A 288,358-nucleotide genomic window follows, 5' to 3' on the forward strand; every position below is an offset into this window, starting at 1 on the left:
CAGTGGCTGCCTGCATCCATTTCAAAACACTAGTGCTTGTGTACCATGCTGTGAACGGATCGGGTCCAGTCTATATCCAGGACATGGTAAAACCTTACACCCCAGCCCGTCCACCCCGCTCTGCATCGGCTTGCTGCTCATTGCGAGCTAACCACTCAACAAAATCACGACTGTCTGCTGGAATGAGCTCCCCATTGACATCAGCTTTGGATAAAAGCGTCAGCTAAATGTAATGTATGGGGTTAGGTTGTGACAAGCCAGTGAGCTTGTCCCAGCATGCGCTTCAACGTCACAGAGACAGTTTTACACCCACGAGCAATGTAAACTCCTGCAAGGCCTCCCACCCTCAGACAGATACCCTGACTCAAAATGTGAAGCAGGAAAAAAGCTGTTGCTCTACCCCTGAGTTGGACATCTGTCTGTGAGTCCAAAAACTCCCTCAGATATCCTGAAATCCCCTCAGGCCGATTGCATCGAAGAGTGCTGTCTGTTAAGCTCTCACTTCCTCATTTTGTTTATATTATCAACCATCCAAGCTAAACTTGTTGTTTGCAATTATGAGGCATGCTTATACTAAAGTAACAAAGTACTGCTCAAGCATTCCTCTCGGCTTACATGTTAAGCACGAGGAGGTAAAGAAACAAGCAAAACAGAGTTATGACAAATCCATGATTCAGTCCTGATTTTCCCAGCTCCTGTTTTCATCTCAGGCTTTTGTGACCAGTATCAGTGAGCAATGTTTTGTCAGCATGTGTCTGTGTTTGGTTTGTAAATCACACTTTATTGGTAAGGCACTGATAGTGAGTGTTATCCATTAGTAAGTCTTTCAATACTGAGTAGCCTCTCTGTAAATGTACTGTAGACTTATTACTGTATACTCTACCACAAAATACTCTTGTATATATACCAGATGCTATGTTATGGAATGCTATGCATTAGTTTACTGCACTATGCAGTGTTATGGTGCTAAAGTACTGATCTACTCTGTTCGAGCAGTTGTAAAACCATATAGAATATGTGTATACAGATTAAAATGCATCCCCACTTCCCCCCACTAATCCAGAAATGAAACCAAAATATCCCAGATATGAACACCACCATCTTGTGCATCTGGAGCTAGAGTCTGTGAAATAGTGATCAGGCAAAGGAGCAGTGCTATTGAGGTGCACTGAATCATGCACTCGACCATCACAAGTCAATCATGATGTTTCTCTCCATTTTTATAGCATCAAAAAATGAATTAAAACAAAAAAACTAACCTATTTGGAAAAATAAATACTATTTATAACCTCTATAAATAGTAATAGGGATTAGCCATCCAATATTTGCCTTAACTGCAATTGAAATTTAAGTCTTGAGTTTGACACATTTATGACAATGTATTGTTTTTCTCCTCTATGTCAAGAGGAAATTCTGGAATATACAAACATCCAACAGTCATCACATCAAGATTTCACAAGACTTCCTCTGTGATACCATGAACCTGTTTCCTCTATTGTGTATGTGTGTGTGTGTGTGTGTGAGAGAAACTTCTTCTTCATTAAATCTTAGATATCTGTTACAATAATGAACATGCTCCTAATTTACCATTACTTTTGGGAGGTAAATAAAAACATAAAATGCCATTAATACACTTCTCAATATATTTTCTATTTATTCTATTTAAAAGGTCGAGTTGTTATTGTTATTATTATAAATACATGAACACTCTGCTACTGGGAAAATGTGGGGGAAGACCAATGGTTATTATAGGTCATATGTTCCCTAATTTAATCTGGTCACATGCTGCCTATCATGTACATTTTCATTCATCCCACCTGATACATCAGCCTATTCATGACAGTGAAAACTTTCCAGTGAGGTTGATCACATCCTTTATTTGTCCAAACTTTTCCATTCTGACCAGAGATGACCATAAAAGGTCAACATCACTTTCGGTATCTCAATAATACCAATGATATAAATAATATAAATAATACTAATGCTACTACTACTACTAGTATTACTACTACTTATAATAATAGTTGTTGTTATTGGTATAATAACAATAATAATTTTTATTATTTACCTATTATTATTATGAATCTGGTCACATGCTGTCAAAATTGACATCTCACCTGATGCATTCAGGGGAATCACAAAAGGACCAAACACAAACTTCAAAACGCTCCATCGAGGTTGATCACATCCTCTATTTGACCACATATTTCCATTGCAGTCTTCAGTCCAACCAGAGATGACCACAAAAGGACAATCATATTTCTAGATATATCTGTTACAAGAATGAAAGTGTTATTGTTTACCATCACTTTTGGTATGTAAATAAAAACATCCATAAGTGCACTTCTCCATATATTTTTTCTATTTAAAAATTAATGTTGTTGTTGACCACTAGGACATATGTTTGTATACAGGACATATAATTCTAGATGCGTATTTGGTCGCAACCTCCAGATTGTCTTTATTATGATTCCTGTTCAACACATAAGTTGCTAAAACTAAAATAATAATAATATAATATTGTGATCCTCTTAATGGACATCATTTTGTCACCTGTCAAAAACCTCTGAATCATCATATGTTGAAATGATGCAGCGACTCAAGAACATATGTGTCAAAACCACAATGGTGACCCCCGGTTGAGATGTTACCCCATACTTCCGTCTGCCTTGTGAGAGTTACTGAAGTGACGTGCAGTCATGTGCGTGTTTGAGCCTGTCATGGTTGCGTCAGCTCTAGGGTGGAAGTTTTTTGACACATCTCGTGCTTAGGATTTGGTGATTTCAAACAGATGACCTGAAAATGTCCTCCCTGTAATGGTTCCTTATTTGGTTTAGGTCTTTAAGGATATGGTTCCAGTCACGGGTGACACTCCATTTGAAAATCATTTACCATACACAGTGGTTACCTGCATGTTTCTATGTTTTAACATACAAAAGGTAGAAAGCCACAACAAACATCAAGTGTCTCTGTGTCTCATGAGCTGCTTCCAGACATGCACTGAACCCTCGGCAGGTTCACTGGAGGATGTGTATGTGTGATTGAAAATATCAGAGTGAGAGCCTCTGGAGTTTCTGCAGACTTTTCCCACCTGGCAGAAAGCGGTGATAAGTGCAGACGCTGCAGCGTTGTATGTAAGGCAAACTGCAGAGAAAGTCCTGACGGAGAAATGAGAAAATAGAGATCTCTTGATTCTGCTGCCTTGTTCAATCCAACTGCATGTTTGTATGTTTCGTGTTTTAGTGTGAACGTTGCAAACCTGATAATTCGAGACTTGGAGCAGTTTGGACAGATGATACTGTCAATATTGATAAATAAGTGACTTTGTCGACAGCAACGACACCTGGTTCTCCAGCTCAGGGGTCGAGCTTCGCTGATATAAACATGTGAACAGCTTTTTGTGCAACAGCAGTGGCGCAGCTTTAGGTGTCTTAGGACCTGGAGCCCTGTAGTCCAGCATCCTGCAACAAGCAGGTGAAACCACACTATTATGAGTAATAATCAGTCTGTGGCAGAATTTGGAAGGGAATATGTAAATAATTCTGTGGAAGAAAATAATCAAATAGATCCATCAGGCTCTGATTGCCAAACAAAGATTAAATCACAGTATATTGCAATATTTTATGTCAAATACCTGCAGGAATTAGCTAGAGATGTGTTTGTGTGTTGCCTTATGTGTGAGCGTGTGACTGCGTGTTCTTTTGAGAAATGCCAATTGCAGATACCTGAGTTGAGGGCAGTGATTATATTTGGAGTTCATTTACTATAAGTAGATTGTATGCTTGTTTGGAGGCGTTCGCTCATATCATTCACCAGCTTTCTCTCCGTCTCTTCCTTAGTACCAGAAGAATGTTTTAACAAGGCCTGTGAAACATGTTAGTGCACATGAGACACAAGTGCATGTTCTGTACATTCACATCAATCACCTTGATGTACTTTGCTAATTACGCAGCGCTTGTTCCTATGACATAGAGGTGTGCAACATTATTGAACTTAGACAGCAATACATATACCAGGGCAGTGTTTAGAAATGTATATTGTCTAAAGAAGTAGCTTTCAGAGTATTTGAGAGATTATTCACCTTCTTGAAAGGGAAAAATTCAGGTGACAAAACCTGAGGATTGTTGAGCCATTCACTCTCAGACTGCGTCTAATTGTCTGTTATACTACATGACATGTGAATCAGATGCTAGTTGGTCAATCTCTAACTCTACAAGTCAGTAATGGTGCAATACTCCATTAACAATCATTGATAATCAGAAAAGTATTTCTTCCAACCATTCTTCTCATGTCAGTCAGTCAGTATTGCACATTTTTAGTCACTGTTTTTTTATTCTTTGAAATGATAACTCTGCATTAACATTAAATTACCCGTGAGCTCACATCATGCAACGTAAATTCCCCAGTCAACAATCCCGGCTTGCACAACCTGCAGAAGGCTGGGAAATGACTCACTTCCCAGAGTCGGCTATATAAGGAGTGCACCTCAGCGCTAGATTCAAACAGCGAGGAAGCAGCTGAACTGAAAACAGAAAAGGAAAAGTAGAGGAGAAAGAGAACTGAGCTGAAGCAAAAACTGGACAAAACCTCCTCACTTTTCAACTTTTTATTTCACTGCACTCTTGGTTGGAGAGCTTTCTGAAGGACATTTTTATTTGTTCATACTTTTTAATACAGAATTGTACTAAGGGCAAAAATGATGAGCAGCAGAGTCATCGTTGTTGCTGTGATGGTGCTCCTGGCCTCTCTGGCCATCAGTGAAGGTACGATTATTATTTTGTTATTCACTAACTTTCTTGCCCTCTTTTTCTCAATGCATGTAGAGGTAGACCAGCAAACACTGTTGCATTTAGTGACCCTATGTGACTCTTTCCTCCTGACAGCGGTGAGCCTGAGAAGCCTAGGAGTGTCGCTGCACTGCCGCTGCATCGAGACAGAGAGCAGACCCATCGGCCGCTACATTAAGAGTGTGGAAATAATCTCTCCCAACTCTCACTGCGATAAAACTGAGATCATGTAAGTCCTTATTTCAAAGCCTTCATTACTTCTAGATATGATGCAGTGATGTTGCTTGTCATTTGCTTTTGGCACGAGTCGACTCATTCTAACTGAACCTCTTGTTTGGTGTTGCAGTGCCACTCTGAAAGATACCGGCGTGGAGCTGTGCCTTGACCCTGAGGCTCCGTGGGTGAAGAGAGTCATCAACAAGTTAATTTCAAAGTGAGTAAAGTTTGTTCTTGCTGTATATTCTCAATCATGATTTAATGATAACGTGACAGAAAATGTCTCCAATTCTGAAACACTGAATGATAATCATCGTTCTTTTCTGTTTCTCTTCCCCTGCAACAGAAGACGCTGAGCAGATGGCGAGAGATGGGTCAGAGCCGTTTAAAGACAACTCAACACGACCCTAATGTGTTTGTTTGATTGGATGATAAAAGTCATTTTTACCAGGGGACTGCTCAATGTCCTGACCGGCTGTTGAAATGGAAAGATTTTAACCAACAAGGTTATGTTTGTATCAAACATGCTATTTATTAACAAGCCTGTGCTTGTTTGAAGGGAACTTACATATTTGATGAAGCGATTTCGTCCCATTTTGGCTGCTGCACCTATTGTCTGTTAAATTGGATTATTGTCTCTAATTTATGTATTTTGCATATTTATTGATGTATTTATAAAAGATAAATATCAATATGCTTGACTGTTATCTTATTGGTTAAATAAAAGAGTTTCTTGAAATTGAATGAAATTGCTTGGTCTTTTTCTTAATTAATTGTAGTATTATCATGCAGCTATTTGTGCCACATGTCCTAATCATGGCATCACATGCAATGCCTTTTTCTCTTCCATCACTTTTTTGATTATTCACAATTGTAATATGGGATAAAATGCACATTAAATAAAAAACAAAGTAGCACATTGAAAGAAAAACATTCTCTAAAGTTTTACTTGATCATTTTAAATGAATGACATGAGTCTTTGAACTGAACTGAATACATTTACAATCAGAAAAAGTGATGTATTATTTACATCTCTTAAACAAACCTCAGAAAAGGATTCAGTTAACTTGATATTCTAGCTTGAAACAACTCAACACCATTCAGTCACACTAACAACTGTTACACTTTCCAATTACTTGTCAAGTTTAATGAATTATAGTTTTATTTGATTATAAAAGCTAAAAGCTGCAGCTGAAGAAACCGCTGCATCTCTTAAAGGATCAGTGTGTAGAATTTAGTGACATCTAAAGGTGAGGTTGCACACTGCAGCTGAATACCCCTCATCTCACCCTCTCCTTCCCAACATGAAAGAGAACCTGTGGTGAACTTCAGTTGTCATGAAAACTCAAAAGGTTTTAGTTTGTCCAGTTTGGATGACAGTAAAAAACATGGCAGCCTCCACAGAGAGGACCCCCCTCCATGTAAATATAAAGTATTTAAATATAAAGGTTCATTCTATGTTGTAGAAAACAACAATTCATCCAATTTAAATGAAACACACCCGTGAAAACATCACTAGGATTATTTTATATTCAATTTCTGCCAAAAATCCCTTTCACCTAAATCTTACACACTGAACCTTTAATACAAAGAGAATGTATGAGGCTGCTCACATTAACCTTATGAAATTTAAAGTGTTGGTATAGAAACTGGACTTGATGTCAAATGTCATGACTTTTCAAATACACCCCAGTAGTCCTTCATCCCACCATGCCTGAAGTCAGCCACAATTGTCCTGACTTGTGACTTAATCATGTGTCATTTCAGCTGGAATAACACTATGGGACTTTCAATCCTTGACCTTTCAGTGCAATAAACACTTTCGGGGCATTTCCGGTGCAATAAAACACTTTGTATATTACCCAGATTATCCAGATATATCGGTACATTATCGGCATATAATATATAGTATTTATTCTGTACAGTTTGCACTTCTCCAAATATCCATATTATCTGCATGTATCGGTACATTATCGGTACAATTATTCTTTTTTGTATAGTATATCCACTTCGTTAAATGCCTTTGGTCCTGGAATCCCCTTATTTTTATTTCAATTTGTGTAGTGGTTTGTGTCTTGTTAATTGTATGTTTGGCATCGAGGAGGAGGACTGTGCTACAATTTCGTTGTGCTAGTGTACGAAGTACGACCGTGCAATGACAATAAAGTCTTTTGAATTGAACTGAATTTGAATGTCAGTAACTGGTGAAATTTGCCATATCAAATCACCAAAAACACAAGATAATTGATAGAACCATAACAGCTTTAAGTTATTTCAACGTGATGATGAATTCTGGGAGACAATTTTATAATTTCCAAATCTCAAATAAATTCTGGTTTAAATATGACTAAGTGTGGCAGGCCAGCTGCCGGTAAGAGGCAACTGTTACACAGCTGTTACATTGTATTGTCTGTTTCAAATTAGGAAAGAAATAATGACTAGCCTGAATATCTTTTAACTATCAGGAGTTTGACCACATACTGGCAATGGTACAAGGAAGACAGATCATGTGGTCACTGTTCAACACATTCAGGTTCAGATTTCCTCCTAACCATTCAGTGAAGTTACAAACTTTTACCTTCACTTCTGCAATTCCAGATTAGTGTGAGCTAAATGACATGTATTACAAACACAGCAGGTTCACGTCATTTCTGTTGCTTCAAACCACAAAAAAAAGGATTTCTGAGGAATTTCAACTGTAAAATGCAGGAAACCTGAGGATTGTTGAGCCATTCACTCTCAGACTGCGTCTAATTGTCTGTTATACTACATGACATGTGAATCAGATGCCAGTTGGTCAATCTCTAACTCTACAAGTCAGTAATGGTGCAATACTCCATTAACAATCATTGATAATCAGCAAAGTATTTCTTCCAACCATTCTTCTCATGTCATCCAGTCAGTATTGCAAATTTTTAGTCACTGTTTTTTTATTCTTTGAAATGATAACTCTGCATTAACATTAAAAATTACCTGTGAGCTCACATCATGCAGTGTAAATCTACCCTTTAACAATCTCTAATTCTGGTTTGCACAACCTGCAGAAGGCTGGGACATGACTCACTTCCCAGAGTCGGCTATATAAGGAGTGCACCCCAGTGCTAGATTCAAACAGCGAGGAAGCAGCTGAACTGAAAACAGAAAAGGAAAAGTAGAGGAGAAAGAGAACTGAGCTGAAGCAAAAACTGGACAAAACCTCCTCACTTTTCAACTTTTTATTTCACTGCACTCTTGGTTGGAGAGCTTTCTGAAGGACATTTTTATTTGTTCATACTTTTTAATACAGAATTGTACTAAGGGCAAAAATGATGAGCAGCAGAGTCATCGTTGTTGCTGTGATGGTGCTCCTGGCCTCTCTGGCCATCAGTGAAGGTACGATTATTATTTTGTTATTCACTAACTTTCTTGCTCTCTTTTTCTCAATGCATGTAGAGGTAGACCAGCAAACACTGTTGCATTTAGTGACCCTATGTGACTCTTTCCTCCTGACAGAGGTGAGCCTGAGAGGCCCGGGAGTGGCGATGCACTGCCGCTGCATTGAGACAGAGAGCAGACCCATCGGCCGCTACATTAAGAGTGTGGAAATAATCTGTCCCAACTCTCACTGCGATAAAATTGAGATCATGTAAGTCCTTATTTCAAAGCCTTCATTACTTCTAGATATGATGCAGTGATGTTGCTTGTCATTTGCTTTTGGCACGAGTCGACTCATTCTAACTGAACCTCTTGTTTGGTGTTGCAGTGCCACTCTGAAAGAGACCGGCGTGGAAGTGTGCCTTGACCCTAAAGCTCCGTGGGTGAAGATAGTCATCAACAAGTTAATTTCAAAGTGAGTAAAGTTTGTTCTTGCTGTATATTCTCAATCATGATTTAATGATAACGTGACAGAAAATGTCTCCAATTCTGAAACACTGAATGATAATCATCGTTCTTTTCTTTTTCTCTTCCCCAGCAACACAAGATGCTGAGAAGATGGTGAGAGATGGGTCAGAGCCGTTTAAAGACAACTCAACACGACCCTAATGTGTTTGTTTGATCAGATGATAAAAGTAATATTTACCAGGGGACTGCTCAATGTCCTGACCGGCTGTTGAAATGGAAAGATTTTAACCAACAAGGTTATGTTTGTATCAAACATGCTCTTTATTAACAAGCCTGTGCTTGTTTGAAGGGAACTTACATATTTGATGAAGCGATTTCGTCCCATTTTGGCTGCTGCACCTATTGTCTGTTAAATTGGATTATTGTCTCTAATTTATGTATTTTGCATATTTATTGATGTATTTATAAAAAATAAATATCAATATGCTTGACTGTTATCTTATTGGTTAAATAAAAGAGTTTCTTGAAATTGAATGAAATTGCTTGGTCTTTTTCTTAATTAATTGTAGTATTATCATGCAGCTATTTGTGCCACATGTCCTAATCATGGCATCACATGCAATGCCTTTTTCTTTTCCATCACTTTTTTGATTATTCACAATTGTAATATGGGATAAAATGCACATTAAATAAAAAACAAAGTAGCACATTGAAAGAAAAACATTCTCTAAAGTTTTACTTGATCATTTTAAATGAATGACATGAGTCTTTGAACTGAACTGAATACATTTACAATCAGAAAAAGTGATTTATTATTTACATCTCTAAAACAAAAGCTCACCAAAAACACAAGATAATTGATAGAACCATAACAGCTTTAAGTTATTTCAACATGATGATGAATTCTGGGAGACAATTTTATAATTTCCAAATCTCAAATAAATTCTGGTTTAAATATGACTAAGTGTGGCAGGCCAGCTGCCGGTAAGAGGCAACTGTTACACAGCTGTTACATTGTATTGTCTGTTTCAAATTAGGAAAGAAATAATGACTAGCCTGAATATCTTTTAACTATCAGGAGTTTGACCACATACTGGCAATGGTACAAGGAAGACAGATCATGTGGTCACTGTTCAACACATTCAGGTTCAGATTTCCTCCTAACCATTCAGTGAAGTTACAAACTTTTACCTTCACTTCTGCAATTCCAGATTAGTGTGAGCTAAATGACATGTATTACAAACACAGCAGGTTCGCGTCATTTCTGTTGCTTCAAACCACAAAAAAAAGGATTTCTGAGGAATTTCAACTGTAAAATGCAGGAAACCTGAGGATTGTTGAGCCATTCACTCTCAGACTGCGTCTAATTGTCTGTTATACTACATGACCCGCTGCCCAAAAAGACCACCATCAGCAGCCTCAACAACTATCGACCAGTCGCTCTGACACCTGTTGTCATGAAGTGTTTTGAGAAACTGGTCCGTCGCCACATCCTATCCTGTCTCCCACCATCATTCGACCCACTTCAGTTTTCGTACAGGGCTAACAGATCCACGGAGGACGCCATCTTCACAGCGCTCCACGCCACCATCTCCCACCTGGAGCAACAGGGCCGCTATGCCAAGCTGCTCTTTGTTGACTTCAGCTCTGCCTTTGTCTGTTATACTACATGACATGTGAATCAGATGCCAGTTGGTCAATCTCTAATTCTTCAAGTCAGTAATGGTGCAATACTCCATTAACAATCATTGATAATCAGCAAAGTATTTCTTCCAACCATTCTTCTCATGTCAGTCAGTCAGTATTGCAAGACCAGCAAACATTGTTGCATTTAGTGACCCTATGTGACTCTTTCCTCCTGACAGAGGTGAGCCTGAGAGGCCCGGGAGTGTCGCTGCACTGCCGCTGCATCGAGACAGAGAGCAGACCCATCGGCCGCTACATTAAGAGTGTGGAAATAATCTGTCCCAACTCTCACTGCGATAAAACTGAGATCATGTAAGTCCTTATTTCAAAGCCTTCATTACTTCTAGATATGATGCAGTGATGTTGCTTGTCATTTGCTTTTGGCACGAGTCGACTCATTCTAACTGAACCTCTTGTTTGGTGTTGCAGTGCCACTCTGAAAGATACCGGCGTGGAGCTGTGCCTTGACCCTGAGGCTCCGTGGGTGAAGAGAGTCATCAACAAGTTAATTTCAAAGTGAGTAAAGTTTGTTCTTGCTGTATATTCTCAATCATGATTTAATGATAACGTGACAGAAAATGTCTCCAATTCTGAAACACTGAATGATAATCATCGTTCTTTTCTGTTTCTCTTCCCCAGCAACACAAGATGCTGAGAAGATGGTGAGAGATGGGTCAGAGCCATTTAAAGACAACTCAACACGACCCTAATGTGTTTGTTTGATTGGATGATAAAAGTAATTTTTACCAGGGGACTGCTCAATGTCCTGACCGGCTGTTGAAATGGAAAGATTTTAACCAACAAGGTTATGTTTGTATCAAACATGCTATTTATTAACAAGCCTGTGCTTGTTTGAAGGGAACTTACATATTTGATGAAGCGATTTCGTCCCATTTTGGCTGCTGCACCTATTGTCTGTTAAATTGGATTATTGTCTCTAATTTATGTATTTTGCATATTTATTGATGTATTTATAAAAAATAAATATCAATATGCTTGACTGTTATCTTATTGGTTAAATAAAAGAGTTTCTTGAAATTGAATGAAATTGCTTGGTCTTTTTCTTAATTAATTGTAGTATTATCATGCAGCTATTTGTGCCACATGTCCTAATCATGGCATCACATGCAATGCCTTTTTCTTTTCCATCACTTTTTTGATTATTCACAATTGTAATATGGGATAAAATGCACATTAAATAAAAAACAAAGTAGCACATTGAAAGAAAAACATTCTCTAAGGTTTTAATTTTATTATTTTAAATGAATGACATGAGTCTTTGAACTGAACTGAATACATTTACAATCAGAAAAAGTGATGTATTATTTACATCTCTTAAACAAACCTCAGAAAAGGATTCAGTTAACTTGATATTCTAGCTTGAAACAACTCAACACCATTCAGTCACACTGACAACTGTTACACTTTCCAATTACTTGTCAAGTTTAATGAATTATAGTTTTATTTGATTATAAAAGCTAAAAGCTGCAGCTGAAGAAACCGCTGCATCTCTTAAAGGTTCAGTGTGTAGAATTTAGAGAAGTTTCATGTTACAGCTGGATACTCCTCATCTCACCCTCTCCTTCCCGACATGAAAGAGAACCTGTGGTGAACTTCAGTTGTCATGAAAACTCAAAAGGTTTTAGTTTGTCCAGTTTGGATGACAGTAAAAAACATGGCAGCCTCCACAGAGAGGACCCCCCTCCATGTAAATATAAAGTATTTAAATATAAAGGTTCATTCTATGTTGTAGAAAACAACAATTCATCCAATTTAAATGAAACACACCCGTGAAAACATCACTAGGATTATTTTATATTCAATTTCTGCCAAAAATCCCTTTCACCTAAATCTTACACACTGAACCTTTAATACAAAGAGAATGTATGAGGCTGCTCACATTAACCTTATGAAATTTAAAGTGTTGGTATAGAAACTGGACTTGATGTCAAATGTCATGACTTTTCAAATACACCCCAGTAGTCCTTCATCCCACCATGCCTGAAGTCAGCCACAATTGTCCTGACTTGTGACTTAATCATGTGTCATTTCAGCTGGAATAACACTATGGGACTTTCAATCCTTGACCTTTCAGTGCAATAAACACTTTCGGGGCATTTCCGGTGCAATAAAACACTTTGTATATTACCCAGATTATCCAGATATATCGGTACATTATCGGCATATAATATATAGTATTTATTCTGTACAGTTTGCACTTCTCCAAATATCCATATTATCTGCATGTATCGGTACAATTATTCTTTTTTGTATAGTATATCCACTTCGTTAAATGCCTTTGGTCCTGGAATTCCCTTATTTTTATTTCAATTTGTGTAGTGGTTTGTGTCTTGTTAATTGTATGTTTGGCATCGAGGAGGAGGACTGTGCTACAATTTCGTTGTGCTAGTGTACGAAGTACGACCGTGCAATGACAATAAAGTCTTTTGAATTGAACTGAATTTGAATGTCAGTAACTGGTGAAATTTGCCATATCAAATCACCAAAAACACAAGATAATTGATAGAACCATAACAGCTTTAAGTTATTTCAACATGATGATGAATTCTGGGAGACAATTTTATAATTTCCAAATCTCAAATAAATTCTGGTTTAAATATGACTAAGTGTGGCAGGCCAGCTGCCGGTAAGAGGCAACTGTTACACAGCTGTTACATTGTATTGTCTGTTTCAAATTAGGAAAGAAATAATGACTAGCCTGAATATCTTTTAACTATCAGGAGTTTGACCACATACTGGCAATGGTACAAGGAAGACAGATCATGTGGTCACTGTTCAACACATTCAGGTTCAGATTTCCTCCTAACCATTCAGTGAAGTTACGAACTTTTACCTTCACTTCTGCAATTCCAGATTAGTGTGAGCTAAATGACATGTATTACAAACACAGCAGGTTCGCGTCATTTCTGTTGCTTCAAACCACAAAAAAAAGGATTTCTGAGGAATTTCAACTGTAAAATGCAGGAAACCTGAGGATTGTTGAGCCATTCACTCTCAGACTGCGTCTAATTGTTTGTTATACTACATGACCCGCTGCCCAAAAAGACCACCATCAGCAGCCTCAACAACTATCGACCAGTCGCTCTGACACCTGTTGTCATGAAGTGTTTTGAGAAACTGGTCCGTCGCCACATCCTATCCTGTCTCCCACCATCATTCGACCCACTTCAGTTTTCGTACAGGGCTAACAGATCCACGGAGGACGCCATCTTCACAGCGCTCCACGCCACCATCTCCCACCTGGAGCAACAGGGCCGCTATGCCAAGCTGCTCTTTGTTGACTTCAGCTCTGCCTTTGTCTGTTATACTACATGACATGTGAATCAGATGCCAGTTGGTCAATCTCTAATTCTTCAAGTCAGTAATGGTGCAATACTCCATTAACAATCATTGATAATCAGCAAAGTATTTCTTCCAAGCATTCTTCTCATGTCAGTCAGTCAGTATTGCAAGACCAGCAAACACTGTTGCATTTAGTGACCCTATGACTCTTTCCTCCTGACAGAGGTGAGCCTGAGAGGCCCGGGAGTGTCGCTGCACTGCCGCTGCATCGAGACAGAGAGCAGACCCATCGGCCGCTACATTAAGAGTGTGGAAATAATCTGTCCCAACTCTCACTGCGATAAAATTGAGATCATGTAAGTCCTTATTTCAAAGCCTTCATTACTTCTAGATATGATGCAGTGATGTTGCTTGTCATTTGCTTTTGGCACGAGTCGACTCATTCTAACTGAACCTCTTGTTTGGTGTTGCAGTGCCACTCTGAAAGATACCGGCGTGGAGCTGTGCCTTGACCCTGAGGCTCCGTGGGTGAAGAGAGTCATCAACAAGTTAATTTCAAAGTGAGTAAAGTTTGTTCTTGCTGTATATTCTCAATCATGATTTAATGATAACGTGACAGAAAATGTCTCCAATTCTGAAACACTGAATGATAATCATCGTTCTTTTCTGTTTCTCTTCCCCTGCAACAGAAGACGCTGAGAAGATGGTGAGAGATGGGTCAGAGCCATTTAAAGACAACTCAACACGACCCTAATGTGTTTGTATGATTGGATGATAAAAGTAATTTTTACCAGGGGACTGCTCAATGTCCTGACCGGCTGTTGAAATGGAAAGATTTTAACCAACAAGGTTATGTTTGTATCAAACATGCTATTTATTAACAAGCCTGTGCTTGTTTGAAGGGAACTTACATATTTGATGAAGCGATTTCGTCCCATTTTGGCTGCTGCACCTATTGTCTGTTAAATTGGATTATTGTCTCTAATTTATGTATTTTGCATATTTATTGATGTATTTATAAAAAATAAATATATCAATATGCTTGACTGTCATCTTATTGGTTAAATAAAACAGTTTCTTGAAATTGCTTGGTCTTTTTCTTAATTAATTGTAGTATTATCATGCAGCTATTTGTGCCACATGTCCTAATCATGGCATCACATGCAATGCCTTTTTCTTTTCCATCACTTTTTTGATTATTCACAATTGTAATATGGGATAAAATGCACATTAAATAAAAAACAAAGTAGCACATTGAAAGAAAAACATTCTCTAAAGTTTTACTTGATCATTTTAAATGAATGACATGAGTCTTTGAACTGAACTGAATACATTTACAATCAGAAAAAGTGATTTATTATTTACATCTCTAAAACAAAAGCTCACCAAAAACACAAGATAATTGATAGAACCATAACAGCTTTAAGTTATTTCAACATGATGATGAATTCTGGGAGACAATTTTATAATTTCCAAATCTCAAATAAATTCTGGTTTAAATATGACTAAGTGTGGCAGGCCAGCTGCCGGTAAGAGGCAACTGTTACACAGCTGTTACATTGTATTGTCTGTTTCAAATTAGGAAAGAAATAATGACTAGCCTGAATATCTTTTAACTATCAGGAGTTTGACCACATACTGGCAATGGTACAAGGAAGACAGATCATGTGGTCACTGTTCAACACATTCAGGTTCAGATTTCCTCCTAACCATTCAGTGAAGTTACGAACTTTTACCTTCACTTCTGCAATTCCAGATTAGTGTGAGCTAAATGACATGTATTACAAACAGAGCAGGTTCACGTCATTTCTGTTGCTTCAAACCACAAAAAAAAGGATTTCTGAGGAATTTCAACTGTAAAATGCAGGAAACCTGAGGATTGTTGAGCCATTCACTCTCAGACTGCGTCTAATTGTCTGTTATACTACATGACATGTGAATCAGATGCCAGTTGGTCAATCTCTAACTCTACAAGTCAGTAATGGTGCAATACCTCATTAACAATCATTGATAATCAGCAAAGTATTTCTTCCAACCATTCTTCTCATGTCATCCAGTCAGTATTGCAAATTTTTAGTCACTGTTTTTTTATTCTTTGAAATGATAACTCTGCATTAACATTAAAAATTACCTGTGAGCTCACATCATGCAGTGTAAATCTACCCTTTAACAATCTCTAATTCTGGTTTGCACAACCTGCAGAAGGCTGGGACATGACTCACTTCCCAGAGTCGGCTATATAAGGAGTGCACCCCAGTGCTAGATTCAAACAGCGAGGAAGCAGCTGAACTGAAAACAGAAAAGGAAAAGTAGAGGAGAAAGAGAACTGAGCTGAAGCAAAAACTGGACAAAACCTCCTCACTTTTCAACTTTTTATTTCACTGCACTCTTGGTTGGAGAGCTTTCTGAAGGACATTTTTATTTGTTCATACTTTTTAATACAGAATTGTACTAAGGGCAAAAATGATGAGCAGCAGAGTCATCGTTGTTGCTGTGATGGTGCTCCTGGCCATCAGTGAAGGTACGATTATTATTTTGTTATTCACTAACTTTCTTGCCCTCTTTTTCTCAATGCATGTAGAGGTAGACCAGCAAACACTGTTGCATTTAGTGACCCTATGTGACTCTTTCCTCCTGACAGAGGTGAGCCTGAGAGGCCCGGGAGTGTTGCTGCACTGCCGCTGCATCAAGACAGAGAGCAGACCCATCATCCGCTACATTAAGAGTGTGGAAAAAATCTGTCCCTACTCTCACTGCGATAAAATTGAGATCATGTAAGTCCTTATTTCAAAGCCTTCATTACTTCTAGATATGATGCAGTGATGTTGCTTGTCATTTGCTTTTGGCACGAGTCGACTCATTCTAACTGAACCTCTTGTTTGGTGTTGCAGTGCCACTCTGAAAGAGACCGGCGTGGAAGTGTGCCTTGACCCTGAGGCTCCGTGGGTGAAGATAGTCATCAACAAGTTAATTTCAAAGTGAGTAAAGTTTGTTCTTGCTGTATATTCTCAATCATGATTTAATGATAACGTGACAGAAAATGTCTCCAATTCTGAAACACTGGATGATAATCATCGTTCTTTTCTTTTTCTCTTCCCCAGCAACACAAGATGCTGAGAAGATGGTGAGAGATGGATCAGAGCCGTTTAAAGACAACTCAACACGACCCTAATGTGTTTGTTTGATCAGATGATAAAAGTAATTTTTACCAGGGGACTGCTCAATGTCCTGACCGGCTGTTGAAATGGAAAGATTTTAACCAACAAGGTTATGTTTGTATCAAACATGCTATTTATTAACAAGCCTGTGCTTGTTTGAAGGGAACTTACATATTTGATGAAGCGATTTCGTCCCATTTTGGCTGCTGCACCTATTGTCTGTTAAATTGGATTATTGTCTCTAATTTATGTATTTTGCATATCTATTGATGTATTTGTAAAAAAAAAAAAAATATCAATATGCTTGACTGTTATCTTATTGGTTAAATAAAAGAGTTTCTTGAAATTGAATGAAATTGCTTGGTCTTTTTCTTAATTAATTGTAGTATTATCATGCAGCTATTTGTGCCACATGTCCTAATCATGGCATCACATGCAATGCCTTTTTCTTTTCCATCACTTTTTTGATTATTCACAATTGTAATATGGGATAAAATGCACATTAAATAAAAAACAAAGTAGCACATTGAAAGAAAAACATTCTCTAAAGTTTTACTTGATCATTTTAAATGAATGACATGAGTCTTTGAACTGAACTGAATACATTTACAATCAGAAAAAGTGATTTATTATTTACATCTCTAAAACAAAAGCTCACCAAAAACACAAGATAATTGATAGAACCATAACAGCTTTAAGTTATTTCAACATGATGATGAATTCTGGGAGACAATTTTATAATTTCCAAATCTCAAATAAATTCTGGTTTAAATATGACTAAGTGTGGCAGGCCAGCTGCCGGTAAGAGGCAACTGTTACACAGCTGTTACATTGTATTGTCTGTTTCAAATTAGGAAAGAAATAATGACTAGCCTGAATATCTTTTAACTATCAGGAGTTTGACCACATACTGGCAATGGTACAAGGAAGACAGATCATGTGGTCACTGTTCAACACATTCAGGTTCAGATTTCCTCCTAACCATTCAGTGAAGTTACAAACTTTTACCTTCACTTCTGCAATTCCAGATTAGTGTGAGCTAAATGACATGTATTACAAACACAGCAGGTTCGCGTCATTTCTGTTGCTTCAAACCACAAAAAAAAGGATTTCTGAGGAATTTCACCTCTAAAATGCAGGAAACCTGAGGATTGTTGAGCCATTCACTCTCAGACTGCGTCTAATTGTCTGTTATACTACATGACATGTGAATCAGATGCCAGTTGGTCAATCTCTAACTCTACAAGTCAGTAATGGTGCAATACCTCATTAACAATCATTGATAATCAGCAAAGCATTTCTTCCAACCATTCTTCTCATGTCATCCAGTCAGTATTGCAAATTTTTAGTCACTGTTTTTTTATTCTTTGAAATGATAACTCTGCATTAACATTAAAAATGACCTGTGAGCGCACATCATGCAGTGTAAATCTACCCTTTAACAATCTCTAATTCTGGTTTGCACAACCTGCAGAAGGCTGGGACATGACTCACTTCCCAGAGTCGGCTATATAAGGAGTGCACCCCAGTGCTAGATTCAAACAGCGAGGAAGCAGCTGAACTGAAAACAGAAAAGGAAAAGTAGAGGAGAAAGAGAACTGAGCTGAAGCAAAAACTGGACAAAACCTCCTCACTTTTCAACTTTTTATTTCACTGCACTCTTGGTTGGAGAGCTTTCTGAAGGACATTTTTATTTGTTCATACTTTTTAATACAGAATTGTACTAAGGGCAAAAATGATGAGCAGCAGAGTCATCGTTGTTGCTGTGATGGTGCTCCTGGCCTCTCTGGCCTCTCTGGCCATCAGTGAAGGTACGATTATTATTTTGTTATTCACTAACTTTCTTGCTCTCTTTTTCTCAATGCATGTAGAGGTAGACCAGCAAACACTGTTGCATTTAGTGACCCTATGTGACTCTTTCCTCCTGACAGAGGTGAGCCCAAGAATGCCCTGCCGCTGCATCGAGACAGAGAGCAGACCCATCGGCCGCTACATTAAGAGTGTGGAAATAATCTCTCCCAACTCTCACTGCGATAAAACTGAGATCATGTAAGTCCTTATTTCAAAGCCTTCATTACTTCTAGATATGATGCAGTGATGTTGCTTGTCATTTGCTTTTGGCACGAGTCGACTCATTCTAACTGAACCTCTTGTTTGGTGTTGCAGTGCCACTCTGAAAGATACCGGCGTGGAGCTGTGCCTTGACCCTGAGGCTCTGTGGGTGAAGAGAGTCATCAACAAGTTAGTTTCAAAGTGAGTAAAGTTTGTTCTTGCTGTATATTCTCAATCATGATTTAATGATAACGTGACAGAAAATGTCTCCAATTCTGAAACACTGAATGATAATCATCGTTCTTTTCTGTTTCTCTTCCCCTGCAACAGAAGACGCTGAGCAGTTGGTGAGAGATGGGTCAGAGCCATTTAAAGACAACTCAACACGACCCTAATGTGTTTGTTTGATTGGATGATAAAAGTAATTTTTACCAGGGGACTGCTCAATGTCCTGACCGGCTGTTGAAATGGAAAGATTTTAACCAACAAGGATATGTTTGTATCAATATGCTTGACTGTTACCCTTTTGCTTAAATAAAAGAGTTTCTTGAAATTGAATGAAATTGCTTGGTCTTTTTTAAAATTAATTGTAGTATTATCATGCAGCTATTTGTGCCACATGTCCTAATCATGGCATCACATGCAATGCCTTTTTCTTTTCCATCACTTTTTTGATTATTCACAAGGGATTGTAAATATGGGATAAAATGCACATTAAATAAAAAACAAAGTAGCACATTGAAAGTTTTACTTGATCATTTTAAATGAATGACATGAGTCTTTGAACTGAACTAAATACATTTACAATCAGAAAAAGTGATTTATTATTTACATCTCTTAAACAAACCTCAGAAAAGGATTCAGTTAACTTGATATTCTAGCTTGAAACAACTCAACACCATTCAGTCACACTGACAACTGTTACACTTTCTAATTACTTGTCAAGTTTAATGAATTGTAGTTTTATTTGATTAGAAAAGCTAAAAGCTGCAGCTGAAGAAACCGCTGCATCTCTTAATACAAAGAGAATGTATGAGGCTGCTCACATTAACGTTATGAAATTTAAAGTGTTGGTATATAGAAACTGGACTTGATGTCAAATGTCATGACTTTTCAAATATAGTAGTCCACCATTATATCATAATAACTATATATAGTAATAATAATTACTATATACATTATATTTCAAAATATTTTCTTATCAGAGTATTAACTTTACAAAAAGTACATTAAACTGCAAATTATGGTAGTACTATTGGGCACAATAATAAATGTACAATAAATTATAATTATTATCATCACTGTTGTTGCTATTTTTTAATTTCTGTAATAATAACAACAATAATAATAACAATAATGATCATTATTATTATTAATTATATTATTATCGCTATTGTTATTATTTTCGTTAGTATTTATTATTATTATCATTGTTATTATCATTGTTGTTATTATTGTTGTTGTTATTATTGTTATTATCATTGTTATTATTGTTGTTATTATTATTATTGTTGTTGTTATTATTGTTATTATCATTGTTGTTGTTATTATTGTTATTATCATTGTTATTATTATTGTTGTTGTTATTATTATTATTGTTGTTGTTATTATTATAAGCCATGTTGAGGATGCAGGCAAAGGGGGCGGGGCTGTGCGCACAGTGGGGGGTAGGTGCGGTAGTGCTGCGGCTGGTGCGCGCAGAGGAAACACTCACAGCGCTGGACGGACTCGCACCAAATACACGCGATACACACAAAATGCTGCGCCCACGAGTCCTGTCAGGCTGCTGCATGTGAACAAGAAGAGGAGGAAGAGGAAGAGGAAGAGGGTCCCTTTTGTGCCGCACATCTCAAACCCCCGCTCCGTCCAGCAGCTCTCCTCGGTGCTCCTCGGTGGTGCATGAATCCCCTCGTTTGGCTCGCAGCTCCAGGACAAAAACCAGGCGGCGTTGTCGATTGTGCGTGTGTGTGCGCGTGTGTGTGCGCTGGACACGGTTTGTGAGTGCACCTTAAACCGCTTCTCCTCCTCCTCCTCGTTGTCGGCAACTCCTTCAGGATGGCGTTGACGATCTGCACGAGGTTTACCGATGAATATCAGCTGTTCGAGGAGCTGGGGAAGTAAGGAAGCATGTTTGTTGTTTTTCTTACAATATCATCATCTGGTATCATCTCCACCATCATCATCATCATCACCACCATCACCACCATCATCATCATCCTGTGTGAAATGTCAGCCTGTTATGTAACAGGCCGCCTTGGCTTAAGGACACGGATTCCGGGCTGTGTGTGTGTCTGTGGGGGTTTGTGTGCGCACAGTGGACAGTGTGGCCGTACAGGCTTGGATGCGGGGGGTTTTAAATATCATATCTCATGCAGTCATGTGCAGTGACATCCTGTTTGCTCTAATGCCACATACAAAGCCCTGCTCACGTTTGTGTGACTACGAAGGAAGATGTCGAGTCGAGCGTGTCGTCATTCGCCTGCATCCTGTCCCGTGCAGCCGCCGATGCATTTCTGGCATTTGGCTGCCACGGGAGAGCGAGGGGCTTCAGGGGGTGAAATGCATCGGTGTGTGTTTGAGTGAGTGTGTGTGTGTATGTGCAATGGTGAGGTTTGGTGGACCCACCTCCTCTCTCTCTCTGTCTCTATCTATCTCTTTCTACCGTCCCCACCACCGCTTCCCCAAAATCCTCCTCCTCCCCCCTGAGTGACAGAAATACACACGCTGTAATGCGACAGCATGTAGGCATCAGTCGGCGATGACACATTCCCCAGCCAACCATCCAGTTGCGGTCAATTATCAGACACAGGCAGGGAATTCCTCACCCCTGAGAGAGAGAGAGAGAGGGAGAGAAAGGTCCCTGAGTGTGTGTTCATGATTTTGATAGTGTTCAAGGTTTATTTTAGGGCTAAGCAATACAGCCAGACATATAAAGATAAAAATGTTCAGTCGATATCTGTAACGATCATGATAAATTCAACACATTATTATTTCTTTGCTCCTGAGCAAAGGTTGTGGTTTGAAACTCTTCTTTATGAGCTGAGAATGAACACACACTTCAAAACATTTTACAAATCTCCATCCGCTGTGTGTTGTGCCTCCTCACTGTGTCTACACAATGCATAAGAATGATATATTACATATATTGAGCCTTGGTATATTGCTATTTATGAAAATGATACTACAATAATGATACTGACTGCCCCACTCTACAGCTGTCCTGCAATAAATCCTCCCTTCAAGAAGCTTATGTTCTGTAGTTTGCGTGGAAACGGTCTAACAGAGGTGTTGGTTCAGCTTTGGGCTCGTTTTAGACGCTGCAGTTCGTGGTGCTCTTGCCTTGTGTTGTAAAATTGTGTTAACTAGGGCAGTTGTTTATATTATTTTGTCCATCTCATGTCTAGTAATCAAGTTAGACTAAATTACAGACTGTTACACAATGGATAAATATATCAATAAATACTGAACCTTTATTATATTGCTTTTAATTTATATTCATGTAATTACTGATATTTATTTACGTATGTATACACTATATTTGTGTGGTCATGCACGGCCTGAGCTGCAGTCTACCCAACAACCCGTGGTCATTTCACTCAGTCCAGATGTCTGCAGCTAGCTGGAGGAATTGATCTCCCATCAACCCCCTCTGATGGAGGCACTGTGTTTGAGGGAGAGGAAATCTCCTCCACCACCTCAGCCCCTGCTTTTATGATCCTATCCTGTGTTCATCTTACACCATCTGTCATTAATAATGCAGCCATAATGCTTTTATACTCCCTGTCTCACTCACCTGGTCCCCTCACTGTGTGCAGAGCCAGTTCCTCCACGCTGACACTCAGAAGATGAACTGGCTCTGATGAAAGGAAGATGTCATGTTTCTGACCAAACATCTTGATATTGTTCATGTTTCAATCACCTACAGATGATTATTTCAAGATATTAACATGCTGGAAACGGTTGGAAATGTCAATAAGGGATATTATATAAAGATATTTTGATAAATTCAGATTCAGTCCCGGCATCAATTCTTTAAATTTCTGAGTATCAAATGCTTTGTGTATATATATATATATATTTCCTACCAGTCCAGACACCAGCTTTCTCTATATTTTTGTTCATTATATAAACATATTATACTCTTGAATGTAATATTATTAATTTAATTTAATTTAATAATTTAATATCTTCTGTACATACAAATATTTGTATGTATTCATCAGACTGATATAAATTTATTCATTGAAGTGTCAAAATGTCCGATACCAATATTTCGGTCAATATATATTTTCCCCTAATGAAAAAGAAATGTAATTGATGCTTAATAATTTACAGTTTAATTATAAACATTATCATAGATAACCTTAAATAATCTCAACATAAATGTAGATCTTTTCAACTTGGTAATTCTGTTAAAAAAAGGTTTTCATAACAGCACATATAAACGCAGATACAGATGTGTTTGTGGATGGCTCATGCTAACTGATAAACTGTTAGCCTCTAAATCTTGGAATTGCATCAAACCACTGCAGATGGTTTGTCTGATACCACTGCACCTTGTTCCAGCATGTCTTTACAACAAAACACAAAATGATTGTGAAATAACTGCACGGTTAAAGTACCAGACACAGTTGACGTATGTATTTGTTGCCCAACTCTGCAGGATAGTGAAATTCTTATGTAACATGTTATGCTATGATCATTTCCTTCACCAAATCCCCTATATATTAGAGGTAAGCTTTAGTGGCAAGCTGCTCGCTCCAAAGGATGTTAGATAACATGGTCATGGTACACATTGCTATACACTGAGCAGTAGCTGGCGGTTACATTGGCACAAGGCTGGAGATATTTCTTATTTTGTGACCAAAACAACAAAACAGTTTCTTCATCCTCACAGTCAAGTCAATGAGAGAACTGGGTTCATTTGAGGTAATGAGAACTCTCAGGTTTGTCTGTCACGTGCCTCTGTTCAAGTGCCTCTGAGTGTTTGTGATATCTCTGATGTAGTCGGGAGCCAGGAAGGAATTTGCTGCGGCGAGAGGGGAAGAGATTGTACTTGAGCGAAAAAGACATGTACAGACAGAGGCTGAATAGTAAATCGGCTCTACATGGCTGCAGAGGTGAGCGGAGCTGAAGAAGCAGAGCTGCTCCACGACTGCATTTAGAGATGAGAGATGCAGCACTCTGCTCTTCTCCTCCCTTCAAATATAGCTGACCTAGTTTTGTAATCTTCATACATGTGCCTGGAACACCAGAACAACACATGGCTGAGGCAGCAGTGGGCTGGTGTATGGGAGCGTTTTGTCGGTGTTAGTTGTAGCGATGAGAACAATGTGTACCGTTGGTGTTGTGTGTGAGTGGGTCCATGTGAGTTGTTGCATTTTCACTGTGTTGACGTGTTTATGTGTATTTATGTAAAAATGTGACTGTGAAACCAAATTTGAGCTCATCTACATTTGCAATTAGTCATCTTTGACATACGAGGACTGAAAACCCTCATTCATGATGCTGGAAGTTGCTATGGAAAGATATTCTGCAGAGAATGTCAAATTTATGGTAATTTGACACATGCTCCCATTATTGCCAAACTAAAAACAATCTAAAGTGTCCAATTCATTTTTCGTAGGCTGATTCTGGACAAGCTTTTTAAAATACCTTGCCTTTCTGAGCCCAGGTTTTGAAACACCTGTCTGATTGTACATTAGATTCACGACTTATGTTGTTGCTTCGACCTCTTGAAAACATTAATACACATCTCTGTGTGTGTGTGTGTATCGATTTCAGGGGTGCGTTCTCTGTGGTCAGGAGGTGCGTGAAGATCTCCTCTGGACAGGAGTATGCTGCCAAAATCATCAACACCAAGAAGCTTTCTGCCAGAGGTATGAAATACACACATATGTACAAAAACAACACATGTAAAAACTTGACAGGCATTCACGCAAACATACAACACACACAGAGGCACACAGCCCGAACACACAGAAGGACACACAGGAGAAAAACATGCCTTGAGTGTCACAGAGCACTGCGCGAATGAGCTGTGAACATTACTGCCCCTGAAACCGGCTCTGAAACTATGTATGTATGTGTGTGTGTGTGTGTGTGTGTGTGTGTGTGTGTGTGTGTGTGTGTGTGTGTGTGTGTGAGTCAGACAGGTGCACGGGGCAGACACTCATCTGGATTGTGCCTGATTAACTTTTCTGTGTTCGCAGTAGAAAAGGTGAAAAGTGTGTCAAGTGAAGGCTTTAGCTGTTTGCCTGCTTGCACTTTTTTGTGCTGTGTAGTACATGTTCCCTTCTTTGTGTAATTCATATCTGTCCTCTGGTTTCTGTGTAAATGTTTGTCACATGCAACCTTGTGCGTGCGCGCCCCTGTGTGCGTGTGCATGTGCTCCGTATTGATTCAGGGCTCTGGCTGGTCTTGTCGTCCCAGGGGCAGAACTCTTGCGAAGCCGACCCAATTCTTTCACATCCGTCACTGTAATTGTAGCCGCTGGCCTGGTTGCTTCAGGCTCGGGACCCCCCCCCCCCTCCCACAAGCACACACACACACGTGGGTCATGTGCATCTGCAAGCACACATATGACCTAGGAACTGCCAAAAGCATATTTGTGATTACTAACCAATGGTGCGTTGAGCCTTCACTTTGCCACCTTCTCTTCAGCCAATGACGTGTTTTGTCAGCGCCTGCTTGCCTGTCACAACCAATGATTGCTGTCATACCACACAAGGAGTCAGGCTGGTGTAGATGGGAGCTGTGTTTACCAACTGAAATTGTATTTGTCAGAATTTATTGGAATTACCTTCTGCTTTTTATCACATGTTGCTCCACTGCCTATGGTTTTATTATGATGGTGCAAATTTCTGAATTATTATAGAACTGCAGTTTCTGTGTATTACCATAGAACCTCCTTCCTGTTTTCTGTATTTTACCTTTTATTACTCTCCAGAAACTCCCTCCCTACCATTCTCTGTTCTTGTGCACTTACTCTTCTTCCTTATTTTGCATTTTATTTTTCTCCATCTTTCATATTTATTCTCTTTTTAGCAGATCCTTGCCCTCCATCCTTCATTGCTCTTTCTTATCGCTCCCTTTTCTCTCATGCTCCACGTCTTGTCTTTTCACTTTCTTTCGTCCCCACCATTCCTTTGACCGCTCCCTCCTTCCGTCACTCTTCCCACCCATGATGACCCTCGAGCTTGCTGAGTGCAGTGTTGGAAATAGATACCTCGCCAGCTAGATCAGTGTCTCACCATTTGAATGCTGGGATAGATTTTCCAAAAATACTGCAAAGGGTTATCTCACCTCATATGCACGTGGGTCTGCACACATGTATTCGCACAAATGCGAGTACACATTTGTGACTTCAGAGGACGTTATATACATTATACATTTTACCTTAGTAAATTCCTGGAACCTAACTCCAATCCTTACCCTAAAACCTTAAAACACACACACACACACACACACACACACTGCTCTCTCTCTCTCCCACTCTATTGCCTGTGTGTTCGTGTGTAGAGGTTTACACACCGGGCGTGCTGTCGTGTCAGATATGGTCTTACCCTCTTTCTACGATAAGCCCTAGAATTGCAACTCTGATTCCCTTCTCTCTGGCAGGATCATGACCCCTCCCCACCCCCACCCCTGTCCCACACTGTGCATGTATACTTGCCTGTGCAAGTGCATGTGTGTCAGGGTATATATAATTGAAAGGGGTTTAGAGTAGGATTGGTGGCTGCAATGCTGGTGGATCAAGCAAGGCACTCTGTGTGTAAGTGTGTGTGTGTGTGTGTGTGTGTGTGTGTGTGTGTGTGTGTGTGTGTGTGTGTATATCTGTGTGTCTGCATGCACACATGTTCCTTTAGCCTATAGGACCAGTGATACAGTCTTGCAATCTGCAATCCTGATTATGCAGCATTTCATTAAGAGCAGCAGATGAGTCAGTGAATGAGAGGAAGCAGTGGAGAAAGGGGAAGAAAAGGAAAGAAGCAGAGGGAGAGAGAGATAATCAGAGACAGAAAGAGAGAACGGGAAGTCAACACTGTGTGTGTGTGTGTGTGTGTGTGTGCGCACACTGTATCCCTCAGAGCAGTTGAATATTTGTCCTCTCCTTTCATGCATGCTTCAGTGTCCTGTCACTATAACTCTGTCTGCTATCTTTTGTCACTTTGTATTCTCATGTGATGTGTGGGTGTGTGTGTTTGTTTGTGTGTATGTGCTTGTGTGTCTGTCTTCCCTCATCTGTGTGTGTGTGCGTGCATTGTGCACATGTGTGTCCTAGTGTGTGTGTGTAGTTGTGTGTCAACCTTCCCTCATTTGTTTGTGTGTGTATTTGTGCACGAGTGTTGTTGTTTATGTGTGCGTGTGTGTGTATGTGTGTGTGTATATTTGCTTGTGTGTCTGCCCTCTCTCATCTGTTTGTGTGTGTATTTGTGCACATGGGTGTCCTTTTGTGTGTGTGTGTGTGTGTGGTAGTGTTTACCAGCTAGTTGCCTGCTGATGTGACCCTCTGAGCTTGTCTTCACAGTTGGGTAGATTTGCCGTGTTGAAACCATTATAACAAAGATGATTTTGAAAAAAAAAAAGATCGGCTCATCTGGCTGTGTGGGGGTTGCATTGCATTGTAGGAGTGTCATAGTGTGAAGAAATATGGCTGCATTTACATGTAGGGAAGAGTAAAAATGTTATTATCAGGGTGTGCTGGTAATAAAATCCCAGTTGTGCAGAGACAGCCTTAATATTGTTCCTGGCCTGATATCATTCCAGTTCACTGAGTTGTAACTGACCCTCCTCTGGAGTGGACAGTTTCATGGTAATTGGGGTGTGCCATTGTTATTTTTATAATGTGGAGGTGTCATGGTAACAGAGATGATAGCTGATGCGGAGATGTAAGCCAGTCCGCCATTGCTATACAATAAACACACTCATGCTACATCCACATATGTACATTTTGTTTTTGTATATATATATATATATATATATATATATCGCTCCCCTTCTGTGGCTCATCCTCTCATTAAGAGAATAATTATTCTGTCCTTCGTTTTATTGTTTTCGTTCCTGTGTTCCTGTGTGTGTATCACCGTGGCTCTTTTCTGCCTCACTTTGAAGTGAGAGGAGGGAGGGAGGGAGAGAAAAAGATAGGGAGAGAGACAGAGAAATGGGAGGAAAGGAGAGGAGGGGGGATCAGCGGGAAGAAGGGGGGGAATCACATGACTCACTGGGTGCTTGAAGGCTAAAAATAAATGTTGGTCATTCTCTCACTGTGGGTGTCTCTATCTGTCTCCCAATCTCAAACACACACACACACACACACACACACACAGCATTGATAATAATTTTGAAAGAAGCTCGGTCCTTGGTTTCAGTCGATGCTCCTCTGTCTGGTCACCCAGTAAATAATGCATGAGACAGAGCCTGAAACCTTAGCAAGGGTGTTTATGTGCTTATATTATATGTTTGTGTATGTGTGTGAAATGTAGATATTTTAGTACAGTGCAGTACTTTTTGTTATGTTCAGCTCTTAAAACAATGTTAATGATGTAAACTGTAATCAAAATTACAGCTTGTGCATAAACTGTAAACTGATTGATTGTTGAGTCCGGAAAGAACCTCCAGTCTGACTAACAAGGGTAATGGACTCTATGGAAAGTGAGGGCATTCTTAATTACAGACTGGTGCATCTGCCTCTGTCCTCTCCCACCTCTTTCCCTCTCGCTTCTGTCCACTCTGTCTGTCTGTACGTCCTTACCAACATTTTCTGTTTGATTTAGTCTTTCCTTTTTAACCCCTATGTCCTCCCTCCTCTTCCCTCTCTCTTCTCCTCTGACTAAAACCAGTCGTAGTTTAATGAGTTTCATGCAATTAACACCATTACATTCCAGGAATGAGACGCTTACCGGTTGATGGTTTGTTTTAAGATTTCGATCTTTAATTACCATGATCACCATGGTGATTTGGTTGGTACTGTAACAGCATGAGCTAGGGCTTTTCCTAAACAAAAAAATATTTTTCTGTCCCAGCTCTGAGATATTTTGGGTAAAATTCTAAATATTATTATCTTTTATATGATCATAAATAGAATTTTGATTGATAATAATAAATAATATTTAAATATCAAAACTTGGTTACTTTTCGAACTCTTTCCGCACATTGTAATAATACTGCAATAATACTGATGTTGGTGATAATTTTGTTTACCATGATCGCGATGCAACATTTTCAGACTGTTTCATCTGTGACATTCTTTATCAAACTTCTTCAACTTGACAACACATGAACTGTGAAACACAGGTGATAAAACACATGTCGATACACAGAGGCCACAGAGAGGTCAGATACACAAATGTGTGTGTGGGTGTGTATTATTTTTCCAGCACTACCAAATCAATACAAGCTCTTAGAGTCAAAATCCACATTAGACACGATAGTAATGTGTCTTGCATTTCCGTCTCAATGAACTTTAAGCAGATGGAGATGGATAGACGCATCTAACACTGCTGACAAAAAACATTTTCCATTTCTAAAACCATCAAGTGGAGATATCAGGTTTGGTTTTAAGAACTAATTCACAAGATCTTATTTTCATTCGATGTTCTAAAATCTTGCAGAAAGGACTCAGAAGCAGAAGAGATTTTCCTGTTTGGACAAAAGTAGCTGGAATCCAGTGTAGCTGCAACACCCTGCTCTTATTACATCAACGCTTTCTCCACCCTCATGTGACTGTTTTTCTTGCGCCATCAAGGACATTTGGCGTTTTTTTGTCCAACAACAACGTTTATCACCGGTTTAGTAACTCAGTAAAAAACTTTAATTAAAAAAACGTTAAAATGAACCTATAGCAACAAATCAAGTGACCTTTTGGACAAACCGATCTGCGTTTTATAGAAGACAGTCAGCAGTACGTCCCTACAAATGCAACGTTGGACATTCCCTTTGTCAGCACCCTTTTGTGCTGACCTTAACGTGGATGAGGGTGTAACCTTTCATACTCCATGGTCTGACAAATATATGTGGATATATAACACAATATAAACATTTATACAACACAGGAATGTCTCTCAGATTAGACCACTTTTACACATTAGTCGAATGTGTGTCTGCATTACGTCAAATAAGATAAATGCAGGCATTACAGCGTGTTATGACACTCCCAGCATTACAGAGGGCATTTTTATCTCCAGCCACCTTTTGTTTCTCCTTCGAGGAGAAAGCCGGGGAGTTATCAGTGTCATAATTCTTCCTCAGTTGGGAACCAGCGGAGGGTGACGGTGTCTCGGCGTCCAGGATGGTTTCATTAGACCCCCGGGTTCTGTGGGGGTAGAAAGGAAACGTATGCAGGAGCACTACTTAGCCGCTGGCTTCAGAGGATGTTACATTCAACCCACTACATCTTTTTTAATTAAAACTCCTAATTAAATCGTTGCAGAGCAATTCCAGCACCCTGTTGCGATGTGTGGTGGGTGAATTTGTGTATTAAGGTTAAGGCTCCAACCGAGGTTTATTGTCGATTTGATTGAATCATTGATTTATTTTAAATGGATTAATCAAGTTATGCCCATCATGAGTTCCCAAAGGGAGTTTTCAAGATACATTCATTTCCTCTTACCAACATCCAAAGCTTTTACATTTACAATGATGTACAAACAGTAGATTTGAAAAGCCTGGAACAAAACTTTATTTTTACTTAATGCATTTTAAATTAAACACTTTTCCAAAAGTGTGTTTGTGTGCTTCACTGATGACCGTCATTATATTTGCTTTGGAAAATACAACATTCTGATTTTTACTGCTCACACATTTTGTTACGGTTGAGGTTGGGTTACAGTATTCAGCTTCACAGATTTTTTGTTTTTTTGCACACAATATTCGCACTGATAAAAACACCTAAAGGCAACAAGAATCTACGTGACTACAGTGCAAATAAAATAAATGATGAAGTTTTATTTGCTATTCTTTGTGTCTGACAGAGTTACATACAATAGATTTTTAACAGTTCAAATGATTTTACTTCCCTAGTACATGTATTTCTTACAGTAACAAATGTCCCTGCTCACATTCAGCTAAATAAAGACTGAATAAAGTAATTCTGTATCACATCGCTAACCAGTTAATTAAGCTTCCATTTAACCAAGAGTCGATGGAAGAAGACATTTGGTGCAGGTCTACATGTCGCACCTGGAAATAGCCACTAAAACAAAATCTATTACGTCCAGAATCAGGTGAGGACCCAAATGCAGATTTCTTTTGTAGGTCTGATTTATGAAAGAAGACAGAAATAAGCTGGACAAAGCGAGTGAGGATACAAATCAGGTGTAGGATTTTTTAAAGTGAGGTTTCATGTCCTCTATGACACTTTGACTTTGATTACCTTTGTCTCCGTCAGCTGTTTGTTCTGTCTCTATTTCTGTCTCTTCCTTGTTTGTCTCGATAGTCCTCTACGTCAGTTTGTGTCATCTCTGTCTGTCCCCTGAATTTGTCATCAAACTACAAAACGGCAAAGACAACGACACAAACACACACACACACATACAAACACACACACAGGTCACTACGCTCTGCTGCAGTGCGGTTGCAGACGTGACACATCAGAAGAGAGACGAGCAACAATAGAGAGAGACGGAGAGGGGATATTGAGTTGGGGGGTTGTTGGGGGTCGCCTTTAGAAATTGTGGACAATTTGTCGGCAACTTTTCAATACCTCACTCTGACGTGTTCGCACAAATGCAAGGGAAATGACCGACAGCAGTAACAACAAATCCATTCTAGATGTATTTACAAGTTTATCACTCCATTTGTTCCCATACCCTGGCTAAAAAAACACATCCCCCAGATTTAAATCCACCAGTGTAAAATTTTATTGTGATAAGCACAAAATTGCACACATTAATCAACACCAACCCCCAACTACAATAGTACCCAGAAGAGTACATGAAAACCCATTTAAATTCACCAGATACAGATTTACATACAGATTTACGGATATAGATTTCTGCCCCAAATTGCACACACTCCCCCATATCTGTCTCTGAAATGTGTCTGATCCTTAAAATCAAGATCCATGAATAATTTTCTGAGAATGTCTTGCAATAACAAAGTTCCACCAAAATGTAATGTTTCCTTCCCTGACCCATAATGTGTCATCCCACCAAGTTTCGTGGTTATTTGTCTGTTTTGCATCATCTTACCAACTAACTAACCAACAATCGCACATGTTTGAGTTAATAACAGTCACTTCCCTGTGGGCCTGCATTGTTCTCTCTTTAGTCGTAATACTCCTAATTACATTCTTATCATTTATTCTGAAAAACACATTATATCTCTTTTTTTGGGAAACCAAAAAGAAAACATGACATCTTATACTGTGGTCACTGAATGAGCAAACAAGTTCCTCACACCTCCCCCACTTTGTGACTGGGTGACTTAGAAAAATTCTGTAATAGTAAACATTACAATAGAAAAGGTTGATGTTTGAGTGACTCTAAACTCTAGAAGCGTCTGAGTAAAGAAGGATTTATTTTAATTGAGTAATATACCACTGCTGTGATTGCATGTCAAGCTGGTTGACTCACTAATGACAAGTGGGCCATCTTAAATATAGAACAGTGTGAACTCCTAATCCGGGCAGCACAGAGGTACATGCTTGGAATGCTGAAGCCAAGAAATAGATTGTTCTAGACAAGATGGTTTATGACGTGACAAATGCAAGAGGTCAGTTTTCTGCAGACGGCTAAGCAGCTGGCAGAGACACAAGTCTCCCAGCACCACGCTGTTAATGCCACATTTAAGTCGACTGAAATGAGTGTTCAACTTTTCATAGAATGTCTTGCATCTAGAATAAAGCAACTTATCATCACTACAGAAACTTTTGAGAAAGATTTGTAATTGAACAAACTAGACCATAACATATTCTTGTATATGCTCCACAAGAAGCTTCTCTGTATAAGAGCAGATTCCAACAACACATTTACTATCATCAAACATTTAAATCCAACTTGCCGAAAGAAAAAAACACCTTTGTAAGAGGAAGCCAGTTGATATATTGTAAATCACGTAACGTTCATTTATTTATGACTTACATAAACATACAGACAGATGTTGAGAGCATCAGTTTATCAGGACATGAAGGTTCAGGCTGTCCTGAATGATAACAGCTGATTGGGGTAGCTTCACATTTGTCTGCAGAATCACACCGGCTCCACGAACATGTAGATGAACACAGGGTATCTGTATTTCTCATATATCTATGAGATTAAATATTCTTTATATTATGTATATCTTTGTTTGTATGAAAATAGTGTGTATAATGTGATTACATTATTACAGATACATATAAAATGAATATAAATTTCCAATCTCCATACACTCAGTTTTATTTGTATAGCAGCCAATGAAAAGATTCATACACTGAAGGCTCTTGACAAAGTAAGGTCGAAACCTAAAATATGATTGAGTAGCCCGACAGGTCCCACAATGAACAAGCACTTGTCGACAGAAGAGAGAGAAAAAAACTCAATGTGTAGAGACACAATGTAGAGACACTGCTGTCAGTTATAACCACAAAAGCAGAATATCTCTCCGGTAGTGCAGACACACAATTACATCTAAAGGATTAGGATCAGCCACTCACAACTCATTGTTTAGAGTCTGAGAGTTTTTAAGAGTCGGGCCATTTTCAGTGTTGCAGTAACGACAAATCCATTCTAGATGTATTTACAAGTTTATCACTCCATTTGCTCCCATACCCTGGCTAAAAAAAGCCCACATCCCTATGAAACCACATTTAAATCCACCAGTGTAAAATTTTATTGCGATAAACACAAAAATGCACACATTAATCAACACCAACCCCCAACTACAATAGTACCCAGAAGAGTACATGAAAACACATTTCAATTCACTAGATACAGATTTACATACAGATTTACGGATATAAATTTCTGCCCCAAATTGCACACACTCCCCCATATCTGTCTCTGAAATGTGTCTGATCCTTAAAATCAAGATCCATGAATAATTTTCTGAGAATGTCTTGCAATAACAAAGTTCCACCAAAATGTAATGTTTCCTTCCCTGACCCATAACGTGTCACCCCACCAAGTTTCGTGGTTATTTGTCTGTTTTGCATCATCTTACCAACTAACTAACCAACAATCGCACGTTTGAGTTAATAACAGTCACTTCCCTGTGGGCCTGCATTGTTCTCTCTTTAGTTGAAATACTCCTAATTACATTTTTATCATTTATTCTGAAAAACACATTATATCTCTTTTTTTGGGAAACCAAAAAGAAAACATGACATCTTATACTGTGGTCACTGAATGAGCAAACAAGTTCCTCATACCTCCCCCACTTTGTCACTGGGTTACTTAGAAAAATTCTGTAATAGTAAACATTACAATAGATAAGGTTGATGTTTGAGTGACTCTAAACTCTAGAAAGCATCTGAAGAATAAAAGGATTTTTTTCAATTGAGTAATATACCACTGCTGTGATTACATGTCAGGCTGGTTGACTCACTAATGATAATACACCACATAAAGGAATGCAACACGAAATAGAAATGTTCCCATATCAGCATTTGAAATCCCTCTGATACTGCTGAAAATACCTGGTCAGCCATCGGCGATCTATGTACAGATCTAATACCAAAGTATGTTAGTTTATTATGAAATCACATCTTTTTCTTTGTCACTCCAGAACAGCAGTTGCACTGTACTGCCACTGTCAAGTTCTGAGGTGGAGAAGAATTGATTTCCGGAAGTGTTGCGTTGGCCAGAGTTAGGGTCAAATATCAACAGCAATACCGAATGTCCAGTTATGGAACACGACTCTTACTCTCACTCAGACTGTTTGCATGCTTTTTTGATGACGTGAATTGATTTGCTTTGTCCATTAGTAAAGCATTCAGGAATTTCCATCTACCCCTTGTGTTCAGGGAGGTCTTGAATACACCAAGGGTGTTTAAAGAGCTGGATGGCCACTACCCCTACAACACGTAGAGACGTGAGCAAACACTACCCTTCATGTGGTAGAGCCAAGTGCTGAATTAGGACAGAGCCTTTTACTAATTATAATTATTTAATGAATTAATAATTATTGATATGTTTAATTTAGACCAACAGTTAGTTAGGCTTCAGTATTTATATTTATCTTTTAGGATAATGTTTAAGCATCTTAGTACTTGATGTTGCAGTGGAAGTTCCCTCCCTCTCTTACTCATCCTAATGTATGTCCACACTGTGTATGTGTGCATTAAGGAATAAATGGTTTGATGTTCCAGAGAAGATGTGTTTAAACAGCATCTCTTTTTTATTTGGAACGTGCGCATGCTCCTCCAGGATTAGTTACTTGTGCTTTCCTGCTGAGTTTGATAGTTGAGTGCGAACTCTCGGATGTCGGCCATTTGCATGCAAGGCTGGTTCCACTGCAGAGGAGAGGAGAGGCCTGAAACTCTGATTGGTGCAGGAGTTGCTAGACAACAGATGTCCAGTCGGCTGAGAGGTGGACTACCTGTGGAGGAGGAGAGAGATAGTGAAAGAAGAGTGGAGGTGGATAATGATGGAGAGATGGAGTGAGGCAATCTTATGTCAGACATATAGTGTACAGTTAGATACAGCAGAGGAAAATACTGCTCACATAAGATGACCCACCTCTGCGTACCTCTAAAGTGTTTGCAATGTGAAATCATTATTTTCTTATGATTCATTTACACTATTATTAATACAGGCTTAAAACAGCTGAAGACTTCAGTGTGCTGTTTTATTGCTCTAATAAATATTCTGTGACACAGAAGGAAGCTTATTAATAAGGCAACATGTAAAATTAAATTTTTTAGCATTTATCAAACTTTGTGTATTTAAATATAGCATCATTATCTGCATTTTCACATCACGTCTGTGACTGAGAAATGTGATGAAAGTGAATTTACAACAGAAAATGGTCGAGAATGATTTTCATGACACAGGAGTGATGTGTAATGTCAGGTTTAAAGGTTCAGATTTAGATGAAAAGGATCTAGTGCCAGAAGTTGAATTTAAAATAATCCTAGTGATGTAGTGAATAGTATTGTTGTTTTCTTTACCCTAGAATGAGCCCTTTATATTTAAATACTTTATATGTACATCTCTATTGAGGCCATGTTTTTTACAGTGGCCGTAACTAGACAAACTAAACATCTTTTGAGTTTTTATGACAACTGAAGGCTAGCACAGGTTCTCTTTCCTGTTTGGTAGTGGAGGGGTGTTCAGTTGCAACATGTAACTTCACCAGTAGATGTCACTAAATTCTACACACTGAACCTTTAAAGAGCAGGTGGACACAGAAACGCAGCAGCGAGAAAAGTTAACATTAAGTCTCCTTTAATCAGAGGCAAGGTTTTCCCCCCAAAGAAACAAGGTCCAAAAATCCATGAACAGAAAAAACACTGCGATCAAAAACAAAACACTAGCAATGAGAAAAACTCCACAGCAAGGGATAAAGGTGAAGGGGTGAAGGAATGAGGACAGGGTGGTGACATAAGACAACCATGTAAGACGACGGACTGACTGAGGAGAGCACAGAGACTTATATACACAGGGAGGCAGGGGTTAATTGGACACAGGTGAAACACATGAGGGACAGGTGACAATCACAGGGGCGGGAAACAGGACCAAGACAGGAAGCCAAGGTAGAGACACATGAGGGGCAAAAAACTTCAAAATAAAACAGGAAACACAGAACTTAGAATGAAACAACTGAACACAAACCCAAACACAAGGAAACACAGGAAAAACAACAAAATCCAAAATACCCCCCATCAAAAGAGGCAAAGTCCAGAGTCATGACAGTGGAAGGTAAAGATACTACTTAACGGACAATGCTTTATTTTTATTTTGAGGTCAGCATTTCCTTCGATGTCAGTTGACTTTAAAAGCCCTTGAAAATGACCACGTAGACCCTTCCTCATGGACCACACCTGCTGCAATGTGCACATTACCACTGGAAAAGCTCAGTATTTCCCTCTAGTCAGGATTTGTTTGTTAAAGAGCTCTGACTTTGGAAATCTGAAAACTGATATTAAACACTGCATCAAAAAGAGAACGTCTAGGATAGTAGATGTTTTTCCTGCGGTATGAATTCACACGATGATTCCAGTGAAAGCCTGCACGCTTTGATAGTTGAACTTCAACAAAGCCTTGCTTTCTAGCAATTAGTCTGCTGTTTGCTGTCATGATTAATTATGAAGCAGAGCTATTACATAAGCCTGCAAGGATTTAAATGAACACAGGGTATCTGATTGTTCACAAAAACAAAAAATTGCATATCTCATATATCTATGATATTAAATATTCTTTATATTATGTATATCTTTGTTTGTATGAAAATAGTGTGTATAATGTGATGACATTACTACAGATACATATAAAATGAATATAAATTTCCAATCTACATACACTCAGTTTTATTTGTATAGCAGCCAATGAAAAGATTCATACACTGAAGGCTCTTGACAAAGTAAGGTCGAAACCTAAAATATGATTGAGTAGCCCGACAGGTCCCACAATGAACAAGCACTTGTCGACAGAAGAGAGAGAAAAAAACTCAATGTGTGGGGATGAGAGGAGAAAAATGGGGGTGAGAGAAGAGGTGGGCGGAAAGGGAGGAGAGAAAAAGAGAGAGAGAGAGAAAGGAAGAATTGCATTTCTGTCATGCAAAATGGATCTTGGTGCTTAGGCCAAAACAAAGATTCATGTGTAAAACAGAAATCTCTTAGTGACATTAAAATGAGGTGCCAGAGTAAAAGGGAAATATTGGGTTTGTGTATGAGACAGAGAGAAGTAGAGGGAGATCTGAGCCACTGAATGAAAAGTCTGAGGCAGAGATGGAGAGACGAGTGACCTTGCTCAGAGGATCCTGCTCATCATGAAATCCTGGCTGAGCTGCCATCGCTGCTCTGTCGGGATGCCTCCCTGCCTCCCTGCTTCCCTGCCTCCCTGCCTCTCTGCTGCTGTGCTCGTCTCTAAAGCTGGCACTACACTTCAAGCTAAATCATAAATTGGCGTATTCTCACAGGCAATATGGCGGAGTTACGACCACACAAAAGAGCCGCACTGGGGCTGGTCTGTAGCAGGGTGTGCAAGTCTTGTGCCGGAAATGTCCTTTCCACCACCTCTGCTGTTAGTTTATAGCGTCATGTGATTCTGCCCGTGGCCTCAGGGTGCATGTTTTCATTCTATCTGATGCTTATTTACTCCTGTCACTATATCTAAAATGTACAAAATGGAACTGTAGCCACTCGAGGCCTCTCAATCCAAACAATAACTAAAGACCTTATTTTGATGATGTAATGAAGCAGAATGGGATCATGGGAGTTGTCTTCGTCATAATATTTTGTCCAATAATCTTCTTTGGTCACTTTGCGTGGCACTTTACTGAGAGAGCTTCGACAACAGAGCGTGCTGAAAACCGTAACGATATATTACAAGTGACCAATACAAACAGTGGAAGGAAAAAACAACAGACTGGCTAGCTAATAGTTTTTTTTTCCTTCTTCATATGTTTACTCTGAAAGCAGAGACAGACAAAGACACAGGTAAAGCTGACATGATGCAATTGAAGGGCGACCGAAATGAAACGTCTCAATATCTTGAATAAAATCCTGTATTTCGCTGGGTTTGAACATTCTGCATAATATAAAAAATACTGAAGCCCAAATTCTCCTTTCTCATAGAGAAAGTGCTGCACATATGTTGATTTATTATATGATTGAGTCTTAATCACTGCTGCATCCAAATAGGAACTTGATTATCAGTATAAGCTGTATAGTTTTATTCATTAATGCAGAAACCAAAATATGATTAAATAAATAAATTATTCTTTTGTAAGTTCATTATTTGTTGTGGATTTATTGGCTTTTTTTTATGTCAATTGTGAATGCAGGGCTGGGAAAGATTTTCAACTGATTTAAGGTGTTCATCAAACACAGGCACAGACCCACCTCTCTGTCCGTGGTGTGGAGGAATGCAAACAGTCTCCTGTTCAGCTTTTGTGCTCGTAGCTAACGGGAGGTTTTATTAAACTTCTTCCAGATGTATTTTTAGCTTTAACTGTCGTGCTGTCGTGTAGCAATGGCTCCTGCTGTAGTTTGTTTGTTTCACTGTTGGGATTTTATTCTGGCTTCATCTCTTTCACTGCGACTGATAAAACTCCACCTCCACTAGTGTGTGCATGTACAGACCTTTAGTTTGCAACACACACACACACACACACACACGCACACACACACACTTTTTACAGAGCGTTGGAGAGCACGCCAAGTTCTATTTCGTTCAAATACACTGGAGCTCTAAGTTTGTCAGTGCATCAGCTTGTCACTTTGTATAGATGAACTACACCAACACAGACAAACAGAGACCTGTACCTATAATGGGAACAAGCTGCACAGTCCACGGTTTCCATAGCATCAAGAGGAGCAGAGGAAGGAGGCAAGGATGAGAGTAATAAATAGGCGTCCTATTTTATCAGGGAAACAAAAGTAGAACCCACTGCTCTTCTTTCTCTCCCTCACCTTCTCTCTCGCTCTGCCTCTCTCTAGCTTTCTATATGTCCAGAGGAAAAGCTGAAATGGGTCGACACTGGACTGCATTGCTAATTATAACTCAGACTCAAGTTGTTGAATCAGAGTCACTGGACTTAGTAGTGATGGGAGATTTGAACGTCACCTGCAGTATAGGTCATAAACCCTGTTTCCTCCATGTTAGCGGATGAGACATGGACCAAACACTTTTAGGTAGTTTGATGTTTGTTCAAGTGTTAATTCTTCCTCAAAATTAGCCTTTATTATTTTGATGCTGTACAAACATCATAGATTTTAGTTTATATGTAAAATTTAATTTGTTTGCTGGTGTATTTACTTCATTCTCACTGTAGCACAGGGAACCTGTGAGCAGATTGCAGGGACTTATATTGAGTCTCACAGTGAGGTCAATATGAACCCACTGTGGCTGCTCACTGTGTTGGATGTTCACTGTTGTCTGTCTGTTTGTGGCACACAACCAAGCACATATCAGGTCAAATCATTTCTGTCAAGCATTTCAGCTCCGATAAGGAAAAGACGGGGCCTGACACAAAGCCAACACACAGACACAACATGACACACACACACACAGATACAAGCAGGGTGAATGTCAGGTACAGAAACACACACTGCCCCTGACAACGACGCCCGTCTCCTCCACTGAGTCAAAACCAACTTGCAGCCAACTTCATGTTAGATGATCCAGAGAGCCAATCATAGCAGGGAGTAATGAAGAGTATAGAAAATAACCTCACTCACTCTGTGTTTGTGTCTCCTCTGTTTTTTTAAGATCATCAAAAGCTGGAGAGGGAGGCGAGGATTTGTCGTCTACTGAAGCACCCCAACATCGGTGAGCTGCGAGTCCTGAAGCTCAGGAAACACACACACACAGGAACACAGATACAAATGAAAACAACGTTTTGTTCAGGTCTCGGGTGATTCCTGCCGTTGCCATTCATCTTCCAGATACAGTTACGAGAGAGCAAGTGTGTGTTTGTACGTGAGCGGGTATGTAATGATGATGTATCTGTGTGCTCTCCTCGCTGGGTCATCAGAAACTCAGGAGCCTCACACTCTCTCTCTCTGTCTTAACCACTGACCCTTCACAATCTTTCCTCCTCTTTGATAGAGCCTGTCCCTCCTCTTTTGTTCTGTTCACACTCGTCTGCTTTAATCTTTCTTTGCTTCTCTGTTTTTAATACTGATCTGACAGTTCTGCAATTCCAGTCAGTTTCAAGACACCTCTGCTCTTCTAAAGTTTGAGAACAGCGATGACTGATCATTTTGATTCCAGACCTCTGTAATCTAAAATATGAGACATATACATTTATATAAGACAGTTTGTGATATTAGACGCACTACTGGGAAATTATTCTAGTTCAGAATCATGAGCCAAATGCTCAATACAACAGCTGTGTCTCAATTCAGGGGCTGCATCCTTCGAAGGCTGCATGAAGACCGATTGCATCACTGCGGTGTGACTGTAACATTTGTAGGCTCCTTCAAATGCGGCCGACAAATGCATTGTTCTATCCCCACGGAACAAAGGCCCCAACGGCTGGATTCTTCCCGGCCCAACCTATCCCAGAATTCATAGTGCTTCAATGACAAACTGTTTTTCAAAAAAAACATAATAGCGGCTGCAAGCTACGAGACGCCCAATACTCAAGTATCTAACAGTACACAAAAAACAATGGACAATAAAACCTTCTAGTGGTGTCCAACTTCAGCCCAGTTGCTAGGCAGCAGCAGTGAGGGCTGCATGAGCTGGTGACGCCGATCACAGAAAGACTCTGTAGACCTGACCATCTCATTTCAGTTTAACCCTCGTAGTCTACGCGGCCCATGTCTACTGTGAAGCAGCCCCTGAATTCAGACACAGCTCAGATCATAGACTTTATATAAACATAGACAACATGAGCTAAATCTTCCTGATCACCCCCTGGTGGCTGGCTGCAGTATAGATCATAAACCCTGCCTCCTCCATGTTAGTGGATGGGACATGGATCAAACTTAAAAGTCCAGGTACACATTAAATAATTAGAAAAATATAGATTCTGTCATAGGCAGTTCTTATCACAATGGTGTTTGTTCAAGTGTTAATTTTTCGGATCATTTCAAATTTATGTTGTTGATGCGATAAAAAATGAGGGGAAACCTTCTACCACGGCCCCATCCCCCAATCTCTTCCTCGCAGACTCTGTCACCAAATGCACAAGATGGCAGCGTTCTACCTGGGATATTTTGGCTTCATTTCTGGATAGTGGGAGGAAGTGGAGATGTATCGTCCATCTTTCCTCTGGTCCATGCCTCACATTAATACAGTAGCAAAGATCCAGGACCAAAGTGGAAATCAGAAAATCTATTTCACCATATTAAAGAAGACCATGTCAAAAGTGTGAATGGATAAAAGAAAAAACATCAACTCACTTTTAAAAATAAAGCACTAACACTTTTGATCACATAAAACAGCATGAATCATCTTATCAAGTGGAGGTAGACCACGATTCAAACTCATTTTGCTGCTTGATGCTCACACTATGTTTCATGTTCATGTTGCGATACACAACTCTGAGACAGAGCACAACCAAGGGAACTGTAGATGATGAGTAGTGGCTTTAGCAATGACTGATTTCTCTTTTATTTTTCCTCTGTCTCCTCTCTTCCACTTTCCTGTTAAATCTCCTCGACAGTACGACTCCATGACAGCATATCAGAAGAAGGCTTCCACTATCTGGTGTTTGATCTGTGAGTAGGAGACTCGCGGACCCCACCACTTTCACATGTTCTGTCTTGTTTTGCTTTCTTGTATTGTGTGTTTTTTTGTGGTGAACATGTACAGCATCATTCAACAAACAACGGATCTATGTTAATTTAGTTGTGTACTTATATCATCCAAAATGTTCCCAACAATGTTCAATCCCAGAGAAATCCACAATTTTATTCATGGTAACAGGAAGCTTTGTTGTATTTACATTTTAATATAACCATATATATTCACTGTACTGGGGCGCTGCTATAAAATTTTTACTTATATATATATATACTCCGCTGTGTAAGTACGTCTATGTAGATGTGAGGTATATGTGTGCGATTCGGTAAGTTAATAAATGAGTGATTCATTCTAAATTTAAATGTTTGTTCTTCAGTGTGCACACTATTGTCTCCCCACAGCGTGACAGGAGGGGAGCTGTTCGAAGATATCGTAGCCAGGGAGTACTACAGCGAGGCCGACGCCAGGTAACACACACACACACACACACACACACACACACACACACACACACACACTCACACACTGCTGAGCACAGCAGCTATTATGCATCTCTGTCCATTGCCGGAGAGAACAACTGGTGCGCCTACATACTGTACTTGTGTGTATATTTGTGTGCTTCACATATGGTCGTCTCAGAGGTGTGATGCAGCTGCCTTGTCTCTGAGGCATCTCATAGAGTTATTTATAAAGGTGATTAACGACATATAGCCTGCGGCATTAATCATACACAGCCTACATGACCAGAGAGAGAGAGAAGGAGAGAGAGAGGGGGAGAGAGAGATTGTGTGTGTGTGTGTATGTGTGTGTGTGTGTGTGTGTGTGTGTGTGTGTGTGTTTCCTTGTCATAGACCTTGCAAAGCTTTAGATCCTCTTTACAGTGTAATACATCATACCCTGTGAAAAATGACTTGCCATCATATGACTTTGTGTCATACATAAAGAAAACAGCATCACTCATAACAAGTCTAATAAGAGGAACATATGATACATTGTGATGGGGTTGTTTCCTCTTTTCTTCCCTTCACTGAATTTCATGTCTCTTTTCTCTCCACCTTTCTCTCTTTTCTTTCTCTTGTCTCTCCTTCCATTTGTTCCAACTCACCCCTGTGCTCGTTCATTGCTCTACCTCCCCTCAGCCACTGCATACAGCAGATCCTGGAGAGTGTCCATCACTGCCATGTTAATGGAATCGTCCACAGGGACCTGAAGGTTTGTATCTGTGCAGCTGAGGGTGCGGCTCTGTTCAGACCTGACTCTGTACAACAGATGACAAAAGTTTTCTCATTGTCCTTACCTTTCCATCTTTTATCATTTGTTTGTGTGATTTCTCATGTGAAAAGAAGAATACTACAGAATATTAGGGTCATATTGAAGACAAACTATTCTTGAGATTTTGAGAATGATGATGTAATATTATGGGATTTATTAATCACATTTTTATTGAGTAAAATCAGAATTTATTGATTACAAAGTCTTAATAAAATGAGAATATAGCAGTAATTTAAAGAGAAAAAAGTATAATAAAAAAATGGGGAAAAACTATAAAAATATGTGAATCTGAGAAATGAGAAACTGTATAATTGTAACTACAAAACCTCTTTGAATATCACGCAGATATGACCGATGATAATGTCGCAGTCAACCACTACCAAACATTTCCTTCTGCAGAAATGAATATACTTCCTCAAAGTTGGTACAGTTCTATCTTTAGAAAAGAAAGTCCTGATACTTGTCCAAAATTTAGAATTGATTTTATTAAAATTACAACTTTTTTCTTTGATGTTCAACTTTTTTCCCCGTAAAATTACAACTTTTTGCTCATAAAATTGTGACTTTATTCCCAATATCTCACATTTTCCCCTTTAAGTGACCCTAATACTCCGTCATAGAAACATTATCCTGTTTTGGGGCTTTTCGTTCTTACATCCTCAATATGTCTTTAGAGGCTCTGGCAGCTTTGAGATTTGACCTTGAGCTTTGCTTTAACATTCACTTCATTACTGGTTTGCAGGATTAGAATTCAAATCAAACTGCACACACCCACACGTTCTGCCCTGCTATAGTGTTACACTGGATCCTTGTTGAGACAGTCAATACTGTTGGTTCAATGTTGCTCCTGCCAAAGTCAAGAATAAAGATCCTTTTTTAACACCAGCGCTATGTTGCAGGCAGCATGGCAACATCGTGTGTGAGAGAGTATGTAGAGCTGGCGACAGGAATAGGAGCAATCACAAGCCAGAACCTGAGGAATGATCACCATTTTCATAATTACATAAAAAAATATATCTTGTGATGTGAAAGATTTTCCAAGGTCATACATATTCTAACGGTCCAATCTGTATTCACGTGGAGGAAAGAGGGACGAGAAAACAGGGAAGCTCTTCGAATGGATCATAAACATTTAATTGTACCAGTAGAGAAAAAGAAAAAAATAGTAATTTTCAAGTTTCCAAGTTTTCAGATGCTTCATAATCAGGCGGATTTATTCATCATTATGTAAATGATTATGCAGATGTGTCCAGTTGTCAGATAGAATCAGTGTCCTGTTGACTCTCATGTCTGACCATGAAGTGACGGCTCACAGCCTGTCTGTGGTTAGACTTTCTAAATGTTAGGAAATGTATTATTCATTAGCGCACGCTGTCTAACTGACCTGAGGTTAGCAAAGACTTTTCTGCACCTGTGTCCGTGTGTGTGTGTCTGTGTGTGCACATGTCCTTGCTGTGGGCTTGCATGTATTTGTGATTGTTCTTCACTGTGTTCGTGTTGTTTGTGGTTACCACATATGTGGCGCAGTCACTTTTTTTTTAACACCTCAGCGTCTTCTGTTACACCACACCTTCCCCCTGTATCCTCCCCCCTGCGCCGTGCACTGTGCTCCCACTCATGGATTTGAACAGTGGATTGACGTCACTGTGGACAAACTCATCATGTCTGTGACCAATTCACTCTCTCACAATCCATGAGACCTTGGGAGCAAGTCCACAGCCCCGGCATGGAACATGTCCATGGTCTCGTGGAGATTTGGTCCCGTGCACATTTCTGTTTCCCTGTCATCTGTGAGGCAGAAAGGGAGTTGCCTCAGACACTGATTTAATAGCAGTTTAGCACAGTTGACCCCTAATGGTTTTTGTTAGGACTTGGTTTGGCTAATCTGATTTTAGATCTGTGTCTGTGGGCGGCTTGTTCCCAGAGCGTGTGACCTCTCACCTCTAACCTGTTTGACTCCGCCCCCCCCAGCCTGAGAACCTTCTATTGGCCAGTAAGCTGAAGGGGGCGGCGGTCAAGTTGGCTGACTTTGGGCTTGCTATCGAGGTGCAGGGGGACCAGCAGGCATGGTTCGGTGAGTATTCATCCATCCATTGTTTTTTCAAGGTGAATCAGTTGGTCGATCAAGCAACCAAACAAATCAATCAATCATTCAGTTAGCATTGTCAATGAGTTGCCCGCTCCCGCCCTTCCATTCCACTTCTCCTCCCTCCATCTCACTCCTCCAGGTTTTGCCGGCACCCCGGGCTACTTGTCTCCGGAGGTTCTGAGGAAAGACCCATATGGGAAAGCAGTGGACATGTGGGCCTGTGGTAAATAACATTCAAATTCTCTCACTGCAACTGTTCGAATGAACTTGACGCTGGAGCTAAAGCCTCAGTCTCAGGCTTTGTCTGAACTGGTCAGGTGTGTGAAGAACCGTGTCACCCACACTGTAGCTTCATGTTGTTTTAAGTGTATTATGACTATCAGTGACTTATTTGTGATGGTGAACATTAAAGCACTGCACTGCTTTGATATTGGCTCTGTCATGGTTAACTTCATGTCATTGTCTTCCAGGTGTGATTTTGTACATCCTGCTGGTAGGCTACCCTCCTTTCTGGGACGAGGATCAGCACCGTCTCTACCAACAAATTAAGGCCGGGGCCTATGATGTAAGTGTGAATTTGCATAAAAGCTTGGGCTACAGTTAAAGGGTTGGAGTTAACCTTTAATCACCATAACCCTGCGCTAACACTGACTTAAACAAGGCATTTACAGATCAATAGCGAATAAATGGCACAAAACAGCAAATTATTCTGAGGCGAATTTCAACTTGCCTGAAGATCGAAAAAAAATTGCACCATGGAAAAAGATAGATTGGATTTACATCATGTAGGGATGATCTGCCGCTCCTCAAAAGACTGAATACCTGGCTACAGCCAATATTGATGAAGAGAGGACAGCTTGCTGAGGTTCACTGCTTGGTTCAAGAGATTAAACTGTACCACAGCCACTTCAGAACGTATTTCAGAGTGTCTGAATTTAATTTGATGAAGGTACCGTTTGTTAACAATCCCAGCTGTGGGCGTTTGGTTCACACATTTTCTTTGAGGAGTTGTGTTGCCTGTTGCTTGATCCAAGCTTCAAGTCGGCTGCATCATATCCTTTTAAAGGCAAAAGTAACTGTGAGAACTTGGCTGAAGAAAAGTACATGAAATAAATAAACTTTATATCAGACTGGATACAGGAGGACCTTGTTCTTCTTCTCCTACTACTGCCTCAAAATGTTACATTGTCAACAACATGCACTCTGATGGTTGGTACATGTTGGAAGTGAAACCAAAAAATATGAGCTAGAAAATTGCTGTGTGAAGTTCTGTTGGGGAAGTGAAAGCTGCCAGTCACTTGATACTGGTTAAAAAAGTATTTGTGCCAACAGGTGATTTATACGATTTATTGTCATCTTGAAAAGGCTGTGCTGCCAAACGGCACAAACAAAGCTCTTCTACACTTTACTTGAAGTTTTGGCTCAATATTTTTCTCTAGTTTGCATTAATGAAGAAGATAACACTTGTCTGGTTTAGTGATAGGGAAACAAACAATATTTCTGAATACTCCACCCACTGCAGTACATGTACAGTACAGTTGTACTTATACTTTACAAGATCATTTAGTAGAGCACACAGTCAGTCTTACACACAGGTTTACTTTGTCTTTTTCTTTCCGATAATGGTTGACACTATTTTCTTTCCTTAGACTAAAATATCAGATGTATATTTTGTGTATTAGCTGAATAATGAGTTTTGACACTGTGTGTTTGTTTTGACAGTTCCCCTCCCCAGAGTGGGACACTGTAACTCCTGAGGCCAAAGATCTGATCAACAAGATGTTAACTATCAATCCCAGTAAACGCATCACTGCCGCGGAGGCTCTCAAACACCCTTGGATCTGCGTATGTGGCGCATACACACCCCAACATCTTCCTATATTAACAGATAATTCGACTGAGCATTTTATGGAGGGCTACGAAGTATTATTCATGTACAATGTGTTTTTGTTATGTACTTTATATAGATGCAACACTATTCTTTGCATTATGATACTTACTTACATTATATTTATTTTGTATTTCTGTTAATTCTTATGACACATCACATATGTTCATTAACAGGGATTGTATTTAAAATGGCAACTTGATTTTTTTGTTGATCCAACTCCCAACAAAATATTTTTTGTTGGTTTCATATGTTTCCTGGCACAAACACGCCCTGACAGAGAAATTCACAGACCCAGATAGACAAATAAATATCTATACGCTAATACTAGTGAACCACCATAGTTGACATACTGCTGAAATGTCTTATTATCTGACGTACATGATCACATATGCACATCCACACATTCCTGCCACCCATTGTTTCCATTCCTTCCTAATTCTCAAATCCCCTCATTCTGTCCCTGCAGCAACGGTCCACTGTGGCCTCCATGATGCACAGGCAGGAGACTGTGGAGTGCCTGAAGAAATTCAACGCCAGGAGGAAACTCAAGGTGAGACTTCTGGCAATCCTTTAGGTTTTCTATTTATGTGCAACAATCCATCCTCTTTCTCTCCCCCTCTTTCTCTACCTCGGTTTCCTCTCAGGTTAACGTAGAAATGATCAGTTGCTCTCTAAACCCTCAAGTTGCTGTGCTCCACTTTCATGCTGTAACCTTATAATGGATCTTCCTCTTCCTTCCTTCCTTTCTTTTCTTCCTTCCCTCCCTCCTTCCTTCCATCTTCATTGCTTTCTTTCTTTCCTTCCTTCCTCCCTCATTCCGTTCCCTCTCTCCTTCCTTCCATCATCATTACTTTCCTCCCTTTCCTCACTTCCTTCACTCCGTCCTACCCTCCTTGCTTCCATCATCATTACCCTCTCTTCTTTCCTTCTCTTCTATCACTACAGGGAGCCATATTGACCACTTTGCTGGTCACAAGAAACTTCTCAGGTATGTCTCTCTCAGTGTAGTGTCCGAGAACTGGTTTCAGCAAACATGACTAAAACATTAATCTTAAAATGCAGGTGGTTGGAAATGCTGTATTGGGGGTAGTTTGTTTAGCTGCTCTCTGAATATTGCATCGTCAGGAAACAAGCTAAATCTTTACCTTTAACTTGTTAACAAATGTTGCAGCACCTTCGATATGTTTCTCTGTAAAACACAGACGATCTTGGCGCAAATATGACATTGGTAAAACAGAGTCATCTTTATCTGTCTTCAGCTGTTGCTCTGTCACTCTATACCGCTCATACTTTTTTGCATGCATTTCCTTTGATCTATCTCTAAATACTCGGGCTTCCTCCCTTCATTCTACAGTGCATTAGTGCGTTTGTGTCTCTTTTTATTCATTATTTTCTTCCTTTTTCAATTTTCTTTCCTTCTTTTGTGTGGAATGTGGTAACCATTTGAGGTAAGACTTTTGGGGATGACAGGGAAATATGTGGGTTTGGGCCCAACCAATAAGTTTTATTTGTCTTTCTTCTGATAGCCAGTTTTATATGCATGAAGATAAGGTGTTTGGAATTCGAAATAGAGTGACATTGAAGCTCACACTTGCAAAAGCACCAATATGAGAGCAGAATTAAATTTAGACACAGATGCAGCATGTATATTGAAATGCAACCTTGTGTTTGGATTCTCAGAAACAAAGTGAGAGATGAATGGTGGGGTTGTATGTGTGGGCACTAGTGGTTAAGTGCATGTGTGTGTGTGCAACTGTTCATTTAAGAATGCTGTGTGAGTTTTCTGGATATCAACAAACTCTCCTTTTCATCACCTTCTAAACACAGCCCTCCCCTCAGCCCCTCCCATGTGAATAAATGTTCATTATCAATAACTTTGCATATTCGATGGAGCCGTTGAGAGCATCTGTTGCATTGCATCATGGACCTTGCAGTCGGATTTTGCACCTGGAGTTTGAGGATAAGCACAGTTGATGGATATGCTTGCTGCATGTTAGTGTAGCCTCAGGCCTCAGGACTCAGTTTGTCAACTCTCATGCTGACGTGTCGTCTCTTTCTTTCCGTCCACAGCAGCCAAGAGTTTGCTCAACAAGAAAACAGACGGCGTTAAGGTGAGTGGCTTTGCACAGTGAAGAAAATGATTTGTTTCTTGCATTAGTCTGTTGGAATGTTCTGTATCAGAGGAGCCTTATGGATTATAACTATTATTATTATGCATTTTGCACTGAATAACATCATCATTCAGGGACAGTCACTCCAAGCAGTGGGAATGGTTATTTCCTCAGCTTCATCTAACAGTTGTTTTGTGGCATAGCACATTGATTATATATTCCTCAAATACTGTTGTGATCTGTTATAATCTCTCCATTTGTTTAGGCTGCCATCTGAAATGAACACTTGATGCAGTGTGTTGAGAGTTTTGTGAGACTGAATAATTTTGTGTTCCTGGTTTACATTAAAGTTGGAGGTCGGACCATGACATACCTTGTTTGAATCAGCGTGGCTGTGTGTGGGTCTAACCCAGATGTACAGTTTGTCACACTGCATGATTCAGTCCGGGGAGTTTTAACAGGTCACATGACTGAGGGAAAGTGAAAATAAAAACTAAATAAAAAACATAGAGATTATAATGAAAACTGAAAGCGCACGACTTTGGTGAGAAGATATGTCTATATGCCATGTTTTGTGAATATGCAAAACATATACTGAATATAGAAGCTACCAGGGATTATATTACATCATATTATCTTATATATCAGTTATAATTTGTATGAAGTAAATTGAAAACATAGCTGTGTGTTTTGCCCCAAATTCTGTTTTGGAGACCTGTTGTCATAGCTTCCTACTTTATAATAATTGATTGGATATTAAATAAATGTTTTTGGCTTATTCCTAAATTATCTGACAGAGAGGATGGTCAAAAATAAATTCGATTGCTGTCCCTGAACTTGTGTATTTGTTGATTGCAACTTAAGTAGACAGTGCTGAACTGCATTGTGATATGAAACAAAGATGTAACAGTAGATGTAGGAAGAAACAAAGAATGAACACATGTGGTCATCTGGAAGCTTTGGAGGCACATGAAGCAGTTGCAAACTCTGATTTGTGTTCAGATCAACCAAGATAAATGTTAACATCAAGTATAAACAGGGTCTGAGTGTGTTTTATAAAATACGCACATTTAACCAACACATCTTGGTTGGCAACATACAGTATCATCAGGAAGTATGAGTTGGGATGATATCTTTTGGAATGGACTGGATCTTGTGTGTGTGTGTGTGTGTGTGTGTGTGTGTGTGTGTGTGTGTGTGTATGAGGGGGGGTTTCAGGTCTGAAAAGTGTGTGTGAGTCATATCCCCCTCTACACTGCCCCCTGCAGGTCAACAACAAAGCCAACACAGTGACCAGTCCTAAAGACACTGGCCCTGCCCCTGCACTGGTATACACACACACACCCTCACCTACAGTCGCACCTTCATCCACAACACATCCTCCCAACCTCTCAGCCCACTGTGGAGGAGGTACAGGTTCACCCTTTCACAGTCACCCAGACCAGTTTCTGTTTGATCCCAATTTTCCTTGTTATGACTAAAATTCCTAATCTGGTGTGTAAGAATATTAAAAGAAGAAAACAAAAACCATCGCTGATAACGCGTGGTGAAATGTCTAACTCAACTTAAGGCTACCCCTGAATGAAATAGTGTGTAGAAGCTTTTGTGAGTGCACAGCATGTGTCGCTACTTGATACTATGAAAGTTAACATATTCATAATTCAGAATGATGTGTTCATTCATTCATCTGAATTAGAATAGCCTGCATGGGGCACACTTTGGATATGCTCTACCTTTATAATGTACAAGCAGTTGAAACGATAAGAATCATATAGTTTGGATTTTTAGCGTTGGCCTAAATCGGTTGTTAGGGGCAACCTCTACCTCACCCCCCGCATCCGCTCCCCGTCCCCCTTCCCTTCTTCAAGAATCCCTCCTGTCTCGTCACACACATATATCATGCATGGGCTCCTCCCACATCATTAAATGTAGTTTTTTCCTTTTATTGCATGTGAAACTTTAAAATTCCGAGCATGAATGATGTAATATTGAGAGTTTGCTGTCTGTGCATGGCTGGAGAGTGAGGTTATCTGCTACTTTGGTTTTTGTCATTGTGGCTTGGCTGTCACTCATTGGCTTGCATGTGGTGTCTGATGACTGCTGGCTGCCGATGTCAGGCCACATGACTGCTGCACTGCATGATTTCAAAGGCTTTCCGCCTCCCCATTCGCTGTCAGGAGGATTACGCATGAACACAGGCACATGACATCTTTCTCTATCCTCCTTTCGTTCTCCATTCTCTCACACACACACACACACACACACACACACACACTGTGAAACACACACACAGACATGCAGAGTGCTGATGCTATAATCTAGTGTAATCTGGCTGAATGATTAGAAGGACTGAGCTGGTCATCAAGATCGATTCCACAAAAGCTCAGACATCTGATTACTATGGCAGGAGACTGGTGAGGCTGATGAAAGAAAAGCAGAGATAGAAAAAAAGACTTTTGGCAACAATATCATGCAGGAAGGAAGATATAGGAACATATCTTCATACTGATATAGGATAAATATAGGTTTAAAGATAGATAGATAGATAGATAGATGCAAAGGTGGAAAGTATTATTTATACTATTCAGATAAATAACTTAAGGGTTGTAACAGCATGTTAAAATTATTATTAGTGTAATTCTAATAGTTATGCTAGTGTATACAAGTCTACATACAAACAAGTAGTGATTCACTTTCTTCAAACACTGAGATTACACAAATGCCCAAACAGTTTCATTTCCCTTTTTATTTTTTCTCTTTAGGAACCACAGACAACTGTCATTCACAACCCTGTGGATGGAAACAAGGTATAACAATAAACCATTACAAACAAACATTCAATTGTGTTAAAGTTACCGGCAACAATTAATATCAAAGCTGTGCACACACTCATAGATATCATATCTATCTAAACAAGTCTCATTTTTTTCAAGATCCATTAATTATTTTCTGACCTATTTCACAATGTTAAAGAAAGTAAAGTTTATTGACCCAGGCCACATCCTGTTGGTTTGGTTTTTTGATAATATATTGCCTTACAAAAACAGATAGGAGTGAAAACATAACCTCCTCTGCAGTATCTCCCTCCTCAAATGAGAGGTCTTATCTTTTGTTGTTATATCATAAATTATGAATAAATCCTGTTGGTCTATTGGGCATCAAGACCTTGACCATGTGATTGCAACATCTCATGGCCTAACTTTATTAGTGTTGCAAAATATGACTTTGCGAAAGAGCATTTTTATCAGAAACTTTCAGCTCTCACTGATATATCAAACATAAACTGTAATACATCATGATGACTGATTTATAAAGAGGGCAATGGTGTTGGTTAGCACTCATTCAGATACTGAATGATTTAACTACACAAATACAAATAACATGTTGTCTTCAGGAGTCCGTTGAGAGTGCCAACACCACCATAGAGGATGAAGATGTAAAAGGTAAGAAAACTTGTGTCCCCTCTCATACTTGCAGTTCTCACCTACATTTTGCATTTAGACCAGTCAGTCCTCAACATGTCCAATCAGACTGATTGTTTTTCTTCACCCTTCTTTTTAAACGCAGTTAAGATACACAGCTTATTAAGTAGCGCAGCCTCCCTCTGGCTGTCAGCTCTTCTTGCAGAAGGCGGTCCGCCCTGTTCCTTTTTTTGTCCTGTCCTCCCTCACATCATCAGGTTTCGTCTGTTTTGTCTCTGAGATAAACACTGCTTGCTGGTTCCCCTTTCTTTCTTACATACCCATCTCGTTTTCAGTTTTACTAAATCTCTCTTTTCTGTTTTCTTTCCACCCTTTTTATGTTTGGGTGAAAACATATTTCCCACCCCCCCACACAATTTCTATCCTGCCTTTTCCCAAACATACACATGGATGCCTTAAATCAACCCGTATATCTGTGACATCCCCCTCCCCAACAAACAAACACACACACACTTGACAGCTCTTCGTCTGGGCAGCTTAGTGAGTGGTATCTTGAGCTCTAAGAGCCGCTCCTCACAGATGTCTGACTCAAGACAGACTCCCTCCTCCTCAGTTCAGAGTAAGTCCCTCCACCGTGAGAGAGGTGCCACTTCTTAGTACGTCGTCACTGGAGAAAACTATGACATGCCTCAAATCCTGTGTTCCCATAGTTTTCAAATGATTTCCTCCTTTTGTTGCAATGAGTACTTTTCTGTAATTACCTGCTCCTATTTCCTCCTCTGTATTTGAATAGAAGTTGTATAGTCGTGTCTTCCCACTCCTCCCTTCACCTTCTGTTCTTTTGTTACCTTAACCCTGACTCACACAGTAAGAGGCTGAGTCACAAACACACTGAGCAATGTAGTTTTTGTCTTTGGTATATAATATTTTTAATTATTTAATGTCTTTTTGTTGCACAAATTAAGTAATTTTTTCAATATCCCCCAGCCTGCACCAATAACAATAAAGGTAACTTCCACTATTACTTAGTTCAAACTGGTTTTGTAGAGAATACTTTGCATCTGAGCATCGATTTGTTTTGGTTCTTTTGAGCTTTTTTTGAGGTCAAAGAAATCCTGTCATCCTGCATTTACCTGCCTGATCTCACTATTAGTCATGGGAGGCTTTCTTGTTCTTATGTTCCACAGACATGTATAAAAAAAGCTTTGAAATACTTTTTTTGAGCGCCTTCCATTTCTAATAACTCAGAAATCCTGCTAATCCGTAGACTAGATCCCATTTGAAGCTGATTTGATGTCAGATTTTCTTTCTCTGCACTCGGACGTACATTTGCCTGAAATACAGCATCGTTTAGCAAATGATTCGAACCCATTTGTGCAGTTGTTGATGTTGTGTGATCTTGTTTTGCAGCTCGCAAACAGGAAATTATCAAAGTTACTGAGCAGTTGATTGAGTCTATCAACAATGGAGACTTTGAGGCCTACGCGTAAGTTTATTTTTCTTTTATTCTGGATTTATCCAGTAGCACCTAAATACTTGTTGCTGATTGTGTTTTCTTTCTGTGGGTTTTACAGGAAGATATGTGATCCTGGACTGACTTCCTTTGAACCCGAGGCCTTGGGCAACCTGGTGGAGGGACATGACTTCCATCGCTTTTACTTTGAGAATGGTGAATTCAATAAGCATCAACTAAAAAACTTTTAGTAACATCATCAGGGCAGCAGCCAGCAATCCCGTTCTGCACAACGGATTAACTAAATGGCAAATTAGAATTCCAAAGTAGTCACTGAGTTTCGAAGAAATTTATCTCAATTCAAAGTTATCGTGCATGTCACTGTTATCCAGAGCTGTTGAGTTGTAACAGCTGTTCTTGTTCCAGGAAGTTCAAGTCGCTGGCTGACTCTGCCCCCAAACAAGAATTAGAGGTTGCACCATGTTTATTCAATTCAACGTGACATTTACCAGAAGTGGGTAGATTTAAAAAAAATAGATTTCTACCAAACTCAACTTGCTTTATTTGGCACAAAGACTTTTCCGATTCATGAGCTGTTGGCTCTAAGTGGATAAACTTCCTGTGTGATCCTCAGTGAGGGAACTTGTTTGCTCAATGTCACGCACTGGAAAATAGCCTGTGGCCTGGTCACTGAATAACATGACAAAATGGAATATGATTACAGAAACCAGCATGCGTTGTAATAGCCCTCAATTTTTTTGTGAGGTTTTGACCCACAACATAATTTGCAGGCAGATCATGAAATACATATAGTAACAGTGTAACTGAAATGTCTTTGTAAAATATTCTTTACTAGTGGACAAGTGAGGTAGCGTTAGACAAACATGATGTACAGAGAGTGACAGCATTCTGCACAGGATTCTGTTGAATGGCTTTTTATTAATTGGTAGAATAACAATAATAGAAAAACAATATAGTGTATAGATCTCAATGTTTTGAAAACAAGGGAGGTCCAAAATAAAAAGGGGTATTGAGCACGGCTGCATGAAAGAGAGTGTAAATTATTCATTGCTGTGCAGAGGCTAGATTGTTTGTTCTGTATCAATATTCAACCTTCAGTTTACAGCTCATGTTTGCTGGTACACTCCAAGGGCACGGCTGTGACTGTGGAGCAACCCTAAAGCAGAAAATCACTAATGAATAATGGCTGCTATAAATGGCAGAATGTCCTCGGTCCTGATTAAAAATAGTTCAAATAAACCAGATATGTCCCAGAAACCTCAATCACTTGGCGAGCCTGCACTTGTCCACTATCCAGCATCAACATACTGGAGACTTTAGCTCCTCTTGTTTTCATATCAGTTAGTAGATCTTCTTAAGTACAAACTGTGTTTTCTTTAAAGCCATGCAGCTGTTTTTGATTTACCTCTGTGTCTCATTTGCAGCCCTGTCTAAAGGGAATAAGCCTGTGCACACCATCCTTTTGAACCCACATGTGCACCTAATCGGGGAGAACGCAGCATGTATTGCCTACATCCGACTGACCCAGTACATGGACACCAGCGGCATGCCCCGCACCATGCAGTCTGAGGAGACCCGTGTGTGGCATCGCCGCGACGGCAAGTGGCAGAACATCCACTTCCACCGCTCTGGCTCCCCCAGCATCCCTTCCCAGTAAGAGACAGTAAGAAACACGCAGCAGCTCAAAGTAATTTCAGTGGACATCAGTGCTACAGTGATGTAGCAAGATGACACATTTATAGTGTGTTCCAGGGTCAGTGCATCATTAATGACTTTTAACTTCAACTAGAAATGGTAATAAGATGAGCTACTGCTTTTCAGCCTAGTGTTTCTCTTTATTGAACACAAACTAAGTGGTACTTTGGGCTCAAAAATACAGATGGAGGACAGAGTGTGTCATGGGCAACGGATGAATAGACAAAGAATAGGGAAAGTGACACTGACTAGCAGCAGTAACAATTGAACTCAAAACCACAATCTAATACAAACTAAATGGTCACGCTACCAACACCAGCACACACGACTTAAGCAGAGGGGATCAGCAAATCCAACACACACACATCTCTCTGCCTCTTAACCAGCATGGCGTTGATTGGTGATTGAATCCAGCCTTGTGCACTCACACTGCAGCTACAGGGAAAAAGGTGGGACCTGAATGGACTCTGGGGAGTGAGAGAGAGCGAGAGAGAGTGAGAGAGAACACAACAAGGCTCATAACAATATGATAAAAACACACCTGGGAAAATTCACCTGTTACAGCAGCAGACAAGTCAGAATGAGGAAGACAAGAGAATAAAAATATAAAAGGCAGTTTTTAATGTTTTCCACTGACTCATCTTAAAACAACAACTTGGAAAGGTGTCTTAAATATGAACTTGACAAACGACACCACCCTGCAGAGCTTGCTATAGTTATGGTTGCTAAAGTTTGGGGGAGTTCGTCAGTTGAAGAGTCATTTTCCAAGTTCATTCAAGTAGGCGTAATTGAGAGGACTGATATTCTTTAGCAAAAAAATTCCAGCAATAATGAATCACAACAACTAGCAGGATGAACAGGTTATTTTTATGATGCACACTTCCTGAAAAGAAAATGTGTGGGTGGGCCATAGATGTGTAAGAGACATTTCCAGTAACATGCATAGTGGGATTTTATCAGGGCTGTTAATTTTTAACCGACAGAAAAAACATTTCCATTCCTCTGTGTAATCTCTCTTTCTAGATTCACATTTATTTTCTCTCCCATTTTTTGCAGTTAATGGAATATCAACATTTGGTCCAATTAAAAAAAAAAAAAAAAAAAAAATCCCATCAGCAAATCCAGCCGGGCAGTCGACAACCAACCCGTGACTGCTCTCTGACCTTTTGACCCTCCTTTAAGGATTTAACATCGCACAGGACACTAAGTATTAATACATTTTACTGTTATGGCATTTTATTAATGGACATCATTCGAAACCACCACCCGGTGGCGGCACACTGTATTTGGACATTATGAAACAAGCATATTGACAACATTTGTTTGTTTGTTTTTTAAGATGTTTTGGTATGCATTTTAAATATGAAATAGAGATGTTTAAAAATCTACTACTGTAACCTCTCCCAAAAATTAGTTCTTGTATTTTTACGTGTATTTATGTGTGTGCAATACAAAAAAAATCATTTGGAAGATCAGAATGTTAAAATTGAGCTTGCTTTAGTTCTGGTGATGTATATACATTGTGATTGTTGATTAAAAACAAAAACAAACATTGAAAATTGCTATTCTTGCTATCAGAGGAATTAAGAGTTTATGTGAAATCCAGTTTATGGGCTACATTTCTGTTTGCTATGAGCTAAGTCATACTGTTTGAATTGTTCGATTTCAACCTATAATACTAATTTAAATGTAAAGAAAAGCAGAGCAGCTTACACTTTGCATTGAGGTATGTTTGCCTTTATATCAGTGAAATAAGAAATAAGAGAATGTAGCATATATGTAATATATGAAAAATCCAAGACTATTGTGTAGTGCATGGGGGGGATATTGTGAGTAAGAGCATATGATACTATAATATCTTCTGTTCGATCTGTGAATCACTGACTTGTTTGTTTGCATTTGTTAATGTTGTGCATTAGTCCTTGTCCCAAATGTTTCTGATGTCCTCCAATATCATGGAACTGCTGTAAAAAACAGTAACAGTTATGGTTGACATCCAGCGTAAATATCAAGACCTCATATCTCAAGAGGAGGAAAAACTAGACTCCTGGTTGCAGAAGCACCCGTTATATTTTGTATAAAAATGAGAAAAAAACAAGCTCATTTTTCATAATGTTTGTACTCGTATCGTTTGACTGTATGTAGGGTTTCTGTTGTCATTTTATTCTCGTCATTTCCAGTGTGTTACTCTGCCAGTTGCACCGAGAAGGTGGGAGATGATGAAGACTGAGCAAAGGCACCACAGTCTCCACCTTCAGTCAGTGGGATGTCTTCCTCGACGTTCAGTGCTTGGACGAGCCAGGGGTCCCCTCGCCGCTGCAGGACAATGCCTTGTCTTTGTCATCCTTACTGTTTCCTCTTTTCAATTGGTTTGTCTCTTCTTTTTTTTTAAGGGGAAAAATGTGATAAAACATTTCTTTTGACGAAAAGTATGATGTCAGTGCAATGCACCACTCCTTATATGGTGTGTACCTGTTGCCAGCACGGCAATGGTTGGCTTAACATGTTTATGAAATAAATAAATCTGCTAAAAGGTGTGATGATGAAAAGGTTTTTACTGGTTTTGTGTCATTAATTTGTGATTTTAGTCCAAACAATATACTCTTTGTTTATACATACATGATAACGTGTCGATTAGTCTGAAAGGAATAAATTGGTACTGCCATGCAAATGAAACCACTTCAAGTTGCATTTAATCACTCTAGAGTCTAAACCATCACTTGGACCTGTTATAGAGTAAAATGGGCAGTTTGTGATTTCAGTGATCTATTTTTTATATTTGACAGATCATTAGAATAATTATAATCTCTATAATAAACACAGAAACCCTTCAGCTAAACAAATACATTTAAAGAATCAAATAGCCTGGATCAGCGTTAATCTCCATTGTTCCTCTCATTTTATTGTTTTCTGATTTACTGGTGACACCTGGTGGATAGTGTGTGACCTACAGGACGTGCTTATCACAGCAAAAGTACGCTTTATGAAATGGATTCTAATATATTGGGTCTTGTTGTCCCTTAGAGTTTTGAAAGTACAAAATGTAAACATGGTTATTTATGTGATTGAATGTAGAACTTCAATATTAGCTTTAATACTGATGCTTGGATTCCTTTACAATTACACTACGTGAGGCCAAACGAGGGAAAGTACCCGGTCTGCTATACATGTACTGTGTGTAAAAGGTTTTGCTGCAGTAATTGTGTGCAGTGCACAGTCAGCATGTTTTTTAGCTAAGGAAAAAATAATTAAAGTCTACAGAGATAAATCCACAGAACACACCTTTATATGTTTCTAGACTTTTATTCTCTATCAGCCATAGACACTGCAGCCGTTTTGTTTTTGTCTTTTTGAATTTTGATACAGTAATACATGCCCTTATAGATATTTATATGCATTGTATATGTATATAACCGTCATCATCACAGAAAAGGGATGCTGATTCTTCAAATTAAAAGCATACCTGTCACAGTGAACTTCCACTAGTTTGCATTTTCTAAATCACAAAGTAAACAGTGATAGTGAAATAAATACATTACATGTTGTAGATACATACAGTAGCGATACTCAGAGCTGTGAATAATGATAGATTTAAGCTCTCAACCTGCCTCATTACGTGTATGTCTGGGCTATCACCATCTGTTGGACACTATCGCTGTGGCTACGATATACTGTACCTCATATCCTGTGCACAAAAAGCAAGGAGGTGTCTCCTCCCGACATTCAGGAGTGCAAATGCGGTTTGTGTTAAAATAAACTTTTTTTTCTTTGCTGAAACTAGCAAAACTTGTTTACTCACACTCATTCTCACATACACACCCACACACATACCCCACAACTGCCTAACGCCTGGTCCAACACTTTCGACACAATTCAAAAGATAAAGTCTAACATTAAGTAAAGCAGAAACACATTAGTGCATGTGTTGTATCAGACTCTAAAACCAATTTCTTATCCACCTGCGGCATATTCTGTGGTACCTCCCTGAAAAAAGAAATTTCGAATTGGCTGTCAAACACAAAATGTAACTATATTAACTAGTAAGCTCGAAAATAAACTAAAATAAGTCGTCTTCAAACACAAGTCTTTCAAATCAGCTACAATACCCTTTGTCGATGCCGTATTTAACTCAACACATGCATGGATGAACTTAAACCATACAGGAGCTACGGTGCATCCTCACTCACACATTCACCAGCCAAACGATACAAGTCAAGATCCCATCCCCACCCTGTCAAAATAAAATCACACATAATAACACAGAAAAGAAGACACACACAGAAGGGAAAGAGAGGCAGAAAGGGCAATCCATAGAATTACAAAGCAGTCAAAGCTAGGATCATAATGACAGATGTTGATTAGTCATGCCTGCTCTACTTCACATGAGTGATTATTAATTCCTAGGCTACAGATGTCGGTAATGTCTAGATTATAGATAATATATAATTCCCAAAGACGGATTACACATAGCCGACACAAAACACAGCAGCAGCAGCAGCAGTTAAATTCAGTGTTGATACCACCTGACACAAAGCTACAGCTAGTACAGTGAGTGAAATTTTTTTTTTTTTCAGTTAGCAATATCTGAGAAACTCTGGGTGTGAGAGGCAGTGCTGTGTGAAATATCGACTTTCAGTCCGAGCACCTAGAGCAGTACCAGTATTTAGCAGGAAAGGTGTTCTTCACCTTTGTGAGTTAGTAGATGTGAGATATTATTTGACCATTTTCTTTGTTTTTTTTTTGTTGCTCTACCACAGAATCAGGACAATAATTTCAGAGACAATTCTAACGTGGAAAGTAAAATGAATCAGGGAGAAAACATAAAGGATTTCTTTGGTCACAAAAAGGCGAAAACAACATCAGAACATAAAAGAAAAATCATGAATAACGTGACATCAGCCAGGGAAGAAACCTCCACATCGTGAACAGGACGTCTTCTTCCGGGACTTCAGTGGGAAGACTGTGGTAGCTTTGAGGTGCCAATGGTGCGCACTGGGATTACAGTTGGCTAATGCATAGGATTAAGGGGGGTGGTGCTTTAGCATTAACACAGCCAGGAAGTCATGGGGAAGGGGGGGTATTACACATTCCTCTATTCTTCCTCCTCCTCCTCCTCTTCATCATCATCAGTGTCCTCCTCATCCTTTTCGTGGAAATGATGAAAGAGCTGGTGGAGATGCTGCTGTAGCTCGCATAGTTTTGACCCCTTCCTGGGATTGTCCACTCGCTCGAGCAGAACCTGTTTGCGTCGCCCAGCTCCCTTCACCACCGTCCGTCTGTGGGTGCGACCTTTACGCATGTGAGCCCTAAAGTTGAAGTGGAAACAAACAGATGAAGACACTTCGACTGCAACAAAAGTGCACCTGTAGCTTTCTGGAAAGGATCAGATGTTTCTAAAGTTGTGAGATAGTTTATGAGAGAGAAACACAACACCCACATTTTATATGATGCTTTGTTAATCCAGCATGCAGTTGAGATTTTGTCATAGGTCCCACTGCAGAAATCTAAAAATTATGTTAAAAACACTTAGCTCTTAGCATAGATTTTCCATGTTTCTGGACAAATACCGGAGGGATGAACACAATCTTTGAAAACATATTTGATCTCACATGTCGCTCCATAAGTGCTCAGTTTGGATGAGATCTGATGACTGTGAAGGACATTAGCTTATGGTTTACACAATCATTTTTTAAAGGTATTATTTCACCTTTATTATTAGCATTAAGGGACAGTTCAAGTGTAAAATGAGGAGAGAGACTGATGGAAAGGGTTGGGTCGGAAACAAACCTGTGGCTGCAGGAGGAAGACTCAAGCATCTGTATGGTACATGATCATTTTTATTGACCTGTGCCTTACATGGAAGAATCTACATTAATGCTTTGATTGTATGTTTGCATATCTGTCACTATAAGTGTTGCTAAACCTTGTTGACAGCACAGCACCACAGAGGCCAAATCTTACTGGATGTTATTTTTGCGTTACTTCTGTATAGCTTCTTAATTACGTTGAATACTGACACTGACAGTACTTTTTAGCCTGTGCTTTCCAATACTACACAGTAAAAAATTATAATGGAAATAATATAATATTCTTAATAGAATAAAGCATTAATTTACTCAACCACACATTGAACCACACTGTAACGTTGTCATGATGACATTGGGATGCAAACATTGTTCCACCAAAGTAACAGTATTTTGGTATGTTAGTACTATATTCATTCAGTATTAGTAGATTAAATATTAGTAAACCTCATAAAACCACAGCAACGATGTCACTGTAAAAAATTCACACAATTCACACGTGCACAACCAAAGAAGTGTGCTCCAACACTCACACACCTCCTGACCACAGTTCCATCTTCTTTGACAGTCTCTCTCTCTACCACATGAGGGAGTTCTGTCCTGCTAAAACCACTTATATAACCTAGTGCCTGGTGGCATCAAAGGGAGAAAACATCATCACTTCATTTGGAATGATTTTGAAAAAACAAAACTAAGATCTGGTTCCTTCCCTGAAATGATTTTTACACAAGCACTGTAGGTGATAAACGTAAAATAAAATACCTATTACATACAGCATATCAATGGGGCAAGTAATTTCTGCAAAGTCTAGGTTATGGAAAAATGATGTTGAGGTTATTAACAAACCTGTTTGAAGTCATCTTGGGCCGTGGGGAGGTCAGATGCCAAAGATGGATCACCCTGGTGCGTCATTGTTCTTTCACCCTCCACCATCTTTGTCCTTTCCACGAGACTGACCTTGCGACCCTCGGTTGGCTCCTGACTTGATGCTGAGAAACCCTCACATTCAACAAATGTTACCTAGGTCAGAGGAAAAGGTTATCTGTTATTTAATATTTTCTAGCCCCGATATAAATTGGTTTGTCTTATTTTTCTGTAAAAAAGAAGATTTAGATAACTATGACAAACACACGTAGTATACAGGACACACACCTCTGTATCTTCTCCTTCACTCTTCAGTACTGTCCGCTTCACAACTTTGGAGTAACCATCTCCCTCTGCAACACTAATGGACGCCTGCGGGGCTCCTTCCAAGGTCACCTCTTCACGCTCCACGCCATCGGCAGAAATACATTTGCGAATAATTTTACGAGTTACCTGAGGAAGACCATGTGGAAAGGTAGTTGTCCGAATATTCTGTTTCTAAGTAGTATTGCTGCACAATCACAAATTTGCTTTATTAGGATTTACCTTTTTGACAACAAGGTGTCCATGTTCGTCCTTGTACTGCTCCTCGGTCACTGACTGAGTGGGCAGGTCAGGCATTTCATCGGCCTGTGAGGAAACCATGAAAAACAATAATCAGCAATGCTACCTCGGATCAGTGTTGTGTTAACGTGTTTGATTCTCCACTTCAAAAACACAAAGCCAACGCATGTGACAGAAGAAATAGGACACAAAACTTGCACATTAGGATGTGACAAAATAGGGACTTTTTGGGATACAGGGAACAAATTGCATTCTCGGGGAGAAAAAAGTTGTCAAATAAAACAACTGCAGCATAAAACAGGTCCAGCCATGTATGCAAATCAAGTGGTTTCTTTCAAATCCTAAATCTTCACACACATTTTTTCTTTCCCATTTTGAAAGGATGTTAGACAGTAAATTCCTGAACTTGACAATAAACACCTTGCTTGGTTAAAGTTGCACTCCGGATGCCACGCTCTCCATGCTCATTGAAAACACCATCGGTCATGCTAAATCGGATACCTGTATGACAACTCTTCTTCGCACTACCCTGGTGGTCACAAATTCATCGTCTGAACTTTCTGACATTGATTCCAGTTCTGCAGTGACCTCCTGACCAAGCAACACAAACCCGTGAACATTTAATGAATGACAATGTACGAATGCTACTGTATGTCTTCAGCAAAGTGGGCAGTAAGCAGACTGACATGGTGCACTTTCTATTGGGTTTGAGAATCTTAAAATGAATTTTCATGTCTTACATTGGAAAATACAACATGGCAGTCTGTAGCTTGGAAAAACATTTGCAAAGCATACCATGCTTTTACTTAAGGAAAGAATTAACGTGATTATTGCTGTAGCTTATGCTATTACTGTAAGTGATAAAGCTGGTTACAAGCAGCAGAGTGACATGCTGAGTAAGCACAGGTTAAATCTGAAAAAAAAGGGTTATAGGAAGTTTTAGGTCCAATCCATGAGGCCAGAGGGGGTTAGCAGTCATTTCTCTTTTCAGCAAATATTATATTTTAAAAGCTCAGCTCTGGGAAAAGTTTGCAGGCTGGAATGGTTTACCAAATGTCATCTTACCCTTGTCAGAGATTTATGAGTATCATCATATGCCCCCATTTCACAGACAGGGGGCAGTTGTGTAGCCTCACATAGGGTGAATTCATCATCTGATGCTTCTGAATAGTGTATTATTTCTTCACTCTCTTCATATACATTATGAAGAGGCTCATGGACAAAAGGAGCATCTTCGTAATCCTCACTTCCAGAAGATAAAAGCACTCCTCGATTCACCTTTTCTAGCACTGTAGAATGGCTGACAAAATCTAGAGGTAGCCTTTCACTTGACTTAGTTCTCGACTCCGGTTCATCGGGCTCGGTCTCCGAGAAATCCGACGTAGCTTGTTTGCAGTCAAAGAATGGCTCTGGGTCATAGTATTTAAAGGTAGGGCTGTCTGCACCACTATGCACAACGTCTGCATATCTCGGTGGCACGCAGGTATTTAAGGTTGCAGGAGAAGTGTTCTCTGAGTATCCAGGTTTGATGTTGTATTCCTCATCAGTAGTCGATGAAGTCGTCTCTGCTTTATGTTCAACTGAAGTAGGTTGAGAGGCAAAACATTCATAGTCTACTGGAGATTTTTCTAAATACAGTCCACTGATCCTTGGACTATCCTCTTCTGAAGATGTCTCAACATTCCTTGAAGAGGGGCATGGGAACCGATCCTCAAAGCTAAAATGTCTTGTTACTGTCTCGGGTGTCAATTCGGAAAGAGACTGAGAGGAAAAGTCCTCAGGCTGAACGGCTTCTATAGAGGTCACCTCCCATAAATATGGAAGTTGATCTTGCATACTCTGTGTTGATGCTTCTTCGGTCACATCCCATGAGACATTACATGGGTTAGTTGATTCATGCTTTTCTTTTCCATGAATAATCTCAGTTGTAGAATCTTCCTCAAGTTGATCAACCAGATTGTTTTCAGGTATGTCAGAATAACACACTATTTTGGGCAAAGACCCATATTTGTTGGACTTGAATATGTCCAAAGGAAAACTTGATGGTTCTGTTGTGTCACAAAATCTTTGGGGAGATTCTGGGATTGAATGTGACTCAGTAGGAGATGTAGGACTGTCTTTATCTCGACCAAAGCTTGATTCTACACTTGTCTCAGAGGTAATTGTTTCATCTGCAGCAGTTGGGACTAATTCAGGTTCATCTTGAGTGGATGTCTGGATATGTGCGAGCTGCATAACAGAAATCCCTCTTATGGTATCATCCTCATCTATAGGACATTGATCTTCAGGTGAAAGATCTTCAAACTCGTAATTTTGATCACCTTCAGGGCTTTCAACACTGGATTCTGACAGAGGTGGGCCAAGTGCCTCTGGTCTAAACTTCAGTTTCATTTCCTCCAGATCTGACAGTAGCTGATCAAGCTGAGGGGACCCAGACCCTGGTGGTGTTGGAGTGGATTCTGGGGACATGATGATTTTATCATCTGCACTGTCTTGGGCTGTTAGGCAGAGTGAGTCTGGGATCACTGAGCTTGGTTTAGCTAAGCCACAATCTTCACTTTGTGTGGGGAAAGACATCTGTTCATCTTCTTCCTGTGGTGAGCTGCTTTGATCAGTCAATGTAATTTCAGATTTTGTTTTACAAAGGTCAAATGTACTTGGAATCTGTAATTCTAGTTTTTGAGTGGGAAGTGAGTCTGAATCATTTTCTAAGAGTGGCATCTCGGTCGGAAAGACATGACTCTGTCCTACATCAACATTTTTTTCTTGTTCTGAAAGATCGGTCTTGAAAGAAGCTGTTGGTACCTGCAAGAAATGATACAATGGAATGGGGACAAATATAAACAAATATGATTTGCGATTTTTTTGGTGATGAAAGGTGAAATGGTTCAAATGAAATATGCACTTGTCAAGGACAGGTTCTTGTTTTAGATGTAGAATTTCCTCATTGTTTCTCAATATGGAAATTCACTTGTAGCCTACTTGCATTTTGGTAATTCACAGTGTTATCTATACATATTAATAATATGTATAAAACAGACCACATATAATGGAGAATTTTTTGAAAAATTAATGATAATACTGTCATATGTTTGGAGATTGTATTGAGGGCATCAGTGGCAACACACTATAATTTTACAATGATTAAAGCAAATGAATGAATGAATGAATGAATTTGGTGGAAATCAGGATTTGGCTGATCACATGAAAGTGGACATGCATTGTTTTACAATTCTTTCAAATAAATTGTTGCTGGAAAGCAGGAAACACTGCATTTCCAATAAAATCGTTAAAGTTTTGCCGTGGTCATACACTGTAATTGTCTGTTCTGCTGCAAGCCTGTCCCTTCTTAAGAAAGGTAAAAAAAATCTGTTATTAGACTAAATTTTCTCATTTCTCCACTAACATTTTTCAAAAAATGTTTTACCTTATCTCGTCAAAGAAAATAAAAACAACCATTACAATAATACAATCAACACAAACAACCATTAGTGTTGTGTCTCCTGCCAAAAAATGCATCGGAAAGTAAACCCAACAGTCGGAGACAATGTCTAGCTACAGACATGCGAACATTACAGGTGCCAATGGAGTAGTATATGTGTGATCAGTTTATATGTTTGTTGTATAAGTGGGAGCCTGTGTGTTACAAACAAGGAAGAAAACATAACAAACAGCACATGCCTCTAGCTGTAGATCTAAATGGGACTGTGTAACTATTGCAATTATAGTAGATGTATGGCACATAGAGGAAATGTAATCAAGGCATTGAAATCCCCCGTTGCTTGAAGCAATGCTCTAAAAGCATCACTAAGAACACATGGTTAACTGGCTATCTGCACAGCATATGAGAACATTCCATAGCAGGGCAAAAGCTTTCTTCATTAAGATTGGGTCACTGTAGTTTCCATTAGTTGTGCTTCACTGAAAGAGCATTTTACTCTACATGCCACAGCAAGACAGTGAAGCCTTTGTGCATTATTAATAAAGGTTTGAGAAAGTTCTACATTCACACTTTAAGTATTGCCATGTTCATTACTTTTGAAAGCCACACAGCAATCGGTGCTGAGCAAGAGCTTGTGCTGTCTTACCGACACCAGGGAACCTTTGCTCTCGTCCTCACTCATGGATTTTTCTTGATTGTTCTTGAAAATCAAATCTTGGGTGTGTTGTCGTCTTAAATTGTGATTCAGGGTCTGTCCATTTAAGTGGTCTTCAATTCACTGATTGTCTATTAACATTGAAATCCTCCTCAAGCCACACAGTATGATGAAATCCAAATTTTTGCTCTACAGATGGAATGTGACTCAACTCAAAACTAAAAGGGCAAATACTTTGTAAACTGATCTAATCTAAGTTGTTTGTTGTCTGGGGAAGTGAAAAAAATTAGATAAAAAAGGACTGCTCATCTGTGGTTGATGATGGAAGTGTGGGTCCTGTCTCAGCTTCTGCAGAGGGGGATAGTGAGGACTCCTGCAATGACTTGGAGTCAGGTGTGATGCTTTCAAAATGACAAGGTATGGCCGGGCTATGTGACTCTCCCATGCTGAGTTCTAAATCTTCAAATGTGTTTTGATCACAAGCCTTTTCAGTCAAATTATCAGCTGCATCTTCAAAATAATGAATCTTACCACTGTCATATTTCTGTTCATAGACTGGATCACCTTTGAGTGCCATTGCGGTCTCTGAGAGTGGCTTATTGTCTTCAGAAACAGTACAATCATGTTCACTTTGCCCACATGGCAGCTGGTTTAATACTTCATCGAATTCCCCAACTGATTCAAGAAATTGAGGGGTAGAAGGTCTTAACTCAGACAGCCAGTATTGAAGGAATGCCTGTGTGTACTCAATATTTGATGTATCTGGCTCACTGTTGAAAGACTCATGAATTTCACAGTCAAACACAATGGAATCAGGTGAATCTGGTCTGATCTCAACAAACAAATCATCAAAACAAGAATCAGTTCTATCTCTCTCCAATATTATGAAATCAGTTGAAATAGATCTGTTTTCCGACAAATGCACGTGATAAGGTTGGCAGTCAAACTGAGGAGCTTGAGAGTCAGAAGAAAGGACAATAAACTCATCAAATGAGGAATATGATTCTGGAGAAGATGGTCTGTTATAACTGAAAAAGGAAGGACTTGTATCATCCAACTGTAGTGTTTCAGGTGACTCTGGTGTATGTTCTGAAGATAAAGGACTCTCAATGAATTCCCATTGCTCTGCTTGCTCTTGGGAACTTGTGGATATTGTGTCAGCTGTTGACCTTAAGTTTAAATGGCTTAGACATGCAGGAGAAACAGAATCTGAAATTGCATCATCTTTTTTGTCTTCTGATGTTTTGTGTGTAAGCCTTGACATGTTGTCTGCAATTGTGGTGGCAATTATGTCAGGATGTGATGTAAAATTGACAAAAGATGAATCTTTTTCTAGTGTAGATTTGAATAATCTTATTTCACTACTAGAACATTTTCCCTTATATAAAGGATCATGTAAATGTGACATTAAGTTGTTGAATAAAGGCTTCTGTCTAACTCTACATTCTTTTATTAATGAATTGGAGTAAGATGACATGGAATCACATGGAACAAGTTTGCTTTGGGTGAGATTTTTCTCTGACTTGTGTACTGATGAAGAGAGTTCAGCACAAATTGTAATTCCAGGAGACACACAATGCCGTTCAGTTGAAGCTACAGATTCTGGTGAGGATGCTCTAACATCTGATAACCAGTTCTGGAAGAGTGAAAAGTCCAAATCAGAAGACACAGACTCTGGGGACAACGCCCTGCTGCTAAATAACCCATCGATTTCAAAGTCTGATAAAACTGACTGTGGTGACTCTGGTCTGGTCTCTTCAAACAGGGTTTCCAGACACAACCCAGTATCTTCCCAGTCTGACAGTATTGAATCTGGTGTATACGACCTGTGCCTCGACAATTCCACATCAGGACTGAAATAAGGAGATCTGAATTGAGGAACAGGGGAGTCAGGAGAGAGGGGCCTAAGTTCACATTGAGATACCACTGACTCTGGAGATTGTGGTCTCGACTCATCAATGAAATGGTCTATGTTGGAGAGTGAGAACTCTTCGTCTGACGTTATTAAGGGAAGGTAAAAGGGTCTCATCTCAAATGATCTGACGTTGCACAAATCATGAGCTTGGTTTTCTGGTTTATTGCCCCATACAACATCTTCATATGTAAGAGGTATTCCAGCACACAGTGGCAGGGAGGAAGTCACGGTTAAGTCTGTACTATTGGGTTCACCCACTAAAGTCAAGGAATCTGGGGAATCTGCTCTGTTGTCGTCAAACAATTCTTCGAGATAAAACGTGGAATACTCAACATCTGACAGTGTTGAAAGAGGTGAAACTGGTTTGTTTTCAGAGTACGCTAAGTAATAGTGACAATGTTGATTATTCATTTGACCGAATTTCATTCCCAGAGAAAAACAATGCTCGTCAGTTGAAGCTACAGATTCTGGTGAAGATGCTCTAACATCTGATAACCAGTTCTGGAAAAGTGGAAAGTCCAAATCAGAAGACACAGACTCTGGGGACAATGACCTGCTGGTAAATAACTTATCGATTTCAAAGTCTGATAAAACTGACTGTGGTGACTCTGGTCTGGTCTCGTCAAACAGGGTTTCCAGACACAAACCAGTATCTTCCCAGTCTGACAGTATTGAATCTGGTGTATACGACCTGTGCCTCGACAATTCCACATCATGACTGAAATAAGGTGATCTGAATTGAGGAACAGGTGAGTCAGGAGAGAGGGGCCTAAGTTCACATTGAGATACCACTGACTCTGGAGATTGTGGTCTCGACTCATCAATGAAATGGTCTATGGAGAAGAGAGTAAACTCCTTTTCTGGTGACATTGGGGGAAGATAAACAGGTCTAGCCTCAAATGGTTTGACGTTGCACAAATCATGAGCTTGGTTTTCTGGTTTATTGCCCCGCACAACGTCTGCATATGTAAAAGGTCTTCCAACAGACAGTGGCAGGGAGGAAGTCACGGTTATGTTTGTACTATTGGGTTCAACCCCTAAAGTCAAGGAATCCGGGGAATCTGCTCTGTTGTCTTCAAACAATTCTTCGAGATAAAACGTGGAATACTCAACATCTGACAATGTTGAAAGAGGTGACTCTGGTTTGTTTTCAGAGTACTCTAAGTAATAGTTACAATTTTGATTATTCATTTGAGTGAATTTCATTCCCAGAAAAAAACAATGCTCGTCAGTTGAAGCTACAGATTCTGGTGAAGATGCTCTAACATCTGAAAACCAGTTCTGGAAGAGTGAAAAGTCCAAATCAGAAGACACAGACTCTGGAGACATCGACCTGCTGCTAAATAACTTATCAATTTCAAAGTCTGATAAAACTGACTGTGGTGACTCTGGTCTTGTCTCGTCAAACAGGGTTTCCAGACACAAACCAGTATCTTCCCAGTCTGACAGTATTGAATCTGGTGTATACGACCTGTGCCTCGACAATTCCACATCAGGACTGAAATAAGGAGATCTGAATTGAGGAACAGGTGAGTCAGGAGAGAGGGGCCTAAGTTCACATTGAGATACCACTGACTCTGGAGATTGTGGTCTCGACTCATCAATGAAATGGTCTATGTTGGAGAGTGAGAACTCCTTTTCTGGTGACATTGGGGGAAGACAAACAGGTCTAGCCTCAAATGGTTTGACGTTGCACAAATCATGAGCTTGGTTTTCTGGTTTATTGCCCCGCACAACGTCTGCATATGTAAAAGGTCTTCCAACAGACAGTGGCAGGGAGGAAGTCATGGTTATGTCTGTACCATTGGGTTCACCCCCTAAAGTCAAGGAATCCGGGGAATCTGCTCTGTTGTCTTCAAACAATTCTTCGAGACAAAACGTGGAATACTCAACATCTGACAATGTTGAAAGAGGTGACACTGGTTTGTTTTCAGAGTACTCTAAGTAATAGTGACAATGTTGATTATTCATTTGAGTGAATTTCATTCCCAGAGAAAAACAATCCTCGTCAGCTGAAGCTACAGATTCTGGTGAGGATGCTCTAACATCTGATAACCAGTTCAGGAAGAGTGAAAAGTCCAAATCAGAAGACACAGACTCTGGGGACAATGACCTGCTGGTAAATAACTTATCGATTTCAAAGTCTGATAAAACTGACTGTGGTGACTCTGGTCTGGTCTCGTCAAACAGGGTTTCCAGACACAAACCAGTATCTTCCCAGTCTGACAGTATTGAATCTGGTGTATAGGACCTGTGCCTCGACAATTCCACATCATGACTGAAATAAGGTGATCTGAATTGAGGAACAGGTGAGTCAGGAGAGAGGGGCCTAAATTCACATTGAGATACCACTGACTCTGGAGATTGTGGTCTCGACTCATCAATGAAATGGTCTATGTTGGAGAGTGAGAACTGCTTTTCTGGTGACATTGGGGGAAGATAAACAGGCCTAGCCTCAAATGGTTTGACGTTGCACAAATCATGAGCTTGGTTTTCTGGTTTATTGCCCCGCACAACGTCTGCATATGTAAAAGGTCTTCGAACAGACAATGGCAGGGAGGAAGTCACGGTTATGTTTGTACTATTGGGTTCAACCCCTAAAGTCAAGGAATCCGGGGAATCTGCTCTGTTGTCTTCAAACAATTCTTCGAGATAAAACGTGGAATACTCAACATCTGACAATGTTGAAAGAGGTGACTCTGGTTTGTTTTCAGAGTACTCTAAGTAATAGTTACAATTTTGATTATTCATTTGAGTGAATTTCATTCCCAGAGAAAAACAATGCTCTTCAGTTGAAGCTACAGATTCTGGTGAAGATGCTCTAACATCTGATAACCAGTTCTGGAAGAGTGAAAAGTCCAAATCACAAGACACAGACTCTGGGGACATCGACCTGCTGCTAAATAACTTATCAATTTCAAAGTCTGATAAAACTGACTGTGGTGACTCTGGTCTTGTCTCGTCAAACAGGGTTTCCAGACACAAACCAGTATCCTCCCAGTCTGACAGTATTGAATCTGGTGTATACGACCTGTGCCTCGACAATTCCACATCAGGACTGAAATAAGGAGATCTAAATTGAGGAACAGGTGAGTCAGGAGAGAGGGGCCTAAGTTCACATTGAGATACCACTGACTCTGGAGATTGTGGTCTCGACTCATCAATGAAATGGTCTATGTTGGAGAGTGAGAACTCTTCATCTGACGTTATTAAGGGAAGGTAAAAGGGTCTCATCTCGAATGATTTGATGTTGCACAAATCATGAGCTTGGATTTCTGGTTTATTGCCCCATACAACATCTTCATATGTAAGAGGTATTCCAGCACACAGTGGCAGGGAGGAAGTCACGGTTAAGTCTGTACTATTGGGTTCACCCACTAAAGTCAAGGAATCTGGGGAATCTGCTCTGTTGTCTTCAAACAATTCTTCGAGATAAAACGTGGAATACTCAACATCTGACAATGTTGAAAGAGGTGACACTGGTTTGTTTTCAGAGTACTCTAAGTAATAGTGACAATGTTGATTATTCATTTGACTGAATTTCATTCCCAGAGAAAAACAATGCTCGTCAGTTGAAGCTACAGATTCTGGTGAAGATGCTCTAACATCTGATAACCAGTTCTGGAAAAGTGGACAGTCCAAATCAGAAGACACAGACTCTGGGGACATCGACCTGCTGCTAAATAACGTATCAATTTCAAAGTCTGATAAAACTGACTGTGGTGACTCTGGTCTTGTCTCGTCAAACAGGGTTTCCAGACACAAACCAGTATCCTCCCAGTCTGACAGTATTGAATCTGGTGTATACGACCTGTGCCTCGACAATTCCACATCAGGACTGAAATAAGGAGATCTAAATTGAGGAACAGGTGAGTCAGGAGAGAGGGGCCTAAGTTCACATTGAGATACCACTGACTCTGGAGATTGTGGTCTCGACTCATCAATGAAATGGTCTATGTTGGAGAGTGAGAACTCTTCATCTGACGTTATTAAGGGAAGGTAAAAGGGTCTCATCTCGAATGATTTGATGTTGCACAAATCATGAGCTTGGTTTTCTGGTTTATTGCCCCGCACAACGTCTGCATATGTAAAAGGTCTTCCAACAGACAGTGGCAGGGAGGAAGTCATGGTTATGTTTGTATTATTGGGTTCACCCCCTAAAGTCAAGGAATCTGGGGAATCTGCTCTGTTGTCTTCAAACAATTCTTCGAGACAAAACGTGGAATACTCAACATCTGACAATGTTGAAAGAGGTGACACTGGTTTGTTTTCAGAGTACTCTAAGTAATAGTGACAATGTTGATTATTCATTTGAGTGAATTTCATTCCCAGAGAAAAACAATCCTCGTCAGCTGAAGCTACAGATTCTGGTGAGGATGCTCTAACATCTGATAACCAGTTCAGGAAGAGTGAAAAGTCCAAATCAGAAGACACAGACTCTGGGGACAATGACCTGCTGGTAAATAACTTATCGATTTCAAAGTCTGATAAAACTGACTGTGGTGACTCTGGTCTGGTCTCGTCAAACAGGGTTTCCAGACACAAACCAGTATCTTCCCAGTCTGACAGTATTGAATCTGGTGTATAGGACCTGTGCCTCGACAATTCCACATCATGACTGAAATAAGGTGATCTGAATTGAGGAACAGGTGAGTCAGGAGAGAGGGGCCTAAATTCACATTGAGATACCACTGACTCTGGAGATTGTGGTCTCGACTCATCAATGAAATGGTCTATGTTGGAGAGTGAGAACTGCTTTTCTGGTGACATTGGGGGAAGATAAACAGGCCTAGCCTCAAATGGTTTGACGTTGCACAAATCATGAGCTTGGTTTTCTGGTTTATTGCCCCGCACAACGTCTGCATATGTAAAAGGTCTTCCAACAGACAGTGGCAGGGAGGAAGTCACGGTTATGTTTGTACTATTGGGTTCAACCCCTAAAGTCAAGGAATCCGGGGAATCTGCTCTGTTGTCTTCAAACAATTCTTCGAGATAAAACGTGGAATACTCAACATCTGACAATGTTGAAAGAGGTGACTCTGGTTTGTTTTCAGAGTACTCTAAGTAATAGTTACAATTTTGATTATTCATTTGAGTGAATTTCATTCCCAGAGAAAAACAATGCTCTTCAGTTGAAGCTACAGATTCTGGTGAAGATGCTCTAACATCTGATAACCAGTTCTGGAAGAGTGAAAAGTCCAAATCACAAGACACAGACTCTGGGGACATCGACCTGCTGCTAAATAACTTATCAATTTCAAAGTCTGATAAAACTGACTGTGGTGACTCTGGTCTTGTCTCGTCAAACAGGGTTTCCAGACACAAACCAGTATCCTCCCAGTCTGACAGTATTGAATCTGGTGTATACGACCTGTGCCTCGACAATTCCACATCAGGACTGAAATAAGGAGATCTAAATTGAGGAACAGGTGAGTCAGGAGAGAGGGGCCTAAGTTCACATTGAGATACCACTGACTCTGGAGATTGTGGTCTCGACTCATCAATGAAATGGTCTATGTTGGAGAGTGAGAACTCTTCATCTGACGTTATTAAGGGAAGGTAAAAGGGTCTCATCTCGAATGATTTGATGTTGCACAAATCATGAGCTTGGATTTCTGGTTTATTGCCCCATACAACATCTTCATATGTAAGAGGTATTCCAGCACACAGTGGCAGGGAGGAAGTCACGGTTAAGTCTGTACTATTGGGTTCACCCACTAAAGTCAAGGAATCTGGGGAATCTGCTCTGTTGTCTTCAAACAATTCTTCGAGATAAAACGTGGAATACTCAACATCTGACAATGTTGAAAGAGGTGACACTGGTTTGTTTTCAGAGTACTCTAAGTAATAGTGACAATGTTGATTATTCATTTGACTGAATTTCATTCCCAGAGAAAAACAATGCTCGTCAGTTGAAGCTACAGATTCTGGTGAAGATGCTCTAACATCTGAAAACCAGTTCTGGAAGAGTGAAAAGTCCAAATCAGAAGACACAGACTCTGGGGACAATGACCTGCTGCTAAATAACTTATCGATTTCAAAGTCTGATAAAACTGACTGTGGTGACTCTGGTCTGGTCTCGTCAAACAGGGTTTCCAGGCACAAACCAGTATCTTCCCAGTCTGACAGTATTGAATCTGGTGTATACGACCTGTGCCTCGACAATTCCACATCAGGACTGAAATAAGGAGATCTGAATTGAGGAACAGGTGAGTCAGGAGAGAGGGGCCTAAGTTCACATTGAGATACCACTGACTCTGGAGATTGTGGTCTCGACTCATCAATGAAATGGTCTATGTTGGAGAGTGAGAACTCCTTTTCTGGTGACATTGGGGGAAGACAAACAGGTCTAGCCTCAAATGGTTTGACGTTGCACAAATCATGAGCTTGGTTTTCTGGTTTATTGCCCCGCACAACGTCTGCATATGTAAAAGGTCTTCCAACAGACAGTGGCAGGGAGGAAGTCACGGTTATGTTTGTACTATTGGGTTCACCCCCTAAAGTCAAGGAATCCGGGGAATCTGCTCTGTTGTCTTCAAACAATTCTTCGAGACAAAACGTGGAATACTCAACATCTGACAATGTTGAAAGAGGTGACACTGGTTTGTTTTCAGAGTACTCTAAGTAATAGTGACAATGTTGATTATTCATTTGAGTGAATTTCATTCCCAGAGAAAAACAATGCTCTTCAGTTGAAGCTACAGATTCTGGTGAAGATGCTCTAACATCTGAAAACCAGTTCTGGAAGAGTGAAAAGTCCAAATCACAAGACACAGACTCTGGGGACATCGACCTGCTGCTAAATAACTTATCAATTTCAAAGTCTGATAAAACTGACTGTGGTGACTCTGGTCTTGTCTCGTCAAACAGGGTTTCCAGACACAAACCAGTATCCTCCCAGTCTGACAGTATTGAATCTGGTGTATACGACCTGTGCCTCGACAATTCCACATCAGGACTGAAATAAGGAGATCTAAATTGAGGAACAGGTGAGTCAGGAGAGAGGGGCCTAAGTTCACATTGAGATACCACTGACTCTGGAGATTGTGGTCTCGACTCATCAATGAAATGGTCTATGTTGGAGAGTGAGAACTCTTCATCTGACGTTATTAAGGGAAGGTAAAAGGGTCTCATCTCGAATGATTTGATGTTGCACAAATCATGAGCTTGGATTTCTGGTTTATTGCCCCATACAACATCTTCATATGTAAGAGGTATTCCAGCACACAGTGGCAGGGAGGAAGTCACGGTTAAGTCTGTACTATTGGGTTCACCCACTAAAGTCAAGGAATCTGGGGAATCTGCTCTGTTGTCTTCAAACAATTCTTCGAGATAAAACGTGGAATACTCAACATCTGACAATGTTGAAAGAGGTGACACTGGTTTGTTTTCAGAGTACTCTAAGTAATAGTGACAATGTTGATTATTCATTTGACTGAATTTCATTCCCAGAGAAAAACAATGCTCGTCAGTTGAAGCTACAGATTCTGGTGAAGATGCTCTAACATCTGAAAACCAGTTCTGGAAGAGTGAAAAGTCCAAATCAGAAGACACAGACTCTGGGGACAATGACCTGCTGCTAAATAACTTATCGATTTCAAAGTCTGATAAAACTGACTGTGGTGACTCTGGTCTGGTCTCGTCAAACAGGGTTTCCAGGCACAAACCAGTATCTTCCCAGTCTGACAGTATTGAATCTGGTGTATACGACCTGTGCCTCGACAATTCCACATCAGGACTGAAATAAGGAGATCTGAATTGAGGAACAGGTGAGTCAGGAGAGAGGGGCCTAAGTTCACATTGAGATACCACTGACTCTGGAGATTGTGGTCTCGACTCATCAATGAAATGGTCTATGTTGGAGAGTGAGAACTCCTTTTCTGGTGACATTGGGGGAAGACAAACAGGTCTAGCCTCAAATGGTTTGACGTTGCACAAATCATGAGCTTGGTTTTCTGGTTTATTGCCCCGCACAACGTCTGCATATGTAAAAGGTCTTCCAACAGACAATGGCAGGGAGGAAGTCATGGTTATGTTTGTATTATTGGGTTCACCCCCTAAAGTCAAGGAATCCGGGGAATCTGTTCTGTTGTCTTCAAACAATTCTTCGAGACAAAACGTGGAATACTCAACATCTGACAATGTTGAAAGAGGTGACACTGGTTTGTTTTCAGAGTACTCTAAGTAATAGTGACAATGTTGATTATTCATTTGAGTGAATTTCATTCCCAGAGAAAAACAATGCTCGTCAGTTGAAGCTACAGATTCTGGTGAAGATGCTCTAACATCTGATAACCAGTTCAGGAAGAGTGAAAAGTCCAAATCAGAAGACACAGACTCTGGGGACAATGACCTGCTGGTAAATAACTTATCGATTTCAAAGTCTGATAAAACTGACTGTGGTGACTCTGGTCTGGTCTCGTCAAACAGGGTTTCCAGACACAAACCAGTATCTTCCCAGTCTGACAGTATTGAATCTGGTGTATAGGACCTGTGCCTCGACAATTCCACATCATGACTGAAATAAGGTGATCTGAATTGAGGAACAGGTGAGTCAGGAGAGAGGGGCCTAAGTTCACATTGAGATACCACTGACTCTGGAGATTGTGGTCTCGACTCATCAATGAAATGGTCTATGTTGGAGAGTGAGAACTGCTTTTCTGGTGACATTGGGGGAAGATAAACAGGCCTAGCCTCAAATGGTTTGACGTTGCACAAATCATGAGCTTGGTTTTCTGGTTTATTGCCCCGCACAACGTCTGCATATGTAAAAGGTCTTCGAACAGACAATGGCAGGGAGGAAGTCACGGTTATGTTTGTACTATTGGGTTCAACCCCTAAAGTCAAGGAATCCGGGGAATCTGCTCTGTTGTCTTCAAACAATTCTTCGAGATAAAACGTGGAATACTCAACATCTGACAATGTTGAAAGAGGTGACTCTGGTTTGTTTTCAGAGTACTCTAAGTAATAGTTACAATTTTGATTATTCATTTGAGTGAATTTCATTCCCAGAGAAAAACAATGCTCTTCAGTTGAAGCTACAGATTCTGGTGAAGATGCTCTAACATCTGATAACCAGTTCTGGAAGAGTGAAAAGTCCAAATCAGAAGACACAGACTCTGGGGACATCGACCTGCTGCTAAATAACTTATCAATTTCAAAGTCTGATAAAACTGACTGTGGTGACTCTGGTCTGGTCTCGTCAAACAGGGTTTCCAGACACAAACCAGTATCCTCCCAGTCTGACAGTATTGAATCTGGTGTATACGACCTGTGCCTCGACAATTCCACATCAGGACTGAAATAAGGAGATCTAAATTGAGGAACAGGTGAGTCAGGAGAGAGGGGCCTAAGTTCACATTGAGATACCACTGACTCTGGAGATTGTGGTCTCGACTCATCAATGAAATGGTCTATGGAGAAGAGAGTAAACTCCTTTTCTGGTGACATTGGGGGAAGATAAATAGGTCTAGCCTCAAATGGTTTGACGTTGCACAAATCATGAGCTTGGTCTTCTTGTTTATTGCCCCGCACAACGTCTGCATATGTAAAAGGTCTTCCAACAGACAGTGGCAGGGGGGAAGTCACGGTTATGTCTGTACCATTGGGTTCACCCCCTAAAGTCAAGGAATCCGGGGAATCTGCTCTGTTGTCTTCAAACAATTCTTCGAGATAAAACGTGGAATACTCAACATCTGACAATGTTGAAAGAGGTGACACTGGTTTGTTTTCAGAGTACTCTAAGTAATAGTGACAATGTTGATTATTCATTTGACTGAATTTCATTCCCAGAGAAAAACAATGCTCTTCAGTTGAAGCTACAGATTCTGGTGAAGATGCTCTAACATCTGATAACCAGTTCTGGAAGAGTGAAAAGTCCAAATCAGAAGACACAGACTCTGGGGACATCGACCTGCTGCTAAATAACTTATCAATTTCAAAGTCTGATAAAACTGACTGTGGTGACTCTGGTCTTGTCTCGTCAAACAGGGTTTCCAGACACAAACCAGTATCCTCCCAGTCTGACAGTATTGAATCTGGTGTATACGACCTGTGCCTCGACAATTCCACATCAGGACTGAAATAAGGAGATCTAAATTGAGGAACAGGTGAGTCAGGAGAGAGGGGCCTAAGTTCACATTGAGATACCACTGACTCTGGAGATTGTGGTCTCGACTCATCAATGAAATGGTCTATGGAGAAGAGAGTAAACTCCTTTTCTGGTGACATTGGGGGAAGATAAATAGGTCTAGCCTCAAATGGTTTGACGTTGCACAAATCATGAGCTTGGTCTTCTGGTTTATTGCCCCGCACAACGTCTGCATATGTAAAAGGTCTTCCAACAGACAGTGGCAGGGGGGAAGTCACGGTTATGTCTGTACCATTGGGTTCACCCCCTAAAGTCAAGGAATCCGGGGAATCTGCTCTGTTGTCTTCAAACAATTCTTCGAGATAAAACGTGGAATACTCAACATCTGACAATGTTGAAAGAGGTGACACTGGTTTGTTTTCAGAGTACTCTAAGTAATAGTGACAATGTTGATTATTCATTTGAGTGAATTTCATTCCCAGAGAAAAACAATGCTCGTCCGCTGAAGCTACAGATTCTGGTGAGGATGCTCTAACATCTGATAACCAGTTCTGGAAGAGTGAAAAGTCCAAATCAGAAGACACAGACTCTGGGGACAACGCCCTGCTGCTAAATAACTTATCGATTTCAAAGTCTGATAAAACTGACTGTGGTGACTCTGGTCTCGTCTCGTCAAACAGGGTTTCCAGACACAAACCAGTATCTTCCCAGTCTGACAGTATTGAATCTGGTGTATACGACCTGTGCCTCAACAATTCCACATCATGACTGAAATAAGGAGATCTGAATAGAGGAACAGGTGAGTCAGGAGAGAGGGGCCTAAGTTCACTTTGAGATACCACTGACTCTGGAGATTGTGGTCTCGACTCATCAATGAAATGGTCTACCGAGAAGAGAGTGAACTCCTTTTCTGGTGACATTGGGGGAAGATAAACAGGCCTAGCCTCAAATGGTTTGACGTTGCACAAATCATGAACTTGGTTTTCTTGTGTTTGGCCTCGCACAACGTCTGCATATGTAAGAGGTCTTCCAATGGACAGTGGTCGGGAAGGTACATTTACACTATTAGTGTCAGCTCGTGAAGTAAGTGCATTTGGTGAATCTGGTGTGTTGTTGTTAAACCATTTGTTGACAGAAGATTTAGAATATTCAATATCTGACAATGTTGAAAGAGATGACACTGGACTACAGTCAGAACACGCCAAGTAATAGTCACAATGTTGATTCTCTATCTTGCCAAATGTAATCTGAGTAGACATAAGATGCTGTTCAATTGACTCGACAGATTCTTTGGAGGACGTTCCTAAACTAGTCAATATTTGTTCCATTGCAGTATCCTGTTTTATTTTATCCAATATCGGTGGTATTTCATTTGCAAACTTCAGACTGTATTTTGGTCTTTCCACCAAGTTAAAGGTGATCGGTCTGGGTGATGGTTGTTTTCTGAGCATATGGCAATCTTCAGGAGATTGTCTTTCGTATGTGGTTAGAAAGTTTATTTCTGTTGATTCTTTCTGCAAATCTAAACTTATGGACTCTTGCAAGTTATTGTTTTTTAAATCAGTATTTGACTGACCTGGTGATGACGTGTTATCAGAAGATTGTGGTTTCAATTTAGAAAACCAGTAATCAAGAAAAGAATTACTCATCCCCTCTTCTGCTTTGGGGGCTTCAGATGATAGTGGCCGGTCTTCTGTACCATTTGAACATTCTGAATGTTCACTTTTGATACTTGTGACATGTGATTGTGTAAGATATGCTGCAGCTGTTGACAAGGGTGCCCTTTCTTTGAGAGATGATGAAAGAGCATGCCCAGAATATTGGCTATGATCACATTTTGTATCATTGTTCTGTGAGCCTGACAAATGTAGTGGGAGATAACCTTCTGTTGTAAGAGATTCTTGAGACACAGGAGAATTGTGATTTGAAGTTACTAATTCTGCTGTCAAGGGCCTACCCCGACTCACTTTGTCACTGCAGACTGTATTGTGAGGAGATGATGTCAGTTGTGGTGAGGGGAGATTTCCTCCTGAATATTGTAAATAATAATCACAATAGTGACTCATAAGTTGAGCACGAATAGGTTCTGACAGCACAAGTTCAAGAAATGAAAAACTACACCGGGAATTCTGAGACTCTCGTGAAGATGGTCGATGTTCCCTATCAGAAGATTCATATTCATGAATAGAGGTAATTGAGTCAGGTGAAGAGGCTCTTGAATCAGGAGCAACATCTTCAAGCAAAAATTCATCACACTCAATATCTGATGTCCCAGGTGAGGTTGGTCTGACATCTCCCCTTATCTTCACATCTTTAGGTATATCTTCATTATATTTAGGTACTTGGGAATTAGCGGACATTGGCTTATGCTTAACCAAGGACTCAAGGGTAGTGAGGTGATCTTTTGGAACAAATTGTGGGTAATGTTCCTCTTTGTGTGACTGATGGAGGTGTAATTTACTTTCTGTGAAATCAGTGGTAATATCTGGGAAGCTCCATGCATAAGACCTTGGAGACAATCTATGTCTGCTGTCAAAAATACCAGAAAAGTCTTTTGTCTGAGTAGGAGAGTCAGGTGACATTGCCCTATAATCATTAATTGACATGACAGATTCAGGAGATGACAGTCTATTTATGGAGTCATTAAACATCCATGAATCAAATGGCTTCTCTGATGAATCTGAGTCAGGGGTCAAAGGGTTAAACTCTGTGGAAGTGAAAGGTAATGCCACATCTTGCTCAGCTGATTGTGGTGTGAGATTGGGGATGGGCAAAAAAAGGCTGGAAGAGATAATCTTTGACTCAGAAGTGTAAGATATATTTTCTATACCTACGACATGGTCACTATCTGGACTAACAGAACTGGAATTATGGTACCTACCACTTGAGTCACAAACCATCTGAGCTGGGTTACAGGGTGTCAACATGGTCTTTGCGATCTTCATTTTGAATGGTTTCATCAAGCTGTAGTTGGCTGTGGCAATAACAGAATCTGTTGCCTGGACACCATCCTCATCATCGATGAAGGGCATATTTTCTGGATATCTATAACTGTATGCTTGGGGTTTTGTGCTTCCTTTCTTGCTTAACTTGACCTTGACCGACGTGACCTCATTGGACTTCTGAGAGAGCCTGCTTGTTTGAGCTACATAGGTGTCATCTTCAGTCATGGCCAGAGTTGCTTGATGGTCTCCTGGTGGCACTGCTAGATGGCTAGGGTCAGAGATTCTTTTACCAATGGTTTTAGCTGAATCTGGTTCTCCAAGTTGTAATGTGAAGCTTAACTCATTACAAAGCTCACTGAAGTCTGTATCAGCTTGGTCTGACTCTGACAGGCTGAGACCAAAGTCTCTGACAGATATAGATGATGGCAACTTCAGAATTTCAGGCAAATGCCCTTGTTGATCTTCACAACCATACTGCTTCAGTGGTAAGATTTGGCTGCAGTCATCTTTGACTTGGCAGTGAGTGCCACTGACGAAATGAAATTGAACACTGCAGCAACTGTTCTGGTCTTTCACTTTTGGGTCATATGCCTGAATTGCTTGGCTTCCCAATGCTGCATCTTTTGAGAAGGGAAGCGCACTTACTTGCTCATCAGAGTTGTCGTAACATGTAGGTTCGGGTGTAATTACATCCTCAGAGGTCCACAGATTTGGGTTCAATTCTCTGTAACCCAAAAAAAATGCATGGTCACAAAATATGACTTTGCTTAAGTGTGGTAAATCAAAGCCCTAACCCAAAGTGACTGAAGGGCATCACCCACAAATAATAGATATGAGGCAAACACCTGTATCAGGATGTGGCACTGCCACTTGTTACTGGCATGCTGGGAAAATACTGACCTCAAGAGAAGCAGCAGTTTTGAGTACTGAGTGTTATGTGAAGTAAGAAAAATGATTGATTCAGGAATCATTGCAACTGAAAGACTTACTGTGGGATTTCAAGCTCGTCCAACAGGTCACCATGGATGCTCTCTGAGTGGGTATGTCCAGCAGGCTCTGCCCAGGAAGGAATATCCAGTAGGGAAGCAACTGAAAGGTCCTCCTCAGAAACAGCTGGGGGTGGTCTGCGATCTGACTCCACCCTTCTCACAACTCTGGGGCTGTCTACATCCTCTTGCACAGAAGATAGGGCAACTGACACTGAAAAACACACATGTGATGAATAGAGTACAAGAAAACACAGAAATGGAGCCACACGTATTGCTGAGTCATTAGAGTTGTCAATACCTTCACTGTGATCCAGTGTCTTCTCGATCTCTGCATAAGTTCTAGATGTTTGCTCTTGAACTGACTTGTTCATCTGGGTTTCAATAAGATGGACTATGTCCATGCGGTTGATCTTGGTTAGCCTCCTAATCAGACAGTCCTCTATGGAAGAATTTATTCATTATTAATAGACTATAGAAAGCATTAAATTAACAAAATATAAAACATTAATGTATGAATACATTGAATCTATGGTATGAATATGGGTCTACTATATGCAAAGATAAATTGATAAATTTAAAACCAAAGAGAAAATACATTGATTGAACAGGATGTGCTCACATAACTGAGAGTGCATCAAAGTAAAAAGCTTATAGTATGGTCATTATCTTCAAACCAACAAGCAATGGTTACAGGATTTGAAGTATTGCATTGACATGTACCACAAGAAGTAAAATGAAATAAATAAAAACGATATGTACCTGTGGCATGTTTACCTTCCCGCTCAACCCAACACTGCAGCAAGGCATGGCTCTGCTCTTGGAGGGAATTAGGATTGTCTGTTCTCACTAACTGGATATCATCCTCACTAAATTCCAGTTCTCTTGCCAGCTCTGAGGTGATAGATAAGAGAAGTAAGGGGTGGAGGGGTTGAACGTAAAACAATTTATCTTGAATCATACATTTTATGTTTTGCTGCTAAAACATAGTCATACAGGATGTACAATCATCTGCTCCAGAGTTCAATTTAATTTGTATTATTTTTGTTAACATTTTCAAATAAATGCTTCTCTAAATCGAATCAAACATTGATTTAAGATTTAAAACAATAAATCTTTACATTTAAAAAAAAACTTACCAGTCCAACTGAAGCCAAGAAGATCTGCAATGATTGCTAATGTCTCCTCTTTCCTATCAGCATCATCCTGCCAATCCACTAAAAATGCCGCCAAACATAAAATTTAATCATCAGGGTCTACAGTTGAAGGTATAAATTATATTTTATAGTAAAACCTGTTCCACATTATAGGTACCAGCTATGTAAAATATCATTTGAAGTGAAGATGTATATTGTTATCTCCTGAGGGCTCTATGTTATGGGCTGTAATACTGGGTCTGAGATGTTGACATGGATGATAACATAAAGGTTGGATTCTCTGACTCTCTGAGGAGGTAATGACTGGTTTACTATTTTGTTGCAGTTAACACATATTTTTAAATGATTAGTGTAAGCAGTGATTTTAATACGCTGATCAAGCAATGTGCAAGCAAATATTAGTAATGTTGTATTAGTAGTAGAGATACCAATGCATCAAAATAGTTGAAGCTAATACTTTAACCAACATGGCTATTCAATCTTGAGATTGTATATACAAGAACATCACAACCGACACAAACACACGCACACACACACACACACAATGCTGACAGGAACGCAAAGCAAGGTGGAACAGGACAAATCACAACACATGAAGACAACACAAAATGACTAATGGAAACATTATATTGTTGGGAAGAGGGGTAGGGGTCTTCCAGCCAGGAAGAGATAGGAATGCAAAAGCCCATTAGGTCTGGCCATACCTGGCGTACATTCTGGAGTTTGGTCATCGGTGATTCTCTGCATCTGAGTTTCCACCGTGTCATCCCAGGCAGGCCTAGATTCAAATACATCCTCTGTTCCAGAGGGTGGTTTCACGCATGGCAATGGATTGCCATCAGAATCTAAACTATGTGAGGCTGGGATGTCATATGTGAAGATAACAGAATCTGGGCTCTTGTGACTGGCACTGCTTATATCATCAGTATCCAAAGACGACCTAACAGATGTTGCTATAGTCTTAGAAACTTGGTTTTCTTTTCTTTGGGGAGAGGAAATGACCGGAGGTTTGGACGGTGGAAAGTTGGTTTTAGAAGAGAATTGACTACTGTCAGAATAACGCCTACAGTCTTTATTAATAGTTGTACTTCTGACACTATCAGTCTGAGATCTAGTCCTACGATCCATGGTTGAGATTTTATCTGCTTTTCTTTGAACTTGACCAAGCTCAGACGTCTGTGAGTCTTTGGGCATTATTTCCGATTTGAAATGGGAAGCCTCCTTAATTGTGCTGCTTGGGCTGATTGCAAATGGTGGGGTTGAACCCTGATGATATGGTGGGATGACAGCCTGCACAGCTGAAATGGACATCTCTATGACTGAGCACTGGTCCTCTTCATCTTCCTCCTCCCCCTCGTCATCATCGTTAGAGGAGTCGGAGTTGTGGCTTTGCTCTGAGTATGCTAAATGGACAATTGTGGATGCTTCTGACTGAAGCTCAGCTACAGTGGAGTCTAGATAGTCCAGACCAAAGCTTTCAAGATTTTCAGCCTCACTTTGCACATTGGTTCGTTGCTCCAAAGCATTGGGGGAACCAAGCTGAACCTCAATGGAGCTGCCAAGATTAGCTTCAGAAAGGTGCTTTTCATTCTCTGACGTGGTACTTGAGGGTTTGATGTGGATTCTTGGTCTGGGAGTAGGTATTTTCTCATTGGCATTCTGAGCCAGAGGAGATTTTGGCATCTCTTGAGGGGTTGTGTCGGTACAAGAATTTGTATTTTCTAAAGTTAAAGACTTAATGACTGAATGACCCTCCCCATTCTCCTCTGCCACAACTTCATCAACTGGATGCTCCCCTATATGAAAAAGTGCATATCCATCCCCTTCTTCATCAAAACTTGTCAAATCAATAGCTCCCCCTCTGGTCATTTCGAATAGCTTTCCCTCTTGAAATTGAAATGGATCAGGATCAGTGCTCTCATCAGCTGGAGTCCGAGTAGGTGTTCTGTCCACTGCTGGACAAACATTCATCTGTTTCTCTGCCTTAACCTGTGCAATCAGGGCCACATCAATGTCACCCTGAAACCCAGGGATAACATATGCTTGTTCTTTCATATATACTGTAGTCTCAGGTCTGCTGACAGTATCTAAGCTGTCTGTCAGAGGCAACTCAACTTCATCATCATCTGGATGGCGCTCATCTGTCACACAGCTGGAAAACTGCATGTCATCACCTTCTCTTACATCTTTCTCTTGGTATATTTGTGCTTCTTTTCCTGCCCACAATGGAACATACTCCTCACTGTCTGGATCACGTTCTCTCTCATTTGTAGTTGAAGTCAATGAATCATCATCTGATTGAGAACTTTTCAGTTGTGACTGAATTTCTACCCTCTCCGTAATACTTGAATTAGCATCTGTTGTTTCAATTAGTGTATGAGTGTCCTCTATCACCCATTTTTCTGACCTTTTCTGTGGTGCTTCTTGTGAGGAAGACTGTGTAACTGGGCCAAATTTTAGATTGAGTTCATCGTCTTTGAAATCTCCAGTCTCAGAAAAAGTGTCTCTCTTAAATGTAGACTCCTGTTCCATCTCCTCGAATGTTTTGATCTTTGCAGCCATTTTAAACATCTCCTCCTCTGGGGTGACCTGTTTATGAGTGGTATCATTCTCACTATCATCTGTGTCTTTCCTTGTGAGCATGTGAAGGTTTTGACATATCTTTGGGTCAGAGATGATGTCATCAGTTACTCTCATTGCAGATTGGCAATATTGGTCCTCTTTAATGTCACTTTCCATTTGAATATTTTCGCCATTTTTGTCTTGCTCATCATGCTCACTTTCATTTGTGTCAATATTTTTGTCATAAACAAAACATGCTTTGAGCTGAGAAGCATAATCCTCATACACCGCTGTCTTGACAGGCATCTTAAATTCAGCTTTCTCTGATTTAGTGGGACTTCCCTCAAGAGAATCTGGACAAGGAGATTCTCCAGTAGGGCTTGGCTCAATTGAATCAGGTGATTTTTTAGAAGATCTATCCTCCTCAAGAGGACTGGCTTCTAGTGAATCTCGTTGACATGGCTCATTAGGTGGGTCATTAAAAACCATATTGTTAAGGTTCTCCAAATCACCTGGACGCTGTAGTGTGCAAGAACTACTTGGTAGTAAAAATCTGTCTGTCTTGAAGATTGAATCAGCATCAACTGCACAGACATCTTCATGATCACTGTTACAGGCATCAGCTGTTGCATATGACGTTGTAATTCCCACCATCCCTTCAGTAGTGTCATTAAAATCTGATATTGCACCAAGTGAGATTTTAGCCTCACCCTCCTCAGATGAGAAACTCTTGTGACCTTCATCTTCATGGGGACATGCCTGCCACCCACTTTCAAAAACCTCCTTTTTATTTATGTCCAAAACTTCTAAGTTTGTATCTTCTGGTGAAAAGGTTTCTCTTGTTGTGACTTTTGTTAGTATGATTTGTTTGTAGCTCTCATCGACCAAATCCTCTTCTGGGTGGTATTGTATCACCACTGGTTTTTCCTTGAGATGCTGATCTAAGTCAGTACTGAGCAGTGACAACATCCCTGACATGTCCCTCTCAGCTGCAGGTGGCTGCTGTGCCTTTTTCATAATAGTAACTTCTTGGAATGGTGTCTCTAACACAGAACTTGGTGTCAATTCTGAGCCTCCAACCACATCAGTCTGCATGTAGTTATTTGCCTCTTCACTTATTTTATCCTCCAAATTATTACTTGTCAGTATAACTTGTTTGCAGCTCTCGTGGACTAGATGCTCTACTGGATGGCTTTGTATTGCAACTGGCTTTTCCTTGAGATAATGATCTAAGTCAGTACTGAGCAGTGACAACATCCCTGACATGTCCCTCTCAGCTGCAGTTGGCTGCTGTGCCTTTTTCATAATAGTAACTTCTTGGAATGGTGTCTCTAACACAGAACTTGGTGTCAATTCTGAGCCTCCAACCACATCAGTCTGCATGTAGTTATTTGCCTCTTCACTTATTTTATCCTCCAAATTATTACTTGTCAGTATAACTTGTTTGCAGCTCTCGTGGACTAGATGCTCTACTGGATGGCTTTGTATTGCAACTGGTTTTTCCTTGAGATAATGATCTAAGTCAGTACTGAGCAGTGACAACATCCCTGACATGTCCCTCTCAGCTGCAGTTGGCTGCTGTGCCTTTTTCATAATAGTAACTTCTTGGAATGGTGTCTCTAACACAGAACTTGGTGTCAATTCTGAGCCTCCAACCACATCAGTCTGCATGTAGTTATTTGCCTCTTGACCTATTTTATCCTCCAAATTATTACTTGTCAGTATAACTTGTTTGCAGCTCTCATGGACTAGATGCTCTACTGGATGGCTTTGTATTGCAACTGGCTTTTCCTTGAGATACTGATCTAAGTCAGTACTGAGCAGTGACAACATCCCTGACATGTCCCTCTCAGCTGCACGTGGCTGCTGTGCCTTTTTCGTAATAGTAACTTCTTGGAATGGTGTCTCTAACACAGAACTTGTTGTCAGTTCTTTGACTTCAACTTCATTGGTCTGCGTTACTTGTTCATAGCTCTCATAGACTAGATCGTCATCTGGGTGGCATTGTATTGCCACTGGATTTTCTTCGAGGTAATGACCTAAGTCACTACTAAGATGTGACAACATGCCTGTTATGTTCTTCTCAGTTGTAGACTGCTGGTGATGAGACTTTCCTTGGATGTAAAGCTCTTGGAATGGTGTCTCCAAAACAGGACTTGGTGACAGTTCTTTGACTTCAACCACTTCAGTCTGCAGGTGTTCATTAGCCTCTCCACTTATCCTCTCCTCAAAATTATTACTTGACAGTATAACTTGTTCACAGCTCTCATGGACTAGATCATCATCTGAGTGGCATTGTATTGCCATTGGATTTTCTTCGAGATAATGATCTAAGTCATCACTGAGAAGTGAGAACATGCCTGACACGTTCTTCTCAGTTGTAGACTGTTGTCGGTGAGTCTTTCTCTGGATACAAACTTCTGCGACAGGTGTCTCCAAAACAGAATTTGATTCCAGTTCCTCCACTACAACCACATTAGTCGGCCGGTGTTCTTTTGACTCTCCATCAATTTTATCCTCCAAGTTATTACTTGCTTCAACTGTTATTGTTTGCTGCTCATTTGTGGGATCGTTGGAATGTTGGATCTTAGTGAGAATGACTTCTTCAAATCTCTCCTGGACAACATCCTCCTCTGGAGATCTGTTTTTCATGGGCCTGACCTTGAGAAACAGGTCCATGTCACTGTTAAGCAGTGATAGCATGCCTGACATATCCTTGACTTTTGTAGATGGTTGATATGAAGTCTTTTTCTCTACCCACTCTTCCTTCATTGAATGTTCTTCAGTCAAGGTTGGTTGGGTTTCATCAACTCCCCTAGTAATTGAAAGTTCTTCTATTGTTGCATGATCTATTTCTTGCAAGGTTCCACCCATTATTGCTCCTTTTTTTTCATCAGTAATACATGTGAGGATTTCTTTATCTTTGTCCTTTGTTAAAATGATTTGTTCAAATTTATCTTGAACAACATCTTCATCTGATGGCTGTCGTACCACAGGCTTTGCTCGTAGACACTGATCCAAATCACAGCTCATTAAAGATATAATCCCTGACATATCTTTTGCTCCAGTGGATGTCTGATTAGATGTTTTCTTCTCAATGTGGACTTCTTTAAGTTTTGCCTCCAGTGAAGGTAAGAAGCACTTTTCTTCTATTCCAGCAGAGTAAGTATGCATTTCCTTGTTCCTTTGATGGCTCATTGTGGGTCCTTCATAATTTTCGCTCTCTCCTGAGCTGGAACGAGGGGTCCTAATACCAACACTAGTGTCAGAGGTTTCAGCCATGCCTTCATGTTTGGGACTGTCTGGACTTATTTCATCATCATTCTTTTGATTCTCAAAAAGATAATCATCTTTCCCAAAATAATCCTTTACAGAGGGAATCGATATGGATGCAGGATGTGTATTAGAATCATCAACCAGGGTCTCCTCAGGTTCGTCCAACTTATTGCTAATATCTGCAGTTGTTGATGTTTGCTTGAATAGCTGGTACTCTGGACTTTCTTCCAGCTCAGCCTTTATGTCGGCACTAAAATCCTCAGAAGGTCTACGATCAGGGCTGATTTGCATGTCTTCAGATAAACTCCTACCAGTGCTTATGACTGGCTCTTCTAAGTGCATCCTGTCATGGCTCTTCCCTGAGAACTCTTGTTCCTTGCTTTGAGGGCTTACACTTCCATCATCAAATTGAATTGTATCAGCATTTTTTGCTGTCTCGCCAAAATAAGTAGTACCTGAAAATAGTTCCCCAGAGGCATCTCTTTTTAGGTGTACTTTTTGAGGTTCTACATCCAATGTTCCACATATTTTGGCATCACTCTCAGGATGGTTTATAGCATGATTATGTATTTGTGTTTGTAATGTTGGCTCCTTTGTAGGGCTGAGTTTGATCCATTCTTTTTGTTCAGGATCTACAGATTCAGATATGGTTGTTGAAATACAAGAAGACGCCACTGCTTTGTGTTCCAATAGCCCAGTTTTCCCTTTTAAAGAGTCCTGTTCAGCTTGGAATGCTTTCATCCTCTCCTTCACAGAAATAGTCTCTTTCTCTGAAAACTTTGGTGTCACTATCTGTGGGATAACCCTTCCATCGTCACATTGAACTGTATCAGCAAATGTTACCGTCTTAACAGAAGGAGCAACATCTGAATTCAAAGGCATTTTCACAGACACATGTGTTGGTAGATCTTCCAAGTCTGTCTCGCTATGTATGTTGACATCGCTTTGTGAATGGAAAATTGTAAGGCTCTGAGCTTGATTTTTTGATTTTGGTGCTTGTGTGGGACTTTGTTTAAACATCTGTACCTCTTCAGAATCTTCTGATTGAGACATAAATGTTGAAATATCAGAAGCTATAGCTTTGTGTTCAAAAAGCCCCACTTTAGTTTTTGATGGATCTTGCCCGGACTGGAACGTTTTCATTAGCTCCTTCACAGACATAGCCTCTATTTCTGACAACTCTGCTGTCTCTCTATGTAGGCTAACTCTTCCGTCTTCACATTGAAGTGTATCAACAGATTTTACTGTCTTTCCAAAACTATTACTATCGGACCTTAACTCTGTATCCTCAGAGTTATCCCTAACTAAGATTACTGGTTCATCTTTTTTGTCACATTTCTTGACATCGCTTCCTTGATGGAAAATTGTGGGGCTCTGATGTTGGATTTGTGATTGTGGCTCCTGAGGAGGATGTTGAAATGTAACATTAGAAGCCACAGCTCTGTGTTCAAATAGCCCAGATTTACTTTTTGAAGGGTCCTGCCCAGTTTGGAATGCTTTCATTAGCTCCTTGACAGACATAGTCTCCTCCAATCTTTCTGTTTGAGATCGGGGAGATTTAGGGGATTTGGGAACTCGTGGAAGCTCTGGAAAGTCTGCCTCCATCTTCTTTGTGGTAATAGATGATTTGTCTCCATGTGGTAGAACTTGAGTACTTTTTTGCACCTCATCCTCTTCAACTTTGTTCTGCAATGCTTTCACTCTCTCTTTTATAGATCCTATAGATGTTTCCACCACTAAAGGAGAAGCTGGAGGTTCCATAACTGGGGTTGGTACAAGGCCACTCTCTTTAAGAACAACATCACCATCTAAAGACTCCTCTGAGCTCATCCTTTCCAGCTCACCCTCAGAACGTTCCCTGTCTCTGAGTTTCTTCCTAATAGGTTTCTTGATATCTGGAGGACGCTGTTTGCCATCACGCTTGACAACAACCTGTTCAAATCTATCTTGGACATGTTCCTCTTGAGAACTACTCGTCACTACAGGTCTCTGTTCAAAGTATTCTTCCATGTCCATGTTAAGGTGTGAAATCATGCCTGACATGTCTCTCACCTCTGTGGTAGATCCACTTTCCTTCTCAATACAAATCTCTTGTATGACTTGTTCTTCGACAAGTGAAATACTTGTGTCAGCCTTAGTCTCACAGAGTGAACCCCATTGATCTTTTTTACCATCACCACCTTGTACTTCCTTTCGAGTGTTATGTAGTCCATCTCTTTGAGTCTCTGCAACCTTTTCCAGTCTGACTTTGAAATGTTCCACTACTGCAAAATGCTCATATGCTCCAGCGTCAATCCCCTCTTCATTAATTTGCTCTGCAGTCAGAATGGCACACAATTTAATGTCTGACATGTCTGAGAGAAGGTCTGGGCTTGCAAGGGTTGCTGGGTCAAGAGGTTGGTTAGTTCTCAGGGAGAATGTCTCAGTTGATTCAGATTCATCGTCTTCATTTTAAAAAATTATAACCAAAAAGGGTAAAGAACATAAGGGACAAATGAGGTGGGGAAGAGAGACATCAGAAAACTTTGATCAAGACAATGCCATCAAAAATCCATCTTCAGTTCACAGAGCAAGTAGAAGAGTGACAGGGCAGAGGATAAAGGAGTCTTGAAAGGAAGACCAAAAAGATGACCAAGGGATCCAGAAGATTTAAAAGGGAAGAAGACCAGCAACAGCACAAGCAAAGCCAGGCGGAGTAACAAAAGAGGTAGAATGTGGGAAAGAATAATGATTTTCTGATTTGTTTGACTACATATTGAGAAATTTAAAGGTTATATATACGATATTCACTGTCCCTATATGTCGCAATAATCAGCATCTCACACCACAACTAATGCCTTGTTGGCCAAACAATGGACAAAACTATCCCCTCTCTTCATGTTCACTGTCTATACACGAACGCACGCCTGAACTGGCAACCAAAACAAAGAACTGAAAACTTGGTTTCCAACAGAGGGAGTGTGACTACTCCACAAGAAATTAGTTGTTGGCAACAATATCAATGTTCAAACCCCGTATATATAACCTTTAACAAAGGAAACACAAAGAACAAGAATGGAACAGAAAGTCTTACGGAACAAATGGACAGGAAGAAAACATAACAGACAAACGAAAATTCTCAAGATTGTTGTTGACATGAAGAGTCATGTCCGCCCAGAAATTAAAAAATTTCAAACAAAGAATAATATATATAAAAAATACATTTTGAATACAAAAATTAACATGGTTAGTCAGCAAGAAGAGGTGTAAGGTAATTGTTAATGGATTCTTTGGGACTATTTAATTAAATTTTAGCAAATTCGTTTTTTCTACTTTGAAAAATTTAATCATATCTTATAATAAGCAGTAAGTCCCCTATTAACTAGAAAAGACGAAGTGTTGTCAAATTGTTTAAAATTGTCAACTCAGTGAGTGAATGAATGAAAGCAAAAAATGTGTTGGTAAATGAAGAAGACACGTTGACATGATGTACACACTTAAGCAAAAGAACAAATAACATAATGTTCTTTGTCACATGTTTCAGTATTAAAATGTTATATAGCATGCCACTAGTAAACCTGTTGTGAAATGTAATCTGAGAGAATGATAATTGCCCAAATGAAAATGTCTTATATATTATTACAACATAGTAAAACCCCTTCAAGATAAAATGAAAACAAAAATTCCCCAAAATAAAAGCAATTTTCAGTGGATATGAATAAAAAGTATTAGTTTTACCTCTGTTTATAATTTATAAAAGATGAAGAAGGTCATGGCAAATACAGAAAATTAAAATGGGTGGGAGAAAGTGGGGTTTGGAGTAAGGGAATGAGGAGTACATCAGCCATAGCATAGCTGCCAGTAACGAACATGTAACCATACACAGCGTTAGTAGAGCAAAATCAAAAGGCAGGGTTATTCCAAAGAGGAAGTAAAACACACTAATCAGTGCATTTCCTTGCACATAACGAATTTCATATTTCGGCACTTTACAACCTTTATGATAAGTTCTGTATATGGGAACTGCACACTATGTAATTGCAATATAATACACTCATATACAATGTCTCAAATGCATGAACCTATGTTATACAATCATTATATCTATCACTCAAAATGTTGTTTGTTCTATTCAAATATTTCAAGATAAAGTCGAGCTTACATTTCTTCTCACTCTTTTCACTCTGCAGAAAAAAGATAAAAAGGGGTAAAGTTAGCTGCAACCTAATAATGATATTATTGTTTTTTTGTTGTGCTACTTAAAGTAAACTTATATAAAGTAATCATTATTTACCTCATCATCCGCATCTTGGTCTGAGTCAGACTCCTAAAGGGAAGAATGCAATAGAGGGAGTTACTGCATAATAAATCACAGTTATACTAGATACAGAAAGTGAATTCTGTTCATAGGAACCTTTGAGTAAGTTGGGAGGGTGATGTTCAGGTTGCAGATAGCGTTGTGGTTCAGAGTACGGTACGTCCTTGGGTCCTTTGTAAACGAAAGACGACCACACGGCTCCTGAGCTGTGTCTCTAATCTGGACGTTAAGGAAACAACAATTCATTTCTTTATATATATTTGACTTCTGAGCCTCTGAGTAAATCTTTCATATTTTCAGACATATATTCATACTTTGATGAAGAGTGCCAATCTGTTCTCCTTGAAGGCAAAAAAGCTGAACACGTGGTGCTGTCCACTCTTGGTAAGAGGCACCAGATTTCCAAAGCAGTCGGCAAATATGGGTTTTCCCTCCAGCACCTGTGTGTGGATTGACAGTTGTTTTCACGATTCAAACAAACCTTTTCCAAACAGCATTGTTTGAGTAAATACAACATTTGATTTTGAAGGACATGAGGCTGTGGCCATGTTAACCTGAACCTCAGTGTTACAAATGGTTATTTCTTTCACACCTCTGCACTATCGCTACAGGCATATTCAGCATTACTCCTCTCACTTCTCCTCTATCCCCTTTTCGATGATCCCTTTCTCACTCATCTGTCCCCACCATCACACCGCACCTCAACATCTCGGCTACGGGCAACTTCAGTGAAGTTCTCCTGCTGCTCCAGGGTTTTGTCCATCTTGTCGTCTGTCATGCAGAAACACCGCAGCCGGGCCTCGATGGGGTCCAGTGTTTTGGCGAAAATGACAAACTTGGCCATGTATGGAACACAGATGATCTCTCTGTACAGCTGAGAGGCAAAACTAACAGACTCCTGGATCTGTCGGCAGTCTATCAGCCAGAACCTGTAGGAATATGAATATTGATCAATGTTAACATATAGTTTCACAGTATGCTAGGTACTCGTGGTTTGATTTTAAACAACCTAAATGAAAGAAAGTGTTCAACTTCTGCGTGAGAGACAAATGACCTGGGAAGTATTTACCTGGCTGACACATTTGTGGTAAAGGAAACACATTGGTTGACAAAGGTAAGAGGTGTGGAGCCGGTGATGTCCTCCCATTGGGCAGGAGTGGTTCCACCTGAAACACAGAAACGTGAGTTTTACCCGACAGGTCTACTTATTAATTAGGTTGTATTTCTAGAAAGGATTATTTATGACAGGATCTGTCTTTGCCTAAAAATGATGAAAAGCCCAAAAAACACAACCAAACACAAACAGGAATAAGACGTCACATCAGATGACTTTACTACATATATTTTTACATTATTTGCTCATGGGATGATGTATTATTCCCCATACTTACCAGTAATACTGCAAAGCAAGCGTAAAGTTGGGGTCTCCCCACTGTATGCTGAGCTTGGCTCGTCAGCGTTGGAGCTCTTGGGAATCGGTATCGTCATGGTGATTGGTTTGTGGAACTTCCTCCGTCTTGGCTCCAGTGTCACAATTGGGCTAAATGTGGCTTTGTTACCAAGAATCTTTCTCACCACATCCACATCAATGGGCTGAGCCTAAAACAAGGTACAAAAGCCATATTCCTTGAATATTTAATGTTCCACTAATATGTGTCTGGCCAATGAATGCACTGTATGTACCTGTAGCCCAACTCTGATCTTCTTGGTGAGGGCTCCCTCAGGAAAAACAGCTTGGACCTGAGGCACAAGAGTGCTGCTAAGGACCCCACCCTCTGGTCCAATCAAATGACTGTCTTGCTTTATCCGTGAGACCACCGCAAAGTACTGCGGGAAATCTCGGGTCATGATGCGGCATATTCTTTTCTTCTCAAGCTCCTCGGGAGAATCAAGTTCTGCAACAATCAGAAATATGAAGTATGAATACCCTGAGTGACGTTTCTGTGCTGTAGTGTTTTGATGTATTGTTTGAATCAGAAATGCCTATCAACAACTACATCACTATCCAGTTAAGATCCCTTACTTTCATCCATGCCATTAAGTATCTGGTTCAGTTCTTCTTCAGTGAAGTCACAGTGGTGTTCCCTCCAGCTCTCCCCGGTCTCACTTCGCAAGATCACCAACTCTCTCTCTGTGCCTCGCAGAGCCGCAAAATGGGGAATCTCCACAATCACAGGCCTAAAGGGGGCGACAAAGTACAGTCAAACACAAACGCCACTCACAAGAACATGGTAAGTTTGGGTGTTTTTAAGTGATAATATGATGCTTTGGTTGATTAAATCATGACCCCATTCAAAAATAAAGAAAAAAAACAAAACAAAAATTTAAATTTGAGTTTAAAAAACATCAGGTGAACTTCATGCCAAGTAAAACAAACATATTAATTGAAAAGTAAATTGTGAAATGTTTCATCACAAAGAAAATATCCACTGCACAACAGCAACATAATCCAACTAGAAACAAGCCTGGACACTAAGGACACAATGGACATGACTCAAAAACATAAGGCAACAGATCAAGTGATTTGAGACTAAACCTTGCACATTTACACTGCTAAGAAAGAAAGAAGTGAGGTAACAAAGCAAAAAGTTAAATAAAATTAAAATAAATGATATGTTCTAAGGTGGACACAGTGGAAAATATGTGGGAGAGGATGTGAGCAGGATTCCAGACTGGTAGGGTCTTCCCCACCCATGGTCCTACCCGAGGAACTTGGTTCCTGGAGGACCCAGCTGCAGAATGCGACTGACCAGGCTCTCGCCCTCATTCAAAGGGGGCGGAGCTGTGGGCAGGTGGAGCTTACTGATCCGTACGCAGCACAGAGAGGGAGTCGAGAAGAAATTATGAACACACCACATTAAGTGTGGAAACACACTAACAACAAGCAAATGCACATACACGGGGTACAAAGTACACACAAAACACACACTTACCCCAAGAACTGAGCTCCAGTGGGCCCTACTTCTATGATGCGCCCAGCCAGCCCCTCACCCTCCACCATAGGGGGCATAGATGCCAGGCGGTGTCTCTTCACTAGCCTGCATGTCACCCGTGTAGGTGCAGAACACTTCCTCGGTGGTACGATGATTCGCAGGCCATTGTGACGGCAACCGCGCATGGCCCCGCCCCTGGCATCAACCATGAAGCTGACCAGGAAGCTACAGAAAAAAGAGCCCCAGCAATGGATGAAGTGTTTGTCAAAGACTCAAATCTCGAAAGTTCAATGCAGAAAAGGCAACCGAAACAAAAATGGGGGACATTTATGATTATCAGTCAGTAGTAATACAACAACAAGCAGGTTTCAGTAGATCATATTTCATTCCAGCCTCTTATAGTTCATTATTTCAATAATGTTTCAGTTTCATTCCACTTGAAATTCAACTTGCAAGACAGGCAAGCAAAGAGGGGAGCACTGAACACAATTCTTTATCGAGGGTCTTATGTGTCAAGGAGCAAATACATGTATGAATAATGATTCAAACATTAGATGTCTTCAAGCAGATGGTCACATAGTTCCTGTATATGAAATGTTAACACATGTTAACACATGTTAACTTGAGGAGGACCACAGTCAAACCACAGCAAGACCAAAATGAGCCGATCAGGACATGGAGCCAAGTGGTATCAGATTTAAGAAAAGCTATGTTTGTATTATATATATCAAATCCCATTAAAAACACAGAAAAATAAATTGAGCAGACTGACAACTGTTATCTGTGTAGACAAATCCTGTATTGGTGTCATAAAGCAGGTTCACACTAGCCTAGTGTAGTCTGATTGAATCAAACCCAGGAGCATTTACAACTATGGTGTGGTTTGTTTGCGTGGTGTGAACATCTGACTCAAACCAAATATCTGCACTCAACCGCCAAGAGGAACATGTACCAACTCATGGTTGTCTGCCCTGGACAGCCACAGTCGGCTGATGTAGGCCAATTATTAAATTATCTAATACCTGCTGTCTAATCAGATGTTCCTATGCACGGTCCTCTCATGTTTGATTATATCTCCAGATCAACTCCGGCATAAACACAAACTGACGGTGCTCCATGATGCACCATGTTCAGGTAGAAATTGAGGAGGGATTGTTGTATTTTTCAATGACCAATAATAGAGCGACATTTCCATCACATGGCTTTTGTTTACACTGTCTGGGCCGTTTGAGTTTTGCCTTTGTGAACGTGAACCGGTTCATTTTCCACAAGTTGGAAAATTGAAACAATGTATCATTCTCAAACTAATTCGATCAGGAACCAGATTTTTTGGTGTGAACCTGCCCATAGACTTCCATTATGTCCAACACACTGTTGCACTAGGTGATTTTTAACTTTGTTGTACTAAACACGAACACTGCAGTTTATTATGAGTCAGTCCCATGATTTAATCCACTGCTGAAAACAGTCTCCAACAATGTAATATTGCTAAAAACAACAGTGCCCAGAGTCTGTTTTATTCACTTTTGAATACTTAACCAGTTTAAAAAATATATTGTCATGGTCTTGTAGTTTGGAGGAGTTTGGAATGTACTCAGAGACGTTACCAGATTATTACTTAAGAACTTCTCATGGGATTTGATGACAATGAGTAACATAAAGAATAATGCCAGCCTTATTCTTAAAGGACTATCAAATTCAGATCCAGCTGTTAGAAATCACAAACTGTGTGATGTTAATACCCATATTTTAGATATAACATGATAAATGGCATCTTGGTTCTATGTATCAGCAGATCCTCAATCAAAGAAGTCAGATCTGCATCAGAGACAAAGACATTTGGATTGGAACATCTCTAGTTTACAAAACTTGTGTCCCCGAAATGATAAGTCGTGCATTATGAAATCATGCAGGCAGACATGATGAGAACGAGGCGGTCGTTGAGTGGATGAGGAAAAAGTAAAGGCAGAGAGGAGAAAAACTGAGAGAGTAGCCAAAATTCACCTGCTGTTGTCATGGTCTAGGCACGGAGAGGAACGGCTAGAAGCAGATACAAAACAGACACACCCACACACGCACACACAACCACAAAAACAGCCAAGACGAGACGGTGCACAGAGAGACAAAAAAATGTATAAAGTGAATAAAGAAGAATCAGGATGAGAAAAGTGACAGAAAAAGACACAGAAGCAAAGATCAGAGAAAGAAGGAAGATAGAAAACACAAATAACGTGAGGAGAAATTAAAATTGATTCACATGTGATTCATACACTGCTGACAATGAACAGTGGCGTGCAGAAGATGGAGTGAGAGTGAGAGAGAGAGAGAGAGAAAGAGAAAGGGAGAGAGAGAGAGAAAGATAGAGTTGTATACCCTGAGTGTAACAGACTGGAGGACAGCACCACATTATCAAGGTGCTCAGCTCCCCAGCTCAGCCGGAATGATTCCTTGTCTTCTCTCGATAATGCTGACACCTACAGACCAACAAAATCCTTCATTTATCATTCAGGAAATAAATATCTACATATTCTAAACTGAGGATGTGTTTTATCCTCACCTGGTGGCTGGTAAGCATGTCTTCAATGAGAACTCCTTCTCTCTGATGGAAACTTTGGTGAATGGGAGTGTGCTGCTGCCTGTTGGAAAAGCCAAAGGTTCAATGCCTGTGAACATATTTTTTGGTTTGTATCTTGAGATATGTCATCATTTAACATGTCATTTATGAGGTTCAATGTATGATTAGACTTAGTTTGAGTGTGAGGATCGTGACCTGTCCAGGTTGTGGCTCATGTAGCTGAAGCTGTCCAGGTAATGTCCTGGAAGAGAGTCATCTCCCAGCTCCCTGAGATCCTCTGCTCTCAGATACTCCCCACCGTCCCCTGTCATGGTGTCCTCACCTGGGAGACAAACGTGTGACATTTGAGATATTTTAGGAATAAAAACATGGAAGCGGTTTTTCGTCATAAATGTGTCCACAGTGCTACTGCTCCTCCTTTTTAACTCCACCCAGAACCACCTGAGAACTTTGAGTCGTGAAGGTTTAGTTGACGTTGTCTCATCACGTTGATGAGGCTGCCATTGCTACAAAGTACTGGTCACCTATTTACTCATATTTTATTAATATTGAATCTATCAGCTGTTCAGATTGCACCAAATTCAACACTGCACTTCCCTGGGCCCTGAACATTACACGTCAGGTATGAAGCCGATAAAAAGAACAGTTCTGGAGATATGAGAGCCACATAGAGAGATTTCTGGAACTAGTAGATCGATGAGATACATTTGTCTTTGCACATTTTGTGGTGTTTCACACATCAGAACAAATACCACGAACCACGAACAGGTGCAAGCATAGCATTACATCAGTGCATTTCCCTTTCCACATAACCGTCATGATTATATTCACATCCTCACACACTTTGTGCTGTTAGTCTCAACCAATTCATTAAAACACAACCAACAACACTCTTATTACCTCCATAAACATAAAAGTGTGATTAAGGTTTGTTCGTGTAAAATCAGGTATGTAAATGTAAAAAACGTATTCTGTGATTCTCTGGGAGCAGATGATCCAGCGAGAGTAAAAGGCTGAAGACAAAAATCTATGGTTTCATTTAATTTGGAACACACTTTGGAACTTTGATAAGACAACATGAATGAAAATGAAGTTTATTATTATTTCTATTGTTGTAGTTACTGCACACTATCAACACAATCATACCGATTAGCTACGAGAACACAAACCCACACCAAGCAGGCATAGCAGAGCAGGGCATTTTGCGATACCTTCCAGTTCCACAGACATCTCAAATAATGGCTCGTCCTCCTGCCTCAGAGCTATGAAACACACAACTTTAAGAACCACAGCTTTGATATCATCTATTTCTTGCTTTTTCTGTTGGGAGTAACTCACCCTCTTCATCAGACACATCAAGGATCTCCGTCATAGTCTCAGGGACGTTGAGCTTGTGTTTCTCAGTGACCGTCTTGTGTGACACCCATTTTCAAAGTCACGGAAAAAACATGAAGAGAAAAGATTTAACTTAGCCTTGTGGGAAATGTAAAGCAAAACTAAGTGATACAATGTCTGCAGCCTAAAGGTATCACACACACGTAGTTTACCGTTGTGGTGGTGATGATCTCCTCAGAGACAACTTTCAGTGTGTCCACCACTGAGATGTAACCCAGACGTCGAGCAATCGACAGAGCAGTGTTTCCATTCTGTGAGAAAGAGGGGCACAGAGTTTGGCCAGAAGAATTAGATTCCATAATCACAACAGTTTACATGTTCATGAGAGTGAAGTGGATTTTTTTTTCTTACCACTGTAGTAGAATTGGGTTTGGCCCCATGTTGCAGCAACACGTTGATTATGTGTGTGTTTCCTTGTTGTGCAGCCTGGTGAAGTGGTGTGTAACCATTCTGTAGAGCAAATGAACAAGGTTTTTAGGGTCAATATGATTTTGATTGTATGATGTCTCATTGTTGACTGAGCAGAGTTTTTATGCTTCAGATTCAACATTTGAAGTCTACCTTGGTTTTGGCATTGACGCCGGCTCCTTGCTGTAATAGGAAGTTCACCATCTTGGCATTTCCATAGTGACAAGCCACAATCAGAGGGGTATATCCGAGCTGAAGTGTGGAGGATGATGCAGAGATATAAAATGTTATTTACACATTTCCTTGAATTGTTATGATCCAACAAATAAATAATAAACTGGCATAGATACCAAACCACCTGAATGCTGTGGACATATGATGCTTAAAAAAGCCAGTAGGTGGCAGATATGCTACATTTCTATGAGTGCCACGATTCTCTAATAACTCAACTTAGAAATAAATAAATCCCTTAACTACATTTGAGTCGGCTCAAGTCTCGTTTTTGACCGACTGTGTTAGTGTGTATTTGCATGTGTGTGTATGTTTGCACCTTAGTTTGCTGATCCAGGTTTGCATCATGTTTGGCCAGAACTTCTGCAGCATTGACTCTGTCCTCCTGGGCTGTGAGATGCAGAGCAGTCAGTCCACTCTGTAACACAGGAAGCACAAAGTTGTCCACCATTGTTTTTTGTGAGAACTAATGATGTCCCTTGCACCCACAGAGGATCTTAACAAAATAAGTGTGTGACAATATTGAATTGTGTCTTTGTTCATGTGTGACCTTGGTGCCTGTGTTGACGTGGGCTCCTTTCCCCAGCAGCAGACTGGCCATCTCAGCGTGTCCTTCCTGGGCTGCCAGGTGTAGAGGGCTGACTCCCTGCTTGGTCAGAACGTTGGTCTCCGCTCCATACTGCAGCAGTGCTAATGCGATATTCTTCTGGTTCTTTTTGGCTGCGATGTGGAGAGGAGTGTAGCCATTCTGGACAGGGAGGATGGTTAGCAGTTAAATACTGTGATACCACAGAACTAAAAACAAAACCAAAGATGCTGCATTCACAGGACCAAACACATGTTTTGCAAGGTCACAGTGACCTTTGACCTTCGACCACTCAAATTTAATCAGGTCCTCTTTGAGTCCAACTGAATGTTAGTACCAAATTTGAAGACAAGGCATTCTTGATATATCATGGTCACAAGAATGGGACGGACGAATGGACAACCTGAAAACAACACCAACAGCAGGGAGGTATAACAAAGGCCTGTTAGCATCACTCTCTTATCATCATGCCTCCACTACTGTAACATAATAGAATTTTCCCAGTAGTGAATATGTTAAGGGACGTCAAAGGAAAGAGTTTATCAATTAGTAAACTGTGTCTGTATCACTTCTAATGTCAGCCTGACCTTTGCAGTAACATGAGGTGAAGCCCCTTTATCCAGCAGCAGCAGAGCTACATCCTGGTTGTCGTAATGAGCTGCCACATGTAGCGGAGTCAGGCCATTCTGTAAGAGGAAGCATGTGATTACAAAACTGTGATAGAACAAAGTGCTTTTATGATTTGAAAACAGTTCTATTCTTCTCTGTAATTAGTCTATTTGAGGAGGAACACATGAATTCTAGTCAGAGACTGAAAGATTAAGTGAACTATGTGTCTCAGTGAAATTAAAAGCATCACCACCTTGCCAGCATCGTCGAGAAGAGCTTTGCGCTGAAGTAGAAGTTTTGCTACGTCGAGGCTTCCATATTTAGCTGCTACATGTAAAGGAGTGAATCCTTTCTGCAGAGGGAAACAGGAGAGTGTTCACGTTCAGCTGGATAATGAAATGAACATGCATCCACTTGTGTGATCCGTCAATGTTTCTCTATCTCTATCTGTGTGCATCACAGCCTACAGTATCCTCTGCTCACCTTAGTGGCCATTGAGTGCGAGGCTCCGGCCTCCAGCAGCACGGCAGCGGTCTCCACCTGCCCCTCCCTGGCTGAAATGTGGAGTGGAGTGTACCCGTTGGTCGTGGCAGCATCAGGGTGGGCCATGTGCTGAAGCAGCAACTGGACTATGTCTGTTTTCCCCAAACGGGATGCGATGTGGAGCGGAGTCTGGTCCTCCTGTGGTTGAAGGACAAAATTATCATCCAGAGGTTCAGGGATTAGAAAAACACAGACATAGACATATGCGTCAGAGGCATGAAATATGCTCATTCATTATCAACAGAAGGAGACTCTGGTGACGCCGCTGCTGACTCACCCTGGCCATGGCATCCACCAACGCTCCATTTCTCAGCAAACAGCGAACCACTTCCATTTGACCTGCTCGTGCTGCCATGTGAAGAGCTGTCTCACCACGCTGATGAGCACAGACAGAACATTTAGCGGGCGCACTGAGAAAACGGACACTTGAAAAGCATTTGCTTACTTATAAAAGAAATTCTCTGATTCCTACTCACAATGTTACGGACGTCAGGGGAGGCTCCGTTCTGCAGCAGAAGCAGAACAATGTTGAGGTGACCCATGAAGGCAGAAACATGGATTGGAGTCAGACCAGACTGAAATGAGAAAAAGAGACAAAGATACAGAAACAGAGAAGATGAGCATTTAAAGCAAAGGGGAATGTAATAGTGTGGTATACTGACAGATGCTGTCCTGAGTCTTTCCCACAAACCTCAGTAATGGCCTGGATGGAGGCGCCATATTTGACCAACAGTTCCATCACCTTCACCCTGTTCTTCTTGCAGGCAATGTGGAGCGGGGTGAAACCATTCTGTCAGAGAGAGTGAGAGAGAGTGTTCATTTTTAATCTCAAGGAAGATGTGTAGAGGATTATGCAAAAACGACTGAATGTATTTCCACAAAACCTGCTGGAAGGATGGGCCATGAAAAATTTGGGATGGATCTGGACCTTTTCATCAATTTCTCTGGGAATGATCCATGACATATTTATCCACTTTTTTCTCATTAGTGTGTTTTCAATGTTGTGAATCAATGTTATGTTATTTGGATTGTCATCAACCTGTCATTCTTCCTCAATGGAGATTATGATTTCATGATCTGCATTGTTTTCTTGGCCTTGTTATAAGGCTTGACTGGGTTTAAGGGGACTGTGGGGCCTCTGTGCCATTTTAGCTTCACAAGCACTCTTATGTACTATTTTTATATTGGTGAGTAATTGCAAAATGTATGTGACCATTACTTTTTCTACTGGTGACAAAATTCCTCCAGTCTTTCAGAAAAAAATCCTACTCTCATTAAGCAGTTCACCTCTCAGTCTTATGTGGTCAATACATTTACTGATACCATATATGAACCTGTGTCCATGTTCAGCCTCTGTATGTTTGTCACTCTTGTCTGCATGTGTGTCTATTGATGAGTGTTTATTTTTGTGCTTGTGCAGTTGTTATTTTATGTGTATACCTACCAGTGCTCTGGCATTGGGATTGGCCTTCTTGTCCAGCAGCAGCTTGGTGACTCTGTAGTGGCCACAGTGAGCTGCGACATGCAGCGCTGTGAGGTAGTCCAGGGTGACATCATCAACAGGCGCCTTATCCTGCAGCAGGAGTTTAACACACTCGACGTGGTCTCCCTGGGCCGACATGTGCAGCGGGGACAGTCCGTTCTGTGTGGAAGTGTCAGACACATGGATAGAGGCCATAGGTGGTCAGTAAAAAACACAAAGAAGTAACAAGTGGTATTTATGCAAAACACAGGTACAATGTATTTAGTGAACTTTTTTTTTTTACATAAATGTTACCCTGAAGCCAAATTGAAGACACATTTATTTAATTTTAGGAATCATTCTGGAGTAGAGTAGGTCAGTACTGTCACAGCCGTTCAGTACCTTGGTTCTAGCTAAGATCGGTGCTCCTTTCTCAAGCAAGAGCTCCACTGCAGGGTCATGTCCACTCCTGGCTGCACAGTGCAGGGGGGTCAGTCCATCCTGCACAACAATTAGACACAAACACATGAATGTACACAAAATATAGATATTAATCCAGTTTGGGTTTTTTGACAAACTAAATAATTGACATGTAGTAAGTATACAAGAGGATAGTTACACAATTATCGCAATTTAATGACAACTAATGTCCAGATTTTAAATAAGTCTCACCCTGGTTTTAGCGTCTATTTGACCCCCTCTGTCCAACAGCAGGGCCACCATGTTGGTGTTACCTCTCTTGGAGGACACATGGAGCGGAGTTATCCCATTCTGAAAAACAATGAAGGAAACAAAGGAAGGTTTATCACAATTCCCATTTCCCCAAATATATTTCATAAACGTGAGTGGGAGCTCACATTATTCCATTCTTACTCTAAAAGTGATAGCTTCAGTTTCAGTTTTATTAATATATGATTTAAATTTTTGTTTCTGTTGAATTGAATGCAGTAACTGTGGAAATTGAGACATTACCCTGGCAGTGAAGTCCACAGCAGCTCCTCTGTTCAGCAGCAGCGTGGAGACGTTCACGTTACCATAGTGAGCCGCAATGTGCAGAGGGGTGAACCCACTCTGTATGAGACAGACAAGGAGAGACGGAGGAAGGAAGGAAGGAAGGAAGGAAGGAAGGAAGAAAGGAAGCAAGAAAGGAAGGAAGAAAGGAAGCAAGAAAGGAAGGAAGATGAGATTTTTCTGGAGCAGATAAAGGAAGAAACCTGACTCTGCTGAAGCTGCATAATGATGAGGCATCATGCTGAAAAAAGAAACCAGACGTGGTGAAAGAAGAAGCATAAAAAAATTAGCATGAACCAAAAATAGCACATGCAATAAATAATGCATTTAAAGACTTTGTAATTCTGCCATGCATGGTGAAAAAATACAACAAAGAAACTGAGAAAAAGAAACCACGAAAAGGTCAAAATAAAAGAATCACTAAACAACTACGCACTGTGTATTTGCTTGGACGGACAAACGGACATTTATATGTAAGCTGCATGTATAGATATTTACGGTACACAATTGTAGGTGGGCTCAATCCTTACCTTCCCATTCTGATAGACGTGGTGCAATTTAATTAAGAAACAGAGTTAACTTAAATATTGATTTGTTGTTTCAAACAATGATATCAATGTGCTCAGAAAGGTACATGAAACAGGTTATGCAGAGGAAAAAAATCAATAAATTAATAAAAGAAACTGTCAGAATTTAAGGATATAAATATATCATGCTAATCAATTCTAGATTCATATTATTTTTATTTTAATTAATGAAAAGAGGAATAAAGTAAACAAATACTTGCAATAATCTGCAGTAATAAACATTCTCTAATATCTTTTGTTACAACACACTGTTTTCACTGTCAGCCATGCAGGAGTGTGTATTACAGCCTAGTCAATTACATGCATTCATTTTAAAGACACATGATTCTAACATGCAGGATTGTACAACTCCTGTTAAAAAAGGGACAGATAAGGACCAAAGAGCTGAAAGAGATGGTCAGAAGTGATAAAAGGTGACGAGTCTGTATACCTCTGTGGTTCTATTGACCATCATCTGGTTAGGATGCGTACATAGAGAAAGGGGAAATAGGGAGTCGGGTTGTTAGGGAAAGGGCTCCTCACAACATTCACACATCAAACACAGGGTAAGTCTGCAAAGTCCACTACACGCCCCCATATCAGTTTCTCCATGCCTGCTCTCCCTCACCTTCGATTGGACGTCGGCGTTGTGGTCGTTCTGCAGCAGCAGCGCAGCCGACTTTGTGTCGTCCTTGCGGGCTGCGATGTGCAGGGCCGGCAGACGAACCTTACCCTTGGTGTCGTGCTCCAACAGCAGGGAGACCACGGAGTTGTGGCCCTGCTGGAGAGCGATGGCCAGTGGAGTGAAGCCATCCTGGATGAGCAGAGAAGTGGAGAACAAGAAAAAAGGAAGAGAAAAAGACTCAAATGTATTTGAATGAAATGATTGAAAGATGTGCATATTGTAGTTAGTGTATTCATTAACCAACCTCTGTTGCGATGCTTTGGTTCCCTTCATTTTCCAACAGGTACCTCACCACCTCCAGGTGATTCTCCTGGGCTGCCATATAGAGTGGAGTGAAGCCATTCTGTAGAAACAATAAATACATTCTAATAACTGAGAATAAAGATAGACGACGTGTCTCCACTTTCTTCCACGGAACAAAAATGAAGCTAAAATATCCTGGACACGGGTGCTGCCATTTTGCATTTTTGACGTTAGAGGAAGCCTGAGTCTGAAAGAAGCGATCAAAGGATGGAGCCCCGGTATCACGGTCCTGTCTGATCTCGAGCAAGTCTCAGTTGTCGATCATGACAGGCTTGGACAAACATCAGTGTGATAAGAAAATCCTCAAATGGCAGAAGTCGTCTTTTTGAGAAAAATATATATATATATTATATAAAATATAATGTCCCATCCACTAACATGGAGGTGGGGTTTAACTTTACACGACCTGTACAGCAGAATCAGAATTAGAAGAATCATTTATTAACGACCACACAACCAAGTTGGTGGAATTATTTTTCGATAAAGAATGAAAGAGCTCATCTCAACAGAAATAATAACAAAGATATAGAAAAAAAACAGTGGTGACGTTACACAAGGACACTAGACAATATATGAACAAGACAATATTACACACAGTAACACAACTGCAGAGTATTAAAGTGCATGTGCACTGTGGTATTTGCAGAGAGTTCAGACTCCTAATGGCAGAGGGGGAAAATCGTTCTAATACGGAAAGATTTGGTGAATAAGTCTGCCACCAAGGAGCCACCAGGAGGCGATCAAGATGGTTTTGGCTTCATCTTTGGAAAGCTGCCATGTTGTTCATATACAGTCTAAGATTTACACACGAACACATTTGATGGAGATCATTGTCTTGGTGTTTTATATATATATATATATATATATATAGAGAGAGAGAGAGAGAGAGTATATATATATATATATATATATATATAGACTGTATATATAGTTTGATTTAGCTTCACTGAAATACTTCTCACCTGTGACTGAGCGTTGACATCCCCTCCTCTCTTCACCAGTAGTCGTGCTACTTCTTTCTGTCCTGCCAATGAGGCAATATGGAGGGCGGTGTTTCCTTTCTGCAGAGAGAACTAGGATTAGGGCCTCCAGCCATGTATACATGTGTATGGTTAAATCATCTGATGTGACTGCGTCTTCCTTCTTTTGACCATGTGATTGTTTTTATTTTCAGAATTTGTAAGTTACTGACTATTAATACCAAAGATCATGCTGAAGTCAAACCAAGGACGTGGACAGGAGGGTGACAGATTCCCTGTTAGCTGTTTACCGTCTCTCGCTGATAAACCTGACACATCAGAGTCAAAACACAAACAACCCTCTCTCCACTGAGGTTAAATACCTATTTAAGATGTAATGTGAAGTCGCTGTGACCTGTTTCAAAGTGAAGGAACACACTTTATGTCTTGTTATAAGAATCTCAAGTTAGATTTTAAAAAAGTAAGAATTCTAAAAACAGATATAAAACATTTTTTTTGCACCCTCATACCCAACACCAACAGCCTCATGATACAGGTTTCTCATTTCAAGTGAGAAGTGTTGATTTCACAGTATTTCACAACTGATGCCCCTATACAGTAATGCATTCCTTTTTCTTTTTGTCTTTCAGTCTCCCTCTTCCTTCCTCCTCCCTTCTTTTTTTCTGCCCACATGTCTCCTTTGAGTCCTTTGGGCTCAAGATCAAACTGTGCTGAGGACAAATCTGGATGCTTGCAAAGCAAAATAAAAATATGAATCTGTGTGTGTGTACCTTGGTAGAGGAGTCAACAGGTGCTCCTCTCTCCAGCAGCTCCTCCACTAAATCTGTGTGTCCCTCCTTTGCTGCCAGGTGCAAAGCATTCAGACCATTCTGGAGAGAAAACATCAATAGCATGAATCAGAAGAGTTCAACAAAACAAATGTGCTTCACCGATTATTGCAGCAGTACAAATGGAGTTTTATGACAAACATTAATGCCCAGGCCACAGAGATTGGGTAATACTTATGCTTGCATTATATATTACAGGAATATACAGGGTGTGGCCTTAAAAACAACAATCCAGTAAATTAAAATAGAATATTCCTGCAATAAATGCTTATGAATATAAAATAATTGTGAATTATGAGGCAACATTTCAATGTATTCTATTGTATTATAACAAGCATTATTAATATAACAAGATTAAAAAGTTTTATATGTGGTGGAGGTATATCAATATATAACAATACTAGAACAATTCAATGCAGGATGATTTATAGTTTCAATTAATATATAATTATTGATTTAATATTGTGCATCCATATTATGTACCCAGCCTAAAATGACATATTATGGCACCAACATTTAGAGAAGACGACTATTTAGAAATGGTAAAGAAAAAAAGAGAAGGTAATCACAAACCAGAGTAGTAGCATCAAAAATAGAGATAAATTATTATTATTAGAAATGTCTTCAGACATCAACGTTACTCTCAAGTACAGAAAGTGCTGTTTCAGTCAGGCAGGTGTGATCAGAACATCTGAGGCCTCGGATCCATCAACTACAGCTACAGGTCATCACAACACAATCTATACAACACATATGTGAAAATGCATATTACATATACTGGACAAACACAAACAAGAAATCACCTCATCCTCCTCCTCTTCCATTCTGCGCTGTGTTTCTCTTAAACCCACCAACTAGGGGAGCACGTCACCGCAATGAAACCACACCTCGTTTTATCCTTTCTGCTCCTTTTCTCAAACCAAGCCTCAGTCTCTCTCTCTCTCTCTCTCCGTCTTCTTCTTTCCTCTCTGTGCCTTCTCTTCCTTCGTATGCTATTCTCTACATAAAAGATTTCTAAGTGAGTTTCTAAATTGTCCGAGTTGGACTGAGAAGTGATGGAGTGGCAACGATCACCACAGGTCCTCTGCCTCCTTCCTCTGCAGCGGAAGTGTCTGTGTCTCTCTTGACCCCCTTTGCAAGTTCTCTCTGGGTTGGCTTAGAGAGAGGAACTGTTGATCCTCTAGATGGAGGAACTGCTATGTTGCGAACAACTCTATCATTGCCCCCCCCCCCACACACACTCACAAACACACACTCTCACTCTCTCTGTCTCCGGGTTGCCAAATGCCAAACAGCCAAAGGGGTATCATGTTTCTGCACAGTCATAGAGGGTATGTGGGACGTAAATACACACACACACACACACACACACACACACACACACACACACACACACACACACACACACACACACACACACACACACACACACACACACACACACACACATATAGATACACATATTTAGAAGCTATACAGTAAATGTCAGCCTTTTAAAAAGATAGACAAAATGAGGTCATTCCTAAGAGGCCAAAGTTTGTGAGTCAGCATCTGGTCAAGTAAATGCAGATACATATATATTATATAGATATAGATAGACTAGAGCTTTAATTAACAACCATTAGGCAGTTCATTAACCATTACTATATTTAACTGATTCATTTATTATTTAGTCCATAATTTGTCAGAGAATTGATCACTTTCCCGAACCCAAAGTCTTCAGACCGCTTGTTTGAAAGGAAAAGAAAAAACAAATCTTTCACTTTTCAAAGTAAATCCACAGTTTTACTTGATAATTAAACTTTAACAATGAATCAATAAACAAACTGTTTTTGTTGTTGCTGTTGTTGATGATCAATAACTGGTTAATACACTTGGTTAAGCACTTTCGTGAACATCATCATTACTTTCTTAATCACCATCACTCAGGTTGTGTGACGTTACACTTAGTTGGAAACGCACACTTTCGGTTCTTAGCTCTAATAATAATGAGTCCGTCAGTGACATCTCTACTGCAGCAGATGAAATGAAACAACTTTCAAACATGAGACCAAAACCTCTTTGCCGCAGTCCGAGAACATGCAGGAAGTTGAGTTTCAGTTTGATGCGACAGCTCTGAAATGGTGAACTCACTGACTCAGCAAAAAAATTACACAATCTTATTAAGAGTGTTTCAATCACATTTCAACTGTTGTGTGTTCCAAGAGAAATGAGCAGAGAAACACACATATACACGCACTGTCACACAAACTGATCTGAACCTCCATCTCCTCTGAGCTGCAAGGGAAAGCTTCATTTAGCTAATGGACGTACAGCCCAGCACAGTGATCCCTGCATGGCAGCCTGCAGCTCCGCCTGTCATGGCTCCGTCCAGCGCAGATTAATATCCCTGCGCCTGTGACCACTGACCTTTGTTGTAATCACACGTGGTAATAAAGGGAGCTGTTTTATAGGTCCAGGTGTCAGAGGGGGTGAATGTCAAGAGGAAATAATGTAAATGAGTGGAGATTAAAAAGTAATATCACTCACCAGGGATTAACATTTGGGTAGATTAGAGGGGAAGTCCTCTAACTGTGAGGACATGAAACTACAATACAAGCACTCGTTTAGGACAAATCCTATCTCACAAACACATAGGTGAATTTCTACAATTTGTAATTCTAAAAGAAATAGATCTTGTATTATAAAAAGACAAAAACATGTATACACAGCCTATAATCTGGGAGATGAAGACACAAATATGTGAGTCAGGGAAGGATGACTTGACTGTTGGTTTGTGAGGGTGTCTCTCCATCGTCCTCTTTAACTAACTTGGACAGCTGACTGTCCCTAGCGTCAGACTCTGGCCCTGACCACCCTGTGGCTGCTTTCTAGGATCAGACTCCTCTGTTATTAATGAACAAGCTGCCGAGGCCAACACTCTGAGTGACTTGCAGATTTACAGATACAGAGTTCATTTTGTGCATGATATCTGGATATCTGGTGACATAGAAACATATAAATAACATATATATGTAAGTCAAACATACTGATATCATACTTTAAACTACTACTATAACTGTGAAAATATGATGTTATTCCCACCCAACTTGTTTATACCTTCAGTTTCATTTCAGCCAAGTGATGACACTGCACTGACATACTTGAATAAACCCACAAATTCAATAAGTGCCTGGATACTTATACTTCTGCAGATGAGTGAGATATACTTCTAATTAACCAGAGCACAGATTTCAGATTATTATCAATTCATATTTGTTGATGCTCTTATCATCAGAGCACTGACTCTATACTGACTGACTGCAGTGCTATACAGTAGATAATGGCTCTGTGGAGTGCTCTCCCACTGACTGACTTCTGATCCACTTATTAGCTTGAGAGCAATTTTGGGAATAACAGATAACATAAACCTTTGACTGCCCTCAGCTTCCTATCATTGGGCTGTTTGTGGAAACCAGTATCTCCTTGACTTACCATTAAGATTAAAATGTGTGTGTGTGTGTGTGTGTGTGTGTGTGCGGGTTTTATAGTCAACAGCTTTAGATCATAAGAGCGGGCTGTGTTCATCTCACCTGACGCCTACAAAATGACATTTACTCTATTATGGTATTGCCATCTCTCTCACAGACAAAGTCACACACACACACACGTACACACTTAGTGATCACATTGCTGGGATTTAAATGTGAAAATGTCACTCGCATATTCAGTCATCTGACAAGGGCTCAAATGTGATCATCTGACCCCTGACAGATACTATGAAGGGCAGGGATCTCCAGTTGCAGTGGGGTGGGGGGGCATGTGTGTGTGTGTTTGTGTGTGTTTGTGTGTGTGTTTGTGTGTATGTGTGTGCGTGTGTGTGTCCCTCTTGATGCACAAATTAAAAGCCATGGTGTCCATGATAACAAATAAGTGGCATGTGAGAGCAGCTGGAAATTCTTGTCTGCCAACCAGGCGTATAAACAGCCACTCAGAACAACAGCAATGACACATTAGAAACTACGAGGAGCTGGCGATCGGCACAGAGTCTTCCTACCTTGTGACTGCTGTAAATCACATTGATATAGATGGGCCAGGGGGGCTGGGCTGTACAGAGCTGTAGGGGGACAAGTCTTCTGCACACTCCCAAATCCCTCTTCCACAGTGGAATGTGAGGGTGGGTGTGTGGGGGGGTGAGAGCAGCTGTCAGGGGGAACCTTCAAGTGCAGCTGAGATTGGAGGGAAGAATGGGTGTGGTGGAGGGAGCGGGGCAGTGGCTATGATGTTGTGTTAACACATGTTTGTCTGCCACAAACCCACAAACAGTGACACATTACACATTAATGATGATTTATACATAATGTGTCACTTTACAAACTTTCCCGTGTTTGTGGAGATTTGGTTCAGACACACATGAGTCAAGTTGTAACACAATTTCATGTCGACATGTCAAAAAACGCTGCTCCACCCATTCTAACCACAAAATCTTGCACACAACTTTGACACAATCACGGTGTGTGAATAACTCAACAATGTCTGTTCCCAGCATTCGAATAATGGATGCAGTTTACAGACAAATGCTCTACGACATCTAGAGGTATGGTAGAGCAGCACAGGTTTGCTACATGAAGTGAAAGAATGTTAAATAGCTACAGGTTCTGTTGGGAGGAAGTTCTCTTACCTGGTTACAGGTGCTGATATCTACTCCATTTTTCAGGAATTCAAGGACTTTGTCGATGTTTCCCGCCCGGGCAGCTCGAAGGAAACTGGTGTTACTGTCGGACTGGAGGGATGAGACAGAATGAAGACTAATATTAGTAAATATATATTAATATATATAGATTTTTTATCCATCCAAAGATTATCTATATCGCTTATCCGTATATCGCAGTAGAGCTAATCCCAGCAGACATTGTGCGGAGGTGCGGGGTACACCCTGGACAGGTCACCAGGGAATATCAGAGACAAACAACCTGTCACACTCAGATTTGCACCTATGGACAATAGCAGCCTCCAATTAATCTGACCCGATCTGCATGATTTTGGACTCTGGGAGAAAGTCGGAGTACCTGGAGAAAAATCATGCAGGAACAGGGAGAGTATCTAAACTGCCCACAGAAAGCCCCTGGATTTGGGATGCCAGATAGACTCTGGAACCCCATGCATTGATACTACAGTCATCTGTAGCAGGTTCAACTCTGGCTTGCAACCATTCGGTCTCTTCTGTCAAATAAAGACAATCAACCCTCTTGCTTTGAGGCACCATGCTAACCACTGCACCACCACATTAACCATGTTTTGCATTTAATTTTGAATTAGGTTTTAGTTTGATTAAGGTTCAGGTCTATTGTATCCCCACATGTGGTGGGAGATCACATGTATAAAGAAAATGCTGAGGATTAATTCAGAACATACTGGCATTTAGGTCATACTGTATTTGTTACACAAAGAGGATTGTGCTTATCTTTTACCCAGCACGTAAAAACCAACTATCTCACTTTTGTCGCTTTTGCCATTTCATTATTTTGTAGTTTGACATTGTTCTATTTATGTATAACAAATGATTAAAGTTTGTTTAGAGACATGAATGAAGTAGCATGTTTAGCATGGCTAAAATACAGAAGTCAGAACTTCAGAACAATAATTTGTCTGAGCACATATTTCTAAATTTAGCCACCAGACATCTAGGCTGCACAGGCAGCAACACACACACACACACACACACACACACACACACACACACACACACACACACACACACACACACTTGCATGTATTGTTTAATGAATCACTGAATTTAATGAAAGTTTTACACTAAACTCCTGGAGAATGTTGACCTGGTTCTGTGTGTAACAGGAAAGAAAACATGATCCAAGGGGCCTTATCTTCTGCCCTGGATTCAATTTCAGCTTTTAACTCTCCTCAAGACAACCCGAGCCCTCCTCAAAGTGTTTACTGTAACATAACTCACAGTGGTCACCAGAAATATCCCTCCAGCAAAGAAAGGCAGTTTAGAACAAACAGACTTTAGAGATAAATAATAAAATCTAACTGTAATACAACACAATTATGAAGAATATTCTTTTAGAGGACATTTAAATCCAGTTTAAGAGTTATCATTATCAAAGCTGAGAGCATAGTGAGACCACAGCAACATTTAAAAGTTCAATAAAAATGAAACCCCACTACTATAAAACAGTTTTGCATGATTATTTGTATTTGCATGCTGCCCAGATGCACTGATAATAATGTATCTGTTATTCATTTTGAGTCAGAATAAAACACAAATGCACCCAAGAGCTCTAATTAATGTGAATAAAAACTTTGTTTTGTATGAACGATGCTCAAAAACCCAAATTTATTCTGTTTATTGCATCTTCAAAGAAAGAAAAGTAGCAAATCCTCACAAGGACAGAATGACAGCAGGAACTTATTGGCATTTGTGCTCTATAATGACTCATATGATTCATTAATAATCAAAATAATAGTTGCTACATGAAGGTGAATTATCTCATGATTGATAATGAGCTTTGGGTCAAATCTTTCTGTAGAGACGTCAAATATTTAGATATGTAGCTTTAGTAATAATATTTACACAGATAATATTTTCCTGATGAATTCCATTGAGCTACAGTGAGTGGATGTCACAACACTTCAGCAGAGGAGAACTGAGTGTGTGAATTTAACCGTGTTGACAAGAATTTAACCTCTTTCTAATGAGGTTAAGACAGAACATGTTAGTCTGACACCACTGGCTGCTAACGTGCAGGATCAGCACAAACTCCCTGTTGTATGGCTGAGAAAGGTCAAGGGTCAAACGCCTCACGTGAGATGTCACCTGACATGCGCGCGCACACACACAACACACGTCTGCAAAGAAATTATCCTTGAAGAGCACTTTCTTTGTACTTGCAGCACATGTAGCAAACTCCAAACATCATCATAACCTTGTGTCCCCTTCTCCACTTCTTACCAGTGAATCATCAACTTCAGATCCAGAGTCAGCAGATCCATAGTAGTCAGAGTGTTGGTTTAAACTCCTGTCACTCCCAGTGGTCCTTAAAACTCTATCTGATCCACACACCTCACATGTTGCTGCGTTTCCCATGGCCGCTTCTCTTTGCTCTAGGGGTCTTTCCTCTCTTACTTTAAGACTGTATGGTGTTGAACGGTCCTGCAAAGTCCAGTACTTGTAGTTTCTCACTCTGTGTCCACGGATAAAAGCCTCTCCAGTTCACTTCCTGTCATTTGGCTGCATCACGCAATCTTGCAACCCATTAAATGTGTTCTTGTCTTCTGTCCAAACACAATTAATGCCACAACAAAACTCACTTACTTCACTATTACCACCACTCCATCCCCTGTCCACTTTTATCCCTTTGCCCAGCCAAAACTTCTCAGCTTCACATACTTCTGGCTCTCTGTGTGAGAGCCGAGGCCCAGTCTTACTCTCCGCTCTGTCCGCAGCAGAACAACTGCTACCATAAACATTTCACCCTTACTGTCTCTCCGCCTTGGCTATTTTTACCTTTCCTCATTCTCCATTTTATCAAGAAGACAACAATCCCTGCTGAGTGTGTCCAGGGTGGGGTGCACGACAGCTGGGATTGAGTCTGGCGGGAGAGCGCTTGGCCTGCGGTGCTCTCCAGGAACGCCAAGGCTCATGATGGAGTGATACAAGCAGGAGCCTCGACACAGTAGTCAGGTCAAATGTCCCTAACTTTAAAACCTCACACAGATTCCCTTGCTCGTCATTAGAAGAATGTAGAGAATGTGACGTCATGTACACACGGTTCAGAATGTTTTATCTTTATCATAGTTTGCTGAAACACATCCAAAGACAACTCTGCAGTCTAAAGTTAAACTACAGTTAGGCAATGATTTCACAAATGTTTCCCTCAAGTTTTCTAGTAAAGATGTCAGTATTATGTCTGAGTGAGTGAGTGAGTCAGTGAGTGAGTGTGTGTGTGTGTGTGTGTGTGTGTGTGTGTGTGTGTGTGTGTGTGTGTGTGTGTGTGTGTGTGTGTGTGTGTGTCAGGTTTTTAGTCATTTGTGTTTTCCCTGCTGTCTCATTCATCTCTCCGCCAAGTACACACTAACAGAGATTGGATTGATTGGAAACCAGCTGTAATCTGTGTTTCTGTACAGGATTTGTGTAGATTGACCTGCAGTTGGTCATGTGATGAAAGCTACTGGATTATACACTGTACTGTGTCTATTTCCATGACATTGAATTCAGTATTCAAGATTTTCTTTAATTATTTTCAAACCATTGTCAGTATTAAACAACCAAATATCCTCACACACTTCCACTGGATGAGGATGGTGCCCTTTATAACTTACATATATATATAACTACAATTCAAGTGACTACAAAGTGCCATTTTGGAGGATGATTTCCCAGAATCTAGCACCCCAAAAGTTTAGAGTTAGTAAATGATTTATTCATAATAATAAACGCTAGTGAATACATGCTTATAGACGAAATAATTGGTGCCTTATCAGACAGAGAAATTAATTTCAGATTGACAGTGAAAAGTATAAAACCTCATAACCACCCTTTTAAAGGGTAAGATGCTCAATGTTAAGATAAGATCAGATAAGATAAGATATACCTTAACTTATATTCCCTGGTTCTAACTCCAAGTAACCATAGGAACAAATGTAAAATTTTGTAGCTTTGATAAACCAGTGAATTTTTTCTTTAGGAGTGACATTGCAGAGATATTAAAAATCAATGGACTATATTTTTCCCCATGAGTTTTATTTCCAAAGATTTGCTCCATAAAAGTTCCAATACCACCTGCATGTAAACCCCCCACTGAGCTTGAGCCCATGTCTGTCACCAGCTTCACCATCATCCATCTTCCTGCTGTGACATGATAAACCATGCAGGAGGACAGCGGGACAGCAGCCACAGCAGCCCCAGGAAGGGTCGACCACATTCACATAACCCACACTCACACTGTCCAACACCAACTCTGACCAACAAAGTCACATTGGTAGTAAGCATAGTACACCACACAAATCATAAATCGTGAATGTGATTTTGCTTTACCTGCCGCTTTCGCTCAGCTCTCTCTCGCCTCCGCCGCCTCCTCTCCCTGGCTTTCTGAAGAGCCATGTACTCTGGCTGTTGCTCGAGCTCTCGAGCTTTCTTCAGGTGGGCTGCAGCGTGAGCCATGACCTCTCTTTTCTACCTCTGTCTGTTTCAAAAAATTATATTACAAGGTGCGGAAGTTTTCCTTTGTTAACTTATAAATGTCGTTCCCTGACATGCACCTCTATTCTCCTGCTGACTTCAAGTGTTCACCCAAACTCCTCAACCAAAAACACAATATGATACAAAATTAACAAAAACTTCCTAAAGAGGTATTTTAGCTCCAAAAATGATCATCTGGAAACAGACTGGTGACTTGATTATGCCTCTTCTGTTCTTGGAGTCATGTCCGCATGAGGCCAGGACACAGCTACTGGATGGTCATATTCTCACAAAGGTCCACACACCAAAAATGAAAGTCACATTCGTGTGTGCAACATGAAACAGGGCAGGAGAAGATGAACTGAAAAAGGATGAGTGAATGACGAATGTAAGTCCCAACCACTCACACACACAAATACCCACGGGGAACAACCCAGTCCAGATGCACATGAAAACCCCACTCAATGTGAACAGATGTAGCTACAAAGCACGTGTGCATGTGTGCGTGTGTGTGTGTGAGTGTGTGTGTGTGTGTGTGTGTGTGTGTGTGTGTGTGTGTGTGTGTGTGTGTGTGTGTGCCTTTGTGTGGCATGTGCACGTGCATGCATGTGACTGTTAATGAGTGTATGTGAGCTACAGTCACAGGAGAGAGTATGTTGTGTAAGGGGTTTAGGAGGCTGCATGCCAGCAGCCAGCTGACTGCTACAGCTACTGTCTATATACCTCTCTGCAAGAGGGACACATGAGGAGAGGGAACCATTAATGGGTGAGGAGGGGGGAGGAGGGGGTGGATTAATAGTAGCTGGCAGGGAGGGAATGTGCAAAATATTTTGTATAGAATTTTCCTGTGAGATAAATAAGATAAATAGGCTATCTCATTTTTCTATGACCATAAACAAATCCATTTATTCTTTTACTTATTGCTATTACTATTCTTTTACTTTAGATCACCTTTGTGAGCTGGATTGTAATTTCATTGTACTGTGCACTTTTCTTATGCTAATGACAATATCGTGAATCTTGATCTCTTCATCTTATATGTTCACAATACATTTGACAATCTCCCTGCATTATGAACAATGGACCACTGTGTTACACCTTTCTTACTTAATTATGCTTGTGCAATCAATGGTAGACCCCGGTGTTTGATGCTGCCATGGGGTGAGAGGACGATGTATGGAGGCCTCAGCTTTATGTGTATGCCAAAAAAAACACTTTCGTCATTTCAATCTGTCACTTTCGCACTGGTTGCATTTAAAATTGTTAACAATACTTTTGACAAAGATATAAATGATATAAATACATGTTAAAATGTAACATATAGTTGTTTTGGCTGGAAATGCAGCATTTGTTTATGTAAATGGAAAAGAAAGCAAAAAAGGAGACAGTGAGTTGATTAGTATATGGAATAAATTAAAACAATAAACCATGAAAACAGGGCCTCAGTAAGGAGGAAGAAGAGGGGTGAGGAAGAGAAGCATGATGAAGTTGGGTACAGTCTGTCCTTCTGTGAGAAAGCGGAGAAGACGGGACACTCCACTTAGTCCAGAGGGGGACCAGCAGGCAAAGAACAGTGGCTCCCAATCACCTGCAAGTTACAGGCTTCCCCCTGCGTGGTGAGAAAGTGGGTCGGCCTGAATCTCAACTGCACTGCAGCCTCAGTACTGATGGTGGCTGATGGAATATGATGTGACAGCTTGTGTGAGTGTTTGTGTACGTGTGTGCGTGTGTGTCTCCGCCACCAGCAGACGGGTGTCAAGGTCTCTCACTGTCACTGCTGGGAACTGGAGGAGCTTGAAATTTCAGCACCAGGGACAGGGCCACTATCTCACACCTCTATTTCTGTTCACACATTTTTCCTGTTACGTTTCTTCGGCTCAGTCACCAGCAACGACATCAGCATTTTTTTCTCTCTACTACTAATAATGAATGCGACAGATCTGCTGAGTCACCCCACACTGTAATGGTGTCTATAAAACGTTAAACCCTGGTGCATTCAGCCTGAGTGCTTCATTCAGTTTCCTGAAGGTCCTGCTGTAGGAAGGAACTAGCCTCTCTGTGCTCTGCTCCTCTAGCACCCTCTACTGGTTACACAGAGAATATGTTTTTCTCAAGGAAGCAGCTACAAATCTGTGGTTGAGCTCAGTGAGGTAATAAAGGAACAACAATAACAGTGATGATGACGACTGTAAAAATCAAAAATCGAATTTAAACTCATCCTCTGACCTTACTTCTAATGATGAATTTAAAATAATGACATTCAAAACTAAATATTCAGGTGGTCATCATTGTTACCTTCAAAATTTAATTATGATTTAAAAAGTGTTTTTAGCTCTTTTCATACAAAAAAAACTAAACAAAATGTGCATTACATTGAAAAGCAATAAAAACGATGGCCCCGACCCCCACCAGCACGAGGCAAAACAATATTATAGGGAACTGAGAAAAAGCTATCGCAAATCTCATAATCTGAAATGAGGAAAACACCAAAGGCAGGTATGAAAAAAAAGACAAAAGGATAAAGATAAAATAATAGAATGCTTGAAGATATGAAAGAGAGATGGATAAATATAAAATATGAAAAGAGGAACAGCCAATGAGATGGTAAAGCCTTATACAGTATTTGCATGTTTCTCCACATGCATTGCTTTTCTTTCGAGTAATAAAATACAGCTTAAAAAGTAGCTGAAGGTGAAGTTTGACTGTCCTAAAGCAAAATGACCAAAACACAATCTTAAAATGTCTTCATGTCCCAGTGAGGAAACCTTCCCCTTCACATAAAGTACAGTGCAAGCAAATCTAAACTTCTACTGACAGCTACTGCATTGTCTGACTTCTTGAGTTTCGGATTTAACTGTAAGGGTATTGATTAGCATGTTAGCTGATCCTGAAACAGTTTTCTTACAGTACTAATGCTGTAACTGTTTGTGTTCCCACGCAGTTTGTACTACATATATCAATACTATGAGATTTTTGACGTCTGTGCATCAGCAAGACCTGATCGATGACCCCCGCTGATGCTCTCCATCACTCGACCAAGATAATGAGGATTAGAGGAATACATTAGAAACTGAGGAAGTGTGTGTGTGTGTGCCTCAATTTGGGTTTCAGATTACATTAAGGAGTGGGATGGGGGTTGATGTGAGTGTCTTGTTTCTTACTGGTTTAGCAGATCTCCAAGATGGGGAGGGGTTAATGGTCTGCTTTCCATTTTATAGATCCAGAAGCTTTTATATGAGCCATTAGGACTCGATGATAGACAGATATGAGAGACGCAGAGATCAGCACATGGAACCCTGCACGTGCCTCTTCATGTGCTTCAAATTGTGAGTGGATGTGTGTGTGCAGGTTTGGTGCTCTGTCTCACACACACACACACACACACACACACACACACACACACACACACACATTTTCACACTCATTTACACAATCCATGCTATTCAAAGTTAGCAACAAGAAAGAGCTTATAACACAGTGCGTGTGTTTGTTGTGTATAGCAAAGTGTGAGCTTAAACAAACTTTTCCCTCTCTGCTCATGAAAACCAGCGTCTTATTTGTTTGGTCGTTATCGGTGTGGTTGTTTTGGTTGTTGCTGTTGTCGTCGTTGCTGTTTATTATTCGTCTGCCTGCTAATGGAGCCACGGTGCTGACTCGCGGAGTTATGCCAGTGATGAATGTCTGCCAGTGTATAATGCATCTTAATGGAGGAAAGATCTCTCTGTTTTTAGGTGACTCATTTAGTCTTCGAGAAGCTCATGCATTTTTCATCAACAACAGTTTTCAACCCCGTCCCAACTGCTCCTCATTCGAGAAATGCTAGTTTTCATAAGAGCTGCTTGCTTTAAGTAATGCATTATGCTTATTGTTAACCTGGTAAGTGAGTAACTGAAAGGTCTTCCTGCGCAGGAATAAAGCAGTAGGCTGGATTCCCTCATACTTCTACGACAAAGAGAGGCACATTTAGAAGAGATGACTGGAAGGTTGACACCAGAGACCCAGAGGCTTTCCAGGCTTTAATACATTTCCACTGTGATCAACACAAGTGCATCACTAAGTGGGTCGTTCTAAAGGCCGCTAGATGCAGTCCAAACATGCAGGCGAGCATTGCCAACTTCTCTGCTGAACGACAAAATCAATGCATTCTTCTCTGAAGAAAGCTCAGGCCTCCATAGTTAATATTAATGTTGTATTACAGAGATTACAGTCAAGTCTTATTGGAATAGCTCATAATTTACATTCAGCCAATAAGAGTAAATCCCACTGGCAACAGAGTCTGTACTTTAAATTATTTTAGACACTGGCTTCATGATGAAGAGAGCTGAAGCAACATTTCTGTTCAATCTACACTCAAGACAACAGCAGGAGGTCTGCAGTGCCCTCAGAATATGTACACGCATGCATGCACACGCATGCACACGCACACACACACACACACACACTCATCCTTACCCTCCGGGATAGTAACTCTGGACTGCAGCTGAACCCTGCACCACGTGATTGTGTCATGGGAAATAAAAATACACTACTCTAACATACAGCTGTACAATATGCCAAAAAAAATCATATCAGTCGATATCAGTAAAAATGTCACATTATTATGTCTTTATTAAGTTTAGACTTTAGACTTTCAAACTCTCATTTATACACAGCAAAACACTTTACAAATCTGAGGCAGATCGATTATGTGTTATACCTCCTCACTGTGTTTGCACAATGTGTAAACTGCATATCGATATATATTGAACCTTTGTCATTTTGAAAATTACATTGCCGTAATTAATGATATTGCAGCCGTATTTTAAAGCACACGTTTCCACAGGCTTCACTGCAGGAGTGAGCTGAGTCACAAACATGTGAGTCTACAAACACCATGAGCAATAAGAAAATACGCTTTCATTCTTTTTTCAAAAGTCACTTACACTTAAATAGCTGAAATGCCATAATGCACATATAGGTCTGTGCAAATATTGATAATGGCTAAACTGCTAGTCTGTACATGTTTTTCTGCCTTGCTCAGACACAAAATGATCAAGACCCAGAGCAGACACAGTAATGGCTTGGCTAACAGATATGATTTAAATGTCAAGTCATTTTGCAGCCTTTTTTTTTACTGCTGAAGAAAGGTCAGAGTCGTAAAATACACAACACACATGCTGTCTCTCTCTGTCCCCTTCTCTCTTTCTATCTCCAAATCATAGTGTCAAATTTAATAGAGAGTGGACGATGCAGATTTAGTTCAGGATCCAGATCTGACCACACCCAAACACAGGGCGTAATGACACTGAGACACTGGTGGGTGAAGTGGTGGGGGTCTGAAATGAGCTGGGAGGGACTACACGGAGTGTTGATGGGACATATAACCTTCATGTAGTCACAGAGAAAGTCGAGGAGACCACACCCTGCTGGAATTGAAGCAGCTCCACGCCTGCACACCCAACAGACATGCACACGTACAAATGAATGCATTTAATGACGAGCTCCATTCGTCCTTCAGTGTTGCCATGCTAACAACGCTGCTCATTTCCAACACAGACAACCAGCAGCCCTACACGCAGACACCAGAACCATATTAACAGATAGCTTGCAGGTTTCACTTTTTGCTGCATTAGGGCCACGGCTTGTTGTGAGAAGAAAAGTAAGAGCACTCCCTAAAACGATCTCGCTCACTAGAAATGCAGAGAAAGAAACCCATTGCATCTATAAATTCAGTGTTCACTTACTGCAAGTGACAGTGGGTTTATAAGGTGTTATAAGTAAAATGTATTGGGGGGAAATTCAAAGCCTGCTACCACCATTAATATCCACCGCCTCTCTGTGATACAGGAGTGTTGGTATGAAGCAGAGTGCCTTGGAAATGGCCGTCCTACTAATTTACGGCTTTCCCTCTTTTCCTCTTTGAAGTGTTGCCCAGGTCCCTCTGGAACACATGACGTCAGTTTGTCGTTCCCGTTAATGAGATGACAGAGAGGCTCCGAGCGCAGTGGGAAATAAACTACCCTATTCCAGTGAAACTGCAGACGCCATCACTGATGGGGAATGTCCATATTTCTGATATCAGTGTGAGAAATGTCTAAAGCCTGCAATGCACTGGTAAATGGTAATTATTTAAGCCATTCAATATGGTTGTCATTAAAAGTACTCAGCTATGAGACATTAATTTGCTAAATTAGCTAATCTTGATTTGTGAGTCAATTAGAAGCTGTTTAAGTTTTGAGATTTTTTTAGCCATAAGATCCCAAACTGATTTTCAAGCACATTGTGTCTGGATACCAGAGAAAATTTATTTATCTAAAAAAGAAAAATCAGATACCGTGGATACATGGAAGCAAATGGCCCAAATGGTAATTTCTAAAATGTGATTATACTCCAGACCACAAACAGAGCAACAGCCCTCCCTGTTGTGTGCTGTTAGAATACACATCCATCTATCCATTATCTATACCACTTACCCTTTGAGGGTAGCGGGGGGTTAACTGAAGCCGATCCCAGCTGACATTGGGTACGGAGTGGGGTACACCACAGGGTACAGCCTGGACTGGACTGGTCGCAAGGAATCACAGCAAACATACAAAGAAATACACCTTTCACACCTCCAGACAATTAAGAGTCTCCAGTTAACCTAATCCAAATCTGCATCTCTGTGGGAGGAATCTGCAGTACCCGGAGGAAACCAATGAAGACATGGGGTGAACATGCAAACTTCACACATGGGCTATTGCTTAAACGTTGGGAGAAGGTATTTCTACTCACTGGATTATCTAATGTAGCGTCAGATGACAAAGCATTTTCGGGCAGGAAGTGACTTCACCTATTTCTAGTTGAACCTATAATGAGCAATGAAGCTGCGTGCTGAATGCTGTGTGATGCTGTCAGAGGGAGAGAGCTATAACCAGGCAGATAATTAGTCAGACAGACACACATATAATAACCGAGAGTGAGACAATTACTCAGAGGAAATGAAACAGATGTGAGTAGCAACCCATCGTGATGTCACCCACTGGGTTTGTGAGCTGTCATTTTTTTCAAGCCTTGACTTGGCATTCTGGCCAGCGCCACCTGACTGAAAGGATACTGCTACGTCAAGCTGCACCCATTGGACAGTACAAGCTATCGATCATGCTTCGCATACTTTATCGTCTATTTGACTCTACATGGAACCATAGTACACATAAGGAAAGTGTTAACTGAGGTTATAAATCAAGTGAGACGTGGGGTGGATTTCTCATATAAAGTCCATGAATATAAACATTTAATAATCAGTCACACTTACAGCCCTATTTTGGGTTAGGAGCAAACATGAGTTTGAGTTGGTGCACAGGAAGGATTTTAAATTTGAGACCTAAGTGTTACATAATGAAAGTAACACAAATCCCAAATTTAGGTATAATGAAAGGCCCTGGGGAAAAGAACCGGCATTACTGTACAAGGTAAACTGCACTTTGTGTGTGTGTGTGTGTGAGTGTGTGAGTGCTATGAGCCATGCTATTCTCAACAACACAGCGAAAAGCTTTGATGTGTTTCCCTGTGAGAAATCCTTCACTTATTTAAACTCCATCATGATCAGAGAGGCAACGGGGGGAGAGAGAGAGAGAGAGAGAGAGGGTGGGTGGGGGGGTAAAGGATGAGCGGGAGCTTACAAGAGAGAGCACATTTTAAAAAAAGGTGAGCTGAGCTTCTGAGAAGTCTATTGATCACCGACCACACCCTCCTCTCTCTCTCTGTCAGTCTGTCTCTGTTACTCTCTGACGGGAACCCAGTTACAAGGCCATGATGAATAATTAACACATAAATGCCTCCCACTGCTCCCAGTGCAGAACCCCTGCCCTCTGTACAGCACGATTCGTCTCAGGACAAAACAAATATTTTACATATCCTTCCTTGCACAAGGATGTGTAGTATTTTCCTTTTTTAAATAATTTCTCAAAACGTACTTTTTTACAATTGTATAATTTATAATGTAAGTTGCATTATTTTATTTTATTTCTTTGATTTTCAGTGTTGTTGGACTTTATTTCTTGTCTTTGATTGTAAGTGTTTATTTCTTGCCTCGTTTTCTTGTTTTTATTTGTGACAACTGTTTTGAAAGATGCTATAAAAATCAAGTTTACACTATCATTATTATATCCTGCAGCTGTGGCCAGTTAAAGCAGCTAGGATGTCAACATCAGTCTATTCATGTCTATGCTTTATAAATGTCACCTTCTGACTTTATCTGTCATCAAAATAAGGAAAGCATGATATTAACATGAAGACGATAATGATGACGAAGATGAGCTGTGACTTATCAAGTGATGCCCTCTGTGCCCTGTAAACATCCACCAGGGGAAGACTGGCCAGTGTAAGATGGTGTCACATATAACTACGACACCCCAACTAGTCATGAGGTACCACAACAACCAAGCAGCCCAACACAGGATACAGAGTATCGGGATGTTGCTTGCAACCAAATATAGATGAGTGCTGAAGCTCCGTTTGGATCTGGGACAGGAATACCAATGCATTTCTCACCACCCTATCACCACTACACTGTATGGAAACTTATATGAAACCTATAGATATCAGATGACTGTTGCTTGCATGTTGCATCAGAGGTGGTGGAGTATCATACCTAATATGGCCACACCTGAAGATTAATTTAGTGGAATATTATTTCTGTCCGGTCTTCAGATTGAATGCTACAGAACATATGGTTCGATCATAGAGAAGATGACACTGAGGTTATGCCGCACTTTCCGTGATGTCAGCTCCTCTCATGATATTTAATTATGGGGAAAAGCTGCTAGATCTCAAATATCCGAGGATCGAACCAGGAAACATTAAAACTGATGCTGATTTGTTTTCTGTTCATTAACTTATTCATGAACAGACTAATCTACAATCTTAACTCTGACTCTGGGAACTTGTAACAGGCCTTCTATGATATTTAACTAATATATCAAGCTCTCAACCCTTTGTTGAACAACTTTATACTTCATGTTGCCTAAATTCACACCAATGTGCGCTGCATGGCTGCAATAAATGTCCAAATAAACGACTGTATACTAAAACCAAATGTCCACAGCGTTTTCAAAGTTAGGTTTAAGGACCCACGATATTAACTGATGGTAAAGTGTTTCTGATTATGTGATGGTTCATAGAAACACACAACAATGCATTACCAAGCAGGTATTTCACAAGAGCCAATGATAATTGCTTAATGGTATTTGGTATCCATCAGTAGAGGTACCGGAGTGGACGACTTGCGGTCATTCACAGCTCTCTCACTTACAACCAGGCAAGTGCTCTAACAGCTCTAGTAAATGCAGCTATTGAATGCTGTATGAGTATGTGTGTTTGGGTCTGTGTACATGTACTGTACGTACATATACACCCCTTAAAACTGCTCCCACAGAGACACCAACAAGTCTTATTTGGCATCATGCGGTGGCAGGCAGATGTAATCATGTGTGGGTGTATGTGTGGCTGCAGCTGTCCAGAGGTAATGCAATGAAGGCTGTGGCTCCATTAAAACTCACTTCCTGCAGAGTCCCATCATACCACTCCCAGTGAACAGAGAGAGACAGGCAGACGCAGGGGGGCAGAGGAGACGCAGACCGAGAGAGGGCAGAAAAAAGAGAGGGATGAAAATGTCAAAGGCTGCAGTGAAATCTGACCTCCTGGCACATCAGGACCTCAGTGTTGGGACCAGCGGTGGAGAGGAGGAGCACCGGGTAGACAGCAGGGAGGGGGGGGTTGTTTACAGGGAAAGGAGAGACGAATAGAAATGAAAACCAAGAAGAAAACTAGGGTAAAGAATCAAACATCCTCTTTAAGGCAGTGAGGAAGTGAGACTCCAGAGAAGGAAAGATGGATAACAAACAAAAAGCGTTCGGGGAGGGATGGGGTTATAACATGAAGTTCAAGTAATGGGGAAAAGATAAGTCAAGTTCTCTTAATTGCCCTGAACACAAGTCATCATCAGATGCAAGACTACAGCCTGTCTCCACTGGAGCCTGGAGGTGCAAAGATTTCCCTGATCGATATCAGACTGCAGTGGACATAAAATCCACTACAGTCCTGAGCTGATCCCTGCAAACTGAGCTGTGATATCCACTATTCAACCACAGGACAGGCGACTGGCACAGGCTGAGGGGTTAACACCTAATGAGACAGTCTCTGTTTTGTTCAGATAGGGGACGAATGCAATCGCTTAACACCAGCATCTAAAAGCCCAGGACGTAGGTTCAGTGAGCAAAGAGACATGGACACACAGACACTTGGCTAAGATGAAGAAGCTATTTTTCTCTGGGACAATCACACGAGACACGAATTATTTTTAGACCAGAAAGTATGAGCCCAGCATCACAGTGTCCCTCTGTCATTTTCTCTTTTTGGTTCACATCTCCTTGCTGTACTGAGCTCTATACTACAACATTGAGTTTCTTCAGATACAGGACTTTGAATCTCTACTAACAAGATCATTTCATGTTTTGCATCTCTTGCAATTTTTCTTCTATCAAAACATTTCCACCAGCTAAAAGAGTCAATTATATTTGCAGATATTATGAAATGGTGGGAGTCAAATGCCCAGGCAAAACAATGTATATAATAATAATATTCTGTTAACCTGGGTATTTTGGAGACATTCAAGTACATCTGAACAAATTGCGAATCATGTCCAACTCGTTTTAATTTGATTTGAGGAAAAAGTGACGTAGCCCTACAAGGTATTGTCTTCCAAAGAAAGTAACAACCCTCCACAGCAAGGTCTATGGATGCTGAGAAACCAAATCAGTGTCTCTGGAAACTCACTTACTAAGATTTTTTTAAAAATAAAACCAAAGTACATGGATCCAATTACAAACTCAGCAGACAGCAGATTATTTCATACCAACCTTCTGGAGTACGACAGCTGCCATTCTATAGAACAATTATGTAACTTAATGATACGACTGCATGTGTTGTGAAATGTGATGAGCCTGCATCACGCGTGACTTATCATCCGAGTCTGCAGCTCTTTAAAGTCTTCCAGCCTCTTAGCTCATTGATGAAGTTTTACTGCATGCAACATTTGCCTCAGTCCAAATGCATCAACATCATCTCCTGCTGTGTCCTACCCTCCCATCACCAAACTGCAGACGGACAAAGTATGTGGTGAAGGAAGTCAAACATCCGGTGAGCTTTAGAACCAGATATTTCACAGATGGAGGGGACCAAAACAGAGTATTTGAAAGGTGGCCAGAAATACGACTTAGAGTGAATGCAAACAGTGGAGCGGCATCAGCTGGATTTGTAAACAGCCAAATGATTGCTCACAGGTTAAACTTCACATCATGTCAAGGCAAGTCACAACAATGTCTTATGGGTACATGGTCCATTGAGTTTGTTGATCTCACACATTTCCCAGCAGATTCAGTAGCAACATGGTGGGTGTGTTGGGCCTTTAGACAAAGACACAGTCAAAATAGTGCCCCCTCTAATATTTCTTTCCAGTATGATTCCTGCAGTTTAGTTCTGGCTGATGCTTGAGCGGGACAGACAAACCAGTAGGCGTCACCAGTAGAGTAACAGAGATGACTTGATCATTCATCAGTGCCGCCACTGGTTATTGATCACTGGGGCCAATGGGGGCTGTGCTGCTCGGGACTAAACATGGATCTCTGCAGTGGTAAGTGATATTCCCATTTGCCAAATGGGAGTTAGTGTTGAACCTTAACAAGCGAGCTCCTTCAACGACCAAAAACGACTCTGTGCCTTGGTGGACAATCAAAAGGACCCCATGCTATTGTTTACCCTTTGTGGTACTTTTGTGAAATGTGTTTATTTGAGTTTTAAAAATGTACCTCTAGCATTTCAGAGTATCTGGAAAACGGACCACTGAGCACTAACCCTGCTGGATTAGTTATCATGAAGGGAGACAGACTTCATCTTCTTTCTGTTCAGCGACAAAAACAAGCAGCTATTCCTGTACCGTGCATACAAATACATCATGTGTCCACTTAATCATGTTTGCTTGATTTTTCAAAGATGATAATACACAATAAACTTCTGATTGCATCAAAGTGTGTGAGCTCAGTGGCCCCACCCTGGAAGAAAAGACGAAAGGTGTGTGTCTATGCGTCTATGAGTGTGTGTCTGTGTGTCTATGAGTGTGTCTATGTGTGTGTGTGTGTGTGTGTGCGGCACTCAAGTCCATTACTGAAATCACATTAGCCTGAGCGAGTGCACTGACACAGGAAGCAACCATCTACCATCTCCTGACTCACTTTTACTCAAACACACACAACGGACTGCACAATCAAATCTAGATTGTAACACTTAACATTAATCTTCCTGCTTAAAACGTACTTTCATGTAAACTGACGTACAGATGAATACACTGTTTACTTTTGTCCAATTAGGCTGATGCAGTTTTGACAGTGGATTTAGTTGAATTTATAAAAAAACGCACCAGGATCTAAGAATATTTGAGAGGAAGAGAACAGGAAGAGGAAGATGAGGCCTGCATATGAGAATTTCAGTTCACACAAGGACAGAAGGACTTACTGGCATAACAGCCCAGCCCAAGAGTGGACTGAGGGAGCACTTAGTAAACACACACACACACACACACACACACACATACAGATTCATACACACTGTATGAATCTACCAGTGTATGACAGAGACCTATTCATCTTCATGAGAACCCTACACTTGCACTATGTCACTGGGTAGAAGGTTAAATTGGTCACCACCCAAGGGTGCTCACCCTGATATGCTCCATGTGAGCAGTGCACCTACACAGAAGTTGTAAACACTCCGTGGGGCCTGTAACAGAAAGTAGTGGAGTCAGTGCAGGCCTGCTGGTGTTTATGTTGACGGCCATAACAACTGGCACCGCCGGCCTGTTGTGGCTTTTCTCTCACTGTCACTGATCTAAACATCCCTGCATCAGCATCTCATTCAAACCCAGTTGAGTTCAAATCAAAGACAGATCACCGGTGCGCCAACGCCTCTACCTGCTCCACCCGGAGAGCACGGCATCAGCAGCGGGGTGCGCGCGGGACACCCACCTGCCGTATACGGTTCTGCTGCAGCGGCGGTTGAGGTCCTCCCTCGGGGGACGTGTTGCCTGAAGAGGCCATCTTCAAGTCACGGTCGGAGCCGCCGCCCCTGGACTGACATTCTTCCGGGCTACTTGACATCCTGTCTCCGGGGCTGCTGCTGGAGGAGACGCGGGCAGCGAGGCTCCTTCTGCCGGCTGCGAGGTGGATCTCTGCGCGGGGGGCCTCACTGTCCACAAGGCTCGCCGGGGCCCGGGATCATTCTGCGGCGACAGAGTCCGTGTGTGTCCCGACGTGACGGAGGCGGTAGCAGTGATTGTGTGAGATTGTCAACCCTCCACAGAAACGAGCGCTCCCTCGCTCAGGGATGCTCCCGGTGCGCTGCTGTAGCCTGCGTGTGGACGTGCGTGCGAGCGTGAGCGCGCTTCACAGGCGCTTCCCCGAAACTCCGCAGGATCCATGCTGCCTTCAAGGACCGTGGGAGAAGCTACCACCGCAGATTGATTGGGTTAATTAGTCAGAAACACTGTGATTTCTTTAAAATCCCACACATAAAAATCCCACACGCAGCACAATATTTAAAGTTGCATTATTATTTTTGTGATAAACCAAAGCAAATAATTCGAGTGGGAAGATGCCAGTGATTCTTATTTCGCTTTATTAGTCTTTTTTTAAATACAATATATATATAAATGTAGGGAACACAAAAGGTTTTCTAATTAACTTCTACCACTGAGCAGAGCTCCAACTGCCTTACAAAAATAGAACTCCAGAAAAGAAAATATAATAGGACCAGATCATTTGGAACCTAGGGTACCTGAATGCACCTCCAGCAGTGGCTCTCCTCTGTTTTGCTTTTGCCCCCCCCCCCCCCCCCCCCCCCCCCCCTCTGGTGCCTCTGCAGCAGCACAGTGCACATCAATCATTCCCACATTGACTGACCATCGTTTATTTCAAGTTGTGCGATATCCAGCACATTACCCGGACGTCCTCCCAATTTCTTTCAGCAAATCCATCCATCCATGTTTTTCCACCTTATAACATGCAACACTTGAAAACCTTGATCCTGTCTGAGCCAGACATCTGGTACATGATATAAACAGTCCTACAAGACTTACGTTATAAGGTATCCCACACTGAAACTAGTAGTCGTAATAATCCAATCATGGAAATATTATGGATCAGGTTGAAATCAGTCTGTTGTCATGGTCAAACAATGGTCACATGATCATTGTTGTGGTTAAAAGAAACGATCAATCTCCATAAGGCATTAGATTTTCTCCCATACCCAACCTGGCGACACAAAATGTAAACCATTGTGTAAAAGGCAGTAGAGACCTCCTGCAGTAATCACACCGATGTGTCAGAGCAGCTATAGTGGCAGAGAGGTATAGGTGGATCAGAGGTTTATCTAGAGGTAACACTTTTAGACACACATGCACGCACATGAGCACACACTAATTGAAAACGTAACCATCTAACTCTCTCTCTCTCACACACACATGCACAGAAACACAAACTGATAGTATTAACATGCTTACCGATCAAGTCAGAAATCTGTCAAAACACAGTAGAATGGAAAAATGGGAACATCGGCTCGTCATGGGCAAGATGCTAAACCCCCCAAAAATGGCCCCTTATAGATATTGAATGGACTAATTGTAAGTCGCTTTGAATAAAAGCGTCAGCTAAACGACATGTACTATAATGTAACATTATTACAGTTTAGCTGTTAGGTCAAGTCACCTCTCTCTCACTCCTTGCCACTCTCTCTTTGTTGCACTGCTAAAGCACACAATTAAAGATGTGATGTTCCCCTTGAATGAGACTTCTGCTGATTACCTCGACCAAGGAGGTTATATTTTCACCATTTGTTTGTTTTTTTGAAGGCAGGATTATGTTAAAACTACAGCAAAGATTCCCATGAAACATGGTGGAAGTTTGGGACATGGTCCAAGAAAGAATCCATTCAATTCAGGCATTGATGTGGAATAATGAGCAGATCCAGGCATGTTTTACCTGCTCCAGACAGGAAAGTTCACGATGACCAGTGATTCAATGAAAATGGTTAAATATGAAATCATCACTGCCCTTGCAGGCACATTTGGTTGAGCTTACATAATCTCCCTCTTTAGTATTCTTACGCCCTCACCTCGGCCTGGGTCTCCTCACTAAGCTGCAAATTTAATGGAAGCTGACAGTGCAAAATCAATAGCAATGTCTTGGAGACATTTTAAATTCAGGCAGGACGTGAGGAGGGTGAAATGGAGAAAGAGGAAGTCATGGTAAACATTATGTTAATCTACTGTTTCTCTAAATGGATGACTGCAAGATGACAACAAAGGAACAGAATTGCTGCAAATGACTTAGTGTCAAATAACTTATTTTGCATTCATTTTTTGAAAAAGCACATTAACCAAAATAATTGGTTTCTCTGTCTTAAATCCTTTATGTGATAAATCTGGAATCATGGGTGTTCCAGGAATAAACTTTTCAGAGGCGATTGATTGGAAGTATATTGGATTTAAACACTTGTTTTACCCTGGGCAATTTTCTCCTTTCACACAGAACAACCCCAGAAATAATTATTCAAATTAAATACCATGTCACTGAACACATTGCATCTTTCCATCAGTTTGAATGACTCCCAACGACTGTCTTAACTATGGGAAACACTGCCCTCTATCTACACTGCATGATATGAATCTAAAGACAATTGTGTCATAATAGCAGTATATAAAGTTTCCTATATTAAAAAAACAGCAAATACATTCTGCCTCAACTACTGAATGCTAAAATGAAATTGTTTTATGGTATACACTGACTGGTGCACAGTATTCTGTAGATGTAAACTCATTGGTTTAAAGATTCATTAAGATTCATTCAACAGGTAAAAATATAAAAATATTTTATTAGACATCTACCTTTTACAAACAAAATGTCATTGAACTGGTTCCAATTAATGACAGCAGCACCAAAACCACCAAGAAACATGAACACTGACAAACAGACAGAAGACAGGGACACATGGTGGGAAAAAGCTTATAAGAACAAGAACTGAAATGATCTTCGGAGTGTTTCTAGTGTGCAGAGAGTTGGTCCAGGTTGTCATGGCTACGACCTGAGAGGTGGGCCTCCAAAATTTCCCCAAATAAATTTCGTTTCAGCAAGCTGTAGGCCATGGGCAGGAGCTGCCTGATTACCTTATGAAAATACTGACAGGACAAAAAAAAATAAAAATCAATAAACATATTTATTCTAACCTTCTTACTGCAAAATTGATTTGATGCTTTGTACGCAGGAGAGAATATTTGAGTTGGTTTTGAGACTTACATGGGATCCGTAACAGAAGAGGTCTATTCCCAGCTCATAGCCCATTCCATAGTCACACTCATCATTGGCAAACTGAACAAACGTGATCATCTCCTGGAGAGGTCCAAAGGCTTTGACGCGCTCTTCATCATTTCGTGCATCAGCAATCGCCTTGCAGATCTTTTTGAGACCAGCTATACAATTCACAGAAAATTAATTTATGTCGACTATAAGTGTATCAACTGTCATACACACAATTATAAACATACACTAAGAAGCAAAGTGTGTGAGGAGATAAAACTTCAGGTTGTCAATCCATACAACTGATATCTATATTACACAAAAAGGTAAAACACCTCCTAGATATTAAAATAAAAACAAGACTAAAGTGGCACATGGCACTTTAATGATCACCAAACTTTAATACTATGTATATGTAATCTCACCATCTGTTTCTGGAAGTTCTCTGTATCCTACATCATTCTTGTCTACAGGCACAACGATGCCAGCACCGTGGAACGTCTTTGTAACCACCTGTGCAGTGACCAGAGGTGTTTGTTTTTTAAAACACAATTGTACACAGTATTTAAGAAACACAACCACATTGATTTCAAGTTGCAGTCCAATGGACAAAGTAACATATTAGGTGAAAATTAGGAGATGTACCAGTGAGTGTGAAAAACATCACATTGCGCATAACAACACTGTTTGATGTGAGTTACCCTCTTGTCCCTCAGCTTCATGCCTTTGGTCTTCTGCTCGAAAGACAAGCCCAGTGTCTCTGTCCTGTCTCTCAGCTTTGCCTCCAAGATTTCCAAAGCTTCTCCCCCTGCCTTCTTGTTGCCCCTCTCTTTCCTCTTCCGCAGAAGATACAGGCTGACACAGGAGAAAACAAAGGAATCAATCTCCCCTGTTAACACATGTGTGAAGACAATGTGCACACACACAATAAGGACGATTATCATGACAGGTGCATGCACCAAAACTGTGTGACCACTGACAGTGTGTGAATAAATATTAGATTTTAAAACCCTTACATGCTGATTTGTACTGTAACGATATCTGGAATCCCTTTTCACCTTTTGCTTCCATTGACAACTGAAAAGGGACTTCTGCCTTCCCCCCAGAAAACTGACTTAGTAATTTGATCATGTACTAAAATATATAAACAACTGACAGCTGGATAAAACACATTTATTTATGGTAAACATTCTTAACCAGTCAACATAAACTGATTACAAGAATATTAAGTGGGTGAATATGTGGTCGTTAGTACTCACAGGACAGCAGCAAACAAGTTGTCCCCCATCTGTGTTATAGTGCAGCCCTTCTTGGCTTCACTCTCCCCCACAAACGAAGGGAGGGAGTCTGGAGTGTCTCTAGTGGACAATAAAATCCAGAGAGAATAAATCAGACCAAACCATATTCATGTTTCTGTATCAACAACCCCTCACTAGCCAGACTGTATGGGAACTGTTTTCATAAGCTAAGTCAAGAGTCCTCAAGTGGAAGCTACAAAATTTCAACACAGCACTGGCTCAGAATAGATTTAACACCTTCATGGGCTTCTAGTGGGAAAGAACTGTGCTGAACCTGAAATAGCCGATGTGATGCTGGCTGTCCTCACATCCGTGAAGTATGGTCTGAAACTCTGGTGGGTCGTAAATGTACCGCCAGTGAAGATGGAAGTTAGGGTGTGGATTCTTTGAGCTTTTGTGAGCTCCAGCCAGAATGTCAAACGGACCAACTAGCTGCAAACCCAGAGTTTCTTGCAGCGCACCTACAAAGAAACAAATGACACAATAATACAGACATTAACTGACAGAGAAAAAAATGATCATCAGAATGATCAGAGCCCAAGTTGATGTGATCAGTTCTTTTTTTGTCTTGGCTGCCCAACAGCTTTTTTAAATAGAATACATGTTTATTGACTGCTATGGACTGACAGAACTCATAACTCAAAGAACAATATTAGACAGACCATGAAACCGCTTGTCTGTGCTAAACTGACAAATACAAAGCCATCGTCAAACAAAGACACTTGTGTAAAGGCTAGTTATAAGCAGGATCTCACAGATGTTTGGCTGGTACAGAGTTTTTTTCTCACAAAGACTTCAATCAGACCTCATTGGCTAAGAATCCCTAAACCCAGTGGCTCCATCCTGTTTACTCTACGTCTACAGACAGAAGAATTGATTAAATGTCAGATGTACCTTCTGTCCTCTCAGTAGAACTGAACTGAACCTGCTGTTATTGTAAAGATCATACCACGTGGGTCATCAGGACAAAGTTCCTTGCAGAAATCCCAGAAGTGGTAAAGGTCTTCTGGCATTTGAAGCTTGTACAGTCGCACCATCTCATCACGTTGCTCTGAATCAACCTTTGACATCGGAGCGGCTTTGGACTCTTCAGTACGGGCTTTCTTCAGCTCCCCATTGCCTGCACCCGACTCCTAAAGAAACGTTTAGTAGGAGAAACAACCACATTGTATTTAAAGTTGTCTGTTTATTTGTTAGACCAAGTTATAGCTAAAGCCTATAAAATACGACAAGGCACTAAGCTAACTAGTATTTAGTATCATCCACCTCATTCATATGATTTAGGGCTGAACTGATATTAAAAATCATCTTTCAGAAATAAACCACTTCTGCAGCATCACAAACTACAGCTTCCAAAAGTGAGGGGGTCATATTGGATGAGATGGACTCGTCAGCTCAGCAATAAGAAAATATAAAGTAAGAAGAATAAATGCAAACGAAAGAGAGCTCAATATAAATCAAATGCAATAACATGAGTGTGAGGATGCAAGTGTAAAACCAAAGTGGTATGTGTACACTGTATAAATACACACACATCTGTATATATTTACACAAGTTATTGCTCATTATCAGAGGTTAAGTGAGCAACAAAGCAGAGAGCAGATATGCAGAGGAATACTGGATGTCAATCGAGTTATGAATGAACCCTCACCTTCATGAATGAAGAAGCCTGATGGTCTGTGTTCAATGTATTTTATATAACAAGTTAAGGCCTCAAAGGTTCAGTGGAAGGTTTCGGTGAAGGGATCTATTGACAGACATTTAATATAAAATAATCCTAACCCCAGAATCAGTGTTTGGAAGTGGAGGGTGAGGTGAGGGGTGTGCAGCTGCAACATGTACCTTCACCACTAGATGTCACTTAATTCTACACAATGAACCTTTAAACTTTTCTATAAATCTGCTTCATTCATGTTCATGCACTGGTTCTAGGTTTTAATGGCATCAAACCACGACTCATGCAGACGCAGGTTTTCCTACAGCAGACCCCAGAGAGGTGAAGGTGATGGCAGCTGACCACGCTACAACAAACACACTGTTATGGTTCGTTGTGACGCCATCAGACCGTTCTGATGAAAGCTGCTGATAGGGTGAAGGAGCAGGTCTGCGGGCTGCCATGTTGTCTGACTGCTGCTCACACACAGCGGCTCCAACAGTTCAGACCACAGCGGTGAACACAGGCTGCTCTCCCCGACACCGAGGCTCAGCGCCCCGCAGCTCTTCCGTCTGATTAACCCGGGTTTTCAAACGGACATTCCCGCGACCCCACCGAGCGGAGAGCCATTACCTGACTGCATCTGGGTTTTCTTTTCGCGCGCCCTGTCATGTTTCTTCCTCTTGTCCTCGCGTCCGCGTCTTCTTCTGCACGTTGGGAGTCCGCGGCACCCGCGCCACGTTAAAGCGCTCCACCGCCCCCCAGAGGCAGCGGATGGTAACTGCACATTAGAAAATTAAATATCCTTTTTTTTTTTCTCAGTTAACACATTTCATCTGATTTGATCATCCTCTGATTTCATTTACCCACTGATCACAACACACAGAGAGAAGAATTTATTAAATGAATGCTGCCGCTCGGCTGTTTTAGCATCCTCACAAGATATTTGTATATCCCAATAACACATTTGATAATGAAAGTGTGGGCATGGAGTCAAACATTAGTCCAAGACAGGATCAAGAGTAAACTGGTTTATTTTTTGCTTCTAAAGAAAAAAGTCTGTCTTCTGTCCTGTCCTCTATTCTTCGGGCTGCGTCTCTTCCTCACTGTTTGTGTGAGTTTCCAGGCTCGCTATACTTGTATTTTCACTGTTTTCCTCTGATTCCTCAGCCAGATGCAGCCAGTTCTCTCTGTTTTTCTTACAGCCATTCAGCAGTGGGGTGCAGGTGTCAAACAGTCCAGAAACAGCCTGAGGACGACACACAAAACACGAGACAGAGACAAAGAGTGGGACGATTGAAGTGGAAAGAAAGGTAATTCAATTAGAGGATAAAAGATTAACGAAAATGTTGTAACGCACCTTGTAGAGTGGATAACAAATCTCATCAATGTATTCAACTTGCATGTATGGCAGGCGAGTGCTGTTTTCTCTGTTCATTATGTCCTGGTGAGAAGAGAGGGGAAACTGGCTGTTAGAGTAGATATATTTAAAATGAGGCTCGATTAATTTTCTATTAACCATGGTAAATTCCTTTTTATGTTACATTAAACCTAACAATCTAAAACATGGCTAAGGATGTTTTATGGAATTTGTTAAAAAGACTTCACTGTAACAATGAAAAAAAGTCAGTCATAATTTATATCACAAAACAAAGAACAGCTAAGATATTTCACTAAATGTACTTTGATAAAAAACACATTTGCAGGCAACATATTTAGATTATTTTAAGACTTTTAAAGACTCTCCAGAAACCCTTGAACAGCTGAAAGACTGCTGCGTGCAGTCCTTCATTGTTTCTCTACTGTTACCAAGGTTTAACATGAACTGGATAAATGTAATGCTATTTTTAAGCTCTCTTAAAAACACAGGCTCCCTGATCTGACTTTGTTTTAGCAATATGTAGGAGCTCAAGAGAAACTTACAATTGGTTCAATTTTGAACTCTTCTCTCTCTTTGTCCCCCTGTGCAAAGAACTCCATGGCAACCAGTTTGGCAATCTGTTTCAGAGGAGGAGAGACAATGAGGTTTGGATGAACTGAGAGATGAAGTGTTGAGTTTATATTTAATGAGACCTACCCTCTTTTGTTCAGGCCAAGGCTTAGAGATAGCAGAGAGGTCACTAGCTGTCATTAACATGGACCTGTGAGGTGAATAAACATATTAACAGCACGTCCTCATCACACGCATCATTATCATATGACCCTGATTTGATATTGATTTCACTCTCACCTCAACAGCTCTCTCTGTTTCTCACTCTTCCAGCTCACTCTGCTTTTCTTAGCAAGAGTAAAGAATTCATCCCTTCTCCTAAAAACAGAACCACAAAAAACGGGAGTTAAAGCAAGACTTGGATGACACAAGACCTCCAGCTGCTCTGACATTTTATCTTTCAACTCACTCCATGTAAACGGTGAGGTTGGTGGCGAGGATCGCCCTCTTGATCGTGTGTAGAGCAGTTTTGTGGTCTTCTGTGGAGAGGCCACTGAGGATCTGACTCCCCTGCAGGAGGAGAGACACAGAGTGAGTGAAGGGGACATTCAGACTTAGTGATCAACAGATTAATGAAGAAGCATTCAGACATAAACACAGGATATCTGATAAAGAACAAATACTGTGACACAATAAGAGTTCTTTTAAGGAGCTTTCTCTCAGGAGTGCTAACATCATGTCCCTCTATCTTTGCTTTGTGTGTGCATGTGCATGTGTGCTGAATTTATGAAAACATGGACTGAGGTAAAGAGACAGAAAGATATATGACGTAGTGGCTTGATACAAAACTAAGTGTTGAGTCGGAATGAATGAAATGATGGATATGGATGGATGAGGTCTTACAGTGTTGTTCAGGATAAAGAGGCACAGGTTGTAGTGGTGGTTTTCAAGAGAAGAGTGTCCATAGAGCTGAGCTAAAGGCTGCTGACTCCTGAGAGATAGAGAGAAATCATACAGGTATAACAAGGCAGTGGCGGACATTTGATAAAATAATCTATGTAATAAATGAAATCAAAAGAAATAACTTTATTAGTTGTGATGGAAAATAACTACACGAGAAATGAAAAATGTACCTTTCTATATAGGAGTTACTGACTCCTCTGTGGTCGAGGTCATGATTGAGAGTGGCGATCATCAACGCTAAGATCTCCAGACGGGAAAAAATAGTCTGTGAGAGAAACAAAGACAGAGATGGACAGAGTGAAGTTACTGTTTCCTTGATTCTCAACATGAAAGTTTGTTTATTACATCAGCCAAGAAGTTAGGTTTTAGTTTGTTGGATTACGCAAAAACTACAGAATGGATTAATGAAAGGATCCAGGGATTTTTATCACTTTCTTTATCATTGCGAGACAATTAAAAAGAAAGACAGAAATTTTACCATCACGTTATTGTCAGTCTAACTACTCAATTAAAGCAAAGCAGGATGGAGTGACTAGCTTCACTGCATTATAAAACACAATCACAATTATTGATGTCAACAGAGAGAGGCCGAAATGTGTGAGCAGCAGGTGTGTGATCTTCACTGACAGCAGTTAAGAGGTTTCTGCAAAAGCCGAAAAATGAATCCCCTTTGAAATAATTTTGAGGCCTTGTGTCCTGCTGAAACCCTGCAGTCCTCGAATCACTCCCCAAACTTCAGGATAGCTGAACTTGAAGAGTTTAAAACAGAGGAGACTCAGAAGAAGGCAGCTGCTTCTGATACAGTCACACATGGAGGACTGTCAACACAGTCACTCTGGCTGATTAGACTCTGTCAGGTTGTCAATGGGTGAAACGCAGTAGGAATTTGTCATTGAACTCTAAGGACCAATAAGAATGACATGTGAACAAGTCATCCCGCCCAATTGAATTCAACAGGAGCTTTCAGTCAAACCCACACAGTCCTGATAAGAGGGATGAAATAAATCACCAGAACATTTCCAGGTATTGTTCTGAAACTTTGCTTGAAAACATATATTACTGTCTTTGAAAATGTGAGATTTTTGCTTTTGATAGTTATTGTACATGATCTTACAGACACATGAACACACGGACCTGGAGCTGCTCTGTGGCCATGAGCATAGCAAACATGCTCTGTGCAGTGCTCAGTGCGTGGTTCCAGTTGTGGTAAGGCACGTTGTTTCTATAACCACGCCTCACAGTCAGGACCCACTGGCACAGACTCTAAAGGACAGAGACAGGTAAAAGTGTGTTTTCAGGTATCAGTTCAAATGATTTTAATACATCTTCTGGTGTAATTTGGCATCAGATAACTCAACATTCCCCAAAATGTTAGAAATATCAGAAATATACTTTGCACATGCATGTCAAAATTAAAATCAATCTCTCATCCATATTCAGGTGGTATGGTTAAACAATGAATCAAATATTCTATCTATTATTATTATTATTAGCGGGTCAGTCACCTTGTAATCGATGTTAAATTCCTGCACTAATTTGAGGTCCAGGAACATACGAACTGTGGCCTGTGTGCTCAGATCCTCTGGCAGAGCAAAGTGAGAGAAGTGGAAGTCTAGTATGTGCAGTGACTCAGCAGAAGGAATGGAGACCTCCTAAAAACAGAAAAACAGAAAAAGCCTTGATGATACTCAAATGTCCAACCACTCACAATCACATGTACAAGTGCAGGACAACTTGTATAACTACACCTGCAGCCTTGTGTACCACTGAAAAAAACACTGCTCTCTTTACCTCCCGCCCACACAGAAAAGGCTCCAAGGGTGGATGCTACCTTTACCTTTGCCACCTGCTGGCAGCAATAGCAACAAATGAAGAGGTTTAAGATGGTAGGGCATTAACTGTACTTGAGCATGAATGCCAGTTAATCTGACCAGCAGAATAAACTGCAGTGGCAATAACAGGACTAATGACAGGATGACAAAAGTGTAGGGAGACAACCAGTGCAGTTTTCAAAATAATATCACTGGGACCTTCCCTAATCTATATCTTGAGATATTACATTTGCAAGATTAAAACCATATTTTGTAACTAAACTTGACCTTTGACAAATAAACAGTTCATCCATGAGTCAAACTGAACACTTCCACCAAATTTGAAAAGATTCCCCAGATGTTTCACTGAGATATCTTGTTCACAATGCAAACAATGTGTTTTAAAGAGCCCAGTGAACTTGACCTTTGACCACTAAAATATAATAAATGTATCCTTGAGTCCAACTGAGCATTTGTACCGAATTTAAAGTAATCCCCTCAAGGCGTTCTAGAGATATTGTGTTCACAATGGAATGTATGGATGAACTGACAACCCAAAAACATTATACCAGAGGCATAAGACGAGATGGGCATTTAGAGGAACTGAAAGAGGAGAGACGTGGAGAAGAATCACCTGTAATGCCTGGATTTCCTGTTCTGCTGCAGTAATGTGGTAGGCAAGAACCTGCCGGGAGAAAAGTGAACACACAGACAGTCTTAACTTTAACACATGTTAAGGATAAAAGATATGAGCTAATAAGGTGAGGCAGTTCTCTTACCTCCTGTGTGACCTCTATACTGGCCCTTCGCTCCTCTGTGATCTGCACAGCCTGAGCATACTGCAGAGCCAGGCCACAGTACACCGCCAGGTCCTCCAATAGACGCTCATCATATTTATTGAAGGCTTCCGTGTCATCCGATTCCCTGCTGCATTTGTTCATCAGCTGGCACACAGCTGAGTGACAAGAAGTTCCACATCTTTAGTCTTTGGATCATCTCGTATTGATGTTACAGTGGTGTGGTAGAAAGACCTAGTTTAATCTGCCTGTTTCTCTTATGTGTATCAGCATGATCTAGTATTTTTGAAGGGTTAAATTACACCCCTGCCTTGTAGTCTTGATCACACTACGCAGCAAGTAGCATATTTTACTTTCCAGGTTGGTAACTCTAAAGAGCATCTGGTGTATTTATTGGACTATAATATAAACTGTATATAAAGATGGACTATGCACCTCTAATTCCTCCCGCTATCCAGAATTTATTAAGTTAAAATCTCCCTGGATATGAAAGCTGCCATCTTGTGCATTTGAAGCCACTGTCTACACAGTGATGATCAGGGGGTGGAGCCTTGCTACCGATACACACACTCGACCAATCACATGTCAGTCTCAACTGTCAATCATGACATTTCACCCAGTTTTTGTAGCATCAAATAAATAATTACGACCAAACCTAACAAAAAAAAAAAAATACTTGAACAAACATCAGTGCGATAAGAATTAGCCTAGGGTTTATGACCTATAATACCATGGCCAGCCACCAGGTGGCGACTGAAAGGCTTTGGCTTCACTTAGACGGAGCTTTCATGCCTCCATCTTTGTTAACAGTCTATGATTATATTGCACATGAACAATAGTGATACTTTGTTTAAGAGGAGGTATATATGTATAATAATTTGATGAGTTCAATGATGAGTAATTCAATAATGTAAAATAACTGTTGCCATGTAATAGAGTGACTTACCGATAATATTTTCAGACCTCTCATTTCTAACAGGACAACAGATCAGACTCTTTAATGATCCTTCACAACTCTCAGACATATTAAGTGTTTCCATGGTGACAAGAGTTCGGAGGGCATACGATGGATTGATATCGCTGATGTCCTGCTCCCTGAAAAGTATTTCACAATATGTAATGTAATGATATAACATATTTGTTCATATTAGAGGATTTGTGCTCTGTAGACCTGGCAGTACCTTCTGTAGACCTGGCAGGTTGATCCGAGCTCCTCACATTCCAGGTGTATCACTCGTGAGAACAAAATCTGAAGCGTCATCAGCAGAGGAACAGAAGATAAGTCAGGAAATATGTGATGCATGACTAATTAAACAATACAAGCTATCTTACACCTCTTCACCTCATCTGGGATGACTGAGGTTTGCTCGTCGGGGATGAAGATGGTGCAGTACTGAGCATGTGTGAAGGGCATGATGGTGGCCGCCATCTTACTCAGCAGAACCTCAAACGAGTGATGCTCCTTCGACAACACCTGTGCCATCTCGATCAAGGCCTGACACACAAGCATACATGTTAGCATCAAAGTACCAGCGCGTATAGTCAAAACACCCCTTACAAGTATATCTTATATCTTACCTGACTTCGTTTGGCCTCCTGTCTCGAGCTCTCGTACAGCTGGACATTATCCAAGACCATCCCCAATACATCCATGTGATTTGATAGCACCTGGCCAATCAAATTCAAATGTAAGATTTTCAAAATAATGTGCAGTTCTATTTCAAATGAGAGAACCTCAAAGTCCTCACCTTCTCATCCATGTTGGTAAAAGCAGAAATTGGTCCATCTTCAAAACTTTTCTTATTGATCATGACCACTACACCTACTACCTGTAAACATCAAAATATACTGAAATACACTGGAAGGTACAGCATTCGTATTTTTACATTTAGTCAGAGACGCGAATAAATCTGTCAAACACACACTGAGATAAACTATACCTCTCCCCTGTGGTTCTTTATCGGCACATTTAAAACAGTCCTGATCTTAAAGTCCGATGGTTGATCTTCATCTAAGTCGAACTTTGGGTACTGAGGAGGTAATCAGAAAACAAAGACATGAGAGACGTGTAAAGGGATATATAAATAAACCTAGTTAAGAGAGATTATTAGCTTGTCACATCTGGCCAGGAATACCCACATTTTCTAATAACCTAGGTGTCCCAAAGGTTATTAGGAACTACCCATCCACACCCACACAGATGGAGGATTACTCTACTCTGTATGGGGCAGCCACTGACTCCTAATCACATTGGTGGTGATGAAGAGGAGGGGTGTTGAGGGCAACTTCTTAAAGTCCTTTAATAAGATGTGCTGTCTTCCCTCTGTGTGTGTGTGTGTGTGTGTGTGTGTGTGTGTGTGGTGTGTGTGTGTGTGTGTGTGTAAGGGAAGGACACACTTCAGCCGAGCACAGGACATCTCAAATATCAAAGGTTAATCCGTGGAAGAAGTTGCTAATAGGATTAAAAGGAGGTGCGTCATTTGGGATTCCCTTACACACACCATCACACAGCATGAATAACCAGGTCATCATCTAAAACCAGGTAATCAGTAAACAGGATTTAATGAACTGTCCTTGGGCCTAAAATACCTGCACCTGGTAGCTAAAGATTTTGTCATGCCTAGAAACGTGTGTGTCGCATGTCTAAAAAAGCTTAGTACAAAATGCACAGTCATGAAAGCAGCTACCTCTGATGTGTCTCTCAGGTTCATTGGAGACCCTGTAGCCAGCACACATCCCATGATACCCCTCAGCAGCTCCAGGTGTCCGTGGCTGCAGATGTTGGCCTTGCTCAAGCACTCCAGTGTGGTCGGGGGAACCACCTCCACTAAGGTGCTCTTTCCACCGCCGTCTTTCTTTACCAGAGCGAGGCAGCTGCCCTCAGCTGCCAGTACCTCCCCAACGTGCAGGACAGCCCCCTGGCAGAGCTCAGCCACAGAACCTATCCAACTGAGACCTCCTGTCAGGAGCTCCATCGTCCATGGGCAGCCCTCACCATGGCCACAGGCTGCGGTGTTTGCAGCGGTTGGCCACAGAAGCTGAGGCGGTGCATGGGAGAGGTCAGGAGAGCCAGGGCAAATGGGAGAAAGAGGTCGACAGGGAGGAAAAGAGAAACGGGAAGAATGAAGAGAACAAGGCGAGTGCATAGCCAGAGCATCTGGACTAAAAGGGTCCTTTGAGTCAGAGGGACAGAGATTGGAGGCGAGGGGTTTGAGCTGGTCGTTTACAGATGAGATGTTCAGGTGAGAGAAGGGAAGTGGAGACGAATCTCTGCCGTGACGAGCCTTCAGGAACATGTCAGAGTGATCAGAGCTGCTTCTGGGAAACGTGGGCACCAGTGGAGACTGTGGAACACTGACCCTGAAGTCACACACAAGACAGATCACATGACTGACTTGATGGGACAGTGGACCTCAGAAGATATTCAGAATATTTTTGTGGAAATAACATTTTGTGTACATTTTGTATGACAGGGCGGACAGGGGGTTCTGGACCACCACATCCTGGGAATAAAAGAGTTTTCCCCTCAATGTCATTGCAAACATATCATTATAAACAGTATAATAATATGCATTGAAAGTACTTGTGTTACAGATGTAAAATAAAGCCTTTTTCAAGTTTTGACAATTTGCCCCCACTCTTATAGGCCTCAGTGGTTTTGTCCACTGCTACTTGCGGGTTTACATCTGAAAATCAGAAGAGGAGAATCTCTACACACAAGCTGATGCTCCCAAAAACGTCAAGGTACCTGGAAGATAAAATGATTTAGGTTTTTGGGAGCAATGACTGAAGCATTGTGGATATTCTCCTCTTCTTATTTCCGTCACTTCTTTCCAGCACCTAATGTTTATCAAATTTGGATGTGCATGATTTTGTTTACTTATCATTACAAACAACATTATCTTTTGTAGATTATTTTTTCTTATTGCATGTAAAATGGCTGACATGGTGTAATTTCCTGCAGGAAGACATAATTGCGACAAAAACTGTAACGTTTCTTCAAGGCCTTACTATGGGTTTTTACACATTGAAAACATTACGGAAAATGTTATTGAAGGAAAATTAAATCTAATAAAGCATATTATTAGCTTTAGTTTGGTTCATGGATGACGCCTCTCTATGACTACTATACAGGATACTGGACTGAACACTATTATTATTATTATAACCAATATATGCAATTGCCTGTACAACAGTACTTTGAGTGGAACCTTTTGTGTCCCCATCAGAAATTTCTGTTCATCCCCCCAACAGTGAGATGAAATATACGCCCCTGTTCGTGCATTGCTTCAGTCCATTGATACTCCTAAAGTGATTATTTCCTGTCAGTAATTGACAACCAGCTTTTACACAACAACAATAGACTATATGACTTTTCTAATGTAGGGAATCTAATTTAGCAGTTTTATAATATCTTACGCTGAAGCTCTGCGTAAAAAGTAGGCCCTGGTAAAGTCAGAGTGATCATCCAGCCAGGCCTCCACTCGGTCCCGGGTCATACGGTCTCCAAACCTGCGCGTCTTGGAGCGAGGGCTCCACAGAGGAGAGAAGAACCAGCCCATGTCTCTGCTCATCGGCGGCTCCGTCACTGTCACCCTGCGGCAGGACTCCTCTCCTCCCCCGGGAGTGTCACTGTTCGGCTCCGTGGACTCCTGCGCCTCAGACTGGAAACAGGGCATCGCCTCGCTCAGGTGAACAGCGACCAAACAGAGGATCGTTCAAAGTCTGTTGAGTTGTGCAGGAGAAACCATGTGAATCATGTGAGGAGTCAGACCGAAGGCGGAGCCCGTGGAAACTATTGCGTAAAGGTAATCCCCTGAACTCTCATAGATAACATGGAGCCACAAGTTCATTAATTCAAGGAAACCGATTAAAGAACGAGTGGCTCTGGTCCAAACTGTAAAGGCTGCAGTCCTCTGGTCAGTTCTGTTATAACCCACATCGACTACATGAGTTTACTGTCAAATACTGCGAGTAAGATTTTCATTGTACAGCCAAACGTGATCTGCTGTAGTGATGCACATTTTATTTGTGATATATTCACCTGTTAAGAAATTATATATATTATAATGAGCTGTTTGCAACATGTCCTCTGTCAGGAAATCAAAAACATGTGCAATTCAATAACAGAAAACACACATGCTTCAGCACAAAACACAATAGTGTCCCTATGAGTCACATACTGTGAATATTGTGCACAAAATAGTAATACAAAATGAACAGGATGGTAGTTGAATAAATGAAATAATTACTTAATATATTTTTAATTGTTTTAATTATCAATAAAGTATATATACTTTACTTCAGTGTTGTAATGTCTTAAGAAATAAGGCACAGTTAATAATTTATAAATATATATATAAAGTTCTATACAGGAGGGTATACTGGAATTATTTATAATAATATAATTGGGCATTTTTCAAATATATATATAGTATAATGTGAAAAAATATTGTGTTGTATGTTTAATTTTGAAGTGCATGAAAACAGGCACACATCCTATAAAAAAGTGTGACCAATAATATTTCAAAATGAAATAAACAGTATGTATCTCAGTTAGTAAATGTGGGTTTGGTAGAGTTAATTACTGGAATGAAAATCATGGGAAACTTCAGGAAAGTCATGTAAAGTTCTGTCTGATTCTGAAGAGAAGTCAACATGATGACCATCGTAAAATAAAACTAGAGGAATATAAATCACAAATTGATATTTTATGTGACGCCATAGAATGTTGAGGAAAGGCTCATCAAACCGTCAGCCTCAGAGACGGTCATGTGACACTGTGGTGTCTGTGTAGAAATCCTTGCAGTTTTAACAAACCTATTGAAACTGATGTATTTAATTAATTTTTAATAACTGCATTTCAAATCCTTCCTGGCAGAAACCCACAGATAAGTTGTGGCTCTTTAACCACTCACAGTGCTTTAATGGCTCCCTCTGCTGGCTTCTCTCTCCTCATCACCTGCAGTGGGCGGCTCCACCATTGACAGCTGATCCAGGATTGGCTGCTCCAGTAGGAGGCTGCCATGACACAGTGGATGCTGCACAGAATCATTTCCACAGCATCAGCAGGCAGTGGACCTCCATCCTCCTCCTCATTCTCCCTCTCTCGTTCTCTCCTCGTTTGCCTCTCCTCCTCTCACCGCCACCCCTCTGCTCTCTCTTCTCTCTCCCTGTTCCCCTCCTTCGGACGGACACGCAGGCCTGCTCGAGCAACACTGCAGCAGAGGACGCACCAGGAAGGATAGCAGCAGCATCAGCATCAGCAGCATCAGCAGCATCAGCATCAGCAGAATCAGCAGCAGCAGCAGCAGCAGCAGCAGGCGGACTGGTAGGTGTGCTGAGGCCTGTCTCCCTCCCTCCTGCAGCACAGGCAACACATCGCGTTCTCCTCTGATCACCGTCAAGGTCTATCTGAGAAGTGTGTGTGTGTGAGCACAGAGATAGAGAAGTAGAGAGGACTACCACACCCTGGGATCATTTAGCACCACCGCTGGAGATGCGTTGACTAAATGTTGAATGATGGACGTCCTACATCTTTCTATTGGCCTCTGTGTGCACACACAAGGTTTTATATAGTGTTCTATCTGCTGGAGCTGTTTGTTGTCTCCTCCCCTCTTCCCTCTGGGATTCACTTCAGCACTGACGAGGCCTCGTGTGTCTACACGTGTGTCTGTGGTAATGAGCGCGTTGAATGTCTAACAAAGGTCACACCGTTTGGCATGCTGTGAGCCTGTATTGTCAGCCTTCCCTAATGACAACCATCTTCTTCTCCTCACAATCTTCATCAACAGATTTTCCATCCACTCCCCTTGGCCTCGTATATCTTCTTCATCACCAATTCCTGCTTTTATATCCTCTGCATCTTTTTCACCTTTTTCCTTTTCCCTCAAAAACCCCCTCATCTTTCTCCCTCCCCATTCCTCCATCTCCTCTTCACGCCCCTCTCTATCCTTCCGGCCTGGCTGTGGTTTCCCAGAATGCCTTGTTCCAGGCCGCTTCGCTAGGCCCTAGCAGCATGGGCGGAGCCTGGGTGGGGAGAGAGAGTACGGTTTGGACCCTTCCCCTCAGGACGGGCGCGCTGGCGGGTCACCCTCCCTCGGCTTCAGATGGGCGAGGACACTGAGAGCTCCAAAATCAACCACACCTTCCTGCGAGACTACGTCACTGAAGGTAGAGTAGACGTTGTGTTGTCGCTGCCTCTGTGGTGTCAGATAACGTGATGGTTTGAGCAAACAGATTGTAGCATCATGGATGTATGGTTCATTTATTCATTTGTTCATTACAAAGAATCTTGCTCAGTATAAGGTTTTGCTGAAAAAGATTCTTTGTAACAATCCAGTATTCTTTCTCTTTTATTCCCACTCCCTGCTCTGTTCCTGGTGAATATCCGCTCTTTCCTGTCATCTCTTTTTCTTTTTCTCCCTCCCTCTATAATCCTTTTATTATAACCACTATCTTGCCTTATCATCTTCCTTTTTCCTGTCTTCCTCTCAGCTGATGTCATCTCTACAGTGGAGTTTAACCAGACAGGGGACCTGCTGGCCACGGGGGATAAAGGTGGCCGAGTGGTCATCTTCCAGAGAGAGACAGAGGTCAGTTTATAACGTAAAACCTGTAATAATCATCCATTTCTATGAGTCTGCATGGATTCTAAACCTTTTCTTTCCCCTCTTGGCCCTGGACAGTCTAAAGGGGAGACAGAGGAGGCAGGGGACACAGGGGACTCCGGGGAGTACAACGTCTACAGCACGTTCCAGAGCCATGAGCCGGACTTTGATTACCTGAAGAGTCTGGAGATTGAGGAGAAGATCAACAAGATCAGATGGCTGCCGCAGCAGAACGCTGCACATTTCCTCCTCTCCACCAATGGTGAGACATCGGTGACGCGGAGCATGAACAGAAAGTACAGCTTCATAGTTCACACTAGAGATGTAGCATACCTACAGGCCATCTCTGTGAATACTGACCATGGTGTGAATTACAACTTTCAAGAACTCCAGTTCCCTGCATTAGGGTTAACTGGCATCATGTTTTACTGTAAAATATTCAAGCAAAGTCATTGGACACACATTTGTTGGAACAGTAGTGACACCACCCTGTCATCATATATTGAAGCTTTGTTTCCAAAGTAGCTTAGATTCTATCAATTGATGGAAAGTGGACTGTATATACTGTATATATAGTGTTTTTTAGTTTTATCAACCACTCAAAGTGATTTACAGGACAAGTTGCATTCAAGTTGCTGTGAATGCATACAATGCCGCACTTTTATCTATCATACAACCATGTGTACACATATCAACATGGCTGTCAGAGTGCTGGTTAGTTCACAACCCTCTCTACCTCCTGATCTCAAATTTATAGATTTTACTTCATTTTTAATATTGAACACTTTCATTTAGGTTTTGGATTGTTAGTTATCTCACACAAGTACCTTTTATTTCTTTTCACTATTTATTGATGTTTCACTATATATATTTTTGAAATAATATCAGACTCAATTGAAAGTAAAAAAGATATCAGAGCTCACATGCTGCATGAGTTGCTTGCTTCCTTAAGTACAATTTTCAGCTCCACTAAAGATTTTGATCATGTGGATCACCTTAACTCTTGTTTTTATTGTTCCCTCAACTAAACTGATTTCATCTGATGTGAAAACGTCTGTGTGTCACAGATAAGACCATTAAACTGTGGAAGGTGAGTGAGAGAGACAAGAGACCAGAGGGATACAACCTGAAAGATGAGGAGGGACGGCTGAAGGACATCTCTACCATCACCTCTCTGCAGGTACCACAAACACACTCACACACACACACACACACACACACACACACACACACACTGACTGCACATGCACACTTTTATTTTGGGCAGTCAAACCTGATACTTAACTGTATCAGGTTGATATTTGTCTGTTAAGGTCAGTGTTTGTTCTGACCCTCACGTGTTCCCTGACTTCTCATTCTGTCCTCACACTGCTACACCCTCTCTCTCTTTATCTAAGGTGCCAGTGCTCAAACCCACAGATCTGATGGTAGAGGTCCGCCCCAGACGAGTGTTCGCCAATGGACATACTTACCACGTCAACTCAATCTCAGTCAACAGTGACGGGGAGACGTACCTGTCTGCAGACGACCTCCGCATCAACATGTGGCACCTGGGCATCACGGACCGCAGCTTCAGTATCCTTCATAACCGTGACTAGTTTTCTTAATGCCGCTCTCGTTTCATTCTAATTCCAGCGTTCTGATAAACAATAGTCCCTGGCTTCCATAACTCTGTAGCTCTCCTCTGATTTTTCTTTGTAACTTGATCTCTCACTGGAGGAGGAGGATTCTCCGAATTCCTGTGGTATGAGATTCCCAGAACTGCACTAAATAAAAGAACAATTTTTAATTTTTAATTCACTGCTACAAAAGTATTATTGTACATCATTAAAACAAAATGTCTACATCAACAATGACAGAATTATCCATAGACATTATTATTTAAGTTATTATAAGTAATTTCTGGAACAAAAAGTGGAATAGAAAGAAGAGGTGGATTTATATATATTTTCTCACAGATTAAGTTTGGAACAATAATGTATTTGCGTTGAGTTCACATTTATTTGAATCATTTCCCATCAAAAGATAATTGAATATTGATTGGAGGTAAATATAATTCTTTGTCAATAATTCATTAGATAAGTATGCTGCCATAAGTTGCATCAATTAGCTGTGTTGATGTCCAACACATGCAATTGTGTCAACATTTATTTTACTAACATGCTCTCTGATTTGCTCTCTGTTTGCTGAAGCACTCACCTGTACTGTTAAAGTACTAAAAAATACCTCTCATTGAAATCCACTTTGTACAATTTGTATTATGGAGTTTTCAAATTCAGTTCCTACAACTATGAATATTGAAACCATACATCTAAATTCATACCTAAATCTATATTTAATGCAAACAGCACATGGCCATGTTTGGATTTATGTTTCGATCAGAGTGCTGTGTAATGCCTCAGAGGCTGTATTCACTGCAGGCAGTGGCTTGTTGGACGCAGTGCGTTTGGTGATTTCCTATTCAAATGGAAGCTGACCTAGAAAATCATAGAGGCATCTTAGGGAGAAGAGTTTAAATAATTCACTGAGCGGTACACTTTCGACTGAACCACACAGGAAGGCCAGGAATAGAACAGAGAGAGGAGCACAGCGTGCATGCATATTGTGGGGTTTGTTGGGGTGATGATTGAGATGTGAGCATGGAGTAAGGACATGCTGAGTGAACATAAATGATGTTGGCTGCCTCACTGTGTGCTTCTATGCATGTGATTCCTTGTGGTTTTTCCTCTCAGGATGGACATTAGCATTAAAGATAACCTGAACTAGGATTTTTCTAAACCAGGGGCCATAAAGTGGCCAAGACTTACACAGAGGGGCCAATTATATGTCCAACGTCCATGCACAACACCTGATTCAGTAAGATGCACATGTGGGTCATTCCTTGTTTACTGTTTTACTCTAGATACACATCATTAAATGTGTTTTGGAAATTGTTCTCAAAATCAGAAAATTGTCACTATTATTGTTAGTATTGTTTGTAACTGACTAGTGTATGTCAAAAAAAGACTACTGACAGTACAGGGGCACATGAGGAGCAAATCAGATTTCAGCTGGGGACAGTGGTCCCGTGGCCCCACCTCTGCATCCGCCCCTGCTCCATCTTGAATATAGTCATGACACTTTGTGCATCGCTTCTAGAATTCTTGTGTCCAAACTCTGCTTGGTGTTTGCTTCCTGACCGACCGTCCTCTCAGATATTGTGGACATCAAACCAGCCAACATGGAGGATCTGACCGAGGTGATAACAGCCGCAGAGTTCCACCCTCACCACTGCCACTTGTTCGTGTACAGCAGCAGCAAGGGCACACTGCGCCTCTGTGACATGAGATCGTCTGCACTCTGTGACAAACACACCAAACGTGAGTGATGATAAGAAACGAGCAGTCGTAGTGCACGCTGTCTTCCAGTCACTAAAATGGCTCTGCTGTAGAGTGATAAGACAGAGATTTGTGTTATAATCAGTTGTGTGATGCAGCTAACTCCTCTGTCTTTGTCCAGAGTTTGAGGAACCTGAGGATCCAGGGAGCCGGTCCTTCTTCTCAGAGATCATTTCTTCTGTGTCGGACGTCAAGTTCAGCCACAACGGACGCTATCTGCTGACCAGAGACTACCTCACCGCCAAGGTGTGGGACCTGAACATGGACAAGGGCCCAGTGGAGACGTACCAGGTGAAATAACATATAATGTCTTTGTCTTACCTGGATTTGTTATGAATGGAGCCCTAAATCTACTTTATGAACAGCACTGTTTCATATCATACCGTGCCTGCTGATGTTTGTCATATGGGCATTAGTGAGTCTTAAAATATATGAAGTTTAGTGAGGATATTATCATTCACTTAATTGATTTATCAAGTTTTTAAAATCTATTTTCAATCGGGTTAGGGTTATACATGTTCCAGCTTCTCAAATATGAGGATATGCTGAGTTTATCTCTTATTTTTTTTAATATACATTTTCAGATATAGGTTTTGGATTGCTAAAGGAGGCATAATGTTTGTTTCGGGTTGTCCATCTGTACATCCCTACTGCATACAGATAATATGCAGAAATAAATTCTAGGCAATATGAGACTCTCAGGAAGGACATGTGACTGCAAGAATAAAGAGATGTTTAATCTCCAGACAATAATGACTATCTGCATCATCCCCAGGTCCACGAATACCTAAGGAGTAAGCTGTGTTCCCTCTATGAAAACGACTGCATCTTCGACAAGTTTGAGTGTGTGTGGAACAGCTCAGACAGGTTAGTCTCAGACAGAGAGAGAGAAAAGGGGAAAAGATTGACAAAGTAAAGTATATTTAAAGCAAAAAAAGGGGGGATGTGTTTCTGTGTACAGTGATTATCTAAATGCTCTGCCTCCACAAGTTGAAGGCATTTAAATCAATAGCACGGACAAGCTTAGCAGACATCAAATCAATCCTTCTGTTTTATTGGGCTCTTTGTTGACTTCTCGTTATCTCTTCTCTCCTCTCCCTCTCCCTCTTCCTCTCCCTCTCCCTCTTCCTCTTCCTCTTCCTCTTCCTCTTCTCTCTCTTCTCCTCAGCGTGATCATGACAGGGGCGTACAACAGCTTCTTCCGGATGTTCGACCGGGAAACGGGCCGAGGCGTAACCCTGGAGGCGTGGCGGGAAAGCAGCAAGCCTCGGGCCGTTCTGCGGACGCGGCGCGTTTACACCGGTGGTAAGCGGCGGCGTGGTGATGTGGGCGTCGATAGTCTGGACTTCACAAAGAAAATCCTGCACATGGCTTGGCACCCCTCCGAGAACATCATCGCCATAGCAGCCACCAACAACCTGTATATCTTCCAGGATCGCGTCAACCCGGAGACGCAGTGACGGGAGATGGGAGCGTGGACAGAATCATTAACAGTGACTCAAAGATATTTGGAGGGCGTAGAGAAGGTGTGGGGGGTGGACAGCCATAACGAAAAGATTAAGTCTAAGCCAAGCTGTTTCACAACACACTGAGATGCCACATCTGTTTGTGCTGATAAAAGATGAGTTATAAAATGACAAGAGTCTCGATTTATGGGATCTACAATGATGGTGTATAATAAGTTTTTTTTCCAACACTGAGATGGACTAATGTCTCCAGGACGTGTTTTTGGTCCCACTCCACTCCCACTTTTTGAAGATGTTTCTGTAGCTGCTCCACTGTAGGGGCAGGAGAAGAGGTGCAGGGACACCTCTCCATCTGCTGTTGACCACACAGTGTTGCACACCTCACTGATGTGCCCTGGTACTGTTTGACACACAACTGAAGATATGTGCTGGGTAGCAGCAAACACCAAACAATGCTGCGTAACCTGAAGGTCTCGCAATGATTTGACTTTGCTAGATTTGTGCGTCTGCTGAAAGATTAGCAGTGTAGCGTTATTGTACAGCTCTTCACAACCACATCCGGCACCATTTTTTTTTTCTATCGAATGACAGCAGCAGCCGAACTCTCCTTCAGAGCAGTGCTCTTGGAGATTGCACGCTTATCCAACCCCTTAATATTTGCCCTATTCACTTTGCAATAATAGCACTAACAAACACACAGTGCAGAAGTATTCCTGCTTTAAAACATCTTCTTCTACAGGTAACACAAATGTACACACTCTTTTTACTGTTCGCTGTAAATATTCTGTTCCTTTTTTTAAAAGGCAGCACCAACTTTGGTTCCAGTGAGCTAAAAAGGTAAAAGGATGCACTTTGTCCAGAAAACTGCAAACAATCCTGAGATCTAATTTATAGAAAAGTCGTGGAATCTCTCGACTCAGACGTCAAGACTTAATGTTGGAGTTTATAGCTTGTAGCAGTACATGAATACGCAGGTATTGCTGGTTAGAGAGGGAAGGATTAGTGCACAAATCAACACTTACTGTTTTATTGTGTATATTAAGCCTGCAATGGGTTTTGATTGCTGTATCAAGGTCTCTAAATGATTTCAAATGAGAGAGACAACGTGTCACATATGCTCAAATTGAGGCTGATTGGTGATAAAACTAAAATAGATTCATGTTAAATTATGATAATTCAAAATGAGCATATTCCTCATTTTATAATGCATAAGCACATTTCGGCGAGGGCTCTCACAATCAAGACAGAGTTGGAATCTAAGCACACGAATGAGGCCGCTGATTCAGCCAATCAAAGTCATGATGAGTTTGTGTCAAGGTCAGAGGTTATCATCAGTACAATTATGTTCATCGCTGAGATGTCTTCACCTTTAAAACAAAATAGGCTATCATGTGAATTTATCATTATCACAGGTTCATGTTGTCATCATGCCTCCCACACAAGGCACGGAGATGTACAGTGGTGAGATGACGTCTGTGTTGAATAATGGGCGCTGGTCAAGGTTTGAGTGATTACAATGAAGTGCGTTGTTTTCAAGTGGCCTTGATGGGATTATTGTAAATGGTCTGGATGTGTCCTATAGGAGGTAAAAAGAGTAAAAGAATCAGTGCGGAGGTAGAAAGTCTTGTTAACCTGACGATGACTCTGTCTGATGGATAAACAACAGTTTACTGTGTTAACTTTAAACTCAAGAAAAGAAGAAAAGATTCTAATCATGTCTGCTTCACATGTCTGTTTTCTTCTCCCAAATTTTTTTGATTTCAAAACTACTGTTCAAAGTCAACTATTTTTCAACCTGGGCCCTAAACTTCTTGAAACAGCTCAGTAAATGGCTACAATGTAATGTTATGGGGCAACTGCGACATTTCCTAAAATTTCCAGTAGAAGTGCTTATTTTCACCAATTAAGGGCTCAAATTGTTATTCTGGATATTTGCTTAGAGTCTGGCAACATTACAAGTGTCACTCAATGAGAAATCTCACTCTCAAGTCTCCTGAGTGATGGAGGAGAGAGTGAGACTTGGAGCTGGAGAGAGGAGTTATCCTATTCATCCTTACGATGTGACCTATGATGATGGATCATTTAGCCACCCATACTTGTTTGAGCCGAAGTAAACAGACGAGGAGTTAACAAGGAGAGAGGCAACATTCAGTGGATGGTCAACTAGCTGCTATGTAGTTGGGAGAGAGATTTTTCAATGCTGTAATGTTTCCAGACACTTAGTAAAGACCCAGGATACCATTTCTAGCCCTTTATTGACAAAAATCTTGAAAAAAAAGGAATTTTAGTGGTTATTTCATGGACTGTCAAAGTTGCCCCATTAGATTATAATATCACCGCTGCTGCCATGTTGCAGCTGCCAGAGGAGACGATCTACTGGACTGTTTCCAGAGGTTTTTGTATGTACCGCTCATTTACACACCCAAATTAATAACCATAAGTTAAAAAATTCCAGAGTCCCTCTTTAAGTTACAGCCTGTGGGTTAGGGATGTTTTCTTGCAGACAACCATAACGTTTTGGTTTTCACTGTTCATTAGTGTTGTTGAATGCAGACACAGTGTTTTACCGATTGGTTGAACAAAAGGTTCAACACACCAATTCCATGATGATGACAACCCACAAAACGATTTACATAATATAACCTCATATAAGTTCCAGGATTCAATCCTCCAGTGGTGAGATGTAGCTTAGAGCAAGTCAGTTATAATGGCATCATAACCACCACCTCAGACAACCAGTGAGAGGATCTGTGTGTTCAGGAGCACATCAGCAGCAGCAGCATGTTGCCATTACTCAATGCTACTAGCCTGTATATCTATCATACTTTAAAAAAAGACAAATCTAACAATACAAAAGCAAATGAGATGAATGGAAAGAATGTGCATTAATAAAATAACTGAAAATCAGACAAAAAAAAGGCGTGGGGTCGTTTCATGTCTGTGTCTGAATTGAATGAGACGCAATTTGCTCTCAGCGCTAAAATGCTGTCAGGCTACGAATCTGAGTAAAACCACTCACAAGGGATTTTGTTTCAAAGTCAAGCACTTTAATAGTCATTGCACACCCCCACACACTCCATCACTAGATAAACAGACACTCAAATGACAGTATACAGGCTCAACCTCAGTAATTGTTGTTCACATATATGGGTTTCCATGCACTGATAAAAACAGCCCCATTCACACAATGCATTTTTCATAATCTGATTTTAGTAACATCTTCTTACACGGTTTATTTTGCCTAAGTAGGAGAATTGAATTTCCACTGGAAAGTGACAGAAACCAGAGTTAAAAACTGTGAAATATGTTTTCACTAACGTTTCATGACATCAGAGCAATCTAAAGCCCTCCAGTGCTATGAAAACAAAAGGCCAACTGGCTCCTGAGATTGACAAATAAATTCCATAAAATGTCAATTTTGTTGTTGGCATATCTGCTGGAAGACATCACATTAAGAAGTTTTCTGCTCCCACTTAGCAAAAATAAAGCTTCACATCTTTTATGAGTGTGTAACAAACATGAAACTGAGACTAAAGCTGCAGAAGTTTGACCATAAACAGTCATCACTGAAAACATAAAAAACTGGATCAATGTTTTGACTAATGATATTAAGTGCACTGTGGTTTAGGGCAAAGGAAAATCTGATCAATAATTAAACAAAAGATTAAGAGCAGAACGTGTTAAGACCACAAAGGATGTAAAACAAAGCTACACATGGTTTGCACACAACCAATATTATGCAACACCTTTAAATAAATCAGTAAACATAAAACTGTGCTAATGTATGGACATACATGTAAATACATACTGTACATGCACACTTATTCACAATACATGTAAGAAAATACTAAATACAAACACAGCAGGAACATTGCTCTATAAAACATACTTTTCTTTTAAGTGTTAAAAATAAAAAATGAACTTTGAAAGTTTGCCTCTAACTGAATGTTGGCATCAGACCATTCGGAAATAATAAAATATTTCTAAACTTACACTTGCACTCACAGGAAGTAGTGGGGCTGGGCAATTTTCATTCATATTTGTTATTATTAATATATACTGATATCAAAATTGACTGTTATTGATCAAATTTGACCAAATTGCCCAGCCCTAGAAAATACTATCAGAAATATCAAAATACTATTTCATCTTCTTGAAATGATGGTATATCTTGGTTAGATCAGTTTGTAAACAATCCTACAGTAAATTGCATCAGTGACATGATTGTCAGAAAATTACTCTGTGAAGAGCAAATGATTTCTGATGTCTCTCTCCTCAGGCAGTGATTTTTGCGGACAGGAAAGGAGAGAAGAAAAAATCAAAGGCAAACTTCAGCGCTCTCATCGTCGTGCGTCTCCAGTCTCTCTCTATCTTCACCTGCCTGCCTCCACTTAACAGCGAGGAAACACAGTCCAGACAGTGGATGGCCTTCAGCTCAAAGGCCGGGGCTCTGGCTCCGAGACGACCCTCCAGCTTGGTGCTGAACTCCACCATGTTACCGGGGTTGAGATTGAGCAGAACCTGTCGGAACTCACTGCTGGCCATCAAGATTATATCCCTGGCTGGGTCGTCCACGCTCCCGTCACGGATCATACCGACCGTCACCTCAAATCTGTAGCTGTCGAAGCGCTTCACATGGCAGGTGTTTTTGGCCAGAGCCTTGATCTGACACAACTCTTCTTCTTCTTGCATTCGCAGCAGGATGGGCAGTGAGAGAGGGGCAGATCCGGAAACGGCTGAAGCTGTTAGGTTTGCGACCGTAGCGTTCTTTGGATCACATTTAGGATACGTCTCTCCGTAAAGGCAGCGCAGCCAGTCTCCCATGAACACCGGCAACATGTTTATGACAGACTGTGCCCCATTCTCTGTCTCTGCCACGCGGACGTGCTTGAAACGTCCAGCCCACGTGATCCTGTGTCCATGAAGGTGGCTACAGAAGATCTGCGTCTGGGCCATGCCTTTGGTTTCCCAGGCAGGGGGCCCGCACACTTGGCTGTACTGGTTCCAAGTCATCGTGGAGTTATACACCTTCTGTCCCTCTGCATGGTACACATAGATGGAGAAGAACAGGATCACCATGGAGATACAGAGTAAGATGAGCTTGACTGGGCCACGCTGGGTTAGTGAACGGAACACGTCCAAAATGGACATGCTGAATCGTGTCCAGAGTCGCAGGGCGACAGGGATCGCACATACGACCAGGGTCACGATCATCTTCGTCAGTTCCAGCTCCAGGAACCACTTGAAGAGCTGGATGAGGATCATGATGGCGAGGCCAAACGCCAGAACAGGCAGCGCGAACAGGAAGAGGAAGTAGGCCACGCAGGTGCGGATCAGACCCACAGCGGAGGAACTCTGGAGGAGAACCACGGAGAACTCACACCACATGAAGCACACAAGGTAAGGAACCAAGAAGCAGTACGTCCCCCGGAAACCACGCATCCTTGCCATGCTGCAGGCGGAAACAGACAGAAAGAAGAGGAAATTGATTTGATGTCACCAATATGCTGGGGTGGATTTGAATCCTCTCACCTGAAGAACAGGTAGAACAGGTAAACGTAGAGCAGGCAGGGGAGACTGAGCTTCAGCACCACCGATTCCCCTAGTGGCAGAGTGGCGAAGGTGTGTCCCAGAAACCGTAGCACCGTGTTCTCTGGCAGGAACTGGGTCAAGCAACACAGAGATGATGCTACCTGGATTGAAAAAACATTTTTTCAAATTTGAGTCATGAAAAAAATCCATTAAAAGAACATACTTTTGCATGTTTTTGGCCTTTCTGTAACATTGCGAGATGGCCTTGTTTTAACACATGCACAGATTTTCCAGGGAATAATGAAAGTTAACACACTTAAGAATATTGTTGTAATAGCATCAGATTTTTAAAACAGGGCTGATATCAATGTTATCCCTGGAATCAAGCTTCAAACTTTGGAAAACTGCAGTTGTGAAGGAAAAATGTAAAATATACAGTACATGCATAGCTGAGATTGCTGATTGTTGTGTGGCCCCCTGACCTCTATGACCATCGCTCGGCGTGCGTACATGGCAGCAGTGGGGCTGAGGCTCTTGTAGCTGATGGCGGTGAAGAAGATGGCCACAGTGGAGAGCTCAGAACAGGGGATCCAGCCTTTGTCAGCTACAGGAAAGGAGAAGATGACAAAGAAGACAGAGATGATAAAATAGAGATAAGGCTCCAGGTTGTTCCAGCCGAAGTTGGTCTCTGCCTGCTCCACATCCAGCCCCGGTTCAAAGCGCGTCAGTAAAGATGTCAGCGCTCTGAAGTTCTCCCAAGTCTGGAAAACAAGGGGAATGAAAAGAGTAACTTAAATCTACTTAAACTTAAACTACTGTAAATCATAGTATAGGTCATCATTTTAACATCTACATTGGTCTCTGCACTGAATGTTATTCCAGCAGGTCAGATTTAATGTGAAATGTACGACTCAAGCCTGAATGTATGGATTATTAGGGGTCGAATCTCATCTTAATATTAGGGAATTCAAAAAACATTCCGATATATCAGCCATTTTAAAATTTACAATGGCAAATTTTCAAATTTAAAGTGAAAAACAAATGCTTAAACCATCAGTGAAAGAGAAAATTGACTTCCACCTCTGAGAAAGAACTAAATTGGCAATCACACTGACCTTGCTGCTCTGAAAAACACGCAGCGTGCAGATGATCATGGAGATGAAGGAGAGGTAGAAGACGAGCAGAGGGATGACGAAAGCAAACAGGTCGACTGTCAGGTTGCTGATGATGAAGAAGAAAATGAGGGCGTTGACGTGCTGCGTGGGGATGACGGTGCTCAGCCACTGGACGCCGGCCCGCGACGCCCAGTCCACCAGGTTCTCCTTCACATCCATGATGGTGTGCAGCGGGTACTGCAGCATCTGAGGTGAGGAGAGGCCAGAAAAAAACAGGCAAACCCAATGAGAGTGAGGATCAAGAGCTGAATCACTTCACAGTGATTGATACTGAAGGGTTATTTAAGGGATATTTAAAAACAGAAAGAATATGAGTGATAGATACCATCAACCGTGATTTCATGTCCATGGCTCTTTTTATGGCCCCAGTCCTCCTAGTGTTCATCATCATCCCACCTCGACCAAAACTCCAAGAACCTTTGTGCGGCCTCTTGCATCCTGATGGAACCATCTCAGTCTTCTGCTTAACAACACACACACACACACACACACACACACACACACACACACACACACACACACACACACACACACACACACACACACACACACACACACACACACACACACACACACACACACACAGTAGTGAGTGAGTAGTGTGTGAGAATATCTTGCATTAAACATAAAGTAGACTAAAAACTATTTTTATCTCTGGCAAGAAGGTTGTGAATTCACCTCTATTTGTGTGTGTGTGTTTGTAATCAAGATTATGCAAACAGAGCGATGCACTGTGGGTCAGGGAAGAATCTGTTAAATTTTTGGATCAGGTGGTGGATTGAGGATTTTTCTGTGAATTGGATCTTTTTACCTCTCCTCCATGATCATCAGGTGCAGGGCTTTCATTCTTGGCTGTGGCCTGTGTGTCTCTTTGCGGTGCAGAGGGGGCGATACCTTGTGCGTACTTTTTTGTCATCTCAACAAAGCCATCCAGATCCACCAACTGATTAGCTGAGAGGACACAATGCAAGGGATTATATGAGTATACTACACTCTCTCTCTCTCTCTCTGTGAGTGTGAGTGTGAGTGTGGATACTTACACTCATTACTGACCATGTTTTCCAACACTTTCTGGGTCTGGCCTGAGGTTGGCCCAGGAATCCTGCTTGCGATGCCACCTATTGGTGAGGGAGGACCATAGCACCAGTGAGTAACAAACACTGCACTGCATGCCAGCATGTAATATGATATTCTTAACCATGACAGCTGCAAACACTGAAATCACACAGGGGAATACATGATATATTTAACAGCAATGGTAAACATCATGTGACAAAATGCTGCAGCATTCTGGTCGGTATGTAAAACACCAGGCAGGGTTCTTGTCACACTGCAGATGTGCTGTCCGTAGTTGCGTGTGTGCGTCCTACCTGGCGCTGCATTGACCTGGCCGATATTTTCCAGCATCTCAGCCACAGCCACCTTCTTCTTCCTCTCTGGGTTGAGCTTGAAGTACATCATCATGGCTGCTTTGCGTACAGCCAGTTCAAACCTACTCTCTGTTGACAACTTGCGCACATCAGCTTCATTCTCTGGAGTGATTCCTAGCAGAGGAAAAAAAAGTTCAGGAATGACAGAGACAAATACTCAAACATGGATGTGCACGTGCACATTCTGTTGACCTTTTTTCTCGATCCAGCAGCGCTGCAGTAATTTCGCTGCACCTTTTCTTCCCTGTTTAGCTGCTTGAATCAGCCAATTAACAGCCAGCAGATTATTCAGCTCAGTGTCCTTCTCTTCAGCAAGAATCAAGAAGTGCTGACCGAGCTGAAACACAGAGGAGACGTAGACGAGATGAGATTCATATCCAGCATTTAAGAAATGAGTCAAACTATTAACTCCAAACTATCAAATCAGGTCAATGTGATGTGGTTTAACTTAAGAACACCGTGCCTAGGGAAACATGGCAGGTTGAGTCAGTAGCTTCCATTAAATCAAAACTTAAAACATACTTTTATTGTACCACATTCCCTATTTTGCCTAATTCTAGTTTTCATTATTGTATTGGGTTGTCAAGCTTTAATCTATGTGTTTTACTTGTGAAGTATTTTGTAACTTTGTTATATGAAGTGCTACATATAAATAAAGATATTAGTATTATTATTATGGCTGAAATACTAAAAAGAAAAAAGTATATATAAATAAACTTTAGAGAACACACTTGTACAGATCATTTCATTGGTTTAGAACAATAGGTCAAATCGTATCAGTTCACAGTCATGTTCATATTTCACTGACGACAACAGAACCCATAATTCCTGCTCCCTGTGGCCATCAGTGCCTCTTCACTTTTTCCCAGGGGACACAGCAGAGGCCTCGACTATCAAGTGACTGTTTTCTAATCTTAACTGTCATCTCATAACTTCTCACAGTTATAATCCAATTTAACTGTTTCTATTTGCATTCGAAGCAGCTCTGCATTTGCAGATGGACAATGTCTGTGTCCATGTTATATACAAGACATTCAAGGTCTCAAATCTGTTTCATTATCATGGATATAACTTTACAGTCTTGTCAAAGTATTTAAATAGGAATGAGAATAATGTAAATGAAAAACAAATATGATGAGGCAGTGACTCTGTGTATGATTTGATTTTAAGCTGTTGGTGAGGAGCTTATTAGTCTATTATGATGTATCCTATCCTAAATGTATATCCTCCTATATCTCACCACTGTACTGCTGTGTTCACATGTTTTGACGTGTCCACTTACACACACATGGTTATTTAGATGCTTGGTATGTCCAAATACAGCATGTTAAGGCCATATAACTACCCAGTAAGAATTTGCCCTTTTCAAGCAGCTGGGTCTTAAATTTAAAAGTTGGGTCTCATCTTTCATTCCTTAATGTGAATATTTTATAATAGTGCAGATACAGGGAGTGCTGTAATTCTCTCTAATATGTGTTCCCTATGATTCATATGTGTGTGTCAGTATTTTGTGTATCATATTCAAAGTCTGGTTTCGGCTTCCAAGTGGCCAAAAATAGACACTCGCTCTCAACCAGCCTGAGTCAACCAGCAGGACTGAAAACAATGCCAAGTTTCAGTCTGTCTCCGTGGTCGCTCACTCACCCGGGTCTGAGCTCGGGCATCACCAGCTTTGCCCTTCTCCTCCATCTGCTCCAGGGACAAATCCTCCTCCAGTTCCTCCTCTGGAGAAGAGGAGAGGATAGGAGGTGTCTTAAATGTTCAAACATCTCAGTTAATCCAATCAAACAGAAACAACTCTCACAGGATTACATATGAACATGAAGTCACATATCCTGCAACATGAGCATTACAAGACGTCTGAGAGTGTACATCTGCTCTGCGTGAGATTTTGTGTGCATTTTAAACCCATCTGCATCTGTCTGTCTCTGCAGATATCTTGTGACACAGCTCCATCAACACCCTGCCCTGCTCCTATGTCACACTGATACAAGTCCATAGCCTAAAGTCTCATAACTCCTTTAAAGAAAAGGGGTTCAGTGTCTGTTTTAAATGCCACAGTCAAATGCCACAGTCGATGTTCTGTGGCTCAGCTAAATCTCCTGTTGGAGTAACAAGTGTGGTTTCACCACCAGTAGATATGAAGTAAAATATAACAGATGCTGATCTAAACTTTGTGATCATTTGTGACAGATAAATATAAATAATAATGTGCTGTCGACAAGAGTTTAGTATTTAGAGACCAAGTCTACAGCCATGATAGAAGCTTTGAGCTAAATGCTAACATCACCATGTGTAAAAGATGACAGAAGAAGCCAACAAACTGCTCACTACTTATAATTCACAGTGTTCATCATCTCACTCTTACATATTTGCACTAAACACAAAGTTAAGATCAACAAAAACTAAAGCTTTTAACTTTGACCTGGTAATGGTCTTAATAAAGTTGAGTCAGCGAGAGGATCCCGTAAAGTTTTAACGGTTCAACCTGAAGTGGGCATGAATCTGCAAATCATATATGATGGCAATCAATCCAGGCCAAAGAAGAAATGTGAACCTCACTGTGGCACAAGAGGAAAGGTCAGAGGATCACCAAAGGTGTTAGGGTTCATCCTCTGGGCACCATGAATGTCTGCGACAGACTTAAAGGTGATCCAGCCAATAGTTGTTGAGACATTTCACTTAAAGACAAAAATATCAACCTGCTGGCATAAGAGGAAATGTCAGGGGTTGCTCAGATTGGGGACCGTGACTTTCATTTGTTGAGACATTTCATAGTGACATTGACAGACTGGTGCATCACACCCACTATTCATAGATCCATGTGGTGCGGTGATATAGAGAAGGCAAAAACTGTGGCTGCAGAACTGTGTGTGCGTGTTCACTACTCGTTACATTGAGGCAGAAAGGTGACGTATACAGAGGATCTGCTTTTCTTCACTTTGATTTAGCACAGTCCACATAAACACACACAACAATTCTTTTTCTGTTCAGTTGTAGAGTAAAAAAGTGTTTTTTTGTCACTTTTAGTTTAGTTATCGGACAGCTTATTTCAGCAAATCACACAGCTACTGTATTTGACATTATCTGTGGTTGTGTAGTAGGTGTCTGAGTGCGTTTTGATTGAAATAAACAGATATGTGTCCTATGTGTAATAAATTTGACAGGTCTAACTATATAGCACCTTTTGGGCAGAAAAGCAGCCCAAGCAACACTGCATCATCGTGTGCAAAACTGCTCCTCAGCTTTACAACATAAGATTAAACGCATACCTCCACCACAGATCAACAGTGACCAACAGTCCCCTTAAATTCAATCCAGCTAAATGTCACACACTCATAGATATCACTCCTCTGTATACGCCGGATTTGTTTTCATCACAGTCTATGTATTGCTCCCTGGGAAAAAAATGAAAATGTTGGAAAAAATCGGCCTATCTCACAACGCTGAAGAAAGTGAAAACACTTCCTGGGTCCTGATCCGGATTCGAATATAAATTCAGTGAGTTCTTCCCTGAAGTTTCAACGTAATGTGTTGACTATTTCTATTTTAGAATCTTGGTGACTAACAAACAAACAAAGAAATGGGTTAACCTCATGGAGGAAATAAAGGTAGCTTAAGAAATTGAAGTGAAATGTTTATCAAAGTGTAATGTTACACTGATGCCCATGGACAGATATACAGATAACATATAGCAGACAACTTATCACCTAAGAAAACAGCAACAGGTCTGTGATGTCATTAAAACTCACAATGTGTGATTTAATCCCAAACTCAAATCAGGACTTTCTTACCATCTTCATCAGCATCCTCTTTGTCTGCTTTCCTGAGTTTTTCCTGTAATATGACCAGCTTGGCCATGGAGACAAAGGTGCGTTTTATTGGGGCGGTGGAAGCAGTGCTGGAGGACGATGGAGGGGAATCTGTCACAGTCGTACAGGTCACATCCGCTGAAGCAATGGAGGGAGAGGCGAGTTTGGACACGGGGGACATTTTGGAGATTTGAGGGGTAGAGTGGTTAAGAGAAGTGACGAGGGGTGTTTTGTTTGGAGTGCTAGAGGATGGGTTGGTGGAGACAGTTTTAGAGGCAGATTTGGACACAGTAGAAGATGAAGGCTTTGACCCTTCAGCAGGAGGAGGGGAGGCTGTTGATTTCGACATGACGTGAGCTGTTTGTGGTGAAGAATATGAGGGTTTGTTGAGTTCTGTCTTTGTTTCTGTGGAGGCTGGAGATTTGGGTGTGGCAGAGAGGTTATTGGGGACAGTTGGGGGAGGCATCTGTACGGTGGAGGGATGAGAGGGTGCATCCTCGACAGAGCATGACCCCTGAGTCTTGACAGGAGTGGGCGTTGATGAGGAATCCTTCTCCATCTTACCTGTGAGAGAAAAAACAAATGTTAATATATAATGACAACCATGCGACTCTCACACCAAACAGCACAGACATCCTTGTGAATGTCGTGCACCTCCTGATCTCTCTCTCACGCTTCTCCATAAACTTCCACTGCAGAGAACACTAACCCCTGACCTCCAATAACTACATTGTTCTTATCAAACACGGCATTGATGAAAAGATTATGTCGTATTCTCCGAACTTCCTCCTCCATCCTCTTCACGACTCCTTCTGCCCACTTACCCTCTATGTGGTCTAGAACTTCCAGCTGTGACTTGCTTAGTCTTGTATATTCTATGTGACCGTGCTCTGTATGAAGTCTTGTTTTACTATTGTTGATTCGATACTTTTTAATATATCCTTCATAGTTTTGTCCTGACATTTTGCAGTTTTTGAATCATTATATTTTATAAGGTTTCCTTCATTGTCTCGAAAGGCGCCCACAAACAAAATGCATTATTGTTATTATTATAAAGTTTATTGTTGTTGTTTTTATTATTGTTATAATTATCATAATATATTTTTTGTTATTATTATTATTATTATTATATATTTATGGTTGTTGTTTGCATTATTGTTATAATTATTATTATAGATTTATTGTTGTTATTGTTATTAACATTATTATTAACGTTGTTGTTAGTTTACACATTCCAGAAACACACAGCTGGGCAGTGGAAGAACCTTTCCACTGGATATTTTACACCTAATATAAAGCCCAACACTTTCCATTTAAAAAGAGAAAAAACTAACAAACAAACAAACAATCAAACACTTTGCTACTCAGGTTTAATCAACTGTGTGAGAAGAGATACCATAGAGGCCTTTTGAAAGGAATATCTGCAGCAATGTCTCACAATCAAACTAGACAAAGTGGCACATGAAGGCAGGAACATACATAATAACAATGATAATATTTAAAATTCATGACGATGAAATTAAAATATGGATGGTACATTTGAATCACTTTTGATAACAGGCCTATACTGCGATTATTCAGCATTGCCCCAGTTTACGCAAACTTCGTGCCAAGTACATTCTCAACACTGAACCTGCGCATAAATAAGTAATAAGTAAAACAGCACAGGCGTAAAATATCTTACCTGTTGACTGGATGAGCAGATTTCTTCAGCACATGAAGGGAAATGTTCTCCTGAGTTTAAATGTGCTGTTAGCGGTCCATGCTGCAGGTTCAGTCCGCTCCCCTGCACCAGTGAAACCAGAGACACGCACATGCTGCTCCCAAGTCTCTGGTCTATAAACAACATCAAAACTCTAGCACCCACCCTCTTTCAAATAGACTCGCCTCTAATAGGCGGGAGTAAACGCCCATCAAATAGCCAAAGTCTCTGATTGGTTCGTTGTCCTCCTTGTTACGTGATCCTGTGAGGGCCAAAGGATTTTAACAATGTCTGTCACCTCTTCAAGCGTTTGCTTAATCCTGTCACTCATAATCTCGCTCAATGTGTGGGAAAATCACAACTGAACAATCATAGAATAATGAAGAATAATAACAGATTCCACCACTCTTAAAAAACGTCAATTTATAGATAATGGGTCATATTTAGAGAGGCTGCATGTGCAATTAATTCATCAGAATGATGACATCATCCGGATTAGAATGTACTGTACAGATCTTTAATTAAGTTTTTCTTTTACCCATGGCCTCTATCTGAAACAAATGCTGGAAAAGACAACGCTGTAATAACTAATACTTTATAATTCATCAACTGCTTAAGGATCGCATGATTTAATGAATCAATAATGCAGGTGAGATGTTGCTCATTGTCAGGAATCATCACCTCACTGTGAACTTCATGGATTCACTATTATATACATTAAAATTCTATGCACAACAGCATGGAGCTCTTTGATCGTCAGGATATTAACTCCCAGTTAGGTCACAGTCTGTGACAACATGAAGGTGGTTTTGTTGTGCAGCACCAGTTTGATAAAACAAAGCTTCATATTTTATACAGTTTATCCTGTTTTTTAAATGTATTTCAGCAGATTTAATGCTGTAAATGGACGCAAAGCAGCTGGACTGTGTTTTTATATTATTTGATTATCTATAAGGCAGGAACCATTGACATATCCTTAATTACTACATAAGCTATATTAAACATGATTTTTACCCATATCGTAAAGTATATACCTATGCTGTACATGGACAGATATATATATGGATACTCTACATGGACCCATATACATTGTGATGTATATGTCTTGGGTTTTTGTTTTTTCCCTCTGGGAGCTGTCCACCTGCATGAGTGCTGAGCAGACAACTCCAAGCTTCTCACTCTGTCCCTCTCACTTTCTATTCCCAGCATCCCCTAAGGGTCATGACAACAACTGTGTTACTGCCTGGAACAAGATTTCAATTGGCACTGTTGGCGCACACCAGAAGTCGTCCCATGAGCGCACAGGTCACTGGTTTCGGGGTCAGTTGAGATAAAAGCACCTGCTGCATGCCAAAGGCTCACAGTGTACCTGAACCACATGGTGCACACATTCTCTGCCAGTGCTGTTCAATAGAGCTTGTTACACAGAAGACATTTTTAACACGTCACAGTAGGTAAAGTGCAGGTGTAAATAAAAAGAAGGATGTCTACATGATTTCAAAACTGCTTCAGTGTCAGTGTGCAGGTGCCTGCTGGCTCCCTGCCTCATGGTAATATCTTGAACTGAACAGAAGCAATGTTGATAGAGATATTTATTGTCATGGGACAAATGAAAAAAAGGCAGGACAGAAAGAAAAGTTAGAACCTTTGACTTGACAATTAAAAGAAAGAGAAAATATTGATCTATTGATTTCTTCTGTCTGGGGGGAACTACCTGACTGTGTTTAACATTCAGTGATAGTTTGTGAAGAGACAACAAGTGTAGATGAACAATAGTCAATAAGTTGTGAGTGTATGTGTTATGCAGACAGTAACGGTGTATGTCTACTGTGATGAGGGCCTATAGACTGGCCCCCTGGGTGACAGCAGCCATCAATCTCTCTGTCCCTGCAGATGTGGGTTAAAAGATGACACAGGCTGCTAATCCACTGATCTGCTCATGCACAGCCCCCACATTTAAAGAAGGGAAGAGGGGTGGTATAGAGACACTAAGAGGGGGTAGAGAGACAAAGACAAAGAGGGGGGTAGAAGGCTATGCATTTATTTTATTTGTGTGTGGACTATATGGTCAATAAATGTGCTGTTGCAGAGGTAAAGCTTTAGACATACCAGCACTCAAAACTGGAGCACTGCATCATTTCACTGGGTTTCGTGTGTGTGCGTGTGTTAAGAGGCGGGGTTCTTAGGTAGCCCGGAGAAAGCTTCATGCTTTTCACAGTTGACAGCATCGAATGAACGCCCGGGAGGAGGGACCCTGACCCGGTTACAGACAAAAAACCAACCAGGCTGCTGTCTCCGTTACAGATTTGGGGGGCGGGGGTGAAGACACAATATGTCTGACTGCAGGAGACAGTGGAACCGGGAGGATGAGCTGCCAGTCTACCTGGCGGGGCCGATCACCACCGGGCCGAACCAGAGGAAATCCTACGGCATGTTCAGCTCCGTGGAGGGGGCGTTCGAGAGCAAGACCATCGACTTCGACAACTACGCGGTAGGGAGGAAAGGGAGCCGCACCCCGAGGAGCGGCAGTCGGGAGAGACTCTTGGACACCGGTGATGAAGCCATCGGGAAGACGCCCGGCAGTAGCCCGGCCCGGGAGAGGTCCATGGGCAACTCGCCCGGGGAGCACGACGACGCACACGCGGGTGTTGAGGTCAGATATCCATCGGGGAAGGAAAGCACTGATGGAGCGGTATGGATGATAATTGTACCTCTGTCTGGGTTTTCTTTGTTGAAATGTTGTCATTTATGTAAAGGCTTCCCAATAACTAGTTTATTGTAGAAACAAACCCACGTCGCCCTGGAGGATAACTATTGCTCCACAAAAGAACAGAGATTATGATTTATGTCAGATGAAAGTATCATGTAAATATCTTTTAAATAATTAAACAAAAGATGCTGTTGGCCTTATTTTGGAAAACAAGTAGCGCCATCAGGATTCATCCTGGAGGAATGTGTCTGCATAAATGATCAACTTTTGTGCTGCATTGCAGTTTAGTCCTTTTGGTCTGAGCTCAAAGAAAACTGTAAAAATACACGAATGTAGAGGCTCAGTGAGGAATGTGTGGTGCTGAAGTGGACAGCGACAGACTGAGCCGAGCTGTGTTGTGTGTGTGTGTGTGTGTGTGTGTGTGTGTGTGTGTGTGTGTGATTGTGTGCGTGTGTGCGTGTGTGTGTGTGTGTGTGTGTGTGTGTGTGTGTTTGTGTGTGTGTGTCTACTTGTACAGACGTCGTTTGAGCCTAGATGGAGTGAAGACATGTTTTGGAAATTCATATCATTTAGGTCGGTCCTCACTTTCTAAGTTCATTTCAAATGGCTGTTTTGGGGTTGAGACTTGCATTAAGTAGAATGGTTTACATTATGGTAGAATTGGGTTTAGACACTCAGGGTGAGGCACTCGGGAGTGCTTTATGCCAATGAGTGTCCTCACTAAGATAGAGGTACGAAGTGTGTGTGTGTGCAAGAAGGAGGTGTGAGGGAGCTCGCGTCTACACCGTCTTTGTCGGTGCCATGAACGCAGCACGCTTCACGCTGTGCGCGCTCCACGCGTCCTTTACGCAAACGTACGGCGGCGGTCCCCCCCCCCCCCCCTGTCTCTCTCTCTCTCACACACACGCAAACAAAAACCAACAAACCCCAGGGGAAGACAAGAGGGGTGCGGAGCTGTAGCGCAGGGCAACACGGTACTGAGCTTAGTGCCCGGGGGCTGAGGGACGGAGAGAGCATGTCTGGGAACTGTTACCACGGGAAGAACAGCATCCCCCACCTGACGGTAAGAGACCGGGGCCGGTGAAGCTCTCTCTCTCTCTCCGCTTGTGTATGCAAATCCCTGGTGCCAGTGCCGGCAGAGAGAGAGGGGGGATTAAATTCTTAGCGAGGCAGCAAAGAGCACAAGGCCCCTCCACGGTGCTGTATCTCCTGTGTCAAACAGCAAAACCACGACACCGAGGTGACAATTGTCTGTTCGTGCATCAAATCGAGCGAGTATTCCTGCTCAGGTTGGGACAGTGTTCCGTAATCTGACAGCCCGTCAGAGGGATTAACTCGGTCGACTTGAATCAGGAGTCGCACGGGAACAACGGCTCCTATAGAACAACTCAGAGGTGTGAGGCTGGACCTCTGTTGCTTCCTCTTGGAAGGACACATTCTGCAGAGAGCCTCCACTCAGAGGAGCCGAATATTACATGCAAAGTGAATTACATAGCATTTCATCCCAATGCGGTCACATGTTCCTCTTGTAATGGCTACAGATGCAGCTGCTGCCGTCATCTCGAACTATGGATGATCACTGGTTACCATGGAGACCTAACATCCTCCTTAATGCTGTTGCCAGGCATGCTGGTAGAAGCTGTGGACTCATGAAAGTCTGATGAAATTATGCTTGTTTTAACACCAGGCCTTTCAATGATCTGTATGATTGTTTTTAAATCTATGATAAATGCAAAATAGTTCATATTTGTATTAGACCCCACCCATGAACAGCACCAGTGGGACCATGCGTTTCTTTCCACTCATCTTTTTCCACTGCACTGAGCCATAATATCGCTGTAAAGCCATGCGTTACATAAGTGATTGTGGAATCAATCAAAATGTCATTGAATTCTGCCCCTCCTGCACCTCTCCCTCCCTCCCTCCCTCCCTCTGTACCTCTCCCCTGCAGAGTGAGAAGCTGCTGATTAAAGGAGGGCGGGTTGTCAACGATGACCAGTCTCTCTATGCAGACGTCTACATTGAGGCTGGGGTCATCAAGTGCGTATATCAGGAACTATACACCACAGAGGCATGAAATATAACTTATCTGTTGATAATGATTTCCCTTCTTTATTCTCTTTGTTTTCAACTCTTACATCCTCCTCAATGTCTATGTCATCCACATCCACATATTATCCTTCTCCTATCATCTCTGCAACCCTTTATACTTTATGCCTCCATCTCATCCTCCTAACCCTCGGCAGGCAGGTGGGGGAGAATCTGGTTGTCCCGGGGGGAGTCAAGGTGATCGAGGCCAATGGCCGCATGGTCATACCAGGGGGAATAGATGTCGACACCTGTCTGATGAAGTCCTTCCTGGGCACCCAGCCTGTTGATGATTTCTTCCAGGGCACCAAGGCTGCACTTGCTGGAGGCACTACCATGATCAGTGAGTGTGGAATCCAGTCTGCGAGCTAATTTAGCCTTTGCATGTTTCAAAGACATTCAGACTGGGGTTAAGTTAAAAGGAGATTTGAGACTGGCCATGGTTGTTTGTCTCTGTGGGCCTTGTGATTCGCTGTCCATCTGTCCAGAAAAGAACCCCGCCTCTTGCCCCAGTGCCAGCTGGGTTTGGCTCCTGTACACCCCCTTCCCCCGAACCTCAAAGGATAAGTGATGATAGATGGTTGTTTGCACTCTTTCCTTCTTAACCTTTGACCCCTCCTCACCTTTCAGTTGACCATGTGACCCCCCAGCCCGGGGACAGCCTGCTGGAGGCGTTCGAGCACTGGCAGGAGGCTGCGGATAAGAAGGCATGCTGTGACTACTCCCTGCACGTAGACATCCCCCAGTGGAATGAGACTGTTACAGATGAGTTGGAGCTGCTGGTGCAAGAGAAAGGTACATCATGCAACCCTTAGTTATTCTAAAATATTTCAGAGCCGTGACCACTGCTGTTATTCCTTCTTCACTTCCACGATCATGCTCGTTGTTGGACCCATTTCACAGGAACAATAGGGAAAGATTTAGAAACAATTTGGCCCAGCGCCGAATCCTCTTACAGCGAGGGCTCGGCCGACAGCCATTGTTCTAATTAAGACGCTGTCATGGTGGCAGTGTCTAGATTTTGCTTGTAATCTGTTTTAAGTAAAAGATCACTTTTCCTTTGGGTCCAGCAACAAAATGTTGTAGTAACGGATCCAAGGCTGCTGCATGTGTGAGCAATTTCCCTCAGATTTAAAATTGAGTTGTAATTCTTGGCTCAGATGCTACAAACATGGACTGCATGCCAGATGAGCTTGTACATTGTTGTCTGGATTTTATTAATTATATTTTGTGATAAATGTTTTTGGCTGCACTCGCAGACATTTCTTTCTTGCCTCTGATTTTCCCTCTGTCACCTTCCTGTCATGAATACATTCTTTGCTCCCACTCTTGTCAGGTGTCAACTCGTTCCAGGTGTACATGGCTTATAAGGATCTGTACCAGATGTCAGATTCACAGGTATGTTTCAATAAATCATTAGTTAAACTTATCATGAATACTGAACCTATTTCCTCATGTTAATCTGTGACTTTTCTCTTCTGTGTGGCCTCCTCCCTCTCTCAGCTCTACGAGGCGTTCTCCTTCCTGAAGCAGCTCGGTGCTGTGGTGTTAGTTCATGCTGAAAATGGAGACCTGATTGCACAGGTAAGTTATTTAATCATTTATTGGAAAAAAGGAAAATGTACATTAATCAACATTCATAAATGGTCTGTTTTTATAGTCTTAACAACCACCCAGCATGTTATTATACATCACTTCATTGCCAGCACAGCCATCAGGTACAATTTTAGGGTAGGTATTTTACCCGAGGATGCTTTGGCACGTGGAATGGGAGAGACTGGGATCGACCTTCTGGTTAGTGGATGACCCGCTCTACCTCCTGAGCCACAGCGGCCCACAAATTACATACAAATGTAAATGCAGCAAAGTTCACTGACAGGCTACATTTCATCAGAAGTCCCTTTGCCAGATGTTGATAGGCATTCTAATACATAATAAAAAGCATACATCGTTATGAGCCGACAACAGCCTTTAACAGCTGATACAAGTACATTTGTTTGAGTACAGTCCCGGTAAAATATTATTAGATTCAACTCTGTTGTCAATGCACATAGTACAATGATAAGAAAATGCAGTTTTACATCCGACCAAAAGTAGATTTAGGTTCTGATGAGGCATTATTTACATGTGAGAGTATATATCATATATTTTATATCGATCACAGGCCATAATTGCTCCATAACCTCCTCTGCTTTTTTTAGCTTTGTGGTAAATGGTGACTGTGATCGCCAAAACAAAAAACCTGACCGGGGTCTCACAAAACAATTAATGGAAGTTCCACTGTTCCAAAGTTTACTTCAAAATAACGTAATCAACAATAAGTGACTGTGCAACAAGGCAGAGGATCAGAAGGTTAGAAACAGATTTGAAAAATCCAAAAAAGTTTACAAAAACTCCAAACAAGTCACAAAGCATCTCAGAGTATACGGCAGTGATCAAGGTGCAAAACAGGCAGCGGTCATATACAAAGAAATGATTGGGAAAATACAATAAAAGTTGGAAAGCTTGCAGGATAGGAGAACAAGGACAATGTGGCAAACAGGAAGTGAGCCACTGGGGGTTTAAATACAAGGAAGTGAGATTGGATAATTGTTAACAGGTGAATGGAAAAACTGGCAGGAAGTAGAATCTCCATAAATGCATGAGGAGAAGACTTAACAAAATAAAACAGGAAATTAAGTTATGTAGAGCTCATCGTGTTCACATGACTTGCAGCACCATCACACCCATAGTTTACTGTGGTGAAATAATTAACAACATACAGTAAAATGGCTGAACTGTAACACTGCCAATCCTCCACATGTATAGTCCCTCACTGTCACTGAAAAATAATCTTGTTGCGTAACATGCAGGTCTCGGAGAGAGACAGGGTTTATTTTTGCTGCTGCAGCTGAGAGTGACATTTTTATCCTGACTGTTATTGTACTAATGATGATGATGTAACGGTGATTAAGACGGTGCGAGCGAAGGTGCTGATAATGACGATAAAAGCCACGATTAATGGTATGATGATGGTCCTGATTAACGGGGGGGATTTATGTTGAGAACTATTATTTATGTGAGGGTAATGAATCATAAAAGGGCGCTGTTGAATAATAATGTAATATATTAAAATAAAGGAAGAAGGGGTCTGGTTTTCGTTTCACTGGGTTGTCGGAGGCACAGGAACAGAAGCCAGCATCCCACTGAGCGCTGTCTTTATACAATTACAACGCACACTTTATTTTCTTTGATGGCATGACAGCGCGTGAGATAACAGCAAATGGAACAAAAAAGCAAGCATTGTGGGTAAAACCTGACTTGACAGGTGTTTTGCTGTGTGTGCAGATCATTTTGAAACTGTTTTTATTTGGGTTTTTTAGGAACAGAGAAAAATCCTCAGGATGGGAATCACTGGACCTGAAGGCCATCCTCTGAGTCGCCCTGAAGAGGTGAGTTTCATGCACCTGCACTGACCAGCCATCCATCACTATACAGGTTTTAACACTTCCTTACCTCCCCCCCGTGCAGCTGGAGGCCGAGGCAGTGTTCCGTGCCATCACTCTTGGTAACCGTGTGAACTGTCCTGTCTACATCACCAAGGTGATGAGCAAGAGTGCAGCTGACACCATCGCCCAGGCCCGGAGGAAAGGTCAGCCTCTGCGTTTTCCTAATTTCATTCATTTTTATCACCAAGTTTTAATCACTGAATTAATTTAAAAAGAGGAGCAGCAGCAATGGACAGAGAGAAGAAAGTGATGTGTTGAACCTGAGCATCATATGTTATGTTCACAGACTGAAAATCTTCCTCTCCAGGTTCTGTAGTTTTTGGCGAGCCGATCACAGCTAGCCTGGTCACTGACGGTTCTCACTACTGGAGCAAGAATTGGGCCAAAGCCGCAGCTTATGTGACGTCTCCTCCTCTGAGTCCTGATCCCACAACTTCAGACCATCTCCACACGATGCTGGCTTGGTACGTTCCCAGACCTTCTCAGCAAGTCAATGCACAGGATGCAAACTATGTGATGTGCTGAGGTCTCAGCCTACAAAACACTAGACTATAAACTTTACTACTGAGTGAGGACTCAGGGCTTGATTTAGCTATAACCTCTAAGTGAAATGCAAATCAGCTGCCAGACACCAAAGGAGACACCGGCAAGGATCTAACTCCCTCTGTTTGCCCCGAGACATTCACTTGCTATTCACGCCACAAACAGGCTGCTGTTGTGATGCACAATGTCACAGCAGCTTTAGTGAGAAAGAGAAAACAGATGGAGGGAAGGTGTAGAGATATGCATGAGGAGGAGATGGGGAGAAAGGACGAGGAGGTGACAGTAGTGGATGAAGGACGGTGTAATAAAGTGTCTTATTCAAATTATGATAATGGCGAGTTAAGTTGTAGTTTGTGAGGATTAAGTATGCCAGACCAAACCCACCCCACCTCTAACATAAATTCACACACATACAAAATGCACAGAAAATCCTGCTGTACAATTTTAACTGCCCCCGATTCCATAAATAGCAGAGGAGCTAGAATCCTTCATCATCTGTTGCCTTGGCTACCAAGTACCTCCCTGCTCCTCCTCCTCCTTACTCACTCACTCCTTGCTGCTCCTCCACCCTTTGTCTGCAACTCCAGCTTCCCAAGGCGGGTCCGTGCTGTCACGCCACTGGTGTGACGCTGCTGGAGAGCGTCTGCTGAAGAGACAGGATGTCTTTTTTTTATTTTTCAGTGATACGAACAACAGCACAACTCTTTCTCCCTCATGTTGGTAGAACCGGTTATTTCCATAATCAGCAGTCTCTTTGTATCGTGGCAATTAACAGGCAGCTCATGACAGTCATTAACAAATAATTAAAAGGGCTGAGACGCGATGATAGTGTTTGGTCTTTATCAGTCACATTCAGCCTCCTGTGTAACAGGACGTGAAGAATGTGTTGATAATGTTTTTGATTAAACAGTCTGTCCTCATGTGCTCTAGTTAATACTTGAGGGACCAGTGCTGCAGCTGTGATGCACCATTCTGTCTGGTTCTGCTGGCAGTTTTTTTTTTCTTGCCCCAGGCCACGACATGACTTGTACTTTAACTCATGTGCTCACTGAGGACAGCTGCTGGCTAACAGGAGAAATGACACCCAGGACGTAATGTTCTCACCCCTTCAGGAATTTCCCAGTGCGAGATCAATGAAGCACGTCTATGCATCTATTCATCTATTTATTTATCATCTATCCATCTATCCTAAACAATCATGCATGTTAGGCATGGAGGTATGAGCTCTACTGACTACTACTGTTTTCAACAGCTCAAGATGTTTCAAAACTCTGCTGGTAAAATGTAAGATTTGACAGCTTGATAACTGCAGAGTATGCTGATGATTTTGTGTTAATACAGCGGGGACCTCCAAGTGGTGGGCAGCGCTCACTGCGCCTACAGCACGTCTCAGAAAGCCATTGGTAAAGATGACTTCACCCTCATCCCAGAGGGAACCAATGGAGTGGAGGAGAGGATGGGGTTTGTCTGGGACAAGGCCGTGGTGAGTGAACGAGCGTGTGTGTGTGTGTGTGAGTGTAAAGCTTTGAGTGTGACTTTATTTTAATGTTTATATGTCTCTCAGGCCATGGGGAAGATGGACGAGAACCAGTTTGTTGCCGTCACATCCACCAACGCAGCGAAAATCTTCAACCTGTACCCACGTAAGGGCCGGATAGCGGTGGGCTCCGACGCCGACATCGTCATCTGGGACCCTGACATCATCAAAACCATCTCGGCTAAAGTCCAGCAGTCGGTGAGGACAAAAAAGAAAACAGGACAGTACTTCCTCATATCTGTGAAGATTCTCTTCACCCAGGTCATGGTGTCTTCAGGAGTTTTCCCAGGGGGCACTGGCCACAGCTAAAATCTGATTGGCCCTTGAAGTTTTTTGAAGAATCCAATGTGTTGGAACAAGAAACAATTCTCAAACAATATTAAATTATGTGTAGCTTTGCTCAAATCCCAAACACAAAATAAATACAAATTCAGAATTCCTGAATTCTAAAGTAAGGATGTTGGCCCCCATGAATAAATTCACTTTATGGCCCCCGATTTAGAAAAATCCGAGATCCGCCACTGCCGGCAACTGGACTTGCTTGTGTTTCTTGAAGACGTTTCACCTCTCATCCAAGAGGCTTCTTCACTGACCGGTGGTAAACTTCAGGTATTTAATCTTTGTGGGTCTGCACCTATCCTGATTGCTGTGATGTCAACATGCAGGTCGATGCAAGAAACACAAGCAACTCCAGTTGCATATGTACACTTGGACAGATCCAGAAAAACTGTACTTCATCTTTTTCCCCGAGTGGCATTTAAACAGGGAAATAGTTGTTTTTTCTTAGTTTACTTGTGTTTGAGAAATTTGGAACCCAAGATTTCATCCTCAATCAATGACACTGAAAAATAATCATCCTTCGCAAGAAATTAGTCTTAATAAAAAGTGCTCTCACTGAGGGCTGCAGGGTTTTAATCCTTTGAGCTCCATGATTTAAACTCCACTCACCCCCCTTGGTATTGGGCTGGCAGCAGATACTGATGGTTTTCTTAAAATACTGGATGAATAAAAGCAAAACTATCTACACAGTAAGAAGCCACCAGAGGAAAATGAAAAACTTTTTTTTGTCCAAACTGATGAACTGAAAAAGAAAAACTGACCCTGTAAATTTCTAAACGATGTATTTAAGTGCAGGAGACTGGACGGCCTCAGAGGGGAATATTTGCCTCGAGCAATGTGACACAGTACAGTGGAGATATGACACTGTGGTTAATGTATTCAGTCTGCTCAGCCACTGTCATCCACTCTAATCCAGACTGCTGCAGGCTTTAGGTTATAATCCCCCTTCACCCCTCACCCATTCTGTTGTACGTCTCTCCACCATCCCCCTGTATTCACACTGTCTCCTCTCCCGCTTATTCACCCCCCATCTTCTGCTGCATTTTACGGCATCGGTTAATCTACATAGCTACAATACAACGGCTGCTGAAATAGCACAGTGAAGGGCATCGCTGCTATAAATTGTGGTGGGGGGGCTGTAGAAAAAAAATAAATTGTCTCCCTTAATTCCCTTTTTTCCACTTTCTCTGTCTCATATATTTGTATCCCTGTTCGCTCACAGGCTTCAGAATACAATATCTTTGAGGGACTGGAGTGTCGTGGCGGTCCAGCGCTGGTGCTGAGTCAAGGTCGGGTGGTTTATGAGGATGGCAAGCTGCAGGCTCAGCAGGGCACGGGCCGTTTCATTCCCTGCAAGCCCTTCTCAGACTATGCTTACCAGCGCGTGAAGTTCAGGAACCAGGTATAGAACACTGACTTTAAAAAAGGCAGAATGGATAATAGGGGATGTAAAAGTAGTTCCACTTTCAAGATTAGATAACACATCCACGTGTTTTAATCACTGATGAATTGCACTTGTACGTTATAAATGTCAATTAAATTTTATTTGGTTTTGCTTACAAACAATATTCCAGTATATTTATAAAATACAACACACCACACTACGTTCAGCATTGAATGAAAGTCCTGGATTTACAGTATAGCAGATTTTTTCCCAACCTTTTCACCCCCAATAAAACTTATGACCTTTATTATCCCAGAGTATATCAATTTGAGCTAGTTCTGCTTTTTGCACGTTGTAATGTATCCTTTGCTATAAATTAACCTGCAGCAGTGGATGCGATGACTTATCTGTCATTATTACCTCATGGGTCAAAGAAAAGATTGATGGAATACTTTTTATTGGTTTTATCTTCATACCTGCCCTTTCAGTCGACATGAATACTGTATATATCTGCAGCTACAGGGTCTGCATAAATAATCTTGGTATCTATAAAAAGTTAACACTGTTAGCATCATTATAGATGTTACTAGGTCAGAGTAAATGAGGATGGAACAAAACAACAATGACAAAAAAATAGCAAATCTATAGCAAATGCAAATCTTCTCTAACAATAATGGCTTTTTAATTTGTTTTTAATGGTATTTAATTTAATCCTTTCACGACCCCCACTGTGTGACTCATAATCCCCCAAGGGGTCCACACCCCTAATTTGGGAACCACTGGTATAAGATACTGTAAATGTAGGTCAGTCCTAATTATAAAGTTTCACAGCATAAGCAACATTTACTGTTTACACTGTGCAGAAATACTGATTTTACCAAATAGATTTCACAGTAATACAAATGTTGATTTAAACTATTTCTTTATGAAGAGATGATTAATAGATGGTGTGTTTTCTATCAAGGTGAATGCGAAGCAGGGTGTTACTCGTGGGATGTACGATGGTCCTGTGTATGATGTCGTTCCTACACCCAAATATAAAACTCCTGCTCCGTCAGCCAAAACATCTCCCACCTCGACCCAACCCCCACCAATACGCAACCTGCACCAGTCCAACTTCAGCCTGTCAGGTATCAGACATTGTATGTTTTGTACAAGTAAAATCCACTGATTTCTTCGATGCATTTTTAGATTGAATGTAAAAAAAATCTTTTGTCTTTATCTCTCAGGGGCACAGATTGATGACAACATCCCACGTCGTTCCGGCCACCGTATTGTGGCGCCCCCCGGTGGCCGCTCTAATATCACCAGCCTTGGTTGAACGTGTGACTGTGCACAAAGTGTGTTGTGGAGGTTACCCCTCTTGAGTGTGTGCGAGTGTGCGTGTATGTCCGAGAGTGTGAGCACACGAGCATGAATGAACACCATTGTGTTTTTTTTTTTTTTTACTACGATGGTGACACACTCGGTTTAGACTATTATGATTTTATCAATTTGCCTTCAGTCGCTGAGAAGAAATGCATTTGCACTACAAATCAAATAAGAGTGTGATTTTGAATCAGCCAAGTCAATCAGATATACGAGTAAATCACGATCGGGGCGCACACACACACTCACACACACACACACACACACACACACACACACTCCTGGTGTTAAAACACCCTCCAAGCACCTAAACGTGACCCCAGTATTACATCATAACGTTCTTGTCTCGTCTCCCCCGTGAGCATGACTTCCCACGTACTCTTCCTCACTTCCCATGTCTTGCTGTGTGGGTCTGCTCAGACATGGTGCTCCTCTTCTCCACCCACATGGTGGACGGCTGAAGAAACAACTGTTTTGTCCTGCATCTGATTTTCTTTTTCACATCATGGCAATATTTGTTTCAATGTGACTCAAGTGGACCAGTTATAGGCTACAGTACGTATTGCATGGACGCGTCTTTAGAGTTTGCACTACTTGTACTAAATTGTACTCAAGGCACATTTGTAACTAACAGCACAAACGTACAGTATTCTCACATTGTTAAACGTATGCTTATTGAACATAAGTACATTAACTTAACTGTGGGTATAGATCCAGCTTTTACCAGGTACTGTGAACTTCAATAAAAGCAATGCAACTTCCCCTTCATCAGATAATATATGCAATATGTTACTGTCCAGTGTTATAAGTAGAGGAGCCATTGAAACAAACCCCAAAACAGTTGCGTACTGCTGAATGAATTTTACTGATGGCTGTTCCTACGCACTTAGCGTTTCACAATAAAAACTGTTATGTGTGTGCTAGTTTCCTATAATTCACTCCTGCCACAAATGGATTTTGTTGTAATAACATGTTGAACTCACTGCTGTAAAAAGGGCTCCACCTCCTGCATCACCACAAAACCACACCGAGAACCTTTTCAAGCCGTTTTTAATTGATTGATTTATTGTATTGATTCTGGATGTTTTTAGTGTTTCTATGCTGCTCTGTTTTTGTTGCTGTTGTCTGGTGTCTCCAATGGAACCACTAATGATCAATAAAGACTTGACTGTTCAACAAATTAGTGGTTATCATTTTGTAGAAGCAAAAGAATCAAGGACAGCAGAGGCACAAATTGTTATTTCTGTCCTCCATTAGAAAATGTAACTGTTTGAGGCTGAAATTCTGCTGGAGAACCAGGTTGAAATCTACTAGAAAATATTGAATTTAGTGACACATTTTATGTTCACATACTTTCCAGATGTAGAAGATCAAACTGTAAGAATCAGGTTCTGTAAGATGAATATATTTTTCAGTATTTTATGAAATTTCCCTTGTTTTTGCTTCTTTTTATGATGTAGACATTTTCCTTCTTTACTTTACAAGTATGAATGTCTGACAGAGCTACTGGCCCCAACACTGGTATAGAATTGTTATGTGTAAAACTAGAATGGCCCTTAGTAGAGCAAATCCCTCCACCAAGGCCCAACAGTAGATGTGTTTGTTTGGATCTGCACCATTATGCACACACTCATAAATATCAGTCCCAAAACATGCCAGATTATTTTCATCAAGATCAATGAATTATTACTATCTCACAATGTTAAAGAATGTGAAAGCAGAGAAAACTGAAGCAAAGGGACAAACAGACCAGCCAAAGTAAAACAGGCAAACTGGGTTTTATTACAGCGAAAGACATGAGGAAATGAGTGTAGGTGTTGGTCATGCAACTGTATCTGTTTTTACTGACCTCTAGTGGTTCATCTTCTCAGCTGCACTAGCCCTTATACCATCGCTGTTGTGTACACTGTGCAAGCCCACCTGTCAGTGCTGCTTTGTTGGGTTAGTGGAGAACAGGCCTGAACGTTTCAACCACAGAGGGCAGCAAAACACTGCTTTTCAGTCTGGTGTTGAATTTCTTGACAAACTACCTGTCAAACTGCAATGAGGACTTTCCTGCTCCATCAAGGCTGAAGACTCATGTCCCCCTGATTCAGATCGATGCAAATGTAACTTCTGATGACAAAATGACAGGTTCGCAGGCGGATGGAAAATAAACTGGTCAAATCAAACTGGCTGGAAAACAAAAAGACAACAGGACACTTCATACAAAGACAGATAATCTGATAAAGACAGGGGGACAAAGGCTGGAGTAATTAGATGGTGACTGCAGGTGTGTTGTGGAAGTGAGAACAGGAGTGTGTGTGTGTATGTGTGTGTGTGTGTTTGTGTATGTGTGTGTGTGTGTGTGTGTGTGGCTTCAATGAAGATTGAACACACCATGTCGACAACCTGATCTGATTCCCATAAGAACAAACATTACACACATGAAACACTGTATACTGCACACACACGGTGTTGTTTTCAAAAGTCTCTCCCCCCCCCCCCCCATAGTAACAGGTTGTTACCAGGAAACCTGTAAAGTGCCTGGATTTTCAAAATAAGCCCCCCCCATCACCATGATGTCATTATGAAAATGATCTTGTATACTGTAGCAATGTTTTAACTTTTACAACCAATACATTAAAGACATCTAATCTACTGATCTAGAGTTTATTTAGACTAATCATTCATCATCAAAGATATAAATGTTGCAATGACAGCATTATGAAATACCATTTTACAGTATAAAATAGTGAACATTCCCCGACAGGAGTTTGCAGGGTATTTAACACCAATTCACTGTTTGTCTTTATATGTAGTGTAATTGACAGCTTGTTATCATCTTTCACAAGCTTTCACTTCCAAAGTGTCAATTAAAATTATTTATACAACATCTGTAGTATATCTACACCCATGAGTTTGTGTTAATTTAGTCCTCAACAATAAAAACCTAATTTCCTTCACTTCATTTTCATAAAACATCTGGAGGACATTGATGTCATTTGCTCTTAAGGGTTTTCTGACAGTAAAACTCATCAGTGAATGAGTTTATTCACAATGGTTCAATTAAACTAAATAAATAAATTAAGTTATTTGACTCATACAGTTGCATACATTTCATATCAGAAACAACTCTTTAACATATTGAACATGGATGATGCTTTTATTTCAAGCAGGCTTCACGACTGCAACACTGCGAATGTCCACTCGATCCGCAACTCTACAGCCCAGGTGTTGACCAGGACCAGAGATCACATTTCTCCTCTAAATTCGTTGGTTGCTTGTCAGTTTGTAATTCAACAGGACAGCAACCAACATACAAACACCCCAGAAGACTAGCACATGCTACTGTATCAAACTGGGCACATGATATTTCTGATCTATAAGATTGTTACAGTTACAATTTTAAGGTTTTCAGGAGCCAAATGCAAACAAAACTCAGATGATAGGGAGACAATTAGGACTAGAACAGACAAAAAATAAGTCCAAACAGGCACCGGTACAAAGGAGAAAGCACAGGAATAAAACTGGAGTAGCAAACAGGACCAGTGAGACAAACAGAGACACAGGGTCAAACCAGGGAGATCAACACACAAACCAAAGGCGGACTGGGAGCACGCAGAGTAAATACACAGAGGGTGCAGCAGGGATAATTGGACACTGGTGAAATTACAGCAAGGTCTCACAATCACAGAGGTGGTAAACAAGACAAAGACAGAAAGTAAAACAAGCTGACACACAATTAAGGTAATACATTTTAAAACAAAAGAGGAAACAATAAGCTAAAATAGTCCCTTTAAACTACAGTGTAGGGACAAATCACAACAAAAATAAATTGTTGAGCGTTTTGTTTTTGCAGCAGATGGTACACACACACACATTTTGACATTTGGGATCCTCTCTTCTCCTAGAGTTCTACTGGCCCCACATATTTTTATTTATAAAAACATTTTCTGGCTTTTGCTGCAGATGAACTGAATCCAGACAACATCACCTTCACAGAGACTAGCAGAGACCTGCATGTTGCCACTGCCATCTGCTCAGGGAGCGAACCAAAGGGATGTAATATTGAGCTTGTGAGAGTGGAATTATGCAAAGTTTTTGTTTCTCTTTCTTCCCTGCAGCAGATCGGAAAATCACGTGAATTGAAAACAGTTGCTTTGTGTGTGTGTGTGTGTGTGTGTGTGTGTGTGTGTGTGTTGGGTGTGCAGGCATCTGAAAAGGTGCCATAACTGTACAGAGACTCCCCATCCCTTGAAAGTGTACGGACCGCTGTTTGAGAATAACAGGGAATCAGCCGCATCCAGGCACATTACTGAGCCAGCTGTGCTGCTCTTCCAGCACTGATGGTCCCCCTGGTCCCTGCTGTGCATTTCTGAGCTGCATCCAGTCAATGTGCAATTAACAAAAATATGCTTTATCTCTCTGAATACGACCAGATTGCAGATGAGGTTCAATAAAACCCCCAAAATAAAGTAGAAATTCAGTAGTGCTTCATTATGTGCAGTGGTCGACAATAGATATTTAACTCCAGCAAGGAGGTTAGTTTTTCATCTGCATTTGTTTGTTTACTAATTAGTTAGCAGGATTATATAAAGTGTGGTATGGATAGAACAGGTAAGAAGCCACTATATTTTGCTGGAGATTTGGATCAAAAATTAATATTTTTAATATTTTCAATGATTTCTCAAAGAATTATTCATCAAAGAAAACATATGAGGACTGATATTTATGCAAGTTGGTGCAGATGAATACAGAAACAAAAATACAGATGTTCTGAATTTAAAATTGTTTTCATGCGGGGACTGATGATGATTTTACCTGCCTGTACCACCTTGTACCGTTCTGCTCACTAACTTTTGAAAATGTGTATTTATGTACTAATACAAACATACAGTTTACACTTGCCACTTTGGCTTTACACTTGCTTCCTTGAATGTATATAGTTTTATTGAACAGTATACTTTTTAATATTATGTTCTTTTTTACTTTCTTTTTTATTTCAATTTAAAAATTGCTCTAACTTACATCACTAATAAAAGTTGGAACTTGAGACTTGAATCTATACGCTTTGGTGAGTGCAATTTGGTAACTGCTGAAGTTAAAGTTAAAGTATAACATCTTTTACACAAGTCAAACTGACATTGTTATAACATTGTAATTAACAGTGCTTTTATTACTAACATCATAATATTATCTTCTGAATGTGGCACTTCATAAATGTTCATAATCACTTTACCTATCAACAAATGTATAAGAGCAGCAGGCCATGAACGAAAAATTAATATTACTATGAAGCTAACAAATTAACTTAACGCAAGACTTCAAACGCACGCTGTAGGATCAGAGTGTAATTCCACCTTTTGTCCAATTGGTGTCCATAGTGAGCTTTGTTGCAAGGTCAACACTGCTCCTAAGGCTGGCCTATAGATGTATGTATATTCAGGTTCATAAGAAAACCTTGCCTGTGGGTCTGGTTTGGTCTTGTATGATGAAGGGCCCCCCAGGTCCCTTTTGCCTGGGGCCCCCAAAGTCCCTTAGAACAGTCCTGGATACAACATTTAATTTTTAAGGAGGCAATTTTGATGGATGAAGTGAGCATCGATGTTACACCAAAAATAAACAAACAAAAATCATTAAAAAAGAGTAAATATGGCTTCTCCCCCACTACTGCCATAATACTATTACCAAGTATAATGTTATTAGAGTGTGCAATAATTTACTAATATACAAACATAATTATATGTTTTAAAATTACAGCCTTGAGCTGCCAAACAACTACCCACAAATCTTTGCTGTCACAACTACACCTCGGAGCTGTCAATTATCCACACACACACAGACAAACAAACACACACACACACACACACAGACACACGCACACACTTGAAAGTTAAATTATTAGTTAGTAAAGCACGCAACAGCTGAGGGGCTGAGCAACAACTTTAGGAACATAACAAGAGAGTGTTTGTCTCTGAGCATTTAGAAGCCTATGAGCCGTCAACGATCACAAGAGGAAACACACCTCTGCAATCACTCCCAACACAAGATCCCGAAACACCACTTTCTAGTCATCACATACACACACACACACACACACAAGTCTATGCTACTTTCTGAGGACCACAGTCTACAGAGGTAAGTAAGGCTGTGAGGACATAGGAGACAGAGAAAAGGAAAAACCGACAATCAGAAAAGTTAACTTACTTTTACATTGCAAAAGTTCCACACTTACATTTCACATTGACATTTAACTGCTCTGTTGCTCTCAGTTTTTCTATATTAAAATAATTGTCTTGTATTAAGTGTAGATATGGTGAATTTTGTGACCATCAACTTTTATTGTCCTGAAATCCCAGAACCATGACATAAAAACAGAGCTGGTACATATGGCAGTCTGGACCGGTCTCATTAACCTCCATCAGGTTTATGGTGAGCAAAACTAATTTGACTTGGAACAGGGACAGAATTTAATGCTTGTATTAAAATTCAGCCAGTGGTTTGTTTCTATCAAAATGACAGTATGATAATCTGTTAATTTAAAATGTAATTTCAATGTTTGTATTATATTTATAAAGTGTATAACTATATATATATATATATATATCATATAGTGCACTGTATTTACATTAATTCAGCTGTATTCAATATATCCCCCCAAAGAGCTGACCTGTTTCTCAGTGAAAATCCCATTAAATATTTTCTATAGATTTGAAACCTCATTATGAGTCTGGCGGATATACTGACCATCATAAGATTCCAGGTTCAGTGCACTGTTCGTCTGTTACTTGCTTTTCTATGTCTATATTATTTTAGCCCAATGTCTTTTGTGCCACAGAAATCCACTAGAATGAACCGGATACTTCTCTCTTCCTTGATGTCTGCCTCACAAAATGTTAATGGTTGTACATCTGTAGGCTTAAACATATAGATGCCCCAACATTGTTCAAAACAGTGAGTATTTTATACTTAAGACTATGATTATAACATCAGAAACACAACACAAAACATGAAACAGCATACACACTTTACACTTTACAGTAAAAGCATTGCCAATATGTTTTATATTATGTGGATATTGTTTGGGATCAAGCAGAAAGGCAAAGGACAAAGGTGTAAAACGTAATTTTTCCTTTTTAATGAAAATGGAAAATCCTTTTTTTCCCAAATAACAAATATTGAAATACCCATACAATTTACAAAAGTGGAAAAAAATCAGGGTCAACTAAGCTAAAAGGCTCCAACAGCTTCAACATGAACACAACTCTCTTTACAAATGACAAACAGGGGGTATATATACACAGGTGGACTAGTCCAGAAAGCCACACAGGGGAAACCTAATCAAACATACGACATTAACTACCAAAATAAACTATCAACATACAAACATAAACAACCTATCAAAATACGTATATACACAAACAAATAGGATTATCTTTAAACAAATAATAACAAAGTCAAACAAGAAGTTTCTACCCATTCTAAATCTAACCCCCCCCCCTTCAATCTGCCTTTGTCCTCCTCCACTTCCTGTGGGCTGGAGTTAAAAGACCACCTCCTGCAGGTTCAGGCCTTTTGCCTGGGGAGTTCGGTTAAAACAAAGGGTAAGTGTTTCTTGGATGAAATGTTGAATGTGACAAATTATACTAATAATGAGTGAGCTGATGGTGCAACCATGAATGGATGGATGGTGTAGTTGTGTGCACTGTGGCTTTAAAGCAAGAAGGTTCTTGGATCAAGTCTTTCTGTTGGAGTTTGCATATTCTCTTCATGTTGTCTCCAGGAACTCTGGTTTCCTCCTACAGTCCAAAGAGCAGTTTGGAGTTCAGATAATTGGAGGCTCTAAACTGACCGTAGGTGTGAATGGTTGTTTGTTTCTATATGTCGGCCCTGTGATGAGCTGGCAACCTGTCCAGGGTGTACCACGCCTCTTGCCCAGTGTCTTCTGGGAAAGGCTCCAGCTCCCCCTGCGACTCAAGATAAAATGAGCCATGCAGAATCAGTGGCATACTTCAAGTAACCCAGTGCACCATTATTACCTCCATGTGTTCTCTGTTACGTTATTATTATTGTTTTAATACTGAATTTCAATATTTTATTTATTAAGATTATCAACTTTGTTCTTTTCAATCATTTTTTTTAAATGTGTATATGAAAGCTGATGCATACAGTTCTCATCCTGCTAAACAATCTGCTTTCATATGAAAGTGTGTTGTGTATGTGTTATTTCCTTCTATTCTACCAAGAATGCACAGCTGGCAGGGCTTTGATGAATACAGGCTGATGTGTCCGTGAAAAGATGAAGAGACATAAATGACAGCCTACGGAGGAACACGGGAGGATCAGACCTCTTATAAGCTGCCTGGCGTATCAGCGAGAACGAGTGTTTACAGCTCTGCTGCAAGGCTTTCCTTAACAGAGGAACACTGCACTCTGACAGGATTTATCACATCTGCAACACTTTATGCTCAGCTGTACTCATGTTGAATGTTTCTCTGCTGCCGGAGGGTTGCAGCACCCAGCTATACACGTCAACTCACTGGACATCAAAACAGATTTCATCCCAGCGGGATGAGCACAAATGAACAAGACGGGGAAATTTCAACATTTTACACGATTACGTCTTTTCCACTTGGAAGCCACAAGGCTACGGTTCTCTGTCTCCACATGTAAAAGGCAATTCAAAGACAATTCAGCTCACTTTGATTCGGAAAAAAGAGAATGTGCTTACGCCCCTAAAGGCCTCTGACAACCCTGAAGACCATTTGATAAACCAGACAATGTGTGAGGAGGTTAACATTCTGGCTTTTACTTCATCAGGCACCTCCCTCACAAGACTTTTCTCTATCTTTATAAAATCAATAAAATACTCCTCCATTGGGTCTCCTCCTGGAATTTAATTAAGAGTTCAAAGATACTGACTTCCTCTTTTCACAGTGCACACAACTCCTGCTCTGTTTATCTGGTGATTTATAGCGTTGACAAGTCTTTTACGATTTCCACTTATGTGAGCTGACTTACAAGTTGATTGATATGATACCTGATGCTTCTGATGCTTCTAGGACAGTTGCTAATACTTTTCTCTGTGCAGTTTAATGAATTTTCTTTTATGTGCTTTTTATGACTTTATCGCAGTTTGCAGAACTGTTCCGCTGGGGATGGTAACATCTCAACCGTTCTTTCCTGAACGCTCACAACTGAGGTGAGTTGTTCACAAGACTTTCAGTGGATGTGACACATGCTGTCATTTTAAAACAAGTTATCATAGTAATTGCAGATAATGAGGAAACAAAATTAAACAGTTCCACAAATTGTCAATCAATCATGGAAGAAACTTATAGAAGAACGACAGAGAATAAAATGTCTGAATGAGATGTGGACAGAAGAAATAGCCTTTGGCACTTAGAATACGACTAGGAAGTAGATCCTCATGGGGGAAAAGTATGGATGATGATGGTGTTGATGACTGGAGCTCAAGATCTATTGAATAATGAAAGCCCATGACACCACCTTTGACCAATTCACCTCTGCTCAAGTAACCGTCACTACCATCAAACTAGCTAGCACATCAAAATGGATCACATTAAGGCAGAAACAATCAGTGGTGGATACGTTCTCAGTGGCTTTGCTGCCTGTAGAAAGCATCACAATTTGATATTCAGATACTTTTCAAAGAACACAATTCCACCCTAACGTGGTGACAAGGAGGACATGACCCATTTGATATTAATATGTGTGTTAATCGTGGGTGATGGGTTGAGTGGCTTTATCTGGTCAAGGTAGATCAGAAATTGACTTGGAGATACTATATTACATTTATAAACAGAAACCAAATCATAGTATGTTCAGGGATCGGAAGTTAAGAGGTTTCTGTCATTGCACTCTCCCGTTCATAGCTGACATCAGAATTTAAGAGGGTTCTTCAGGGCCCGCTCACAGCTCTGGGCCCCAGGCCATTGCCTGTTTTGTATCTCCCCGGGGTAAAGGGATGGAGGTGGGTTGCTGAGCATCACGGTGCTGAGAAGACAAGCTGAATGACTCTGTACATGGTTTTGGGATATAACATTCCTACGATTCACAATGCCCTTCACTTCCCCTGATTTACAAGTCTAATTTACAACCGAAGAAAATGTATTATCCAGCCATTACCCATTTTATACCTGATATGACACAAAGTATGAAATATGAAGAGCCTTACACTCATACATGATCATTTTCCAGACTGTCTCACACTCAATGTCTTTCCAATCTTTTATAGCAGAATGACTCTACTGTCAGTCATAAATTTATCTTGAAGGTGCGGAGGCTTCTATAGCTGCTGGCTCTAAAGTAATGGCTTTTAAATAGAGCATGCAAATAAGTGTGTCTGTAGCTTTTCATTATTGTTTGTATTTTCTGTTGTGTCTTTATGGAAACAGATTTTTGACCTTTATTTATTTGATCCTCATTACAGAATATTTATCCCCACACAACCAGTAAGTAAGCGAAATACACTACCACATGGTGTCAGTGTTGCATATGAGACAAAAAGACACAGATTGCAGGATTTTTCTGACATTTTAAGTCCGTCACACTAATCTTTGCTGCATTTAACACCTCTGAGACATTTTCTGATAAGTCTAAGTCCAAATTGCTCTCCGCAGTTTTCCTGCAGCAGGACCCAGTTTAGAAAATTCACCTTTCAGAGATAAACTTGATGGATGGTTCCACACTTAAGTGATATTCTAGGAAATACACCGTAGTTGGGTGTCAGCCAGCTCTAAATTTAGATTTCACATTAAAATAAGAGCATCAAGGCGCCATTCTGCCAAATGGGAGGGTTGTGGTTCTGCTGGTTCGACGAGATGACAGTTGACCTTGAAGACAGCAGCTGATGAAACATATCACCACTTACTCCCTTGTTCTGTAGCTTTTGACCACACCACATTGGTTTGGCCGCAACCTCAAACGTTTACTTGGCTCAACTCAGTGACTGCAACATACAAGGAGCACGCCACGCCAGAGTTGGACCCAGAAACTTCTCCTGACTATACCTAAATGAAAATAACCACTTAGAACAAAAACCAATAACAAGACTACAGAGGCTGCCGCGACTTAAATGGTGGAGAGAAAACAAAAAGAGCTCCTCCTCTCCTGCCTCCCTTCAATCCCCCTCCACGAAATCACGCTCATCGCACCGTCCTGAGAGAGGAAAAAGAAAATGAGAAAAGGAGGAGTAGGAGGAGGAGTAGGAGATGGAGGGAGGGGGGTAACAAATGTCTACAGGCAAAAGCTCCCAAACAAGTTGGTAAATGGACCTTGAATGGAGATTGTTTTGTCAACAGTTAAAAAATGTGGCACCATTTGAATAAGACACGTTTCTGAGTTCATTAGCTGTGATTAATGACTCTAACTTGGATGGCACTCAGTTGAGCACATACCTCCGCCAAGGCCCCAAAAACATTGTTGAATGCCTCGCAATGTTAAAAAAAGAGAAGAAAACAAAATCCTGGCTCCACAACAACATTTCTTCTATGACCCATAACACATCCTTCCACCAAGTTTTGTGGAAATCCATTAGGTTCTTTTTGTGTAATCTTACTTACAAACAAACAAACAACAATCCACCAGACAGACGGACAGGGGTGAATACACCCTCTTTGGAGGGGGTAAAAAGCTAATGATATAAACAAGAGTTTGTAAGTCACCCACAATTATAGATGTTAGTAGACAGCTAATAAAAATAAATTCTACAATTGTTAGTAAGAGGCTTTGGGCAATTTTTCCAGAAGATGAGAGGCCACTTAGTCCACTGGATGAAGAATTAATTGAAGTTAACTAATTGAAGAGTGAGTTTGATGCTGGAGGAGGATTTTCTACAACCTGGCAACCCAAACGTAGTTATAAATTGTCTTTTAATCAATAATAAAACCATTAGTTACATCTTGTAGACATTTAATTGATGCTGCCCATTAGAAAGTTACTTGCATTTTTAGTTAACATTACAAAGGTTTATTAAAAATAAAGTGTTCACAAAGTAAACAGGCAAAACAAGAGTGTTTGAAGTTTTTAATGTCAAAGTCAAACTTTTACATGATTCATCTTCATACCAAACCATTCGTCGACAGCTCCTCTTCCTCCTCCTCATAGCAAATGCAATTAGTTCGTTATGTAATTACAGGAATGGAGCAGCAAAAGAAACAGAGCCAGCCCCATAAGAAAAGAAAACAGAGGAAAGAGGAACAATAAAAAATAACATTTTTTTTCTCATTTTTTTTGTATCTCAAGTGCAGATTTTAAGACCTTAAGCATGCCATTGTCTGTTATGGATTTGAGTTGTATGTTCTACAGTGTAATTTTTATCTGTACATGGCTATAAGGATAACAGCATGAGGGGGAAGACAGGTACGTGATGTCCACCTAGGCGTCCGTTTTTAAAAAAAGTCTAGAGAAGTGGGTGATGGGTCTCAGACGTACTAACTCTGTCGTTCTCCCCTCTGTTTTGCAGTAGATTGAAACATATTCATGTTTTTTTAAACGTGCAGTATAAAAAAAAAGATACACATCCACACAGATTCATGTACAGCAAGTTCCCTTAAAATCCAGACTGGAGGGTTTGAAAAGTGCCATAATGGAGCTGCCATAAAACAGCAGTTTTGAGGAAAATATCCGCCAGTGTGATGAGGCGAGGCCGTGTCCAGAGTCTCTGTCTGCAAATCACAAACTGGGACACAAGTTCTTCAAGACTTTTGTGTAGCGTCCAAGGGGTTAAGACACGTTGTTCCCAGAGAGTGCTCACCTGCCTCAGTGTTTGTACCCTGCAGGGTGTTCTGATTGTTTTCACAGACATAAGCAGTAACTCCATATATTTCATTTCATCTTTAGCACAGTCCATTGATAGCAGAGCTCAGTAAACAGCCATGTTGGGGAATTAGGGGTAACGAAGGCTCAGGGAGTAAGTGCAGCAGTGACCCAGAACAAGCTACAGAGTTGTAAAGTTGAAGAATTGTTCAGGTATAAGTGCAATCACACAAGTAAATTACCCATTTCTCAGCCCGAATCGTACTGAAAAATCAAAGCAGAAGTCACGATACTGTTTCCGCACACGAGTGAGGGCACGGTCAAGCTGTGACCACAAGTAGTTAAAAGGTTAAACACTATTGTGCATCTTACCTGAGTGTTATTCTTCTTTCTGACTCTGAGCTCTACAGGGATCTCATGAACTAAGTTGTACTTAAACAAGAACGTCCCTTTCGCCTAGTCTCGTCCAAAACAGCCCGAAAAATGAAGAGTCACACTCGCTCACAATTTCCAGCAGTGTTACACATACGCCAATCCAAACGTTAATGAGATCTGCGCACATCAAGGGAGGAGGAGAGCGGTGAAAGGAAACTCATTAAGACCGCAGGGACGACCTAACCCTATTATCCCTATCACACCACCGAACCACACACTGATGATGAGAATTAAGATCTAAGGCCTTCATCCACACCCACTCGTCAGCCCAAGTGCAGCAGAGTGTGTCTGGAGTCGTGCAGTAGCTGCTGGAGAGGACAAATGTGAAGGAGTTTGTTATCGGCACGGTTCAGCACAGCAGTATGGGCGTGTTGAGGTCGGCACTGTGCGGTGAAAAGGGTCGCAGGCACTCTGCACTCTCACTGCATTGTGTTCTTTTTCTGGTGCAGCCTGCGGCACCCTTCGTGCCAACTCTGGGCTGCAGAAACTGAGAGGAAAGGCCCAAGGTTAGCCCAAACTCGCTTGAGTCGCGATAAAGAAGCAATAGTCTAATCCGCTGCAGCTGACTCCCTACGCTGCCATCATTATCTCCCATTTCCCCGTGAGCACACGCATTTAGAGTACAGATGTATCCAAATAGGCATGGTATCCAAAAAGGCGTGTGGTTTTAAAAAAGAGAGAAAAGAAGTAAGCTTTATCTTTCTTTCATGCAGTCTTTTCATTTTCCTTTTTTTTTTCTTACAGAAACTACAGAAATTTTGGTTTTTCTATGAGTCCTACTTACAGTATGCAGAGTATCTCATTTTCCCCTACATTATTTATCAATACATACAGTAGATGTCATTGAAATTCCCTTTGATGAAGCCTCAGACATCAGTCAGAGAGATGAGTAATTATTTAAATACATTTCATGTTTAAATACTGGCTGGAGAAGAGCAGGCAAAATGCTACAGCTAGTTCAATGAGAGGAAATATGATAAAAAATGATAATTAAGACATACACACATAGTGCATATGAATTTTGCGCATTGCACACTTCTTAATATGGTTTGTGTTTCTACTTATGTGTAAATATGCTGTGTGTGTGTGCATGTGTGTGTGTGTGTATCATGTTGTTCTGTATGAAACTTAATGCAAAGTTATTATATACTTTATGTTACACTGCCACTGAGTCTCGCATAAAAACTGTGGCGCGATGCATGTTCACATTCTGTAAATGCATTGATTGAGTCTGTGTTCACATGCTAACGTCTGTATGTGTCAGTGCGTGCATGCGTACGTGTGCGTGCGCATGTGTCTGAAAGAACAATTTATGATACATGGACACTGTTCGGAGACGCTGGAGGCGTCGAGGACCCAGCGTGTCAGTCCACTCTGAAATGGCGGACAGCAGCGGCAGAGAGGACGCTGCAGTCTTTTTTTTAATCAAATACACACATACGATATATACATACTGGATGTGAAGGCAAAAATAATTAACACATTTTTTCACATGAGCCAGACAAACTGTGGCACTACTGTGAGAACCTTGAATTCTAAATGGTTACATTTGATAAATGTAAAAAAAGTTGCAGTTTCTACTGAATCATTATTTTTTAAGTAACTGTACAGCGACCACATTTTCGTTGGTACTCAGTTTATGACTCACGGTTTTACGAGTTTCATTGGTTAATATTCCTGTCTTGGGTTACGATAGAGTTGATTAGGCATTAAAAAGTTTGACTGGTTTGAATTGATCCAAGTATCAAAGACCTGCTACCTCTTTTCATTGATTTTAAGACCTCAGTGGTTTTTTCAGGAGATGGTTCATCAGTTGAGTCCAAATCTGTTCCGCCATAGCCTCAGAGAAAGTTTTTAATGTGCATTTACAACATCAGGATTTATTCAGTATTAGTCTCCCTCTTCTTCACACTCATCCCTCTGTGGCAGAGGGTCAGGCATGCTTTAGAGTCAGGTAAGAAGAGAAGATGAAGCTGTCCTCCACAAGGACATAATAAGAACTTTGCCTGGGGGCAACTCTTGCTAGTAGTTTTAAAAAAACACTTTTTAAATTTTTTTTAGAAAGTTCTTGTGGTCAGAGCACGCTGAAGGGTTTATCCATCACTTGCTAAAGTTTAAGTGCCTATAAATATTAGTCAGAATCCAAAAGTTCCGATTTGATGCACAGCTTTTGGAAAACATCTTCCTTGACATTTTCACATCTTCACAGGTTTAAAAGGCCCTCCAGTAAAGTTTCAACCCTCCCTCTCTTTCAGAGCAAGGAGTTGTGCTCCGATGCCAGGCTGTCACAGGTAGACCTCGCGGCGTGACAGTGTGAGACAGGACGTGGTCTTGTAGTCACCTCCTGTCCGCGTCAGTGGTATCACCTCAGGTGGGTTCTGGCCTTCTCTTCCTTCCTCCTCCGGCTGGCGCCTCCCGAAGCCTGCGCTGCTAAATGTGTCGTAGGATGCTGAGGTCATCTTGCGGTTCAGAAGGTTACGGTTGTGATCGCCCATGTTCCTGTTGCGGTCTCCACCACCCAGGGTGCCGAGAGGATCCCCGTTGGCCATGGGTAATCTCTGACCTTCTCCGCTGACGACAACGCCGGGTTCTGAGCTCCCTGCGCTGCCGGCACTCTCGCTGTCACTCTCATGGTCGTGGCCACGGAGATTGTTGTTATCGTCTCCCGGGGCGAAGGTGGAGAGCCGTGGGGGGTCGCTGCCGTGACGTTGGCGGGGTGAGGGGCGGACGGGCATCCAACAGGTGTCAGAGTGGCCAAATTCATCACACTCCCTGGTGCACTTTCCTGTCAGAGCTACGTCTGGCAGCTGTCTGGCATCTGGACACAGAAAAAGAACAAAGGATAGTGTGAAACAAGAGACAGAAACTCCAAAGAGTTTGAAGCTGAGGACCAAAAATACACATAGGGAGTGGTTGAACTTATACAGTATTAACACAAGGCCAATTCTGGAAGAGAAGAGATGGACAAAATACAGGAAATGAGTTGAATGTGAGATGAGGATAACTTTTGCGTTCCCTCACAATAATTTTGCATTACCCCATGTTCCTATTTGCGTTGCCGAGTAATATGTTTTGCGACTTCTCACAGTACTTGTGCGTCCCTTCGCAATATTGCATAATCTCACAATCATTTTGCTTTAAATCACAATACCTCTTACTAGGTTGTAATACGTTTTGTGTCCTCTTGCAATACTTTCGCCTTACCTCACGATACTTTTGCATTACTTTTTTTAATCTTCTTTTCCTTCTGAGCCATATGTTGTAAAGTGCGGCTCAGGACACATTTTTCAGTCTAAACCTATTTGAGCCAGAGAAAAGCTCAACCAAGCCTGACCTGCTACCGACAGACATTCTGCACTGAGTTTGTCTTGCTTGTTTCCTGACCCAAACCTGAATGTTAATATCAATATTTTTTTTTGAGCCCGGTGAGGCCTGTCAGCTCCCAATGAATCTACTACTGCTCAATAGACATGGTATTATAATTAGTGAAAGTAAACTAATTCTTAGATCAAGAGGCCTCTCCAGAAGGCCGCAGTATGGTGATCTGTGGGATGCTGTTGGGTTCACTCGGAACCAGTCACTGTACAACTGCACGGATACAGATGTGCACTCAGAATTCAATGACAATGTTGTAAATCATATTCTGAGGGTTCCCTCAAATGTAATTCTCCCCCCAAAAAAGGCTGAACACTGAGGAAAACAGGAGAAACACAAGCGTGTCATAAAAACGTATATTAATAATAGTAATGTATAATGTATGTGAAGGAAGCAAGACAGGCTAGAAAAAGGCTGTTAAAGCAAAATGAAAACTGCTGACTTCAAAAGCTATATTATTTAAAATAGCTGAGCTGTGCTCAGCATTTCATGAAAGGTGAAAGGTGAGGTCAAAGCAAACAAATATTGACGCCAAAGAAGAAGGTAATTATGAGAGAGTTGAATGACAAATCTAAACAGAGTGTGTTACATATATGAGACGTATAAAATTCAATGAGTGTTGGTTCAAAAGGTTAGTGAGGCACCGGAGACTGATGCTGGGAGTTAATGGTCAAAGGTTAAAGTTCTTATCTATGTAAACCAGTCATTTAGGAATCAATACCGACATCAGGTTCAATAGAGACAGGAACTATAATGATGACAGATGAAGTGACTGTGCAGGCGTCATGTTACAGATCATAGTAAAGTAAATATACATCCAAACCTTTGACTTTGATTCTCTAAATTCAATTTATTGTGAATTATTCACAAGAATTTTTTTTCTGTTGCTTTCTGAAAAGCAGAATTCGCCATTCAAATCCAGAAATCCATTTCACTTGCAAGATTTCACGTGTGGGCGAAAAAGGTGGCATTTAACTGAGAGCTCATACACAGCCTCAGAAGTACAGGCAGTGACCAAGGTTGCAGTGACCTTGGGTGTACCCTGTTGTTGCTGTTGTTTCAGCTCTGGCATGAGTATACACAGAGGAAGGAGGAAAATAAGAAGGTAAAATACAAAAAGCTTATTTTTTGTCTATCTCCATCCTTGACACAGACCTGGTAAAAAGAAAAAAAGGGTAAAAATAAAATTTTCTTGTTGAAAGGGAATAATTTGGCTGCTGAGTGACAGCAAGGCCATGGACGAGCCCCTTGCACAACATACTACGGCATATTGGGTTTTTCTAAAAAGCTCTTACACACAAGGGTTCACACAAAATGTGCCGAGCACATTCAAACAAACACAAGGCAGCTGCATCACACTGTCAAACACGTTCTCACATTCATCACATGAGAAAAGAAAAAGACTCCTCAGTCAAGGTTTCAATAAAAAACATTTCTAAGCTTTTCAGAGAATACAGCACATACAGCCTTGAGTGACAAAAAGAATACAAGTAAATTACTCTGGTAGCCTCTTGACCCCAATTTCTAGAGTTCAATGAATTTGGCTGTTTTTTTCATGATGTGTGTGTGTGTGTGTGTGCGTGTGGTCGCTCTGACCATTTTCCAGATGCTCCTCCTCCCCCACACTGCCCTCCGGCGTGGTCCTCTCATAGCCTTCCTCCGGCAGCGGCAGGGCACCCAGCCGCGGCCCAGACGAACTCTTGCTGCTCGGCGTCTCTGAGTCCTCCAGGCCACTGTCATAGCAACCGCCGTCCTGGGGTTGGCTGACTACCGAGAAGGTCACCCGTCGAAGGGTCCCCTGCAGCGAACATAAACACACACACAATATGGGATTAATCATCCAGGATTCCTGATCTGAGACTCTAAATCTGGGGATTAGACTGATGTTGGGCAGGGGTCTGCAAAGACATATTCAGATTATCTGAATGTGTTCGCCTTGATTATGGGCTTAGCCGCTACAATGCAGGGTAATAGTCATCAACCAATCACGGCAGCCTTGCAAAGTTTCGGCCATCTTTTAATCCCAGTTTAGATTAATGCTGCTGGACAAGGCTGATGTTTACAAACCTCTGGGCCGCTTGGAGACACTTAAATTTCATCTGGAATGGTGCTCAGTAGTAGCAGCAGCTGGACAGTATAGAGTCCCCTCTCAAAAACACTTACTTGGTGCTGTGTTAAAACAATTGAAGGATTAAATGACACATCTGGTCCTATATTTTTCTTACAGTCTACAATCCACATGGAAAAAAGCAAAGGTAGTGATGCACTTTTCTTATTAAAAGTCTTGTGTGTTTCCAAAGCCTCATATCACTTCTTCCTCTGTGGCAAAGACAATTTAAAACAAAGTGAGCCCCACCGATACACTGGTGACATGTTCCTCCCTAACAATAACATGGCCAATGTAGTTTTATTTGAGTTCAGTCCCATTTACACCATCTCTCTGTGTGTGCAGGATGGTTCTGCGTATTAATACACATTCGTTTATACGTGTATTTATACATGGCTGGAAGTAGTAACCAGCTATGACAAAATTTACTCCTGTTTGAGTTATGGTTGTTAAAATCTTCAGTGTCCTGCTGTTTTAGGAAATGATTGAACCTTTTTAATAAATTAAATAATAAACTATTTGGGATCCACATCTAAAATCTACTGTAGTTTTATATGGAGGATTGATTGATGGATGGATGGATGGTTGGTTTTGGTCTTTTCGTTGGATTTGTTGGTAGTAACAACTAGAATGACACTTAAAAGATCATATACCTCTGCCAGGGCCCGATGGTTCCTTTAAATTTAATCAAGCTGCACCAAATTTCACACACTCACAAGCAACATGTTGTTCAAGACAGTAAAAGAAAATGCTGGATCAGTCCTCTCTTTAGGATCCAGATCAAACTTTTAATGGGTTCTTACCTAACCTATTACACATCTTTAAATTTTTGTGAAAATCTGTTCTGTTGTTTTTTTGTAATCTTGCTTACAAAGAAACAAACGGACAGGTTTGAAAACATTACCTTCTTGGCGGAGGGAGGTAAAAATACAGGATATCATCAGCATCTTATATATCATCAGTCTTTCACCAAATTCAAGATTTTCAGTCTTTTCACTTGTTTACTTTTTTTCTCTTTTTTTCCAAACCACAGACTCTTGTGGGATTGTTTTTAGATAGATTTCTTTTGCTTTGTTTTTAGTGTTTAATTTCAAATTTTTAGCACGACAAGTAATTAAACTTGTTTTCTGATGTTCGTTCTGGCTTTTTGATTCCAATGTGCGATTGCTTGAGATGTGAATGAAATGAATTATGAATTCCACTTATGAAAGCTTGAAATCCAACCATGGGGCTTTCAAAGGTAGACTGCAGCCATAGATATGAGCAGGAACCAACGGGCAATCTACCGCTAGTGAGAAATCTCCCCATCCTGCAGTGAAAGTGGTGGCGATTCATGTCATTCACTCAAACTGTGCATCACACCTGCTGAGATTTCAACCCACAAATCACCCCAGTCTAGTTAGCGGACAGGCTTTCACTTCAGAGCAAGAAAAAAAGATTGTAATAAGTCCATGCTGAGAGAATATCAGAGAGAGTTAAATGACTCTGTCTGGCCTGGGGGGATCACTCTGCACCAGGCAGCCCGTTTTTATACAACACCCCTCCTATCTCCTCTCATACTCATTTATCTGCTTGCAAAATTACCACCCTTTCAAATTAGATTTGCTTTGAAACACACGGCATGCAGAGAGGAAGTGAGGGAACTGAGGGGTGAGGCAGATTAGGCAGGAAAAAACTTAAAGCTCGGAATGCCGCCTCAGGATAATCTGGGGGGGGACTGATGGACGGCTGGGATAAAAGCCAAAAATGCACCAATTCATTTATTTTTCTTCTTCTTCTAAACACCCGAAGAAAAGGAACATTTGATCATTTCACCTAATGAACGTGCAAGACGAGCGAGAAAAAATTAATTAAGCAGAGCATTTGTTTCTTCTGCCGTTTCTTCACAATGTTTAGATGAAAGGGACCTAGTCGCTCAGACAGCGGGGATGGCGAGCGCAAGCAGGACTGAGGAAGAGGAAGACATATTAGAGGCTAATGGAAAAGCAACAGTTCCTGGAATCTCAGTGGCTTCCTCCAAACTCTCCACAGAGAGAGAGCAATGTATTTTTAGAGAATTACTGTAGATGAAGACATCCAACCTCCTTTCCACTCATTCAGATGAGGGGCACAGGGAGAGAAAAGTGGGTGAAAGACTACGAGGCTGAGTGGAGACCTATGAAAGGATCACTTTGGTTTTGCTGCAGTGAAAACAGAAAGTTAATCATGTGATCTCAGGATGGTAAGTTTTTTTTTAAATCTTGAAATTCCCAAATCATGAAATCTTAGATTTCTTGATCTAAATGGCTTCTCAGGGTCAAATCTATCCACTAAATCCAGAAATATCTCTCTCATTTTATCGGCTTCACACTTGTTTATGGTGTAATTTGGACACTTGATACATTCAATATTAATAAACCTTTAATAAATCAGCTACCAGTGCTCTAAAGCAGCGAGAGCTAGGACTCATCAACATCGGTGACATCAGTCACAACAACAGTGCATTCACGACAATGGGCACTGATATGACAACTGATATGACATCTGATTCTCCGGTTTGGGTTCTGCGTGTGACCTCTAGCAAGCAATGTGAGCAGCTCTTTTCTTGCAGCATTGGTCCTGCAATCGGTCTTTACTCGCTCCCGGCTCAATTACTGCAGGTGACTTTTCCAGTTTCAGAAAGAAAAGGCGCCCCCATGCAATTATATTTTTTAAGACATCCCATTATCTGACTACAAAAATACTCTTCAAAAAACCCAGAGGGTTGTTTCACAATGATCAGTGCTGTTGTGAAGGTGTTTCCAGGATCCTCAAACACTCTTTTCTACTTGTCCTCATTTGTCTCTCTAAACTGCTCCATTGTCTGATGCTCAAATTGTAAAATCTGAGCCAAAAACTGAATACTGACTTAACTTAAAATATCTGATGATTTAATACAAAATCGTACATCAATATTTTTTATTGTGTTTAACAGAAACTACCAGGAAATACATTCAGAAATAGCCCAATGAACATATTCTGTTTGTTGTGCACAGATGGAGTTAATTTTTTTTCAACCAGATGGTGAGAGGAGTCTATGAGGATACTGGAAATACCCCAGAACAGTGGTTGATATTGATCAACAAGACTTCTGAAAGTCTAAAGTCGTGCTAACAGCTAGCAGCTCTATCTTTAAGCCTGTATGTAGAGGCGCTTTGAGTTAAACCCTATTAGAATGCTAACATGCTTGCAACAACTATGCTGAGCAGGTAGGCTATAATGTTTACCATGTTCACTGTCTGTTAGCAAGCTAGTTGCTAAATATCGCTTATCACAAAGACTGTCTGAAGCTGTTGGGGAGATCGTTACCTTGGCAGGTATTTGGTATAAACTGTTTATAAAAGATGGACGACATATCTTCTCCCTAAAAATGAGGCCAAATCATCCTGATTGCCCCCTGGTGACTGGCTGTAGTATAGGTCATAAATACTGCCTTCTCCTTGTTAGTGGATGGGGCATGGGCCAAACTAAAAAGTCAAAGTGAGCGATAAATACATTTGTCTTTCAAAGATGGTTACTGTCATTTTTGCTAATTCTTATCACACTGATGTATAACAGTACTGATGTATCTTATGATCCATCAAAATATTCTTTGAGATATTTTATTGACAATCAGCTGATCGAGTCATTGGGTTTTCTTCTTTTGGGGACCATGAATGTCTGAACAAAATTCAATGGCGATCTGTCCATTAATCTATTCCCATCCACCACATGTCAGATGCAATGATCGGCTGGCTGGGATTACTTTATGAGTGGAGAAATCCAGCCCCTGCCACAGGGTAGGGGGTGATTGACAGACAAAGAGTGTTAGTACTGTTAGTACTATTGCAGGCCCAGTACTGTGTGTGTGTGTGTGTTTTCTATTACAGAATTCATGTGTTCAGCTGTGATTCCATCTAATTAAATTCCCCCCCTAAAACTCTTTCTGAGCAGAGCTGCCCCCTTTCATTCCTTCACCCTGATGGTTATATTTTATTTCTCTCCTCCCTCCATCTTTCCTTTCCTCCTTCCCTCCTTCCTTCAGCAGTCAACTTTGCTTTCCCCAGCTGTAACTCTCCCTCTCACTTCTTCCCCCCTCCCATCCATCCCTTCCTCCCTTTGCCAGTCAGCTTTATGATGTGGCGATCGATGAGGTGTCCTTGACCTCGTTATGAGTCCCACTCCTTTTCCACACAGCAGGCTTTATTGACCCACAACATCTCTACACTCCTTAACCCTTTTTCTCCTGTTTTTTTTCTCTGCTCATCTTCCGTCTTCTCAAAAGTCTTTCGCTCATTTACCAATCTCTCTTCTATTCCTTTGCCAAATCCCATATTTTGGCATATTTTAGTCATTAAATTCTACTAATTGTACACACTACACAATCTGCCCGTCTCTCTCATGTCTCATTATTGTTGTCTCGCTTCTTCCCAGAATCGGCTTTACATTTTTATTTTATTTTCATTTTTTCTCCAGCTACTCCCTCGTCATTCGAACATTTTTCCTGTCAAGGCTGTCTTTTTAAAGCTTTTTACACCTCTTTCTTCTCTGCTCATACCTTAAATTTATCCCTTTTCATTTCCTTCCTGCTTTACCAGCTTCTACCTCCCTCTGAAAAAAAACATGCTCTGCACTCCTTGATGTTTTCCAGCCTGACTCAGAAAGTACAAAAGCTTGTTTGTGTACATTGTGTGTGTGTGTGTGTGTGTGTGTGTGTGTATTTGGGCATGCTTTCTATTATTTGACTGAGCAAAAGCAGTAAGGACTGATTATTAATTATGCCAGATATCTAATGAATGTTGAAACACACATTCACACACTCATACATGTGAACACATACACAAATAAATTGGCTGAAGACCAGTGTGGCCTATGAATTCATGCCTGATGGAATATTAATTGAGTTTGACGAAGGACATAAAAAACCTTTCCCTTAATCTGACACGGGCCATTAAAGTTCAATACTGACATGGGAGCTGCACTCATCTACACGGCACAGTGAGTGTGTTTGAGTGCGAGGGTGTTTATGTATCTTCAATGTGCATTTAATGCATGTGTGCTACACAAGCGTGTGAGCGTCCCAATGCTGTGTATGGAAGTCATTGTTAAGTTATTTCTGGCCGATCAGTGTGAATCAAACAGACGGATGATGGGTCTGAACTCAGAGTAAATGTAACCATCTGAATCTTGCTGCTCTGAGGAAGCCGAAAAAAAATGTTCCTAATATAGTTTTTATTCCAGGGCAAGCGCGTGCTGCAGTGCACCTGTGTGTGTGCGTGCGTGCATATGCTCACACTTATGAGACTTCACACCTTTATTTTTGTTTTACAGCAGTGCATGAGTGTGGGACTTTCAAAGCCTGCAAGATGTGTTATGTCAGCCTGTGAGAATCTGTGTGTGTGTGTGTGTGTGTGTGTGTGTGTGTGTGTGTGTGCGCGTTTGCAGTGTGAGGATGTGCATGCTTGTGCATGTGCACAGGTTGGCTTAGTCATCAAGGTAATTAGTGTGTAAACCTCCTCGCTGTCGGTTCAAAGAGAATTAACGAGCTCTAGTTAATTAACAGTCTCCCTCTCTTCTCGTTACATGTGTCTGCATATTCAACACGTGTGTTTTTGTGTGGTTGTGTGCATCATTTGCACATCTCACTCTGTGTGTGTGTGTGTGTGTGTGAACGTGTGTTTGTCTATGCCCTGCTACACTCTGGCCTGCATAATGAATCGACAGGATGCGGCTTATGCATAAACCAAAACTACAAATATGGTTGTAGGACTAGAGCCACATTCTCCCTTTGGCTCTAAACTCTATTCTTATTTATGTTTGACATCATAGGTACAGGGAGCCACCATGTAATGGTTGAATTCATTATTTATCATCTTGTTATATATATATATATCTTTAGTTGCTCTTCCATACACAATGAGCATTCCCTTCATAACAACCCTCAGATTGGAGGTCAGACTCACAATTTGTTCATCCACTCCAAGTCACTTTGGATGCCAGCCGAGACAGGATATCATGCATAATCCATAACTGACCACAGTGCATAGAGCTCCTGCACACCCTGCTTTAGATACACCACAGCATATACATTACTCTAATGATTCAGCACACGGAAGACACACTTGATAAATAAACTCAAATTATTATCAAATTATTCATGTTCTGCACCAAAACATAATTGGAGTTAGACTGATATGAAAGACTGATACCAAAATGATTGAAGATCAATATCCACTGATAGTGTACCATAGCGTTTTTGCTCTTGAATTGATATTTAATTGAGTGGAAACAAAGAAATTAATTGATAGAGGCTGTTCAATAATTACATTTGGGCTCAACAGCTCTTAGATTTTAATTACATAAAATATTATTTTCTGCTTGTTTTTGTTTATTAACAATGCGGCAGACTGTGGCAGAGTGGATTTATATGTTTTAATGACTGAGGATGAGGGATGATATTTTCTAATACTTTACAAATGTTCATCAGTTACGATGCCGTTAGGTTTTCTGATGGCACATTGGTCGGCATCACAAGGGAAGGATGATGTTTACGTCTTTCCTGACTTCTCGCTCTCGCTTTCCTCCGCCGTGCTGCAGGCTTGCATTTATTACTGTGCTACAAAAAGAGAAACACAACGAAAGGTGGAAATGCAGTTTTTTCCCCTTCGCGGTGGTTAAAGTTTTTTCAGAAGTGGGACAGTTGCATGAGCCTAATGTCAATCAAGCTGACACCTGACATCCTATTTGCAATCTCTCCCTCCAGACACCTGAAATTTTCCTAACGCAGACTGAGCGGATGTAGCTTTGCATGTTAATTTCCCTACCAGTCGTCCTTGACTGGCGATTTTCAGCAAGTGGACACATGATATTTGATGCCAAGCAGAGCATCAATATTTTTTTTTGAATGGGATTATTTTCGTGCCAGAAATAGGATTGTGTGACCCTCATGGGAAACTGAAAGTCACAATTAAAGGCCAGATTTATGGAATTCCTATGCGGCTTAAAGCAGCTCAAGTGAGTAGAATGGACTATTGAATTGTTATTATAACTCTGCCATTAAAAAAAAAGATAATGATATGTTTTCATGGAAGAATAACTTTACAGAAACATAATTAAAGCTCTCAGGAAAACATCTCTACCGCACTGGACAGGCAGATATATGATACTCAATGCGAGATCAATATAACTGTCTAATATCACAGTTTATGTGATCAAATTATGTCACCTCATCCTGTTTGCTCATAATGTGATAGCTTATTTACTACCCAAAAATAAATGAGCTGACCAATTGTCTTCTGCATCCTACAGCAATAGATGTACAGAGCATGTAAGGCGATAGTGCACGTTGCTGCCACGGCACACAATGAAAAGCAATATGTTTCTGGTGACACCACATGGGCATAGTCCAGACTTCATATCAGTCAAAATGACCTCTGCTTCCGCTCTTGTGTCTTAGAGATCCTGTTGTGCCGATGCAGCCATGCGCTCCGAGAGTGAAGTGAGCGATTAGAATGAGGAGATGAATTCAATAAGTGTGCGGTTGTTAGGATTGAAACATTATTGAAGAATTATGAGTCCGTATTGACTGCTTTTGTGTTCAAATTATCGAGCAGCTTTACGGCAGGATCGCTGTCACTTTGCGTGATTAAACTGCCGCGTGAAGATGCTCCTAACTACACGGATCGATCCACACTTTTCATTCATGCATTCACTGTGGCTCTTCTGATGTCATGTGTAACTTTAAGTCTATGCTTTTCCTTCCCCTTCTCCGCTATTCTTTAAACCATTTTATTGTGCTGCCATTTTTATCCTCACTAGTGCAGTGCCTGCTCTAAACCTGCCTGTTTGGAATGGGCTGTTTTTTTGGCTTGTGGTGATGCTGGTTGCAGCTTTTCTTTTTTCCCTAAAAGTGACCTACAGTAATTGAGCTCTGGCAGGTAAAGACCGGCTGCTGGACTCAGGCCACAGAACCCTGAAGCTGCACCTCTGCTGCTGCACAAAGAGTCTAGTTCCTGTCTATTCAAAGTTCAGTGGAGTTTAACGTAGGACGCAGAACCCAGAACTGCAGAATCGGTCGTTGCAGTGAACATTGATGAGTCCTCAACTGTGCTACAGTATACTGTCGTCTTTTTATTTTTTCTGTGCTGGATGTACAGAGCTTTTTTATAAACAGTCTGTGGTGCAGAGTGACGTTATACAACTTTGTGTTCTTCCTACCTGGTTTATGTACAATGACGGTGTTATGCGCCTGTGATCAACCAGATTCTTTTTTTTTTATGGTCATTGTTTTTCAGAAGATTATACAGAATTTGCTTTATTACTCTTCCCATGGGTGGTATATATAAAGGTTTGACGTATTTACTTAACTACTGTTGTGTTTTTGTCGTACACTGCATTTCTGCTATTTCATAGAGATAATCTTCAAACCCGAGTTCACAACTTTTCAGAATAAAGGTTTTATTATTCAGCTCAATTAAAGAATTGCAGCAACAAAATTAATGTTATGAATGTTTTTGTCATTAAGAAGATCAGGCCACAAACATGTTCAACATGCTCCACAGACAGTCTATTACTGTGCTGCCCCGCCCCACTGGATCCAAGAAGTTTATTAATATTGAACGTATCGTTTGTCCAAATCTCACCATGTTCAACACTGCTCATCCTTGTGTCCTTAACAATACACATGCTAAGTGTAAAGCCAATAAGATGATTGTTTCTCAAGATATGAGATCCTCATACAGAGAGAGACAGAGATTTCTGAAATCATTAGATATGCGCTCCAGATGCCTTGTTTGATAATCATAAGGGGTCTTTCTTAACAAGCAGGCTCAGTGTGAAATTCGTTTGAGAAAAGTCATATGAATATCTTGGGTGTTTTATCTTATCTCCACAAACAGCCGAGTTCATCTGTTCTTTTTTAGCACCATGCTTCAACACTTCTGTGATTTATCACCATCTCAATGAATCCAATGAATAAAACCAAACAAAATAATCTGCCTAAGTGATTGAGTCAAACTGGTCAAATGTCTCTGTTCTCAGGTCACATCTGATCAAATGAAACCTCTGAAACATTTGCTGGAGAGGCTTTTGAAAGCTTTCGCTGCCGACTGTTAAGTTATGCATCAAAGGCGGCGGGGAGGAGAAACCGTGAAATGTGCTGACAGAAAGCATCTCGCAGCGCAAACAGGACAGACGTGTTAACAATTCATTTTGACGATGATATATTTACACTTGTTATTTAAATATAGACCCGATCAGAAGCCGTGTTCAGAGTGACGTGATGTGTGCCGTGCTGGAATGCAGTTTCCTGAGGCGATGCTGGAAAGACACAGACATCCTGTTTACTCACTTAAGCCATTAGGTCAAGCAGACAGGTAAAGACAGGTGTTGAGAGAGAGAGGCAGCGACGAATGACGAACAAAAACAAACTGACAAATGGGTGACTGAGCGAAAAGGAGACAGACAAAGAAAAAAAAGGCTTTTAATCACCATGTGTGTCAAGAGGGAGAAATGTCCGCATGACCACAGACTTTGTGAAGTAGGAATCAGGAGTCTGCTCAGAGGGGAGAGCGGGAGAGACCGAGGACTGTTGTGGTATTTGCAGAATGCAGAAAATGGTTTGGAGCAGGTTGAAACTCGGCTCCGGGAGGGGATGAAGCAACATGAGCGGCATGTCTTCAGCTGTCTGACTCACAGACGCTGATGAGCCGCGGCGCCGCGTTACCACAACACAGACACTCGCACAGCCTCCATGCAGATACCGTAAATCCACACATTAGGCAACCCTGCTCACTCACACACACAGACACACACTTATAGGTAGGCATATATGTTGCAGTGGGACCACCTCTGCAGTAAGAGCAGTCCTCCCTTCTCCATGCTTCTGCTTTTCCCTTATTGTTTTTTTCATTTCTCTGCTCCCTCTCCTTCTCTCATTCCCCCTTTCCTCTCCTCTGTCTTTCTTTTCTGTCTTTTCCTATTCTGCAGTCCACCAGTCACGCCCCCTCCCCTTCTTTCTTTCCTCTGTCTCAGCCTCTCACTCTCTCTCTGCTGCTCCCTCCAGAAGCAGGTGATGTAGAAGGGTGCTCAGCAGTATCTGACTATCAGGCCTGACTCTGTGAGAGGAATGATAATCACTGTGCTGCACTGCAGAGAGGAAGAAGAGAGGGAGCGAGGGAGAGAGACGGGGGAGAGAGAGGGCGGGAGGGATGGGTGGGGGCATGAGGTAGAGGGGGGCAAGTGCGGCAGTAGGAGAGGGGGAAAAAGATAAAGTGGGGGATGAGAGGGGAAGGGCACGGCCGCGGGACAAAGAGAGGAGAGGGAGAGGAAGACAAAGGGGAGTCCAAAAGAAAGTAGGAGCTGAAAGAAAGAAAAAGAGAAAGAAAGAAAGAAAGAAAGCATTTAAACGTCACTTTTGTAAAATATACCTATAGTGTGTCGTGCTTCTTATATCCCTGCAAACAAAACACCTTCTCTTCCTTCACTCCCCTCATCTTTCCTCTAATGCACACACACACACACACACACACACACACACACACACACACACCCCCTACTACCACAATAGCTTGTAGTACAGCAGCCCCACGATATGAGGGAGAGCGTCAGCCTTGTGTCTGAGCGCCAGAGAACATTAACTGCAGCAGCGAGGTCATCTGATCGGCACTATGCGGTCCCTCTCTCGCTCTCTCTCTCCCTCCCTCCCTCTTTCTCTTTCTCTCTCTGTTCTTCTTCACATTGCTGCAGTCGCCTGCTGGCCCCCCTGTGGCCAATGCTAGAACTACAACCCACGCTGCCTTCCACAGCACGCCAGTCTTTTTTTTCTTTATACAACGGATGTATTATAATTTGCGGCTGGACACTCACCACTCCATAAATGACCTTCTCTTACTATGAGCGATTTAAGCCGAACCCTGTGGCCGGCGCTCATTATCATCGCCCTAACTAGTTACTGCAAGTGTGTGGGTGTGTGTATTGTCTTCCAGGTTTGTTGTGTATGTATAATTTGTGTAGGGGAGAGACAGATTCAACCACATCGCCATCCACCGCAGCTTTGTTACCATCAAGCTGTCCACTCTGGCACCGGGCTTCCTCCCTTCTTCCTGTCTCCATCTGGGACCTCCACCCTGCACATGAACACTGAAAATCACTCACTCCATTCACAGCACCCGGGCCTTTGAAATGTTTATCCTTTTGTGACGCGCTCACTGTCTATAGGGGGAGAAAAACAAAGCGGAATCAAAAGCTCTCGGAGTGAGACGTAAAGCGAGGCTTATACCGGACAAATGCCCGTGATTCAGATTAGCTCCTTTTGTTGCTGCGTTCGTGCTGTCGATGTTCATTGCTTTCCAATGCTAGTCCCTAAAACAGTCATCTCTTATAATATCCATGACAGCAGTCATTGTTAAGACAGATGCAAACAGGATGGTGGCGCACAAGCGGCCTTCTGTGAGTAAGCGGGCCCATACATATGCATGGCTGCTATTTAGATGGCATTTACTGCCCATTCTGTGGGTATGTGAGCTCGTGGACTGATAGTGTGCATGTCAGGAACAGCCTTTTCCCACCCACTGCTATTGTGCATTAAGGCTGACCAGAGGAGACTGAACAATGGCTGCACTGTGGGTGTCAGTGTACGAGGGAGTAAAAGTGAGGATGAGGCTAAAGATACGTGGTCTCCCACACGAGGAGAGCTGACACACACATACAGACACAACCTCCCTGTTGAGAGTGATTAGGAGTGCTGCTGTGAACAATAGACAGAGTCAATAAAGGACTTCGGAGAAGTCCGGATATACAAGAGCAAGGTCTCTATCCAACCCCCCCACCCCCCATGTTTACTTTTTCTCACCATCCTGTTCACCTTTCCTCTATCCATCCTTTCCAAACTTTTTTATATGTCATGTCTGACTCAGCTTGCTCCATGTATCACTCATTTTCCTGTTGTCTCCGTCCCTCTCTCTCTCTCTCTCTCTCTCTCTCTCTCATATAGTCTGTCTCCATGGCGTTCCTGTCTTTTGTGAAAATTGGCGGACGGGCTGAGCTGACACGGGCTGACACGGCAGGGCGCCACAGCAAACTGAAATCCATCTTGTCAGTTTAGAATCAGTGTCAGTCATTTTACAAGGTTAAGGATATTGCCTAATGTTCTGTCAGATACAAACAAACACGCTCACGGACCTGGGCACACACACACACACACACACACACACAAGCGATACATTTAAACTACACTTTCACATGCATGGTCCAACTCTCACCTACATATAAATATGACCTAAAACAGGTATTACAGCCTTTATCTGTGTATCAGTATTAGATATTTATGAGTGCGTGTGTCTGTGTGTGTGAGTGAACCCCATCCTAAGCCCTATCACCCCCCGTGACAGACACAGTGCCACAGAAATGTCTCGGGGCACCTCGCCCAATGTCTTGACAATAGTCTCAGTGTTTGTGAGTGACAGAGAGTGAGTCGGGGGACACAGAGAGGGCGTTATACTGGGTAGACGACACACACGCGCACACACAGACACACACACACATTAAAGAGGGAAGACAGTGCACTCTTTCTCTCCCCCTATGCTGTTCCTCATTCCCTCTCTCTTTGACGTACAGAGACTCAATCATTCTCACACTCTTGTCTCTTTTGACGCAGAGGAAACACATAAAACAACTGGTCCCCCTCTCTCTCTCTCTTATTCTGTGTAGGTGTGCGTGCATGCATGTGTGTGCATGTGCAAATGTAGACTGTATAATTAATGTGGCTTTCATTTTCTTTGAGCTATGAAGTATGCTTTTGGTATGCAAACAGACTTCTTGCATGTGAGTGTGTGCATGTGTGACATGTGTGTGTATGTGTGTATGTGTGTGTGTGTGTGTGTGTGTGTGTGTGTGTGTGTGTGTGTGTGTGTGTGTGTTTGTGTGTGTTGGATTCACCAGAGACAGAGTGCAGAGTCGCGCCATAGAGCAAAAGTAGAAAGGAGGAGAGTTAATGAGAAAGTAGGGGAGAGAATCCAGCCTGTTCCCATTGATAACCTCACTACACACTTCAAGCATCTATACGTATACATCCCCGTTGGAAATCATGGTTCAGCACTGAGGTTATACTGACTTCACTGAAGCCGTATCCTGCAGAGATTCAGAGTGTTGAGCCTTTGCTCACGAGTCACACTGAATCACACAAATGTTTTAAAATGCAAATTATTCCACAGCTACTGCAGTAAAATGGTAAAGCTGCAGCGGAAAACATAATGTTTGCTGCATATTAAAACAACAGGTGTATACCGCACTCATTAATTATAATTAATACTGCACTAATTCATTATAATTAATACTCTCCTATACTCGTTAGTATTTAAATGTATGTGGACTTCAGCTGAAAGCCTACAGCACCATAATGGGCTATAAGCATTTCCTGAATGTGTAATAACATAAACATAAAATCTGTTTCTAATCTTTGTCAGTGAGGACATTTTCACACCTTAAAGTCCAAAGGTTTCTTTTCTTTGCTTACATTTGATCCTGCGACTTTATTTTTGGTTTAGTTAGATTGTTTTCTGGTTATTTTATCTATTAACTGATCAATCATTTGATAACAAGAAATTCAAGAGTCCAGAACCCAAACAAATTCAGTTCCAGTGGAAATCTAAGGAAATATACAACTCTCAATCAATTCTGAAATTGCAGCCTGTGCCTTTTGATTTTATTTTGGCATTTGCTTAAAAATGATCAAATTTTTGCTGATTGAGTTTCTAATCCAATAATCAATCAGTCAAATAATTGTTCCAGCTGCTGCTCTGCTGAGAAAACCTCCATCTCCAAAGTGATGATTTTTTTTTTTAGCAGCCTTGTTTTAAGCTTTTTAAGCTTAATTTTCCAGCTAATTAATCCTCTTTTGCTTTATCTGAAAAAGTCACAATGAGGTTGTTTTGATGGGACAGCAGTAAGACGCCTGATGTACTATACATAATGTTTGCATGACTTAAGTAAAAGCACTGAAACGCTCATAGTTTGAATTAGGCACTTTGTAGACGCAAGTGCACCAGCTAATGTCTAACTGAGGTCGTGCTGTGTGTAAATTGGTTTCCTAACAATCTAGATCCCAGACTCACATTCTACATAAAGCCCCATATGGGAGTAGAGGAATGAATTATTAAACCGTTCATAATGATCGTGCCATGTGAGAGTTACACAGCTTTGTAAAAGTCACGCAGAGCCATTTTCCTTCAGAAGCGACTCAACACGCACATGAAACTGACACCGTGCCCTTTGATATTCAGTTCGTATTTTAGTCAATAATTTCAGATTCATCCCCGAAAAACCTGCTGCTGCTGCTTTGTGTTGGAGATCTCAGCTCACTTAAAATCTGGCTGTGCATGTTGAGCGCGGTTGACTCCTGCCTTTCAGAAAACTCCGAAAAAAAAGGGAGAAAAAAACCAACCATTGGAGATCATGTTGAGGTGAAATTGTCGATTCAACATGTTTTTTGATGGAAGGCTCCCTGCGACGGCTCCGCTGGATTTAAAAGGGCCGTCGTCAGCAGAGGCCGGCATTAAGAAACACTCTCACGCATCAAATTCTAATCAAAGCCTGCTCTTTTTAAACAGCCGTGAAAGCTTTCATGTTAACACGACACCGCGACCGAAGCTTTATTCACACTTTAAAAAAAGAGGCTGACCGGTCAATGAGCGTGCGCTTATGCCTGTGCCCAACAATGCGCCATATCTGTGTCAACACACTCTATCCGTGCTTCTCATTTTACCGCCGATACTGTGTGCGACACCCCCGACCGTGCATAAATTGTCTGTGATCCCTGCTGTACACCTGTGTGTGCTAGTGTGTGTGTGTATATGTGCACACGGGGATGTGTATATTTTCCAAAACATCTCAGGTTGTCGGCTCAGATGTGAGTATTTTCTTTTATCCGGCCAATTAGAGGTTACCATTTCATCTCCATGGAAACCTGTTTGGGGCCCTAATTGGCAGATAGATTTGCATGACTTTGGTTGCAATTTTTCTTCTCTGTGCTCGTGTTTAGGTTTGTTTGTGTGTGTGTGTCTGTGGATCTGAGTTATGCTTAATAAGAGTGTTGTTTTGGTTTACTCGGTTTCATCTCCTTTTTTTTCTCAATGCAGTTGGTAGCTATCTTCACAATATCTCTGTATTTGTGAAACAGGAATTGGAAGCCTCTTAAATAATGCATGTCTCACTACTCGTACCTGTGCAGTGTTGACCCACCACGAACCCTCTTTATGACAATGAATGTGTTGTATAATGTCTGGAGCACTAACTGGTTTTAAGTGCAGTTTAATTCATCAAAGTTCTGCCTTGAGTGTCCGCGGGTAGACGGGTGGAAAAAATACCCATGATGCTTATATGTAGTGGATGAAGGTGGTGGTGGAGGGTGGTTATTTGTAATGTCTAAGGCAGAGAGTTAAAAGTGGAGTGGCTGATCGTGGAGTCTGAGTGAGTACCTGTGCGTGTCAAACAGGTCAAAGTATTTTAATGCCTCTGTTAGAAGGCACCAGAGGGATTTCTCTCCAGCAGCTCCACCGGTTAGTTTGTGTATAGTTCAGCCACGTACCTGTCTCTCTGTGTGTGTGTGTGTGTATAGGTAGGCATCTCTTATCTGGTCTATTTCTGACATAAACAGGCAGAGGCAGCTCAAAGGGGATCAGAACACACACACACACACACACACACACACACACACACACACACACACACAAAGGTGCACATGTACACTAAGAGAGGCTTAGGTCAGTGGTATAATATGGAGCATCGCTGTAGGCAGAGGCCTGCCCACTCACATTTATGTAACTTCTTCGATAGGGCAGGTACAGAGCTCTCTATTTTATCTCTCTCTCTCTCTCTCACACACACACACACACACACACACACACGAACACACCCTCTCCTCTCTATCCCTTTCTTTCTCTACGCTCCCTCCTTTCTGCACCCCTGGGCGATACCTAAGAATGTATTCTCATTTTGTAGCTTCACATCACCCACTAACACTCACTGAACCATCATCTTTTCTTCCACTCCCTTCATTTCACCTCATCTCCATCCCCAACTCTGATAACCCCAACTTCACCTCCTCCCCCACCACCACCACACACTTCTCCTCCATGGGTATTGACCAGGAATGTCTTCTCTCCTCTTCCACTAATTTTGCATCTCTTCCTCCCTCTTTCTCTCCTATCTCCATCTTGATCTTTTCGATTTATCTATCTTCCACCAACAATTCTAAAACAGATGGTTACACTTAGCCCGGGGCGAAAACATTGGCTCTGGACTACAGCGCAACCAGGGCCAGTCTTTCGCGCTCACGCTAGATCTAATAAGCTGATATATAGCGAGAAAAATTTGCTCTAATTCGCCAGTGGCAAAAATGCATAAACCATATTGCACAGTGCGGTTCTTCACACCTTAGGCTTGTTCCTTGGTAGCATGCTTACTTTTATCCAAGGAGAAAAAATTAAAAGCAAAGATTAAAGCGGACTTTAACTACAGTCTAAAAACAGAAGAAGAAGGGGCGGAAGGGAGGGGGAGGGAAATTGAGAGGGTTGTTAAGAGCCATTTGTAAAATTTAGGAAAAAAAAACTATTAAGTGTTATTAAAAAAGAAGTTTTGGAACCATTAAAAAACGCGCTTTGAAAAGATGGGTCCAGATGGAGTGTGATGAAAAGAGATGAAACCACTTAGGGAGAACAGAGAGATCAATCAGAGGGAAGACAGACGGAGGAGGATATGAGTGTGTGTGTGTGTGTGTGTGTGTGTGTGTGTGTGCGTGTGCGTGTAGTGGGCGAGGCAGACATTGGGGATGAAGGGTTGGAAAGAGACGCTTTTTTTTATTGGATGAGTTACAGAGAACGGAACTCAGAAGCAGACAGTGCAGGTGACTGGTCTGCAGAATATTCAATCACTTATGATTGAGTGCTTTTCTTTGTCTCTTTCTTCTTGTCATCCTAGTTTTATACGTTGGTACATGAAGTCTGTTTTAAAGTTTGTGTGTTCAGTGTGTACTGTCCGAATAATGAGGGGTGTGGCTAGCTCTGCAGTGTTGCCTCACACTATTGGGGTAAGGTTAATTGGACACTCCAAAGCTCCTTTTCCAAATGCTAATGTGTGGCAACCCGGGTCAAAAGACTCTGTAGTAGACTCAGGTTTTTATCGGCTTCAGCTCCGATCAACAGAAACAAACTTTGCTACTGACAGTGGGAATGGACTGAATTGCCTTTTTAGTGGGTTTTGTTTAAAAAACACGTTACCTGCTAATGTTGGTGTAAAAGAGGTATAAATAGTCTGTATGTGTGAGTGTGATTGTTGTTTTTGTAAGTTAACCCCTGCAGTACGCTGTTATACCCCACCTCTCGCCTAATGTCAGCTGGGATTGGCTCCGGCTTCCCCCATGACCTTTGAACGATAAGCTGCACGGATTAATGGATGGATGTTTTTACTCTCTTGCAGTTAAAACTTCATTTTAAGTTAGGAGTTGCAAAAATAAATGAGCAGATAATTAAAGTAACATGCAGGTGTCTGACTGCGTGCTCTTAGACTCCTGTCAAGGTCTCTGAGAGGTGAGGTTTGAAAAACAGAGTGTCCATAAAAAAAAAGGAGAGGACATTAATCAGCTTGCTCGGAGCTGCTAAACAATCAGTGGCTGTTTACGTCTGGGAGTCACGTGACACGGAGACAGCTGTTGGTAGCTTTGAGATCCCAGACAGATGTTTGACTAATGATGTCACCAGGTACGACCTGATTATTTATTTCACAACACTTTGACACGTGATTAAAGTCTGGAAATATTGATTTTTGGATTATTAAAAAACATATTGAGAGTAAAGCACAGACCTGAGTATATTGTATAAACTTTCTGGAAAAATGTCTACAGACACAAGCTTCAATATGCAAGCTTAGAAAAAAAGGTCGAGGTAAATCCCCCTAATATTATAAAAATCCCTCACGTGCTGCCCACTGAGCTGACAGCTGTGACATCCAGCCGCAAGGTAAATACGTTTAAAATCCCTCTACCCAGTTCAGCTTGATTCAGCTGCAGTTGTGACCCAGTCCTACTCGATTCCATAGAGTTTGAATTACACAATTGAGCCGAGTTGGGCTCAGTCCAGTTCAATCCAAAATCCATTCAAGTCAATTTAATTCAAACCGACTCAATACCACTTAATGCACTGAAGATTCTTTTGTGTAGGTGGATAAAACCAGTCACAGGGCTACTAAGCTGTCTGGAAATCCCTGTCTAGTGCGAGAACGAGAGCCTTTGTTTAGCAATGTTGAGTAAAATTGCTCAACCCACAGACAGCCATTAAGGTAATGCTGCGAGGCAGATGAGCCGAACGCAGGGACGTACAATGCAGAGCGGAGTCTTCAAGAAGCAAATAAAAGGAAGCATCTCAGAAAGGAGCTTGCTACGCAGGTCTTTGTGTGCGCTCGAGTGTCTGAGCGTGTCAGGGAGTTAGGAGAGAGTGCGTTTGCGGGCCTCCGCGGATGTGTGTGATTCTCAGAGTTGTGCCCGGACGCGTGCATGTGATTCAATCCAGAGGGAGTGGAGGAAGCAACTGATGTAAGAGCTGGAAAACTTTCCTCGCCACGATGGTGTGTCATCATTTTCTTATCAGAGTTTGTCTGCTGGTGGGGAAACGTGTATATGCATAAAGATCTGGGAGGGGGTGTAATTATGTGCTATTACACACACACACACAGTGGACATGTCTGTGTGTATTAAAATCACACGTCTGACACCGGCTGCGTGTGCCTCTGCTTGTCTGTGCGTGCATGTGTGGGAATGACATTGCTGCATTCCTGCAATTTCCCAGGGAGCTTGAAACAAAAGCCAAAGGGAGGAGTTGTTAACACTCAGTAACATTATCAGCTGAACAGCCCGTCTGTATTATCTCTTGCAGACAGTGGGGGGGACTTCCAATCACATTCCAGCTCTAAGTGACCTTGATGAGCGAGGAAACATACGTCTTCTCCCTCATTCCTCCGATTCCCTCCTCACTTTGTCTTTCTGCCTTCTGGACAGGACGATGAAAACACACACACACACGCAGTGCAACACCCCGTCCTCCCCCCCCCCCGTCCTCCCATCACTTCTGCGCCGGACGCAGTCAGTCACGCCGCTTCCATCAATCGAAAAGGTTGAGACAGCGCTCACAGCCCAATTCACAATCAGTGAGAAGTGAAGGAGGACAAAATAGAATCTGGGGCATTGTTACGGTGCTTTCACATCTACCATAATTGGCACAGTTCAAATAAAATCTGGTGATAAAGTGACAGGGTTTTGGATCTCCACATCTGTATATGACCACATGTCTTCGTATGACCAAAGTCTGAGTCACGTGATGACTGAGAAAGAGTGAGAGACGCTCCCGTCTAGTGCAGATGAGACAACTTCAACACATCTGTGAATTGAGCCAAATGTGGCTCATTTAGATTTGTGTCTTCTGATCGTAGCAAATGATACATAATCTATTATCTAAAGTTTATTTGGCAACACAACACAAATGCGTGTTTTTCCTTCCTTAGTTGTAACATGGGGGCAAAGGTGAAGAGGATTTGACGCAATTAAAAGGCGACCAAAATAAAACGTCCCATTAACTTGAATAAAACATGGTGTGGGTTTGAACATTGTTGGAAATATTTGGATAATGTAAGTACACAAGTCAACAAAATATATAACAAGGGTCTCATCATTTTTAGACCTTTACAGAAGAATTGTTCCATATTCTATCTTTAAGGAGCTCTTTTCTCCACCAGTGGAGACGATGGCGCCTAATGTTTCAGTCAAAGTGACATGTTTGTAATTCTTTTGTAGCGCAGGAAGTTAAACACAACACGGACAAGAGCTCAACCGCTCTGGTGTTCAGTGTTGTTGATGGAACTGAACTGCCGAGTGTGAAAGCACCTTTGAGCACAGTGGGAAGCTGCGGCGTGAATATGATCCTGGTCAAGCAGAAAATCAATGTTTACAGGCCGAGCAAGTGTTCCCCCTCCACATCCGAGCGTCTAACACAAACATGCATCTGTCTCCATTTTCCCATAATGTTTGAACCTTCCATCTCCTCTCATCATCTACACCTCTCTTTCTCTCTCTCTCTCTGTTCGGCTCGTGTTCCCTCTCTGATGCCCACTGACTCCTCCCCGTCCCCTCTGCTCGCTCTTTGTCTCCAGGTCACTAGATCGGTTTTCAGTCTGCCACGCAGGGTGATCCCCACTTTGGTTACCTCGTCCTTCTCACCTCTCGCCTACCCCACCTCCTCACCTCTCCACCAACTCACACCGCGAGCATATGGCCAGCAGCATGGCCTGAACTCGCCACGGCTTTAATGAATGCATCAGTGCGCTGTGGTATCATCATGACAGGGGTCACGGGTCGGTTACAGTGTGAGTGTGTAACGTAGAGAAGAGGATGGAGGGTGGGGGAAATGTGTGTGCATGTGTTTCTATTTGTTGCTGATTGACGGTGCCTTTGCCTCGATGACCCTAATACACGCCGCATGTTATCACAGGAGGTGTGTGCACGGATGCGTCCATGTGGCGTGCTGGTGCCCACACAGAGGAGTTTGAGTCTATGACAGACGCTCATAATATTTAATCCTGGAGGGATTTCGTTGAAATGAAAAGCTGCTTTTCAATTTTATAATCCAGTAGACCTAATCTCTGCCTGCGCCTGTCCATACAGTCCAATTAGATGAACAAGACTGGCCAGATGAGTCCTGTTCACCACAAACTCATCTCCATACCCCGTCCTTGCCACGTCAAAACGCTGTGGCGTCATCAGTGTCCGGCATCGACCTTCACCAAGCGTCGCAGAACTGTGCAATGCGCAAAAAACCGGTGCCGTCAACCCACCTGTTTCTGCTGCAGTCTTGGCCTCGTTAACGTGGCATTGATTAGACTTTGTGTGTGTGTGTGCGCGTGTGTGCGTGTAAGTAGGTGTGTCTGGTTTGATTCAGCTTTTATGGCACCGCACCCGCCCCCACACACACACTGGCCGCATCCAGAGGAGGAGAGAAAGTGCACACTACAGTAAAAGAAGAAGTGGCACTAGTGAAAAACGCTGAGTCCATTCATTCTCAGAGGTCAGCGTGGCGCACGGAAGGTGCAAAGGTGACTGTGGTGAGGTGTTTAGATTTATGGCCAAGCATATGGGTGAAGGAAGCGGGTGGGCAACAGACGGGAACAGAGGGAGGGAGTCAAGAGGTGAGGTGGGAAGAAAGAGAAGGTGCCAAGCGATCAAGATAAGATCATCAAAATAGGTTACCCACCGTGATAAGAAGAACACTGAAAAAGAAAACTAAAATAATGTTGAGGTTGGTTGACTGAGGACAGAACGACACTGTCCTGTTATGTATGTGTGTGTGTGTATGTGTGTGGTGGTTACAGGGCAGAATGAGGCCACTTTGCCCATATTGACTGCAGTGCCATGTGACTGCTGTGATCATTAATGTGTCCTGATGCCAATGGGTATCCTGATGACCCACATCTCAGCAGTCCACTCTCTCTCTGGCTGCCACCCAAACTAGACCTCTTTCTCTCTCTCTCGTTCTCCCTCATTTGCTGTGCTCGATCTCCCTGCCTCTCCCCGCTTGGAAGCACACACACACAACAAACGTCTCTTTTACACTTTCTTTTTTTTTAATAAGCATTAGGGTTGGGTATCGAAAGTCAATACTTCTCCAGTAACGACCAAAATGTGTCCGTGGGACAGAGTATTGACTGTTTTGAATCAGAATGTACACTTAAATTAAATTAAATTTACTTAGGCAAAGTTCTTGCCCGTAGTTAGACGACCTAAGCTTCTTCTGTTCAACAAAAAGTGTTTTTTATTAGATCGTAAACTAGAATCAAGCTGCACCAAATTTCACACACTCACAGATAGCAGCCCCCTTAATATCTCCAACATTTTTCATAAAGGTCCATTAATTTTTCCACAAGAAAATGGCAAAAATGGTGACAAACGCCCTCAATGTTACAGATATGAAGGGTCCAGTGTGTAAGATTAAGGCGAAAGGGAACTACTGGCAGAAATTTAATGTAGAATAATCCTCATGATGTTTTCACTAGTTAATTTCATCTAAATTGTATGAATTGTAGTTTTCTTTACCCCAGAAAAGACCCTTTATATTTAAATACTTTATATTTACCTCTCTACTGAGGCCGCCATGTTTTTTACATTAGTCCAGACTGGACAAACTAAAACCTTTTCAGTTTTTATGACAACTGAAGCTACCAGTTTCTTTTTCATGTTTGGAAGGAGAGGGTGAGGTGAGGGGTGTTCAGCTGCAACATGCAACTTCAACTCTAGATATCACAAAATTCTTCATGCTGTACCTTTAAATAAAAAAATCATGAACACCACAATTTTAGGTATTCTTCCCTGACCCATTCTGCATCCTTCCACCAAGTTTCATGGCCCAGTTATTACCAAAGGGACAGGGGTGAAAACACAACCTGTGTGGCGGAGGTAATAAGGTCGCAATAGGGGAAGGGAAGCATCATTTTGTACCAAAACTGAAGTATTATGGCACTTTTATTGAAAAGTTTCAGATGATACCAATCCCTAATCCATGTACAAAAGATCCACTCTCATCCTCAGTTCTCAATTTTCTGCTCCTTCTTTTCATTGGCTCACACTGCCTTTGTTATGTTATTGCTCCTCTCTCTTGCACATATCTTTATCCCTCTCTTCCCCTTCAGTTAACCTCTATCTCTCAGTCCCATTTCCTGCTCTCTTGAGTATACAGCCCCTTATTCTTTCCCCTCTTCTCCTGCTGGTATGGATATCCTCCCTCAAAATCTGGTATATACTTAATGTGTGAATATATATATTGCTCAACGACATATGGTAGACTGTAACTGCTCTAAACCACTGACGTCATTGAATATCTGCAATGTTTCTCGTATCAGCCGGTTTCAGCCCTCAATCTGTTTGCTTCTCCTCCTCCCTGTGTTCACATATACCCTAGTTTATTGCAGCCAAATTTCCAATAAAGCTGCTCTCATGAATGTGTCTTTCAGTTTCTGTTGTCAGACAACAAAAGAACAAGTATGAAATAGCTAGTGAATCATCGCTCATTAAGACTAAATACCCACTAGTCAGTTCCGACTGTTTCCAAGCTGCTGCTCTGCACTGCTTGCATTGTAATTATTTTAACCACAAGGTCATCTGACAATGTCACTGTGCACATAAGTTAAATTTGGGATTTTGGCTTCATCTATAAGTTAAATAACCACTCAGAGAGAATGGTCAGCTGCCATGTGGCCAGTGTGGGAAATCCTGACCTTGTGCTGGCAGGGCAGTGCTGGGGACTCACTTCTATATCACAAAGAGCCGAGGTTTGTCAAGAAGTTGCCGGATGGTATGTTTTTTGAAAAGAATTGCATCTAGAATGACGCTCAGTAGAACACATAAATTCGCCAAGACCCCAACAGTCCCCCTGTGAAACCACATCACTTGATCCAAAGTTTTTGTTTGGATCTGCACCAAATTTTCAACAAGATCCATTAAACCTTCTCTAAGAAATCAGTGAAAATGTAGAAAAATGCTCCATCTCACACTCTCTGTCCATATCCGCATCTTCACCAAAAATGTTATGTTTTCTTCCCTTTCCCATGCTGCATTGTTCCAAAAACAAACGGGCAGGGAAAACATAACGTTGACGTAACAAATCAAGATAGCAGTGGCTTCACAATGGTGGAGGCTGTTCACAAGAAATATATTTGAAAAGAGCAACAGACTATGGGAAAACTCCTCATCGTACAACTCACTCAACCTCAGACATTTGTGCTTGTAGAGAAAGTCGCCAAAAACGTCCAACTGACTCAACTGAGCTGTTTTTCGTGAGCTCTCCATCACTTTTCACCTCATGTTCACCTGTGATTCCATTCCCTGTTTGAAAGTCCAGTCTGTGTTTGTTTGTCACGATACCTGCTCATGTTTATTCTCCTACACACCTGAGATACCGATCTGCAGATCAGCTTAAGTATTTCAACACTGGAACTGTCTTCACCATGTTGTTCAGTCACCTCAGTATTACAAACCATACACCCAAACTTTCTTCCCTCTACAGTTTCCAGTCTGCCTGTTTGCTCCGGTCTTATGCTTTGTTTCCCTGCTTCAGGCTCATCATCCGACCAGTAGTGTCACGTTAAGCCAATTACTCATCCACCTTGCTTCATGTACTTCCTGTCCTGCTTAGAAACATGTCTGTTTTACTTTGCCATCTGCCTACATGACTCTACCAGTCAGAAGTCTTCTGCCTTCCTCCTCTGCAAACCCAACCCAAGCCGTGTTGTAAGTTTTACAGTACACAACATTCCTGAGTTTGTGTTCTGTATCCAGTGGCTCACTAAAACACATAAAACTCTTCTCTCTTCCTCAAAATGAAAAAATCCCCTTATGGCCTCAACTGTACACCTTGCTCATTTCAATATGTAAATATGACCCTGCCCCTGCTCAATATCTCCCCACCCTCACAGCTCACCTTCAGTTTTCGGGCTCCTGGGCTCCACCCACACAATGACAGGATTGGTGTCTTAGGTTTGCGACATCACAACCTCTGCAGGTCGAAAGGCCCGGTCACACATACACAAATGCAAAGTGAATATTGCAGGTCAAAGTTCACACAAACTCCACAGGAAGTGAATATTTTATTGACGCCCTTGCTTTCTCGGATTGGGAGTGAGATAGGAGGTTAAGGTTCAGCACTGATACATTCATATATGTCTGACCAGGCCCTTAATATGTTTTTCTTTTCAGACTGGCCACTGTTTACTGCAGTGTGAAGTAGAAATACTCAGCCATAGTGTTGACTGCTTATTTATCCTTCAATATATGTCTTTTCTCATATAAAATGCACAAGGGGGACATGCTAACATGTTGAAAAACCACAGGAGAAGTTAAGTAGTTTTATCATCTTGTTGAACCCAGTAAAGTAGATTTGAAACAACCCCCTTCATCTCATTTACTCCATCCTTCTCCCCTTCTAACCTCCTTTAATTCTCTCCCTCTCCCATCCAGAATACTGTCAGCATCTCACTTCCTACACTTACTTGGCTCTTTAACTCGCCACCTATTACTCCCTGTGTCTATCTCTCGTTTGCACTCACATATGAAATGCATATGCTTCATGAAATAAACAGTCCCTGGAGCACAGAGCGAGGCACCCACCGACACAAACCCGCTCATGTCGCCAAACTGTTTCGAGTTAACAAATCCTGACACAAATGCGCAAGCGGCAGTCACACACACAAGCATCCTAAGTCTCAAGACACACGCACAGACATAAACACACACGCGGAGTGCTGTGTGTAAAACCACTGGCTGCTGGATATTTTGGGGGTGGACTGGGGTAGGCCGGGGGTGCACTACCGAGGAGTTAATTACCCCGTACGATCAATAATTCATTAGGCTGTCAGTTTGTGTGTCTGCGCAGCTCTTGAATGTGCGCTGGCATGTTTTGAGTGCGCGTAAGCATGAACGCCAAACTCTCCCAGTAAGCATTTTCTTTCCCTGGGAACGGCAGATTAAGAGGATTGACTCCGTAATGGATTAACCTCTGGAGTGTGTGAGCGGATGTGTGCGTGTTCCTGTGTGTGTCTGTGTGTGTTGCAGGATCAGAGAGCCCATGTATGAATTGATTAGCCTAAGAAGCTCCTCTCCTTCCGTTTTAATGACCACATCAGCACTTTTTCACCACAGGGAGGATAAATGTAGAGCTGCCCGTCAAGGAAACGAGACACCACCCCTTTAAGAAGGGTTAGCTGTCACTCAAACATCACTCTTGGGAGCACTCCCCATGGACTAGGGAGACCCTACTGTGTCAGTGTGTCTGCAATGATAGATGGTGCCTGTGTGTGTGTGTGTGTGAAAGGGTGAGTAACCATCTTTATGCAGCATTAATTTGTCTTCTGCTTCCAACTGCACTTTCTTGAGCAAACAGCAAAGCCATACGCATCCATTATCTGTGCATCTGATATTTTTATAGCATAAGCAGATATGCTGAATAGAAGAAACATAAAAGCTCTGACGACGGAAAGGAAAACAAAATGACCAATTACCCTGTTGGAAGCAACTATTCGCCTACTCCCTCTGACTCCAACTGAACTCTTCAGGGGTCTATACTGATCATCAGTATCAGTAAATCAGTTATGGATATATACACAAAAGCACATCCACACATTGTTTGGCTGCAATAGGGGGCTGATTCATGTTCATTGCATTAGATCTTGCTGAACAGCCGACACGGGGCACACAGACACAGAGACACAAAACAAACACAGTGACAACAGGGTACCATCTCATCACTTACAGTCGTGGGATGCTGACATGGACACACACAAGTGTTTGAGCTGCTGTGCACACTGACTATTTTGTGGAGATATAATAGTTTGTAAATGTTAGTAACGTGGAGTTGAAGGGGAGGAGGAGGAGGGAAAGAACAGAGATAAGTAGACAGGAAGTGGACAAAGAAAGAGAGAGATGGAGAAATAGGCGACTGAGTTAGATTTAAATAAAGAGGAGTAGAAGAAACCAAAACTTATGATCCATTAAGACAACGCTGACCCAGTCCCTTCCCTCAGGTCCTACCTGTTTGCTGTACTTGTTCCCAGTCTGGCAGCCATACTCTGAGCACTGGTCAGATCCCAGGGACATTGCGTCTGCGTTGCCGCTGCCCCCACTGCTGCTGCTGCTGGAGCCGGCGCTCCCCACGCAACCTCCGCTGCCCACAAAGGTGTTGGATGGAGGCAGCTCCTGGACGGCCTGGTGCTTCTTTCCTTCAGCCGGGGGGGAGTGGGGCTGCAGGTTGACTGCAGGGAGAGGCGAGCTGGATTTGTAGTGCCGTGCGAGATCTGGGCTTGACTGGTGCCGCCTGCCGCCGCTCATCCGCGGGCTGCCAGGGTCACCATCCATAGAACAGTAGCGGGCTGCCAGGCGCTCGCTTGCGCTACTCAAATCCTCTTCATCATCATCATTGGCATGGCGACGCAATCCGTTGACTGTGACGATACCGCTGTAGAGAGATCTGTCCGACTTCCCTCCTCCCACAGCAGCACCACCGCCGCTTCCGTTACGTTTGTCCCGTCGAGGTTTGCGTCCACGATCTGATCCTCCTCCACGGCCAGCATGAGGTTGAGCCCCCGGAGGACTGAAGAAGTCCTCTTCTGGCTCCTTCTTACCTGCCTCGTAACCATTCTTCCCCTGAGCACCACATTGCCGAGCTGTGACAACCAGAAGAATCACTAAGATGACCGCAGCGGCTCCGGCCAGGACACCAATGGCTACGCTGAGGCGCTGCTTCCCTAGTGAACGCTCACTGTCAGGGTCCCCGGCAATGTCCAGCAACAGTGGAGCCATCAGGCTTCGGGCCACCTGTGGTGAGAGAGAGAGAAGAACAAGAGAGAGAGAAGTTGCAGAGGAAAAGAGGAAAAAGAACAAAAAGAGACAAACAATCAGTGAGAAAAAGTCCAAAACAGTGAGTGAAAAAAGATGACACAGTGGGTGTGAGCCGGAGAGAAACATCAAACAGCATCTTCAACTTAATTAAACTCATCACTGTGTTTTAGTGGAGGCGCTTCCCCATTATTCCCAGACACATAGAGTGTCACTAAATATATAATTGCTCTTGCTTCCTAGTTGCAGCATTTCAAGTCGTGCCTGCACTTCACTGGTGATGTCGCATCATCTGCAGTGTTACAGGAGATGCTGAGGATTATACAGTTTAAAGCTGATTAAAAGAATAAAAGGGAAACTTAAGACATTGAGGTCTGGGCAGTTAGAAGAGAAAGGAATAACAGTCTAAAATGTATATAAATAAAAGTAAACAGTTGTGCAGTGACTACTTCCCAAGAATACAAAAACATCTTCTGTCCCATCAATGAACAAAGTCTCTATTGTAAATGATAGCGTAGACGTGGATTTGCTTTCACAATTTTTTTCCACTCAGAATTGGACGCCAATACAGATAGAAGACTATTGTAAATATGTGAGCAGAGTGGAATAATTTAGAGCCACTTTTTTATAGTCTTGAAGTTTGTTGTTCTTTTAAGGATAATAGGTTTTTTGTTGTAATGCAAATCCATGCTAATCCACTTTAATCAATATATATTGTACTTAAAATATTTTGTATTTGGGTTTAAGACAGGAGACCAATAACGGTGATATTCCATTATGACACAGACACACGCATCGACATGCGGTCAGTGCTTGTACACTATTAAAAGGATCATTACAAGAAAGTGGGTTATGCTGAAGCACAAACACGGCCATTACTGGTTGTGGAGCCTTGTTTGACGGGAGACAATGAGGCTGTGGACTCCTGCGCTGCGGAGCCCTGCACCGGGCAGGGTCATGAATCTGAATATAGCCAATCAATACATAGCAACTATACTGGGAGAATCATTATGCAGAGAAAACACAAAACACATGCACACACACTGATAGGACTGCATGCTCCTATACAAGAACGCGGAGTGTGGCCTGTCTGTTAGGGAGACAACTAATTCCGCAACCCGGTGACACCTCGTCTCAGAGCTCATACATACGACAATTCCTTTGGCCTGTCAAGGCTGGAAATTACTCCTGTAATCCCTGCTGCCTTAGCCGCGGTGGGTAATAAACCTCGCAGGAAAGAGCGGGAAAGAAAGATTGAGCAGGTGAGAGTGAAGTTAAATTCAAGCCCCTGTGGTTCGTGATAACCGGAAAAAAACCAATAATAATAACTACAGTAAAACCTGAAGCAGTAATAATAATACTGCAGAAGTGCTGCTCATACAACTACACTGTGGAACTTGCCTTTTACATTATCCAAGGGTATTAGGCTTATTCATATAGAGCCACATTATTCACTCTGCACTTCTTGATACCCCCGAGCCAAGAATGGGACTGTTGTATTTCATTGTTTCAGCACCATCTATCTTTGGGTTAACTCTCATTGTTTTTGAGCAAGTTGTGTTGGTTATATTCCATTATTCTGCTGCCACTGCACTGGGCCTCTCTGACTCGGCTCCACTCTCCCCCTCAGCACCATTGTTCTTCTTTTTGCCTGCAGTATTTCTTTTACATTCTCATTCTGCGGGGCATCTCTCTGGCTTAGCGCATCCATGCATTGTCTGCAGTACTGCGAGTGCAAAACAGAGAAAATGGCGTAGCGCTGGCATATGTGCATTAAGTATGTGATAACATGCGACAGCCACGTTTGTACGTTTGGAAATAAGCTTTCGGTGGAAGCATATGACTTATGGAGACATTAGAAAGTGTAGCGTGGATATGCATGTGTGCATGTGAGAAGTGGTGATACCCCACTGAGTGCAAGCTATGATTAGTCATATAAGTGCAGGTAGGTATAACATATGTGTTTACGGGCGCATGAAGGTGGTCAAGTGTTCAGCAGGATAAGTGCAGCCACCTCTTACACCTTGTTGGAGCGCATCCTGCTGATGCAGCCAAAACTCTCTAGTGGAATCTTCCATTCTGCTGCATGAGCTTTGTTCCGGCTGGACTTAACACCCTCATCTATCTGCTCCACTCGCCAAGAACTCTGTTCTCTGCATGTCACTGCGGATGTCGATGCGGTGACCAGGACAAGGAGTTCTCCCCTGACCACAATATTGACTCTGGCGTAGAAAGTGCTCGAGTTTAGGCTGTTGTTAATTTACAGCCCAGCGAAAGAACAGACAGCTGCATCACAGTAATTGTCAGATATTGGCTATGATCATGGAAATCAGTCTGCACATATTTTTAAAAACTCAGAATTGAGATGAATAAATTGTAAGAATGTGAAAATATTATCACTACCAGTCTGCATCTTCACAGGACGGTGTACTTTTTATTTACTTTGATGTACAAAGTCTTAAATATCACCACTAAACCCCTTGTTCTTCCAGTGCAGCTCAAACTCTGCAGCATCTCACATTGTAACTAATTACCAAACATGTGGTTCACCCAGTACTGTTGGACAGAAAAGACTGGAGTCATTTTCTGCCGCGGCGATGCAGCAGTAGCAGCCGATTTCCTCCCCTAATTACATCTGGCATCCATCCACCACTCAGTTTGACTTCATTATGAGATGGAGGTATTCTCTCTTCAATGACTTCTACTCAATTACTCCGCCAAGTTCCTCCCTACAATCAAACTAAACTATGCATATTATAATCAAAGGCGGCTTTTATACCCGCTCGGACATATTACGCCGTATTGTTCCATTCAATGGCCGCGGTCATTTAGACACATTGCAGTTAATTCCACATGTCAACATCATTGTTCCACCGCTTACCGCTTAAGTGTTCCATTCTAATCCTCACCCCCCCCCCCCCCCCCCCCCCTTCCATTGTTCAATTTGTACGTTCCATTCTACTCTTAAGCAACAGTGTTAAATTCTAAAGAGTGTTTTGTTTTCTGGCTAGTGCTCAACCCATCTATGTGCACTCAGTTGTTTTTCTTTGTCCCGAAAAAATGCAGTGAAACACAATATTTTTTGCGTGCCAAGTTGTCTCTGTACGAGGTCAGTCAAAACTCTGTGATTACACTGGATGAGTTTTTCTCCAGCAAAAGCAGAAGATTTGGCTTTTAAGTGTCATTCAGAGCAGATTTTGAAAAGTCAGAGAGCACCCTGAACTTTTCCCGACTGCAGCAAAATTGACAATAAGAATTCATCTGAAGTTTTCATGGCTCACTTAGAAATCGTTCATTACACTAAGTGCCTCTGTTTCATCTCCTGTCTTGAGACAAGTTGAAAGACCCAGGGAAACACCACTATGACAACACACATAGTATGCAGGGGAGAAGCATTTGCTGCAAGCATCTGCATAGCGAGGTGTGTCCTCGAGATCCCAACCTTTGGCTTCACAACACTTTAAACACTTTTTTAATGAGGCCCCTATCAAGATTTGACACAGTATTTGAATGTGCCGATAACACATAGTTAGGAAGATTTGTGCCTGCTATCTGTCTGGCTGTTCTTTTCCGCTCACATATCTCTGAGCTGTCTTTGTGTTGCACTGTTTATGTCACATTGCATGCACAGACCTGTCGGTGGAAGACATTCTCCTCAGGGGGAAAACATGAGCAACCAAAGTTTCACGGAAGCCTTGAAACCACAGGCTGTTGTGTCAGAACAAACAGTAACTAAGGCCACTGAGGCGATTTAATTATTAGTCAATAGAAATTACTTTGTCCAACCCAGAGAATACGTTTTATAATTATTACCTGCCAGCATTTATAGCCTAATTGAACATTTTTTCAACCATAATGGGAAGTTCATTTGATTAATATAACGAGGGCAAGGAGACGAGAAAGGTTCCCACCAGCACAGCACATGCTAAATTTGAAATCAAGCTGTTATAGTTATTTCTGGTACCTCAGTAATGTCTTTGGAACAAGTCAATTACCTCTCCACCACACTGTTGATCTTTCAAGCCAGCTCTAATCTCACATTGAAGTCCTCGCTTTATACAATAACGGCGGATGGATTCATATATTAATTCAAATTCCACTTTTTTCCTTGTGTAAGCATCCTTCATTTACACTTTGAAATGGATTTTTATTTACTTTCCTATGAGTCTGACCATCTCTGCTCTGCTAGGAATGTGCCGCATAACACAATTCAAACTACTAAGCCTCATCAATATTCAGGCCTATAATGAAGAGACACAGCTGAAGTATAACTTCTATTCAAATTGACGTACTTCATCCTACTCTGTAACACAAGGCCAAAACTGGGACAGGCCCATTTCTCTATCTGCCTCTATAACACATAAACCCTTTGGTACTCTCTCTCCCTCTCTCTCTCTCTCTCTCTCTCTTTCTCTCTCTCACACACACACACACACACTTAGAGCTCTCAACCATGAGTTCAATTTACCATAAAAGAAGAACCGCTTCAGTAATAACAGTTATTTTATCCAAACCATCATTATAAGAATGCATGCAGGACAAAGAACACACTTCAGTAGGATCCAAACTACAAAGAAGCTGGATTTCTCCAATACCCTTCAAGAGAGAAATGGGATTCTATATCTGGGACAAATATAGACGTAATTATTTCCTGAATAATGGGCAGAAAATTGCAACACCTCACAGCATGTAGAAATTGTGCATTTATCTCAGTCTATCAAGAAAATAATCTTCTTTTCCGTTTAAACAGCTACAATCAGTTATGATTACCACCCTCCTCCATTGTAATGTGCTATCACTGTTATCTGAATGGATCAAAGGACAGTATCATCATCATAGGTTATCATACACAACAATAGATGGCCGCACACATTAAATAAGTGTGTTTCATTATCCCATCTATTTAGCTTTTCTATCATTTACATTTGTGTATAACATGTATGTAAATGTACTTTAATCACTGCTGTTGGATTCATTTTGAAAAATATATCTTTGAAGGTTACCTGTGCCTCCACTAGGGTAGCGTTGGCCACGCTTTCGTTAATAAAGACATGGACGAGGGCAGTGGCACAGAGAGATGGGACCCCACTATCGTTGACCCGGACCACCAGGCGATGCAGACCTCTGTGGCGCCGCTCCAGGGGTTCTGCCAGGGTGATCACACCATTGGTGTGACCAATCTCAAAGAGTCTGAAAGGATTTCCCCCCACTAGAGCATAGTGAAGGTCTGCGTTTGGGCCTGTGTCTGAGTCGATGGCCATTACAGTCCGGACTACGGTGCGGGCACTGCTGGCAGGAGGAAGAAGGGTGTAGGACTCATTGGCTGGAGAGGTGATTGAGGGGGCGTTGTCATTTTCATCTGTCACGAAGAGTGAAACGGTGGCAGTGGCAGTTTTGCGTGGCTCGCCTCCATCCACAGCCCGGACACGGAACGTGTAGGTGGAAAGCTTTTCACGATCAAATGATGCAGAAGAGAAGATAGTCCCTGTGTTGTTCTCAATGGAAAACACTTCTTCACCTTGCTCTTTCTCTCCACCCTCCCCCTCCTTCTTCTCTCCGGCTTTCTTCTCATCAGCTCCATCCATCTCCACAAACAGACTGAGCTCTGCATTCTCACCTTCATCAGCATCCGTCACAGTGACCATACCAACTGGGCTGTTGGCAAGCAGGTTCTCTTTTACGTAGAACGTAAAGATTTCCTGGACAAACTTTGGTGCATTGTCATTTCTGTCAGTAACCTGAACAACAACAGTTGCAGAACCTTGCAGAGGGGGGGTACCCTTGTCCTTGGCAATCACCCGGAGTTCGTACCTCTCTCGCTGCTCGCGGTCCAGAACCCCAGTGGCTCGGATATCTCCATTATCTGCATCTATGTAAAATGGCCCATTTGCAGCAGAGTCCAAGGAGTACGCAATCTCTGCATTCTTGCCACTGTCAGCATCTGTAGCTACCACAGTCACTACCCTCTCACCCGGTGAGTTGTTCTCTGCAAAGTGAACCTCCATAACATTCTGGGCAAAGATTGGGGGATGGTCGTTGATATCTACCACTCGCACCATCAGCGAGCTGTTACTGGACAGACTGGGGCTTCCAGAATCTACTGCCACAATAGTAACACTGTACTCTTTGGTGACCTCGTAGTCCAACAAGGCAGAAGTATGCAAGAAGTATTTTTTCTTGTTCCTGTGAAGATAGAAAATAAAATAAATTTAATGAATGTAGTTGCAACCCAAAATGGAAATAATATAGGTCTTGCCCCCAAAACAGCTTAATAATGCACTAGTGGTGCTCCCTTTTAGTCACTTTGCTAATTTGTCTCCAGGGTGTTGGCTGAATAAAAAAGACATTTTGTTAATATTTAATGTGTTGGTCTTTATAAGGGGAATATTCTAGTATATGCTAATATTAGTAAATACTGTTATTCATAAATCCTGAGGTAGCATCCTTGGATATCTTGTATCTTGAGTCCAAAGCCCTCAAAGATTAGAAACAAAGAAAAGATGTAAATCCTCACTACAAACTATTGCCAGTGGATGAACTGAGTTTCTGCTTGGAAATTAATGACAAGTTATATTAACTGTCAAAACAAGTTAGCAATTTATTTGTGTCAATTACCTCTGACTAATTGTTTAAGCTTTAATGTTCATATACCCTTTATACACCATAACTGCTGAGAGCCAACAATATTAAATAATAAAATCAACCGCTGTGTCATGCTTAAGACCTTTGATGATTTTTACTCTGTTTTCATTACAGCATCCAACCTTATGGTATGGGTGTCATCGTGCCAGCAGCCATATACAGCGATGGCACTTTCTATTTTCTACACTCCTTGTATTCAAATGGCCCATTTAACATATTCACAACTAACTTAAGACCAATGACATTAGCAGCCTGCACTGCAGAAATTATATAAAAAGTCTGAAATCCTTGACTGAATACTCGTACAGATTGTATTCTAACTACTCTGTACCTCAGTGAATAAGTGGCAGCATTTGAACCAAGCGCAAATGAAATGTGTTTGTAATAACACTTGAGCCACTCTTCTCTGAACTACTGTGGAAAATAGAAATAGTTAAATGTACCTCATGGAGCAGATCTATATCAAGCGTGCTGTGTGTGTGTGTAGTTAAAAAACACAATAACAATGCAAGCCTCTAACACAAATACAGGCAGATTATTGAAGAATGATGTCACAGCTGTTGACAATAAGACCAGAAGACATTCATTCTTCCAGGTTATTTTGAATCTGGTGTTTAATGGCACATATGCAAACATTGTTTACTCCTTATGAACATGCTGGTTAATGTTTTTGTCCCCCCTCGGGTAAAAAAAAGTGGTGCGTCATACTTTTAATGTATTACTACTTATAATTACCTTTTTCATTTTCCCTCAGGAAAAGAAATACATCCTTCTAGATGGGTTTTGGATACTTATTCATTACTACAATTCCCACAAGTGTTTGCTCTATTAACTTATTAATTGTATTATAAAGTCCCTGAATCTTAACTGTTTAGGTTTTTTCTTTACTGATTTAAAGTTCAGGACTTCTTCATTTGCTCCTCATTAATGAGGTTACCTTTGATGAGCCTTACCTGTCAAAGGCTTCATCTGCAGGTAGCGGTGGGAGTGCTGTTTCACCAGCTGGTTTCAGTGTGAATGGAACGTCTCCTACCACTGTGCATGTCACAGCCCCATTCTCTCCCTGGTCTCGGTCCGACACTTGTACCAAAGCTACTGGTGTGTCCACCAGAACATTTTCAGGCACTAATGCTGCACCATCTCGAACAGGGATCCGTCCTATCTTGCGGATCTCTACGACTGGGACGTTGTCGTTTTCATCTCGAACAGCCAGAACTACAGTGGTTCGGTCCATGCGGGGAGGCTGACCCCTGTCCCTGGCTGTTACTGTGAACCTCAGTTGAGCCACCTCTTCCCTGTCGATCCTGTGGAGGACACTCAGCCATCCGGTCGCCTCGTCCAGCCGCAGGAGTCGCCTGACAGATTCGGTGGCAGCTCCAAAGACATACTCCACCTGCCCGTTGACTCCAATGTCACGGTCTGAAGCTCTGACCTGGAGCACAGGTGTACCTGGAGGAGCATTTTCTGCCATCTCGGCCTCATATGTTGACCTCTCAAACTGTGGGCTGTTGTCATTCACATCAGTGATGGAAACACGAAGCAGGGCTTGGGAGGAACGTGGCGGGTTCCCTCCATCTCGAACCCTGAGGATGAGTTCATATGAGTCTTTAAGCTCGCGGTCCAATGTGCCTTTCACAATGAGCTGTGGTTGTTTTTCACCATCTGGTATATCTGCAACTTGTAGTTCAAACACACTGCTCCTGGCTCCTCCACTATCTCCACTTCTTCCCCTCCGGTCCCCAAGTCCTTCTACTCTAGTATTGGGGTTTCCTCCAGCTGTGCGCCTTGATGAACTTGACCCAGCACCACCATCTTGGATCAACTCATACCGGTCAATGCCATTGCGCCCAAAATCCCTGTCTGTTGCTGTGGGCAGCAGGTAAAGGGTTCCTATTGGGCGGTTTTCCTCAACTGAGAGCTGGAGCACAGGTGAGGGGAATGAGGGTGTGTTGTCATTGATGTCTGTTATGACCACACGGCCTTCGAACAGGTCCACCCAGCTCTGCAGTGGTCCTATCACTGACACCTCAAAGTCCAAGAAACACTCGTTTTCGTCAAATATCATCTGGCATTGTGGAAGCTTCTCCCTGTCAATACGCCGTGGGCCTGTTGTCAGCTCACCTGTCACGTTGTCAATCTTGAAGAACTCTGAGCCGCTCTCCAGGGCGAAGGTGACATCCCCGCTGCCTGTACCTGCAGTAAGGCCCAGGTCTGCGGCCACGTTGCCGATCTTGACGTCAGGCGGGCCCTCCTCTGCCACCCGGTACCGGAGAGCTGAGTCTGCACCCGGTGGCTGAGTCAGCAGCTGCAGCACTAAAACCACGAGGCTGAGAGCCTGCGCCGCGGAGGAGTGCACTGCACCAAGCCTCTGCATGGCTCCTGGTTCTTCTCGCTCCTTCGCTCTCTGTCTGCCCCCGAGCTGCGGCTCGTCTCTTGTTTTATTGGTGTTGTGTGGTTTGGTGTAGGTTACCTCACAGCGTGGGTGTTTGATTTATCCTCTCTCGCCCTCTCCCTGTATCGCTCTCTGCGGACTGCCTCCTGAGGTCCGGGGAAAAGCTGCTGCGCTCTCACTGTTGTTCACTTCAGCGGTTGCAGGCTTTCCTCTCTTTTATCCTCCTCCTGTGCTCTGCGGGGGTCCTTTTCTTACAACTTCTATAAGAGTAATCCCGTTGTCTTGCGGGGCTGTTCACGACACAAAGATATCAAACAACCCATCCTGCTGCGTAAAAAGAGAAAGAACTAATTCGCCCAGCCTCAGATTAATCCACTTCACTGTGTCCTGGAGACCAGGGAACTGTCCCGTCGTCACAAGAGGACGTTTATCAGTTCATGATGCTGGGTTCTAAGTGCTTTTTATTCCAGTCACATGTGGGACAGCGGCTTTTTCTCGCGTTTTCCACAGTTAGAAACTGCAATGCAGCACCACTACACAAAGGGGGGAAGAAACCCCACACTGCTCTGCTCGTTGGACGCCGAGGAAAATTCAACTCATTATCAAAGACGAATAAAAACAGTTTCAGGGGAAATAAAAAGTCTTCGGCTCTGCTGCTGCTGCCGGACCCTTTCTTGCCTCCGGATCCAGCTGCGCTCTCCTCTCTGTGTTTTTTTTTCCCGCAGTGGAGCAACGTGCCAAGCCGTCGGATGCCTTCACGCAAGTTAAGAGTGCTTTTCTCCAGCGAGTTTCTCTCCACAGGCCGGTTGAGGTGAAAAGAAGAAGAATCAAAGAAGAATTAAAACAGAAAACAAAAAGAGAAGAGCCCGTTCAAAGAGTCGAGAGAGGAAGATCCCGCGACACCAGCATCAATTTGGCGTAATCCTGTGAGTCCTGCGTGCGGGATGGATGTGTCGGTGATGGACCGAGTGGAGATGCGTCTTTTTCCAGGAGTCCCGCATTCTCTCTCTCTCTCTCTCTCTCTCTCTCTCTCTCTCTCTCTCTCCTCCACATGCGCCTCCTCCTCCTCTTTGCTCCTCTGGCTTTTTTCTCTCTCTCTCTCACCTGCACTGCTCGGGACTGCTGCTGCTGCTGGTCTCCGGCGATGCTGCAGTCTCTCTCTCTCTCTCTCTCTCTCTCTCTCTCTCTCTCTCTCTCTCTCTCTCTCTCTCTCCCCCTCTCTCCCTCCCTCTCTCATATAGCTACCGCAACATTTTCTTCTCCCCCGGCCGCGCGCGTAACTCGATCGCTGAGCTGTAACGGGAGAGGCAGCAGAGGCGGTGTTGGGTCGCCCGTGCGCGCATATGTCGGTTACCGGGGGACAGACCTCACATACCCCCCCCCCCATACCCTCCCCTCCCCTCCTGTCATATAGGAAGATTAAATGGCTCGGTGTCCCGGCCGCTGACAGCTCCTGGTGGGAGGAAAACATCTTTATTCACACATCCATACAGAGGACAAAAGAAAGGGAGAGAGCAGCAGAGAGGGGGGGAGAAAAAGCAAGAAGAAGAAGAGTGATCTGGCTTTAACACGAGTCAGCTCAGTGCTCAGTCATGTTTTTGCTGCTGCAGCTATTTTTTCTTTTGCTGGGACAAGTGTGGATTGGATTCATTCATTCTTTCACCGACAGGAGGAAATGCTTTAACACACGTGACCTATAAGTCAGTGAGGGTTTATAGAGGCACACATCACACAAAGTCCAGTCTGTGGCTTCAGCTCTGCTGCAACATTGCAAGAACCACACAGCTGTACTGTATAACACGAACACTCCCTTTTCTTCATGTACTTTATGGATCAGACATGTTTTCATTGCTTTGTGTCTGATGCAGGCTCCTCTGCCTCACGCACACACACATGCACGCTCTGCTGTGTGTGTGAGGATGCTGTGTCTCGGCGGGCCGACCTGCTCCTGTGAGGAGCGCATTGCAGCATCGGTCTGCTGCTGTTGAAGAGCGCCGGGGCTTCCTCTGCTGCTGCTGCTGCTGCTGCTGCTGCTGCTCTGTTAAACACCCTCTGCATTTCTAATTTCCATGAAGCTCTACAGGCAGGCCCACTCTGTGCTGCCCGGCCCTGCAGGCTAGGGACGAAGGGACCCCCCCCGCGCGCGCACCACCACCATGATGTTATTGGCTGCGCTGCAGAGTTGTGTGCAGCAGCTATTAGTGAGCAGTTTATGTCTGGCAGAGAGTAAACAAAGACTGACAAACTGCAGAGAGAGGTCACATATCTTTGCCTCCCCCTCCTCTCCCCTCTCCCTCCCTCGCTGACTTTTCCTCCACTTCTCTCTCTTCCTCCCTCCTTCCCATCTCGCAGCTTCAGGAACAGGCCTGTGCGTGTCGCTCGACCCACGCGCGCTCTTTAGCTCCCTTCCCGTCATGTGTGCGTGCGTGCATTCCCGTGCATGTGAATTTGGAGAAAGTAAGGAAGTGTGTGTGTTTGTCTGTGTGTACTCTTTTTGGTTTATGATTTGGGACCTGGTTGGGACCAGTATACCTTATGGGAACCAAAGCCTGGTCCTAATGAAGAGAAACATATTTCTAAGGCCCTGCGGTTTGGGATAAAATGTGTAATGTGCTTAAAGGTAGGGAAGTTATAGGAATGACTGATCATGGTTAAGTTAACAAACCTAATAAGCTGTTTGCATGTGTGCAGTCTTGTCCATGTGAATTTGGAGAAAGAAAGCCAGTGTCAGTCCATGCCTGTGTGTGTGTGTGTGTGTGTGTGTGTGTGTGTGTGTTGCTGGGTCAGGTCAGTTCACTTTAGCCTACTTCACTTGAATTAGGAAATTGATGTCAGATTTGCCCTAATTAAAAAAAGCCGAATAAAAAAATCTGTTGGCCTGAGCATGCTGTTATATCCAACCCATTAAGATATAATTGAGCATGAATCCTCTTTCATCAGCAAATGAACTGCCGCTTTAATTTGCATATTGAATGAGAAGTGAACTGTACGTGTTTGTGTGTGTGTGTGTGTGTGTGCAAACGCTGGGTGTGTGTTGTAGTTTAAGACCGGATGTTTGTCGGAGAAACATAACCTGGGTTGACATCCATTGCAGCCTAAAAGCCCAATGATCCTCTGTTTGTATTGCCACAAAAGAAGATCACAGCATCAGCATTTGGTTTGCATTGATGGGAAAATAAATGAATGGTTTCTTGACATATATATTTGACAGCATCTGGCAACAGCAGCTAATATTCAAATGAACTCTCAGGGATCAGGTTTGCCAGATATCTCGAAGGCAGATTGTGCTTATTCTTCTCGCTCTTTAAAGACATGTGCCCTAGATATAACTCTAACTCGAAAAATAACCCTTCATCCATCCACCCATCAATCCATCCACAGAATATTTAACATCTTTATTGGGTCAGGGTTGCATACAGTAAAAATACAGAAGAACATCTTAAGCAAGCTCCTTTTCGTAGTAACATCCTCTATGGTAGATTTAAATACAGCACCAGTCATCTAACAAACAGCCGTATCAACAAATGAGAACGATATTATGCCATGCTTTTCTTACTGTCAGTTCACTGACCTACAGTATATTTACTGTGTTAGATCATCTCTGTATTTTCTGGCTTCCTGTGTGTACATTCTAGTCCATTATTACCTACAGACTCTGCAATTGTTAGAACACAATATTTAACTTACAAATATCAAAGCAATTCCCTGAAAAACCGTTGGGCTTGTGCAAATGTTACTCAAACATGATTAAATAAACTGTACTAAACTCACTGGGGACTATTTTCAGCCACAGATTAACACAAATTTAGCGAGCATCATCCAAAAAGTGTATGTGGGACTGACTGACAAAATGAACCACAGTGCCCAGGTTCATTATAATAGAGGAACATGTCATCCAGTGCAACAGTGATGCTCTCTGATGTGTTATTATTACGTTCTCTGCTACAGATGAGCTCCAGAGGAATAGAATATAACAGGCTTTTGTAATAGAGGAAGTATTTAAAGCGTAGTAGGATGTTAGTTGTATAGAGAGTCTTATACGGGCCAAACTGTATAAGCTGGATAAGAATGTTTCTATGGTGATCATAGTGGAAACTGTTTAATTTTTTAACGAGTTTAACTTGTTATTACTAATTTGATTTTTTAATTTGATGAGCTCAGGACTGTTGCTGTTAGAGGTGTGGGCAGGAGAAATAAAGAATACAGCAGGTGAAAGGAGAAAACGTTGAGGTGTGGTATATCTGAAGGACTATGACTTAAAAATGAATTCACTTAGATATCAATGAATATTTATAATGGACTTCATGCAGAGTTCATGATAGAGCCTCAGCTCAGCAGGTTTTTACAACCTATGTTGGAATGCCTCTTTAGTTACATTTCCTTGAGGCTTTTTTCCTCCGTTTCAACAAATTTGCCACAAAAACTGCAGCATAAATGAGTACTGCTAATTGTTAACTGAATCTTTGTAAAAAATGTGTAATCTAACCTTGTTTTGATGCGGACAAACAGGAATTTTTGGTCTTATTTAAGGGGAAGTGTAGTGACACGACACTACTTGCAGTTTACTTCTGCCACATGATTATTTGAGCAGCAGCAGTTGTAATGGAACTTCAACTGAGATTTTTAGTCCAATAAACTGAGCATCAAAGGCCTTAATGACTGTAAAGCTGTCAGTCTGACCCCAGTCGTCATGAGGCCCTTTGACAGTCTTGTTGCTTGTTTTGAATCCCTGAATCACATCACAGACAGACCACCTACTGGGCGCTCGGCAGTTTACCTCCTGACGGCCAGAAGACACAAGCCCAGGGCTGTGTGGAAGGATCCTGACTGATTGTAGACTTTAGCTCCAGGTTCACCGCTTTGATCCATTACCTGCCTCACGCCAAGCTCCACCAGCTCGCCGCCCCCGCCTCCACCTGTCAGGGCTGCAGCAGCTTTCTCATATAGGTGAGAAGGAGCAAATGAGGCAGGACAAAGTTAAATCCGATACCTTGATGATCAGGGCTGGTGAAGCCCTGTGATGTCTGTGCACTAGTCTTCTTCTACCAAACACATAGAAGCAAGACTGCACATGCAAGGAAACCTCTCTTGAGTTTTGTAAGTTGCAGGTTTTGGGAATTCTACATACCAGTGGACTACGTGCTCCAAACAGTGGAGATAAGGGTAGGTTTGAGATGACACTACCTAACGCTCAAGAAGGAGGAGAGGTGTCACCTGCTGGGGGAGTCATTCAGATTAAGCGGTGCAAGGCGAATTGTTGGCATTTGTTGGAAAAATGTGTGCAGTACTTTGCACTGAAAATAGATGTCGCAGTTTAGTGCAAATGCAACTGCGTCTGCAATTGTATAACATGAGGATTTTTGATATAAAATATAGTAGAAATAAAAGGGGAATAGTGTAGGAATGATGTGGTAAGTTAAAATCCCTCGTCACCATTCATTTTCATCATCACTGCACAAGTTAATAAAAAAGAAAACCCACACCATTGGAGCTGCTGCGTTCAGGTCGTGCAGCTCCAACAACATGATTTCTTTGAGAAGCCTCTTTCTATTTGCTTAGCTGTTGTCGTCATGCGTCACCATGATTGCAAAAGCTGTTTCAGAGCGATGACTGTGGGGATGTTGCTGACCAAGAGTGAATTAATTAATCACACACTATGATATGTAATCGGACCTCAGCCAGCTATTCTGCACTGTTTGTGCTGCTGCACCTCCAGGGACCAACACAGCAGGTGGATTTGAAGATGCCCATTCAGTCTCTGTGGCCAAAACTTACAACTCTGGATTTATGTTCCAGTTCTGCGGTTAAACTAGGGCCATTTGGCTTAATGGGGTAAATGTTTATGGCAATATAAGTGTTGAGAGATGGTGACTGGGGTGCAGAAATTATGAGGTCATGCAGCTCAGTGTTGGGGAATCATCTCTGGGGTCTACAGGGAGCGATATGAAAACTGGAATGAAGATAGGATGGTGTGGACAGATTTATAAAAGGTGATAAAAGCACTAAGGGATGTCAGGTCCCTTGCACCTAGGCAATATATTTCATTCCATCTCTCTGTCAGGGGCTTTGGATCACAGAGAACAAACACATCAGACATTTGGGTAGTTTTTTTAACACATGCTGCCAATTTGTACAAAAAAAATATCCCCTTCTACAACACACAAAGAGACAAACATGCAGAGTAGTGAAGGAGCTCATGTCTTTCAGTAGTAGAATATCTTACTAAAGGACAGTCGCTAGCAGGTGCACTCTATTTTATGATGTGCTATAGAAGCAGCGTCAAGGTTGGTAAAGCTGAATGGCTCAATAAGCCGATCAAAAATGCCAACTGTGTTGTGGACCACAGTCCATATTGTCAGGACATAGTTACAGAGAATAGGTGGAGGGGCGAAGTCAAGTGTCCTCTCTGAGACAATGAAAGAACCACCTGAGCCCCTTCAGCAGAAACATGCTGTGAAAGGGATATTTCACAGAAAAATTAAAATTCACTCATCATCTACTCACTATGCTGATGAAAGGGTGGGTGAACTCTATTGGAGTTAAAGGGGTAAATAGCGTTGCAGCCAAATCCAATAAAATTGAAGCAACTGGGGAAGACATCTTCAAACGTTAAAAAACCAGTGGTGTCATCCAAGTGTCTGTAAGCCCCAGCATTCAAATTCAACTAAAAACGTCGTCATTTACAGGATATCAGGGGACATTTAGACTCGTTATGAGGCATTGAATGTTTTTTTATGTCTAGTTTTTTATGTTTGAAGAAGTGAACACAAACACTTCACCCACCCCTCCTCCATTGGCTTAGTGGTGAGTAGATAAGTGAATTTTCATTTTTCAGTGAACTATCCCTTTAACTTTACCACTCACAAATCTGGATTTCAGCTTTACAACTGTGAAAAGTCACATTTTATTTTTATTGTGATAGACTTCTTTATATTAATTAACATGTGCACCTATATGGTGCATATTGTTATGTGAGTATTTAAATATATATTTGCTATGAATATTTCAGTTTATATGTCATTAATTCAAAACTCCATAATAACCTAATCATAACTGCAAACACTGCAACAAATGTGGGCTGAATCAGCTTGAATGCCAATTAGTTGTTTTTGTCAGTCAGGCCTTGTAATCAGCAGAGTGATGTCTTTTTAAAGTAACATGAAACAACTGCTGTCAGAGGCCTTGAAAGAGGCTAAATCATTTGCGCTCTAACTACGAGAATATCTGTGAAAAAAAACAATGAAATATTTAATATCTTCAGGGAAAGAGGCTCCAATATTGTTGCATGTGCCAAAACAGAAAAACCGTAGTGACACAGAGCAACCGCAGACACAAGCTAAAAACTTCCTAACAGGGATATGGTGCATAGAGTATAAAGTACTAATGGATTGACGAATACTACTAATTGTACTGCAACCTATTATTTGTCGTACTTAGTAATTTAGTTGATATAATGTTTGTTTGTTAGCCTTTTTATTGCATCATATTGTGATGACCCTCTCTGAGAAGACCTCTCCCTGCAGCCTGAATACATATTCATAAATATATTTATATAGTTTTTTAGTGTGGTAATAATTGATGTGGTCTTTGTTTGATTCTCGTATTAATCTATCTATCTATCTATCTATCTATCTATCTATCTATCTATCTATCTATCTATCTTTCTATCTATCTATCCATCCATCCATCCATCCAGTTCTTTAACACTGAGCATTTTCAACATTTTCACAGTTTCTCATGGATCTTAATGAGAGAAATGAGGCACATTCAGTGAACTGTGTGAAATTTGGTGCAGAGTGATTGAATTTAAGGGGACTGTTGGGCCTTGGTACAGTTATGCGCTCTACTCACTGATATTCTAGTTTTACACAAGTTTACAGTAACCTCTGTCTTTTCTCCAGATCAAAAAGTATGTAGAAAAGTGTGATGTTCGATTGTTTGGTCTGCAGTCTGCTGTCATGGTCTTACAATGGTGAATTGATGCAGAGAAGCTGATGGCTGTCCGTCTGTTGCCTAAGTTATCATCTGATTCTGGACACTTCTTTCAAGCTTAGCCTTCATCTCGAATAAATCAGTGTTACCTGCAGACGTGAAAAGTGAGGAGGAAGAGAGAGGAGTGGGGGGAGGACTGGTGCTGCCTCATATCTGTGTTCTTCAGCCTCTTTCAATTTCACTTAGTATTGTGACATCAGGATGTTATTTATTTCAATGACATTTTAGATTGGTTTCCAATGAGAGATTATTGAGTTAATAATACCTTTGCTGTTGTGAAAATCCCTTTCTGTGTGTCTCCTCCTTCTGATGCATAGAATCACATGAGTATGAAGATTGCAGTCATCCTGCAAACATTTTTCTTTATCATCATGTCTGTTTTCTCTGCAAGCAGCTTTAAAATTAAATGCAAAAAAGGTGGAAATCACATGGTGGAAAAAGTTTGAAAACACATCAGCATTTACTCAAACCAGGCGATTGCACACAAAGGCTGTTAAATGAAAAAAAAAACCAAATAGCATAATGTTGGCCTACTGAATGTAGCCTTGCTCTATAGAACTCACACTCAACAAAGACTGTTAACAAAACACCTTAAAGCAACATTGAAGAAAAAAGGGAATTCAACAATAAACCCTGAGAGAAACATTTCAAGACAACAAAAATTAAATTGCACTTTTTGTGTGACAACGTGACAACAGGTCATTTCAAAAGCTGTATCATAACAATATCAAGGTGTGTGAACCACAAAGGCGCTGTGACGTAACACTCTGCAGAATAATAACAGTCACATCACAGGAGTGTGAGCGTGTGTCTTCATTGTGCGTGTGTGTGCATGTGTGTGTGTGTGTGTGTGCGCGCGCGTGTGTGTGTGCGTTATTTAACACTCTGGGTTTTTGTCAACATTAAAATGTGAAACCAGTGGAAGAGAAACATTTCAAAGTATCTGTGGTAATATGTGATTAATCTTAAATAAATTATAGTTAGTTTAGTTTTGACAGTTTGACAGGCTGCAACCTCTCATGCCTCCACGATTCACACGCTATGTTTTTTTTATCTTACAGTTTTTGAAACGGTGTGTCACAAATATCATGCATGATATGTGCAGTTTAAGTTATACTTTTTTATATTAACTTTACATTGAAGAGATACCTCTATTTATAATTGTCTCGATTAATTTGGTTTTGTTAGATTAAATTCCTTGCAAGTATAACACTATTCCAATATAAACCTCTAATTAACTTTTAATGTAAACATATGTTGCACTTAAATCATCAAAGTGCTTTGACATTTAATATTATCATACACTAGAAATATATTTTACAATGATTTTATTAATAGACCATATCACCCAGCTCTAACTCAGAGTGTGTGATGTGTCTGTTGGTTTCTACTTTTGATAAAAACTGATTTGAATTTGTTTTGCGAGACACACAACTGACAGATGTCAGAAGCACTTCTTAAAATGATTTCTATGTGGATTACCTATTAGACTTTTTATTTTCCTGCGAGTAGGCAGACACCAACTCAGTAAAACAACCAAAATACACATGATGGATAATGATGGATTGGATTGATAGCGAATGCACCTGAGACAGCTTTGTAGAGCCAAACAAAGCCACGGTTCTGTTTGTGACTTTTTATTCTGATCTGTTGACTGTAGCTTTTCCCCTGAGGACATGTGCAGCAGTATTCTTGCCTGCAACATCACATACACGCATGTAAACCTCTCAGATACTTTGAATTATTTTTTTCCATACTGTATATTTCTTTCCCCCCAGTGGACAAATCTGAACCAATCTGCTGTGGGCCACAAAACAGATCTACAGTCGCACACAGTGAATGTTTCCCCTTTGGGATTTATTTTCATCACTGGCAGGATGGAATAACTGCAGAGACCACTGAATCCCACAGGGAGTCTCCATGGCTGGTGGGATATATTGTGAATTTACCTTATCCTGATGTATCACCCCTGTTCTCATCCCTGTCAGTCTGCTTTACCTAATAGACTGACAAGATGATTGATGGGTTAGTGGCCTCACGTAAGAACACTTTTACAGATATTGTGTTTGTGCTTGGATTAAAGTTGAATTGCACTTGGATGTACTGTTGAAGGAACTTTGTGACATTTATGTGAAATTTATGTTGAATCTCTCGGAAGGTTAGTTTCATGTTACTTATGATACATGTGGGGATGGCTGCAAAAAATAAGATTTAAACTTTTGTAGAGTTTGTCAGGAAAGTTAAATACAGGCAGAGGATCTGAGGATTTACTTGAGCTATGAGCTCTGGTGAGGAGTGGCACTTAGGTAGAGCATGCATGTCATCAACATGTCTATACTTTCCTGCTGTATTCTCAGATGGGCTCATTAGGGGGATGGCAGGAAAAGTTCTGGGAAATGTCCAGTCCAACTGACCCGGACATTTCCGTTCCCACTTACAGCTCCTACGAACTGCTTGTGTGCCATGTGGTGCTGGGCAGGTAGTGTATCAAGGTTGTTGGTGCATCAGTGTCAGAAACAGGCTCCGCAGCTGCAGACAGTTCAATGAGAGTGATGAGAGTGAGCCAGTAAAGCCGTGGGCCGTAAAAACCAAAACAATGAGCTGGCAGTCACTATAAAGTTCTGTAGCGTGTAAACTACAGAAGTGGGCAATAATTCTGCATCGGTTCATCACTCTCTCGACTCTTCACATTTTTATTCATGTCCATTGTTAACAAAATAATAATGGTTACAGCCGTGCACTCATTTAGCTCAGGACGTTTGTTACATATCATTTCCCACCTCTCTCTCTTTTCATTCAGTGTCTTGCCCATTAAAGACACTTTGGCATGAAGACTGAAAGACCTGGAAATCGAATCTCTCTGAAACCACGATTTTAACAAATGTATTGTTTTTTAAAAGGCAGAATCCTTTCTTCTGACCTCTGTGTTCACTGAGCAGTAATTTTCAGCTTTTCCAATTCTTAATTCTGAAGTGTAATGATCTTTCAGACCTTTATATGAGAGCATATCAGTATTGGAACCGATCCCCTGTGCAGTTACAAATGCTAAATCCTTCTTCCGAAATGTTTAGATTGACTCCTTTATCCGCAGGAGAGATCTTTCACTTTCACAAATGTGCCTGAGAATCCATCAAACATATTAATTTATTCATTTCAACGTGTGTATTGGGATTCTGTTGCTACTTAATGGAAATGGAAGACACGTAGCAGAGGATGAATCTCAAAAATGACTCTAGACTGAAAGAGAGTTGGTTGTACTCTCCTCTCTCTTTCAGCCATTCTCACCTCCACACCAATGAATGCCACACACACACACACACACACACACACACACACACACACACACACACACACACACACACACACTCACAAAATCATGATGCAGCCAGAGAAGATTCTATCTTGCATGCATACGAAACAAACTTGGTCTCACACACAAGTCAGATATGCAGTCTGCAACAAACACACATGCGTGAGCAGATGCAAACATTCTTATCCATTACTACTTTTAACTTCCCTCCTGTCAGGTCTGGAAGTAAGGTAAGACAGCAGAGAGGTCTTGACAGAGCAGGGAGCATACACGATGCATGTGCATGTATATACAAATGCACACACAGAGATGCACACGTACCAACCATTCTACCCCCCCCACACATCAAAGACAGTCACTGCTTTGTTTCTTAGTGATCCCTCATCTCTGTGATTCCCTCTCGAAGGCTTCCCCCCAACCTGCTCTCATGCTGTCTATAAAGTCTGTCTCTCATTCCTTATTTTCATCCTTTCTCTGACATAGTGAGGAACGTTTCACATATTTCTTTCGCGTTAAACTCATCTTGCATATACAGAATTGTATAGCTCTTATGTCTCTTTTGAAAAATTTTATAAATAAAAGAAATTCCTTTAGACACAGCATAGTGGTTATTTGCTTTGTTAATGCATTGCAATTCAGGCAGCTTTGCTGCAATGAAAAGCAAAAAAGGCATCCATAGTGCTGAGCAAACCGTCAGCATTATTGTAAAAAGCCTATGCTAGTTTTTTTAATATATGCCTGCAGTTGTACAGAGTTAAAACTTCTGTAGTTTTTAGGAGCAGACCAGTTGGGGAACCAAGAGAAGTAATGAAAAAGCAAAACCTTAATGCAGAATAACACCTTGCAACAGACATAAGCCTCATGTCTCTTCTCAACTTCTTTTCTTCAATGAGATACCTACATCTTTAATAAATTTCCACCACTTCAAGAAGATGCAGGGAGTCTCTGATCACCACATTTCACAGTAAACAAGCTCTTTCTGTCGCTCAGAAAATAGTTCTAACAACGTTTTCTTTGTGTCAGTAACTATTTGAAAAGCAAAAGTTGGCAACAAATCCTTAAAGCAGGAGCGTGGGCCTCATACATATAGATAGACGAACATCTGTTACATCCAAGCCCTTGCCAATGTAGTTCAAAAAAGCCAATTAAGTACCAGGCATTGATATCTGTATTTGACTGTGTAGCTGATTTTAAATCTGTACATTAGTTGCAATGTTTTAAATCAACTAGCAAGTTAACCAGAGCGGAAGAGGAGAGCAAAAGCAATGACCAAGATGCAGCAGAAAACAACACCTAGGAGTTAGGCAGGGAAACCGTCTAAAGTGTCTAAGAAAAGTTTCTAACTTTGGTCCAAGTAAAAGAAGAAATCCGTTGTTCAGAGGATTACAGTGTAAAAAAGAAAGCAATAGGCAGACAGAAGGGAAAAACACAAATTGCCATTGTTTGGCATTTCCTGGAAGTCAAGCTCCAAAAAGGAATGAGAGCAGACAGGGATGTCATTTTAGTATTTTTTGAATTGGATGGCATTTGAAAAATATTTGGAATATATAGTTTATTTATTACATTTACTCTACCTAAATAATGAATCATTGTTTTGGATCTGTATTTGACAGTGTTTGTGTAACTACTCTGACTCCGGGAAAGAGCAGACACACTAAAGGTTTAATGTAGTAGCAGTAGTCATATTAACATTGACATTTATATAAGCAACAAGAATTGAATTATTTCCTGCAAGGAAGTATTGCCACTTGGCTGCCATCTTGGCAATGCCCCCAGGCAGTTATTTTGTTTTGACAAAACCAGGCTCCTCTCCGAATGAATGGGGAGAGAGACACACTTTCAGTCATCTATGAGAATAAAATGCACAAATGGAATCATCTGGAAAATATAATAAATACTCCTTAAAAGTTTTGAAACCTTTCACCAAAATGAATATAAAAACACACTGGAATGCTCCGCTGGTGTCAGTGCAATACAATTGGCTTTATACATTTCTCATTCGGGTGTTATAAGCAGATTATCATCAAGGAGAAGGGTGGGACATGTCATATAACTGCCATCTGTGGTATCATGGACTTAACTGTTCATGATTCTTTAAGAAGTGTGTCTCTGTCTTGTTGCCTCTCAACTAAATCTCTTTCTAATCACGTTCAGAATATTAATTTAAAGAGCTTGTGTAAAGCTCATTTTCTTATTCTTTGCCTTAACCTGCACTGTCTTTATCTAATCACACACACATAATTTACACTAACAGTTTAATTGAGGCAGTGGCAGCCTTGGTCTTAAACTCTCTATTCCTGTGTTGAATAGCTCTCTTAGCAGTGGCCCTGGAACGTCATCAGCTTTAGAAATGCTGACAGACTGAAAAAGCAGCTGAGTCATTCTTAATGAAGATCAGGAAGCTTTTCCTCCTCTTCTCCTTTCCCTCCATCATCAGAATAACAAGCATGCTGGCACAGACAGAATGGGCTTACCCCACTGGAAATTCACTGCTACAGCACTAGCTGTCAAAAAGTTACAGACCTTTGGCAAATAAAAGACAGCACCAGAACAAATTTTAACTTTCCACACTTCACCTTTATTTGTCATAACAGGTTTTTCCCCGGTAGGGATGTCACCTCTTGATTTGCATTGTTCAAAATCTCCCAAGAATTTTGGTGAGTCAAAACCTTTTGCTTGTCTGCAAAGTGACCACTAAAGTAACACCAGGGGTGAATAGCAAAGTAAAAGTCTCTATTAAAGAATCACCAGGCTCTATATCTTTTGTAGGAGATGTTCTTTGCAGCAGGATTCATAGTTTATTGTAGCCACAATCCCCTGAGGAAAGAGGAAACGTAAATGTACTGACAACTGAACAAATACGGTTCCAGTCATGAAACAAGTCAGTTAAACTCTGAAATACTGTGTACAACAAGCTGTGGGTCATAGAGACAGTCATGCATGGGGCAGAAAGTGTGGAGCAAAAAAGTGTGATGGTCAAGCATGGATGCGTAAATCTGGGACAATGTTTCGAGAAAAATTTGAAATCAGCAGTTGATCCATTTTGTCTGAGGTGGTTGACAATGATGTTAACTTGATTTCAATCTGTAAAATACATGCAAATAAAAAATAAGTAAGTTTGCACTTGTCAACCAGCCTTAAATTTACTGACACAGAGGGATGAGCATATAATTTGGGTTTTTATGTTTTATATTATATCCCACAACGATGAACATTTCTGCTACGTCCAACATGGAAATAAGTTGCGTATACACTCCGCTTGCTGGGTGGTACCAGACCTTGTGACTGTGTGATATGCATTCTAAACTAAAAAGTGAACGTGTTTAGCAGCGTCCAGCTTCCGATATGAGGGCTGCAGCGCTGTGCTGACACTTGAAAAAGCCCCATCGAGTTGTTCACTGCGACTGCTCATTGGCTGCACATACTTGAGATGATTTGTGTACTGTGAATATGTCCGCTCTGGCAAAGCCTGCAGGCCCTGCTACCGGTCATCAGACAGTGTTCAGCACTTTTTCTCCAACATCCACAGTGATATATGAGAGAGGGAGCTGTGTGTGTATTTGTGTGTGTGTTTAATCATGGCCCTATTTTGGATCTTGTGTTGTAAGTCAAATGACGTGGGTAGTTTAGGAACATCAGGTCAATAAACGCTATGTGAACCTTTCGGAATGACCTCGTTTTCTGCATTAATTGGCAATAAATTGAGATCTGATCTGAGTCACAATATAGATGTGTTACAGCTTGGCTCAGGGCTGTAACAACAGGGAAATCGCACACACTGATAAGGACGAAACAACGTGATTTATTCAAATAACCAAAGAAATAAACTCAAACGATGAAGTATGTAAGTATGGTGAGTATCAGTAGTGTAAGGCGTGTGTGCATGAGGGAAAGTGTAGGTGAGAGTGTTGAAACAAATGTAGAAACAAACCAAACTACACCAATACAGAGGCCATGATGTCAGGTGGCAGCTGCCCAGGGAGAGAGAGGACACAGACTGGGGAAGCAACCCCTTTATGCCTTTTGCTCCTCCCACCTCTCAGGTGCAATCAGTTACCCTGACGACCCACCCAGGCTCCTTCAAGGAGTGACATCAACAGGAAGTCACTTGGTGGGCTGTCACAGATGGATAAAACCCCAACTGTTGTAACTTAGTGTGCCTTTACTGAACATAGCATTTTCAGTCTTGACTCAAACCTTCGATTCACCAAAGGTTGGAACCTCCCTGCTCCGGACCAGAACTGCCCAATGTTCAAGGAACTTTCTACATTATTTAGCAGACATTCATCTCAGCATCTCTGAGATTAAGGACTGAGCCCCTCCACAAGGTAGATTTCCTTTGTTTGAAATCATTCTGGAATAAATTCATGTCAGTGTTTAGGGTCATTGTCTTACTGCAAGATTCAACTGACACACAGCCACGCTGACGTTGTCCTGTGAGATACCTTGGTTATGAATTGGAAAATAGTCTGTATTTATATAGTGCTTCTCTTGTGTTGAAGACCACTCAAAGTGCTTTACAGGGGTTCGGTATCTTGCCCATGGACATTTCGGCATGCAGATGGGGAAGACTGGGATCGAGCCACCGACCTTCTTATACTTTTCCCTAATTCATTTTACACTCAGTGATGGAGTCAAGCCCAGAGACAACAAATCCCCAATGCCCAACTATTTACTTTAGTGTAAGGATGATGTTTTCTTGCTCATAGCGTTGCCCTTTCTATGTCACATTAGTTTCAATTGTCCAGAGAACATCTTTTGAGAAGCATCGTAGAATGTCAAGGTGATTGCAAAAATTTAAAAAGTGTTTTTTGCCAGGGAAAAGCAGCCTCCTCCTACTGTCCTTCATGATTTGTGTGTGGTGGACTCATGAACAAAGATGTTAACCACCTCCAAGGTTTCCTTTTACTTTAGTCTTTAATCTGGGCATCTTTGTTTTTTTCACCTCACTGATTGTTCTGCATTGAGTCATCGTAGCGGGGGGCCCACTTCTAGGCCACAGTAGCAAATCATTTATGACACTTTGTCCGATCTGAAGATTATTCAGTATCTAAACAGTTAAACATTACTCTGTATCCCTCTGCAGCTTCATGCAAATCAACTCTTCTTGATTGTAAGCCTTCTGAGATCAAACTGTCAAATAGCTGTAGTGCACATCTCAAATCTGTTTTTAATTATTGGACTCCAGCTTCAGGGCTTGACTCTTACTTTTCCCCACGGCCTTAGTTGAAAGATTTAGGAACACATTAAGAATTTTATGGTAACAATTAAAATTTATCACATAATGTTTTTCCTTAATAAAAGGAGACATTTACAAGTGATAGTATTTAATTTATTTTTAAACATTTTTCTTGCTGTTTTGTGTTACTCTCATGGTTTAATGCACGTATTGGAATTCGCCTTGTATAAAAGCGTCAGCTAAATGAGTGTAATATGTAATGTAATCCCTGGATAACAACTGTACAGATACTGACTTGATGGTGTACCAGATATTTTGACTTCTGGAAAGTGAGAGGAACTTACACATTGTCCTACTTTTTACACAGTCTATTGTTCCAAGCTGGTGCATTTTAACTACACTGTTAAAATGGCCAGTCAGAAATGTGCAGCACTGTTTTTGCTGACAGTTCATATCAAGCAATAGACTATATTGTGCTAAGTTGCTCGCTCTGACTCACCCTGGGTCCAGGTCCGCAGCTGCCTGTACCCGTCAGAGACAGGACTTGAGGTAGTGGAAAGATTTTATCCCAGAGGGCAGCGTGAAAGAGAGGAGCGCTCACTCTGCTTCTTCTGGGAACATTTCAGTCCCCAGGAGTAGCTGCACACTGACTGCACAGAAAGAAAAAAAAGCTTCACTTGCATCTCAGTCAGCTGAGCGGTCTTCGACTGATGATTCGGATCCATGGCTCTCAAGGGGCACCTGCACTTGAACATCAGTTGTGCTTCCACGTTTAGCGTTCGGAGGAAAAGGAGGTGTGTAAACGTGACACTGCAGTCAGTGATGCAATAACAAACATCAGCTGTACAATGTGTGGAGCTACAGCCAAAGAATGGAGATGCAGAGGAAAGAGGCAGATGATCTCGTTGACCGAGGAGAAACAGAAAAGAGTGTGAGGTTGATGAGGACACACTAAGTGCTGTAATGAATGTGCTGTAATCTTGGCAGTGTTGATCTCATTATTTGTTTATTTCTCCTCACACCTGCCTAGACACGCCGTTCCACAGTGTTTCCCCTCTTCATTAGTAAGGAGCTACTGCTGTGCACTAATGCATGTACCCGGCTGATGTTCATGTCCTGGGCGTTCGTGTCTGTTTGTGTGCGCAGCTCGGTATCTGCGTACGGTGTGTGTACACGCTGGCATATTTTTTCCTTCTGATTAAACTCCTGCGGCGAAGCGATACCTCCTGTGTTTCTGCAAACTCCTCCTGTTTTTGACCTTTCTGTCGGATGCGTGAACACACACACACACACACACACATCACATGCACACGTGTCCACACAAGCAGGTGATGGATGGTGTTATTACCTGAAGCTTTTAAGGGGCAGAGAGGTGCTTAAGAGAACAAACACACCTGACTGTTTGTGCTTTATCATCAGGAATTAACAGTCAGATGCGGGCACACACACAGATATACAACACATACAGTATTCTTACATTAGTATTTAGCAAGGGAAGACAGTATGTTCTCACCCAATTTTGTTTTCAGCTTTTTCTTTACGCACACTCTCTCACCTGTGAAAATTATTCATTAATGATTTATTGAGATTCACACAAGCCATCCATGCTTGAGAAGCTGAATTAGGCTTTGCATTTCGAACAGCATTACATAGAGATAAACACACACACACACACATACATACACATTTTTATATATTCACTGGTGGCAGAATGGATCTACATTAGGGTGTTTTAGCACTCGGGATGACCTTCCTTTGTTGCAAGATGGAATAAATACAAGACTGAGGAAGAAAATAAGTTGTTCCTGCATGTTGATCCGGGTAAAAGTGATGATTCAAGGTGCATATCATTTTGCTGATAGTCAACATGTCAGACCAGGACTGGTAATAAAGACATATTGCTTTCCATCCATGTCTCTCTCTTACTTTCCCCCTCTCTGTCTCCCCCATCTCCATTTTTGCTGATTGCTTTGCACCATTAATATTTCATGTGTAATGTGGCTCTTTTGGATAGTGTGAGCATGTGTGTGTGCCCCTGTGAGCCTCGCACACACTCACGTGCGCGCGCCTGCATGCAGTATGTGCGTGCGTGCACGTCTTGTGTTTGTGTGTCTGTGCCGCAGTATCAAATTCTGCTCTCACAGCTGTTGGCTAGTCTCGGTTTGGTTGTGATCTGTCTGTCTACCTCTCAACCTTCAACCTCTCCTTCTGTTTCACTCTCTTTCTTCTGAGTTTTTCATCTGCATGCCTCTCTTCTTCATCCCTCTGTTGCTCTCTCTTTATCTTTTATTCTTCACTGTTTCCTTTTTTTCTCTTCCACAGCATTTTTCTGCCTCTCTCGCTCAATAACCTCTCTATCCCTCCCTCTGCGTTATTCCACCCCCTTTCTTCTCTTGTTAGACTTTCAATCTCTTCCTGCACTCTTTCACCTCTCTGTCAATCTTTCCTACTTACTTGTGTTTTACTTTAGAAACAGACGATATGTGAAAACAGAAAGTAAGACAGAACTGTAGTTTATATAGACTATTAAATGATTCACATTTCATCCAGAAAATGTTTGGGAATCAAATTATTTTTCTTTTGGCTCTTGACGAAGTTAAACCACAAAGATGGATATAGAGGAGAGGAAGACCGATTGTGAGGATTTCTGATACATACAATCAAAAAGTCTGATTCAATATCTTCTGTTATGGGCCAATGCATGACAGCAGTACCTCATCCAATGGAGTTCTGTATGGAGAGCAAAGCAGCAGCAGTCAAGTGACAGGCTCCTATTGAACGGGAGTGATATGTAGGATCAGGTTTGACCTCTCTTGTGAATGAATAGTTGGGAGTGTGGTTTGAGAGGTTTAAAGGTTCAGTGTGTAGAATTTAGTGCCATCACCCTCCCCTTCCAAACATTAAAGAACCTGTGGAAACCTCCAGTTGTCATAAAAACTCAAAAGGTTTTAGTTTGTCCATTTTGAGCTACTGTTAAAAACACTGCGGCCTACAAAGCAAGGACCCAAGTATTAAAATATAAATGGCTCATTCTAGGGTAAAAAAACCCCAAAAAACATTCATTTATACAATTTAGATGAGTACACTCTTGGGAAAACATTACTAGAATTATTTTATACAATAGATCCCTTTCACCTAAATCTTACACACTGAACCTTTAAAGCCGGTCAAATTAATAAATGCAAAAGTTCAAATTGTAAAATGCTGCTTCAACTTAGAGCCGTTCAGAGGTTGGAGCTGCTGCATCTTGAAATGTCTCTTTAGTCAGCCCTTCTAGCGCATGTGTGGGCGTGTGACTTTAAGTACCTAAGCATTTTAGCTCAGCACCTGAACAGCTGGAGAGCGAAAATAATCTACAACATAGTTTTGTTCCCCTGAAATTTGGGTTTAAAAAATTGACAAAATGATTATGTGTTCATTCATTCCAACAGTTATTCTTTTTGAATGGAGTGAGTATGTATAGTACCGTCTTCTGCAGAGTGTTCCATTTTGTTCATAGCCTTAATGTTGCTGTGCTAGCGTGTGTTTTTTGAATCGGTCTGTGGTGAGTCTTGCAGAAATAATCAGCCTTAAAAGTGTTTAGTCCAGTTTAACCTGCAGGAGTCTATTAAAGCCGATGTTACATGTTCTGCTGCCACAGAGGAAATACATTTAATCTCTTGATGTTTTTACTGCAGAAATGAAGCAGGGAGAAAATCTGTCAAATAGCCAAGAATGACATCTGTGGATGATGAGCTCAAAACGACTGAAATCTGAAAGATGGTCATGTCACAGAAGATTAGTCATGCTTCACCCAGGCTTATATATTTGATATATGCTACAAGTAATACATTTCAGGTGAATTGCATTGATTGATACAATTATGAAATGATTATAACTTGACTATTGTACGAGGTCAGCAATAATGATAATAATAATAATAACAATATATTGACACTGCTGACATGTGAATGTAATAACTTATTAATTATGCGTGGTGTAGCTATTAATATCAATGATCTATTGCTTAATGTTTTTAAATGTCTCAGAAACTTCTGAAGAAGGTTTGTAAATATTTATTGATAAAATCTAGTGTAGTGCTGTCAATGTCTTTCTCATGCATTAGCACAAGGGTCAAATCTTGGTTGTATACTGTGACCTTGACCTATGATGGATTTGAAGAAAAAAAATCAATAGCATAGGTCCTGACATCAACCCCACAATCTATTTGCCAAGTTTAATCTAAATTGGATTAAGTCTGCTTGATTTATCACTCAGCTTGTCTGACATTCAAACCCCAACATACCCGGCCGTGCACTGCAGTTAGCTGACTGGTGCTCACTGAGATAGCACGTCCAACCAAACAAACCTTTTGTCCTTTAGTTTTAACAGTTTTTCTACAGTACAAATCTGGGGGGGGGGGGGGTTTCACAATTAATCACACACCTTTACCTGCTATTGTGTATTAACCTGTAGAAATGAATGAAAAAGTCCTGCATTACAAATGTTCTTTGCTACATTGTGTCTAGTATTTAATGTAGGAGACATATTCTGGCAGAGTCGTGGGGTTTGTCGTGCATGAGCACGTTGTGTTGGCAGTGCACTGTGGCAGTGGATGAAATGTTTCTGACTGTGCACTTCATAACAACACAAAACTTTTTACCTCCGCCAAAGAAGTTATGTTTTCCTCGCTGTCTTGCAGCAGGATTATGCAAAAACCACTTAATCAATTTTATTGAAACTTGGTGGAAGGTTTGAGGATGTGCTTGAAGACATCCACGTGCAGGACAACCAGCGCTAACCAGCTTGCTGGATTTGTAAATTGATTTCATAGTTTACATTAACTGTGATATTATTTGTGATGCTAGCCCTCTCCCTCTCTCTGGTCAGCTTACCTATAGAAAAAGCACACCATGTATTGGGGTGCATTGTTCATCTGAAGAAAATAACCATTTAGTTGGCAAAACAACAGATTTCAGTTTCCTTTAAGGGCTGAAGAACAAGTCATAATTACAGTGAACCAAAAACAAACTTATAAACAGACACCAAATAATGAGAGAATAACGCAGCTGAAATCTAACAAAACTAAGGCAAAACCATGTGCCTGTGACTCAAATTCTCTGGTGAATGATCCTCTGGTCTTCTACACAATCATCGAGGGAAAACCCTGTGTGTGTGTGTGTGTGTGTGTGTGTGTGTGTGTGTGTGTGAGGTGCGTGTGTGCATGTGTGAGAGAGAGAGAGAGAGAGAGACAGACATAAAAAGTGTGTGTGTTCCAAAAGCCTCCTGCTGATTAGAGGCACACACTACACCTTAATGAACACAATCACCACTGAGACACACACTTTCCATTTATTACCCTTGTCTCTCATTATGGAATTTCCTGTGTGCGCGCTATGATGAGTTTCTGTGTATGCGTTCCTGCTGCTGTATGTATATGATTGTGTGTATGTATTAACCGTAGTCCACCGCGGACCCAGGCGTGTGATTGGCTGTGGATGAGAGCTGCAGTTGGCACAACAACATTTCCGCAGAAGGCCATAAAGCAGTGGGCCTGGAGCGCAAGCAGCATCTGCCCCTCAGTTGCTGCCAAGACACATACACACACTCACACATGAATGGATTTGTATAAAGACACTCACGGATTGACATAAATCTATTGACACACAGATAATTCACAATCTCTCATTTAGCCCCAGACTCCCCCCCTCGGTCCCTTGTGCCAATCTATCCCCTCTCCTGGAACTTGTCCGGCATTCTCTCACTCCGCTGACCCTTCTCTGTCTCTCCTCTTCCATCTCTGCCACAGCTTTGTCCCTCATGAGCTGTCTCTCTGCCTCATATTCAATCCTCCAGCCCCCCACTCTATTTGTCTCTCCTTTAAGCTGTCCTTTTCTATCACGCGCATTGAGGTAAACTGTTTCTGCAGACCCACTTTACTAGCATGGTGGCTCATTTTCTTCCCTCTCCACCTTTACTGTCCACACACTCATTACAGGTCTGCCCCCTTTTCTCTCACACACACACTTATGTACGAACATACACACACACACACGGACACACAGAGTCACTGCTCTGCCACCCACGCTTAGATTGTTGTGGCCAGGAGATTCTGTCATAACTCAAAGACTGACCTTTCATAAGCCACTGCTCCAGACAGATGAATAGCCCTATAGCACCATGTCCATGTGTTGGTGTGTTTGTGTTTGTGTGAGTATGAGAGAGGTCGGTGAGCAACTGCATGCTATTGTGCACAAGTGTGTGTTATATGTGCACGGTGGGGCAATGGTCGTGTCATAAGTTTGAGCCTGTGTATACTGTATATGTGCGTGTGTGTGCAGAAAAAAGTAAATAAAAGAAAACCCTTACATGCCTCCTATTGCATCCACATTTATTGTGGTTCTGTTTTTATTTCATGCATCATCTTATAAATAAATTAATATTTAAAATGTATTCACATTCTTTTGCAAAGAATACCTTGAAACGTAATTCACTTTACTGAGACATGTTTTTGAAGGCCCTTTGGACATGTTAGCATGTTATTGATAATCAATACTGCTTCTGTCCCTACAATCACAGGGGTTTCAGTCCCTCTCAGTCTTTGTCTACCACATATGACACACAGACATGTGCACAGCAGTCACGTGTACTAACCCAAGGTAAAATTAACATAAGCACACATTTAATTCACATAAATATTCATCTGGAGGCAAACAATGTCGCACATGCTCTTAGTCTGAAGCAATTGAAAGTCAAGTTGTAGCCTAAATGTTCGTACCTGCCTGTTGTTACAGGAAACCCTCTGTTTTTCCAAACAATAAATGGGACAATTCGCTCAACATTAACAATGATGAGCCATTTTGCAAGGAAATACACCACACAACGTTTTCCACTTCAGATCTGTCTTCCTCTGTCTCTGATACCTTCAAAAGCCATGGTAACAATGTTGCCATGACCACGTTAAAACCGCTGGCAACAGACTACATATTGGCAACACGATGTCAAATAATTATGCTAAAGGTTTTCTTTCCGAGAACAGAGTGTGACTGATTATTTTAAAATGTCACTTTTAGACATTAATTTCTGCATAAACACACACGGAAAAAAAAGAACTGACAGTAAAGACCAGAGACAAAACTGAGACTCAGTCAGAGAAATCAGACGGGCACACAGAGTAAAGTCCTTTGTTTCACTCTGTGTAAAACTGTCAAACGTGTTTAATGACAGGCTTGGGTCAGTTACCAGAAAATCAGTCCACAAAGTAAAGGTACTGATAGGGGCGAGGCAACAAATCCAAAGTCAGCTAAACAGTCCAAAAGTCAAGGAACTGAAAAGCTTGGGTATAAAAACTGCGAACCTCATTAGCAAACTAAACAGAGGTCAAACACTTGAAATAATCAAGTGAGGAAGTCAATTAACATAACAGACACAGGAGGGGGTGATTTCAAAATAAAACATTCAAAAGCAACACATCATCACAGACCGTCTGTTCATAAGTAGAGATAAATTATAGATCATGTTCCTGCTAAGAGCTCATGCCTCTGCCAGACAGAGTTTGGGGCTAAAATGCTGAGACAGTGTTTCAGCGGCTGATGTCAGTAAAAAGTTTGATTGACACCGCAATATTTACCTTGAAAGCTACGAGGTCGGACTTTCTGCGTGGATGGTAACAACGTTAGACGATAGCAAATTCTGGTGCTTTCGTCTGTAAAGCTGCAGACAGCTACACAACGCGGATCAACCTTTCAAGTTAGAGATCTCTTATGTTGTTATGAGAGGTGTAAAAATGTTTTGGTTCATGATTGAAACAGGCAGGACAATTAAACAGTCTAGATATTAAATAGAGAAAGGCTGCACATTGGTAGGCTACATTGTGTTACAGGGAACACATACAATAGAGTGCACGGCACATTTGACATGCTTCTGCAAGGGCTAAGTGTCTTTTTGTTCCTCCAAGATTAAAATATCCAACTAACAAGCTTTTCTCCACTTTGTGAGCATTCAGTTATTTCAAAATGCATTAGGAAGAATTCAACACTGAGATTTCAAGACTTAGATTATTTGTACATATTTATTTGGATTGAATTAAAGACATAAAGATCGTGGATTCATTTATTTGGTATGTTTACTTTTCATTGCAGCGAGGTGATCTGCTCACATTTTACCTTTGTCTCTCTAGGGCTGTGAGGCAGTAATTATCTTGGCTAAAATCTTTTCAGATAACAATATTATTATTACAATAGACACAAGGAGTTTGTAAAATGTCAAACATAATGATGCTATCATTCAATTTGATAAAAACACAGATACCTACTAGAGTTGTGTGTGATAATGGACCAATTTTATCATGAATGTATTAAATGATTGTTTTTCAAGGTATTAGCAATAATTATATTTTGACCATTATAGTTTTATGTCTGCGTCTCCCACATTAAAGACTTGTGTAAAACATGCACACATGTACGCACACACACACAGACCACCTAGAATAGCATTTGTGTGTCGGTGTCTCGCTGATACAGAAAAGGAGTGGATGAGATCAGAGACGGAACATATCAGCTGGATTTTCATTTTTTGAAGTTGAAAAAACATTTGGGCGAAACTCCAAACAAATGGAGGGAGTGAGGGGGGGGGGGGGGGGGGGGGGGGGGGGGGGGGGGTGGATACTCGACTTGGCTCCACCACTCTCACACAGAGAACATAGAGCGAGAGATTAGTTTTGCTCAGCACAGAGTTATAATTATAAATTACACCCTAATAACTGATACTTACCATGTTGGAGGGTGAACCAAAACATTTAGGAGAAGCTGAATTGATTTACACAATATAATCGGATTCGTAATATCATCACAGTATCAATAAATTATGATTATTGTTAATATCTGGACATTGCGACAGCCCAACTCTCTAACTTCATGTTGTTATACTTAAAAAGGTCAAACAAAGAGGTTAAGTTTAACTTGTAGGAAGTACCCTACGGTGTCGAGCCATTTCTTCTCTGTTTATTACAGTCAAAGGGAAGATAATTATGTTTTAATTAAGTTTCTTAATCCAACACTGTCCTTAAAACACATATAATAATTATTTGTTATTGGAATACTAATAAATGCAGTAGATTATATTTACTGATTATGTTTCTCTGTAGGAAAGCATGGTCCTCACCCCCAAACTATTTGTTTTTTTAATTACATTATTATTGTGTAGTGTTACTTTTTAATTAAACACCACTATTGTTAACCCAATCTCATTTTCCTGAGGCATTGTATTTATATTTGAATAAACCCCTGCTCTCCATCCCTTAGTGTAATTTCTCAGCCATAAATTAATTTGTCTAATGGCCCTTTAACCTCTTCCAAGACTCTTTTCCTGCTGAACAAGAAAAATAAACTTTGTAAGGTCGTACTTAGCTCGAAACATTTCAGTATTAATTAATAAACTAGCTTATTTAATCCCAGACAAAATATTGAGACGATATAAAAAAAAAATCTTTACTGTAGATCAGGATAAATCACAAATCGTAAACCAAACGTTAAGAATAAAAAAAGTAGGATAAGAAAAGAGATAAAACAGAATTACTGACAGAAAAAAAGGGGACAGTAAATGTTATCACATCTTAAATCTCTCTATATATTTATATACACTGCATATATACATAGAAATAAATGTCAAGCTCAATATTTCTTGCTCAATACAATAACCATATGTTGTCACTGGATACTCATCTTGCGCTTGGGAGTTTTCACTGATTTAAATGACACACAGTTATGTAGTATACAGTTATGAAGATACAGAAGCTCACTCTTTGCTTCTTGTAGAAAAGGGAGAATGAGTCATAGAAACCAGAGGCATCAAACAGCAGCAGCCTAATATGATCCTTTTGTCTCTATTTTCAACTACTGATAGAAAACAGGGAAGTCGCATAGTAACTTAATAATAGACCCCCACTCTCCTCCCATGTCCCTACTGTTCCTCTGCATAGTGTGTGTGTGTGTGTGTGTGTGTGTGTGTGTGTGTGTGTGTGTGTGTATGCATGTGTGTGTGTAAGCTGCTGACTCTGCAGAGCTTTACATTGACCACGTTCTAATAATAGACCGCACGTGAACATGTTTGGATGGTATGTGATTGTGTGTGTCCTGTTCCTGCACATGTGCCTACTCCCAGCCGACTTTGACAGCAGGCATGTTAGTGTCCCACACATCCATGCACACGTAGGCTTCACACAGATGCAGCCGAGTTGTGTAACGCACGCTTTTCCTCCGTTCTCATTTGACTTTTTAAATCTATGTGTGTATATATATATAGGCATGCGGCTACCTCTGTGCATGAGTCTCTGTGGATACGTGTGAGTCACTTTGGGCTGGACCGTTTTATTTATTTATTTGCTAATCCCTGTCTTTGGCCAAAAATACAGACTGCATCGTCTTTATCCATTGGCCTTTAGGGAACAAGGGAAGAAAAGAAGAGGGAAGGAGGGAAAAGGAAGAAGGCGGAGGAGAGTAAGGGGAGTTAAGAGGGATGGGAAGAGACTTAAAGGAAACAGAAGGCCAAAGGGAGGAGAGGGGAGGAAGTGGGACTCTCTGGGGTCATTTAACTGAACGCAGAGGGAGAGGTGAGGGAGAAACAGCACAAAGAGTAGGAGTGACACAGAGGGAGGAGTGGGACGAAGGAGAAGCTGCACTGTAGGGGATGGAAGGAGGTTAGCTGAGGTGATCAGCTGGGCCGTGCTTGAAACTAGTTTGTACAAAGTGTCTTGTGGCCATGTCTTAAGAACAACGTTTTAATGTAGATTTTCCAAATGGGTCCACGTGAAGGCTGGACAGAAGGCCTGCTTTTATAGAGAGAGCCCGAGATCAGCAATGCAGCAAGACAAGAATAGAGATAACATGGTTGTACATGCAAAAACAAAAGGAAGCAAATTAGTTAAGAATGGTTCTTCAAGTAAGTCTAAATACAGACTTTCTCACCTCCTCCTTGTGTGAAGTGGGCTGTCTGCTTGACCTATGGTGATGCTGGTTGCAGCTTTTATTCTGAAAACTGTACAAGTGACCTGCTGTAATTGAGCTGCAGCAAGTAAAGACTCCATAGAACCCTGAAGCTGCACCACCGCTGCCGCACAAAGAGCTGTTCATTCAAAGTTCAACTGTTTATTCAAAGTTCAGTGAAGTTCCATGTAGTACACTGAACCTGAACTGTTGTTGATGCTGTCTTGAACCCTTCATTGTTTGCCTGTTTATTGCATTTTTATTAATATTAAACATATTGTGTGTCTAAGATTACCAGATAGATTGTCAGGAGGCCCCAATGTCATTGTAATGTCAGAATGAGGAAGCTACACGGTAGAACAATGTCAGAAGCCTGCTCCTCCCCACATCTTTTTCTGTCCGTGCTTGTGTCTGACCATTTCTGGAACTTTCAAAAACTGATGATCCGACTTTCACACCCACTTCACACCACGCTTGGCCAGCTGTGCGTAAGTGAGAGAGGACGCATTGTACTTGTCTCTGTAGCTCTCTTTTTTCATTTGTTACACAAGTGAGTGCAACAGTATGAATGTCTCCCTGAAGAGACCTTCTGAGAATATTGCCCACCCCCCTGACTGTGATGGCTGACTTTTCACTCTGTCCTCCCTCGTGGCTATTTGGAACAATTGAAAACCACATTTTATTTCTGATGTGGTCACAGACTACTGTTTAAGAACTACTTCATAGACTCCATAAACCTCTGAGGTGTGTTCACGCCGAATGCAAAGCAAGTTTTATTGGCAGCGTGATTTAATTTAAAATCAATGTTACGTCACAAAGACAAGAGGAATGAGAGGAACTGGAAGAAAACAACGGGGAAAAAAATGGAGTTCCTGTTGTGAAAGGAAGCAGCTGAACGAGGGGACGATGAAGAAAGAGAGAGAGGCCCTAGTGTGAAGAAAAACTCTGTCACGGGTGAAAGTTGAAATCGCAGAGAGCATGAGTGCACCTCGTCTCACTATGGAAACAGAATTGGAGCTGACTGAGTGCAGCCCATTGTTGAGAAAGAAAAAACACTTTCAAATACTTGAGGGGAAAATGGGAGAATGGATAGAATTTTGTGCTAGGCCAAAGAGAAATGAAGGAGTAAGAGAAAGAGGTAGAAGACAGGAGAAAAGCACAGCCAAAATGGGAGGCTGAAGTGATAAAAGAAAAAGACACAATGTAAGGATTTGGAAAGACAGGAGAGTGGGAAAGTTTGAATGAGGAGGGAGAGAGGGAGGAGAGGAGGAGAGAGAGGGCTGGAAAGTCAGGGAGAGAAGGGGAGGTGGAGAGAGAATCGGGCCATTCATCCATGCCTCTGGAGACGGACACAGTCTGAATTCAGGATAACTCATTCAAAACGCCAACTCCGCTTTGTCCCGCAGCACCTCTGTCAGTCTCTGCTACAGCTACCAAGTGGCTGGGACACATCCAGAATACCTTAACACCCCCGATGACAGCAATTTGGAGTGTGTGACGCCGATATAACTCCCACATACGCCACAGAACGCACACACAGAGCGTGTTCCTCGTGTGATGTTGTTCAAGGGGCAATAAACCTGATCAAAGCGACGCTCTGGAAAGCCGTGTTCGTTACTAACGTGCAAGCAAATGGGGGGGGGGGGGGTTCTGATAATAAATACTACACATTTGCATGCATACACTCGGCGTGCCCGAGGAAACAGAAGCGTTGTCAGAACCCCACAATCTCACTTCTCTGGCACTGGAGAGTTTCCTTAACCCTGTCAGATAATTGGTCTCCAGGGATACAGTGTTGCTTAAAGCTAAAAGTTAAACCTTAATAAGGCTGTATACACACACGCCAGCGTAAAAAAAAATAAACGTATGTGGGACTGAGGCAGGCAATATGGGGACACGCGTATGCACGATGATTGTAAATAATTAAAGTCTGCGTTGTTACAAGGAAAATGAAATTTCCAATCAATTCTGCTGCCTTTACCGTTTAACCTCTCAGGTAAAGGAAGCAGTGCAAACACAGCCACTATATCCTGTCTATGCTGTGTGATTTTTTCACCCAGGCATGAATGTCTTTTCTTTCCTCCATTTCTATGCTTTCTAGTTTTATGTTTTAGAAACAGAATCATATCCCAAAGGTATTTTGACCAAGCTCTCTGCGTGTGGGTCTCTTTGTGTCTATATATGTGTAAGTCTGTGTGACCTTGTCAGGAGTGTTCCCTTTTAATCATCCCTGGGAAATCTCAAACATTCCTTTAAAATTGAACATGAAAGGTAACCTTCTCTATTTTTACTTGCTGTCTCTCTGCAGAGAACCGGGGAATTATCTTTTTCGCTTTCACAGCCTTGGATCTGTGGAAGGTGCGTGAAAAGAACGGAGAGAAAGAGGCAGAAAATACATACATAGACAGACAGAGGAAGATGGGGAGAGGGAGAAGTGAGAGTGAGTGGGTAGATGGAGGGGGGGGGGGGGGGGGGGTGACTGAAAGAGGAAGAGTGATAGTCAGACAGGATGTAAGTGAGCGGGAAAGTGAAGCACGAGGAAGAAAAAGCGGTGCAGTTAGCTAAGCGTTTAAGGAAGCCAAATATTTAGTATGATACAGAAAGCTCCACTGGATTGTTGAATAAGATGTCGAGGAAACAAGGTGCAGACACAGGATGCTGTAATGAGGAAGTGGTTCAACAGTTTGAAGGAACTTTGAGAAGTGGAGACTCAACCTGTTGGTTACTAGACAGAGGTTTAATGACTGCTTGTCATTATATGCAGGTTCCTGCAGATGGACTGTACCAGCATTTTTCACACTTCCCATTCACACTCGAGAAATGTGTGTGAGCACAATGCAGGCACATTAAGCGGTCGCCCTCTTCAGGCGCACTCTTTACATCTATCAGGCTCTCTGGTTCTCTTTCTTGTGCTCTGTCAGAGGTGAGGGCAGCCCGCTAAGTGGTGGTGTTGGCTGAGCCCGAGGCGAGAGCAGGGAGACCTCACGTTTGCATGGGCTGAAATATTTAAGGAAGCCATCCAAAGCCTGTTTCGCTCAGTCAGTACCCAGCAGGCCAGTCCCATCAGAGACCAATTACAACTACTGCTGAGCCACGGTTGAAAGGCTTGATCAAAAGGAAACAATACACAGAGATAGGCTTTGCACATATGAGCATGCACACACAAGATGACATGTGTGTTATAAGCGTGTAGTCCGTTAACAAACGTATGCAGCAGGCAGACATTTTTCTAACTAAGCACCCCGACACACTCTTTCTCTCTCTTTCTATTCTTCTGTTTCTAATATCTCTCCCACCAGCTTTGCCTTTGTCTTGATCCTGATTTCTCTGTTTCTTAACAAACATAACAATCCTTCTGTCTTTTGTAGCTCACCAAATCCCAAAGGCTTCACAGTAACACTCACACGGACCCACACACCAAATTTTCCCTTTCAGAGCAATATTTACCCCAAAAAAAGTGTGTTCCATTAGTGCAGAATTAACCAAGGACAGAGAGAGGTGAGCAGGTGCACAAGACAGAGTACACACACACACACACACACTGGTGACTCACTCACTCTCGTCTGCAGTACAAACGCGCATGAACATCATCTTCTCATTGTGACATGCAGACACACACACATACACACATGTCAGTAGGGCATAAATCATTCATAATGATCATTAAAAGGAGAGGGGGTGGGGTGTCGGGGGGGGGTTAGGTAGGTGGGATAAATTGCTCCTCGAGCCCCCTCCCTTTGTCACATTGATGTGAACTGACAGGGCACCAGATAAGGAGCAATTACCTCGAGTCATCTGGGCCAGGGAGCATAAGGCACAGACTCTCCACAGACACACAAACAGACAGGTAGTGGCGCACATGCACACAGACTCACTCAGATACTACAGTTCACTCACATGCAGATCGACTGACACATATAAACACACACTGACGCAGATGATCGCTCTCACTCACACACGGTACACTTACCTTGATTTATTCCTCCTTTTCTCCCGGGCTTGAGAGGTGGAAAGGTTCTTTCTCTCTCTGTCTTCCTTTCTCTAAGCCCCGAGGAGAAAAGGCACTTAAGATAACATAGGAACAACACATGTTGAACCGGCGCTGCTGCTGAGACGTACGGAACCAGAGGTGAGGAGAACAACCGAGCTCTATTCAAACAAAGATAAAATACCTCTCCTTGTCTGACAAATGACAAGCCTTGAGGTTGGGACTGGATTGGGACAGTTTAGCACTTGAGGTATTTACATTGTCGTTCCCTCAGTTTGGCAGTAATGAATTTAATTTTATAGGGAAATCCCCTTTGTTGTGTCATTTATGCAATATGGCTTCTCAAATGTCTGTATAACAAATTAAAAATCCACCAAGGTAATACTACTTTTGCGGTTGGTGTCAATTAACCTCTATTTCAATTTAGCGCTGGAATTTGTTTATAAGTATTTGCAGCCTTCTCAATATTTTTTAATGTATTATATTAATATAGAAACATGAAAGTGTAATATCTATATCTAAATTTAGGTAGTTCACTGCACTATCAATATAGACTCGGTAGAAAAGCAGAATCTCTATTGAATAGATGCATTGTTAACAAGCGGAGGTATTGTTGTTCTAATGTGTGAATTGCACAGATTGCTTGGTCTTAGAAGCTTAGCCAAGACTGAATCCTTTTTCCGTCTTACCATCACAAATGGAAATGTCATGATCCACCCAAAATGTTTATGGTATCCCAGAGGAGAGTTGGAGAGCACTGAAGTCATTACAAATGAGGCAACCTGCATGGATGTCCTAGACCTTGTGCACAGACGATGCCAGAGTTGAGCTCACACAGTGTGATTAATCACAGCTAAATTATTTTCCTCGATTCGGTGTAAGGCTCATTAAGTGAAGCCTGGAAGCCCTGGAACATCTGCAGAAGTTGTAAAGGAGTCACTCACTGACAGAGAATCAGTTCAGAAAAATGATGCAAGCATCCACAAAAGAAAAAAATTAATATACATCCGCTGATGAACAGATTGGAAACATTGGAAACAATCTGTCCTCAGACAAAAAAGACATACAAATTAAGTATTTGATTCATATATTTATACTTTGAACTACAAATTTGGTCATTTGGCAATTAATGCTAGGGGGGGGGGCGGGTCATATACTTCTTACTGTACTAGTGTGTTTGATTCTTGCTTTCCTAGTTTTTAAATGTCATACAAAGTGTAACTATCAGCACTGGCTAATATGATCTCATTAGAAAAAAGTATATTTAATATCTGTAACATGTGTTGTGACACTGTGTCCTTGACATGGATAATAAACCCCTCCCTGTATAATGAAGGTCCATTAAGCAAGGTCTCGAAAAACAGTAAATTCTAAGTTTTATTTTACTGTCATTCCTCATTTCTTAATTATCCTAGAGGAGGTAGATAAAAATAACACAAACACCTGATAAAAACACTTTCAAAGAAGCACTTACCATGAAGTCGCTTAATCACAAAAGCGATCAATGCTTCACAGGTGGGTCATAATAGCTTTAGGAACAATTAGCAGTAATTTACCAGATGTGAGGTTCAGAGGCAACATCGGAGAGCTAATGAGCTCAAAAGAGCCCAACTTAGTTCCCAAATAAATGTAGAACAGCAAGACAATAGCTGCATCCCAATTCAGAGGCTGCATTTGAAAACTGATTACATCACAGAGGTACAACTGGGCCGTCCCATTTTAAAGGCTCCTTCAAATGCAGACAAATGCGTTCTTCCATTCTTGAGCAATGGAGGATCCAACTGAATCCTTCAGAGTCTTATTTATTCCAGGATTTTTTGAGTGTGGTGACGGGGCTAACTAGGTGGCTGCATGGACAGCTGAGCAGCAGTTGGTTGGAGGTTGCTGATGTTTTCTCCTTTGCTTTATTTGCTTGAGTTTCTTTTTCCTGAAATTATTGTCAGAAACAAACACGTTGACTTCAGTATATTTTGAAATGTTTTTGTATTCTTTCCTTATTGCTTGTTCTCTCCTCTTGACAAATAATAAAAGTGCATTAAAATAAAATCACACTTGAAAATACAAAATTAACATTCACAAAATAATATGACTATATAATTTATATATAATAAAAGCAAAAACAGTGCTGCACATAGATGCACTGTATGAACATGTGTGTGAATGGGTGAATGTAGAACTGTACTGTAAAAGTGCTTTGAGTGGTCATCAGGACTAGAAAGGCTCTATATAAATACAGACCATTTACCACACCTGTATTGACTCCAAATTACATATCCATAAACATGAAACGAAAGTGATGGGGCAGCAGTGAACTTGTCTTTTAACAACATTTTGTAGAAGAACATTTCTTTGCTAAAAACCATTCCATAATATGATAATCATAAACGTTACTGACAGCTGACCTCTGCAAGTGAGAAATCTTGGAGATTATCTGAAAATGTATGAGTTAAAGGTTCAGTCTGTAGAATTTAGTGGTGAATTTGCATGTTGCAGCTGAATGCCCCTCACCCTCCCCTTCCAAACATGAACGAGTGTTTCTAAGCCCCTTTGGTAGCCGTCAGTTGTCATAAAAACTCAAAAGGTGTTTACGACTGTAAAAAACATGGTGGCCTCCGTAGAGAGGACGTGCTGCAGATGTAAATATAAAGTATTTGAATATAAAGGGCCCATTCTAGCGTAAAGAAAACAGCAATTCGTCCAATTTAGATCATTACACACTAGTGAAAACATCACTAGGATTATTTTATATTCAATTTCTGCCAATAGATCCCTTTCACCTTAATCTTGAACACTGAACCTTAAAGAAAAGTAAGTAAAAACTGAACTGCTCAGGAATATTCAGCTCAGTTGAATGTATTTTTTTAGTTTAAATTATAAAAACATTAAATATATATATGAATGTCATACATGGTAAGAATCTGAAGTTTTACTGTTATCCTTCCTTCACCTTTTTCTTGCCCCCCCATGCCCTCATTTCCAATCAAATACTGTCTGGGGGGGCTGAACAAGTGCATAACATGAACCAGACTCATGTGCCCGTGTGCACTGACACGATGTAGAGCTGGCGCTGAAGCTATGCTGTGGAGATGATGTAGCCCCCAGGCCACACATGGATGTCAGATGGGGGTTGAGAACAGTAAATAGCAACGCTACTATTTAACAGACTGCAGAGTCAAATGCTGCTGCAATGTACGACCTTTACATTGCTGGTGGGCTAATACAGAAACGAAGAGAGGTGGAGCAAAGAAAGATGCACCCGAAGAAATACACACATACAGTCACACACAGTTGTATTTGCGCATATGATCACATTTAAAATGAAGTGCTAATGCATGGGGATCTAATGTTGTTATTATTGATGCAGAAGATTTGCACATGCACAGGCACGCGTCCATGCGACTGTTCTGGTTAAACTGTGTTAGCACTGAGTGTGTGAGTGTATATGTGTGAATGTGTGTGTGTGTGTGTGTGTGTGTGTGTGTGTGTGTGTGTGTGTGGTAAATCAGGCAATTCTGCAGCAAAAGTGACTGTCAGACCCGACTATTGCAGGGATGTGCTGATAGAGAGGTTTTAGAGCAGCAGACTACTGCCTTAGGCCTGGAGGAACTCAGAGAATGGGGGGGGCGGGAGCAACAGAGATAAAGAAAACAGGAATTTGGTGGAAAATAAACAAGGTTATAGAAATAGGGAGGGAGGCAACGAGCAAGGGATTTGAGGGAGGTGGGAACCAAGGTCAAGTCAGTGAAGCAGAGAGAGAGAAAGGTGAGAAAGGAAAGAAAGGAGGTACAGAGAGAACGAATGACAGTGAAAGAGAGAGAGGAAGGAAAGGGAGGAGGACTGGGGAGAGGAGGAAGAGAGTGAGACCTTTGCATGATAATTTCTTCATTAGGAAAGACCTTGACCGAGAATTTGCTCTCTCCATCCTGATCTCCTGACTCCGCTCCTCCTCTTTCTTCCTTCCCTGCGCTCTCCACCCATTCCACCTCCTGTAAACCCCCCCCCACACACACACACACACACAACCGACTCTGCTTAGTTTTCCCTTTTTCTCCTTCTCAACGTCACCGCTTTCTCATTATAGAATCCCTACTCAGCAACTCTAAGACATGGAGGCAGGGTGAGAGAGTGAGAGTGAGAGAGAGGGAGAGAGTCTACGACAGGCAACCATCATGTGACTTTTCTCTGTTCTGCCTTTCACCTTCTTTTACAAGCCTACTGTGCATGCACGTCAAGTCTTCCCTTCTCAACTGAGGTTTTCAAGTGCCTTGAGCCTAAATGAGATAAATAAATCCTTTCACAGGAAAATGAAAGAGGGGGAAAGTGATTTTTTTTTTAACAGGCATGCACTTTGGCAAATAAATGCGAAATCAATAAGGAGCACCCTTAGACACGTCAAGTGTACCCCATGAGCTGCATACAAAAGAACAGTGAAAGGATCTCTAGGCTCATAAAGTGAAAAGAAATATGCTTTGACTGAATAATTTACTCAAAGCAAAAAGAAGTGAAGACATAGAATCTCAAAGAGATACAGAGGAAGGCTCAGACTTCGTGGTTTATTTAAAATTTGGTAGGGAAGGGGGTGTCACATAGCAGTTACATGAAAAGTTGGGCTTTGCGATGCTGGCCCATTTTACAAGCCTGAATAGCACAGGCAAAGATTTTGTAGGTTTTAAATACCAAATATGAGGAAAAGGAGTGGAAATAAACTCACCATTTGTTTACTTTTGCACACTTTTGATGGAGTATGTAACTATAGAAGGAGGAACCTATCAAGTTGATTGAAGTCGCTCAGATGAGCAGTTGTTGAGAAAATCAGAGATTCCTCCTGATTCCTCTTCAAACGGTAACTGTAAAATGGGTTTCGTGTCTTTATAACAGGCGGTTCTCATGATGGACAGTGATGCAGCCTCGGTGTTGTAAAGGACGGATATACACATACTTTCAACAACATCCTGGAGCTGTTCCACTAATCGAAAGTTGGTCATCGTAATGTGACAGCAAAGTACGTAAGAAGAAGCAGGGTTGTTCCAATGACAAAGCTGTCCTCATGTAGAGAAAATGAGAATATTTCAACTTTGGAGACTTTAATAGTACAAGGTTATTACTCAATAGCTGTCTGCCAGTTCAGGAGATGCATCCTTTGGAGGCTGCATTTAAAGAAAGATAGCAACACAGTGGCGCAAAAACTGCCCCTCTTCGAAGCTTCCTTCAAATGCTGCCAGCAAATGCTTCATCATATTCTTGAATTATAAAGGATCCAACAGGTGGAGACTTTTCTGGCCAAGCAAACAGAAAGCTATGTGGGGTAGCTGAGCTACAGTAGACCAGACCTTCTAATTTTGGCTCGGCCTTCATGAATAACATGGTCCAAGGAGGCCATGTCTTCTGCATGTAGTTCTGTACATTTTTATTAGACCTATGTTGTCCATTGTCAGCTGATGTCAGCAAAAACAACTGTAGGTTAAAACTTGGCTCGGTTATGGTGTGATGACCTGGAGAACCAGTGACAACCAGGGCGGACTCTGATGAATCAAAGTGAGCTTTGCAAGTACCTGAATTGCCTCCTGGCTTTTAGACAGCATTCTATTCTTCATTCTTATTATTCTGCATAAGAGTAATTTTATAGGTTAGTTTTCGTCCCTTTAAACATCAGGTCATTGCGTTATGCGTTACACACAAAATTTGTAGCTTTTCATTTACATTACATCCTTTGTTGAAATACCGAGGCTTTGCTTCGAATATCCAAATCTTTTAGAAAATAATTAGGTGGGTTATTCTTCTCTCCTCAGGTGAGTCGGATTATAAACCTTGAGAACTCAATTTTCTGCTTTTACCCGGCGTTGATTGTGAGGTGTCTGCTGAGTGACTATTTGCACAACATTGGGTTATGTGTTTACTCCCAGGTGAGACGATTTGTGTAGGAACTCTGCCTCCCTCAACCACCCCTACATCCTTTTGCTGTGATGACTAACATCACCTTAGTTAACTTGTTTCATTAAGTGGACACAGTGGAGGAGATTTGAAGGGAATCTGTGTGTTTTATATACGTTGTACAGCACAGTATCACGCAGGAGAGAGAGAGGGTTTTGTCATCAGCCCAGACCAAGCTGGTAGAAATATTTTGCTGGCTTGGCTACATTTAACTTCTCTTGGGAAATTAAATTTTCAGACTGCAATGCTGAAACACACTATACTGCTCTGAAGTGTCCATCTATGGGTATGGATCAATATGGCTTATAATAGATCTGTTTGACTATGTTTCACATTGCACTGTGCTCATCTTGATTCCACACCCCTCAGCTCAAATAGCTTAACACAGGATTGGTTTATTGGAAGAAAACAATACTTGTAAATGTCTAACTTACTGTAGCCACTACCCTCCAGACTTTGATGATTTTTACATTCATGATGTGTTAAACAAAACCATACTGTTGTAGGAAGTGAATGCCATATTTAAATTAATTAAATTGTGTATCTCTGATAAGAGAAGTTTGTGTATTTGTAACTGTTATATAAGCTACTGGATGCATGAATTTCCCTTGGGCTCAATAAAGTTTCCATCAAGCTATCTAGCTTGGTACATTTCATATTGTGGAACTTATTTCAAAGACATGAATATTCAGATTCCCTGAAATGAACCCATTCATTCATTATCTCTATCATGAGGTTGAGGTCCCAGCTGACTTTTGGCGAGAAGCAGGGTACACCCTGGACAGGTCTCATGCATTGAGGCAAACAACCAGTCACAACCACACAATCACAGTCTCCAATGAACCTAATCTGCATGTCCTTGAAATGTGAGATGAAGCTGGAGCACACGCAGTAAACCCACCTTCTCTGCTGTGAGGCGACTGTGCTTATCGCTGCACCATCGTGTCTCCCTGAAATGAACTCTTAAAACTTCTGCATTGAGCTCTGGTGATGCTGAGGCTGGCTCTGCTTCATGAGGAAGCTGAGGAAACTCTACCCACAGTAACATCTTTACTACTGCGCCATCAATAGCATCCTAGCGGGTCTGCCCAGTTTCTGATAGGAAAGCCATACAGAGGAATTTACTTTATTTCATTAGGCCAGACTTGGGTTTTGTCTCAGTCGACAATAATCGAATACTAACCAAAAATCTAAAAAGTTCCAACTAACCAGACCTGAAGGCGATCTCAAATCTTAGAGCTCTGTTTCCATGCTAACAATCAATGACTCATGCTGACAACATAATTAATGCAGTGTTGTCAAGTAGCTCAATGACTCCTTGAAAATACTTGTCATTTTTTGCTATTGCTACGTACTTGAATGACTCAAGTAAAACATTTTTCATCTAAAGGTTTCAAACAGTGAAAGCATGCACGAATGTATCCATAATAATAATGTAGCTATGATAATAAAAAAGAGCTATTATAAAGAAAGGAAATTAGCAGCTTTAGCAATAAACATAAAATTATATCTGAGTTCTAAACAAATTAATTCAGAGGTTATGTTTTCGCCTGTGTCTTGTTATTGGTCGGAATGATTATGCAAATAGTACTGAAATGATTTGCGCTGAACTTGATTGAGGGATGAGGTATGAACAGGGAAGGAACGATTCGATTTTGGGACGGATCTGGATCACTTACAATTTATCAAAACTTCTTCTCTGAGGTTATTTGAACTTGACCTTGACTGAAGCCCGCTCTCTCTAAAGTGCAAAACTATTGGTTTGTTTGTTGATTGTCAGCAGGAATGCACAAAAGTACTCATACAATTTACACCAAACCTTGGAGGGAGAGGCTGGTAGCATTAAATCTAGTGCAGATATAGTTAAAGTGGTAAATCAAATATTTTTTTGTAACCACTTTCCTGAACTGTAGATTTCTCTGAACATAATGTGTGGATATCAATATATGAAATTTTTATGCATACATTTTTTTATTGACATCTATGAGCTATTGTATGCAGACAATAAACCAACATTTTCATGTAACATGAGTTAACTGATCCATGGAGCACCTTTCTAGTTAAAGACATTTTTTCTAGCTATAATATATTAATAATCCTGACCTGGACAGATTTATATTGACCTGAATGAATATGTAATGTGAAGTTATTATTTGCCCCATCCAGAGGACACAGTGAGGGAAAGGGTGACAAAGACATGGAGAAAAGAAGCTGAAAGGATAAATGTGAGATCAAAATACACTGAATGCATGTATTATGGCATATGCCCCCAGGGCGCTATAGAAAACCTTACATACTCATCTAATCATGCTCAACACTTCAAAGACTACGTCGAACACACACACACACACACACACAACCACACACACACCATGCACACGACAGAAAGCAGTCATAAGGCATAATTGGCTGAGCGCATTGACCTTGTTCAGTGTGTGAGTGTGAGCGTGTGCATGCATTAAGTGCATATACAGGTTTCTATACTCCAGCATGCAGGTCTCCGAAATTTTTATTTAGCTGCATAAGCATCTTTTTATTCCTACCATATTAAAATTAAATGTGATGATGGATGAACCTTTAATAGATGGATCCCCTGGGCTTTTACACCATGCGTGTGTGTCTGGGTCTGTATATGTGTGAGAGGTTGGTGTAAGAGCCTGCTTGTGTATGTACGGAGAGTGAGAGAGGGGGTCAAAGTGAGAGTGGGCCTCCTGTCATTTTGCTGAGAACCATAATGCATGATGGGGGATGGAGGAATGACAAGAGAGTTGCAAAGAGGAGAAAAATTAGGCGGATGACATTGATCTTAATATAAATGAATTGATCTTAGAAAATACACTTTTTCTTCTGCACTGTTTCTGCACCTGACATCTATTGTGCATTACAAACTTCAGCAATATATGCTCAGGCACATATACAGACACAAATGTATATTCACACTAGGCACCTGCTGTATGTGTGTGTGTGAGCACATACACGCTGGTTTCCAAAACCCACATGCCTAAATGTAGAGTGCTGAGAGGAAAATTGCCGGCGGCAAGAGTTGTCCTATCTAATAACACCCTAAATGGGAGCGAATGAGGTAGAGGAGTGAAAAGTGCAGAGGAAAAAAGAGCAAAATGCTGAATACGTATTTTGAACTGAACATGGTCGGTCAGGCAAGCAAGCATGACGGCCCAACATGCATTGACATCGCAGCTCACACATGCTGGCACACAAGCATAAACAGGGAGTCGTGCTCATGCACCGGAAACAATGTAACAAAAATGTACACACACACACACCAAATACATTTGCACACATATAATATCAGGCTAAAGGAATTGACGCTTATTTTGATCCGGGCTCTGAATCAGTCTTTGTTCAGAGCTCTGGGGACATACATAGAAAGTACAGTCTGATCTCTGAGCCTGAGTGAACACATGCTTTTAAAACACACTAACTCACACTCCCATGTAGGCAATGCAAATTCCACATATCTTCAACATATATTATAAAACATATTCCAAAACAACGATCTAAAACATCCACAATAGGCCTCTGTTTAATGTGTTTACAAACTAGGGAAAAATGAAAATTATTCACTGAACAATTCCCTTATAGCAAAAACAAGTCACGTCGTAGTGTCTCACTAGATGAGTAACATGCATGGAGGCTATTTTTCTGCACAGAAGATGCTGATGAATATTCTAACAACCACAACAAGAAACACCATGGATTGCTTGGCTCTGTGTTCTGTGTCAACACAGTTTGCAATCTGTGTTATCCTGCATCTATTTCTCATCTTGCATCCAAGCAGCTAATTAGTGAGTAATAGCTCTGATTCTTCTTGATTATTATGTATAGAGTTCTAACATCAAATCTCTGCTTTTCCCCATTTGGAAATATCTCTCACATTAGTTAAACCAAGCGAAGCACAGTATTTGGGACTATGACTGATTTTCTTCATGCTCACAGGAAGTGGGTGAATCAGGATATTCACTGGCACAGCATGGCCATGTCCTCATTCTAAGGTCAATTGGTGGAAATCATTTTAGATTTGTATTTGTGTCCCAGGCATAATAAGGTTGATGTTGATAAGAACAATAAACCAAGCTTAGTTCATTTGCAGTTAATAAGCTAAGAAGATTTTTCTCTATCATGTCGTATACTTCACCTTTTGAAACAAGCTTTTTGTATCCCTACCAGCCACTCAGGCAAATAATAAAACAAGTTATTAATGATATACATTTTATACTACTTTTCTAGTGTCACTATAATTAAATGTAAAAGAATTTGAATTAAAAATGCATGTAAAAGTGTGAAAAAAGTGTTATGTTTGTAATGATAGTGTATCATATTTATCTTATATATTCTTTACACTGTTCTCTACCTCTAGTTGGTATTAAATGTTCTCAATTTCAGCTGCACTGCTAGCTTGTCCTCAATGAAGGCGATATTGACAGTCTCTGTCCACCACTTTTACCGACTTTCATCCATCTATTGGGTTGATAAACTTGGAAATTTGATGTATTCATCATTCCTAAGAATTCATTTTAATAATCTTTGGAATTTCCCCACTTCACATCTAGTGTCACGTTTTTCTAATTACAACTACACATACTGTCATGACAATATACATGTAGGATCAGCCTCAGCAGTACTTAGATATCAAATCTAACATATGAAGCATATTATACCATCAGTACTTTATATTACTGTCATATATTAAAGGCTTGTGTGTATGTGTATTTGTATGTAACTTATTGCTTGTAACATGACATAAGATTTCTTTATACAGCAAGCTGTTTTTTCAATGTTTGTAGCCTATGCCCCAATGTAGGAATTACCTGTTGGATGAAATGGAATGTACTCTTCATAGACTTGAGGTAGTTGAGATGCAGTGCATGTGCAAGTTCAAACAGACTTCACTTTTGGCAGGTCGTTTCCCCATCAAGACTTCTCCCTCGAAATGATCTTCAACGAGGCTAAACTGAGATGGTGGGAAGATGAGAGCAACCCTTCATACTAGGAAGATCGCATCATCAAGGTGGCGGAATGAGTCATCATCAGAGTCATAACAATATAACAACAAACATAACTTTTCTTATTAGATGAGAAATATAGTGTAGTCATGGGAGATATGTGAATCTTATGAAACCGATCACCAAAAGAGGTTGGGAAGAATTGCTGCTATTAGGTTTCCTTCCAATAGTTTGAGCTCCACAAAAGAACACCTACCCTACCTTATTGAATTTGGGTGGTGGAAAATTGAAAACTTCAACAAATCCCCCAAAAACCAACTGGATGGACAATTGTACTAGTGATAAGTAATATCTTATTGTATAAAACTATGCTCAGAAGGTTTATCCAAGAGTGGAACTGTCAGATATAAAGATTCTCTTTTAGACAAAAAGGGGTTTCTTACAAAGCTTTGTGAGAGTCTGTGGGGAGAACAGGAAGCCCTGTGTGCATCAGTGTCTGCAGATCTCTTGGCTTTTAAGTCTTTTTGGGAGTAAAATGACCACACAAGCTGCGTAGCTAGGATGACAAAACACAAATTGCTGTAAGAAAGCTGACCAAGCTTGCATTGCACAACCAATATAGCTGCATTGTCTGTGGCATGTTGTCATTACATATCCTGTGAAAAAAACAATTGACCGTAAGTGCATAATGGATATGGACCATCCCTGGTCTGTTGTTGTGAAAGCTGTGTCAACATCTGTGAGACTGTGCCTATCAATGCTTTCATCCAATGACTCGTGTCCACAATCCTTGCACATTGGAAAAATACACAGAAACAGTATTAGATTTCAAGGCTTAATAATACTGTAGCTGGGGGCACCTGTGTAACATCCAATAAAATCTGAAGAAAGTTTTTCCTGCTCAAGTTGTTGAGCAGTTGACCTGCATGTGTAGAACATGAATGTGTATATATATATACATATATATATATGTCTAGGTATGCAAGTTTTGTATTCAGGGGGACCTTTCTTATATCTGCATCTGCTTGAAAGACCTTCAAGGTTTTCTTCTAATGTGCCATCATCTGGGGATCAAAATCAAAAATTGGCTTGTTAGAAATATTCTTGAGAAGAGCTGCTGCTGAGCCATTGTTAGGTGGCTGCCAGAGGGTCATTGTGTGGTCTAAAGGACCAGCGATCGAAAAAGTCTCTTTTTCCTTTCATTTAAAATCTGAAAAGTAACTCAATCCATCATACAAATGTAGAAGATTAAAAAGTACCTTAAATGTATGATTAAGAACCATTCTCATGTAAATGCTCTGCGTTACCACCACTGAATAAGGAACCAGGACAGGAATACTAAATGGTTTATTTCCAATGATTAAAGATTATGAAATAATTATACAACTGGTGCAGTCCATATAATCAAGCAATGGTTTACATGTATGAAAACAGCCATAAATGTTACCATGTAGGTCTATTTTTCACTCCAGTAAGAACCATGTTACTTGCAGTAACCAAACATCTGGCTTTTTAACACAAAACGTAATGTGTCACTGTTTGTCTCAAAATCTGTGTGCTGGAAAATGGTAAACATCATTCAGCCCATTTAGTTGCACCACACACAGAGACATAATGCTGGCAGGATTCATTTTTTATCAACACAACACACAGAGGGGGGGTTAGTGCAGTGACAGCGTTCAAAAGATTTGAAATGCTCATGGTACCATGCAGTCATTGCTTTGCAGACAAACAGGATCTCTGTGTTAATTGCTCAAATCTGTTTGATCTGTTTTAATTTTGGGAGGCCTGCGCAACCAACAGAGAATATCATATCAGCACAATATTTAATTCCACCTACAAACACTGATGGTGCAACAGAAATGGTTGCAAGCTGAGGAACTCTTTGGCTGAAACTTTGTTGGGCATTATCAGGGTAAGATGTGACCAATGCATACTATCAATGCTGGGGCTGAATAATAAGCCTGTGTGCCCAAATAGGAAGCCATAATGTTCTGATGCTTTACAGCCAGTGCAAAAGTTACATATTTAAAGTGGTCATGGTACATACATGACGCTTGTCATGGGTCTTGCGTCTCATTGCCAAGCAGAACCTGACCATTGAGAACCTGTCAAAAATTTTTTGCCTCCCCAAAAAACGATGCTTGGATAAGAGGATGGGGTATTTTAGCATAGCCGTGTGAACTAATGGGGTGTAGACCTTTATTTTGATGGCACACCAGCCACCCTCCAATACACTGCACTTGTTTTGTGTGTCTTTTTAGATTTTCAAGGACTTGACTTGTCTGTGTAAAGTCCAACAGGGATTTGGAATTCCTCCCCATCAAGAAAATCTTTTTTTTTACACTATGAACCATCTCTGTATTTGAATAATGTGGCACACGCTTTTGTGCTGGATGAGCTTTGTCTGAAATACTTGCCCTGTTCAACATCCTCTATAGTTTTGCATTAAAAGATGCATTCACAGCACTAGCTCCCTAAGTTGTGCATAAACCTAACCCTCGATCTCAAAGCTCTTCATTGGTGGAATCCTCACTGTATCAGGGGTGTCATTTGGAGCCATGTGTTTTTGTTGGACCTTTTTGGTTAGTTACATTACATATCACACTTTACTTAGATTACTTTGGCAGTTTCACATAGTTATATGTCCTGGGTTATCTGGTGAATCCTAGATAGGTGTACATTAAGTATACTAATGGATTTAAATGTGCACAAACATTCATAACGTAAACAAGGAAATAATACAGTTCTATTGGCGCTCTCATCTTTTAACTTGTAATGTTTTAATAGTGATCCCTTTTCTCACATAAAAACTCAGAATACTTCCACTGCACTCTCCCAAAAACTAGTAAAAACACAGCTGTAAACAAAGTATGTTATATTTAAGGGTTATAAACAAGTGCAACGAATCACTCCTATGAAACCTTAGCAGACAAACATAGCATTAGCCAAAAAACATGCAAACATGCTCCAACATTATATCAACAACAGAAACCCTGATTTAATGTTCATGATATGTTTACCAATGGAAATACCACAAGTAAATGCAAAACACCTGCCAGTGTTATAAACCATACAAAAAAACTAAGGTCAGCATGCTAAAATTTAGTTAAATTAAGCATTTAGCTAACTTGTTGACACTGGAGCAATCTTTTGGGAAATCAATTATCTGCAAACGGAACATTCCACTTGATGTAAGCCACAGCTATTAAGCACAGCAGCCAGGACCAGTGAGCTCTTCAAATAAAACTCAACAGTCATTGAGACAGAAATTTAACATTGTTTCTGTTAAACATAATTGCACTCAAAATTTCAGCTGAATGCTGCGAACTAATTAATTTTAATAGAGAACACTTCTCCTCTTACCAAACATGAGAATAATGACCGCTCAAAATTTAAATTAAAACCAAATCCAGATATATTGTGCAGATCACAGCTCCCCCACTGAGGCCTTGCTTCACACCTCGGCTCTAAATGAATGCTAACAGCTCTACAGTGTTGTGAACCAGTGTAACAGAGACTATTGTGTTGGTAAATCCCAGCTTGAAGGTGTGGTTGAGAGATCGGTATGTATATAGGTATAACACCTCTTGAGGCTGTAATCTTGACAGGTGCAGATTATTTTGAGACAACTTGCGAATAGAACACAATCTTTGTTGTATAGAAGTGTAATGTTTCTGTAGGAAAAGCCTGTTTTTCTTTCATTTTACTTTTTTTGTGTGGAGAGGTTTATGTGCTTTGGTTTTGTAAAGCTTTAGTTTAGTATACAATATGAGGTTTAGGGTTGTTTGGGTTGTTTTTTGTTTGTGCTCATTCTGAATTAATCAACTGATTGATTTGAACCTGAAACTCCCATGGCTTACACCTGCAAGCAAGAACGAGTGGGAACAAACTGAAGTGTGGTGTGTGGAGTTAAACTGATTTTATTTAGGTAATAGCCTATCCTTTCTTCTTGCACCATAATTAGGCTGAATGGTAGGGATGTGAGAACATTTTCTTCCATCTCCATCAACAATGTTGTTTTCTTGTTGCTTGCTCTATAATTACGTCTTTTTCATACCTCTCCAATTGACACACGGTGGCTGTTAGTGCTGCGAGTATAGATGTATAGAGGTAATGAATGAGGTGGGTTTTGGAGTTTTCGAAACCAAACAATTACAAGTCCTTATTATACTTAATTAAAACCATTCAAAACAAAAGCAGAAGCTAACTATTAGCCTCCAGGTTTGTTACAATTCTGCTGTTTGCTCTTTACTGCAAGTCATATAAATATGTTCAATCGTACTTTGCCATAATTGACTTCAAGTATTAAATATTTAAATAATGCTCTGCTGTGTTCTTTTCCCCACTCTCTCTCCCTTTCACTCCTGATATCATTTATCGCTGTAATTCGGGTGTGTAGCAGAGAGAAGAGACTCTGAACTGTGGGTCGGGTATATTTCAGAGCAGCGTTATCAGGAAGTGAACGTGTAAGTTGCCTTTTAGAGGTTGTGCTCCAACACACTCGCACATTCCCAACACAAGTTCTGTGATGAGCAAAGTGTTACCTGCAGCAAATAGTACTCCATGCATTTCCATGAAACTTGGAGGAAGGATGGAGCATGGGCCTACAAAGATCTCATTAAATTTATGGGCGGATCCAGGATTTTGACTGATTCCCCAGGGAATCATTCGTGGATCTTGATAAAAAAAAAACGGCGCACTTAGAAACTGATATATATGAGCTTCTGCAATTTAGTGCAGCTTGATTGGCTTTGAGGGAACTGTTGGGCCTTGTCGGCGGTATATGCTCTACTGAGGGCCATTCTAATTTTATTCCAGGCTTTGTTGCCCTTATTAAATGTTTCCACATAATTTGCCGTAAATGCCCAACTGTGAGAACAATTAACAATTAACGCCAGCAGCTATAGGTCAAAAACAGTTACTGTTTTAAAACTTGTACACACAATTGTGAATCCTCAGCAGACCCCACAGTCACAGGCACAACACCAGTGTAAGCTAATGCTTGGGAGTTGTGGGACTATGCCTATGAGAATTGTGGCTTAACGCGATCATCATCAGCCATGTGTAAAAACATAATTTGTGAATGATGTCTGAGTCTGTGACAAACATATCAGCGAGAGTGATGTTCGAATAAATGACTAGAGGTTGGAATTAGTGATTTTCATACACAGGATAGCATATTGGCCTTAATGTGGCTCCGACACTGCACAAACATGCTGTGCTAAATGGGATGTTAAATGTTTAAAAGGTATGTTGGGCCTGTTCCCTTGAGTCTTTTATGATATTTCATGGCTCATCATCTGCATACACCACTTTCGTTGCTCAATGCCTGCAGGAACACTTACACTTGTTTTTGAGCAAGGATAGACAACTGTTGGGTGAAGGTATGATTGCACCAGTGTATGTGAATTGGCTTGGCTCAGTGAGACAGAAATGTTATGCATCTTGTGTGTGACTGCAGCATGCAGTAGATGTAAGAGGCAGAGGTGATGCATGTTTTCCTTTTGGCTGAGGATCTCTGCCTTTAGGGGAATACCCTCTGCAGCAGCCCTTGCTGGAGTCCTTAGACCACAATACACACACACACACACACACACACACACACACACACACACACACACACACACACACACACACACACACACACACACACTCACACACTCACTCACTCACTCACATGCAATATCATAAACTCACTGACTCTGTATTCTGTTTGGTCCTGATATACAGAAAAATAGTAAAGGATCAAAGGAAAAAGAGAAACAGGTTGTGTTCGTATGACAAAATAATCACTTAATTCTATTCTAGGCGTACACATCATATCGGTCAATATTCGCCCTGTTGATGGCCATCAGCCTATCAGCAAATAAGATGACATTCACCGATGGCTGTTGTGCCGCAGCAGTGTTTATAATATGAACATTGACCGCCACCCCACTGATTTTCTATTTTATCATTTATGGTCAGCTTCTTTTTCCTCTGCTCAGGGTGGAGCCGCCTAATACATGTGCATGCACACGCACACAGACTGAACAGCAGAGCACCGAAGTATCAAATCGACAACAGCTGCACTTGTTACTAGAAGTGAAAGGATTCTCCAAATCCACAGTTTGATTCAGATCAACCAAATTGTACTTTTTTGACTTCAAACTTTTACAATCACTCGTTCATCACCGCACAAAAATAGCATGGGAGTTGCTGTACTTACCTGTTCACAGCCATTTCTTGTGCCAAAATATCCCTGGGTTGCTTGGCTCCCCTGTGCCCTTGTGCTTTACTGGGAGAGCGATGCGATCTTTTACGAGTGACCAATACGAACAGTAGAAAGAAAAGAATTGGCCGACCAGCTAACCGGCTAGCAGTGAGATTTTCCTTCGTCATAAGTTGTTTGCCCTGGAGGTTGTAGCAGAGACAGGCAGTGCCAAGGGTGAAGCTGACATGATGCATATAAAAGGTGACCTAAAGGAAACATCCTGTTCCCTTGAATATTTGAACATTGTTGGAAACATTTTGAATAATGTAAGTACACAAGTCAACAACATTTATATATGGTTAGTAGTAGTAGTTGTTTGTAAACATTTAAATGAAGAATTGTTGTATAATTATATCTTTATTTATGAAAGGAAGAAATTGTTTACATTCAACTCAACATGTCACAATTGCAGCCATGGCAGCATATTGGTATCACGGTTCAGTTGCCCTGTATTGTGATACGAGATTGTGAACATTTGAATCACAGTTTCTTGTACAATAAAAAGTAATCTCGATAAGTACTTTATCAAACTCCTGTGTGTAAAACATTTCAATGGTTTTGCCTGGAACCATAGGATCCTTGTTAAGCTAATAGCCAATTGTAACAAAGATGCTAAAATGAAAACTGTCAGTATGTGGCCTGTTTATCTTTTATTAGGCAAATTGGCAAAAATCTTGTAAACTCAGCGACTCACACACACACACACTCTACTGGTGTTACCCGCAGGCAGTGAATCACAGCAGCAGCCGAGGGAGGAGGACAGAGGACAGACGGAAGAACTGATACTGACTCATGTCTGTGTTCTTCAATCTCTCTAAACCTCACTCAGGAATAGCATTTATTTTGCAGAGACAATATTGAGTTGAGTGACTTTGTTATTATTAACCCTACTGTTGCTATATGTAGTATTTAATGGATCATTTCTAATCCTTTTCTGAATTCATTATTAATAATGAAAAAGAACCAAAATGCATTTGGAAGGCTTATTTTTCACATTTGCCAAGTGAAGGTTGTTTCGTAATTTGTATGATAGATTTTTTTTTCTCATTCAAGGGGGGTTGACTTAAAAAATATATTTTAACAATAAATATTTCTTTGTTTCTCAGGAATA

At 41.2% G+C, this 288,358-nt stretch overlaps 11 protein-coding genes across 51 annotated transcripts; 6 read left to right on the forward strand and 5 right to left on the reverse strand.

Moving 5' to 3' along the window:
* The first annotated feature begins 4,422 nt into the window (after positions 1–4,422).
* LOC138411067 (uncharacterized) lies at positions 4,423–9,359 on the forward strand. Its single transcript, XM_069529416.1, has 7 exons — positions 4,423–4,763; positions 4,884–5,016; positions 5,134–5,220; positions 8,290–8,375; positions 8,496–8,628; positions 8,746–8,832; positions 8,956–9,359. Exons 1-7 carry the CDS (start codon positions 4,697–4,699, stop codon positions 8,969–8,971), a joined length of 609 nt encoding a protein of 202 aa, XP_069385517.1. The 5' UTR covers positions 4,423–4,696; the 3' UTR covers positions 8,972–9,359.
* A 6,712-nt stretch (positions 9,360–16,071) lies between these two features.
* Positions 16,072–17,323, forward strand: LOC138411094 (growth-regulated protein homolog gamma-like). The gene is made up of 4 exons (XM_069529702.1): positions 16,072–16,335; positions 16,456–16,588; positions 16,706–16,792; positions 16,916–17,323. Exons 1-4 carry the CDS (start codon positions 16,278–16,280, stop codon positions 16,929–16,931), a joined length of 294 nt encoding a protein of 97 aa, XP_069385803.1. The 5' UTR covers positions 16,072–16,277; the 3' UTR covers positions 16,932–17,323.
* Positions 17,324–18,396: 1,073 nt separating this feature from the next.
* Positions 18,397–19,582, forward strand: LOC138411095 (interleukin-8-like). 2 transcript variants are annotated; one of them, XM_069529703.1, is made up of 4 exons: positions 18,397–18,783; positions 18,904–19,021; positions 19,139–19,225; positions 19,355–19,582. In XM_069529703.1, exons 1-4 carry the CDS (start codon positions 18,708–18,710, stop codon positions 19,362–19,364), a joined length of 291 nt encoding a protein of 96 aa, XP_069385804.1. In that variant the 5' UTR covers positions 18,397–18,707; the 3' UTR covers positions 19,365–19,582. The 2 variants fall into 2 exon arrangements, with proteins under 2 accessions (XP_069385804.1, XP_069385805.1); XM_069529704.1 differs by having other exon boundaries at positions 18,500–18,783; positions 19,358–19,582.
* Positions 19,583–20,680: 1,098 nt separating this feature from the next.
* camk2d2 (calcium/calmodulin-dependent protein kinase (CaM kinase) II delta 2) lies at positions 20,681–58,864 on the forward strand. Of its 16 annotated transcripts, none has more exons than XM_069529684.1 (22): positions 20,681–21,141; positions 24,809–24,903; positions 40,375–40,434; positions 42,278–42,332; positions 42,759–42,824; positions 43,497–43,569; positions 45,601–45,703; positions 45,858–45,941; positions 46,189–46,283; positions 47,441–47,563; positions 48,076–48,159; positions 48,555–48,597; positions 49,680–49,720; positions 50,989–51,048; positions 52,483–52,527; positions 53,115–53,163; positions 53,663–53,761; positions 54,130–54,150; positions 54,553–54,628; positions 54,717–54,811; positions 56,041–56,269; positions 57,368–58,864. In XM_069529684.1, the coding sequence occupies exons 1-22, from the start codon at positions 21,080–21,082 to the stop codon at positions 57,369–57,371; spliced, it is 1,662 nt and encodes a 553-aa protein (XP_069385785.1). In that variant the 5' UTR covers positions 20,681–21,079; the 3' UTR covers positions 57,372–58,864. The 16 variants fall into 16 exon arrangements, with proteins under 16 accessions (XP_069385785.1, XP_069385788.1, XP_069385786.1 ...); XM_069529687.1 differs by having other exon boundaries at positions 49,683–49,720; XM_069529685.1 differs by having other exon boundaries at positions 56,041–56,279; positions 57,368–57,418.
* Positions 58,865–59,594: 730 nt separating this feature from the next.
* ank2a (ankyrin 2a, neuronal) lies at positions 59,595–132,467 on the reverse strand. 21 transcript variants are annotated; one of them, XM_069529662.1, is made up of 52 exons: positions 132,201–132,467; positions 114,643–114,744; positions 109,926–110,024; positions 109,138–109,236; positions 108,117–108,215; positions 107,816–108,001; positions 107,639–107,662; positions 106,583–106,681; positions 106,283–106,381; positions 106,013–106,111; positions 105,593–105,790; positions 104,840–104,938; positions 104,625–104,723; positions 104,426–104,524; positions 104,089–104,286; positions 103,859–103,957; positions 103,584–103,682; positions 102,961–103,158; positions 102,730–102,828; positions 102,333–102,431; positions 102,123–102,221; positions 101,924–102,022; positions 101,715–101,787; positions 101,588–101,638; positions 100,572–100,698; positions 100,359–100,437; positions 100,175–100,275; positions 99,806–99,841; positions 97,802–98,026; positions 97,572–97,670; positions 96,892–97,046; positions 96,552–96,763; positions 96,260–96,467; positions 95,938–96,034; positions 95,569–95,797; positions 95,183–95,308; positions 94,965–95,087; positions 94,845–94,877; positions 94,713–94,734; positions 85,438–93,015; positions 84,716–84,793; positions 84,339–84,470; positions 83,878–84,018; positions 83,580–83,790; positions 83,236–83,314; positions 64,609–66,348; positions 64,045–64,134; positions 63,526–63,609; positions 63,268–63,432; positions 62,962–63,135; positions 62,653–62,744; positions 59,595–61,617 (listed from the first exon to the last, which is right to left on the reverse strand). In XM_069529662.1, exons 1-52 carry the CDS (start codon positions 132,330–132,332, stop codon positions 61,404–61,406), a joined length of 15,297 nt encoding a protein of 5,098 aa, XP_069385763.1. In that variant the 5' UTR covers positions 132,333–132,467; the 3' UTR covers positions 59,595–61,403. The 21 variants fall into 21 exon arrangements, with proteins under 21 accessions (XP_069385763.1, XP_069385764.1, XP_069385762.1 ...); XM_069529663.1 differs by lacking the exon at positions 132,201–132,467 and adding an exon at positions 119,020–119,261; XM_069529661.1 differs by lacking the exon at positions 132,201–132,467 and adding an exon at positions 116,935–117,159.
* A 2,615-nt stretch (positions 132,468–135,082) lies between these two features.
* Positions 135,083–139,260, reverse strand: hpf1 (histone PARylation factor 1). The gene is made up of 8 exons (XM_020100282.2): positions 139,110–139,260; positions 137,772–137,955; positions 137,097–137,283; positions 136,784–136,882; positions 136,226–136,379; positions 135,950–136,037; positions 135,525–135,697; positions 135,083–135,406 (listed from the first exon to the last, which is right to left on the reverse strand). Exons 1-8 carry the CDS (start codon positions 139,146–139,148, stop codon positions 135,272–135,274), a joined length of 1,059 nt encoding a protein of 352 aa, XP_019955841.1. The 5' UTR covers positions 139,149–139,260; the 3' UTR covers positions 135,083–135,271.
* Positions 139,261–139,492: 232 nt separating this feature from the next.
* Positions 139,493–148,747, reverse strand: pde5aa (phosphodiesterase 5A, cGMP-specific, a). The gene is made up of 20 exons (XM_069529705.1): positions 148,397–148,747; positions 146,665–147,337; positions 145,918–146,007; positions 145,726–145,806; positions 145,556–145,645; positions 145,320–145,472; positions 145,159–145,226; positions 144,924–145,072; positions 143,960–144,135; positions 143,815–143,865; positions 142,875–143,021; positions 142,504–142,632; positions 141,540–141,634; positions 141,310–141,397; positions 140,876–140,976; positions 140,707–140,784; positions 140,554–140,617; positions 140,400–140,474; positions 139,837–139,920; positions 139,493–139,725 (listed from the first exon to the last, which is right to left on the reverse strand). The coding sequence occupies exons 1-20, from the start codon at positions 148,654–148,656 to the stop codon at positions 139,555–139,557; spliced, it is 2,823 nt and encodes a 940-aa protein (XP_069385806.1). The 5' UTR covers positions 148,657–148,747; the 3' UTR covers positions 139,493–139,554.
* A 1,213-nt stretch (positions 148,748–149,960) lies between these two features.
* On the forward strand, positions 149,961–158,145 carry ppp2r2ca (protein phosphatase 2, regulatory subunit B, gamma a). Of its 2 annotated transcripts, none has more exons than XM_020100286.2 (10): positions 149,961–150,308; positions 150,772–151,150; positions 151,475–151,572; positions 151,666–151,849; positions 152,655–152,767; positions 152,985–153,162; positions 154,782–154,946; positions 155,086–155,255; positions 155,740–155,831; positions 156,133–158,145. In XM_020100286.2, exons 2-10 carry the CDS (start codon positions 151,087–151,089, stop codon positions 156,422–156,424), a joined length of 1,356 nt encoding a protein of 451 aa, XP_019955845.2. In that variant the 5' UTR covers positions 149,961–150,308; positions 150,772–151,086; the 3' UTR covers positions 156,425–158,145. The 2 variants fall into 2 exon arrangements, with proteins under 2 accessions (XP_019955845.2, XP_069386403.1); XM_069530302.1 differs by having other exon boundaries at positions 150,957–151,150.
* Positions 158,146–159,455: 1,310 nt separating this feature from the next.
* wfs1a (Wolfram syndrome 1a (wolframin)) lies at positions 159,456–170,217 on the reverse strand. 2 transcript variants are annotated; one of them, XM_020100296.2, is made up of 12 exons: positions 170,064–170,217; positions 168,362–168,943; positions 166,212–166,291; positions 164,760–164,904; positions 164,508–164,681; positions 164,178–164,255; positions 163,949–164,088; positions 163,463–163,597; positions 163,078–163,323; positions 162,445–162,723; positions 161,963–162,123; positions 159,456–161,882 (listed from the first exon to the last, which is right to left on the reverse strand). In XM_020100296.2, the coding sequence occupies exons 2-12, from the start codon at positions 168,936–168,938 to the stop codon at positions 160,706–160,708; spliced, it is 3,192 nt and encodes a 1,063-aa protein (XP_019955855.2). In that variant the 5' UTR covers positions 168,939–168,943; positions 170,064–170,217; the 3' UTR covers positions 159,456–160,705. The 2 variants fall into 2 exon arrangements, with proteins under 2 accessions (XP_019955855.2, XP_019955854.2); XM_020100295.2 differs by having other exon boundaries at positions 163,463–163,600.
* A 1,986-nt stretch (positions 170,218–172,203) lies between these two features.
* On the forward strand, positions 172,204–184,718 carry crmp1 (collapsin response mediator protein 1). 2 transcript variants are annotated; one of them, XM_020100276.2, is made up of 14 exons: positions 172,204–172,773; positions 174,743–174,831; positions 175,038–175,222; positions 175,510–175,674; positions 176,216–176,277; positions 176,383–176,463; positions 178,242–178,310; positions 178,390–178,510; positions 178,675–178,831; positions 180,252–180,393; positions 180,475–180,645; positions 182,009–182,188; positions 183,135–183,300; positions 183,400–184,718. In XM_020100276.2, the coding sequence occupies exons 1-14, from the start codon at positions 172,414–172,416 to the stop codon at positions 183,489–183,491; spliced, it is 2,040 nt and encodes a 679-aa protein (XP_019955835.1). In that variant the 5' UTR covers positions 172,204–172,413; the 3' UTR covers positions 183,492–184,718. The 2 variants fall into 2 exon arrangements, with proteins under 2 accessions (XP_019955835.1, XP_019955836.1); XM_020100277.2 differs by lacking the exon at positions 172,204–172,773 and adding an exon at positions 173,664–173,854.
* A 10,836-nt stretch (positions 184,719–195,554) lies between these two features.
* Positions 195,555–239,824, reverse strand: pcdh7a (protocadherin 7a). Of its 2 annotated transcripts, XM_069530305.1 has the most exons (5): positions 237,228–239,821; positions 234,636–235,815; positions 228,829–229,611; positions 201,707–201,908; positions 195,555–199,553 (listed from the first exon to the last, which is right to left on the reverse strand). In XM_069530305.1, the coding sequence occupies exons 1-5, from the start codon at positions 238,646–238,648 to the stop codon at positions 199,021–199,023; spliced, it is 4,119 nt and encodes a 1,372-aa protein (XP_069386406.1). In that variant the 5' UTR covers positions 238,649–239,821; the 3' UTR covers positions 195,555–199,020. The 2 variants fall into 2 exon arrangements, with proteins under 2 accessions (XP_069386406.1, XP_069386407.1); XM_069530306.1 differs by lacking the exons at positions 195,555–199,553; positions 201,707–201,908 and adding an exon at positions 221,392–228,606 and having other exon boundaries at positions 237,228–239,824.
* Between the last annotated feature and the right edge of the window lie 48,534 nt (positions 239,825–288,358).

The sequence above is a fragment of the Paralichthys olivaceus genome, chromosome 8 (genome assembly GCF_024713975.1).
Source record: "Paralichthys olivaceus isolate ysfri-2021 chromosome 8, ASM2471397v2, whole genome shotgun sequence".
In the NCBI taxonomy this organism is placed as follows: Eukaryota; Metazoa; Chordata; class Actinopteri; order Pleuronectiformes; family Paralichthyidae; genus Paralichthys; species Paralichthys olivaceus.

What these genes read in the sequence shown, in the direction of transcription:
- LOC138411067 (XM_069529416.1), top strand. Translation starts at nt 4,697, where the DNA reads ATGATGAGCAGCAGAGTCATCGTTGTTGCTGTGATGGTGCTCCTGGCC. An exon ending in ATCAACAAGTTAATTTCAAA is followed by an intron (nt 5,221 to 8,289) that starts GTGAGTAAAGTT and finishes TTTTTAATACAG; the next exon opens with AATTGTACTAAGGGCAAAAA. An exon ending in TGCGATAAAATTGAGATCAT is followed by an intron (nt 8,629 to 8,745) that starts GTAAGTCCTTAT and finishes TTGGTGTTGCAG; the next exon opens with TGCCACTCTGAAAGAGACCG.
- LOC138411094 (XM_069529702.1), top strand. Translation starts at nt 16,278, where the DNA reads ATGATGAGCAGCAGAGTCATCGTTGTTGCTGTGATGGTGCTCCTGGCC. An exon ending in GCTCCTGGCCATCAGTGAAG is followed by an intron (nt 16,336 to 16,455) that starts GTACGATTATTA and finishes TCCTCCTGACAG; the next exon opens with AGGTGAGCCTGAGAGGCCCG. An exon ending in TGCGATAAAATTGAGATCAT is followed by an intron (nt 16,589 to 16,705) that starts GTAAGTCCTTAT and finishes TTGGTGTTGCAG; the next exon opens with TGCCACTCTGAAAGAGACCG.
- LOC138411095 (XM_069529703.1), top strand. Translation starts at nt 18,708, where the DNA reads ATGATGAGCAGCAGAGTCATCGTTGTTGCTGTGATGGTGCTCCTGGCC. An exon ending in CTCTCTGGCCATCAGTGAAG is followed by an intron (nt 18,784 to 18,903) that starts GTACGATTATTA and finishes TCCTCCTGACAG; the next exon opens with AGGTGAGCCCAAGAATGCCC. An exon ending in TGCGATAAAACTGAGATCAT is followed by an intron (nt 19,022 to 19,138) that starts GTAAGTCCTTAT and finishes TTGGTGTTGCAG; the next exon opens with TGCCACTCTGAAAGATACCG.
- camk2d2 (XM_069529684.1), top strand. Translation starts at nt 21,080, where the DNA reads ATGGCGTTGACGATCTGCACGAGGTTTACCGATGAATATCAGCTGTTC. An exon ending in AGTGGACATGTGGGCCTGTG is followed by an intron (nt 45,942 to 46,188) that starts GTAAATAACATT and finishes ATTGTCTTCCAG; the next exon opens with GTGTGATTTTGTACATCCTG. An exon ending in AGAAAACAGACGGCGTTAAG is followed by an intron (nt 49,721 to 50,988) that starts GTGAGTGGCTTT and finishes TGCCCCCTGCAG; the next exon opens with GTCAACAACAAAGCCAACAC.
- ank2a (XM_069529661.1), bottom strand. Translation starts at nt 117,069, where the DNA reads ATGGGAAACGCAGCAACATGTGAGGTGTGTGGATCAGATAGAGTTTTA. An exon ending in CGATCTTAGCTAGAACCAAG is followed by an intron (nt 105,791 to 106,012) that starts GTACTGAACGGC and finishes ACTTCCACACAG; the next exon opens with AACGGACTGTCCCCGCTGCA. An exon ending in CCCTCCCAACTTACTCAAAG is followed by an intron (nt 94,878 to 94,964) that starts GTTCCTATGAAC and finishes TCTTCCCTTTAG; the next exon opens with GAGTCTGACTCAGACCAAGA.
- hpf1 (XM_020100282.2), bottom strand. Translation starts at nt 139,148, where the DNA reads ATGACAGGGCGCGCGAAAAGAAAACCCAGATGCAGTCAG. An exon ending in AGAACTTCCAGAAACAGATG is followed by an intron (nt 135,698 to 135,949) that starts GTGAGATTACAT and finishes TGAATTGTATAG; the next exon opens with CTGGTCTCAAAAAGATCTGC. An exon ending in TCTTCTGTTACGGATCCCAT is followed by an intron (nt 135,407 to 135,524) that starts GTAAGTCTCAAA and finishes TTGTCCTGTCAG; the next exon opens with TATTTTCATAAGGTAATCAG.
- pde5aa (XM_069529705.1), bottom strand. Translation starts at nt 148,656, where the DNA reads ATGCCCTGTTTCCAGTCTGAGGCGCAGGAGTCCACGGAGCCGAACAGT. An exon ending in TTACCAACATGGATGAGAAG is followed by an intron (nt 145,646 to 145,725) that starts GTGAGGACTTTG and finishes TTGATTGGCCAG; the next exon opens with GTGCTATCAAATCACATGGA. An exon ending in TCTTTATCCTGAACAACACT is followed by an intron (nt 140,977 to 141,309) that starts GTAAGACCTCAT and finishes CTCCTCCTGCAG; the next exon opens with GGGAGTCAGATCCTCAGTGG.
- ppp2r2ca (XM_020100286.2), top strand. Translation starts at nt 151,087, where the DNA reads ATGGGCGAGGACACTGAGAGCTCCAAAATCAACCACACCTTCCTGCGA. An exon ending in TCTTCCAGAGAGAGACAGAG is followed by an intron (nt 151,573 to 151,665) that starts GTCAGTTTATAA and finishes GGCCCTGGACAG; the next exon opens with TCTAAAGGGGAGACAGAGGA. An exon ending in GCCCAGTGGAGACGTACCAG is followed by an intron (nt 155,256 to 155,739) that starts GTGAAATAACAT and finishes CATCATCCCCAG; the next exon opens with GTCCACGAATACCTAAGGAG.
- wfs1a (XM_020100295.2), bottom strand. Translation starts at nt 168,938, where the DNA reads ATGGAGAAGGATTCCTCATCAACGCCCACTCCTGTCAAGACTCAGGGG. An exon ending in AAACATGGTCAGTAATGAGT is followed by an intron (nt 164,089 to 164,177) that starts GTAAGTATCCAC and finishes GTGTCCTCTCAG; the next exon opens with CTAATCAGTTGGTGGATCTG. An exon ending in GTGTTTTTCAGAGCAGCAAG is followed by an intron (nt 162,724 to 163,077) that starts GTCAGTGTGATT and finishes CTTGTTTTCCAG; the next exon opens with ACTTGGGAGAACTTCAGAGC.
- crmp1 (XM_020100276.2), top strand. Translation starts at nt 172,414, where the DNA reads ATGTCTGACTGCAGGAGACAGTGGAACCGGGAGGATGAGCTGCCAGTC. An exon ending in ACCAGATGTCAGATTCACAG is followed by an intron (nt 176,278 to 176,382) that starts GTATGTTTCAAT and finishes TCCCTCTCTCAG; the next exon opens with CTCTACGAGGCGTTCTCCTT. An exon ending in CTCTGAGTCGCCCTGAAGAG is followed by an intron (nt 178,311 to 178,389) that starts GTGAGTTTCATG and finishes CCCCCCGTGCAG; the next exon opens with CTGGAGGCCGAGGCAGTGTT.
- pcdh7a (XM_069530305.1), bottom strand. Translation starts at nt 238,648, where the DNA reads ATGCAGAGGCTTGGTGCAGTGCACTCCTCCGCGGCGCAGGCTCTCAGC. An exon ending in GCAGATGAAGCCTTTGACAG is followed by an intron (nt 235,816 to 237,227) that starts GTAAGGCTCATC and finishes CTATCTTCACAG; the next exon opens with GAACAAGAAAAAATACTTCT. An exon ending in GGAACAAGTACAGCAAACAG is followed by an intron (nt 201,909 to 228,828) that starts GTAGGACCTGAG and finishes TGTTCGCTGCAG; the next exon opens with GGGACCCTTCGACGGGTGAC.